The following is a 288,358-nucleotide window of genomic DNA, read 5'->3' on the forward strand; positions in this document are numbered from 1 at the left end:
GGGTGTGGTGAGAAGCACTGAATGCCAGAGACAAGTCGGGGGCGGGGAGGCACTCTGACACTGGGCATCTTCCTAGTGACCTGGTGTCCAGGCACACGGGTGGACACTCGGTGAGTGTTTAATCCATTTGTTTATCCAGTGAATCCTGGGACTTGTTTGCCTATTTGGGCAAAAAAGAGCTGGCTCCTTTGGCTCCTTTAAAAGCAGCTTAACCAAGCTCAAAGTTGTCAAAGGTAGTGAGTGACCTTTTCATCCAGATTTGCCCAGAACTGGAAATGCCCTATGCATATTTTGTTTTAATATGAAGTGAATAATCAAAATAAGTTATAGATGATTATGGTTTTAACACAGCCTAACTGCTCTTCCTATTAAGTGGGTCATTGGAATCTTCACTTTATAACACTAGCTAGAGGCTTTTGTGATTAATCAATCAGTTGAGAAACCAGATGATTAGACCCATGTTTCATTTCAGTCACTATTTCTCCTGTGCCCTCTGTCAAGTGGGGCGCCAGGTGCAGGGAGCCCCCATGAGCTTTTTTTTTTTTTATCTCATTTTACTTGTCAGATAACCACTTCTCCCCTCCATATTCCCGGCTTTATGATAAGCAGGATTGGCCAACCACTGGCCATAACAGCAAGAGACTCAGCACAATCTTTAGAGACATAGATGTGAAGTCACCATCACACAGGGAAAGGTATCTGCAGGGTTAAGTGTGTAGGCTCCAGTGGTGAGTTCTGACGTCAAGGTCACTGATCTTCAAAGGAGTCTTAGGGGAAGAAAATAGCAACAAGCAGCTCTGGGGGTGAAATAAGACACTTGGGTTTGTGTTTGACTCTCAAAATTATGTTTAATGAAGAAATCAGTGAGACACACCAGGTAAGTGAGCTCTGGCTGTTAGACGTTTTTCTTCATGTTGCTTTTGGTTCTCAGAAATGAAAGTAAACGCAAATTACAAATCTTTGGGTATGAGACCCAGTCCCGCTACTTCCCTTCTGTGGATATATTAGTGATAAATGAGCAGCAGAATAAGGGTTATATTAGGGGAGAAAAAAGGATTCTGGTGGAAATGAGACCAGAGGTTCCTTTTGCATCTGTCAAGAGTATTTTCTGAACCCTCCAAACCAGACTCCTGCACAGAGGGTACATGCAGTTTATATTTTCATGCTCTGTGGATTAATTTCGCAATCAGTTTCATATATTTTAGTAATTTTCTCTAGAAGTTAGAATATTTAACATTTCACAAACCCCAGAATATTACAAAGTATTTTGATTCTTTTAACTTAGTCCAGACGCAAGAAGCCAGACTGTATTTTAGGTGGTGACAGAACTGTTTGTTTAAAATAACAATTTCAAGTGATTTTGTGGTCATAAAATTGATAACGAAATACCAATTCCATCTCCTCATGTACCTCTTTGCAAATGTAAGACAAAGCAGAGTTTTATAATCTTTTAATAATTTGTGCAACAACTGTGGTTTTGGTGTATCTCAAAGGTGGGATTCTTTTAAATTATAAAGGATTTTGTGTGCTTGAAATCCTGGGAAAAGAAAGAAAAATCAAGTTTAAATAGAATGTATTAATTCATAATTAAAGAAATATATATAAATCTTATGAGTATAAAGCTACATCCACTATGAGAATCTTACAGGTATAAACCAGCATATATTACATCTATTTTATGGGGAATTAAATAATTAAATGCTAGGAGCCAAGGTCTTTGAAACTTTGCCTAAAGAGTAAAGAAGCAGGAATGGGAATCAGCAGAAGAAATCTTGTTTGCTAGGGGTTTGCTCCTGGCGTCTAGTGCGTAGAGGTCAGGGGTGCTGTTAAGCATTCTACAACGCACAGGACAGCCCACCACAGCAAAGAATTATGTGAAATTGTAAGAATTCATTACGTAAGAATGATAAGAAATTGCCATTTCTTACATAAATTCTTATATAAGAAAATGTCAATAGTACCAAGGTTAAGAAACCCTGGTCTAGGGCAAAACTAGAATTGGAGACTAGCTCCCAGCTGATGAGGGCAACTGAGAGGAAGACAAAGAAAAAGTAAAAGGCTTCTCTTCTTCCAACTCAGCCACAAAGCGTCTGTTACTGTTTGGTGGGATGAGATTATTTCATTCCACACTCAAGGAGTATTTTCCACAAATTGTAGGAACAAATATGGAGTTACATATTGCTTGTCTGCTAATTAAAGAATAGTATGATTTCAGTGTAGTAAACTACAAAATAAAGTGACTCCTGTGATAGAATCTAGAGTAGACAATGGAAAAAAAATTTTGACAGAAAATACTCTATGGAGCATTAAGTGAGTCTTAAATGTAGTGTTCTTTAGAATCACTTAACGTGTTTAAAATACTGATGTCTAACCCCCAACCCCAAGCCCTACTGAAAGGAAATCTAAGAGAATCCCTGCCATAGAGTACTAAGAAATTCAGGAAACCAGGACTCCATTTCTTAAGAAAGGGCTGAGGCCTCTAAAAACATTGGAAACCTCCCTCCCCACCTCCCCCTCATATTCCTGAAAAAGAATCCAGGTTAAATATCTATCCAAAGAGCTACAAAATCTGAGAGATGATGGCATTTACTGCTTCACTGTAGTGCTTACAAATACAAAAGTACACAAGGTCTAAATTATGTTCCCTAAACCATCTGAGACAGATAATTATTGCATCACTTCAAGGATTTCTGAAATGCTCCTTTCAACAATAGAAGAGGATATTCCATATCCCTAAAATTCTCCAAGTGCTTTGAATAACCAAAGGAGAGTGCAGGAACCATGGATCTGCTTAAAAGTGATCTTAGCTGACAAGAATCAAGGTCCCTCAGTCCCAGCTCGGCCACTGTAATCCTGTGAGAACTTGTGTCTTAATTTCCTCATCTATAAAATGGAGCTGATAATACCAGACCTAAGGATGCTAGGGAGGCTGACTAACAATAGAAAACCCCAGGAGAGAAAACAATGGTATGGTAAAGCCCCACTGCTCTGCGTATGCTGGGCAACTTGATCATGCCATCCCAGACGGGGGATGGAAGCTAGCTCTTTCTAAAGACCAGCGGTAGACATGAGTACAAAATGTATTAAACGTAAAAATTCATCCCTTCCACACAGTTACTTCGCTTTCCTGCCCTATTCCCTCAACACATCCGTTCTATAAATATGCTTTAAACATACTCACATTTTCACTCATTGCAGTGGCTTTTGATGCAGAACTGCTCCTCCTGGTTATAGAATATAAAAGACAATATTTACTACATGATCACCTCCAATTCTGGAACACACGCCGTCTATTAGTTAATGCTACCTCCATACATTTTCGCAGCAGGAAGAGGAACATTTATCTTAGCCAGGTAGAAAAAAAGCCAGCAATCTTAACTGAATTTCTTATACACAATATTCACTGAGAAAGCCATGCAACAAAGTATCAGTGTGTGTGAAGCCCTGCCTATTTAATTGTAGCCTAGGGCAGGTATACTAAAGATTTTTGTGGAATGGGGACACCAGAGACTTAACTAACTTTTAACTTATCAATGATCAATGAAGTATGATCATTATAATCTCACAATTCACTTTTTCCATGGAAAGAAAGTTTTACATGGTGACTAGGGTTCCAGTCATCTGTTATGGGCTGAACTGTGTCTCCCTCAAACATTCATATGTCGAAGTCCCAATCACCAGTACCTCAGAATGTGACTGTATTTGGAGATAGGGTCTTTAAAAAGGTAATTAAATAAAAATGAGGTCATTAGGATGGGCCCTACCTAATCCAGTATGACTGGTGTCCTCATAAGAAGAGGAAATCTGGGCACAAACATAGAGGGAAGACGATATGAAGACAGGGAGAAGGCAGCCATCTATAAGCCAAGGAGAGAGGCCTGGAATAGATCCTTCCCTGACAGCCCTCAGAAGGAACCAACCCTGCTGTCACCTTGATCCTGGACTTCCAGCCTCCAGAACTGTGAGAAAATAAATTTCTGTTGTTTAAGCCACCCAGTCTGTGGCACTTGGTTACAGCAACCCTAGCAAACTAATACAACATCCAATTCATTATCCAACAAATTTTAAAGGCCATGAATTTGACAAATGGGAGGAGATTTGTCTAGGAATAAAGATATTGCCTCCCAGATCTGCCTGGGTTAACAGAGGCACTGTGATTGAAGGGAAGAATAACCTCCCTTACCACAGTAACGCCGACGTTTCCCCATATGTAAGATGATGTCTCTTTTCTGCTCCAAACCCTCCAATTACTTTCCATTTTACTCAATAAAAGTGGAAATCCTCACACTTGCCTAGGGTATGATGGGAAGTAGCTATATCCTCAGGCTACCTGCTTTTCTGAACTCACCCCTTTTGCTACTGCTAGTCCTGATAACTCAGACCTCATCCTGGACATGTACTGGGATATTATGAGGGTCAGAAACCAGCGCTGAGCAGCAAGTCTGGGAAAAGGAAATCAATGGCAGCTAAGTTTTCAAAAGACTTAGGAGATGACAAAGTATATGAAGCCATGGCAGCTGAGAGTAGAGGGGAATATCCATAGACTCAAAGCTGGGTTTGCCATTTCCAGACGTACAAGAAGGACAGTCACAACTCAAGTGCACATAAACTGGGGACTTTGGTGATCTCATGCCCTTAAATTTCCTAATGACTCCAAAATTTCTAACTCTAGTTAAGACATTTCCCCAAACTCCAGATTCATATACCGTTACTTACTGATTATCTCTACTTGGAAGTCTAATAGGCATCTCAAATATTAAAATTCCAAACACTCCAGACCTCTCTACCTACCCCACCACCACTCCCAAACCTGCTCCTCCTGAAATCTTTCACACTTCTGTAAATGGTAACTCCATCCTTCTCAGAGCCTTGGAGCCATCTTTGATTTCTCTCTTTTTCTCACAACCCACATCCAATCAATCAGCAAATTGTTAAAAATATATCCAGAATCCTATCACTTCTCAACATGTCCAACACTACCGCTTTGGAACCAGCTGCCATTTGCTCTTACCTAGATTATTGAATAGTTGCCTAACTGGTCTTCTGCTTCCTCCACCCTTTGTCACCCTATAGTTTATTCTCAACAGAGCAGTACGTATGAGCTTTAAAGAATTAAGAAAGATATGCTACTTTTCCTCTCAAAGTCCCCCAATGACCCCATCTTACTCAGAACCAAAGCCCAACTCCTCACAACTGCCTACAAGGGGCTCTATATGATCTGGCCCCCGATATTTCTGTGCACTCATCTCTTCCCTCCGTGTCCTCACTCTGTTCAGCCACACTGGTCCCCCTGATGTTCTTCAGATACTCCAGGCATGCCCAGCCTTGAGATCTTTCCACTTGTTCTCCCCCTTTGGCTTGAACACTCTTCTCATGGATATCTTCATGACTTGCTCCCTCAGCTCCTTCAGGTCTTTCTCAAACATCACCTCATCAGTGAGGCCCTCCCTAACCACCCTATTTAAAAGGACAGTCACCACTCCTACCCTGTGCATTCTCTATTCTCTCCTGCTCAATTTTTTTCCATAATACCTATCACAATCTGACATACTGTAGAGTTTATGTATGTGGTTACTGCCCACCTTTCTCTACTAGAATGTAAGCTCCATGAGGCAGAGGGCTTTTTGTCCTGTTTTGTCCACTGCTACATCGCCAGTCCCTAGGACTGTGTAGGGCACAGAATTGGTATTCAATTAAATGTAAAAATGATGGTTAAGTAAAATTTTATTTGAAAATTTTCAATTTAGCAAAATACAACAAATATTTTTTTTAAGTAATATTATGGAAATGCCTATGAAGTCAGATTAGTAACTATATTTCTTCTCTGGGTAATTAAACATCATTGACAAGGCAGGAGGTGCAATATATTTCTCGATAAACTTGAGTAACTTCCCATAGGATTAAACCTTCACAAATAACCCAACTTCCCACTTTTGACTTTAAACAGATAATTAACAGAAAATTAGCTGATATTGGGGGAAATATGAGGGAAAGACATGCATTTTAAGAAAATATACTTACTGGAAGGAGGTTTCTTCTACAAAAGAATAAGTACATGTCATTAATGCAATAGTTAATATGGTATGATACAGATTCATATAAAAGTGAATGTTGACTTAATTTGTGTGTCTCAATTTGATTCTCACTTGCTGACATTTGTACCTTCTAAATCAAGGGTTGACAAACTTTTTCTGTAAAAGGTCACATGCCAAGTATTTTAGGCTTTGTGGGCCAAGACGTAAAATCAAGGATATTATGTATATACTTATATAACAAGAGAGAAAACAAATTTCCAAAAATTTTTATTGATAAAATTCAAAATATAATAACAATCAAAGTCTTGTAGTACAGGTCTACTAATTAGAAGAAGGGAATTCTTTTGCGGGGATAACATTTCTCTTAATTGGAGTTTGAAGTTACTATTCCCTATTATCAAATAGATTGCAAATGTTCATCTGTAACAACCATTCTGAGCTTGTAGCCCATAGAAAAACAGGCAGCAGCCCAGATTTGGTCCACAGGTCATAGTTTGCCAACCCCTGTCCAAAATGCAAGTTCAAGAAAATGGTTCTCTTGGATAAATTTTCTGCCAGATGAAAATGGGAGTAACATTCTTAACTAATGAACTACAAATATTCAAGTCAAAGCTTTAATTAATTCAGTATTAAAAAAAATTTGTTTACCAAGTCTTCATTAAAAATACTCAGGTATTCTTTGCAAGCATAGATAAACATGACAAGCATTTTGAATGAGTGGTCTTATCTGTCTGTGCTGTCACTGGTGACCAGCAGGGGGACTCAGCCCAATTCCATTCATAAAATTATTGTACACTGGACTAGATTGGGGCGCCACACAAAAGAACTGCTATTAACTTACAGAGCAGTTATTCTTAATTACCACAGGGAACATCCTTGAAACCATGTTCAGGGAAACATTTTATGACACTAGGTATTACTAGAAACGCCTTTTAGAAACGCCTTTTAAATTTGTTTTCTTTTGGTATAAAATATCTTTTAAACCTAAATTCCAAAATTAATGTTCACTGTAAAACAAAGGGTCTAAAACCTGTTCATACTGTAAATTTATTTACTATTCTATTAAAAAATTCTACTTTATGCACTATTCCCAACAGACTTGATAGAGTTCTGCAGCTTTTGAGCTCTCAAATAATTTTAAAAACTGAGAGTGAAGAAATGCATTAAGAGACTAAAACAGCTTATTTTTTAATTTCATCCATTTACATCAAACCTATTTCATCACCAAATGAGGGTCTGGAGTTACAGGAGGTCTAAATTTGAAGAACTAAAAACCTTGCGTAGAAGTAACTCTAATACAATAGGTTTCTAGTTTTTACTGAACAATTCTCTTCTGAATACAGTTGTGCCAAATTTGACATTGAACATTCCACTGTTCCATAGTGATAAAACATTTTGCATATTTATTTCAATAAAATTTCTTATCACAAATCTAGGAATCAATTTACATGTTGAGATACACAATTCCTAACTTAAAAGGATCTTAAATATATGTCAATACTACCGATATCTGTCCACATTGACTATCCCTCAGGATCGCTGCACTATGCCACTCCAGGGTGCCTCTCGCTTGTTCTGTGGTGCTTCCGGGAATGCTGCCAAGAGGCAGCTCTGCCTTTCCTCCCTATGTTTGCAGGTGCTTCATGACTCACCTGCATGTCCTCTTGGACATTTTCTACTGCAGAAAAATCAATGAAAAATATTCTCCAGTTTCTTAGAACTTCTTTGGAGAAACAGTGTCTCATCAGAAAACTCTATATCCACAGGGAGTTGTCTAGCAAGGAAGGGTGAAACTCACTTACTTGAAAAGTAGCCTTTCCTCTGAGCATAGCACACGCCAAGGCCACAGACGGAAATCACTAAGGCCACAACTACTACAGCTGCTATGATGCCACTTATGTTGAGATCATCTGGAATGCAAAATAAAGCATGCATGAATTCGTGTTAGTAGATGCACAGAGGCAGTCATTAAATTGAGAAAGTTCAAAAATCTCCCCTTTGCTGCTATATCCATGTTCACCCATGCTTTTGAAGCCTGTTCAGCTAACGCATTTCTGGGAGACGTTTCAAAACTGATTGAAAATATTAATAGAACTAAGTTTTGCAAGAATCTTAAATTTACAAAAGTCCTCTGATCCAGAAATAAAATGTACGGTACTCTCTTGCATTCATTTGGAGATGTGATAATTCAAACAACTAAATATTAGGTTGAAAATGACCTTCGAAGTTCAGTGAGTTCAAGTACTACTACCACATCCCCCCAAATTCTACTTAAAATTCTTCTATATCATCATCTGTGTCAATTTCACAAATATGGAAAACTCATTCAGCTGCAAAGAAAGCTCATGCTACTGTTGTTCTATAAAACTACGTGTCAGAAACTTCTTCTTTCTGGAATTTAAATGGGCTTGTATGTATGTGTACACACACACATATACAAACCCACACACATATATGCCATTAAACTGTCATCCCATTAAGTTAAAAATGAATTAAACTCCTCAAGGCTTTTTCCTGCTGCTGTTGAGTCATCTCCCCTCTAACCTAATACAACTGGACTTTATGGACCCAAGTTTGAAATCACTACGATGTTACCAACTTGTGAAGTTTTTTCAGCTACAGAGTCTGTTGCCCAAAAATTAGATGATTAACCTTCCAAGGTTTATATCTCTGCAGTTGGGAACTGCATCAAAAATACTGTCATTCAAGTCATTAATAAAGTGAGGAACATGACTTTGTTAGGGAAAGAACTATGTAACCGGCTGTTAGACACCTCTCTTCACATGATGCAATTTATTAGCATCTCTGGGTGACAGATCAATCTACATGTGAATCTCTCTAAACATTTAATTTGTGTTACATTCCTCCATCTTGCCCATAAGGATTTCATGAGCCACACTCATCTGTCATTTAGATACTTCCTATGTATTGATTAACATGTAAATTACCTGTACTTTTTTTTCTTTCTTTTCCGTGAGGAAGATTCGCCCTGAGCTAACATCTGTTGACAATCTTGCTTTTTTTTTCTTTTTGTTTTGGCTTGAGGAAGATTAGCCCTGAGCTAACATCTGTGCCAGTCTTCCTCTATTTTGTATGTGGGTTGCCAGCTTAGCATGGCTGATGAGTGGCGTAGGTCCACGCCTAGGATCCGAACCTGCAAACCCGGGCCACTGAAGCAGAGCACGCTGAACTCAACCACTACACCACTGGGCCAGCTCCTACCTCCACTTTTTAAAGGAGCCATTCCTCAAAGGGTTCTTTTTTTTTTTAATTTTATTTATTTATTTATTTTTCCCCCAAAGCCCCAGTAGATAGTTGTATGTCATAGCTGCACATCCTTCTAGTTGCTGTATGTGGGACGGGGCCTCAGCATGGCCGGAGAAGCGGTGCGTCGGTGCGCACCCGGGATCCGAACCTGGGCCGCCAGCAGCGGACCACGCGCACTTAACCGCTAAGCCACGGGGCCCGCCCCTCAAAGGGTTCTTTTTAAAAGCAAGTATTAATTATCGTAAGATTAAACAACTTGGAGAAAATATTAGGTGGCATTTTCTAAACAGTAATTTTAGATATTTTAAAGCACTATGCATTTTAAGATTTTTAAAGAAATATTATTTGAGTCTGCTTATCATAAAACTTTCTGGTCTTAGGATTCTTTCCTAATGCCAAATGTTGTTAATTTTCTCAGGTACCTCTGAAATATTAACTATTTTTTTAAAAAGGAAACTTGATAAATCTTTTGAGAGGCTAAGTAATTTGACCAGAGTAGGCAACATTAATTATTGCTTGGTATAAACTTAGTTCATATTTGCTTGGGCACTGAGAGGTCAGTGAGATTTAGCTATATTTTTTACTGGGATAAAAAATAGCAGAGAGGGAAAAAAATCCACAATAATCAAATCTAAGGCAAAATTAAATTAATAACTAATGAAACTCCTGAGAACTGACTGTGCCTACTATTTTCTTTGTAGTAGTCAATGAATTTGACAGCTACAAAGGGTTCAACCTAAGAGCTATTACCTGACAAAAAACTGTCCTGTGGTTTGTCAATGAACTTGACATCTATGAAGGAATCAACCTAATGGCAAATTTTGACAAAAAACTGTCTTATCCGGTAAGTGCTAAGTCATGGTATAAATTTTATTTTATTTTCTTCAATGAAATGGATGATAGAAGACTTGTAAGTTAGAGGTAAGTTGTTTTCATCCCATTTGGGATTTACTGTGAGATACTGAGCAAGTCATATAACACCTTATGCCTCACTAAAGAGAAAAATGTAACAACACACAGGAAAATATTTTGTGTTCTTTCTTTGGGGAAAAAAAACGGCCACCATAAAAGGAAGGTATCATTATTCTAATTGAGGGAAAGGAACCAAACAGCTAAAATGCTAAGTGTGAGTGGGGTCTTCTGGAGTTGTGCAATGAGGCAGCCTGGGAATAATTAGCAAATCCATGATTTACTTTCTATACTTCAAAAAGGACTTCTTAGAACAGTTAACAGATTCTGCTTTTGGTTACAAGTTATTAGTGATAATTCACAAAGAAAATTGGACATGAGATTTCATGAATTCTTATGTATTTCAAAAGATGTAAATTCCAAACCAAGGGTGTGAAACACCTAGGATCAATGGATGAGCATTAAACAAATTTTAATTTTTAAGCTAACTTATACCAGAAAGAGTAGATATGTGGAAATCATGTTCAAATTGAAGTAGTACTACCAGCAAAACACAAACTAGTACTACCAGCAAAACACAATCTAGTAAATTTTATTTGTTATATATTTATTTACTGCATGCTAGGAAACATGTAACTAGTATGTCGAAACCATGACATCACAGATATTATTTCTTAAGATGAGGATAAATTAGGCATTGAAATTAAGCATGACCACTTAAAAAAATAGTAATAGTGCAGGTGGTACAAGGTTACAGTAAAAACCATGAGGCTAGTGTGTGAATGAATGAAGTTAGGAAAACACTGGGTTCATGCATTCATTTTTAAATTTGTTCTGATGAATTTTTCTAATGATAACTCCAAAGCAGCATTGAGAGGGATACTTTCTGCTATTTTAAGCAATACTTACATTTGACTATAAATGGTAACACTTGAGTGAAATTAGTGGATGATATGTATCCCTGAATTTAAGAAAGACCTGAAATTCCAACTTACTTGTGGAAATTAGAATATACTATTGAATATCCTATACTTCAGGATACCCTGAAGTCTAATAAGATTATATTTTCTTAAAAAATAATGCTAAGAGTTCAACTGTACGTAGACAATACAAATTAGTACGCACATATCTGCATATCTCCAAGTCCAATGAAAAATTTCTGACCCTACAAAGCTGAGGGCAAGCTTCTGAACCAAGGGGAGCCCTCAGTATTCTACTTTAGGGTACAGTCCTCTTGAGTGACCTTTAATGCCTCTGGTATCATCTCCAGCTATCCCTCTCTTTCACACAACCATTTTCAAAACACATGGCTCTCACGCAAGGAAGAATTAAACCAAATTATTAAAAATAAAATGAAAAAGGAAATTTGCTCTGAAACTCATATAATCTGAAAAGATTCTTAAGCACTAATTTTATTGGATTCTAAGAAGCTTATTTTGTGAAATATAATATATGGCAGCTATGTTCTACAGCAAACTAGATCCGTAACTATATACAACGTGTCTTTTTTGAGAGCCTACTCTGAGATTAAGTGTAAGCATAGTATTTCAGGGATTGAAAAAATTATCCACAACTGATAACAACAACTAAAATAGCTACCACTTATATAGTGCTCACAATATGCCAGTGCCATTCTAACACTTTCAAATATTGATTATTTTAATCTTCATAACAACCCTATGAAGACGGCATATTATTACTTCCATTTTGGGGAGACTGAGGCACAGAGGTTAAATAATTTGCCCAAGAGTATGTAGCCAGTAAGAGGCAGAGCCAGAATCTGAATCCCCATACCAAATCCTTGACCCTGAGCAACTTATAGGACTCTTACCATTTGTTTGAAAGATTGCTATGAGCATATTTTATAAACAATTATGTGAAAAATTCAAAAATTTATAAAATACAATGCTAAATAGTCTCGGCTTGTTTGGGACATGGATTAAAAATAGCATCTTTACTCTTTGCAATACATTATGTCAAGCTAATTTTAAACATTCCCTCCCATTTATCCTTCAAATCACTCGGCCCTTTCCTACCCCTTGGTTCCTTCCATCCCCAAATATTTGCATGCTCTAATGGCAAACCATTCCTCCTAATATTTCATGCTTACCTACTTGCATTCGTTTCCCAGGACACCTGCGATGTCCAACAGAATTACGGGCTTCGCAGTAGTATTCTCCGCTGTCTAGTTTTGAAACAGTGTTAAATTGCTATTTGTGGAAGAAAAATATATACGTTTTTAAGCATTAAATCTACAAGTAGACTCCTAAAAGAATCTTGTCCCTTGCGTTTTAGCATTAAGTTGGTCTTTCCTTTTTAATGACTTAGGACTTTATATCTTTACCGTGAATTCAAAAATCTGCCACACCTTCGAGGAGTGCGTAGCTACGCCTCCTATTTAATTTGACAGAGAAAAACTTAAATATATATGGAGAAGTGTCTTTTTTTGTGTCATACTGAGAAAGTAGTACAGTCAGGCAGGCCATGGGCATTTAGTATTAAGTATTCTAGGTATTTCTAATTCCTAGGAGACGCCACTTGTAAATGAAGGCCTCCTTGGCCTAAAAGGGCTAATGCAGTTTTCTAAGTCACAGCGAGTTCACCGCGGCAGCCAAAAACTAACACTTCCTCTAAAAAGCCAGAGTTACTACCAGGAAGTAGCTTAGGGCCTAGGAAAATCTCACTCAATGTAGTTTATAGAATTATAAATTCTATCAGTTACAAAATATTTGAAAATTCTGAAAAGATAAAGTCTAACCCTTGCTCCTTCCACTCCCTGCGAAAGCAACTGAAAGGTAAGACTTTGATATAATAGGCTTCACAATTGTTAATAGTAGTTTTATCCCCTTGGAGAATTTGTGGAGAGAAGAAGGAAGGAAGGAGGATGGATAGAAGGAAGGAAGGAGGGAAGGAAGGATGGAGGATGGAAGGAAGAAACGAACGAACAAACGAACTAATGAAGGAAGTGAGTTAGGAGGGAGGGAGGGAGGGAATGCAATGGTCATGGACACGTTAAAGGATCCTGCAAGGACCAGTACAGAGGGGGAGGGGTTGCTCAGAATCATTCTTTCAGTAGTCGCCTGTCACATCCCCAGTACCACAGTGGTCCCTGCCAACAGCATCCATGAGAGCCATGAACCTCTAAGGAGCACCTCCTCACTGTGACAGATCCTCAGGTTATATCTGATCCTGAAAACAGCCAGGATTTCGACCTATTAGCTCCTTTTCTTCCCTCACTTTTCATTACTCACTACCTACATACCCCCTGTTTCTGTATACTTCATCGTGGGATAGAAAGCTTTTCCGTGTGTATTTTTCACTTTATGGAATCATCTCTCACTGTCCCCAGAGCCAGACTACTTTAAAAATATTCCCCATGAACTCAAGGCCAAGGTATGTGTAAACAATAAGTTAGACTAAAACCAAAAATGATCTTTTGGCATGTTATAACCGGTAATTAAAAGGAAGTCATTGTCATCTATACACTGGGGTCTTTGTCTGTTGCTCATTTCTCAGAAAATAACCCCTCCTAGTTCTGCCCTGGTGCATCCCTTTGACATCAAAAGATATTTCAAGAGTTGAGGCTAACTGAGGAAAGTGAGTCTCCATCATTTCAGACTTGCCTTGGGGCTTTTATCACCTTTTTTTAAGAAAAGATAAATTCGAAAAGTAAATATAGCCAAGTGTGACAGCAGGTTTTCTGCCCAATTTCTCAGTGTAAAATCACTTGGGCCTGCTGACTGAGCCTGCTGACGCTGAAGGGGCCAGAGCGTGGCCTTCCTCAAGGAGCAGCCACACCTATCCATATGCTATATTATTTACCAGAGGATCTAGTTTTTAAATGTTATTGTGCGCTTGTAGATTGAAGGAATGAAAAGAAACATTATACCCTCCTTTTAAAATTTCTAAAAATTATTATTATTACCAAGCCTTTAAGATTTTTTGATAATAGCTATGGTAGTGATTCTGCATTATTGGAAATCAGATATTTTTTTATTTTATTTTGTTGTTGTTTTTGCTGAGGAAGATTTGCCCTGAGCTAACATCTGTGCCAGTCTTCCTCTATTTGGTATGTGGGTTGCTGCCACAGCATGGCTGCCGACGAGTGGTGTAAGTCTGCGCCCAGGAGCCGAACCCAGGCCGCCAAAGCGGAGCACGCCAAACTTAACCACTAGGCCATGGGGCTGGCCCCGGAAATCAGATATTTTTAAACTGACATCTTGTAGTACTCTGGTCGAAAAAAAAAAGCTTAATGATCTTCCTTTATACTCCTACCTCTACCCTGAAAAGTCACAGATGAAAAAGTAAAAATACTTTTATTTTTAAATATCATTAACTTTAAAGAGCTTATTGATAGGTTCCCTTCAGTATTCCCAGAAAGGCTTTTCAATCAGGCTATTTTAAGGGGAAAACAATCAGAAGATCTGGACTAAATCTAAAGTAACAGATACGCAAGTCACAGAGCTAATTGTTGATGATCTAGTCGTGGAAGAGTTTAATGACACAGATATCCTGTCACAGGCTGGTGACAATGACTATTCTGACGTGGCTGGCACTGGGGTCAGGGCATTCGCAAGTGAGCTTTTGTGCATTTCCCTGATATTGTAAATATGAAGGTTTGGAGTTTTTTTTAAATTTCAACTTATTTAAACAAAACAAAATAAGAAAAAAAAACAGTTCACCTATTTCTCCCACCTCTAACCCCCTCATATTATAAATATGAGACTCCACTTAGCACCTTTCCAGGCCAGGAAGGCAGCCGTAGTGAACTGCCTGATCATCATCATGTATCAAACTTGGTCTGCTTCAAGTCACTGTGCAAACCTTTGTGTGCTCAGGCCCCTGGTTCTCTGCATTGTCTTCCCAGCTCCTAAAGCAGCCCTTTCCATCACTTCTCTGTGCATGTGCCGCCATCTTTCTTGTTGCCCCCTTTTCTCTCCACTTAACAAGCAATGGTATCAGTCCTCTCTTCTCCATCATTTTAGTTCTAATAAGTTTTTTTCCTCCAAATGCAGGACAGTCATTATGCCAGTGCTTGAAATGACCTTACCAGAGTTCCAGATTTTGTATTCATTGTGTATGAGCTGTTGGTGCTTTGGGAGCCAACTTTTGGATTCCCTAGCAAACGGATGCCATTCTTAAACCATGCGTATTCAGGAGCTGGATTCCCTTCTTTATCTTGACATCGTAGCTCTACCACGGTTCCACTCAGAGCAGAATTGGGTACTTCACACGATGGAACTGCTGGAGCCACTGAAGGATGGAAATCAAATGGGATTGGTTATTTGTACGTTAAACAAGGATTTTAACAGCCAGGTAAAGATGGACTTATCGGACACCTGTGAGAGAGATTGGCTGCTTGTTCAGGAGACCTATTTCCTTTCTTCAGGAGCACACTTCTAGACCACATTTGCCAGCCCCCTTGTAGCCAGATGGGGTCATATGCATAAGTTCTAGTCAATGAAAAGTGGGGAAAAGTGACATATGCCATTTCCAGGCCTGACCCGTAAAAGCCTCCTGCATGATTCTCATTCATTCACACCCTTTGCCCCTTCCTACTACCAAGTAGGTGTCAACACCCATGGTGACCTCAGAAAGCCATGTATTGAAGATGCCAAACTTACATTAGGTTGGATTTCTAATGATTTTGTGAAGTAAAGCAATATTGTTCCACCACTATCTCTGCCCCAACTATTTAGAATTCACTATATAAGAAAGAATTTTCTATCATGTTCAGCCACTCACTGAGAGTTCAGAGCTTTGTTGCAAGCATTACGTTAGCTTCTACAACAGCTATTATTTTTTAGATAAACAGTCTACTTTTTCCTCACCAATGGTTTTAATGCTTCATTACCAACTATATTCAAAAGAAGTCAAATCTGAATATATTTTTCAGGCCTGGTATTCAAACTAAAATCCCACTCTGCCTAGAACTGGCCAAGTTAGAAAATACCTGAGTTAGGGTTATTCTGATCCCAGGAATTTGTAAAGTAAATCAGACATTACTAGGTGACTTAAATTCAGGAAAACCCAGAATTCCAAGTTGTAGGCAGAATTCCAAGATGGTCTCCCAAGTTCCCCAGTCCTGGTGTATACACACTTTCTCTCAGTTATTCAATCAAACATTAATGTAGGTACTACTCTGAAGGGATTTTGGAGATGTAATTAAGGTCCCAAATCCAGTGTCTTTAAGATAGATTATGTAGATGAGTCTGACCTAATCACATGACCCCTTTAAAAGCAGTTTTCTCTGGTTGGTCACAGAAGGGAAAGTCAGAGATTCAAAGCACAAGGATTCGACATACTTTCATTGGACTGTAGATGGCGGGGGTGCCACGCGGCAAGGAATGTGGTGGCTCTAAGAGTTGAAATGTGGCCCCCAGCTCATAGCCAGCATTGAATGAGGACCCCAGTTCTATCACAAGGAACTGAAATCTTCGAACAACTTGGCAGCCGATTTTCCCCAGAGCCTCCAGACAAGCACTCTGCCCAGCTGATACCTTGGTTTCAGCCTTGTGATACCCCAGGTGGAGAACCCAGCCATGTCAGACTGGACTTCTGATCTACAGAACTGTAAGCTAATAAATGGGTGGTGTTTTAAGCTGCTAAGTTTGTGATCATTTGTTATGTAGCAAAAGAAGAATAATACAACAGGTGAATCTCCTGCAATATTTTCTGAATTAAATTTCTTCTATTTTAGTGCATCACTAGTATTTTAGGAAGAGCCTGGACTATATAGAAAGATGAAGAGGAGTTACTTTATTCTCTTTGCTTGGTAGTTTAACATCTATGGAGAAGCAAAGATCATGTTCCTCCACTCATTGTCATCATGAGCTGTTAACATCTATCAGTGATTCTTTTTTTTTTTTTAATAATTTTTATTTATTTATTTTTCCCCCAAAGCCCCAGTAGATAGTTGTACGTCATAGTTGCACATCCTTCTAGTTGCTGTATGTGGGACGCGGCCTCAGCACGGCCGGAGAAGCGGTGCGTCGGTGCACACCCGGGATCCGAACCCTGGCCAACAGCATCGGAGCGTGTGCACTTAACCACCAAGCCACGGGGCCGGCCCTATCAGTGATTCTTACAGTAACTAAATATATTGGTTTTTGAGTTAACCCCATCAGGATCCAAATCCTGGTCCAGACACTTCCCGGCTCTGTAGCCTTGGGAAAATCATTTAGCTTCTATTTCCTCATCTGGAAAAAATCAAGTTGTCAGTGAAGATTAAGTAAAATTAGATATGTGAAAGAGCCTAACACATACTAGCTGCACAATAAATGCTAATTTCCTTTCTTTACTGAATAACTTCTAATATTTCCCCTGGCCTACTCTTTTGTTTTATTGCTTTTCTATCATCTCATGTGATACTATTTTATTTGGCAGGAGAAATAATACATATACTGAAAGCTATTGAAAAATAAACTCTTGGGGAAAATGCTCCTATGTATAGTGTAGGACTGTCAAGATTTGCCTCAACCTTAAATGAAAAGAGATTTCATCATAATGAATTAGTAATAGTAAAATGTCATCAGCGTATGAGATGAAGGGGAGAAATAGCCGAGACCTTGCAGGAAAGGTGGTGCTGGTGGTCTCTGTAACTGCGGCCCTGAGTTGCCTCACTGCCCCAGGGCTGGGTGATGGGGATGACAGTGGGGAACAGTCATCACATGGATACAAACACATCACCTAGTACTTCTAGAGTGACCGTATCCTCTTCCAGGTTTTGGCCTTGCTCGGATGGGGCACTAACTTCACAACGATATTTCCCGGCATCATTTCTTGTAACATTTTTGATCCGTATACTGAAATCTATCATCTCAGCTCGATGTTTAAAATCACCTTTTAGAAAAAGAAGATAATGATGTTAATCATAATGCAAATAACTTTCCATATACTACCTTCCTCAAGTCACTTCATTTAGTAACCAATGGATTTATTTTCCTATTAATAAACTCAATTTAAAAACTTAAAAATTGTACTTGGGTGCTACTATTTCAAATTTCTTTCTTTCTTTTGTTTTTTTAGAACATACTGTTCACAAAAGAACATTCAGTTCCATATTCTCATATTTTATTTTAAAGAATTCAACCATCGTTCTTGCATCACTCCCTCTCTAGTATGCTTATAAAAATATTCCCATCTTTGGGCCCGTCGCTGGCATAGCGGTTAAGTTCGCATGCTATGCTTTGGCAGCCTGGGGTTCAAAGGCAGATCGTGGGCGTGGACTGATGCACCACGCATCAAGCCATTCTCTGGAAGCATCCCATGTACAAAATGGAGGAAGAGAGCACAGATGTTAGCTCAGGGCCAATCTTCCTCAGCAAAAAGAGGAACATTGACAATGGACATTAGCTCATAGCCAAGCTTCCTCACAAAAAAAAAAAAGAAAATTCCCATCTTCAAAAGATACTGGAGGGCCGGCCCGGTGGCGCAAGCGGTTAAGTGCGCACGCTCCGCTTTGGTGGCCAGGGGTTTGCAGGTTCGGATCCGGGGCGCACACTGACGCACCGCTTGGTAAGCCATGCTGTGGCGGCATCCCATATGAAGTAGAGGAAGATGGGCATGGATGTTAGCTCAGGGCCACTCTTCCTCAAGAAAAAAGGGGAGGATTGGCATCGGATGTTAGCTCAGGGCTGGTCCTCCTCACAAAAAAAAAAAAAAAGATACTGGAAAACCTAGGTTAATTAGCTAGAACAGTAACTTTACATGTTACATGTAAGTGGCCCAAATGATCCCACCACAAAAGAAAAGATGAAGGGGGTCTTAAAAACATTCTTTTGCTTAGTTTTTGCTAGTAATGTTCATGGAATTAAAATAGTGTTTTGCATAACGTTCAGGTGCCAGAATGGCAATTGTAGAAAATTCAAGTAAAGACAGCTGTGCAGAGGGATATTTTACATTTTCTATTAACTTTAAATATTTGTTCACTTGTTTAATTCTTTAAAATTAAAACAATACATAGCATTTAAAAAATGTTTATTATACTTCTTAAATTATATTTCCAACTTTTAAAATGTTTATAATGTAAAATTTCAAGCATACACAAATTAGAGAGTAGAGTAAATGAACCTCAATGTACCCACCACCCAGCTATAACAGTAATCAATGTATGGCCCATCTTACATCATCTGTACCTCTAACCACTGGATTATTTTAAAGCAAATCCCAGACATCATAGCCTTTCATCCATCATTATCAACACTTTACATTAAAAGCTCATTACCTATTCAACAGCAAGAGTAGGGAGTAGAGAGAAATGTATAACAAATAAAAAATAAAATAAAAAAGCTCTGGATAAAGGTAGTCATATTTTCTGTCCCATAAGTCTTAACTCCCTAGGCTTCTCAGTGACGGCCCAGCTTTCCCGATGGAGATATGGAAACAGGGTGAAATTATTATAACTGAGAACTGACCCTCCATCCCAACCCCGCACCATCTTTTCTTCCTTTCTCTCAAGAGTTTAATTTTACTGGGACAGCAAAAACAATTACATTTTACATCCTTTAAGACTGAGCTGAGAAATGAAGGGTCCAGGGCCTCAACAGAGTTCACCTACTTCCATTCTCTGTCTTCTGTTTCTGTGGTTCTTGTGTTCTAGGTCTCAGTCACTGTTGGTTTCATCTCACGCTTACAGAAACACATTTTCAGTAATCAGCCCTGTGCTGTTCTCATTTGTAAGTTAAAGGATCCAGGCTGTACTTGTGTTCTCTTGCTCTCACCTCGTCAAGTCTATAGCTTCTTACCTTGAAGAGCCTGTTGATAGTAGACAAAGGAGACACTCCGCCCCAGTTTCTTCCACTCTAATCTGGAGGAAATGGTCTTCTTTGGATATTTACAGGCTAAAATAACCTCTAGGAACAGTGACAAAAATACTTGTTTTCTAATTGTCCTTATAAATTTATATTTTACTTAACAAATTTTTAAACATCATTAAGTTGTTTCTTTATATTGCCATTCATGCATTCGTTCATAAATTACCATGTTGGCTTAAACCAAAGATGAATTAAAAGCATTATAACTCTTCCACATAATAATTGTGTGACACTGTGCTAATTTCCCTAGTTCTTAAGCCTCAGTTACCATCTGTAAAAGAAGATAGTATCTCACAGATTTGTTGTGAGCCTTCAAATACAATAATATATGCAAAGCACACACGCCTGGACATAGTAAGTACTTTACAAATGGCAGCAATGATTAATTATTTATCTTATTCTTCCCAGTCTCAGTGTTCAAGGAGTTCATAGTCTGGTAGAAGAGGCAAATAAGATAATGTAATTTCAGTCCAACCTGATGAGTGATAAGATGGAGGTGAGCAGAGAGTGCTTCACACCTAGTGCCTAAGAAAGGCACTTAGACCAGCCCTGGCCGTCGTGCTGTGGAACCCACAAACATTCCCTCAACATGCTACATTCTCACTTAGATCCCTTCTTTGCTAACCCTCCCTATGAATACGTTAATACAAACCCAATATGGTCTTCAAATACATCATTGATTCCTACCCCTTAACTCTATCCAGATAAATTATTAAAAGATTTAACCTTGGCATCAAGTTTAACTGCCTCACTGGAGCTCACTAAGGTTGCTTTATTACAGGAAATTTACTGCTGTTATGTCATTAAAGAATTCCTGGAACCTCTGAAGGAACCCCTCTTGTAACTGTCCAAACAAGATGACTTAGGAGGGAAAAATCCAGTGTCTGTCTGCCAGCTGCTTCATGTTGCCAAAAGGAAACCCCCAGTTCGAAGTATTTTTAAAGTATGTTTCAGCCAGGCTCTCGAGTGTCAACTTCATATTTCTGAGACTATTCTTCCCCCGCAATGCATATAGTTTGACCTAAAAAGCACAGTATCTTCGACTAGAAGACAAATTATGTTAAAATCCTTTCCATACCTCTTATTTTGATGTTAAGCAGATTTAATGTTATTTTTAAAAAGAATTCAGGATATTACATGGTATGGTAGATCAGACAGCAACACCTATAATATTATCCTAGGTTTTATTAAAAATATACACACAGATGTAGACAAAAAGAGTATATGAATATGTACTCTTTTTGAATATGAAAATATTAACCCAGTGATGCTTTCTGTGTGATAGAATTATGATTTTTCTTTTTGTTATATGTAGTTTCTAATTTTCTTTTTAGTTGCACACATATTGCTGGAAATATAGAAATAGAATAAAAGGTAATGGAAAACAGAAAGTAAGACAGAAAAAAGAAAGGCAAGGAAAAAAACAAACAAACAAAAGTTGTTTTCAAGGATGTCTAAAGTTTTTAAAGCAGGTTTTAGATTCAAAGAGGCATCATTTTATAGTGGTGTTTACAATTATGCTCCAAAGACAAACGCGTGCTGAGGGACTTGTCTGAGGAAACACGGTTCTGTTCTGTTGATTAAGGAGAATGGGTGGTGACCTTCCGGAGTCTTGAGTTTTAGATAGGTTTCCTTCCCGTATTTTGTTGAGTTTCCAACAATTAAACACACACCCACACTCATATTTAGCTCACACTCCTAGGTCTTCAGAATAAATTTATATTCAAATAATCACATTGTTTCATGTATTTAACTAGATACACACACACGCCCCTTTTGGTAAATTCTTCCTGATTTCTGTACTCATTGCTCTATGGAAAATCTCTGGAGAAATTATATTTCAAAATGTCACCAATGGTTTTCCTAAGTGCAGTGACTCCACTCCAGCCTAACTCTCATTGACTATGTAAAATGTGGAAAAATAGTCTATCCAATTCGTCCAAAATATATTGAGTACCGACTGTGTGTTCAGCATTGTTCTAGAGCCGTATCAGTGAGCAAAACAAAGATCCTTGCCCTTTCGGATCTTACAGTTTGCAAAGGGAGTCACGCACACGAGGAACATCGTGAAGTGAATTATATAGAACGCTGGGAGGCGATGAGCACTATGGAACGAGAGTAGGCACAGTATAGGAGGGTCGGGAGTGCTGTGGGATGGAGTGCCATTTTACAAAACAGTCACAGTTCATCTCATTTAGAAGGTAACATTTAACCAAGACTTAAAAGAGGGAATTAGAATTCCCTAGAATTCAAATTTAGAATTCGCCATTTAGGTTCTTTGGGAGTGTTCCAATCAAGGGAATAGCCAGTGCCCAGATCCTAAGGTGCCAACACCTTGACCTCCAGAACTGTGTGGAACAGTAGATCTACTGGACTCATGGGGTCAACTCTGAGGATAAAGAACCAAGTGAACTTAGAAGCTAACTACCACGGATTCTGCTTTCTCTTTTCAGCTGACACTCATCACCCATGGCCAGCATGATTCTGTATCTAGTGCTCAGGATGATTATGCGATAATATAGTGGTTGAAAGCACAGGCTTTGGAGCCAGACCTCTGCCATACACGAGGTGTGTGATATTGGGTAAATTACTTAACTTTTTTTGAAAATTATATTCACATCTGTAAAATGAAAAAAAAATAACAATACTCATCTCACAAAGTTGTTGTAAAGCTTAAATGAGATAATGTATTTACATACTTGGGTGCACATGGTGCTTTGTATGTGCTCCATAAATGGTCATTATTATTTTCACCCATGAGGAACTTCTCTGAGTTGTAGCTGTAAGCTTGCCTTGACGTGATAGAAATCCACGCTTTAAACATCATAAATTTACGTAAAAATCATTCAAATTTGAACTAAAATGTTACCTCTGTTTAGACAGCAAAGAATATAATATAGACATAAATCATATTTTCTCAAAACAAGGCATATTAAAACAGAAAAATACACCAACTTTTTCTATTAATATGATTATTTCATTGCCAAAAGTATGTTTCCTTTGGATTGAGAAAAGATAATTCTTTGTTTAGAAAAAGCATTAGCAATGACTATTTTTGCATGTAGCAAAATAGTCACTTGTAGGAATCACATGGATAAAATCATTGTGAATTTGAATTTTTCTAGGATTCTGTACTGCTGACTATCTTCTGATTTTATCCCCTGTGCTCAAGGCAAAAATCATCAAAATCTTACATAACACAAAAAGAGAACGGATACTACCACCTAGTTCTGAAGAATTATCATAAATTATTTCTGTGAGGAAAAGCATGCTATCAAGCTCTGACTTATAGCTCTCAGGGTTGGATACTCTCTGTCCAAGGCTGCTCACATAATTTATAAGCCTGGCACAGCCACCCTCATTTCACCCTCATTCTGCTTTTGGCACTGATATGGGAAGTGATACAGAACAGAAGTACTGCAAAGAAGGAATTAATTCACGATTTGTTGACATCAGAGAGACAAGACACAAAAAATGGAATCAATTGCGTGGAACACACATACACAAATATACAAATCATAAAATATTTTAGACTTTAACTAAAATTAAGTTACTGCATTAAATATCCCAAAACTAAAATGTGGACGAAGATAGAAATTTATTTTTGCTTTATGGAGAGCCAAGTTGGAATGACTGGGGCACATACAAAATGGAATCAAAATGTAATTCTTAATTAAAGGAGCAGAGGTGAAACAAAAAAATAGAAAATACTTATTTGGGAGTAAGTAAGATTAACAGTTGATTGCAATAAATTATAGAAGGATTTTCTACATTAAAAATAAAACATACATTAAAAAGTCATGTAAATGGTATAGGGTTTTAGTTTGGAGTGATGGAAATGTTTTGGAACTAGACAGAGGTGGTGGTTGTACAATATCGTGAATGTACAAGATGCCACTGAATTGTTCACTTTAACATGGTGGATTTTGTTATGTGAATTTCACCTCAATAAATTTTTTTTTAAGTAACGTAAGACTAAAGAATATAACATTGGCATCCTAATTCAGATATCACAGCATAGGGCCTGGGGGCAGGGATGTGTTTCCATGGAAACCAGTTGGACCCAACAGTAAGAACCTCCAGGAAAGTAAAAAGTAGGAGAAATTAACTTCACCTCCTTTGTCCTTCAGGGACATCCTGACCCTTCTTTTCTCACTGTGCTCACTCTTTGGGCCTTTCCGTCTCCTTATCGGCATCTTGTTCAGCCTGTCCATCCTCTCTCTAAGAGCTCCACAGTCCCAAATTGCTCCCAATCATTAATTTCCCCTTCCTACCTATCCCCATTTAAAACTAATTCATTATAAAGAGTGTTTTCTTTGCTTAATCATGTAGAATATTAGGACTTAAAAGAAGATTAACCTAAACAGTTACTTAAGTGATTTGTTATTTTTGAATGATGGGCTGATTCCTATTACAGCATATTTTTACTGAGCAAGTGCATATAATGCTATGTGCCAAGTACTATTGAAAGAACTGGTTAAACACTAATTCATTTAATTCCTCCCCACCCCAGTCCTCTTCTTTACTCTTTCTTTTCTTCAAACCCATCTCTCTTCAACTCTAGAACTTAAGACATACCTGAAGAAGAGGGATCAGACATTTGGAACTTGTCTTAAATGTTTACAATCTCTGGCCTAAACAAGCATCACATTTAAGAAATTGTAATTCTTCTGGTTGCCTAGTAATATTAATTATGTTCTGTAGAAACACAGTAGAAAAGTAGTAGATGGCCAATATGTGAAGTAAACTTACAAAAGCCCTTATGAATTTTTTTTTGATTATTGATCCTTTTCAAAAAATTTTAATTGTAGCAAAATACACATAACAAAATTTATCTTAATAATTTTTAACTGTACAGTTCACTAGTGTTAAGTATATTCACATTGTTGTGCAACTAATCTCTTGAACTTTTTCATCTTGTAAAACTGAAACTTTACACCCATTAAACACCAAATCCTCCTTATGAATATTTTTAAGAAGCTAAAATAAATAACAAAATGGCACTCCAAAATAGGCTATATTAATGTCATCTTAAATACGTAGAGTGGGGTTTGCAGTGTTAATTTCCATTTACCATATCTAGCTGGCTGGAAACTGCAAGATCTCCATCTCCCAGTTTCACAAATTAGATTTGCTTTGTTGCAGATCATTTATGTAAGGAAAGACCTTCTTTGTACATCAGGTCTTTCATTGCATGTCCCCAAATTTCCACTGAGGAGGTGGAGAAAGAGTTCTCAAGGTGGAAACAGCAGGGAAACAGCATTTCAGCCTGAGGAATTAGTATGAGGCAGAGGCTCTAGACAAATAGGAAGATAACATAACACGTCATCCTCGTGAGTCATTTAAATAATATAATCCATGAAAATCAGTAAGGTACTCTACCTTGATACTCTATTGCTGTGACTACTTGATGGTCTTTGGGGGCAGAGAATCCATAGGCCTTATGATCTGAAAGATTAAAACAGATAGGACAATTAAAATAGTACAAAAGGTCTCTTTTTAAATGTTTGAATGGGATGCAAAATTAAAGAAAATTGCCCTAAAGTTTGGTGACAGTTTTACACAATTCATAACAAATAAGTTTTTTGTTTGTTTGTTTGTTTTTTGTGTGGAAGATCAGCCCTGAGCTAACATCCGATGCCAATCCTCCTCTTTCTGCTGAGGAAAACTGGCCCTGGACTAACATCCGTGCCCATCTTCCTCTACTTTATATGGGACGCCGCCACAGCATGGCTTGACAAGTGGTACGATGGTGTGCGCCCGGGATCCGAACCTGCGAACCCTGGGCCGCCGAGATGGGGCGCGTGCACTTAACTGCTGTGCCACCGGCAGGCCCCACAAATAAGTTTTAAAGTACCAAATTAAAAAAACCAAGCCAAACCATATACGTCTCTTCCATTTTCTGTACTGTGGTTTTGGCCTTTAAGCATTTCCTAAAGAAGAACCCATGGATCTATTAGGGCCCCACAACGGACAACACTCTTTCACAAGGCTAATTGTGAACAAGAGCTTAAATCCTTAATTCAGCTTAATATGCAATCTAGTGTCACAGGGTACTGACCTCCAAATAAAAGCTAATTATTTTTAGTGCCTTATTCAAGGGTATAAATTGCTTTAAGAAATCCATGACTATACCTATATAATAAAGAAATGAGTCATTATGATTATTGTGGCTAATGTGATCTGATAGTTATACAATGATGATGATGATAATTATGGTGACATCATCATCACTCCCATAAACTTATACAGAAATTTTCATTTAAAAAAAGTGCTTATACACACTTTTTTTTTTTTTGTGAGGAAGATCAGCCCTGAGCTAACATCCATGCTAATCCTCCTGTGCTTATACACACTTTTTAAAAATTCGATAAAATTCAATATTCAAAACAACCTGGTGTGGTAGGCATTATTAAAACTTAAACAACAAAGTAACAGAATCAGGAATTAAAACTTTCTAATCCAATCTTTGATATGTATCACTCTGTGTTATTTCATTTTACGGAGGTCATTTTTTTTTTTTAATTTTATTTATTTATTTTTCCCCCAAAGCCCCAGCAGACAGTTGTATGTCATAGCTGCACATCCTTCTAGTTGCTGCATGTGGGACGCGGCCTCAGCGTGGCCGGAGAAGGGGTGTGTCGGTGTGCGCCCGGGATCCGAACCTGGGCCGCCAGCAGCGGAGGGCGCGCACTTAACTGCTAAGCTACGGGGCCGGCCCGTAGGAGGTCATTCTTATAGTTCAGTTTAATGACCATGTTTAAAAATAATTTAAATCACTTCCTATAAGTATACATCTCTGAAATATAAATGCTACAAGGGCAAGATTTTTGCCTGTTGTATTCTCTGATATAGCTCGAACACCTAGAACAAGTGCCTGGCATAAAAGCAAGGTACAATAAATATTTGTTGAACAAATGAATGAGACCACTCCTTACCATATACTAATGAGAAGAATCCAGTAAACGGAGTCAGATCAAACTGATACTAATGAAGAGTTCCTGAAGGCAAGCAATTCTTTTGGGAGGGTGTCATAAATATATAATATTGGATTGGTGTTGCTTATTTCAAAATCAGAATAATGCAAAGCATTCTTGCTGGTTATCTTGAGTAAATAATTTAGGCCAAACAATCCAAGTGCCGTCCTCCATTATTCATCTCAAAAATCATATATGAAATAACCTAAGACCAAGTTACACTGATCATAAAAATCTAAAGGTTATTTCTTGAAGATATATTTCTACAGTTTACTAAAATGCTATTTCTCTGCTCACACTATCATCTGTCTTCATACGATTTAATGACCCAGTTTTCACCAAGAGAAAAATGACCTCTCTGTTGCCATATTCAATGGACACTTTTCAGTCTTTATCTTATTTGATCTCTCTGACATCTGACTCTGTTGACTCCTTTGAATTCTAGACTCTCTCCTAGTCTTTGTTCTGTGTCCCTATGGGTTCTTCTTCCTCCTTGTTCTGTCCATCCATCCATCCATCCATCCATCCATCCATCCATCCATCCACTGCTTTTCTGACTCAACTAACTCCTTTCTATATAGTCCTTTATACTCTCATTGAGTCAACTGCCATTTATTTGGTAACAAGTCCTAAATCTGTACCTCCAGCCCTAATCTCTCTCCTGAGATTAAATCCATAGACTCCTCTTTCTGCTGCATATCTATATCTCCATTTCCTATAAGTACCACAAACTCATGGCCAAAACTGAACTCTGCTTGCCCCCAAACTTTGTTTCCTTTCTACAGTTCCCATCATAGCGAAAGGTACCACAATCCACATGTTCACTCTTACCAGAAAATCAGGCATTGTCCAAGATGTATCCGTCCTCTCATCTATTTAACTCATCAGTTTCCGTCTATAGACAGAATTGTGTGCCATCCATGACAATGTTTTGAAATATTTGCCTTTTCCCCTCCTTGCCCTCCCCTACGTTCATGCAGCCAAGTGTTTGCCTCAGGGAAGGCATGTGGGAAGCCAAAATCAGACAGAGAAAAGCAGAGGACCTCCTGCCTCTCCATATTTAGAAACCCTGGCCATGAGGGAAATGGAAACGACTCATAGCTTAGGCAAACATTTGAGAGAAACCATCATGAGTAAAATATGCCTTCTCCCCAGACTCAGGGTAGAAAAGAGGAAGTGAGTTGGATAACATGGACCTTAGGGGGCTCTTAAGAAAGAACAACAATAGCCAACATTTATCAATGTTTTTAAGCACAATTTATTAAGCACTTAGGTGTCAGGCAATAGTCCAAGTGCTTTACAAGTATTAACTCATTTAACTCTCATAACAATTATCTGTGGTAGGGTACCATTTTTATCTACATTTTTCAGTTGGGGAAATTGAGGCACAGAGAAAGTAAGAAACTAGGACAAGGTTATACAAGTAGTAAGTGGTGGAGTTGGGATTTGAACTCATCTAGTCTATACCCAAAGCCCACATTGTTTATTACTCTACTGTACTGGGCCCCACGTCACATTCCCACCAAGCTGAACTACGAGGAAGGACTGTAGATTAACAAAGATGTTAAGTTCCATTGGTCTAATGAAGATGGGATAGGTTGAGAAATTGGTGGTTATAATGAAGGCAAAAGACTGGCTCTGAAGTGTAACAAGAAGGTAGAAGCTAAGAGGCTGTGACTGGAGAGTAGGACACCCAGGTAATCTCAGAGGGAAGGCTCCAGCCAAGGGTTTCTCAGTGTGGACACTATTGACATTTGGGACTGGATCATTCTTTTTTGTGGGAGGCTGTCCCGTGCATCGTAGGATGCTTTGCAGTATCCTTGGCTTCTACCCACTAGATGCCAGTAGCATCCCCGCCCCGCCCCCCCCCCATTCCAAGTCGTGACAACCAAAAATGTTTCTAGACACTGCCAAATGTCCCCTGAGAGTAAGGGTGGGGAAATCATACCTGGCTGAGAACCACTGCTCTAGACTTACAGCTAGGCTGGTTTTAAGAACCAGAAATAGAAATAAACAAATAAACTAAAGGTGGGCAAAGAACCATGTATTCAAGGATTTTGAAAATTCCTATGAGATCAGAATTTCTTAACTCTGAAATAATTTATTATACTTTGGGAAAGGAGAGACAAATCTTTCAAACGCCATGGCATTTTAAAAAATTTATTCATCTATATGTACATTGATGTGTAAATTAGTCTTCCATTGTGCTAGACTTTATCACTCCTAAGGAATACATACTATTCTGGATAATTTTATTTTTCTCTTCTCTCTCCCTTAGAAGCCTGGACAGCAAATCTAACTGTGAAATTAAAAATCTCAAAAACCTACAGGCCTCAAATGGCTAACTGTTAGCTCTTCTGTCTAACACTGTTCAACCATTTAGGTTGTATATCTTTAAATTGCAAACATCTTCATTTGGGAAATTGACAAACCTGGTGTCTATGTGAAGAATGTAAGACTGAACTGATCCTTTTTATTGACAGCTGTAAATATATTTGTAAAATACAGTGAGCCACGTGGCTCAGTCTTAGAGAGGTGTCAAGGCCACCAAAGAATAATTTTGAAATAACTCTTTTGTTTGTGTATTTCAAAAACCATGAAGGGGTCCAAGCAATCTTTTTTTTTTTTTTTTTGGTGAGGAAGATCAGCCCAGAGCTAACATCCGAAGCCAATCCTCCTCTTTTTTGGCTGATGAAGATTGGCCCTGGGCTAACACCCATGCCCATCTTCCTCTACTTTATATGGGACGACACCACAGGATGGCTTGACAAGTGGTGCGTTGGTGCATGCTGGGGATCCGAACCCGCAAACCCCGGCCACCGCAGCGGAGTGTGCGCTTAACCGCTGCACCACCTGGCCGGCCCCCCCCCAGGCTATCTTTTTAAATATCCGTTTTCCCTTTTCCATATACTTTTGTCACATACTTGAATATGTCCCATATTCCTCTGAACCCCATCCCTACCCGTCATGCCTTTCTTTTCCAGCTCCTCCTCATCTCCCCCAGTTTTATTTTGTGGAGTCCAAAGGTAGGGCCTGGCTCTTCAGAAAGCAGGGGAGGGAAGAGACTAAACTGACTAAGCCGGAATCCTCTTACGTGAGCTGGAGAAAAGACGGGCCCTTATATGTACTTGCCGCATCACGCCTACATTTAAATGACATGATAGCCGAACGTGTTGCCAATGATTCTGATTCCAAACCATTATTCTGTGAAACTTTCAAATTGCACTTTGAAAAAGTCTCTTTTCTCCTCTAGCAATGTGTAAATTAGTGCCCGCAGAGAAGTCCTGATTATGACTGGCGTTTCTTGCGATTTTTGAACTATTTTAGTACACTTTTAAGACAAAACAATGAAGACGCATATTCCCTAGAAACAGTGGAGGGAAAAATCTGGGCAAAATAGGAAAAGATAATCTTTGTTCCCACCACATTATCATATCTTTGAACTTTTCAAACACCAAACTGCCTACTGAGAATGTTTATTTTCTTCAGGAGGCTTGGGCCTTCCTTTCATTTGAGGCACACGCAGTCCAATCTGAGACTGGAAAATTTAGGACTGGGTTGAATCATTTCCCTCCTTTCTCAATTTCAGTTTTCTACTTGCTAAAACTTTTTTGGCTAAGGATTTCTTAAGTTTTCAAAAATCACTTTAAACATTCTATGGAAAATAGCCATTAACTTCAGGAATTTTATTATTTTCCTCATAACTTTTATATGTATATATCTGAATAGAAAAAAAAGTCAATTCAAAAAATATGATTTGGCAACACTATGAAGGCAAAAAAATTATAAATAGAATTAATTGAAAGGTAGTATTTCTTGGTAGCTGAATATGTCTTTTTGTGATTTTAAGCGTCTTCTCCTTCTAGCTATGTTGTTTCCTCTAATTCTATTTACTTCAAGGTTTGCTCTTGATTAAGCAAAAATATTTAAAATGCATGGTGACCTATGATGAACGTATTTGAACAGAAAGTTCTGAATCTTAAAAAAAGTTATTTATTATAAGATTTATACCTTGTTTTAGCCTTTCCAGTCTTGGAATTCAGTTTTATTTTTTTTTAACTTGCACCCAATAACTCTTTTTATGAAAACAAAATGTTGGGTTTGTATCAACATTTCCTTAACAGATGTTAGGAACAGTCTCTGTTGGCTGCTTTCTTGAACTGATTTTTATTTTTTCTTCACTTTTCCAGAATAAGTTAAATAGAAAAATAAAGAAAAAATGGTGGTGGAGGTCCACTGGTTGAGGTCAACAATTGTTTTAAAGTTAGCTACAAAACATCTTTAATAGTTATGGATGTGTTCCAAAATTGCTGGCAGAAGTTCACAAAATGAGGTTAAGAGATAATTATTTCCACAACTGCAAGCAACTCCAAGTCAAGTAATTCCTAGTCAAATGAAATCTTTTGTGTTTCTTTTCTTCCCAACTGTAAGAATAAAAGTTCTCATATTGTCTTTCATTCTTCTAAAATAATCTGGTTTGACTAAGAATAAATACTCTCTTTATACTACCACAATTTTAAAATTTACTATAAAAATGTTTGTTTAAATTAGCCCTTTTAATTGAAAACAGGCTTAGGAAAACTGACATGTTATAGAGGTTTTCTGTTTGTTTTAAAAGTACTTTACAGAGAGCACCATGCATAAAAGCAAGTTATAAAATCTGTAGATATAAATTATTTCAAAAGTTTTCGAGAATAAAAATTAATAGCCATGTGGTTTTGATAATCACTGATATACAATTATTATACTAACAAATATTAAAAAGATGCACAGGGCTAGCAGTAACAAATAAAATAATACCGTCCAATATTTATTATGGATAAATATTTGTATGGATAGAAAGTAACCCAATGAGGTAGGAATTAGCAGTTGGATAATATACTCATCTATCTCACCATCATTCAACCATAGCAGGTCTAGAGAGTTGGGGAGGGGGGGCAGGGAAGCGGAAGGGAAGAGGAAGAAAGAGAGAGGGAGCAAGAGACAGACATACAGACATACAAACAGACAGATATGTCCTTCTAGTTTCTCAAACTGGACATTCTGGCCCTTCCTGTTCATGAGACATTGATGTCCTATTTTCAGAGAAAGAGAAGCCACACCAAAGTGCAAGGGGAAATAAAAAATGTGCTTGACTTTAGAGCTACCCATGGCTGATGTCCTGGTGAGTTAACGATGCCCTAAAGAATTTAAGGATGATTTTGACTATGAATAAACTTTCCCCTTAAGAACCTAGCATCTAAGCAAGATGTGACTCCATTGTGTTAATATCCTCATTTGACAGATGTGGCGATTGAGAGAGGTTAAGTAGCTTGCTCAAAGTCACAATGCTAGAAAGCAGGGAAACCAAGATGTGCATCTATATCTAGTTAGTCCAACTCCCCAGACACCCCCGCCTTCCACCTCCCATTCTCAAACCAGCATAAGGCTTTGTGAGAAAGTAGTACCAAACACAATGCTGTCAGACACTCTGTGGACAGCTTCGTATCCATTTTCAATCTTTAAGCTTGTAAAAATATCATTCAGAGAGTATATAACAAATTGGCATTTTTAACAGAGAAAGCGTTAATGGGCAAATGTTTATGGTGAATGAACTAATCTGAATAAACCTTGTATAATTATTATAGACTTCACAAAAGTTTTATGCCCCCTCCCCTTTAGTCATTTGTGTACAAGGATGATTAGCGTTTCAGAACCGAGTATAAAGTTGTTTTCATATAAGTTATATGCACTAGTAAATTTAAGGAAACTTTCAGGGCATTCTGTTACCCAAACAATGGCACAATTAAGTTTTTAAGGTGATAGATAAAGTTAATAAATTTTCTTACAGTAAAATAAATTCTCAAAATTTTCAAAGAAATGTCCTTCATCACATCTTCAAATGTTTAATGGTGGTCAATGGCATCAAAAAGTCATCAATGGCTGAATTTCTCACCAGGTACTCCCCACTAGGCCATGAAAGAAACCATTTTAGGGTTCTGAGATCTTTCTTTAATATACCCCAAGTGACAATTTCAACCAAACACAATTTTTTCACCAGTGGCATTAACCATAGATTTTAGATAGATGACAATAGTCAACTCAAATCCAGTAAACTCTCAAAACAAGATGAAGAAATGTCATCTTCCAAAATTGATGCCAATAAGAATCACATACTTAATGGAAGGCATGGTTCTTGATGATTCTATACTCTAATTGGCTCTCCCTAAGATTAAGGTACCAGGAAACAATGGCCCTAAAACTTTATTAGTGTAAAATAAGAAATCATTACTAAAGATGTCAGATATCAAAATAGATACATGGTGTAATGATGAAGAGCATTAAAATGGGAGAGGTGAAGAATAACAAACCTGAGTGTCTCTCTTCACTAACTGACTAGTGTGGTCTGGGTTGTGTCTCAGGTATATCCTTACGGTAGAGACGGTGCATCAGGCTTTGAGAGCTTGATGATATTTTAATTTATGATATTCATTGCCCTTTAATCTAAAATTGTAGTTACTAACTCCTAAACTGCAATATGGTTTTTCAAGATTAAAAGTCCAGAACCACCAAAAGTATTTGAATCACATTTCTCAGCAGAAAAGAGCACACTAACATAATTGTCAAATCAATAATTTTTGAGAGCAGGTATCGTAAATCGTTTCTCCAGAGTTTAGGTCAGCTCTGGGCAAATAGCTAAACCCAAGTTTCTGAATCTGGGTTCTGAAGTCTGGTTCTGGATCACCAAGGTATGCAAATCTGGGAATCCCTGCACGATATGTCCTAACAGCTGATACACGCACAGATTACTCAGTGGCTGTTTGGGTCAGGGCATAGCGCAATGGTTATTCTGCAGTCATTTGATACTTATAAATCCACTTAAGCAACATATGTGAGAAGATAGCACTCTACTATGTACTAAGCTCTCTCTACCCCCAACTCTAGTTTTTTATATCTTCAGAGTTTATTTCTCTGCCTTGCTGAATCAATTTCAGAAATCACTACAACAGTTTAATGCATCAGATGTTTTCACTTTTTAAAAGCACAAAAATGCAGTTATAAATATAGATTGTGTTTTACAGGGATTAACACAAAAAGTACCAAAGATATTCTCTAATATAACCAATCTGTTAAGTTCATAATCTGCAAATGAAGTTATCCTTGCATTTCTCAAATGAAGACAGAGCACTACTGTTTTCAATCTTTTTCTGAATTAGAAGATTTGTAAAATATAATGAGTAGGCACATAAAGGGAGGCAGACTAACCATGACTTTAATGAGTCTCAAGCTTTGGGGCCCTCACTTGCATGGCATCTCCCAAGGCTCTGGAGGTAAGGTGGGGAGGGCCTAGCAATGTGTGCGCATTTTGTAAAATTTGCAAGAATAAGATTTTTTTGTATAATTTTCTTAATGAGGGCTCTAGTAACCAATCCTTGCACAAAATTATGGGCTTCTCCTTATTAATGAGTTTATTTAGCCTTCTGGATTTGACCACCCACAATAAAGAAAGTGGTCTCTAGAGTCCATCTTCTGATATCAACCTTTTTTTTTTTAAATAATTTTATTTATTTATTTTTTCCCCCAAAGCCCCAGTGGATAGTTGTATATCATAGTTGCACATCCTTCCAGTTGCTGTACGTGGGACGCGGCCTCAGCATGGCCAGAGAAGCGGTGCATTGCCGCGCGCCCGGGATCCGAACCTGGGCCGCCAGCAGCGGAGTGCGCGCACTCAACTACCAAGCCACAGGGCTGGCCCTGATATCAACCTTTAAAATACTTAAGATTTTATACGACCAATAACTTAGCACACACCCTCTCTCAAACTCCAATTCTTAAAATACGAGAGTTGTATGAATTTTATTTTTCAATTCTCCTGCTAGATGGTGATTCATAAAAACTTTAGCCCTAACATTTCATACATGTGTTATTAATTAAATTCTATTACCATAAATGCTTCCAGAAGAGATTTGAAAACTAATCCTGCTTATTGTTGCTTCATATTTCCTTCGATTGGTCTTCAGGAAGCCAAAGGAACCAGAACCATTTATTTTGAAGGGTAGAGCATGGAAACAATAGTTTGGCATTGCTTAACTGTCATATTTTACAACTGTCAGGCAAGATTGCTCAGAATTAGTTACCCTGATTTCTCAGGTACTCTACATCCATGGACAATAATTTCTCTTTTTTTTTGGTAAAGACAGCTCTCTGACTCACTCTTTTATTCCAAAACTGGTCCTACACAGCCAACTGTGAGCTAACACCAAAATGCACTTTTTAGGGTCAATCAACTAGACCAGTAAAATAAATGGTTTAATGAACATCTGTGTTATGGACTGAATGTTTGTGTCCCCCCAAGAGTCATATGTTGAAATCCCAACTCTCAATGTGATGGTTTTAGAAGGTCGGGCCTTTGAGAGGTGATTAGGTCATGAAGATGGGGCCCTCAGGAATGGGATTAATGGATTCATGCCCTTATAAAATTTAGAGACTCCAAAGAGCTCCTTCGCCCTCTCCACCACGTGAGGACACAGTGAGAAATTGGCAGTCTGCAACCAGGAAGCAGGCTCTCACTAGACATAGAAAGTGCCTTGATCTCAGACTTTCAACCATCAGAACTGTGAGAAATAAATATCTTCTGTTTGAGCCACCCAGTCTACGGTATTTTTGTTACAGCAGCCTGAACTCACTAAGACAAACTACATACATTCAAATTAGTGGGGCTCTCGGAGCTGTATCCTGGAATGGTCAAGAAATGAACATATGCTATGAGACACCTAATTTTTGAAACTTATTCAGATCAAGTATCAAAAAGATAGACAAAGGTATTTGTGTCCAAATATGGTATGCAAAAGTCTAATGGTCATAATATAATTCAGGTAAAATGCCTGTCTGATATACTGTATAGCATGAGGATGCTGGATTTGTGACAGAATCTACCAGATATTTTGAAATCATGTAGAGTTAGTCTTAGCACTTCAGTTTCTGATGAGGTGGCATCAGAACTCATGTCTCACCCACTGGGATAAAGAAATAAATAGTACTGCACCAACACCACCACCATTTTCAACAGCGTGGCTTTTTGACTATTATCTAAAGTCAAACAAAAAGCCACATTAAAGTCCAGATGGGTAAGGGAAAGGGTAGTTTGTTATAAAGGTGACCTAAGTCTTTATTATAGATGGAAATCGAATCATTCTTTGTCTTCAGGAAGTCGTAACTGAAAGAGAGGAAATGAATCCTAGCTGGGTTTGAAACCTAGTGTTATGAATTACTAGTCACATCACCTTGGGCAAGCTACAGCCTTAACCTTCTAAACCTTCATTTCCATTTAAGTAAAATGAAGTGAATAATGCCTGCCTTATTGCTTGTAAAGATTAAATTAAATAAAGTACATAACTGCTTAGCTTAGTTCCTGGCACATGGTAGATTCTCTATAATATTTGTTTCTTGTCTCCCTTTCCTCACTGCACATTGCTTTTTATCCAACGTGGTAATGCAAATTTAGTGTTTCACAAATGATTCCGCAAGAATCATGTATGAGGAAGGACTACAAAAATAGAGAATGAATTGTTAGGGTTATGTCTTTTTCTTCCTTTTTAAAATGATTAGCATGATTTCATTACAGTGGCTGCTTCGAGTAGGAAGCTCTGGGTGTAAATTCTATCTCCTCTTTCGTTCTTGCTATGACACTTTTGGGACAGTTACAGACTCCCTGGGCTGTATTTCATCATCTGTAAAACATGATTTAGGATGATGAAGCCTTCCCTAACTACCCTTAATTTGACACAATTCATCATACCCTTCTCCTTGACACCCTTTCTGCACTTAGCGTCCAGAACAACACGCTTTTCTAGTTTTCCTTCTCATGGATCTTATCCTTGGTCATCTCCTCTTCTCTATACTTCTTTCCTTAATGATATGATCCAGACTCACGGCATTAAACACTCCAAGATGCTAACAACTCCCAAATGTATATCTCCAGTCTAGATGTCTCTGCTCTAGACTCGAGAACTTTAGACTCAGATCCAAATGCCTATTCAACCTCGCCACTTGAAGGTTTAACAGACATTTCAAACACTTTGTCCAAACCTCCTCTTTCTTTCTAAACCTGCCCTACTTTCCCCACCTCAAATGATTATTCCAGTTGCTCTGGCCAAAACCCTTCTAGTTATCCTTAATGATTCCACTTACCATAGCCCATATCCAATTCATTAGCAAATCCTATTAGCTCCACCTTCAAAATGCATCCAGAATCTGACCACTTCTTACTACTTCCATTGCTACCATCTGTTATGAGCACCATCCTCTCTTGCCTGGATCACTGCAATAGACTGGCCTTCTACTCTATCCCGTCCCTCTAAAATCTAATCTCAACACTTTCACTAGAGTGATTCTTTAAAATGCTGAATTAGATCACAGCACTCTTTTGCTCAAAACCTTGGACTAGTTCTCCATTTCCCCAAAAGTCAAGGTAAAAGCCGTTCCGTTGACCTAGTAAGACCCTACAGAATTTGGCCTCATTGCCTTTCAGACCTCTTTTCCTCAACTCTTCCCTCTCTCTGCTCCAGAGACACTGGCCTCCATGTTCATCCTCAAAACAGGCCAGGCTCTGGCTATTTTCTCTGCCTGAAAGCCTCTTCCTTCAGAGGTCTATTAACTCCCTCACTTCTTCAAGTTGTTGCTCAAAAGACACCTCCTTCATGAAGTCTACTCTGATCACCCTATTTAATATTGCAACCCCACCTTCATCTGATGTTTTCCCTTCCAAATTCCTGATTCCCTTAATCTTACGTGGATTTTTCTTTTTTCCATAGCACCTATCCACCTTCTAACCCACTATATAAAGTACTTACGCATTGAGGGCAGGGGCCTTTATTTTCTTTACCTACATCCCAAGGGCCAGGAGTAATGCTTAATATGTAGTAGATACTCAATAAATATTTGCCAAATGAATGGAAATTATGTTATTTATGAAGAAAATGAAAATGGAATATAAAGAGCTATGCTTAATTTTTTAAATGAAGGGACAAGCTGCACAAGATTAAACAACAAAAGATTTTGAAGCAGCCAATTTGAAACTAAAAACATTTAGTTTACCACAACATCATTGTGCAGAATCAATTTTCATATTGTGCTGCATCAGAAAATTAAATATATGAATATACTTGATGCTAAAAATGATAGGAGTCAACTCCTGAAATATCTTTCTGAGTAGTTACCTAAAATGTGATTTTAAATGCCATAAATCACTGTTCTCATTTTAAAAATATCTTTGTCATTTAAGAGTAAAAATAAATTTAATAAAAATTCTAATTTTAATAACACAAGGTAAGAAGTTTTGTTTTTTAAAATAAAATTATTTGCTTTTAAAAGTTTTGATATACGACTTAAAATAGCATTGTGGTAGTTAATTCTGTGTCAACTTGGCTGGGCCACATTGCCCAGATATGTGGTCAAACATTATTCTGGATGTTTCTCTGAGTGTGTTTTCAGATGAGATTAACATTCAAGCTGGTAGAATTTGAGTAAAGCAGATTGCCCTCCTTAATGTGGGTGGGCTTCATCCAATCAGTAGCAGTCCTAAACGGAACAAAAGACTGACATCTCCTGAGCAAGAGGGAATTCTGCCAGCAGACAGCCTTCTAACTTAAATTACACCATTGGCTCTTCCTGAGTCTTCAGCCTACTGGCCCACTTTGCAGATCTTGGACTTGCCTGCCTCCTTAATGGCATGAGCCAATTTCTTAAAATAAATCTTTTTATAAATATATATACATGTCCTATTGATTTTATTTCCCTGGAGAACTCTGACTAATATAAGCATCATAATGAATTGCAGTAATAAATTCATTTGGGGTTTCTACTTTAATACAAATGTGCTTTGTATCTTAGGAGTTTCAGCAAACACTGTGATTTTAATTTTATTTATTTATTTATTTTTCCCCCCCAAGGCCCCAGTAGATAGTTGTATGTCATAGTTGCACATCCTTCTAGTTGCTGTATGTGGGACGCAGCCTCAGCATAGCCGGAGAAGCGGTGCGTCGGTGCGCGCCCGGGATCCAAGAAGCGGAGCGCGTGCACTTAACCACTAAGCCACGGGGCCCGCCCAAACACTGTGATTTTAAAAACTGTTCCATAGTCAACTATGTTCCAAGAAATCTGATCTAGAACAACCTTACATGGTCAATCACATCCCTTTAAACCTTAACAAACACCCTTCTCAGAGCCATGTCTATATCCTGAGGGACAAGGACATGTTTATTTAGTCTTCCTTATCCTTTTTCACACAGTCTTCACTCCGAGAGGAGGTGTGGGCAGGAGTGGGAGCTCTGTCTCCTTTCCATTAAATTTTTTTCCAATCTTCCAGACCCCTCCTTAATCTCACCATTTCTAGGAAGTTCTCCTATGAAAGCTCTAAGTAACATTTGACTACTCATGGAACTTTCCTTTCCAATCCACTTTGATAAAATAGCATTTTATGATTTGTCACATTTGGTGGCTCTTCTGACACCATTCCCTACTGGTTCTCTTCTCTGATGCTCCTTTCCTGTCTCCTCTCCTTCAGATTGGCCATTGACTTTCAGCATTTTATAGGACAATGAGGGTTCCATGGTCATAGAGATTTGAGAAACACTGGATTAACAAGTTAAACGAAGTACTCTCTTGTAGGAATTATGAGAGCCTTTAACATGCTAAGGAAATTGTGACTCTCCAAGAGGGAAAAGGCATTTAGAGCATGAAACACTAGAGCAGAATAAAAGAGAAAAAGTCCAAGAGGAAATCATGTAGAAGACTGACAAGAGGCAATCAGAGAAATGAGAGAAACTAGGACAGAATGATGTTACGGAAGTTAAGGATGGGCAGACTTTCAAGGAGGGAGTATCAACAACGTCTGATGTTCTAGAGAGGTCAAGCAAGGTTTTGACTGAAAGTAAGCCATGAATTTAGGAACTAGTAAATTATTGCTGATACAACGATAGCAATTTCAATGGCAGGAGAAAGGGACAGTTTGCATCAGGCTGACTGGTCAGTAAAAAATTGGAGAAAATGCAAACCACCAATTTGAGATGTTTGGCTCTAGGATCATGGTGGGTTTTTTCCCTTTCAAAATTGTAGAGACTTGAACGTGTGGATAGCCTGTGAAGAGAGAGCTCACAATGAAGGTAAGTTGAAGAAATATGAGATACGGGATGACTGCTGAAGCAAAGGACCCAAGGAGACTAAAGAATAGCATCGTGGGCACAGGTCAGGAATTAGCTTTCGACAGGAGAGACTCCTCTTCCCTTGATTCAGGAGGGAAATTGCTAAGGATGAATACAGATGTGGATAAGTTTGTAATTCATCTGCCTCACTCCTACACGAGTTAGCTTCTTGAAACACAATCTGATCATATTTAGCTTCCTTCAGAGCTTCCCCTTGCCTTTAGGATGAATTTGAAATTCCTTCGAATGGCCTCTCAGAACTGGATCCAGTCTCCCCCTCAATCACTGCCCCCCATAAATCCTATGTTCAAGTCACCCACCATAGGGCTTCCACTCCCATGGGCTCTTTGCACTCTATAAGCCTTTGTAATCTCCATTATCTGCCTGGAATCCCCTCCCTCCACGACTCCTCTGACAAATGGTGAACTTCTATGTATACTTCAACACCCCACTCAAATGTCAGAAAAGGTAAAGCCTTTTTCGTCCCCTTCTGTCCTTCTATCCATAGTCATCCCTTCCTCTAACACAGCTCTTTTTATTAGCCTTTATTTTTTTTATTACAAACTATCTTTTACATATCTGATTCTTCCACTGGATAGTGTGAGGAACATGATCATGTTAGGAACTGTTTGACACATGTTTGTATCTACATCATGCTTAACACACAGTAGGAGATAAGTAAATGTCTGTTGTAAACGAGATTGAACCTTTTCTCTTCAAATCAGATTATAAACTTCTTTTTCTGTATTTTATGTATAATATAAACTATATTTATCTCTAATATAAAATGTATTTTCAATATAGTATAAACTGTATATGTTTTTAATCAAGCACAACACCTGGCATACTAGACCCACAAATAATACTAGTTGAACTAAAATAGAGTATTAAGCTTTAGTTATATTTTAACATTTCTTTGATAATATTAAAGGTTTATAGCCTCTTTGCACAAAAATCTAAAAGTAATTTTGACACTGCATAACTCTAAACTATCCTCACCTTACTACTTATAAAAGGAAAAAACTACTTAAACATATTTTAATGAAACATGCATACACACACATACAGTTATTCTGCAGTGCATTCTGTAGAGTCATTATATTTTAACGTTTTTCTCCCATTTAACTTTTTTATCTCACATTAGCTAAAAATGGATCTTAGAAAGGAAAAAACTGCTTCCTTAAAAATAAAATATATAATTAAACCTCCTCTCTTCCATTCCCACAAACTGAAGAATTTAGTGAAATAATGAAGTACATGTAATTGGCATTCATTTATTTTAATTCATTGGTTCTCAATACTATCAGAATCTCTTTTTATAATAAATTTTTTATGCCTCCTTTACTATCCTGAAACAAAATTTATAGATAATATGATATTTTATATATTTATATGTATGTAGAATTTGGAAAACTAAATATAATGTGCCTTTAATATTAAAGAAAAATAAAAGGGAAACAATTTATGGTAAAATAATATATATTTCAATTTATAAATACTTGTACATAAGTACACTAGAAGACACAGTAATCAGATATTAATCTACACTTATAATGTTAACAACATTATTTATAATAGCCAAGATATGGAAACAACCTAAGTGCCTAACAATAGACGAATGGATAAAGAAACTGTGGTATATATATACAGTGGAATGGTATTCAGCCATAAAAAAGAATGAAATCTTGCCATTTGTGACAACACGGATGGACCTGGAAGGTATTATGCTAAGAGAAATAAGTCAAAGACAAATACCGTACGATCTCTCTTATATGTGGAACCTAAAAAAAATTTTAAAAAACCAAGCTCATAAAAAAAAAATATTAAATTGGATTTCATAGAAGTAAGAAGACTAGACAGCATCCCAAATAGTACAGGGAAATAAAGAACAGGGTTACTGCGGACATTAGAACAGAAACATATATTTAGTTATACATTAAAGCTGTGCACCAAAAAAAGTATTTGTGCTTATAGGTAAAATAGTGTAAATTACAGGCTCAGAGAGTTATAAAATTCACATTTATATGAACAGGCAATCAGACTTAGGAAAGTCATGAAGGATGAAAGGTGAGGGACACAGGGAAATTCTTTATTCTGCAACATTGTCTGGCACACAGATATTTATCAGCCTGGTCCCTGCCCAGCAATGATAGCACTGCCCATCATTGTGACAGACAATCAAATAGGTCGCACAGAACTCAGTAATATCCCTCCTGCTGGGAGTTCCCAATTGAATTCCTTGAACACACTCTCAGCTAACAAACTTGAAAGCTTTGTTTTATAAACTCAGAGTGTTCTCCACGTAGACAGCTGATGTAACATTACTATATAGTTAATTTTTTAAGAGGAAAAACTATGATCTATATTACATTCCACTGGTGGTACTTGTTCTCACAAAAAAAAACTACAAAAGAGGTATTGGAGAGGACACAGGATTTACTCAAGACCTTTTTTGTTCGGAAGCTTTTCAATTCTGTTATTTTCTATTTTACTTCTTTTGACTTTGAATTACTCACTGCTCCAAATCAAAGCCCAATATAATTCTTCCTACTCACAATATGCTGTATTTCAAAGGATAACATTTGCTATGAAAAATTTAACTAATTTTGATGAGTTTAACTGAGATAATTATTATCCCTTAAGTCTCCTTATCCGTCAAGAATAGTATGCCTAAAGATATTTCATTTTTTCAGGCATGTACTACCACACTTTTAAATGATCTTAAAGGTCTCTGATATAAATCTTTAATAAAAATCCTTGAAAAGGTAAACATATCATGAAATCATAACTCAGTTTTCTCCAGCTTCAAAGATATAACACAGAGACTCAAACTAATTAAGCTATAAGTGCCTGAAACCTAATTAATAATCCTGGACTCAACATTTTGAAAGAGTCCCAGATACTTTCTGACTGATCCTGTTCCCATGGAAACTAAAGTTGGGAAGCAGTAAAAGACAAAAGAAATTACAAAATGGTACCAAACAAATTAGCTAAAAGAGCTATTCTTTATTTCAAAATAAAGGAAAAAGCATCCTTGTGTCTACTATCCAGATAACACATAGCAATTGAAAAAAAAAATACATATACAAAATTTAGGAAATGCGTGATATATAAAAATATTTATCTTTGCTTAAGGTAACACTTAGGCAAATATTCTTCTAATATTTGCTTATTTCTTAATAATTAAGAAAACATTCTTTAAAAAATTTCTTTTAATATTAACTTTCAGAAAAAACGCCAGAAAATTATGGGGACTTTTTCTATTTTTCTTTTAAATGATCTGTGATGCTGTCAGGGTGACTAAATTCAATAATAAATCCCTGATAATGTTGGATGTGCTTGTGTTTAGATACTTTTCCCATTTAGTTAAACAGTATTTTCAGATCATGAAATATTTATTACAGGCTTATGGCTTACCCTTCAGGTTAATATTGCTCTGAATTCAATTTGAGTTGTGAATGTGGGAGACATTCATATATGTTGAGACAACCACACTGCAAATACACTATAAATGTCAAAATGTATTTTAATAACACATTAAGATATTTAAACCGTTAACCACATTCTAAACAGAACATTCAAATTATTTGCTTATTATGACAGAAAAAATTAGTCATCCTCGCAGTGCCCCTGCAGGATACTGTGTGCTGATTCTAAATCTATACATAAGAAGACAGAGGCTCCCTCTAGTCTCTCCTCGTGCCTTTATATTGCTGAAGTGAACACCAGAACAAATTCATTTCCCCTAAAATCTCAGCCTTCTACATTTTCTTCCACTTTCCAGTAAGAATACTGTCTCCAATATAGGGGAAAAAATGGGATTGGGAGTCAGCAGTTCCAACTTCTTCAAGTCCTCCCTCTGTGTATTCCTAAAAATATTCTACTCCTGTAGTTCTCATTCATAAAACTGTGATAAAAATAGTTCTAGGTACCTTGAGCGATGTTAACAGGAGAATTAAGCAATATAATTCCCGTGAAAGTACTCTGTCTATCGTAAAGTTCCATTCAAATGCTAATTTTGTTTTTCTTTACTATTTAATCCCTCAGGTTGGCCCTTAGTTCACTCTGATCTTTTCCCTTCATGGTTCCTGGCCTCGAAATAACAACCGATTTGGCAAAATTCCTCCCCACTCCCAGGGCACTGGTTCTATTGGTTGTCTATTATTTCCCTGGGCGCTTTTTCTTCATTGTCTCTGCTCTTTTATATTCTTTAACTGGGCACATTCTCCACAGTTCAATCCTTTGCCCCCCACTAATCTACCTCCATGTATCCTCCCTGAGAGAGAGTGTTTTCTCTGGAGTGAATCTACTTTTCTATTTTTAGAACTCCCACTTAAGCACAAGGGATAGATATAGATGATTTACATTTCTCATCCTCTTTCCAATGGTCTGTAGAGACATTTTTACACGGATATTTTGTTGCCTCCTGAAATGTAGAAAATAATCATTTCTTTTCAATGTAAATACTATGATTTCTCTGGTTCTTCAAGTTTACAACACTTGGAAGTATTGTTTTGATTTCTTTGATGTCCCCCATATTTAATCAACCACCAAATTTTACCAACTTCTATTTTCAATGTCTTTTGGATTTAACTCATCCTGAACAATTTTGACAGCTGCCACCTAAATCCTGGACCCTATTACCCAATACCTGGGCTATCCTCACCTCTCCTCCTAAGTCTATCCTATATGTAGGGGTCAAAATTATTATTTGTCTCAAATACCATTTTTTGGCATATTGCTTCACTCTTCAAAACTTACAGCAAGTTTCTGTTGCCTACTGCATCAAACAGAAACTTTAAACATAATATACAATCAACACCATGAATACCAAGCCATTTTTGGAGCCAATTTTTTATTCCTTTTCAAAACAAACTCTGTGTTCTAACTAATAACAACTCTGAAAGAGGCGGTTTAGAATTAAAACATGTTCACACTCCATGTAAAATAATTTTATCATCACAGGCTAAGTATGGTACACTTTTTTTCCCATTCGAAAACATGAAACAAATTATAAAGAACACTAATCATCATTAAATCAAACCCCCTCATTTTACAAATAAGGAAAATAAGATCTGAATAAAATAAGTAGTTTTCTAAAGTCATATCATTACTAAGAGCTAAACTGATACAATCTTAGTTCTTTGGCTCCCAAGCTCCATCTTATTTTATATCACACTTGATGCTTCTTTGTGAACAAACTTGACACTTACGGTTTAAAGTATAAGGAAGTCCTCTGAATGCCTAGTAGGGGCATTTCACATGGACGTTTAACCTATGCATTCAATAATGTATGACTGTCAAATATACATCACAAATATAATTTATAAAATTAATCAATTAAAAAAGTGGAGGTGATTCTGCTCACCATCCCAGTCAGTGTGAACATGCCCCTGAGTCACCGTGTCAGGGAAGATGTAACTGATATTCTTTCAGGTAAAAGATGGGACTCCATTGTCCTCTGAAAAGAAACATTTATATTTTAACACACTCATTGGTGAAATAACTTTGCTCTATAAAAGAAGTATTTCTGTATCCCGCTTCCAAAATTATTTGTCCTTTTATTTTCTAATAATTAGGAATAAATTTCCCCAGACATTCTAGACCACATAATGAAAAAGGCTGGTCTTGACTGGTCTCATCATTATTCAGCAGATTTTGGGATCTCACCGCTAGAGATAAATAATTGAACGTGTAAAATGGTAAAAGCGAGAGAGAGACGACTTGTTTGTTCAAATAATTAGGACTCTAAATATAAATTTTATGAGAGAGCTGTGATGCAATCTTGCTTCCCTTCTTGGAATGGGAGGTGAAGGGAAACTCCTTCCTCTATTAACATCTACATTCTCTTGCTCATGAATTCATAGCGTATTTGGGGCAAGTGTTATCCGGCATAGAAATAGCTTCTGACATAAATGACTACATTGGTACTATGCATAGGCTGCTGACACAGGCTCTAGGCTCCTTCTAAATGCCTTCATTTCTTCCATTCTTTCCCCACAACCGGAGACTTCTCTAGAGAATTCTTAGCGCTTTCGAGTCTTCAGGGTTAAAGGAACTATGAGAAATTAAATCATATAAAGAACTCATTCGGAACTTGATATTAAGTTATTAATGATTTGGTTTTAACATTAAATGAATATTTTAGAAAGTATGAGTAATCTTGAAGCGTGCTTGAGTTGATATGTCAAAATCTGGATACGCCCTAACTCCGGAATAAGGCTGCAAGTGTTCTCTTTGGTTGTTTAGAAGAGCCAGAGGGTTGACAAGAAAGGCTTGCTTGAACGAGCCTCCATTCAATAATTTCAAGAGAAAAATTGTAAATTTTTAGGAATTTAATCAACTCTTTTTTACATTCATCTTTTCTTGCTATCAGTCTATGAATGTGACATGCACTTATCTAATGGGTACTTTTACATTTTAGGGAATAAAATATTAAAGTCCCTTTCAAAAGAAATGAACTGAAAGGTCCATGCTACATCATGAAGAAAAATGAAACTGTTATGCAGTGGATTTACTAATGGTCTTTGCTGTATAACCCAGGATCTTGGAGTTCCAGTTAATGACAGGGTGTTTGTGTGTTTGTTTTAAGGCGTTTTATTTTTCTATTAGTGTGAAATAGACTAAACAGATTAAAAGGGGGGCTATTCAAACAGAATTTGGGTTTCATATACTGAAGGTGTAGAGTTTGAAAACAGATATTTCAGATATTTCAAATAGACTCACTTTGGTCTATATATTTTCTCTTTATACCAGCAGACTCTGAGGAGGAGTGTACAAGAAAACCCAGAGGGATGAAGAAAAGAATGTTAGAATTATTATGTATTTATCACATTCTTCTCTTTTTTGTTTTAAATAGTTTTTTATGAAAAAACTTTCAAATATACACAAACATAGAGAGAACAGAACAACAAACCCCACATATTCACTATCTGGATTCAACAGCTATAAAGATTTTGCCACATTTACTTCGTCTATCCTTTTTGTTGTTGAGGAATTTTAAGCAAATCATATACGTCAAACAATTTTGTTTATTTTTTCAGTAGGTATCAATACAAATTAAAGACATATATCTACAACATTAGAACAACTAATAAAATTACAAATAATTCCTTAGTATAATCTAATATCCAGCATAGTCAAAGTCTCCTGATGTCTTATTTGAATCAGGATCCATGTCTCAGCATTACATTTGCTTCTTAGGCTTTTTGTTTTTGTTTTTTTTTTCTGTGAGGAAGATTGGCCCTGAGCTAACATCCATGCCCATCTTCCTCTACTTTTTATATGTGGGACGCCTGCTTGAAAAGCGGTATGTAGGTACAAGTCCAGGATCTGAACCCAGGAACCCCGAGCCTCCGAAGCGGAGCGTGTGAACTCAACTGCTACGCCACCAGGCCGGCCCCAGTCTTTGTTTTTAATCCAGAGCTAACCTGCCCTTTCCTCCCTTCCCCTTTTATTTTTCCCTTCATGGCATTGACTTGTTGCAGAAACCTGGTCAGTTATTTGGTAGAATAACCCACTTTCTGAGTTTGTCTGGGTGCAGCCTTGTGGTGTCATTTAATCTGTGCATCTACATCCTGTGAAAAGAAGTTAGCTTGCCAAGAGGCTTGACTCGAAGTAAAGGTCAATGTTTTTTTCTTTTTTTTTTTGGAGAGATGGGCAAGAATACTACATAGGGAATGCTATGTGCTTCCTACTGTCTCACACAAAGTTTGGTTGTCCTACTTTTAATGATGCTCAGATTAATTAGTGGTTTCAGGTGACAACAGACTAATCCTTCCATTGTAAAGTCCCCCGTCAACATTTTGTCTAATGTTTTTACCTATTAATAATCATATCCTGAACCAATTACATGTTGCAAGATGATGATTATTAGACTCTATTATTTTTTCTATTATCTATTATCTATGCACATTTATTCGCTTGAATTCTATAAAGAAGAACTTTTCCTTATCAAAAAGGCTATGTGGTTATATATAGAAACATAAAGGAAAGCAGGGTAAAGGCTTAATTCTTCATTTTGACTGCCAAATATCAGAGTAAGAGCAACTGACCTAGCCAGTTCTAATGGGGACCAAAGAGTGGTGACTGTTTTTTTTGTTGTTGTTTTATTGACTTTCTCTCTCTTTTTAGTATCTGTATAATTAATATATTTTAAAAAATATGTTCAACATCTTTAAATCGATTGCATCTAATATTTTTTTCATTTTTGATTCTCACTTTGCCTCCAATTTAGCCAAAAGGACCATTTTTATACTGATTCCTGTGTCATTTAGACAACATCATTAGCTTTGAGAAGTAACTTGCTTTCTGGTGCAGTAAAATGTCCCAAGCTCATCTTATATATGCCCAACCCTAAGCACGGAATCAGATAGTCCTCTAAAGATCCCTTGTCACCGCTAGTGTGGAATGGTATTTAAAGATCACACTCTGTGTACTCATTTTTATGGGGATGTAGGATAGATTATATTATTCCCAACTACAGTCATGCACTGCATAACGACATTTCAGTCAATGATGGACCATATATACGACGGTGGTACTAATAAGATTAGTAGCATATAGCCTAGGTATATAGTAGGCTATACCATCTAGGTTTGTGTAAGTACACACTATGATGTTCGAACAGTGATGAAATCGCCTAACGACGGATTTCTTAGAAAGTATCGCCGTCATTAAGCCACGCATGACTGTACTCATTCCCTTCCCACTTATTAGCACATGATTTCCAGGGCCGCCTGGCAGGCAGAATACACTTCCGCACCCCAGGTCCAGGTCTGGCCACAAGATGTGCTTTGACCAACGGCCATACACCATGCTGAGTGGGAGCTTCAAGAGCCAGTTACACAGTTTAGTTCTGCCTCTTGCTTTTCCCTTGGCCACAAAGACCGTCTGTCTCAAACAGGGCCACCTCCTTCAGCTGGGGCCTGGAATGAGAAGACACGCAGAGCAGAGATTCTGCAGCTGACCTGGAGTCACCAAAATGGAACGCAAGCAAAAAATAATGTGTATGGTGGCAGACTACTGGGATTTTTTTGGCTGTTACCTCACTGATACAAGTTGTGATTTCATCTAGGCCTTTTTAGTGGACAGAGATAGGAAATACGTAGTTTGTAAAGAAAAACGCATCATGAGTTCATACTGATATTTCCAATTCAAATATAATATTATAGCACTTTTACTTAACTTTTTAAAAACATTATGCATGTATCTTTTTTTCTATGCTGAAAATCTTGATATCTAGCTATATTAATATAATTACTGATTTGCATTATCCTGTGATATAAAGTAGTTTCAAAATGACAAAACCACTATTTAATTTATTTTTTTTGTGAGGAAGATCAGCCCTGAGCTAACATCTGCCAATCCTCCTCTTTTTGCTGAGGAAGACTGGCCCTGGGCTAACATCCATGCCCATCTTGCTCCACTTTATATGAGCCGCCGCCACAGCATGGCTTGCCAAGCGGTGCATCGGTGCGTGCCCGGGATCCGAACCGGTGAACCCCAGGGCCGCTGCAGCGGAGCGAGTGCACTTAACCGCTTGTGCCACTGGGCCCGCCCTGACAAAAACCACTATTTTAAACTACTTTAGTTTAAAATATATTTGCAGCTTTATTTATCCTTAAAATATATTCCACTATTTAGTGAAATGTTATGTTCTAAGCTCAGACTGGAATAATTTTTTTCCTGTGTGGTTACATTACTGATTTGATATATGGTAAGATCATTTTTTTCCATTTGTTTTCAATTTTTAGAGATAGCTGTTTTAGTGAATTTTATCTGTCAAATAGAACACTTAGGTTTTCAAAATTAAATCTATGTAATAAGTTATTAAGATAAATCTGTTCCATTACTGTCCCTTCTATCCATTGTGAATAGTTTCATTTAATCTCCCAGTGTTTGTTTCTCACACAAAATGTGGCAGCTACATTATACTATTCTGCACCATGCTTTTTTCACTTGATATATCCATACATAGAGATCACCCTCATTCCTTTTCATGGCTACATTGCATACCATTCTGTTATTTATTCAGGCAATCCTCTACTGATGGGTATTTGATTATTATCAATCTTTTTTATAATATACAATTTTGAAATAAATAGTACCATGCATAAATCACGTCACGTTTTCACAAGGTCAGCTTTGGAACAGACTCCCAGGAGTGGAGTTGATGAGTCAAAGGGCAGAGATGTAATTTTTCTACATAGTGCTGAATTCCCCTCCATAGCAGATATATCATTACACAGCCCATCAGCAGTGTCTGCGCGTGCCTGTTCCCATACAGCTTCAGGAACAGAGCACGCAGATGAGTTTACGTGTTTTTGCTAATCCGGTAGAGAAGAGATGTTATCTTTGTGACGGTTTAATTTGCATTTCAAGTTATGTTGAACAGAGCTTCATATACGAAGAACCATTTAAATTTTTCTTCAGAAAACTCTCTGGGGTTTTTATGCATGTGTGTGCATCATTTTTCTATTTTGTTCTTTCTTTCTTTCTTTCTTTATTTTTCCCCCCAAAGCCCCAGTAGATAGTTGTGTGTCATAGCTGCACATCCTTCTAGTTGCTGCACGTGGGACGCGGCCTCAGCATGGCCGGAGAAGCGGCGTCGGTGCGCACCCGGGTCCGAACCCGGGCCACCAGCAGCGGAGCGCGAGCACTTAACCGCTAAGCCACGGGGCCGGCCCTATTTTGTTCTTCATATTTTTATTTTCTTTCCATTTTTAGGGGCTCTTTGTATATCAGTGACAATACTCTTTGGGTGAGACCTAAATTGCAAATATCTTTTCCCAATCAGTCATTTATCTTTTGATTTGTTTATGGTGTTTTATTTTTCCCATGCAGATGCTCTTTTGATATACAGTTCAGTTTAGAGAAGAATGCACTCATGTTTTCTTTTTTGTTGTTGTTGGGTGTGGAGGGGTATGGTTTTATTTACTTACTTACATTTAGATTTCTGATCCATTTGGAATTTATCCTCATGTACACTGTCAGGTTCAGATCCATTTTCCCTCAAATGGCTACCCAATTGTTGTAACAATATTTATTAAGCATTCTCTATGGTTTGAGATGCTACCATTTTATAGATAGATCTATCTATTTTATAGAGATTATCTATCTATCTATCTATCTATCTATCTATCTATCTATCTATCTATCTTATATCTATTTATATGTCTATCTATACTAAATTTCCAAATGAACTTGGGCCAATATCTGGACTTTGTATTCTGTTCTTTTGGTCTGTTGGTCTATTCATTTACCAATCCCACAGTGTTTTAATTACAGAGGCTTCATCCGATGCTGGAATATAGGGCTACCACCACCTCACTTCTGCCCAAGGGTATTATTGCGTATTTATTTTTCCGTTATCTCATTTGTTTGATATTTATTTTATGTATGGTTCATAATTAATGTAATATATTGACACAGAAATACATGTATATAATTATAACCAAAAGCTTATGTTGGGGCATATGTTCTTTTTAAAAGAAGCAGGATATGTAATCAAAATGTTTAAAGACCAGTGCTCCGGACAGTGATTTTTGAACATTCCAGCATTCTCAGACAGCTTTCCCGGGGGAGTAGCAGAAGAGAGCTGAGATTCTTAGGATGTGTCTAATCTTGGCTTTTGCCTAATGCTGAACTTTGAGATGACACCTTTGGACCGGGATGACGAGTCAGCTGGATTCTGAGGAAATTTTTTCAGTGCTGATGAGCAGGTGTCAAGATCCCATAAGAAGATGTTATGATTACTGGACAGGAATGCCTAGGAAAATCATCTTTGATATGGAAATAAAGATCACTTTACCAGGCGCTGTCCTCTCCTCTCTCTTAATAAACTTTGGCCTATTGTGGGACATGGATTGCTAGGATATCAATCGAGTGGCAAAAAGGTTGAACCGTGAGAGGGAAGTCTGGAATCTCCTGCTCCAGGAAGTCCTTTTATAACTCTCTAACATCTTATGTTGCCTTTTATCTCAGGCAAATTTGAGGAGGTATTGTTTGATTCTTTTGAGTTTTTAATCCATGCTTACTCATTCATGAGGAGCTCATGTGTGTTTACAATACAAGGAAGCATCAGGCAATCAGCAAAATTTCTTAAAATTCTAAGAGGCTGACCAGTCTCTATATTTCCTCATAACTCTAAACTCTAGGGAGGCCATGGGCCAGCCCCACGGCTTAGTGGTTAAGTGCGCACGCTCTGTTGCTGGCGGCCCGGGTTCGGATCCCTGGTGCGCACTGACACATCACTTCTCCAGCCATGCTGAGGCCGCGTCCCACATACAGCAACTAAAAGGATGTGCAACTATGACATACAACTATCTACTGGGGCTTTGGGGGAAAAATAAATAAATAAATAAAATTATTAAATTCTAGGGAGGCCATAGTTAAAAGAGGAGAGAATTCTAGGAGCAGTGAAATTATGCATTCATTAGGGACTATTAATTTTACATGTGTCCTGGGACATTTATTATTAAAAAGTTATGTAATTTTATGAAGCTAAGAAACAAACATTAAACTCCATTACTTATTCTATTTAACTAATTATTAAAGAACCACTATGTGCTAGGCACTATGCTAGGTGCTAGGGACAGAAGGATGTGTTGTTTCTGCCCTCAACAAACTCCCCATCCAGAGAGATGCACGTGGGAAAATGAAAACAGTACAGCCCAGTCAACGCCGTAAAAGACCCAGGAACATACCAAGAGCACCAGGATTATAACATGTGGTAGACTTCAGCTTTGAGAAATGGACGAATTGGAAAGGCTTAGGAGAAGAGGGAAGGGACTGTGTGTTAGACCTTCAGGGAGGAATTGCATTTGGCCACATGGAGAACATTTCGACAATGAGGACAATAACAACAGAAAAGATGGAGGCTGGGAAGGAGAAACATTGTATCTAGGTTAGATGGCAGAGATGTTCACTCCTTTATAGATACACACACACACACACACACACACACACGCTTACGACACAGAAGAACTTGACTTGTTCTGGGTCCAAAAGCATGAGACCAAAGTACGATGATCCCGTGGCTCCAATCAGCTTATGTAGATTTCTATCATATTTTTATGACATAGCTGGCTGCATGTTTAGATCATTGGACAAAGAGACACTTGAGATATTGTTTACTCCATTGTGGCCTCTCTACTTCTGATTAGAATCCATTCCTATTTTAGAGCATGTTTTAGACATGAACACAATTCTCCCTTTTAAAATTTAGCACTTTCCCAGTAGTTCAACATGTTCCCTTTTTATTTGTGGTCATTACTTCTTCTTTGGTCTCCTTTAAAAATAGACCAGCTTGCACTTGTCTGTAAATCTTAGCTGGTACTAATGTCTCTGTCTTTTCTGGTGTTGGCTCTTATGCTCTTCTTTGGACTTTTTCAATGAGTCTGAGTTGGGATTTTCCCCTTTCTAGATTTGCTCACTGGTTTGGAAGTTTATTTCCCTCTATTTTGTTATATCGCTTTGCTTCACTACTAACTGTTGGTGGTTTTAACTAGAAAGTAGCCTCTACTGCATTTTGGCAAGATGTTATCATGAGTCCTATTTGTGAGATCCAGCTTTGAGTTGTGGCTTAATTACTAGTAAAAATAAATGTTTGTAGGGAGGCACAGAATACTATATATAATATGATCTGATTTATTGGAAGGGGTAGAATAGTAAGCATAGGAAATTCTGTTTATTCTTAAAGAAACTATACACGTATGCTCATATACGCTGGAACTATATTTTTCCCTCAATTTTTCTAGAACTATATGCAAGAAACTTAAGAGTGAGAGGGCAAAAGGGGTTAAGGGCACATATGTATGGTGATGGATGGAAACTAGACTTGGTGGTGAACACGATAGTCTATACAGAAGCCAAAATATAATGATGTACATCTGAAATTTATACGATGTTATAAACCAACATGACCTCAGTGAAATAATTTACAAAAAAGGAGTGAGTTGCCTGTGAGGAATGGAATAGAAGTCAGGAGGGCTGAAAAGGAGACATTTTTTCATTTTATAATCTTTCTGTGCAGTTAGTTTTTTTTTTTTTTTTAAAGATTTTATTTATTTTATTTTTCCCCCCAAAGCCCCAGTGGATAGTTGTGTGTCGTAGCTGCACATCCTTCTAGTTGCTGTATGTGGGACTCGGCCTCAGGATGAACGGAGAAGTGGTGCCTCAATGCGCACCCGGGATCCAAACCCAGGCCACCAGCATCGCAGCGCGCGCACTTAACCACCAAGCCACAGGGCCGGCCCTTTCTGTGCAGTTTGAATTTATCATCTACATACATTATTTTTAAACATGTAAGTAAAGGCATTTAACAATGATCTATTTCTGCCTTTGATCATGTCCATAATAAAGTATTTACCAAGTTTTTACAGTTTGAGCAAAGCTAAAATTAAAAACAGCAGGTGACTGTTTTGACAAATTGAGAGCGAGCACACTAGAAACGCCTCGCATAGCGGAGAAAGACCAGGCCAGGCTTTTACACTCTTCACAGATATAAAGACAAATTTGTCCCAAACTGCCCCTGTGAGAAATTTCTAAAACTAAAACAAAACAGAAAATCCCACAAAACAAACAAAAACTTGATGCCAGTGACCCAAGAAATAAGAAAGGAAAGATTCTTCAATTAAGAACGAAAACTCCCGTGTGTTAAGCTCACAAGGATTCTCGCTCAGGACTTTTTGAGCCGAGATAGTGGAGAGCTAAAAATGTAGCTCTTGAAATAGTTTCACGGAACAAGGTCCAGCTCAGTTCTTTGTTTCTCTGCTCAAAAAATGCAGGAATAATTCAAACTGCACAGCATTTCCCACCCACTTACCGGCCTGAAGATCCCGAGAGGAGGGCTTTGTGGTCCTGTCAGCAGGCATTCATTTGAGCACACACATTCTCTCATTCTCTCTCTCTCTCACACACACATACACTCACACGCTTAGTAACATAAGGCCACTCTTCTTCCCATCAAATCAAACTGAATTACCCTCCTCAGAGTGGCAGCACAAGGAAACTCTGGAAACACTTAAAACAATACTGCAGGAAGACAAACCCAGGGGTGGAAAAGGAGAGTAATACTGAAAGAAGATAAATAGTAACTAAAAGAGCTATTGTTTTATGTTTACAGGTCGGGAGCTGAACAGAAAATTGGAAACAGTTGCAGCATACATGAGTTAAAAAAAATCCTTAAGGGGCTGGCCCCATGGCCTAGTGGCTAAAGTTCTGCACGCTCTGCTTCAGCGTCACGGGTTCACTGGTTCGGATCCCGGGCACGGACATACTTCACTCATCAGCCGTGCTGTGGGGGCATCCCACATACAAAATAGAGGAAGATTGGCATGGATGTTACCTCAGGGCTAATATTCCTCACACACACACAAATCCTTAAAAGCCAAAGAGCAATTTTTCTCAAATCCCTGATTAAATTTAATTAACTATATTTCAAATATAAAATAATTTTCTGTAGGTGAATGTATATGTTTAAATATATGTGTGTATGTATATATTTCAATAAACGATATAAAAGAAATACTAATGAAGTAATTGCCTGGACCACTCCAATTGCATCTAGCTGGTCTCCCCACTTCAACTTCCCACCCACCCATTCTGCCTATTCTCCATTCTCTATCCACTGAGTTCTCTTTTTGAAATGCAAATCTGATTGACATTCAGTGTTTAAAAGCCTTCGATGACTTCTCTTTGCCTTTAAAATAAATTCAAAATTTATATGTCCTACAAGGCCCTCCACGACCTGGCTGCTGCCCTTTGCCGCCCCCCCCCCATCCTCCATGCTCTGGCCACAGGAACTTCATTCATCCCTTCATGCTCTTTCTGCTTGTTCTTGCCCAAGGACATCTGTGCATGCTGTTCCCTTCATCTGAAATGGTCTCCTCCATCCTCTTTACCTGGCTACTAGCATATTCTTTTCATAGATAGATAGATAGATGTATGTGTGTGTTTATTTTGTAATAAAACTTTAAAAAGTACATTTTAAAATAAATTCTTAATATAGTAAAAGTAAATAAAACAGGCTATTTAAACTACTATAATACTTACACAACAATCTATTATTTGTCTTTGGATATGATTCTTATAAATGGAGGAAATCCATTTTAAATGAGCATGTAAATGTTTAACTCCACTGCCCCTAAATTTTAACAATAAAAACGTACCAGTTTTCTAAGTGTGCTATACATGTGAACACATTTAATTCTCTTTAAACATCTATGAGGTAAGTACAATTATTGGGATTATCACCATAACACATGGGTAGACTGACACACACAGAAGTGAAGGTCATACAGCTAGTAAGTGAGCACAGAGTTCAGCACCAGAGTACATGTTCTCTACTACTACACTGTGCAATCTGAAATACAACTCATAAAAAGTACAGTTCTATATCACCATGAATTATCATTTAAAGGTAAAAGTTATGGTTGGCCCATGTAGGGCCAAAAGTAGGGTTGGCCCTACTTTTGGTTGGTGTGGGAGGCAGAATAATGGCCCTCAAAGATGTCCACAAATTAACCCCAGGAACCTATAAACATGTTACTTTACATGGTAAACAGGGATTAAGGTTGTAGATGGAATTAAAGTTGCTAACTAGCTGATCTTGAGATGGGTAGATTATCCTGGATTACCGAGGTGGGCCCAATATAATTACAAGGGTCCTAATAAGCAGAAGAGTCAGAAGAGAGAGAACCAGAGATGTGGCAGCCTGGCATTGTTGACTTTGAATCTGGAGGAATGGGGCCACGGCTGGCCTCTAGAAACTGGAAAAGACACGGAAACAGATTCTCCCCTAGAACTTCTAGAAGGAACGCTGATCTTCCCATATCTTGATTTTAGCCTAGTGAGACCCATTTCACTTTCACCCATAGAACTTTAAGATAATAAATCTGTGTTATATTAAATTTGTGGTAATTGGTTACTGCAGCAATAGAGAACTAATACAGCTGGGTTGTTTTTCTAAGTTCTGGCCTTGTTAAAAGTTAACACCTTCCAAGAAACAGTGCCCAGTTTTAAGGTTTCTTTTTTCTGCTTTTGCCAAAGAAAGCACTAGACTCAGATTCTGAGTCCCCTTTCTCATTCTCACCCTCATCTTTCTCAAAACATCGATCTGGCAATACATCAATCAGGTATACTGGAATATTGACTCAGGGCTGCCATTAGATTGCTATGGGATGAAAAGAAATGTTATTTTAAATAATGTCCTTTACAGATTTCTGCTGGTCTGACATCAAAAAACAGCTCTTGCCTCTATAGTCCAAAACATCTTCTCCACCAAAAAGGCCCACAAGAGGAAACCAATGTGATGGCAACCATGGGTAGAGCAATCATATAAATTCACATGGGCTCTTCTCGTTAAACTGCTCATGTGGAAGGACAAATGAGTGTTCTCAGTCACAGGGAACTCACTGTTCTCTTTATGCTGATGTTTTTGTTTTTGACTTCTTCCTATTTATTGTAATTTCTGTTACAGTCTTGAAATGGTTATCAGGTCTACCAGCAAGCCCAATTTGACCTTTCTGTTCATCAGATAATTGAGACCATACCAAGATGGAAACAGTTCTTTTCAGCAAATTGATTATGATGCTTTGTTCTTAACAATGTTTACACAGGGTGGAATTTTCCTGGCACTGGTTACCTGGAATGCTGTTTTGGGTCAGTTCCACCAGAGAGGCAGAACCTTGGGACTTTGCAGAAGACCTAGAACTCCTCCACAGTCCTTATCAGTTAATGAGAGATTACAGACTCAGGCCAAGTTGCCTGGCTTGGGTTCCAGTCCAGATCTGAGGACCAGCTGCTACCAGCCACGTGGTGTCAAGAACATCACACTGCTCTCATTCACATTCAACTCCTTGGCTTAAATGTCACCTCAGAGAAATCTGACACTCCATTTACTTACAAAAGTTAGGGCTTCGTGATTTATATTACAATCATTAAATCTATCCAAACATTTTTTCCACCCACTACACCTCATCCCTTTCCCACCTAATTAATAGGTAAATATTTACACCTACTATTACCAGGTACTTTACTCAGCACTGGACATCCAATGGTGAACAAATATCAATTTTAGTGAGAGAGAAAAATATAATTCAACTAAAAACACACATAAATGTTTACATATCAACAGGTATGCTGAAATCATAGTTTAAGTAACAGCAAACAACAACAAAAGGCAATCCTCCAGACTATTAAGAAAGAAATAAAGAATGCTGACAAACAGAAATAAAAGGAAAGAATGAAATAAGCATGACATTATATATAATAGAATTGGAACAAAACAGTGGTACAGTTATATTTGGGATGAACATTAAGAAGATGAGTATGTAAATAGAGCATAAGAAATCCACCAAGTCTTTTCTTGAATGAACACAGCAAAGAGGGTTAAGTGCTCAATTAGAAAAACAAGGAGAGGAGTGAAGGCCAGTTATCTATGGAGCAAACTCTCAGATCTTCAAATCCCAGTTCTATCTCTTTCCAGCCTAGGTAAGTGAGCTTAGACAAGTAACTTAGCTTTCCCGAGCCTTGGGGTCACTATCTACAAGCTGAAGATATGCTCTGTCTTATGCATTTGTTGAGAACTTAAAAAGAGAGAATATACAAGAAAGTCCTTAGAACAGTGTCTGATATATACATAATCCTTCAATATACTGATTTCAGATCTAGACATGAAACTGGAGGTAAGAAATCACAAACAGGATGGTGGAGTGAAACTGAGCCTTAAAGAACATTCTTGTTTTTCAACAACACCCTAATAGCAATGAGCACACCTAGTGTCCAGATCTTGGTTTCCAACACCATTCTCCAATAAAAGGAACTAGGGCTCCTTGGAGATATGGCTGATTCTAGGACTAGAGCAGGAAATATGCAAGATCCGTTGGGAGCATTTTATAGTGCCAAAAAGTAAGGAAGTGCTAAAAACAAACAAAAACTAAAATGCATATATACATGATGGGGATATGTCACGGGGACATAGGAACCGCTGAAAGAACTCCCAATGGTCAAAGCTGGAACAATCTGTGCAATAAACTAAATAAAATAGTATTGGACTATAATCCAAAGTATAAAATAAATATTCATGAGCCCATACTGATATAAAAATGAATGGATGAATGAATGAATGATTGGGGAAGGAGGGAAAGACACATCTCCCAAGCAGAAGAAGTCCAAATAATTATAGAGATACTACACCTTCAAGGAGGTGGAGCATAACTCTTCTTCCTTAAGTGTGGGTTGTACATAGTGACTTCCTTCCAAAAATTACAGCATCAAAAGAGGAAAGAAAGGGCGACCTATGGATAAACCTGACATAAGTTACCTCAGCCAGGTGATGAAGGTTAACATCAACAGTGATAGGTCATGTTCATAGTATGTACCCTTAATATGAGGTGATGAAAATAGCTCTTTACACTTCTGTGGTCTTCCTCCTAAAAAACCCATAAACCCAATCTAGTCATGAGAAAAGCATCAGAGAAATACCAACTAAGGGTATTCTACAAAATACTTCACCAGTACTCCTCAAAACCATCAAGGTAATAAAAGACAAGAGAAGTCTGAGACACTGTCACAGCTAAGAGGAGGCTAAGGGGACATGATGACTAAGTGTAATGTGGTGTCCTGGATGGGATCCAAAACAAAAAAGGACATTAGGTAAGAATGAAGGAAATCTGAATAAAGTGTGGACTTTACTTAATAATAATGTATCAATATTGGTTCATTAATTGTGACAAACGTATCATACTAATGTAAAATATTAACAATGGGGGAAGTGGGTGTGGTGTATATAGGAACTCGCTATAATAACTTCACAATTTTTCTTTAAACTATTCTAAAATTTAAAAATTTATTTTAAAAACGAAAAGAAAACATTCTTGCAATGCTAGACCTTTTGGTATACCAAGAACAATATAGAAAAGATCCACACACACTTCCAAATTAATCCCCTAGAGGAGTGAGAGTTAGAAGAGCCAATGCCTTGGATTTACTCAAAACTTGAAGAAGAGGTTATTCTGCCCATTCATCTAAACCTTAGTTTACCTCTTGGTTGTTTCTTGGCTACAATTTCAAATTTAGGGTGTATTGTTTCTGTTTTGATTACTAAATAGGGATAGCAGAGTAAGACCATTTTCTGTTTTTAACTAGTGACAATTCTACACTAAAGTCAGTCTTTTTTATTTGAAACGTAAGATTGTCAGTGGAATACATAACTTTCCCAGTTTTGTTACAATTCCTCCAGCCTGCGTCTTTGTTGCCTTTCAGCATTAGTGCATTTTTTCCCGTGTGTCCATCATGATACCAACTGATAATTCAAAACTGCATAATGGTTTTATTGTGAAACCTTGCCTTTCTAGTTTGATTTTCTCTAATACAGGTCAGCACACGCCCCTTCACTGAGACAACTGGCACCTTCCTCCCCCACTGAGGGACAATGCCCACATCACCTTGAGCTGAGCAATACTCACTTCGGCAATGAGAGCGTGAGAAAAAGTCACTGGCTTATAGTATTAGACACTCATCTGGCTACTTGAAGTATTTTATTACCAGAACTTGAATAGCAACAATAATCCATACTATTAAAAAAAAAAAAAAAAGGAAAGAAAAGGAAAACCGAAAGAAAAAAGGAGGGCTTCATTGCTTAAGTGCTTAAATTCTATTGTAATTTCTTCCATTTTCCTAAAAAGTTAACGCGAAGAAAACACAATAATAGGAAACGTTCCCAGGATTTTAAATCTCTTAAGTCCAGAATCCGTGAAAATCCTGTTTAGAACCATCCCGTGAAATTGGCTTTGGGACGTCCGCCTGCTCCTCGATCATTCAGCTTCTGCACTTTCTAACAATCATCCCGTCGGACGTCCCCTGAGGACACAGCAGCTGGTTGGAGTCCCCAGACCAGACTTTTCTAACTGAATGTGGATGCGCAGGTGGAGAGGATAAAAGTAATTCTGGCCCAGCAGCCACGAATTCCCCCACCCCCCGCCCCACAAGTGCACTGCGTATTGCCGGCACAACTGGGGCCCTCGGAAGCCAAGAAAACTCGAACACTGCCCCCTCCTCTGGTACTTCGAGTGTGGCCGGCGCCTGCCTCCGAGCGATGCCATCTTGGGGTCTTAGCATCTTATAACTAGTTAGTGAGTTTTGCATTCTGTTCACGTCCCTGTGTCTTTGAAAACTTAACCCAACTTTGCAAGAAGACGAGAACCTACTGGTGTGCACCGTTAATTTTCTCTAACTAGAAATGACAAAATCAGATGCTATTTACAATAAACCGAAGACACCAGCCTCCCGCCCTCGAGCCTGCCCGCTCGCTGGGCGCCAAGTCAGATGCCCCGCCGCAGACCCTCAGCCCAGAGCCCCGGAGACAGCTCTCCACGAGCGCCGCGTGCAGGCGCTGGAGGTTTCGGGGAGCTGGTCCCAGCAGGAGAGAGCGGGAGGGTGGAGGGACCCCAGCAACTTACAGCCCAGGGCGACCACCAGGTAGCGCAGCAGCAGCAGGAGGAGGCGGTGGCGGCTCCTCCTCGCCATCTTCCCGGGGTCTCGAGTGTCCCGGTGGCCGGAGCGCGGGAGGCCGGGCGGAGGGACCCTCAACTTCTGGGGTGGGAGAGGAGAGTCTGGTGCAGCGGCGGGGAGGGGAAGGGCGGACCCTGACAGGGTGTCAGTTTCCCCTTCCAGGGGCGCCTTCTCAGCCGGCTGCCTACGAGGCAGGTCTGGCCTGGCTGGGGGCTGGGGGGTCTGGGTCGTTCTTTTTTTGGGGGTTGCGGGTGAGAGGGGGGCGGGTCGTGGAAGCCGGACGAGATGTCAGCTGGGTCCTCATGAGCAGGCAGAAGGCGAACAGCGGAAGGAAAGCCCTGGCTGGGCGTCCCCCCGCCCCCGCGCCGCTCGGATTGAGCCGCTTTGTGTCTGGTCGGCGGGGGGGCTGCCAGCTGTCCCCAGGGCGAGGAGCCCCGGGCAGGAGGCGCGGGCTGCTGGGCGGGGTGGGGGGGCACGGTGGAGCGGGGAACTCCGCTTGCCTTGCTCCAACTCCTCTCCTCCCCTCCTTGGCACAAAACTTGTTTCTGGGTTTTCAGCCTAGGGGTGGAGATTTTTGGAAAATTTCTGGCCAACGGGCGAAGCTGCGGGGGAGGCGCTCTGGGGGGGATGGGGTTCGCCGGCTGCGCCTTGGACGCGAGGGGGTAAAAACAGCAATCAAGACTCGTGCTGGAAGGCAAGTCTCAGAATTTAGCAATCGCCTTGGCCCCTTCTCAGTGTAAGCTTTTTGCTCCTTGGAGAGAGTTAAGGTGTGTTTTGTGTTCTTTGCTTTTCACGTGTCAGAGTTGGAAGTTCATCTAACGGTGTGAAATATTTATCGTGTTTCTTTCCAGTTACATAACTGCCGCCTGTGGAGTTTTCCACATGTTAAAACTCTACAGCTGACCTTCGTCAGGTTTATTTTTGGTCTACTGTGCTTTTAAAAGGGAAACCCATTATGAATGCTCTGTTGCGTGCTTTAAAATTGACCCGCACTTGTACTGCACACACTACAAAGGCTGAACAGGCCATTTTTATATTTGCTCCTAGGGACCAAAAATGTCTGGTGCATTCAAGAGTATTGACAGATTTAGAAAAAGGCCATTCCCAAGAGAAGAACTTGTTATACATCTTTTTGTTGTTGATGTTAGAGGTAGAATAATGGATAAAGTTCTGTATAGAAGACAGTAGATTTAGTGGCAAGCGAGGGAACAATTTAGCTAGCTCAGTGGACAAAGGCGACCAGAGTTTAAATATGCAGAGCTGTGAGGAATGAGGCATCCCCGCTGTTTCCTTGGTGACAGTGATGGAAGCTTAATACCCATGGTGGGGAGAGGGGCAGAGGAACCAGGGAGCCCAGAAAGGAAAGTCAAAATGGCAAAAATGTTAGAGTTCATACTCCAGTCAAGCAAGGAGAAGGGACACAGATTTAACAGCCTTATATGCCAGTTTTTCTGGTCAGTAACAAGAAAGATTTAATGCTCCACAAGAAAAGTTGTTGGCATCCTCTTTTCTCATTCTTGCCACATTTGCATGTCTTTTTTTGGTGCTCCCTAAAGATACACACGAAAAAGGCATACTTTAAAAAATTATTGTTTTTTGAGACCTACGTGAATAATTGATTCACTCAGTTACTTATTTGTCACCCAGTCAAGACATTTGTCAAATAGCTACACTGTGCCGGATGCTGGCGGACAATGGTGAACAAGATCAAGTCTTTGCTGTTAATGAGCTCACAGTCTTGAGGAGAGAGAGAGTCCCATCTGGAAAGACCTCTGATACCATGTGGTAAGTGTTCCGGGAGGACAGAAAATAGTAACAACAGTTTTTTATTGAGTGCTTCCTCAGTGGTAGAGTCTGAATTGTGCAATATCTAAACCCCCAACAACTCTGTGAGGGAGAAAGTTTATCATTCCCACTTGAAAGATGAGGAAACTAGGCTGAGAGATGCTAAATAGCTTGTTTGAGGTCAAGGATAAGGGGATGTTCCTCTGTTGGGGGTGGGTGCAGGGCTTTCTTTATTAGGCATTGAAAATGGAGTCAAATTTTGAAAGGAAGGAAATAAGGGAAGGGCATTCTAGGTAGAGCAAAGAGCAGGATCAAAAGCTGGGAGATGTAAAAATTATGGCTTGTTTAGGAAAAGTAAGTTTCAATAGCTCTAGGGTACACATGGAATTAGGGGCAGAGAGGTGACAGAAACTGAAAAGAGGGTTGGACTATGAGGGTCATTCAGTATTACACTACCGACTCTAGACTTTATCCTGTAGGTAAAGAGCTTTTTGAAAGCACTAAGGTAGGATATGAAAAAACCCATATTTTAAAACTGTGCTGTCCAATATGGTGGCCTCTAGATCCATGTGGCTATATAAATTTGAATTCAATTAAATTTATAATTCAGTTCTCCAGTCACACTAGCCACGTTTGAAGTTCTCAGTAGCCACATGGGGGTAGTGGCTACCCTACTGGACAACGCAGATGTAGAGCATTTCCATCATCACAGAAAGTTCTATGAGACATTGCCACCTTAGGATGATGATGCAAATGGAAATGTAGAGAATGGACTCGAGATAAGAGAATCAGAATATTAGATAAGTCTGAAAACTGTTGTGATGTCCTGAGACAGAGATGAGGCATGAAGTAAATGGTCACAGTGGGATAAGTGAAGAAGCAGGTAGAGTCAAATGATATTTCCCAAACCTGGTCAGCAGGATGATGTCATCAATTAGATATGCGAGAAAAGGGAGAAGTTGTAGGTAACTGAGATTTCTAGCCTAGGTGGATGTATGGGGTGGTTATACAGAGCATCATTAACTGAATAAGAAACATAGGGAGCACACATAGTTCCGGCAGGTTTGGGATGAGTTGACTGAGGGTTATCAGCTTAGATGACCAGCAAACTGTTAGAAAGATTGGGCTAGAGCTTAGGAAACCCTCAGCATTGACTCAAGAAATAAATGTAGATATCATCAACATCTCCTAGAACAGTGATTTCCAAGATTCTGCTCCTCAGAATCCCCTAGATTCTGAGGAGCAGAATTTGATTCTCTGCTTAAAATTATGTCAAAATTCTGAGTCCCAGAAGTTTCCATCTCAGGGGCACCTGGGAAGCTGTATTTCTGACAAGCACCCTGGTTGATTCTGATGCACATAGTTTATGGACTATTTGAGGACCTTTCTAGAAGACAAGAGAAGCCATGAGAGTGAATGAAGGAGATCAATCAGAAAAAGAAGTGAATATTTATGTGGAGATAAATCCAAGGAAATAAATCCAATAAGAGGTAGGAAGAAGACCAATGCAAAAAGAGTGAATCTAGACACAGATCTTACACTTTTCACAAAAATTAACTCAAAATGAATCATAGACCGAAATGTAAAATGCAAAACTATAAACTCCTAGAAGATAACGTAGGAGAAAATCTAGATGATCTTGGGTTTGGTGATGACTTTTTAGATACCACACCAAAGGCATGATCCATGAAAGAAAGAATTGGTAAACTGGACTTCATTAAAATTAAAAACTTCTGCTCTGTGAAGGACAATTTCAAGAGAATTAGAAGACAAGCCACAGATTGGGAGAAAATATTTGCAAAAAAAAAAAATTGTATATATATATATGATAAAGGACTGTTATCCAAAATATACAAAAAAACCCTTAAAACTCAACAATAAGAAAATAAATCTGATTAAAAAATTGGCCAAAGACCTTAACAGACACCTCACCAAAGAAGATATATAGATGGCAAGTAAGCACATGAAAAGAGGCTCCACATTATATGTCTTCAAGGAAATGCAAATTAAAACGACAATGAGATACCACTATATACCTATTAGAATGACCAAAATAGAGAACACTGACAACACCAACACCACCAAATGCTGGCAAGGGTGTGGAGCAAAAGGAACTGTGAGAATACAAAATGGCACAGCTGCTTTGGAAGACAGTTTGGCAGTTTCTTACAAAACTAAACATACTCCTGGAATATATGATCTGTTTCTACCCTCAGCACTTCTGACACTAAATGTATGGGTTTTTTTCCCCCTCACTCCAAACAGTTCTTCCACTTTCCAAACACCAAGTAGGTGTTTTATAATTCAGTTCAATTCTGATGCTAACTACCCAGAATTAGTGCATACCCAATAGGTTAAGGGCTTAGTCCCACAACTCTACCTTCATTTCAGACTCCAATTGCAAGTATTGGGTACCCAAGGTACCCACACGTCTGTCTGACTTGCCTACAAAGTTGGAGGTTCCCACAACTCCATCCTTAGGTTTGATAATTTGCTAGAATGGCTCACAGAATTCAGAGAAACACTTTACTTACTGTTACTTGTTTATTATAAAGGCTATAACTAACACCAGATGAAGAGGTACATAGGGTGAGGTCTGGAAGGGTCCTGAGCACAGGAGCTTCTGTCCCCATGGAATTGGGGTGTGCCACAGTCCCAGCATATGGATACATCCACCAACCTGGAAGGTCTCTGAACCCTGTAGTTTAGGGGTTTTTATGGAGGTTCCATTAAGTAGGCATGATGGATGAAATCATTGGTCATTGGTGATTGATTCAATCTCTAGCCTCTCTCCCCTCCCTGAAGGGGGGTGGAGGGGTTGAGGGTTAGGGCTGAAAGTTTCAATCCTGTAATCATACCTTGGTCTTCCTGGTGACCAGCCCCCAACCTGAAGCTGTCTAGGGGCCCCCAGCCACCAGTCATCTCATTAGCATACAAAAGACATTCATCACTCTGGAGATTCCAAGGGTCTTAGAAGCTCTTGTGTCATGAACCTGGGACTAAGACCAAATATTATAACAAAACATGCTCCTATCATCCCATCAGTAAGGAAATTACAAGGATTTTAGGAGCTCTGTGCATGGACCCAGGCACAAAGACCAAATATATATTTCTTATGATACCACAATATCACACCGTATAATCCAGCAATCATGCTTCTTGATATTTACCCAAAGGAGTCAAAAACTTATGTGCACACAAAAACCTGCTCACAGATGTTTATAACAGCTTTATTCATAATTGCCAAAACTTGGAACCAACCAAGATGTCCTTCACTGGGTGAATGGATAAATAGATTGTGGTACATCCTGACAATGGATGTTCAGAACTAAAAAGAAATGAAGCCGTGAAAAGACTTGGAGGAAACTTAAATGCATATTTCTAAGTGAAAGAAGCCAATCTGAAAAGGCTATGTACTGTATCATTCCAACTATATGACATTCTGGGAAAGTCAACATTGTGGAGGCAGTAAAAAGGTCAGTGGTAACCAGGGATTAGGGGAGAGGGAGGGAAGAATAGGCAGAGCACAGAGGATTTTTAGGGCAGTGAAACTACTCTCTACGATACTACAGTGGTAGAGACGTGTCATTACACATTTGTCCAAACTCATAGAATGTACAACACGAAGAGTGAACTCTAAGGTCAGCTATGGACTCTGGGTGGTGATGTGTCCATGTAGGTTCATCAGTTGTAACAAATGTACCACTCTGGGGGCGGAGGTTGATAATAGGGAGGACCATGCGTTTGTTGGGGGAGGGAGACTATGGGAAATCTCTGTACCTTCTGCTTAATTTTGCTGTGAACTTAAAACTGCTCTAAAAAATAAAGTCTCACAACTAAATTAAAACAAACAAACAGAAAAGAAGAGAAAAAACACAAGAAAGAGCCATTTAAAAAGCATGAGAGGAACTGGGAGAGAATCAGGAGTCAAAGGTGGAAGTGTTTCAGTGTCAAATGCTAGAAAGAGGATTGAGAATCATCTCCTGCATTTCGTAATTATGAGTGCATTGACCACTTGGAAAATAGAGAAAGCAAGCCTCCAAAAGACTTGTAGAAAAAATTTACAGACTTGTGTTCTATGCTTAATAAAGTATAAAACTAATGCACAAGGTAAGAACGAATAATGAACTGATTACAAACATCAGGAGCAGGATGCTGAAAGGAATAGCAATAGTTAATACTGCTTCGTTGATGAGTGGTTGGGAGTATGTTTCATTATTGGTCTGCTTGTAAGAATCCCTACCCCAGGAAGCATGGGGCAACTTGTAGGGAGGAATGGGGAGGAAATACCACGGGAGGCCCTCTAAACTCTGCTCCATTCTCCATGATCATATGGCCCCTCCCCTACCCCCACGTGTTATAACCACTTTCACTGACACTGTAAGCAGTTTTGTCAGGTAAACATAAATGGGGACTTGGTGTTTTCGGACATTTTGCCATTTTTTTATTCTTTCCAGTTACTCTAATTCTGAATTCAAGGTAATGTTGAGAAGGTGTTGAGGCACATTTCCTAAAACAAGCAATGAAGAGAAGGGCTGAGTTTAAATTGAGTGACTTCTCACAACATCTCAGATTTGGTATTTCTGTGTTGGATGGGTTATTTTTCCTCATGGGTGTGGAGAAGGTGCTGGAAAATGTGCCCACACTCTGCAATTTAGAGAAAAGAGAAAAAAAAAAAGTCTTGCATTTCCAAAACCACATAAATTCTCAAGTATCTCTCATATGAATTTTAAACTCCTTGGATAGAATTTAAGGTCTTTAACTAATGGGATCCTCATGACTTATCCCTCATCATTGCCTCCTCAGATCATTTTCTGGAATAAGCCTGATTTCAACATTCCATTCGGATACATCCACAAGCACACTCATGGCTTGTGCTCAAACCACAGCCCTTTCCAGCTAAATAGACGTATTTGGAGAAGCCCACAGTGTCTCCTGCACATAGCTTTTGTTACTCTCTCAAAGTGACATCTTTCTTCAGGTACCTTATACCAATACAGTGCTCAAAACTTTCTTCCTAGAAGAAAACAAAAACAGAAACTCATTAGCCTCACCTGGTTCTAACTGCTACAACCAGGAACATTCTTTCTTTCATATTCTTTGCTCCTAAATGACTTAATGTCACTAAGGTAGTACTGCCTGCCATTTAAGTCAAGTTCACCAGCCATCAGTAAATTAGTTATTAATGCTTTCTTTCTTTTTTAAAAGCACATCTATTATCAACTCAATGGTTGGTTTCTTTGTTGAATGATAATTAGCAATTTCACAGGGAATTAGGTAATATGAAAATGATTTTTTAAATGGAATTTCCTTGGAGGAGGAGCTAGCATTTAACAAACATTTTCCAGAGTCAAACAAAGGATGGACAGGCATTAATTAGTCTATAAGCATGGAATCATAAGAACTAAAACTTGGGGAGAACTTAGAGATAATTTCTAATGCCATCCCCTCCCTACATTCCCCCGTCTCTCATTTCACAGTTAAGAATGATGAGGCCCAAAGTGGTAGTGATTTACTCAAGATCACACAGCAAGATAAGAAAAGAGCCAGGCCTGGAATGAACACTAGTTAGGTCTTTCCTGTGCAGTCCCCCAAATAGCATTGTGCCCTCTGCGTTGGCTGGGAACAGATTTGCTTTTCGGATGTCACTTGACCCAAGTTGTACATTATTTTCCCCCAGAGATCCCTTGCCTAGGACAACTACACTTAATATACATCCTTAATTAAAAAGTGAGTGGGGAGATGAAGAACTCTCCATTGGGTTGCAGGGAGCTCTGCAGTCTAACTCAACGTCTTGGATATGGGGTGAGACAGCCCAAATAAGAGAATAATGAAAGGATTTGGGAAAGATTCAGTGATTCTTCCATTTGATCGCTGCTCTCTAGAACACTCCTACAGATAGTGATTATATTAACTATTAACATTTATTAAGTACTATATGTCTGGCACTGTGCAAAGCACTTTGTAGGCATCATCTAACAATCAACTATGTGAGGAGGTACTATTATTATCTTATAAATAAGAGCAAAGGCTTAGAAAAGTTAAGTCTGTGACCCGGGACTAGGGAACTAGGAAATAATTGAGCCAGAGTTAAGCCCAGGTTCGTCTGACTTCCAGGACCCTTAACCACTAAGGTATCTGAAAAGATGGACTCCAATGGAATGCATTTCTCTCTTCTCTTAAGAAGAAAAAGCCATCTTGAATGTTGTCACTTGAACTCTGAAATGATAATGTCATCTTCATTTGTTTGATACTTGATATTTGAAAGTCCTTTCATATGCATTTTCTCTTTGGATTTCTGCAACAACCCAATGAGGGAGCTGGGAAGGGTATGATTACGCATATTTTAACATCCGTATCTATAACTGATTGATATCAGTAAGTACCTGGAAAACTCCAGATGACAAACCAATCAAGAGTCTCATTTCTGTAGGATCAACATTCAGGTTCTCTGAGTGAGCACTCCAGGTATGAAGCAGCCTAAGGATATGGGAAGCATGCTATCGGGAGTCCGGCTGGCTGTGATAGGGTCCTATCTCTCTCTGGTTCTTAAAGGAGACTTAGAGACTTAGTAACAGCCTCTCTTTCACACAGTTAGTGACCCCAAACCATCTGTCTATAAAGACCCTGCTATTCCCCAGCCCCTTGCTTCAATTATCTCCCATGTTCTGTGACTCCTTAGTCTATATCTCTCTAGCTCAGCTCTTTCTCTCAAACTCCAAATCAGTATTCCCTGTTTTTAGAACATCTGTGCCTATGTGTATCACTCAAAATCAGTTAAAATTGATTTTAAAATTTTAAATTAAAATCAAGTCTAAAATTGAACTGATCTCATCACCTCTCCACCAAATCTCGTTTTTCTCCACTTTTTTGCCTCCCACCTTCTTGTCCCTCGTTTCTGTCTTCCAGTACCCAATATGCAATAAGCACCTACTAGAGGGCAACCACTGTGCTAACGGTTGGGGACACAATTATGTGCCATAACAGACAGTGTCTCATCTTGTGCAGATGTAGGTGGGGGAGATAGACATTAATCATCAAAGCAAGCATGTATGCTAGGGGAGCTAATTAATAAAAGGGTTTGCCCAATTGGGAGGTCAGAGAAGGCTTCTCTGAGGGAGTGACACTGAGTGTAAAATCTGAAGGAAGTTAGAGAAGACAGGTGGAAAGAGCAGTCTGTGAAAACAGAAACTAACATGCAAAGACCTTGTCACAAGTACTAGAGAATAAGAGTTGGCAGGTGGGACTGTAGCACTAAGATTGAGAGGGAGAATGATGGAGACCATGGAGTGCCCCATGTTCAATGGCTTCTAGCAACTTTTAGAATAAAAGCAGAATATACACCAGGGCTTTATTCCCTTTTCTCATCATGCTCCCACAGGGCCTTTGCATACACTCTTCCCTCTTTGCACTTGGATCTTCTTTCTTTTTTTTCCTTAGTATTATCTAGCATTCATTGAATATTTGCATATTAGTCATTATGCTAAGCCCTTTTCGTCTTATCTAATTTAATCCTCATAACTGCCATATGAAAGAAAGCAAACTATTATTTCCACTTTATAAGTGAGGTCATTGACACAGAGAGATTGAGTGAGTGATAGGCCCAGTAACACAACAGCTTGTGGGCGGTAGAGTGAGGTTTGGAACAGCATCTGGCTGACTCAGACTCAATGTGCTTAACTGTTATGTGTGCTGCTCCCCGTTGACCTCCATCTCATCTGGTCAATGCTGACTCATCCTTCTGTCTCCGCTCAACTGCCGCTTCCTTAGGAAACTTCCCTGCCCTTCCTGAATGGATCACATTCTGCTATTGCAAGCTCTTGTTACCCCTTTCCTCTCTGGCATCACAGCTGGGATTTTACTCTCAATTGATCACAATCAGTAGACTGTGGATTCCATGAATGCAGGGTCCATCTAATTTTTGGCTGATTATTTTATTCTCTTTGCCTAACAAAGTGCTTATCAGTTAGTAAATGCTCAATAAGTATTTGGCTAGTGGATGAACATATAGATCCATACATCTTTGACAAGAGTGTGATTGTTCTGTAAGTTTTTCTAACCTAATGTCTTAGTCAGTGCTGGCTGCTCTAACAAAGTACCATAGACTGGGTGACGTATAAACAACAGAAATTTGTTTCTCACAGTTCTGAAGGCTAGAAATCTGAGATCAGGGTGCCAGCATGATTGGGCTCCAGTGAGGGCCCTCTTCCGGGTTGCAGTCAGCCAACTTCTCATTGTATCCTCACGTGGTGGAAAGAAAGCTAGCTAGCTCTCTGGCCTCTTCTTATAAGGACAGTAGTCCCATTCATGAAGGCTTCACCCTCATGACCTAATCACCTCTCAAATGTCCCACCTCCAAATATCATCACATTGGGGATTAGAGTTTCAATATATGAATTTTGAGGGGACACAAACATTCAGTCCATAATACCAACATTGTCTTTTTTAAGTTAATAGTACTTTTTTTTTTTTTTTTTTGTGAGGAGATCAACCCTGTGCTAACATCTGCCAATCCTCCTCTTTTTTTGCCAAGGAAGACTGGCCCTGGGCTAACCTCCATGCCCATCTTCCTCCACTTTATATGGGACGCCACCACAGCACGGCCTTGCCAAGTGGTGCGTCAGTGTGTGCCCGGGATCCGAACTGGTGAACCCCGGGCCGCCGCACCGGGCCAGCCCCTTAAGTTAATAGTACTTTTAAGCTTCAATATCTCTATATGGCAATCTCATTGCTAAGTGCTCTATTTTCATTATCTCCTTTGATTCTACATATGAAGGAATTGAGGGTAGGAGTGAGGTCTAATAAATTGCCCCAGAACACCCAGCTGGTCAATTGCAGAATAAGACATGGTTCCAGAACTGTCTATATCTAAAGTCTTCGCTATGCAACACGGCCCTGTTACCTCTACTCTTATAACCGTCTTTCCAAGTCAATCAATCTACTGTGATATCAGTCATTGTGTTTACTCTAGGGGTATAATAACTTATTTAACATATCAATATTTTACTTTTAGGTTGTTTCGATTTTTTACCGTTATAAAGAAAGCTGTGGTGCACATCCTTATATATTTGCAGTCTTGTCTGATTATTTCCTCAGAGTAGTTAGTGAGTATAAAAATCAGACAACTTTTGCAGCTGGCACAGTGGTGCAGGGGTTAAGTTCATGTGCTCCACTTCAGTGGCCCGGGGTTCGCAGGTTCAGATCCCAGGCGCAGACCTACACACTGCTCGTCAAGCCATGCTATGGCAGCCTCCCACATACAAAATAGAGGAAGACTGGCACAGATGTTAGCTCAGGGACAATTTTCCTCATCACAAAAAAAAAAAAAAAAAAATTAGGGAACTTTTGAAGTTTTTGATTTGTATAGCCAATTGGCAACAGCTGGCTATATGAATTTAAGCAAAAATTACTTAAATTTTTATTAGTGGATTCTAATACGCACCTATTTGCCAAGGAGTATTTCTGCCATTGTGCCAACAAAGAAAAACATGACTTAAAAATATTTTTTGCGTTTTGGTTAATTTGTTTTGGAGTACAGAAAAAAAGATAGAATCCACTGTAGCCCTTTTTCCTTGGGCCCCATCCTCAAGGCATTCTTTGAAAGTACGGAATTTAGTTTGTACTCCAACTTAAGGTGGTTAAATAGGAGTACGTGTAGCAAAAACAGGTTGCTTATGATTTATTTGGTGTTTACTGTGTATCCTGAACACATTTTTCTCTAATATATCTGTATAAACCTTTAATTTTTTTGCATAAACAAATTCTTAATGCTGATGAAATTTTATACCTACAATAACTTCTTACCAGCATCTCAGCTGCGTTCTTTCATCTTTAAGATCTTTGGGAATGCGTTAGAGACCGTGAATAAACTTGATCTACCTTGCTCCAGCGAAAATTGGATGGGATGGACAAGGAACAGGATGATGTCTTTTCACTCCCGAAGATTTAGGAATTCCACTGTGTTCTTGGATCCGTCCCCTTTAAGCCAGGTGGATAGTTTTAGTCTTTCCGGAATGTTCTTTTTGGCCCTGATGAAAAGTTGCTGAGTGGAAGAGCCGCGGAAGATTAATATTTAGTTTCACAACTGATAACGCTGTACATGACGATATTCTGTCCACCACACAAACCAAGATTTATGTTTCTCTGGAGAAGTCAAGAAAAGGCATATTATCTCATATGATCATCTTTAAAACCCTCCCATTGTTTCACTGAATTTTAAGTCTTGCCTTGTTCCTTATAGACATGAGTGCTCTTAGTAATTGGAACAGTTTTCAAAAATATTTTTTTCCTGAAAGTGTAATATTATGAAGAAAGCCAGGCTGCTGATTCCCTGAAGTGCCAGGAATCGTCGCAGGGACAGAAGTTCAAATGCTGGCCTGCTGGCGTGGAGCCAGTGAACACAATGGCAGGGAACAGTGGAGACTTTGAAAATGCCCCGTGGGGTGGGTGCTGTTGAACACGCAGGATGCAGGGGTTAGAGCCCATGGCGGAAATGGCCATGCTTGTCATTCCTTCCTAGGACAGGGCCTAAACATCCTGGAGTTCTGAAAATCTGAACTGGACATATATTGGCCGTTCCAGAAATAACATTTTTTTTTTCCTCGAGACACTCTTAGGTAAGCCATCTAACACCTCTGGAACTTCTGTTCCTCGTATGTAGAAACTGGAACTGAGGTGTGTGATTTTAAAGGCATCTTCAACTATAAAACTAGACTACTTTTGTGTTTGAGTCTTCAAATTCAGAAATGAAGAACAAGCAAGTCTTCTGATAACAATACCATATCATGTTGCTGCTGGAAAGTTGTCGATATAATAAGCAACCTCGACTCAACAGATTTTTTCCTTATCCTGCCCCAAGTCACTGAACGCATTCGCGCGCACACACACACACACACACGCAGAGTCTCCTTCACTAACTGTTTAAAGTACAGTCATGTGCCACGGCATAACAACATTTCAGTTAATGACAGACCACATATATGTTGGTGGTCCCATAAGATGAGTACCATATAGCCTAGGTGTGTAGTAGGCTATACCATCTAGATTTGTGTAAGTACATTCTATGATGTTTGCACAATGACAAAATCACCTAAGGATGCATTTCTCAGAATGTATCCCCGTCGTTAAGTGACACATGACTGTATACTTAATTTTATCCTGGTGAGTCAAAAATGTTGGACTAGAGGATATGGGGGATAGAAGAAAGAGATGCTTTGGTTGTGGCATTTGAGTTGGAGTTTATAAGACCATCTGTCTCTTCTGATCTTCCTCTTATCACCACTTTTCTCTTTTCTACACTCCCTTCCCTTCTTCATTCAAAAGTTCCAATATGTTGACTGAGATTCTTAATTAAGAAAAAGCTACTGGTATTTAGCCAAATCTTTCCACAGCATTTTTCAATGTGGAGAGCTTTGGCTTTTGGCCTAACTTGACCACAGTCTGTCAATAGTTTAGAGTCAAAGAGAACTTTGCTTCCTGCCGTCAGGGCCCCTCTTGAAACACCAAAAAATAAAGTCTCAGCTAGTACTTGGACCAATTCTAACAGATCCAAGATTTTTCCCTCATCTCCTGCTAGTAAAGGAAAAAGTGATGGGAATAATAATGGAAGCTTTGTGGTACTGGAAATATCTCCAGTTTTAACCTCAAAAGTTTTAGCTAAGTGTAACCCATCTTTTATGTAAGAAAATGTCATTTTTTAAATGATACGCACTGAAAAATTAGGGGTGAAATGTCTTAATATCTGTAATTTATATTAAAGAACTTCAGAAAAACACGGAAGAAGCAGAATGTGGCAAATTGTTAACCTAGGTGGTGGGTATATGGCATTTGTTATACTATTTTTTCTTCTTTTCTGTATGACTGAAACGTTTCATATACATTTCAAAATTTCATACGTATAACAAAAGTTCTTAAAAAATTAACGTCATCTTCGTAAATAAGGAACCAAAATGTATTGAATTAATTCAGTATCCTCTCCCTCCATGCTAACTTGCTGGCTCTTCAAAATACTAGTAAAATACATAAAATCTCTTTGCTATGTTACTGCATCCAGCTAGTTTGGGGCAGTTTTGGATGGTCAAGACCCAGCTTGTGTCTTCTCTCCTGGGCATGTCAAATTTGATGGGAAGAGGCAGGAAAGTGTTATGACCGAGGGATGAAGAATAAGGCATCCTTTCAAAAGGACAGCCAGACTGGTCAGGAATTTTTTAAAAATTTGGGTTGTTTCCACTTTTTGGCTATTATGAATAATGCTGCTATGAACATTCATGTACAATTTTTTGTGTGGATGTATGTTTTCATTTCTCTTGGTATATGCCTGGAATTGAATTGCTAGGTTATGTCGGGGTGGGGGAAAATCCCTTTCTATGCTTCTTGCGTTCTTATGAATGGACTAATAATAAAATTGACAAAAGACCAGATTAACAGGAGAAAAACCCAGTTTAATGCATACGTATTGGAGATCATAGAGAAATGATGCTCCGAGAGTGAACAAAGCAGGCAGTATATATATATCTGTTACACGAAGAAACAATAAATTTGTGAGGACTGACAGGATGAAGAAACTTAGATTCGAGGTACATAAATAGTGAGGAATTTAAGCAGAGTTTAGGCTTGAGGTAGTAAATTAGCAAGGTTTGTTTATGCAGGCTTCTTGGCCCTGAATTCCCTAGCTCTGGTGATAAGGATGCAGGGAGAGCACCTTTCACTTGGGAGATTTATTTCCTGTTTTCAGGGGGAACAGAGTCAGAAGGGTCAGAATGCCCTTTTTCCTTCTCTAGTAACTTTAATTCAAAATAATCAATATGGAGGGCGGAGTCAAGCTGGCGGCGTAGGCAGACTCTGAACTCACCTCCTCCCGTGGACACAGCCAATTTACAACTACTCGTGGAAAAATTACCCCTGAGACAGAATTGAAAACTGGATAAGAGGAACTCCTGCAACAACGGACAATCCTAACTGAGTTAGAAGAGGCAGAGACCCCCTTCCGGAGAGGAAAAACGTCGCCTTCACAAGCCGCCAGCTTCACGGCCGCCGGGAGCAGCTCACAGGTACGCAGCCTCCCTGGAGGCGCGGGGCCCTGAGCCGGGGAGCGCCCCCGCTGTGGGCATTTTGTGGACCCAGCACAATCGAGACCAGCGGCATAATATCTGACTGTGCCTGCTACTAAAGCATTGGGGAGCACCCCCAGAAAACCCGGTTCACAAAGAAACTAAAACTGGCTCTTAAAGGGCCTGCGCACAAACTCACCCGTTCCAGAAAGCATCCTAAAATCACCAGAAAGAAAGGTGCACAGTGCTGTGGTGAAAAGAGACTCACCTAATAGGTCCTGAGTGCATCTCGGTGAGGGGTGAGACCTCTCCAGGGACTGGGACATTGGCGGCGGCCATTGTTGTGGCCTGGTGTGGGCGTGCTGACACAGATGCCATTGGAGTTCTCCCTGAGACCTGCTAGCCCAGGGTCTGCTCCACCCGCTAGAGCACCGATTTAATCCAGCTCAGCCAGGGCAGGCAGCCCACCCTAGAGACTGGCCCCACCTAACAACAAGCCCTCAGGCAACGTGTGGGCCTGCATAGATTGGTGACTGGATTCTCTGCAGCCTGGCAACTGAGCTGACTTGAGCGGGGCAGGGTGTGCACAAGGAGCGGATGGAGAGTGTGGGGTGGTGGCGGAGTGTGTGGGGCTCCCACCGGAGAGACTGGGTCCACTTGGGGAGGTTGGGGCGCTCACACGGGGCAGGACTGTGTTGACTGTGTGTGTGGACCTGTGGGCAACAGGGCTTGTCAGCTGCAGAAGACTTGTGCTTCTCAAAGACCCACATAGGAGGTTTGCCCCACCTTCCAAAGCCTGAAACAATTGGGTGCTCCTGTGCCTAAGGGCAGCCCCACCCAGCTGCAATCCTCAGAGAGCTGACAAGAGACCTAATAGGCTAGAGGTTTACAGCAATTGTAAGGCCCTGAGCCTAACAACCTGCCACACTGGGGGCCTACTCACTTAAAAGAAATACTGCAACACAAATGTGGTATTAGAACTTGCAGCCAACTGTGCTGGGGCTCCCCACACCTGATAAAGAGACTGAAGGGCCCACAACAACTACAAGCAGCTGAGCATTACAACAGCTGGCCAGGAGCATAACTCAGCCTCCCTGGGCGCCTATAGGGAGAGCTAACAGGCCACAATAGAAGGACACACGTAGCCCACATAGGGGCCACCCTGGACCATTGAGAACTGAGGGAAGCACACTGGAAGCCTCCTAAGGCATCACTTACATAAGGTCACCTATCCAAGAGCAGGAGACGTAGCTGACCTACCTAATACATAGACACAAGCACAGGGAAAGAGGCAAAATGAGGAGGCAAAAGAATACATTCCAAGTAAGGGAACAGGACAAAACCCCAGAAAAGGAACTAAGTGAAACAGAAATGAGCAACCTACCCAACAGAGAGTTCAAACTAAGAGTGTTAAGGATGCTCACTGATCTGGGGAGAAGAATAGATGAACTCAGTGAGAATGTCAACAAAGAAATGGAAGATATAAAAAAGAACCAATCAGAAATGAAGAATACAATACTGGAAATGAAAAATTCATTAGAGGGACTCAAAAGCAGAGTAGAGGATACAGAAGAACGGATCTGTGAGCTGGAAGAAAGACTAGAAGAAATTACCCAAGGTGAACAGGTAAAAGAGAATAGAATTAAAAAGAGTGAGGACAGTCTAAGGGACCTCTGGGACAACATCAAGCGCACTAACATCCGTGTTATAGGTGTCCCGGAAGGAGAAGAGCGAGACAAGGGGGCAGAGAATCTATTTCAAGAAATAATAGATGAAAACTTCCCTAACCTAAGGAAGGAAACAGACATCCAGGTACAGGAGGCACAGAGAGCCCCAAACAAGATAAACCCAAAGAGGCCCACACCAAGACACATCATAATCAAAATGTCCAGAATTAAAGATAAAGAGAGAATCCTAAAAGCCACAAGAGAATGTCAAGTTACATACAAAGGAAACCCCATAAGGCTATCAGCTGACTTCTCAGCAGAAACCTTACAGGCTAGAAGAGAATGGCACGATATATTTAAAGTGCTAAAAGGAAAAAGCTTACAGCCAAGAATACTCTACCCAGCAAGGTTATCGTTCAAAATGGAAGGAGAGATCAAAATTTTCCCAGATAAGCAAAAATTAAAGGAGTTTGTCACCAAGAAACCAGTGTTACAAGAAATGTTAAAGGGACTGATTTAAGGGAAAAAGAGAAGACCACAAATAGGAAAAATTATCTATTTCCACGATTAGAACGTAATGGATACAAATGCACAAAAAAGAGGTTGGATATGATATCAAAAACATAAAAGGAGGGAGGAGGGTAGTTAAAGAGTACAGCTTTCAGACAGAGGTCAAACTAAAGTGACCATCAATTCTGTATAGAAGAAGTAAGGAACAGAGAAGGACTACTAAAACACTGAGGAAAAAAAAAAAAGTTAAAAAATGGCAGTAAGTCCAAACTTATCAATAGCTACTTTAAACGTTAATGGACTAAATGCTCCAATTAAAAGGCGTAGGGTGACTTATTGGATAAAAAAACAAGACCCATATATATGCTGCATACAAGAGACACACTTCAGACCTAAAGACACTCACAAACTGAAAGTGAAGGGATGGAAAAAGATACTCCACGCAAATGGCAATGAAAAGAAAGCTGGGGTAGCAGTACTCATATCAGACAAAATAGACTTTAAAACAAAAACTAAAATGAGACAAAGAAGGGCATTACATAATGATCAAGGGAACAATCCAACAAGAGGATATAACACTTGTAAATATCTACGCACCCAATGTAGGTGCACCTAAATATATAAAGCAATTATTAACAGACATAAAAACAAATAGACAGTAACACAATAATAGTAGGGGACTTTAACACTCCACTTACACCAACAGATAGATCATCCAAACAGAAGATCAATAAGGAAACATTGGCCTTAAACGACACACTAGAACAGATGGACCTAGTAGATATATACAGAGCATTCCATCCAAAAACCGACAAATACACGTTCTTTTCAAATGCACATGGAACATTCTCCAGGATTGATCACATATTAGGCCACAAAACAAGTCTCCATAAATTTAAGAAGATTGAAATAATACCAAGCATTTTTTCTGACCACAACGGTATGAAACTAGAAATCAACTATAGGAAGAAAATCAGAAAAGCCACAAATACATGGAGATTAAACAAAATGCTACTGAACAACGACTGGGTTAACGAAGAAATCAAAGAAGAAATCAAAAAATACCTGGAGACAAATGAAAATGAAAATACGACATGCCAGAATTTATGGGATACAGCAAAAGCGGTTCTAAGAGGGAAGTTTATAGCAATACAGGCTTGTCTCAACAAACAAGAAAAATCTCAAATAAACAATCTAAGAATGCACCTAAAGGAACTGGAAAAAGAAGAACAAACCAAGCCCAAAATCAGTAGAAGAAGGGAAATAATAAAAATCAGAGCAGAAATAAATGAAATAGAGACCAAAAAAACAATAGAAAAAATTCATAAAACCAAGAGCTGGTTCTTGGAAAAGATCAACAAAATTGACAAACCTTTAGCTAGACTCACCCAGAAAAAAAGAGAGAAGGCACAAATAAGTAAAATCAGAAATGAAAGAGGAGAGGTTACAACAGACACCTCAGAAATACAAAAGATTATAAGAGAATACTATGAAAAACTATATGCCAACCAATTCGACAATCTGGAAGAAATGGATAAATTCTTAGAATCATACAACCTTCCAAAACTGGATCAAGAAGAAGTAGAGAATTTGAATAGACCAATCACCAGTAAGGAGATCGAAACAGTAATCAAAAACCTCCCCAAAAATAAAAGTCCAGGACCAGACGGCTTCCCTGGTGAATTCTACCAAACATTCAAAGAAGACTTAATACCTATCCTTCTCAAACTCTTCCAAAAAATTGAGGAGGTGGGGAAGCTCCCTAACTCATTCTACGAAGCTGGCATTACCCTGATACCAAAACCAGACAAGGACAACACAAAAAAAGAAAATTACAGGCCAATATCACTGATGAACATCGATGTGAAAATCCTCAACAAAATACTAGCAAATCGCATACAACAATACGTTAAAAAGATTATACACCATGATCAAGTGGGATTTATTCCAGGTATGCAGGGATGGTTTAACATTCGCAAATCAATCAATGTAATACACCACATGAATAAAATGAAGAACAAAAATCACATGATCATCTCAATAGATGCAGAGATAGCATTTGACAAGATCCAGCATCCATTTATGATAAAAACTCTGAATAAAATGGGTATAGAAGGAAAGTACCTCAACATAATAAAGACCATATATGAGAAACCCACAGCTAATATCATCCTCAATGGTGAAAAACTGAAAGCTATCCCTCTAAGAACAGGAACCAGACAAGGATGCCCACTGTCACCACTCCTATTTTTAACATAGTACTGGAAGTCCTAGCCAGAGCAATCAGGCAAGAGAAAGAAATAAAAGGGATCCAAATTGGAAAGGAAGAAGTGAAACTCTCACTATTTGCAGATGACATGATTTTATATACAGAAAACCCTAAAGAATCCACCAGAAAACTTTTAGAAGTAATAAACGAATATGGTAAAGTTGCAGGATACAAAATCAACATACAAAAATCAGTTGCATTTCTGTACACTAACAACGAAGTAGCAGAAAGAGAAATTAAGAATACCATCCCATTTACAATTGCAACAAAAAGAATAAAATACCTAGGAATAAACTTAACCAAAGAGGTGAAAGATCTGTACACCGAAAACTATAAAACATTTCTGAAAGAAATTGAAGAACACACAAAGAAATGGAAAGATATTCCGTGCTCTTGGATTGGAAGAATTAACATAGTTAAGATGTCCATACTTCCTAAAGCCATCTATAGATTCAATGCAATCCTTATCAAAGTTCCAACAACATTTTTCACAGAAATAGAACAAAGAATCCTAAAGTTTATATGGAACAACAAAAGACCCCGAATAGCTAAAGGAATCCTGAGAAAAAAGAACAAAGCTGGAGGTATCACACTCCCTGATTTCAAAATATACTACAAAGCTATAGTCACCAAAACAGCATGGTACTGGCACAAAAACAGACACACAGATCAATGGAATAGAATCAAAAGCCCAGAAATAAACCCACGCATCTATGGACAGCTAATCTTTGACAAAGGAGCCAAGAACATACAATGGGGAAAAGAAAGTCTCTTCAACAAATGGTGTTGGGAAAACTGGATAGCCATATGCAAAAAAATGAAAGTAGACCCTTACCTTACACCATACACAAAAATTAACTCCAAATGGATTAAAGACTTGAATGTAAGACCTGAAACTGTGAAACTTCTAGAAGAAAACATAGGCAGTACGCTCTTCGACATCAGTCTTAGCAACATCTTTTCAAACACCACATCTGACCGGGCAAGAGAAACAATAGAAAAAATAAACAAATGGGACTACATCAAACTAAAAAGCTTCTGCACAGCAAAGGAAACCATCAACAAAACGAAAGACAACCTAACAATTGGGAGAAGATATTTGCAAACCATACATCTGATAAGGGCTTAATCTCCAAAATATATAAAGAACTCATGCATCTCAACAACAAGAAAACTAACAACCCAATTAAAAAATGGGCAAAAGACCTGAACAGACATTTCTCCAAAGAAGATATACAGATGGCCAACAGACACATGAAAACATGTTCAAAATCACTATCAGGGAAATGCAAATCAAAACTACAATGAGATATCACCTCACGCCCATCAGAATGGCTATAATTAACAAGACAGGAAACAACATGTGTTGGAGAGGTTGTGGAGAGAAGGGAACTCTCATACACTGCTGGTGGGAGTGCAAACTGGTGCAGCCACTATGGAAAACAGTATGGAGATTCCTCAAAAAATCAACGATAGAACTACCATATGATCCAGCTATTCCACTGCTGGGTATTTATCCAAAGAACTTGAAAACACCAATTTGTAAAGGTACATGCACCCCTGTGTTCATTGCAGCCTTATTCACGATAGCCAAGACTTGGAAGCAACCTAAGTGCCCATCAAGGGACGAATGGATAAAGAAGCTGTGGTATATATACAGAATGGAATACTACTCAGCCATAAGAAACGACGAAATCCAGCCATTTGTGAGAACATGGATGGACATTGAGGGTATAATGCAAAGTGAAATAAGTCAGAGGGAGAAGGTCAAATACCGTATGATTTCCTTCATTAAGTAGTAGATAATAACAACAATAAGCAAACACATAGGGACAGAAATTGGATTGGTTGTTACCAGAGGGGAAGGGAGGAGGGAGGAGGGTGAAGGGGATAATTCGGTACATGTGTGTGGTGATGGGTTGTAATTAGTATTTTGGTGGTGAACATGATGTCGTCCATGCAGAAATAGAAGTACAATGATGTACACCTGAAATTTTTACAATGTTATAAACCAATGTTACTGCAATAAACAAAAAATTAAAAAAAAAAAAACAAAAAAACAAAATAATCAATATGCTATTGTGGGATATTTTGGGGTGGCCTGCCCTGGGCCCCAGGTGATAACTCTATGTTAATCATCATTTTGAGTAACTATCAACCTGTTTTTCAAAGCTATTGTATTACTTTATATTCCCACCAGCAGCATTTGAGGGTTCCAATACCTCCACATCCTCACCAACAGTTGTTAATGTCTGCCTTTTTAGTTATAGCCAACCTACTGGATGTGAAGTAATATCTCATTTGGTTTGGATGCACGTTTCCCTGATGGTTAATGACATTGAGCATCTTCTCATTGCTTTTCTTGCTTGTTGTCCATTTATAGATCTTCTTTGGAGAAATGGCTATTCAAATCCTTTGCTTGTTTTAAAATTGGGTTAGTTGTCTTTTTTTGTTATTGTGTTTTTTATATATTCTGGATGCAAGTCTCATGGCAGATATATGATTTGCAAATTTTTTTCACCATTTTGTGGGTGTCTTTCCACTTGTCTTGAGCACAAAGTTTTTTTATTTTGATGTAGTCCAATTTATCTAGTTTTTCTTTCATTACTTGTGCTTTGGTGTCTTATCTAAGAAACTACTGTCTAACTCAAGGTCAAAAAGGTTTACTCCTATATTTTCTTTTAAAAGTTTTATTGTTTTAGCTCTTACATTTAGGTGTCTAATCCATTTTGAGTTAATTTTTGATCTGTTGTGAGGTTGAGGTATAACTTTTCTGCATGCTGTCTGGTATGGGAATTATATCTCAGTAAATAACTCCATCTTATGCATGTGAATATCCAGTTGTCCTAGCACCATTCATTGAAAAAATTATTCTTTCCCTGTTGTGGCTTGGCACATTTTTCAAAAATCAATTCATCATAAATATAGGGGTTATTTCTGACTCTTAATTTATTCTGTTATTCTATATGTGTATCCTTTTGCCAGTGACATGTTGTCTTGATTACTGTAGCTTTGTAGTAAGTTTTCAAATCAGGAAGTATGAGTCCTCCAACTTTGTTCTTCTTTTTCAAGATTGTTTTGTTATTCTGGGTTCCTTGCAATTCTTATGAATTTTAGAATCAGCTTGTCAATTTCCTCAAAAGCTAGCTGGGATTTTTATAGGGATTACATTGCATCTGTGAATCACTTTGGAGTGTCTTGTCCTCTTAACAATATTGAGTCTTCCGATCCATGAACATGGGATGTCTTTCCATTTATTTAGGTCTTTCATTTCTTTCAATGTTTTGTAGTTTTCAGTGTACAAATCTTGTACTTCTTTTGCTAATTTTATACTTAAATAATTTATTCTTCTTGATTGTAAATAGAATTGTTTTCTTAACTTTATTTTCATTGCTAGTCTGTAGAAGTACAATTGATTTTTGTATGTTGATCTTGTATCCTGTAACCTTTTTGTACTCTTTTATTAGTTCTAATACTTTTTTAGTGGATTCCTTAGGATTTTCTATATATAAGATCATGTTATCTACAAATAGAGATAGTTGTACTTCTTTCTTTCCAATCTAGATGCTTTTCTTTCTTTTTCTTGCCTAATTGCCCTGGATGTTATCTCCAGTACAATGTCAAATAGAGGTGGAAAGGGTGGGCATCCTTTTCTTTCTTGTTCCTGATTTAAGGGAAAGTACTCAGTCTTTCACCATCATGTATAATAGTAGCTGCAGATGAAACGGTGTTGGATTTTGTCAAATGTCTTTTCTGCATCTATTGAGATTATCATGTGGTTTTTTTTGTCCCTTATTCTATTATATAGTGTATTACATTGACTAATATTCATATATTAAACTACCCTTGAGTTCCTGGGAAAAATTCCATTCGGTCATGGTATATAATCTTTTTACATATTGCTGGATTCAGTTTGCTAGTATTTTGTTGAGGATTTTTTGCATCTATATTCATAGGGGATATTGGTCTGTAGTTTTTTTCTTGTGATATCTCTTTCTGGTTTCGGTATCAGAGTAATTCTGGCCCCATAAAAGAAGTTGGAAAGTGTTCCTACCTCTTCTATCTTTTGGAAGAGTTTGTACAGAATTAGTATTAATTCTCATTCAAATTTTTGGCAGACTTTACCAGTAAAATCATCAGAACCTGATCTTTTATTGGTGGGAAGTTTTTTGAGTCCATTTTGGTAGTTTGTGTCTTTCTCGGAATTTGGCCATTTCATCTAAGTTATCTAATTTGTTGGCATACAGTTGTTCATAGCTTTCCTTATAATCTATTTCATTACTATCAGGTTGGTAGTAATGTGCTCTCTTTCATTCTCAATTTTAGTAATTTGTGTTTTTTCTCTTTTTTCTTGGTCAGTCTAGCTAAAGGTTTGTCAATTTTGTTTATCTTTTCAAAAAACCAACTTCTGGTTTCATTGATTTTCTCTATGGTTTTTCTGTTCTCCGTTTCAGTGATCTCTGCTCTAATCTTTATTATTTCCTTCCTTCCGCTAGCTTTGGGTTTAGTTTGCTCTTCTTATTTTAGTTCCCTAAGGTATAAAGTTAGCTATTGATTTGAAATATTTTTTAATTTAAGCATTTACTGCTATAAATTTAGGAAGGAATGTGGACTATTTTTGGCCTGAAGAAGATTTAATACTTTGATAGACACCTACTAGTAAGACTGAATTATAATTTTACTTGGATGCCTTTGCTTAGCCTCTGATTCTACGGCAGAGAAGCATCGAAAATGCATAAGTTAAATCCCTAAACTCCAGTGAGCTTTTGTTTCAGTAGTGACAATTATTCGAGTTCATATAATTTTTAATTTTCAAAGGTGACTTATTTGATGACAATTGTGAAACATTCTCAAACCTGTCACATGGAGTAATTCCGAAGTCTGAGAAATTGTTACTGGCATTTGCAAGCATGGCAGAAATTTAATAAACTGTCGCCAAACCATTTGCTTGTTTGAATGCCAAGGTTTCCTTCCCCACGTCACATGCAGTGTCCTGCTGCCAACAGTTATCAAAATACTCCCACAGTTGTCACAGAGAGAATTGTTTAGGAAGTTGCTATTTCTTTATTCTCGTTGTGCCCTATATTTCTTTGCCTTTGCCACTTTTACTTGGAGATTTATTTGAATAACCTGAATAATTTCAGGATGGAGCAGTTAGATATTAAATAATGGATTGAAAAATATGAGTATCTGAGATACAGCTATAGATGTATAGATATAGAATGTAGCAAGATTGGGAAGGATGACTTTCATGCTTCACTATATATTCCTCATGTTTGAATTTAAAGACTATGTCGTTTTTGTAATGTAAAACAACAATAATAATGTTAAAATGGTTGAGAGTGAATCCAGAAGAAAACACTAAGAAAAGTCTAGTTACGTCAACTCATTCTATTCAAAGATATGCAATTGTGTGGAATAAGCCTTCATAATAGGATTTAGAGATAAAATCCAGCCCTTTGAACCAAAGATTGACAAGAAGTTAAAATTATTGGCTCTGGGTTTGCATTTTCTTCAATCACTCCAACAGATAAATGCCAGACTCAAACAGGTAAATGCCAGGCCGGGTTAAAAAAGCTCTTGCATATGAAACAGGAAAGGGAAGATTAGAGGTGTGACCCTGGACCTCAGTCACAAATTCAAAAATGCGTGAAAGTGTTGCCTTTTACCACTATGATAATATTCATAACTATCATCTGGAATAAACATGTCTCTGCTTTGTCTTGTGTGTCAATGGCTTTGATGGAAACTTTGGTAGCACCTACCAGTATTTCAAATGCATATATCCCTGATCAAGCAATTCCACTGCTAGGAACCTCTTCTGAAGAAATACTTACACCGGTGCACAGATGTGAGATAGACTGATGCTCACTGCAGCAAAACATTTCAAATATCCTAAGTGTACCTCAAAGACAGTATGGTTAAGTAAATTATGGTCCAACTTGCCCAAGGTCACAGGGCTGAGCAGTGGAGATCTGGGGTCTAACTCGGGCTGTGATTCCTTCACGATCCTACATGTCATGAGTTAGTCACCGGGTGTAGGTGGCTTTTGGGTGATCAGGACTCAGCTTGTGTGTTCTCCCCAGGGCAGCTCAAGATTGGATGGTGGGGAAAGGAGGGAGGACAGGCAAGTGTCATAGCCAAGGGATAAGGAATAAGATGGGGGAAGTCAAGAGTTTAAAACAACAATAAAAAGTGGATAAAAGGTTATGTATCCTTAAGGAAGAGGGATTCTGGAGGAAAGTATTTTGTTTCACCAAAAGAGCATTACTTTAGCCCCTTTGCCCCTCCAGCTAGGAGCCATGAACCCCCTTTCTAAAAAACTCTAAGTGAGCTTCTAGGTAGTCTAACAGGCTTTCTCACTCTGAAATAGGATGGAGGGGCTGAAGGAGGAGCTTGCTTCCGGAGAATATCTCTGTCCCTTTTCATCAAAGAAAGTCCATATTAACATGTGTTTGAGGGATTAGTACATCTTTGAAATCCTAAACAAATGGGAGGAGAATTCTTGCAGTGTTCACAAATCTATGAAATGAAGGATCTGTTGTGGCTGCTGCAGGGTGGGATGATCAGAGCATTTTAAGGAGTGCATGCCAATGTCAGGAGTCTTGGCGTTTTCTGCATGCCCTGTTGTTTCCAATTATCTCAGATGCTACCCTAGCATTTGTATGACCTTGAGCCAAATACCAGCCTTTCTGTAACTCATCTTCTCTATCTATTAAACGGGGGAGGTGGAATAAAGGATCCTTACTATCCCTTCAACTTGTGATTTAATTATAGTTTTCAAGACGTACTGAATCATTAGTATTTTAAATAAATATTATTCAGTATTTATTAATGGGGGTTAGAAACAAAAAACTTACTTTCTTAACACAATTCATACACACACACGTATATCTATACATCTCTCTATATAGTGAAATGAAACAGAAACTATTACCAAGAAACTATATACCTTGGTAATCTGTATCCTTTGTTCTCTACTATTAGGAAAGAACTGATAAGATTTTTTTGTGCTGTAAGGAAAAAAAGGATGTTTTAAGGAGGGGTGGTGGCAGAAGGAGTGGCCTGTGTGTACATTATTATATTCAAGTGCATTTCATTTCTCCAGAAACCCACCACACACACACACACGCACGCACACACACTCCACTGCCACCTCAGCCCATTAAGGAGCTGGTAAGGAACGATATTGAAGTGAAGGTCCCATTTGGCCCCATGGTATCACACTAATAAAAAGAAAAGCCATGGGGCTGGCCCGGTGGCGTAGCGGTTAGGTTCGCACTCTGCTTCGTCTGTGTGGGGTTTGTGGGTTCGGATCCTGGGCCAGTTTGGATCCTGGGTGCAGGCCTGTGCACCGCTCATCAAACCATGCTGATGCGGTGTCCCACATAGAGCAACTAAAAGGATGTACAACTATGACGTACAAATATCTATTGGGGCATTGGGGAGAAAAAAGGAAAAAATGGAGGAAGATTGGCAACAGATGTTAGCTCAGGGCCAATCTTCCTCAAAAAAAAAAGTAGATAACAAAAATTTATCATCTGGGTTAGCTCAGAGCCAGTCTTCCTCAGCAAAAAGAGGAGGATTAGCATGGATGTTAGCTCAGGGCTGATCTTCCTCACAGAAAAAAAAAAAAAATTTATCATCTAGAAAAAAAAACCAACCACTCAAAAAACAAAACAAAAACAAAAACAAAGAAAAGCCATAGGTTCACCTACTTCTTCCTCTCTTCTTATTAGCACATAGCATGTCTGTCCTCACCTATTAGGCCAGGTGGAAGTGGAGGGTGTTGAGGCCTGATGTGAGCTAATTGATAGAGATGTGTATGTGTGTTTATTCTGTAGGAAATGTAAAATACATAGCAAGTGCTTCTTTAATTATTCGATTTCTTAAATACCACTTCTTTCATGTGTGTCTCTTTCCACTCCAATTACAGGGAGCGTCATTGACAGAGAGCCCCAGCCGCTGAGCTCTGATGGATTTCTACGGCCATGTTTGCTCTGAGGCCACACCTCCCGGTTCCCACCCGATGCTTCCAGCCAAAGACTGGAAGGGGATGCTAAGGCAGCCGGCTTCTGGGAGACTGGGGACCCTCTGATGGTGGACTTTGGCTCAAGGACCTACCTCTCCCCGTGGCCTTGATGAAGCTTCTTAAGCTTGCATGGCAATCGAGAATGCCTCCACTCTCTCTCCCTTCCTTCTCTGCTTCATGTGGGGTCAGCCTTATCTGGCTCCTTCCCCTTTTCTCTCACAGGGATTTTCCCTAATAAAATCCTTGCATATTTAACTCTATCTTGGCGTCTGTTCCTCAGGGGACCCAGACTAACACAAACTGATTAAAAGCACAACTTTTCAAGGTAATGAACCATGTGTTTGGTATATTGCATTTTGGGTCAAAAAGGGGAGAAAATAAGGATATATATTTGGATTAGCTGATAGAGGCATCAAGAACTCTCAAGGATACACAAGAAATTAATAACAGTGGTATGCCATGTGTGGTTTTGGTAAGAACTTGTAAATGGGGAAAAAAGCTGGGAGGGAAAATTTTCACCGTGTACCTCGTAATATTTTTTTTCTGATTTTCTAAGCAAGGAAATGGATAATAATTTGAAAATGTAAAATCAAATATTTAGATTAAAAAAATATGAGTTTGGGAAAAAAGAAAGCATAGGCTTTGGAGATCTATCTGACTCTGAGTCCCAGCTCATCTGTGTGATCATGGGAAGGTTACTGTACTATCGGATTCTTGATTTCCTCCTTGAAAGGGAATTCTACACCCTCATTCACTGGCTCCCTATAGAAGGCATACACCTTCCACCGGCTGTGGGACTTGCTGGAATCAGCGGCCTGTGAGGCTGGGAACTAGGTGAGTCTGACCAGAAGCATTAAAGAGCCAGTGCAAGGCTTTCCCTCGTCCACAGAAGCACAAGTCCCAAGTAGGGGCCACTTCTACAGCTTGGATTCTAGAATAAATTTGCAGAGCCACAGCTGGCCTGTAACTGCCGCCACTGACATGCTATGTGAGCAACACAAACTTTTGTGATTGAAAACTACTGTGATGAATCCCCCAACTTTTTATTTTGAAAAATTTCAGAATGAAGTTGAAAGGGGAGTATGATCAACCCCACACTTAGCTTCACCACTTGTTAAGTTTTGCCACGTTTGGTTAATTTCTCTTGCTCCCTCTCTGGATATAGAGCCCTATTTTTATTGAACTATTTGAGAGTTAGTTATAGGCATAACGATACTGTAGCCCTACATATTTCAACATTATATCCTTAGAACAAGGACTTTCGCCTATATGACCACAACACTATTATCATATCCAGGAACTATAACACTGGTGCCATAATATTATTTAGTATACAGTTCATATTCAAAATTCTCTGTCATAATAATATCCTTTGTAAATTTTTTTTTTCTTCCTCATCCAAGAGCCGAGAACCACACACAGCTGTTAGTTGTATGTCTCTTTAGTCGCCTTTAATTTAGAACAGTTCCCTAATCTTTTTTTGGTCCGTCTTTCATGAAACTGCTATATTAGAAGAGTTCAGGCCAGTTGTTGTGCCGAATGTATCATTTTCTGGATACATCTGATTTCTCTTCCTCATAATTCTTTAGATTCGGGTTAAGCATTTATGGTAGGAATACTACACGGGTGATGTTATTTCTATTACAACCAGGAGGCACAAATAAAGTCAGATTGTCCCATATTGGGTGATGGTAAGTTTGATCACTGTGTTAGGTGTATCCACCAGATTTTCCCATTGAGAGGTTTCCTTTATCCCTTTGTGTTTTGGCAGTAATTTGTGGGGTGTTACTTAGGTACTACGTGAATATCTTGATCCCCAACAAACTTTCACCATTGGTTTTGGCATTTATAGATGATCCCTTCCAGAATCAATTATTACATTGGTAGTTGCAGAATGGTGATTTCCCCCTGTCTATTATTTCTACTGTATGTATTATTTGGCATTCTTTTGTAAAGAAAACTTCCTCTCCACTCTTCATTTTCATTTGAGTACCACTATCGACTCACGGATTTTTAACATATATAATGTTATAATCCCTTGTCATTAGTCTTTTGGTTATTTAAACTGTCCTAAATTTGTACAACGGGAGCCCCCTTCAAGCTGGATCCTGTGTCTTTTAACACGTTTCTGTCTGTCTATAATTTTCTTGCTTTCTGGCACAATAATATGTTCCAGGCTCACCTTAGACATTTACCGCCGCAGACCTGATTCCTTTTATTTGGGAGAGAGATTGAAACAGTGTGAGACTAAGATTTGGAAAGAAGGTTGATAAAGAAGGAGGCAAGAAAGGAGATTTAGAGTAGGGAATTATTTTGGAGAATTCTTGGCCAAACAGCTACCTTGCGTAGGTCTCTCAAGCTCTTCAAACCTGAATTTCCTCTCCTGGAAAATGATGATTATGCCTATTGCACAAGTAGATTGTGAGAATTAATAAGCCTGATTGATTGGCATATGTTCAATATGACTGGCATATGTCCAATATTGCTTGGACATTATCATTACTAACATCCTTCCAACCAAGTTAATTTCTGTGATACTTGCGACTTTCAATTACTGCTCCCAATGTGATTTATGATTAAACACCCTTAAATTTATGTTCTGAGGTTTTGTTTAAATATTGCTCTAAAATGTTCTGAAGGCAACTAGATGGGGTTAAATGGGGACAGACTCTAAAAGACTGGTGAAACAAAGAGCTTTCAAGGGAATAATTGCATGCTAATTTAAGGAGGAAGCAAAAGATATATATACACACCATACATACACATCACACATATATATGTATGTATATTTCGTAGTTTGAATTAGGATCTTAAATGTGAGGTGGCGTAGTAAAATGTAGACTGGGTTTAAATCCAAGCCAGGCGACTTACATTTCTTATTTTAAAAGTGAAGATAATTACACTTTTCCTGTGCAGTTGTGAAAGTAAAATTTGGGACAAGGAGACAGTAGTCTTATCTTAGCACTTGTTCCTTAGCGGGTACTTCCACCTGGTGGTATTCCGATTGCAAGTCAAAGAGCAGAGGGGGAAAGGCAGGGGGTGACTTTGTAAATTTACACGACCTAAGTAAAGCCACAGCATTAAACGACTTTGAATAAAAGCATTTCCATGCTTCACCTATGGAATGCTTACTTCAATAGCAATAATATTCTCGTGCGACAAAGGAATTAGACACCACTCTGGAATTTTTTGCAAGGACATTCATTCATTCAACAAATACCTATTTAGCGCCTACTGTGTGCCATGAACTGTTCTGGGCCCTTAACATCCATCAGCGAACAAGAGACAAAAATTCAGCCCCAGGATGCCTTTTAATAGGCTCTCTCTACTATATAAAGGAATCTGGATAATTGGTAAAGAGCTCTACGGATCACAAAGTTCCCTCCAAGGTCAACAGGATGTGTTTCCAGGTCCACATTAATAGAGCCAATTAAACGGAGAACCCGGGCGCAGACCCCCTCCAGCCGACCTAAGAACCCACCCTTGCAAAACCAAGACTGAAGCCACGACCCAGAATATGTCGTCAGAGTGGTGACCACGAAAGCAGGAGTAAACAGAAGCCGTCGTCTTCTCCCAGTTTTTCTCCCCAGAGATGCTCTTTGGGGGAAGCAAGAGCTTCGCCCCGCCGGCTGGACTCGAACCCGCGGAGGCGGCTGGCGTGTGTCGCACTCCGCCCCTCCAAAGAAGACGCTTGTTCCCTGCAGAGCCCGCGAGGTGGCATCGCCGCCGCCCGGGCGCCCAGCCCCTCTGGGTCACCCTCCGCGTCCCTGGCAGCGCGGCTGCTCGGGGACGCCGCGCCTCCGGCGACTGACCCTCAGCGAGGCGCGAACGCGCCCCCTAGTGGCGGCGCGCAGCCCGAGCGCCGGGTCCGGAACGGAACTGTCCTCCGGAACCCAGCGTGCGCGCTCAGTTTCCGGGAAGGAAGACGGAGAAGGACCTGCGCGCCGCGGTTCCTACGGCCGCGAAGGAGGCAATGGCCACGGGGGCCTGGGGGCTGCGGCTCTGGCGGGCCGCCCCCCGCGGCGGCGGGGTCGGCTGGAGTGAGTTTCAGTGGCCGTGGGGACGGGGAGCGAGGCTTGGAGGATGGTGTCTGTCCAGAGGGGGCCTGAGGCGGGTGCTGGGAGGAAGGCCCCCAGTCCCCCGGGGCGGCCGCCCCTTCCCGGCCTGGGCTCCCGATCTGGGGGCGCGGGGGGTCGCGGCGGGCCGCGGGAGGAGCCCCCGTCCCGGTGCAGGCGTGTTCTCCTCTTCCCATTGGGATCCCTGTACTCGCCCAGTCCGCTGATTTGGGGTTTGAAATAAGCTGCATTTGTCGCCCCGGATGGCGACAGTCTTGACCCGGGACCTCCAGGCTCCTGGAGCTGCCTGGTCCTCCCCAAGACATCTCACAGCCACAGCTTTGCTCGCCTTCCCCGTGACTCTTCTAGTTTTGACTCCTCTTCCTGGTTGCTTTTTGCCCCTCGTTGTAAAGCACAGATTGCAACGTGACAGAGGAAATTGGTGGGAAATGGTGATCTGATGGGGAAAGAGCAAAGTTCAAGACAAGACACGGGATCTGGGCTCGCCGCAGTTTTCTTCTGTTGCCGATTGAAGTTCTTTTGCCTCCTCTTCTTTCTTTGTGGGGGGATGGAGATGTGGGAGTGGAACAGGGTGGTCGGCAGTATTTTTATTCATTTTGTCAGTCTTATTTATTTATTTACATTACTATATATAGAAATGTATTTATTTATTATATTATTTATTATAACTTCTACACAGGATTCATAGCAACATCGCCAGCTTCTCAGCTGTCGCCGACCGAACTGATAGCAATGCAGAATGATCTCTTTAATACAGAGAAAAACAGGCAGTTATCATTAACTCCCCGAACTGAGAAGATTGAAGTTAAACACGTCGGGAAAACCGACCCTGGTGCTATCTTTGTGATGAATAAAAACGTTTCAACTCCTTATAGCTGTGCCATGCGTAAGTAACAATCAGGCTGGAGTTTGACTGTTTGATGTGAGCTGTGCAGAAGAAGTGGTGCAGAGGAGACAGGATGCTGTAATTGCTTCCTGAACGTCCCAGAAGTTCTCCTGTATCTGGCATCTTACTGTCTGTTCACTGTCGCTTTAGCCCTTGAAGGTACTGTGGGTCTTGCAGGGTTGGCTCTGTAGTGCTCAGGTTGTCCTGGGACCTGCCTGAATCTGGCTAAGTTAGGGTGCTCTAATTGTTTCTGGTAGAAGAAGGCAGACCTGCAAGCATTGTCACCAGTGCACTTGCCCCTTTTAGGCAGCACTCCGGTGCAATGGGAGCAGTCACCATGCAGGATGTAAAGGATTTTGGGATAAAGGGACTGCCCTGGCCTCAGATGCCAAGCTTCCTTGGACCTCCTTTCCTTTCTAGCTCTTTATAGCCTAACTTGAATCGTTTATCTGCTTGCCACTTGCGTCTCTGTGTGTGTGTTGTGTTTTTGTTTGCATTTACGTGTACTTGTGGTGAATGTGTGAGTGGACATGTGCAATAGGGTGAATGTGATTTGGGGGGTAAAAATATTTGTTTTGTTCATATCTTAAGGGAGGTAACTGTGCCCTGCGTGTGATTTGGTGTGGAAATTAAGGGAACAGGGCCTCTCTATATTATTTTTGATCAAAGTGCTTTTACAGTAGCTTTGATAGAACTGGTAATATTTAAATTTAGGAAGCCCCCCCAATAGATATATATACCCGAGTGCTCATTCATATATATAACTAGCGGCACTGTGTAAACTTTTGGAAAACTGAGTAATGATTCCGTTTAAGTAATTAACAACTTTGGTCATCAGCTTAAGTGGGCCTGTAGAGTGTACACTCTCAATCTTCCTTTACTGTGGTACTTGAATTAGTACTTAAAATCATTATTTATTTATTTGTTCAGTGAGCATTTATTGACCCTCTGCTATATGATAGATGTTAGGATTACAGAGAAGGATAAGACAAAGCTCAGGCCCTTAAGGAGCCTTATACACGTCACGGGTAGAGATGAAGCTTCTGAACCACCCCCAGCATGACACCGACCTGAGACTCGCTCATCATTCATACCTTCAGTCATGCAGTCAACTTTTATTGAGTATCTGCTGTATTTCAGGCTTGGTACTCGGCTCTGGATATGCTGATGAGTGAGCAAAAATAGACCTGATCCCTGCCTTTCTGGAACTTCTGTAGTGGCTGATAATTTAGACCCTGTAGTTTGACCATGTCCGTGAGTAGCTGTGTACTTGAAAAACAGCTAATCAGGGTTGGAATTGCATTCTGGGGTCATAGAACAGACCAGAGCTGACTGGCTTTTATGTAACTTCGTACTAATAATTAAAAACTGGTGACTGCAGTACTTAACTTGAAGAGTCCACGTAAGGGAAGCAAGAGATGGTTTGGGAGGAAGACTTCAAACCCATCTAGAACAGATTTACTGTGGATGTCTGTTTATATATTTTCCCTTTTCTTCTAAGTTGTGTGTGTATATACCCAAATATATCTATGCTGCTGCTCTCTGAATATTTAAGTGTAGCTCTTGGAAATTGTTTTATTACTTAGTAATGGACTAATTTCAAAGTAGACTTAGCCTTAATGATTTTTGTAAATGGTTTGGGTAATTTGGTTAATAATCAACAATACATTGGGTGTGTGGGGTATTATTTTTTTATTGATTACAGAGGTAATGTGTAATACTTTTTTTCCCAAAAAAGCACTTGCAGAATCTTGTCTTTCTATTGTTTTATTTCTTAACATATCACTTAAAAATGTAACTTTTCACTTTGAGTTTTGTTAGATTTAGACCTTCAATCTATTTTAAATTCCTAGATTTGAGTGAGTGGTACTGCAGGAAGTCCATCCTGGCTCTTGTGGACGGACAGCCTTGGGACATGTATAAGCCTTTGACCAAGTCCTGTGAGATTAAATTTCTTACTTTCAAAGATCGTGATCCAGGAGAAGTGAATAAGGTATTTCTGTCTCTACCTTCTCCTCCCCCCGTCCCAGTTTTTTTTTTCTTCTCCTTTTTATTAAAGTCTGTTTTCTATGGACTGTGAAATGTGCTAATATGGCCAAGGTCACTTGTTGTACTGTACTAGATAGTCTGTGTTTTACTTGTTAGGTTAGGCATTTTCACAGTTCAAAAAATACCAGTGGCGTCCGTTTCTCTGTATTTTGAGAAAGTTACATGATACGTCTTTACATTTATATCTTTGTTCAACTTATATTTATTGATCATCCTCTATATTGTGGGTGATTTCATTCGTACTGCTTCTGGTGGAATTCAGCCTTTGTCCATCGTCTCTGGATTATTTCAATAACCTTTTAACTCTTCCTCCCCTCCCCCCTTTTGTAACATACTGAAGTCTTCCTTGCTAGTCCTATAGGAGTTTTATTGAGTGACATGGCTAAGGATCATGTCACCCCTCAAGAGCTTGCCTACCTGATAAACTGTCCACATAACCTTCCAGGCCCTGGGTGATCTGACGCCGGGCTGCCTTTCGAGCTTCACGTTCCACTGCGTCTTTCCACTTCCTCTTGGCTCCGGCCACACTAGAGGACTTGGTCACTAATGGTTTATGCTGTGTTATCCTCCTTGCTTTTGCTGATGCTCTTCCTTCAACTCTGAGCATTTTCTTTCCTCCCTATTAAAATCCTGTTTATCTTCCGTACTTCAATTAAGACGCCATCTGCTCTGTGGAACCTTCTCATTTTCGTCTGGTCAGAATGGATCCCTGTTTTCTTTAGGGCCTCACAACACTTGGCTAGTGTCTCTAGATATAATATTTTGTTTTGTCTTGTAATATGCACTGTTGAATGCATTGGATTCTTGGCTCTGAGAAGACAGGGATCGTGTCCCTTATTGAACCTAGTCCTTGACTTACATATAGTAGGTGTTTAATAAATATTTGTTGAAGTGAAATAAGCAAGAAAATGATAGACGTGATACAGTAATAGCTACCATTGAATATTTATTATGTATCTAGGCACTGTCTCTGGTGATTTGCAGGTATTAACTCAGTTAATCCTCATAAAAATCCCATAAAATAGGGGCTGTTATCCCCATTTTCCAGATAAATAAACTGAAGCAAAGAGCGATTGAGTAGCTTGACTGAACCAGTTAGTTTAGGAAGAGGTGGAGCCTGGATTTGAACCTAGGCATTCTGACTCTGGAGTTCAGTAGACACTAAACACATTTAAGTAGGATAGATGAGGAAGTACATTTTGCTACTCGCCTTCAAAGTCTGGTTTGTTCTTATTTTTAGTGTGTGTTATGTGGTTTTGTAGAATACATTCTGGAGCAGTCTCTGCCACACACAACCAAGTGGGTCCATTCTTGTAGTCCTGAGGTGTGGAGAAGAGCTCACGCACGTCAAGTGCCCAGTTATAGTAGGGCCAGGACAGGGCATAAGATGGGCAGGTGTGGTGCAGGATGCGTGTTTCTCTTTATGACTCTGGTAAGGTCGTTGCATGGATACTCACGGTAGGCAGGTGCCTGGTGAAAAACGTGCCAATAAATGGAAAGCCCAGTTAGTGAAGTTGCGTTGCTATGAATATGAGTAACTTGAGTGATGTGTGTGATGTTAGGTACGGGATAGGCCTCATAAATCTTGAAAGTTAAGTTTTCCATCCATATTTATATCTGGCATAAACAGGTATAAATTAATATGTTTATTTTACTTTAGCATAAGTTTGTTAACAAGTTAACTTTGTCCTGGTTAAAAATAAAGTTACGAGGGGCCGGCCCCGTGGTGTAGCGGTTAAGTGCACGCTCCGCTGCTGGCGGCCCAGGTTTGGATCCCGGGTGCGCACCGACGCACCCGTTGTCAGGCCATGCTGTGGCGGTGTCCCATATCAAGTGGAGGAAGATGGGCACAGATGTTAGCCCAGGGCCAGTCTTCCTCAGCAAAAAAAGAGGAAGATTGGCATGGATGTTAGCTCAGGGCTGATTTTCCTCACACACACACACACACACACACACACAAAAATAAATAAAAATAAAATTACTACCAGATAGTAAAACTGTCTCTTGGTTCATAAACATTATAGTGTCTGATGCCGTGCACAGAAACTTGGCTAACAACACGAAGTTGGTACTTCATTCTTTCATGGCTTTTGCTTGGTAGAGGGAGTTTCATGGCCTGGTGGTATCTGTTGCTACATGCTGAGGATGGACACATATTTGAGAAATATTTCCTGAGTCAAAAGTCAACCTAAATTTTAATGTTGAAGAAACTTTAGTGAATCTTAGTGTGTATTATGTTTGTGTGCATTTTATTTTTCTAGGCTTATTGGCGTTCTTGTGCCATGATGATGGGCTGTGTGATAGAGAGGGCATTCAAAGATGAATATGTGGTCAGTTTGGTCAGAGCTCCAGAAATTCCTGGTAATGTATACATATAAATATATGTATATATACACACACACACACACTTTTTAAATATACATAGATACCTTTTGTAATCCTTGAATATTTTGGTACCTGTTTTTGGTGTTGTATAGAGTTCATTTCTAATCTAATATCAAGTACCATCATACATATATTTCATTTATTATGGGTAACAGGATCCATTCTGTTACTGTCATACATAACGTTCCATTTATTATAGGTAACAAAATCCATCCTATTTAACTATTGGAGGTCAATACTTAATAGAATTAGAGGAGAATGTTTCTCTTGAATGTGAGTTTCAAGTAATTACATTGTCTCAGTGTTTATTTCTTACCACTTTAAGCGTTTATTTCTAAATTGAGTGTGTGGAGGAGGAGATGGGAGTATAAATAGACTTCTGGAGAAAGCTATACTTAGGTGGTACCATTTCACCATAAATGACCGTGACTCTGGAAGGGACACCATTTTGGGGCGATAGAAGAGTTCATACTTTTTGTAATTTTGCTAAAACTAGGATTTTGCAACAGTATGTGTAGTGGGATCACATATTTTTTTAAAAAAAGGTGGAAGTATATACACCAAAAATATTTGTAAAGCTTAATAAATGATTCTAAGAAGAACAAAACAACAAAAATAAGGATATGTAGGAGATATTAAAAAAGAAATTCAACATTTCATATCCATTTAGTCATTCATCTCCTTATTAAGTATCTTGTTCTTTTGGAATTTTTATATCTAGTAACTATTTGAAATTTCTATAGTGGTAATATTCCTGAAGAAATTTTGACATTTCAGAAATCCTGGTGATTTTGGGTTAACAAAAAGTGAGTTAATTTTTTGGATGAGGGAAAGTTGGTGGAGCTCTGGCAAGCAGCTGGGATAATGGCAACAGTTTCGTAATTTGTGGGGTTAGGACAGATTGCTAACCCTTCATTTTATTGTCAAAATTTTCAGTTGTTGCAAATTAGTAACTTTCTACCCTAACAGATTTGACTTGGCTTTTATTTTGATTGGATTTACAGTAATAGCTGGAGCCTTCTGCTATGATGTAGTTTTGGATAAGAGACTTGATGAGTGGGTGCCAACAAAAGTAAGTATGCTCTTTGGAGTATTAATTTTAGAGTCTGTGTCTTTCTTTGTTAGAATGATTCCTGTTAGTATTGTTGAATGGCGCTGCATGTTGAGGATATTTAAAAGAAAATATCTCTGTCTGTCTGTCCGTCTGTCTGTCTTTGTTGTCGCTTTTTCAGCGTATGTAAGACCGAGGCACATGAGTGCGGGTAATTACAACAGTGTGGTCAATTGTGTGGAAGCTTTATGTCCTGCTTGACCTTTTCTTGAAGCACTTTCTTCCTTGTACTGTTCCTTCTCTTCCTTAAGATAGTGCTTTTCAAGATGCCCAGAATATGGCATGCAGAAGCTTACCTGTCTCGGTTGATGTGGTGGGGGGACCCTGGAGCCTTACCTCCTTGCATCCCCAGAGGACAATGTGAAAACCACTGCCCTAAACCATTTCAGCCTGTTGCGTACTGTGACATCTCCCTGTGTACAAGAGTTACATTGGGAGCGGGAGCGGGGGCGGGGTGGGGTGGAGGGGAGGGGAGTTGTGAATTAAAGAATCAGACTTGGACAAAGCTAACCCAGATAGCACCACACTAGAGAGCAACAGACTGGACTCTTTGTGAATGGTCAGCCTTCATAATGAGGGGCTCCTTGTTGGTCTGGGGCTTGAGTAGCAACAGGGGCCTCGCTTACAGGGACGATCTAGATCAGGTGCTCTCTAGGTAGGGGTGCTGACAGCTTTCCAAAGTCAGGCCTAGAGACTTAGCTATGATTGGGGAGAATAGGCAAATGCCTAATTCTTAATTAAGCAAAACTGTGTGTCCTACAGACTGGCGGTCTGGAGATCAGAATGGGGAGGTGGTGTAGCATACCATTTAATCAATTCCACCCTGTACATTTTTTCACATTTTAATATCTGAAAACAAATGTTTTACAGTAGATAGCATCTTATGATTATAATTGGTAGGGTTCTTTCCTTAGTGGTACATCTTTTGTTGTTAGTGCCATCGAGTTGATTCCGACCCGTAGCGAACTTGTGTACAGTGCAGTGAAACCCTGCCTGGTCTTTTTTGTGCCATCCTCTCACCTTTCCCTGCTATATCAGACAGTTCTCTGCTGCTATTCACAGGGTTTCATGGCGAATTTTTTCGGAAGTAGGTGGCCAAGTCCTTCTTCCTAGTCTGTCTGAAAACTTCACTGAAACCTGTCCACCATGGGTGACCCTGCTGGCATTTGAAATACTGGTGGCATAGCTTTTAGCGTCATAGCAACATGCAGCCACCACACTATGACAACCGACAGATGGGTAGTGTGGTTCCCTGACCAGGAAACTAACCCAGGTTGCAGAGTGAGAGCACCGAATCTTAACCACTAGACCACTAGGGCTTTGCTAGTGGTGGTACATCTTAGGTTTAGTAAAATAAAGAAGCAAAGATTTTTGAGTCAGGGAGATCCTGGTTTAAATTCTGGCTTGGGAAGTTATTTCTTATATAATCCTGCCCATATTGCTTAATATCAAGAGGGAGAGAGGAGGGAAACAGGAAGGAAGAGAGAGAGAAGGTGTGAGAGGGAAGAGAGGTGGAGAGAGAGATGAGGAGGGGGACCAGGGAAGGGATCAGAACTGTTCTTCATGATCTCTGGACTCGTGTCCAGGTAATTTCTTCTTTTTCAAGTATGTCCCCACATTTAAGAAGAGATTCTTATCTGATTGGGGGAGTTAAGTAAAAACTAATGAGATCAGGATTCAGCTCTCATTATCTATGAAACTTGCTGCCTCTTTTTGTTTTTTTTAAAGATGAAACTTTAAAAAAGAAATGTCCTAGCTAATTGAAGGCACCATGGGGTTGGGTGGACAACTTAGAGAAAGTAGGGGAGAGTCACATTCAGGTAACAGCTATGTTAAAGCATGAGTGTGGATTTGTTATACAGTAAATTATCCCTTTAAGAATGGAGAAATGTGAGGGCCAGCCCGGTGGCATAGTGGTTAAGTTCACACACTCCACTTCGGTGGCCTGGGGTTTGCAGGTTCGGATCCTGCTTATCAAGCCATGCTGTGGCGGCATCCTACGTATAAAGTAGAGGAAGATGGGCACGGATGTTAGCCCAGGACCAATCTTCCACAGCAAAACAAGGAGGATTGGCAACAGATGTTAGCTCAGGGCCAATCTTCCTCACCAAAAAAAAAAAAAAAAAGAAAGAAAGAGGAGAAGTGCCATTTAATACAAAACAGTCTAATAGGATGTTTATGGAAAGAATTTTATTACAAAATTGTTTGTGTGATAGTGCTTAATCTTTTCTGTATTAGTAATGATTTGTAGTTTGAAAACTCAATTATAGTTTTTATTAAAAATCTCATAAACATTGTTAATGTGTATTATTAATTCTTTTCATTGTGTAAAATTGACATTTTCATTAAATACAAAGTTATAATATTAGATCTATGCTATATTTTGGACAGGACCAATAATGACATTATATTTCCTAGTGAAACTTTCTGAATCACATAAACAGTAATTTTTTCCCCTTGCATTTGAAAAGCTTAATTATACTCAAAGTGTAAACAAATTTTTGTATTTTACTATTTATTTAGTAGTGTTTCTACTTGTTGCATCATCATTTTAATAAACATAAAGTTGTATAATTTGAATGAAATGTTTATTAAAATTCCTTTGTAGGATTATCTTTAATAATTATTATTAATACAGGCTATCTTAATTACAAGTAAATTACAAGATTTATATTTTATGGAGTTGGGAGAAATTGCTAATCCTACATTTTATGGTCCAAATATTTAATTGTTGTAAATTAATAACTTGCTTTGCTAACAAATTTGCTCTTGCTTTTTGTCTTAGTTGGATTTATAATATTAAGCATACAGTTTTATCTTATCTGCCTTATAGAGAAATGCTTTTAAGTAAATTGTAACAAAAGGTTAATACTTCCATTTTTAAGGAGAACCTGCGTTCCTTCACAAAAGATGCTCGTGCTTTAATTTATAAAGATCTTCCATTTGAAACTCTGGAAGTTGAAGCAAAAGTGGCATTAGAAATATTTCAACACAACAAGTAAGTGTCAGCCTTTTTTAAAGCAAGATTAAACTTCCCAAAGTTGTATGTAATGAAAAAAATTCAACTCCTAGGAATTTTTATACATATTTGTATATAGGACACCGTTTTACTTTTAGCTCTAAGATCTCTTTTTCTGCACCAGCCTATTTACTTTTGTTAATCTCATTATTTATTTCACTGACAAAAAGCACCCCCCATGATAATTTTCTCACTTTATTTTACTTCTCTGAGTCTTTGGCCAGTCCTTCTCTTTATATCAACATAGCGGTGTGTTTTTCCTTTTTCCTTCCACTGTGAAATGATAGGATATATTAAGAAACTATTATTTTGTGCATTTGGCAGCCTTTCCTTTCAGTCCTTCCCCTCTTTAAATAAAAAGGGTAAGAGAGAAAATGCCAGAGGTTGGGAGGGAGCTAACAGCTAAGTAGAACGTTTACACAGCCAAGTCTTAGTCTTCTACACGAGAATTATCCATTTGATGGATTTCCTTTGCCAACATTTTAAATTCTGCCTGGCTTCTCAGTTCCCTTTGTCACTCAGAAAACTTCCAATTTACCTTATTTTACAAATTGTAAGAACATAAACTAAAGTTTAATATTAATGTAATTGAAATTAGAGCTAATTAGAAAGGGAAATCTGCATTGCCAAAAAAAAACCGTAACATAGATAGTAGATTCTGAAGCCAAAATATGCAACTGCAAGTTGTTAAAGATTATAGATTGGGATTTCTTTAGGTATTTATAAATTGAGGCACAAATTCTCATGGGGATAGTTTATAATATTTAGTATATCCTGGGACCAGTATACTTAGAAAGTGGTAGGAAAATACTATTTTAACTGAACTAGAGTACAAGTAGTTCTATAGAATCAGACCACCATTGATTCTATAAGAAAATTTCTTGGATTATCAGAACATATCAAGTCACCTCCCATGCCAAAATTCTAGGGTCGTGCTGTTGAGTAGAAATATAATATGAGCTATAGTATAGCTAAATTTTCTAGTAGCTACATTAAAAAAAAGTCAAAAGAAAAGGTCAATTTTTTTGTGTGTGTGTGAGGAAGATGAGCCCTGAGCTAACATCTGTTGCCAATCCTCCTCTTTTTGCTGAGGAAGATTGGCTCTGGGCTAACATCTGTGCTCATCTTCCTCTACTTTGTATGTAGGACGCCTGCCACAGCATGGCTTGATAAGTGGTGTGTAGGTCTGCGCCCAGGATCTGAACCTGTGAACCCCAGGCCACTGACGCAGAGCACGCGAACTTTACCACTCTGCCACCGGCCAGCCCCAAGTTAATTTTAATAATACATTTTGTTTAAACAGTATATCTAAAATGTTACTTCAACACGTGATCTATTTTAAAAAAAGTAATGATATTTTACATTCTCTTTTTCATACTAAGTCTTCAGAATCTGTGTGTATTTTACACTTAAGGCACATTTCAGTTAGGACTAATTATATTTAAGTGCTCCATAGCTGCCATACTGGACAGCATACTCCAGACTTTCATTCCACATACACTGAGATTTCCCTTTCCCCACTCAAATGTCAAAGTCTAGTAGAGGCTTGTAGGACTTTGGTAACTTAGTTGAATATGTGGAGGAAGGTAGGGGATGGTTTGGGGGAAAGTGTGAGGGTCCAGAGTTTTTGGATGGTTGAAGGTGGCACAGTGATTGGCCTTTCTGCTGCAGGCGGAGCTTTCAGTGTCTTTGGCTCCCAGGGGACAGGAGCATCTCTTAGAGCTGGGTCAAGAGGGACAAGTATTCAAGTGAATCGGCTCCCTCAGTGATGCATGGGGGCCTCTGGAGAAGGGGTGTGGCAGTAAGTGGATGTTTTTGCATAAACGAATGCTCCCCAGTCTTGCCCCACATACAGGTAATATTTGTTTAGCACTCTGGAGTAAATAGACAAGGCTCATACTAGTATGTGGTAAAGTCATGATTTGAACCTGGGCTGTGCAGTTTCATCTGTGTATTAGCGATACTAACAGAATTGGGTAGATTTGAGAGACATTTAGGCTGTAGAATTGACATGACTTGGTGATGAATTAGATGGAGAGAGTGTGGTGGGAAAGCAGGAATCAAGGAAATCTGTGAAGTTTTTTGCTTGGACATGTAGGTGGTTGATGGTGTCATTCATTAAGGAAGGAAATTCAGAAATAAGAACAAATTTGGTGGGAAAAGAGGGAGTAAGTTTTTGTTCAGTTTGAGAATTTGGGAGTGTGTGTTGCTTCAGGAACACCCTAGTGGATGTGCAGAAGGTTCTTGGATATACAGTTTGGGGCTCAGAAGAGGTATGGGGATTAGAAGCAGAGATGTGGAAGATATAGACACGTAAGTGGTAATTAAAGCTGTGCAAATCAAGGAGCTAGCCCAAGGAGGATGCTTACAGTGAAAGAGAGTCTAGGACAGAGCTCTCGAAGAGAGGAGAAAGAGAATAGTGACCAGAGAGTTAAAATAACATGCGGTAGAGAATGCCACGGAAGCCGGTGGAAAAGAGCACTTGGAGAAGTGGAGGTGAGCAGTGGAAATAAGGACCGAAAAGTGTCCATTAGGTTGGCACTGAGGAGGCACCTGTGGCTTTGGTGAGAACAGCTTGGTGGAGTTGTGAGGCTGTGGCCAGATTGAAGGAGGTGAGGTGTGAGTGGGAGGTGAGGAAGGGGAGCCTGCAAGTGCAAACCCCTCTTTCAAAAACTGCAGCTGAAGAGGAAGAGAAAGGGACGGTGTCTTTAAACACCTTTTTGTATATTTAGAATTAAAACATTTTTTTCCTTGCTGCTTTTCAGGTATAAAATAAATTTCATAGAAGAGAAGGCATCTCAGAACCCTGAGAGAATAGTCAAGCTACACAGGTAAGTAAAAATGAAAACATTGGCTGCTGTGCTAATTTATAGGAAGGCTTAGCTTTATTGTTACCTGAATGGAGTGTCTGACTGAAAAAGATGAACTTGTACCTTAATTTTTTATTCTTATTACCTTATTTTCTGTTACTCTGTTCATTGTTTTGATAATGGTGTTAATTGGAAGCTTTAAATTATCTTTAAAAACAGTTGTGGTTTCTGTTCCTTGTTTTACTGTTTGTTATTTTTATTTCTGTATTTCAGGAGTTGAAAACCAGTGTTTAAAAATGTAATTTTTAAAAGTTAATTTTGAAATTGGGCAAAATATTCATTATTATGAATTGAATATAATTCATGTATACAGAAGTATGAATACTAACTAATTAGTTACTACTTATGTTACATATAAGTAAGTTATATCTGAATGTGCTTTCCTTTTTTTTTTTGTTGTGAGGAAGATCAGCCCTGAGCTAACATCCGTGCTAATCCTCCTCTTTTTGCTGAGGAAGACCGGCTCTGAGCTAACATCTATTGCCAATCCTCCTCCTTTTTTTTCCCGCAAAGCCCGAGTAGATTGTTGTATGTCGTAGTTGCACATCCTTCTAGTTGCTGTATGTGGGACGCGGCCTCAGCATGGCCAGACAAGTGGTGCGTCGGTGCGCACCCAGGATCCGAATGCGGGCCGCCAGTAGTGGAGTGCGCGCACTTAACTGCTAAGCCACGGGGCCGGCCCTGAATGTGCTTTCTGACGCAGGGATGAGAGGTTGGACAATGCGTTATGCAAAAATGACATCATGGCCTGTGTCTGTTTTCTCAACTTCATGTTTTCTTGACTCAGACTTAGCTTTTTTCCTCTGGAAAGCTGCTCTTTGGACACAATCTGTCCTACATGCTGAATTCTAAACTCTGTTGCAGTGAGTTATTATGAGGTTGTAGATTATCAGTTTTAGGCGTTGGATCCACTTGATAGCATGATGTGTTCAGTGATCTTAAAAATTTTTAAAGTTATATCAATGCTAATTAAGAAAAAGGTTCCCTTGATTTTAATTTTCAAAGTTTTAGCTTTTTCACTTGAGATTGTTATGACAGGGGCTATTAGAGACTGAATTGATCCACATAGGGATCTAGTTTAGGGACTACATAGGGACATGGGTTAGGGACGTGGCAGCAAAACAGAATGAATACATTTTTTTTTCAAACTGTTGTAAATGATTTGATTTTGAGGTTTTATTTGTTTATTTTTAAAATCAAATTAGATTTGGTGACTTCATTGATGTGAGTGAGGGTCCTCTTATTCCAAGAACAAGTATTTGTGTCCAGTATGAAGTGTCAGCAGTTCACAATCTTCAAGCCACCCAGTCGAGTCTTGTACGAAGATTCCAGGGTCTCTCTTTACCTGTTCACTTAAGAGTAAGTAAAGCTTAAAGTTTCAGGTCATCCAGTTTGGGTGTGGGTATACCAATTTGTCTTGATTGTATACCAATTTGAAGGATATATATTTTAATTTTCATTAAATTGCATGACACTAATATTTTGTAAACTCAGGTTTATGATTAAAAACAATTTTTCCCAGGATGTAAACAGATAATTCACAAAAAAAACATTAATTGGAAAAATTAAATCAAATTGAGATAGTATTTTTAATTTTTCGAATTAGTATAGGGGAGAGTGCCTTGAGGAGTGTTGGAGTGCGTATTGATAAGATCTTCTGGAATGCCTTTTGGCCTTACACTTGGCATGTTTTTCTCCCTAATTTTGATAATCTATTCATGACCCAAAGCCTATCATTTTCCCTATTGCTCCAGCGCTTGCTAATCCTTTCTTCTTTTATTAAACTTTTGATTTTGAGATAGTTGTAGATTTACATGTACTTATAAGAAATAATACAGAGAGATCCCAAGTACCTTTACCCAGTTTCCCCAATGGTAACATCTTTCGAATTATAGTACAGTATCACAGCCAGAGTATGGACGTGGACACAGAAGATACAGAACAGTCCCTTCACAGGGTTCCCTCATGTTGGCCTTTTATAGCCACACCCACTCACACCCACTCCCCTCTGCCCTGCCCCCACTTCCTTACCCCTGCCAGCTACTAATTTGTTTTCCATTTCTATAATTTTGTTATTTCGAGAATGTCATATGAATGAGATCATATGCTATGTAATCTTTTGGGATTGGTTTTTTTCACTCAGCATAATTCTCTGGAGATTCATCCAAGTTGTTGCACGTATTAATATATCAATAGTTCCTTCCTTTTTATTGCTGAGTAGTGTTCCTTGGTGTGGATGTACTATGGTTCATTTAACCATTCACTCGTTAAAGGATATTTGGGTTGTTTCTGGTTTTTTTGCTACTATGAATGTTTGTGTACAGGTTTTTGTGAATATGTGTTTTCATTTCTCTGGGATAAATGCCAAAGAGTGCAAATTGCTGGATCAAATAGTAAGCGCATGTTTAGTTTTTTAAGAAACTATGAAACTGAGTTCTGTTTTACATTCCCACCATCAATGTGTGAATAATCAGTTTTTCTAATCCTTGTCAGCATTTGTTGTCACTGTTTTTTCTTTTAGCCATTCTGATAGGTTTGTAGTGATTTCTCATTGTAGTTTTTTTTTGTTTTTTTGTGAGGAAGATCAGCCCTGAGCTAACATCCATGCTAATCCTCCTCTTTTTGCTGAGGAAGACTGGCTCTGAGCTAACATCTATTGGCATTCCTCCTTTTTTTTCCCCAAAGCCCCAGTACATAGTTGTATGTCGTAGTTGCACATCCTTCTAGTTGCTGTATGTGGGACGCCGCCTCAGCATGGCCGGAGAATCGGTGCGTCGGTGCGCACCCGGATCCGAACCCGGGGCCGCCAGTGGCGGAGCGCGCGCACTTAACCGCTAAGCCACGGGGCTGGCCCTCATTGTAGTTTTAATTTGCGTTTCCCTATTGGCCAAGTGTGTTGAACATCTTTTCTTATTTGCCACCTTTGTATCTTTTTTGGTGAAATGTCTGTTCATGTCTTCTGTCCATATTCTGATTGGATTGTTTACTTTTTTACTGTTGAGTCTTGGGAGTTTTTTTTATAGTCTAGATACTAGTCCTTCGTTAGATACATAGTTTGCAAATATTTTCTCTCTGTCTGTAGCTTGTCTTTTTATCCTCTTAACAGGCTTTTGCAGATCAGCAGTTTTTAATTTTGATGAAGTCCAGTTTATCAGTTTTTCCCTTTATAGATCATGCTTTTGGTGTCAATTCTAAGAATTCTTTGCCTAGCTCTAGAACCCAAAGATTTTATCTTGTTCTTTTTCCTTCAAGTTTAATAGTTTATATGTAAGTTTGTGGTCTATTTTGAGTTAAATTTTGTATGAACTGTGTGATTTAGGTTGAGGCTTACTTGTTCTTTTGCCTATACATGTCAAATTGCTCCAGTACCATTGTTGAAAAGGCTGTCCTTCCTCTTTTGAATTGCTTTTGCACCCTTATTAAAAATCAGTTGGTTATATTTGTGTGGGTCTATTTCTGGGTTTTCTTTTCTGGTCCATTGATTTATGTGTCTGTCCCTTTGCCAATATCACACAGTCTTGATTACTGTAGCTGTAAATAGGTCTTGAAATCAGGTAGAATAATTCCTCCCATGTTATTATTCTTTATAAAAATTGTTTTACCTATTCTAGGTCCTTTGCCTTTCCATTTAATTTTAGGGTAATCTTTTCTATATCAACAAATCTTGCTGGGATTTTTGTTTTGTTTTTTTGCAGGGGAGGATTTGCCCTAAGCTAACATCTATTGCCAATCTTCCTCCTTTTTTCTTCTCCTCCAACCCTGCAAAGCACCAGTACATAGTTGTGTATAGTTGTAAGTTCTTCTGGTTCTTCTATTGTGAGCCCCTGCCACAGCATGGCTACTGACAGACGAGTGATGTGGTTCCATGCCCAGGAACCTAACCCAGGTCACCGAACTTTAACCGCTAGGCCATCAGGGCTGGCTCTTGATAGGAATTTTATTAAACCTGTATATCAATTTGGGGAGAATTGACATCTTTACTATATTGAGTCTTCCAATCTATGAACACAGTGTATCTTTTCATTTATTTTTAAATCTTCTTTCATCTCTTTCATCAGCATTTTGTAATTTTTAGCATGTGTGTCCTTTACATGTTTGATTTTTCTCAATATACCTGTTTCCTTTCTTAGCTTTCTCCATTTCAGAAAACAGCACCATCATCTGCCTTGCTGTTTGAGGTACTCCTTGATTCTCTGTTTCCCTCATAGCTATGCCCCATCCCAGCCATCAGCAAGTCCTTTCAATTCTTAACTCTAAAACATGTCCTGAATCCATCCGCTGCATAGCATCTCTTCTACTACTGTTTCCCTCTTTCACTCCCTTCCTTGCTTTCATTCTTGCCCCCCACAGCACATTCTCCACTCAGTAGCCAAAATGATCTTTTTGATACACAGATCAGATCATGTAATTCCTCCGTCTCAAAATTTCCAATGGCTTCTTGTAGACAAATCCCAACCCTTTACCCTTCTTCTCACAAAGCCCTCCATTATCTGGCCCCTGCCTGTCTCTCTGACTTCATCTCATACCACTTTCTCCATCACCCATTACATGCCAGCCACACCGTAAGGTCTCTGCACCGGCTGTTCATTCTGCCTGAGTCAGGTATGGTTTTCCCTTTAAACACACCCTGCTGCTCTTTCTCCAGAAGGGTTTGCATGTGCATATTTAGTAACTTTACCTTTTATTATAGGTTTTACCAGCTCATTCAGTGTGAAATAGTCACTGGCCCCCCCGTATCCCTCAGTATCACCTTCAACTGACTTAATAAAATTGATATGGTCATTATGCGCTTTGCACAGTTTTCATTTATGCATTCTGATCATCCTCTGCTACATAAGATTGTGGATTTAGGAAATTGGTTCTATCATTTTACTATTGTCTTCGTTAGTTTTTAGTTGTTCTTTAGGGTAATTTGCTAAATTTTCTAGATCTGTCATTTCAGTGTGAAGATGTCACAGTTGCTTCTTAATGAACCTCTTATGATTGCTTATAATTTGAAGAATGACCTCTAGCATATTGAAATTAGCTGTTTAAGGAAAGAACCGCAGTCTATGAGAAAGTGGGGCAGATTTTTGCTTCCCATTAGAAGGAATACTTTGTAAGATGGTAATGATTAAGAAGGACAAAAGAGGAAGAAGGGCATAGTCAGTCTTTTTTCCTTAAATACTAAGCAAAGCAGCTGTTCTATAAAGTACCTTTTTCTCCTACTTTAATCTGCTTTGCAACAACTTAGCCTCATCAGTACTAACTTTTTATGCATTTGTTTTCTTTAAAACCTATATAAAGACTCAAACCTTTTTATTTTAACTTTACTGTTTTATTTAATTCATAGTAAATCTTTTCTTTTCAAGGCACATTTTATGATTTGGGATAAGCTATTGGAGAGATCTCGGAAAATGGTAAGTGTTTTTGACAGCCAATGAGTACTCTTTTATGAAATTTTCATTGAAATTAACCAACAACAACAATAAAAAAACAGAAAGAGAAAGAAAGAAAATAATTAGTTGTCTCAGTAGCTAAAGCAAGTGTTGTGGTTGTTGACTCCAGTACTATTTTGGCAAGAGAAAAGTTGTAATTTGGCAATTCTCTTGTTTTTTATTTGTTAATATCATGGAAACGATACTGTAGAACTTGTAGAGAAATAAGAATATTTCTATATAATAGTTATAGTTCTTAGTGGTTGTAGTGGTGTTAATTAGGTCTCATGATAATTTTTTTGTAAGTTTAATGAACATTTAAAGATTAAAATTTGTCACCTTTTAAAGCTGTCTCGATTCTTGACATTAAATGTGCAGATGTCCTGAAAAACCAAGTTTGAGTACTTGTGTTTTGTAGTTTATTCTGTGTCATTAGTGTTTAGGTTTCACAAATAGGAATGATTCCATTTCTTGACCACGACTATCCCTGTTCACTCTTTCATAGTCCGTGTTCATCTTTTACTTACATTATCTGATAGTGGTCCTGTGTAATCTGGCCTCATGAACCCTTCCTAGTCACCCTAATTTTCCACTCTAGTCAAGCTTGCAAGCATACATGATTCAGCTAACACAGACTTATTGAGTGTTTGTTATGTACCAGGAACTGTAGGTACAAAAATGAGCAAAGCCTACTTGCTGCCCTCAAGGAAGTCACTTTAACGGAATCATTTGACTTATAAGCAGACAGTTCAGATGTGCATGTGGGGCTCTGGCTCACAGAAGAGAAGGCCCAAACCAAGCTGGGAGATTGGTTAAGGAATGTTCCCAGGAATTGTTGTTTCTTAAGTTGGTTTTAATAAAAGTGGGCCAGGTAGATAATTTGCTAGGGGATGAGTTGGGGGTTATCTCAGAGGAAGCTGCTTGCCTAGAGGTATGGAGGAGTGGAGAGCATGGTGAATGTAAGATGAATCTGAATGTACAGTCACCTGTAGTGTGGGTGATGAGTCCCAATAAGTTTATCCTAAATAGAATATGAGAGGCTTGTCTTCCATGATGTGGAATTTGCATTCCCCTCCTGAAGGTGATTGGAGGTAACTGGAGAATTTGAACAAGCAAGTGACCCATTGGTAAGCTATTCCTGTTTAAAAGCTCATTCTGGGGGCAGCGTGGAAGATAGCTGCCACTGAAGCCAGCAGTCCTACTAGGGAGATAGACGATGATGAGATCCTAAACTTCAGGCATGGCACTGAGAATGGCTGTGAGAGTTACTTAGGTAGAATTAATATGACTGTTGATTGAATATACAGGTAAAGAATTGTGGATTCTCTAATGCTGAGTTTGCAGCTGTGTAGAACCCTTCACTGAAATAGATAATGCAGGAGGTGGGGGAGGTTTTGGGGTGATGAAGAATACAGCTCAGCTCTGTTTGTTTGATGTGTTCTGAGTGACATAAAACAGAAATATGGACATACAGATAGCTGTTTCTAATAAACCTGTAATATGCTATATGTTCAAAATACAATTATATCTCCCAACAAAATAGACTGATTTAGAATACCTTGTTGTAGCACTGCTGGTATTTTTCTTGTCTTAATGATTTCATTTTATAGATGAAAAGTAAAATGACAAACTCAAGAAGCCTAGATATATGCCTCAGATTATATTTTTAATGGAATTATTGTCCTTTACTTGATAATTTATATTGGGAACTTGGCCTCGTAAGTTTTCTTCTCTTTGTACTTAACTTTCTATACTAATTACTATTGAAGGAGAAGACAAAGGGTCATTATAAGAGAAGGACTGTGGAATGATTTTAAATGGTGGGTGAAGGGTAAAATCGAAAGTGTTTATTAGAAAAGTAAAGCTATTCATGTTTTTACAGGTAACTGAAGACCAAACCAAACCTGCAGAGGAAAGTACATCTTCCTAGTAACTTCCTAAAATTTAAATATGTATAGTGAATTTAAATAAAAGTTTCGTATGTAATGTTTGGGTGTGCTTATAAAGATTAATTATCATTTTCTCCCTAAGATTTATACTGAGGTTTACCTTTTCCTTTCTCTAAAGGATAAAACAACTTATGTTGTTCACAATAAAAATTTTACACAGAAACAGACCTCCCCCCCCGTCCTTCCCAGATGTAACACTTTGATGTTTTTTCTCCTTGCAGTCCTTTTTCTATATGTATAAACATATATGTACAAATACAAATGTAATCTTTTAAAAACAAATAGGATGGTACTAGTTGTTTCCATTTTTCGCTGTTTTAAACAGTGCAGTAAACATCCTTGTGCAAAATGGCAAGTGTTTACTGGATAGATAGGTAGATAAACTGAGTATTTACTAAGTTAACTGAATATCTCCTACACACTGGCCATTGTGCTAAGCCTTTCACATGGAGCCTATTATTTAATTCTCACAACAACCTGTTGAGAAGGAGTTTCCATTTTGTAAACGAGGAAACTGAGAGCATAGAGCTGGCAAGCAGCAAAGCTGGAATTCGGACCCAGGTGGTTTCACTCACCTGCTCTTATGTACTCTACACTGCCTCATGTGTAGGAATTTTGTAGGAAGAGATATCTGGTAGTGGAATTACTGACAGATGCTACCAGATGCTAGCCTCCAAAAGGTTTTGCCAAATGACAGTCCCAGCAACAGTGTCTGAGAGTGCCTGTTCCCCTTGCCTTGGGCAAGTCTTGATGACCACTCTTTTAAAAATGTGTTGCCAAAAAATTTCTTCCCATTCCAGTCTGAGCACTTTGCTTTCTGGGCTTGGTACACAGGTTTCATCTGAAGATCTTGTTTCTTCCTTGGGTAGGATCTACTTTTTCCTAGAGTCCAAATCTTCCTGTTCCTTGATTAACTTGCTCGTTGTGCTGGAGTCCATAGTAAGTTCCATCCTAAGAAAAAGTGTCTGAGGTGAGCTCTCGAGTGCCTAAGTGGCTTTGTTTTGCAACAGACGTTTGGTCAACAGTTTGGCTAGATATAGAACTCTAGATTAAAAATAAGACTTTGAAAGCAACTCAGTTATCTTCTAGCTTCTGATGTTGCTAATGAGAAATCTGATACCGATCTGGTTTTGTTCCTTTTTATATATAACCTGTTCTCTGCAAACCTGCCTTTCTCCTCACCTCCCACCCTGCCACACACACGTGCGCGTGCACACACACACACACACGACACTTTTAGGGCTTTCTTATTCTTGGTGTTATAAAGTGCTAAAATTTCATATCTGTATCTAGGTCTTGAATCAGTTATTCTCCTTGGTACTTTTAGTTTTGACATCCCTTTTGAGCTCTAGGAAATTTTTCTTTTTTTAAATTTTATTCATCTTTCCCTTCTCTGTTTTTCTAACACCTTTTAGTTGGATTTTGGATCTTCTGTATTGGTCTTCTGTATTTTTCTCCTCTCGTTTTTCTTGCATTTATATTCTAATCTTTTCAATTAAACTTCTTTTTATCTTAAGCACATTTTTTATTCAGTCAGGAGGATTGACCTTGAGCTAACATCTTTGCCAGTCTTCCTCTATGTTGTATGTGGGACGCCACCACAGCATGGCTTGACGAGTGGTGTGTAGGTTGGCACGCAGGATCCGAACTCGCAAACCCCGGGCTGTTGAAGCGGAGCACGCGAACTTAACCAGTACACCACTGGACCGGCCCTGCATGTCAAGCATATTTTAATTTCTGAAAGCTCTTTCTTCTGCGTATTGGTAGCATCCTGTTCATGTTTAACAGAGACAGTGTATCTCTGTGAATGTTTCTGAAGATACTAATAGAGTTATATGCATTCATTTGTTCATTTATTCATTTATTTCCTGGTACCTGAGTTATCTCTTTCCTCTAGTGACAGATTTTTTGCTTATATCAGTCTTTCATGTTTCAGACTTTTTTTCAAATTAGTGATTGAAAAACAGTGACTGTTGGTTTTTATAGTCGAAGATGTGCCTGTCAGGAGCTTGAGTGGCAGCTCTGTGGTACTGGTAAGGTTTGGCTTCTCTAAAAAGAGTAGGTGAGGCTGGCTGTTCTGATGGCGATTTTCTAAATGCTGGAAGGAAGAGATCTTCAGTCTTGGCAACTGATTTCCACACTCACTGCCCTCGTTATCCCCAGATAGTTCTTTCACTTATTTTGAGATCCCTCCAATATTTGGCCTGAGGGCAAATACCTGGATTCAGGCCCTTGTGTATTTGGAGATAGGGGATACAGGTAGAAGTCAACTGGTTTGTATCTGGACCTTTAATTAACCCCTTTCTTTTTTAGCCCCTCTCTGCTTCTGTCTTCTGCCATCTCTGAGCTTCTCCAGGTTCCAGCTGGGCAGGTGGGCTCCCTGCTCTGATGGACTCTCTCCACATGTATTCTAGGTGGTGACATCCTCTACTGTTGGATTAGTCGTTCACTTTCCGTGTTTTAGAAATTGGTCAGAATTTCTTATCTGCTCCTGATTTCCTTTCCCATTCCTTTTTTTGTTTGTGAATTTATACTTTGAAATGTTTTTCTTTAAAAAAATTATGAAATATTTTGAGCATACAGAAAAGTACAGAAAATAATTTAGCAAACCCCTATTTGAGTGGACATGATTCATGCTTTTTGGGCACCTAATACTGCTTGAACACCCAATGTTGTGACTTCCCACCTCATGGATCTTATCTCGCCAAGCAGAAGAGTGAAACAATTTCCTGACTTTCCTTGCAGCTAGGGCTCAGACAGGGATCCCAGGTGCACCAATTAGACACACCTGTGTGAAGTTTGGAAGCAACATTGAAGACAGAATGGCACATGGGATCCATTTTGTTGAGGGGAGCAGTGACATGTGGCTTTCAAGGCAGCAGTAGCGGAGGTCCCATGTCCTGGTTTTTCAGCATTTTGTCCCAGCAGCTGCTCTGTGGTGTAATAATGGGCATTTTTTAGAGCCGTGCTGCCTGATCTCTGAGCCTGAGGCTTGCAAGCCATTCCTTTTTTGCTTAAACTAGCTAGAGCAGATCTTGTTGTTTGCAACCAAGAATGTTGACACATATAGCCACTACCCAAATTTAACCATTGTTAACCTTTTCCCTTATTTACTTCAGATCCTTTTGTTTTTAAATAAGAAAAAGGAACCAACAATGTTGATTTATAGCTACTACCCAAATTTAACCACTGTTAACCTTTTCCCTTAGTTACTTCAGATCCTTTTGTTTTTAAATAAAGAAAAAGCTACCTATCCATTGAAAGTCTTCCTTGTGTCATTTCCTTCCAAGAAGAACCACTATCCTGTTTGTGCATATCCTTACCCTTCATGATTTATAATGTATAGTATGCTGTATGTTTTAATACTAAACATAATTGGTTTTATGATACATATTCTTTTGCATTTTTCTTTTATTGCTCAGCATTATGTTTTCACACTTAGCGTGTTGATACATGTAGAGCCTAGTATCCATGCAGAGTTGGTTGATAAACGTAGGGCTCTATAGTATTCATACACCATGTATTGTATGATTAATCCCATGATTAATTTGTTCTCTCATTGATGACCAGTGAGGATGATCTTGACCTCTTAATATTACAGACACTACTGTGGAAAATATTCTTATGTATGTGTTTTTGTGTACACATTTGACAGTATCTCTAGGGTATGCACCTAGAAGTGGAACACTGCATCTTCAACTTTACTGAATATTGTTAGTCACCACAATAGTTGTACCAGTTTACTCCCTATCAGCAGTGGGATAGTTCCTGTTTCTCCACTCCCTCACGCTTATCATTGTCAGACATTCAAATATTTGGTCAGTTGGATATGCGTGATCCTATCTCATTTAATTTAATTTGTTTAATACCGAGCATATAGCCACAATGAGCATCTCTTCATTTGTTTATTATCCAATAAGATTTCTTATGTGAGTTACCAGTTTACAACCTTTGTGCATTTTTTATTGGGTCTTTGGTCCTTTTATATTAATAGGAGTTATTTATATATTCAGAAAGTTAAACCTTTGTTACTGCAAGTATCTTCTCTGGTCTGGCTTTTTGACTTTGTTTATGCTGTCTTTAATTTTAATGTGGTGAAAATTATCCATCTTTTCCTTTATGATTTATATTTGTTTTAAGAAATTTAAGAAAGCCTTTCCTAACTTGAAGTTATAAGGTATACACACACACACACACACACACACACACACACACACACCTGATATTGCTTTTCATATCCAATTGTATAATTTATTCGAAGTTTAATTTGGGTTGTAGAGTGAAGGAAGGGATCTTATTTTAAACCATCCCCTCCCCCACATGGATAGTCAGTTATCTGGACCATTTATTGTCTCCCTACTCTTAGTGGTTATGCCACACTGTTATATATCAGATTCCTTTAAATGCCGGGGTTGGCTTCACTGGTCCATTTGTTTCTTCCTGTACCACTGCCACAAAGTTTTAATCATTACGGCTTTATAACATGTTTTGATTTCTGGTCTGGTGAGTCCTTCCTTATTCTTCTTTTTCAAAATTTGTCATGGTTATTGTAGGATCAGCTTGTCAACTTCTGACTGACTTGTCTTAGAATCTGTTCTTCTGATACTGATATTTCTACATGAGGTTTTTGGGTTAGTGGTGAATATTTTTCCATTCCTTTCACCTTTTCATGTCGTTATATTTTAGATGTTCTCTTTAAAAAAGCATATAGGAGTCTTTTTTTTGTGTGTGTGTGTGTGAGGAAGATTGGCCCTGAGCTAACATCTGCCAATCCTCCTCTTTTTGCTGAGGGAGACGGGCACTGACATCCATCCATACCCATCTTCCTCCACTCTACGTGGGACGCCGCCACAGCATGGCCTGACAAGCGGCACGTTGGTGCGCATCCGGGATCCGAACCAGCGGACCCCGGGTTGCCACAGCGGAGCGCGCCCAGTTAACCGCTTGCGCCACCACGCTGGCCCCAGGAATCTTTTTTTTTCCTTAAACTCATTCTCTTAGAATGATTGTGGATTTGATAATTTTCCTTGTAATTAAATCAGTATTTGATAATTATATTTTGAGACTGTTTTGTTAGCGCTGTGTATTCTGGTTTGGGATTTTTATAACTTGCTGGTGAATTGTTTCTTTTTATCATTAAATACGGATCCTTTCCCTAAAAGTGATTTTTTCCATCTTAATCTGGTTTCCTTAATCTATTTTTTCTTTAATCTGGTTCTGTTATTACACTAAGTTTTTGTTAGTATTTACCTGGTATATATTTTTCTATCCCCTTACTTCCAACTTTTTTATGTCATTATGTTTTAAGTCTGTCTTTTGTAAACAGCATAAAACTGTTATTTTCTTTTTAATCCAGTCTTGGAACTATTCTTTTATGATAGGTAAGTTTTAATTCATATACACTTTACTGTGATTACCATTTCTTTGCATTTTTTTCTCCTTTCTTGCCATATAGTGGATTGATCCAGTCTTCCTTATTTTCTCTTCCTTTTTACTTTCCATTTTAGAAGTTACACATTCTGTTTCTATTCCTTCAGTATATAATATTCTATTTATAGACATACCATTATTTAATCAGTCCCCTGTTGATGGTTGATTTTTAATTTTTGCTATTAAAATAATATATCAATTAGTCATGTACATATGATCCTACATGTGAGCTAGTAGATCTGTGATATAAATTCTTATAGGTGATCCCATAGATCAAAGAGTATGTGTATTTTAAGTTTTCATAAATGTAGATAACATCTTTTTAAAGATAAATTTATCCACTAAGAAGATTTTAGATTTATACATGTTTAAATATATTAAAAGAAAGGAAAATATTTGAGGCTACTACTGCAAGTTTATTTCTAAGGATTTCAAAGTTGGGTATTATTATGTCAGCCTGCCTGTAGAGAGAAAAATACTGAGGACAAATTTTCATATATATATTTTTAATAATGGAATTTCTTCAAATGGATATGGAGACTGCCTTCTTGATCTGCAGAATTTAGGAAAAGCCAAATTGATGTTTGAGCTGTCTGTAATGAGTCCATGCAAGTCAACTTGAAAAACAGTCCCTCAAATAGACACACATATGCCAGGTACAGATAGTCTCCAACAGCAGAACAAGCTGTATTTCCAAAGTCAGTGGAGACTTGGATACATTTTCCCATTCCACTTAAGCGACTGTGAGCAAGACCTTAGCTCAGTGGAATACAGAAAAGTTTAAAATGATTCTTTCTTTCCTACAGGAGCTCATGATCTAGAAGAGAGGACAACATGTACACAAATAACAAATGTGGGGCACAATGTGAAGCACTTTTATAGGAGAGCTACAAACTGTACTTCGGGAGGACTGAGGAGAAAGATCACTTCTGGGTGAAACCCTTTTCAGAGTTCTTTTCCTATGTGCTGGGCATGGGCTAAGGGAACAGCAATTATTGAGCTGTCAGCATTCGGGAAAGGGTAGGATTTTCCTAAGTGGAGACTGGGTATGATGATTGTTGAAGCCTTGGCAGCACAGGGGTGAAAGGGCAAGATAGGATGGCAGTGACATCTCGTGACTGTTTCACTGGTCAACCCAGTCTTCGCAAGGCAGGAACTGGCACCCAATCCTTTCTCACTGACCTTCCCTTACTACTGTTCCAAGCAGCAGCTGATAGTTTGGGCCTAGATAGGGCAAGGTCATTCGTTGGTTGCAGCTGGTGGTAGAACACAGGGCAACTGGGTTCAGTGGGTGACTTTAAAGTCAGGAGGATTTTATTGAGATGGCTAGGATGTTTTTGGTGGGGAGGGATGATGGGACTTGAAATTTAATTGCTGCTTATTTCCCAAAGATATCAATGACAGAGCATCTCATCACTCAGCCCATGTTGCAGAACCTCTCAATACACAGAGAGAATGGTGTGGAAACAGACAGTAGCTCTGTGTGTTGCAGGATTTCTGCTGAGCACCATTCGTCGTTGCCACATGAATAGTAGCACTGGGTATAAACCCGTTTCTCAGTTGGTTTATGAAGCACTTGCATCTGATCTCTTGGTTAGCCTGGTAAAAGGAAGTTTCCTTAGCTCCGTTACAGAACCAGAATCTCTGGGAGTGGGAGCCTGGGAACCTGCACCTTGACGTGTTCCCATGTTTCCCATGCTGCCCTAGCTCTTCAGTTACATGTAGAACTTTTCAGTCATTTGTTGGCTATCATGAAATTTTATTTACCAAAAATCACCTCTTTGAGCCTGTCGATATAGTTAAAGTGAAATATTCACTGTATTTAAATTTTTTTCTGTTCTTACAACTAGACTTGGAAGACTAATGCTGTGATTAAGCCAGTAAACATTTGAGTGGGATACGAGTATGCAAGTTGGTGGATCGGCCCTCAAGAGAATCATGTCCTCTAGTGCAGTCATTCACACACCGAACTAATTATGATCCAGTGCATTAAGTGCTAGTGAACTGGGAGACCCCCGCGTGCTGCAGAGAAGGGTGGAAAAGTGACTGAAGATAGAGAAGACACCATTGGGATGACATCTGGGAAATCCACCTCAAAAAAATCCATTACTTAACTGATTAGGAATATATGTGTTAGCCAGGTGAAGACTAATACTGGAACACTTAGATTTGTTAAAACACGATAGAAACAGAAAAAAAAAAAACCTTGATGTGAACATTAATTCTTTATCCTTATTGCTATGAGAGAATCTGAAATCCAAAGTGGGAAGCTGAACTCTTATCAGCAAGTTTTACCTGGTGGTTTCAGTGTTTTCTAGTCATTATTAGTGGAGAACCACATAATGGGTCAGCTTTCTTTAAGTCAGCTTCCCATTTATGGACTCTTTTTATTAATTTTCTTCAAGCTCCTTTTTCTCTTCAAGTTCTCCCGATTTCTTTGAGGTACTGGTCATCTGTTTTCGGAAAAATACTCATGTTCCATGTTTTCTATATATTCTTCAATCCCCAGACTTCACTTTTTTCCCCTTTACTCTGTTTTTTTTTTTCCCTTTATTTTTTAGCTGCTGGATCTTCCTAGCTGCTGACAGTGACTAGGAAAGGCCTGGTTTCTAACTCAGCAAGTTTCTGGGGAAGTGGGTCCGATCCCAGACAACCCTCTTGACCTTCAATTTTTTTTTAAAGAAACCATGTCCAGCATGATTTAGTGCTTCATTCAATTCAGTATTCTGCACACAAATTGGGTTCCTTTTACTTTCTCCATCTACCACAGAACCCACTTTCATTTCAACCACCCTTAGTTTGTCACTTCAAAACACACACACACACACATACACTTCCTTGCTACTTACCCCTTCCTCCAATCCAAACGCACACCCAGTCCTACTCATGTTCCAGGAAGTTTTGGAATGACTGAATATATTGGTCAGGAGGACTCCATCTAAGACCAAGGGATCAGGACCTAGAGCCTAGGAGGGTCGGGCATCAGAGAGACCCCAGCGCCCGGGCAGTATCTAGGTTCTCCGGGTTGTCGTCATGGGATTGTGGTTAGATTGGAGCTAATGTGTCCGTGGGAAGATCTGCTATGGTAGATCATTTGATTTAGATGACTGAAATTTAAAAGTTTTCATGCTCGTGTTGTAACACTTAATACATAATAGCTTTTGTGCTCTTTAAATGCACGGTTTCATTTAAGCCTACTACCCTTATGAAATATATTCATTATTTTACTGATGAGGAAACTGAAGGTTAGAGAGATTAAGTAACTTGCCTAAGTGTCATGTAGTGTAGTCTAGTGCTCTTCAAATAAGGCATTTCACAGCACAGTTTTTCTTAAACTGCCTTTTTGATGCTCATAGCTTTTCATGGTAACAGCAGGAAGATGAGTTTATTCCAGGCCTAATATTCTGGGACTTTGTGGCTGTGGGCGGCAAGCAGGGTTTGAAGAATTGGGACTCAAAACAAGGACTCCTTTTGTAGATAAACAGTGCAGATAAAACGAATAGTCGGAAGAAACACCCTTGAATGTGATGTACCTACATGGGGGCTCCATGGAGCCAAATGTTCATTCCAAGGGTCAAGAGGAGAAATTTATCTTGGCAGCACACACAACTGCCAAGAAATGGAGGCTAGGCCAAGGGGATGCCCTCAGATGAGAATACTGTGTCCTAGGAGTCAGGAATGTTCCCCTTAGTATTCTCATAATTTTTTCCCATTGTCTTTTTTTGTGTAAATAACTTCTGAAATTACAGTTTGTACTTTGCAAAAGAAAAAAATCCATAACAAAAAATTATTTTAAATCAACTAAAGACTCAAGAGATTTATTTGGTTACAGTGTATAACTATTCAACAAAATGTTGAAAAGAGTTGCTAATACAATTATACATTAAATATGCTAATAATTACAATTGGCTATTTATTTGTGAGTGATATAGTTAATTATGGAGAAAAACTGCATAGAAATCCAAACCTTAAAAATTCTGCAAATCAAATCATTAGCTTTTCTCTTCTCTAACAAAGTGGGGAGACTAGTTCCTGGCTTAATTTCACTATAACATTTATGTAGCACTTTATATTTTACAAAATAATTCTCTTATCTCATGAAGGCCTCACACCAACCTTGTAAAGCATTAGCCCCATTCTGTGGACTTAGAGACTCTCAGAGAGGAAAAGCGGATTCTCTGACCCCAAGACATTATTATGTGTTTAAGCTATTGAACTTGAACGTAGATTTGGGACTTAAATTTCAAATATGAAAGTTTTGACTAAATCTTTGCATCTTGTAGGGAAAGGACAGGAGTTAGCTCTCAGACGTCATTTACCATGCAAGTAGTTAAAAATCTTTCATTTTTAAAAAACAAATTCATTCCATATCCTTTCAATTTCCCCTTAATATTCAAATAAAAGTTTTAATTTTAGACTAAAGTTGTCTCAATAGAAAATTGTTACATGTGGGAAAATACCAATTTCTAAGTCTTTTAAAAAATGTTGCCAGGCAATCCATGATGTAAGTGGAGGACAGTAGACCTTGTAATTTTTAACTACAAAGATATTCTAGAAATTTATTTCAGAATGTGTTTAGTCCATATTTCTTCATTATTAAAAGTGCTTATGAACAGTTATAATGAACAAACCATAACTTTGAATTAAAAATGACATGAATACATTTTCCATTAAAGATAAAAACAAAGATGTGGGCTTGAAGATTAAAGTAAAAATATTTGCATTCAGAATACTGCTGATAAATCTTTTAAATGACCTTACACTTAAAACTTAATTTAAGGTGGAACATCCCAGTGACCAGATTATGATTAACAAATTAAAAAAATAATAAAGACTGAAGTCTAAGTTTATCCAACAGGGTGACTCATGCTTCTTTGTCATCCTCCCACTGCAGCAGTCTGTTCCATGTGAATGTTAGTAACAGGCATCATACCCTGTTAATGCTAACATGTAGGAGTCAGTGCGAGGTAAAAACCCCTATCACGATTAGCATTAACAGCATACAGCCTACAGCGAGCCTCCAGCATTCAGAGGATGAGGCATAAAGAATTTAACCACTGATTTCCCCTTCCTGGTTTGCGCCACCTGTAAGAGAGAGAGAAATGGTTGTGTATGCACAGGCAGTTATAAAGTTGGAGTGATAGAATGTAAATCTGAAGGCAAAAATCATCTTCATTCTCTTTTTAAAGGAAAGAGCTCATTAAATCCTAGGAAGGAATTGGTTGAAAAGAGTAGAGAAATTGGCAATTAAAAGATGATAGTCTTTTCACCTTTACGTGTATTTGAAGACTATTTTTAAATTTATGCTTTAAATTCTATTCTGTAGTTCTGAATTATTTACACATATGTATCATCTTCTTTAAGACAAAAACAGAACCACGCTTCAGAGTCCCCAAATGCTAAAATGCAAAGGGGGGATCTTGAGTTCTGACACACTACTCTCTTTTCTGATTTATATCTCACCTGGGAATCAGACAATTTAAGTAAAAGGCCAAAATATTCAAAATAGTACTTTATGATTGATGAAAATTAAAACTGAAAGGTCGAGTTTGGGCTAGTTCTTCATTCTGTAATAAAAGTTGAGGTTTTACCTTAATTTTTTCAGGAGCTATGATACAGGCAACGGAGGTCTCGCCCACAAATGAATCCGTCATGAAATGTCCCCGTCTCTGCTATTTAGAGATTCTCTGGGGAAAGCATTACCCAGTGGCTTTGGTTTTGATCTACGTAAGGGAAGTATGACTTAAAGAGTGCTGTGTCTCAAACTGCTTGTCTTAGCAAAGAGTGGATCAAAAAAAGCAAAAGATGAATTTGCTACTTCCTGTTAGAGTCTGATTTTACTCTCTCAGATAAAGTGACATTTCTCCCACAGCTTCTGGTTTCAGTGTTACTACAGCAGAACCTAGAAGTTAGAGTACCATTCAAGTGTGTGGTCTCCTCCAGTGCAAGAGGGGAATCACCTTCTCTTTTATTTAATCATGAAACCAGCTAGATGTAAAATTGTGATTAAGTTCAAAAGAAGTGTATAAAGTTAAAAATTCCCCAATGAATATGTTTTGACAGGGCAGAACATGGTGGTTTGGAAATTTCCAGACCAAGGAAATATATCATTCTTACTGATAGTAATTTTTTTTTTAACTTTGCTGTTTTCTGAGATGAATTAGTTCAATGATGAAGAGCTTTGAAGTAAATGATGTCAATTCAGGATTTTTTTCATTTTACAGATTTTCAGTCAATAAAGATGATAAAAATAAAGTTTTTTTTTTTTTTTCCCTTCCACAGTGCCTTGGACACAGTAAATGCTCAATAAATACACTTTACTATCCTAATGTTAGTTCCTCCTCAACCAGAATAATTCAACCTTCTCTTAAAGAGCTATGTCTAATTCACATTTAAGGTGAATTGCTTGCATACAATTCTACCCATAAATTTTACTCCTGTTCTTTAAAGGTGACATCTCAGCACAGGTATTAAAAGAAATGCATTTAATATAATAACTGGATTTTTTCTCTTTCATCTTTTTTCACAAATTGCCCAATTAGAGTGCTTAGAAAAGTGACGAATGTTCCTCACAGTATTATACTATATTAAAAATTCTAACAGCTTTTATTTTTTATTGGTTCAAACTCTAAAGGTATGCTGAAATAAAAAGCATCACACAGGTGCACATTCATTCTCAATGTTTTATCTAGACAAGACTTCTCAGGCACAAAGAATTCCATGATGAATTCCTAAAACTGCAGAGAAGAGCAGTTTGTCTAAATATACTACACAATCTTAAATCTCACTTAAAAACATAATGAGAGATGAACAACATAAACCCCAGTAAACAGAATAAAGGAGAAATATCCCAGAATAGTTTTTTAAGAAGTATATTCAGTAGACTATTAGACGTTAGAATGACTAGACGATCATTCCGCTGTTTGAGTGGCAGCTGTGCTCACTTGCAGTGGTTTTGACTGGGCTTGCAAGGAGCACCCAAGTTAACCAACAGAACTGCTGTGTGTCTGACTGGAAATTAGTGATCACAGACCACCCAATGCCTTGGGCACAGGAGGATGTCATGAGGTAATAAGAAATGAAATGGCTCTTTCTGGAATCAGTATAGCCACCCAGCTTGGCAGAGTGGCAGCAGAATTAGACACAAGTACAGACCTAGCCATCAACAGTGACAGCTGCTAACCATTTGATTAGAATGTAACAAGCATAATTTGCAATACAAGAGAAATTTATATGGATTATACAATATAAATTAGAGTGGGGGGTCTTGACTAGGGTACTTCTAAAGACATGCTTCAAACCCCCTCCACAATACTTTTAGGCCCACAACACGAAATATCCATTGTCAATATAAGCTTTACTATAGCACAGTTTTTTTCAGTAGCTGAGGATAGGTTCCAAGGTAAATCTGGTACTTGAAGGAATTTGTTACTCAGTAATTGAGTGTCAAAACCATTCCTTCTCACCTTGGATAAAAATATACCAAGATGAAGCACTAGATATATACTAGATAAATAATAATACCAGCTATCTTTCATTATATGGCAGGCCTGTTCTTCCTCTGGTAGTGAGAACTGAAGGCAGCACTCTGGGAAAATTTTCCTTAAACTATGCTTTTCTGAAGGATGATTTTTTTTTTTGAGGGGGGCCATATAATTTATTTATTTATTTATTTATTTTTTTAAAGATTTTATTTATTTATTTTTTCCCCCCAAATCCCCAGTAGATAGTTGTATGTCATAGCTGCACATTCTTCTAGTTGCTGTATGTGGGACGCAGCCTCAGCGTGGCCGGAGAAGCGGTGTGTCAGTGCGCGCCCGGGATCCGAACCTGGGCCGCCAGCAGCAGAGTGCACGCACTTAACCACTAAGCCACGGGGCCGGCCCCATATAATTTAAATATATCCTTTTATTCTTACTTTATTGATTTGCCAAGAAAGATGATATCAGCTATATATTCAGAGCTTGTCCTAAGTTTGTCACTAAGGATCTCTTTTCATATATGAATCATAAGTTATATCCTTCTACAATTTTATATTTCTCTATATTTTCTTATTTTGCTGCTTATTCTCAGCACCAGCTCCTTAATATCTGCATACTAAAAGAACTGCATGCCATAAAGTTTTCTTTAAAAAAGAGTCACAATGGTTGAATTTCATAACCAAGCCATCATGAGATAGCCCTGACTTTATTCATCCTGAAATGTACAAATATTTGGAAACTATTAATTTGTTGTTACAAAGTGAATGTATACTTATTTCTGCTGAAAGTCATGATCCTGTATTGATATAGCAATATAAATTCCTGCCCCAAAGCCATTTTAATAAGTGAAAAGTAATGTAATTATGCTTTTGAAAATGAAGATGATTAAGTTTAGATAATTTCCTTTAAATGTTTCCCCATTTTTATTTAATCTTCTTGTGTACCAGTCAAAAACATAATCATTAAAATGGAATTCAATGTTGATTTCTATTTGGATCCATTCACTAAAAGCAACTAGTGTTAGTTGCATAAGAAAGCAGCATCTGGCTTTTCCACCAGAACTTATTCTGATTCCCTATATTCTGAAGTTGCTGTTTTGGTTTACGTCATGAGAGTAAGCAGTGAAGATGAACGCAGGGATGTACAAATCAAGATCCTGAGACAATTTGGACCTGTCATAGGTAATCTTTGGAATAACAATTCCTTGATTACTTTTTGACCTAAGATCAAAAGATGAAGGTGGCTGCAAACATGATGCCCCAAGGTCCTGCCCCTCTGAAAATTCTACATTTGTTATAATGCTTCCCTTCCCTTCCACTTAGTCTGAATTTCTTACCATTAGAACCATCTCCTTTTGGTGGGAGAACCAAGATGGCAGGTGAGGTTTCAGGTAAACTGTTCTTGAAACGCAAATAAGTTATTTGGAGAAGGAGGAAAAGGATGGGGTTGAAGCCTCTCTCACTGACACTTCAACTTAGGCTTGTTTATTAGGTAAGTTAGCTAGTCATCTCTGAAACCAGAGATCAAGGACTGAGGAGAGAGGAGCCCCAGGGGGGTAAGTTTTAATGGGGATAACGAGTGATTTAGAGGAAAGATGAGGATGTACCCAAAATAGTTTGAGAACTCATCCATTTCATGTCCAGCATAGAACACCCACAAAATAAGTATTTAAAACAGCATCACCTGAGTTTTAGTTCGGCCCTCTGTGTTTGAACCTCTCTACATGCTATAAAACCTCATACGAAATGTTTAATTTCTCAGTAATTCTTCATAAAGACCTTTAATATTCCGTGCCAAAAAGAAATATTCAAGGGACTGGTTTTCTAAAGTGTGTTTATGCTCATGAAGTTTTTTATCACATGTTTTCTATAGAGTATTATTCTGTCACATCTCACAACTGATTTTAAAGGTAAGTCAACTCCTGAGCTGTCAGGAAATGGGGCAAAGAGGAATACGTTTCCTCTTGAATTCACATGAGTTCTGTCATCAAAAAGGGATTGACAGTGTGACCTGCTACTGACTGAGGTGGTAACTAACTGGGATCACATCTCCAAAAGCACACAAATGCATCTTCTACAAGTAAAATGGATTCTTCCATAGCAATAACCCATCTCCTGATCTCCTGGTGAAGAATAAGATTACTTTCCATATCATTAACTTTACATTTAAGAAAAACTCCCTGTATAAGCCATTGCTGGGAAAAAAATTAAGAACTCACCATGTCATGATATTTTCTTTCATTTACTTCCACAAAAATCTAATATCCCTTCTCTTGATCTAATTGAGAATTCTTTAATGAAAATACCTATTATTTCTAAATTAAGAGCTCCTTATTGAAAAGACTGGTTTGCACGTGGAACAGCTCTAATACAACATACCTTTCTGTATTCTGAAATTCAGAAAATGGGTGTTTTTAAAGATATATGCCAGGAATGATATTAACACAGAAAACTCAGCGTGACATACTTTTGAACTGTGTCAGAAGACAGCCAATGTGGACACCACAGGATCATTATGGAAACATTATATTGAGTGACCATTTAATTGTGAACGCACAAATGAGAAAGAATATTAGCCTTAGAGGATTATTCTGCTTTTCCCGATTTTAAAACCAGGAAGTTTTTACTGATACAACTTGTGGAACTTATTTACAAGCGAGTAACCTTCCCAATAGTTTTATTATGGACGGTGATTAATACCTTCACTTTTCAGATAAGGATGTGGAAAAAAAACAGGTGAGAAATATTTTCCCCCAGAGTCATTCTGTGGAGTAAGCAGAAGTGGGTGGAGAGCAGCCCGAGTCCAGCTCCCCCTCTTGGACCAGCGCGTGGCAGAAGGGGTGCTTCCTCAACACCCTGACCTCACACTGGCTCAGCTTCAGGCCCCAAATTTTGGGAAAATGTTATCAGACAAACATGGATAAAAACAAAGGATGGGAAGGAGAGAGTTCCAGGGCAGCTGCATTCTACTGCTTTAAATCATGGCCATTCGTTCTTATTTCATATTTACACAAAAGGTTTTCTGTATGCCTAACAACTTAAACTTTTTACTATTTTACTTCCGTAAAAGAATTTTAATAGTTTTCTCTTTTTCATTTATAATTTATTTTTAATATTCTTTCTCCCCACCCCCCACCCCCACCCCCCGCCACATCCCACCTTGGGAAAAAGGAAACGTGATGGCAGTTATCAACTCTGGGGGGCTTTGTTATCCTTTAAGGGTCACCTCTTCTAGGAGACCTCCTCTGTGCACTTGAGTTCACAGTGTTTATTCTCAACACTGAATTTCAATAAAATGCCTCCTTTGGAATTTACTATGTGTAACCTGCTTGTTAGCTATATGTGCAGGGTCCCATATGTCTGGCATCCTAGGAAAAAGTCCTCTTTTCTGTTTCTACAAGCCACAGTTCATTTTTTTCTACTTCTATAGACTGTGATGGTCCCAAGCAAGGAAGAATTTGTGTACTGAGAACTATGTTAGACAAACTAAGTTAGTTCTGGGAACAAAAGGTTTCATTTTGCCTCTTTAAAAGTGAGTTTTCTTATGATGCCACATGTGTGGGATACCCTGTGTTACAAGGCAAAGACCATACTGTTTACTCTGTACACCCCACAGCATTTTCCTCCCTGCCCTAACATACCAAATGAGGGTTATGTGTGGTGCTCCTCAAGGTGCCATCTCTAGACATAACCTCACACATACACTTAGGCCCTAGTAGACCTATTTCCAATTGCTCCTCAAATACGGACTTGCCCACCTTGCCTTCTCTCTCTCGCAGACAGCAAACTCCTGGAGGCTGGGTTCTCTTCAGTTCCTGGTGTGACCCTCCCTTCCCTGAAGGTGGTCGGTCCTCTCTCCATCCTCTCTCAGAGCACCCCTCACAGCGCACAGTGATTACTTCACGTGTCTCTCCTCTAGTGCGGAGGTGTGCCTGAGGGCAGAGACCGGCCAGGTCTTACCTCAGTGCTCGATAATAGCCGACACTCAGGACACTCTCTGAATAAATGCTCGAGATATTCCAAAGGCATTTCTATCTGCACAGTTGGCTTGGATTTGGCACTGGAGTGTTTCAGTAAGATTTAAATAATATGCAGATTCTTGGAGAATTAGTGTAGTAGCAGCTAGTAGATGTGGAAATATATTAATGAGGTTTGTTGGTATTCCAGATTAGTAATGGACAATTTACATTTAGAGGATCCCAGGCTTGGATCTGGGTCCACCAAGTATAATCATTATAGGATAAAGCTGGAGATTACGACTAGAAATAATCATCTGAAGCTGTGGGTAACAATTAGGTTCCATTCTTGTTTTTTAAAACCACATTTGGATGCCATAATCACGTGTTTCCATTGTGTAGGAGCATGTCCTTATGCTTAGGAGATACATGCCCAAGCATTTAGAGGTAAGATGCCAGGTCTGTGTATAGATATAGACAGAGAGACAGAGATGGATAGAGACAGAGAGAAATAAAGAAAATGTGGCCAATGTTAACAATCAGTGAATCTAGGTGAAACGTCCAGGGGTGTTATTGTTCTGTGGTTTTCAACTTGCCTGGGTTCCATTTGTGACTCCTGCAGTGTTACTGGTGTGTAATACTTGGCAATTTAATTAAACTCTTGAAGTCTTAGTTGCTTCTCTAAAAATGGAGATAATGATACAACCTACTCAAAAGGTCATTGTGAAGATGAAGCGATACAATGACTGTAAAGCATTTAGTCTGGGGTGGGCTCATGACCAGGGCTCAGTGGATGTTAGCCAGGTAGTAATGACATCAGTCACAAATACCTGCTGAGTACCTGTGAGTATCTGTACATCTGTCACATGTTGCACTTTTTGTCATTTTAAAAGTACAAGTCCAGATGCATTTACTGCTGTATAATCGAATCATTGTATAAATTAGTGGTTATCGAAAAACAGTACAAACCAAGTCAAAATAATTCTAATCTGTAAGTCATATTTTTCTAACATGTTTTATTAGTTTTTCTTTGGGTTAAGGAGAAAAATGCATTCTGAAACTGGTAAAAACTCTTTAAAACCCAAGCAACTTTTTACCTTGTCAAGAATTTTTAGAGACCATTTTATACATAGATACGTTACTTTCTCACAGTTTTTATATCTCACTTTCCAAATTAGTGTTCCTTGAAATATACAAAATCATAAGTGTATATGTAAATGGTTTCTTGAAATACACAAGATCGTAAATGTATACATTTAGATAAATGTATACATAGTGTAAACACTTGTACAGGGCACCCTCGGGCCGGGCACTAGTTTGACTGTTTGATGTACACTAACTCACTGATTCCTCATAACAACCTTAGGAATAAGTATTGTCATCCTCCCCATTTACACCCGGGGGCACGGGTTTCAGGCAGGTGAAGTAACTTGCTCAAGGTTATTCAACAGTGGGTAGGCACAAGCATCCATGCTCTGAACCACTATGCTGGCCTGCCTGGCGTGGACGAGCAACATGAAGGAGCATAGCATTTTAAGACAACCAGGAACCTACACTGTGTATAGAACATTCTCATTTACGGAGAAATGGCACAAACATCATTTATGTCGTTTCATCTTATCCAAACATCAGCTTCACAATTGCTTTAAATCAGCTGTGTGATATTCTTCACTCATCTTTCCTCCGGCCAGTGCCTTATCCCCATCTACCCGTACATGGGTACTGTTTTTCAGAATCAGCCCAGATATTCACAGTCTGTCTTGAACCACACCACTTGATGGATGTTAAGCCTCTTTTTTTGGCGAGTGTGACCTCGTGTGTAAGGGTGAGAACTGTGCCTTTTGTTCGAAGCATTCTTCCACTTTGCTGAGAGTCTAGGAGTTGTGAGTGAGGATGCCAAACTGCTCGGACACGTGATGTGCTAATCTGAGGATAAATGTGCTTTTGGGAGGTTTTACTCGAGGCCCTGAATATTCTAAGCCCAAAGACAAGATTGATGGACAGAGCTTAAGTGTTTCATGGCAGGTGCAAATTACACAGCAGTGATCAAATTAAAAGTGTTATATTTCCTTGAGAGTCTGAGATAAAAGGGAGATATATATATATATATGTGAAAGATGTAGTCAGTGAAAAGGTGGGATAAAGAGAGGCTTTTAAAATTTTAATATTTTTCCTTGAGAAAAAGTGTTTCACAATTTCTTATTCTATCCAATTTCAGCAAACACGTGACAGTTTTGAAGCCATTAAGATTAGTGAAAGACAAACACACATTCTCCAGTCAATTACACCGGTACTTACTTACTCTGACTCCCTTTGGACATAGAGGATATGAATTCACTGAGTCCAGCCGTGTCTTAAAAGATACATGAAAGTGAAGTGAAGTGGTAGTCACGCTGGAATCATAGAATTTCATTAGTTTAAGGGACTTTACAAATGACTCAGTCCCAGCCACCCATTTTAGAGATGAGAAAAAATGAGGCACATTTGCACAGAGTTGGGACTAGAGACCTGTCATGGTTCTCAGGCTGATGCTCTTTCCACAATACTAGGCTTCTGCACTGTGGGCTGGAGGCCTAACATCAAAGCTATAAAGCTGTTAAAATCAATAGATTCAGTTATGATTCATAGCGAATGACTCACAAAAATGTGGAGATGCCAATTAGTCAAGGACAGAGGTGCTCAGTCTAGGTGCAAGGTAGAGTCCCCACACCACCCTCCACCATTCACGCTATTTAGTCCTACTAGGTTTGGAATAGGGATTATGAACGTCCACCCCGGGAGGGTCATGGCTGAGATTTAAGGAAGCCCAGAGCCCGCTAACATGAATGCAAAATTGTGTGTGAGGATGTACGTTTTTTCTCTTTTAAATTTCTGGGAAAAGCATACATAAGTTCCATTAGATTTAGGTAGGAAAAAAGAGGTCTAAGACCTTTTTTTTTAAAGAATTTGAACTTAAGAGTTTTTAAGAGTTACTCTAAAATGAAAAACCTCCTTTAAAGTGAATGGTAGATCTTCGTCATGACATAAATAGCTGATGAAAAAACTTTTCAAAAGTTAAAATGCAGGGCTTTTTTGGGTGGATTTTTTGATTCACAGAAGGCTGATTTGATGAGATATGAAGAAAGAGGAAAGTTATTAATTTTCCATGTTTGCCATTGTGAAGAATGGCAAAAGTCACAGCATGTTCTAACTAGTTTAAGTATTTATGTTACTGCAACTGAAATATCAAATGCCTAGCAAGTTCTGTTAGCCTTTCCTCTCACTTTTAAGATTCATGAGGGCAGGGCTGTGCTGTCTTGCTCGCTTCTGCCTCCTCTCCAGCATCTAGCATAGTGTCTGGCGCAGACAATGTGATGATGGCCTTCCCATAAAGAGAACGTGGCACTTAGGGATTTTGTTTTTTAAAGACCAGTAAGTCATACTTTTTACACATGATTACTCAGGTAAAAACAAGAGTAGAAGTTTGTGCAAATTCTACACTGTTCTGCCTTGAAACAGTGTAGGGCTCAGCCAGTGCTCAGGTTTCTCTTTCTTAATATGTGTGGTTAGGATGCTCACGGGACCGCGTCTGTGCCAGGGTGAGCTGACCCATGGCGTGAAGGAACTGGCTTATTACAGGCCGTTACAGAGTAGTCCATGCAGCAGAAGTAATTACCAAGTATGCTTTGGTCCTCTGAAAGAAATCAGGGAGGCAGCAAAGTATATTGGAAAGGAGCCTGAACTGAGTCAAAGGCCCCACGGTCTGCACCCCCCATCCCACATCCCACATCCCACATCCCACATCCCACATCCGTGCCTAAAAGCAGGCTTTCCACTAAGGACCTAGTGACCTTACTAGAGAAAACACAAATTCTCTGAGCCACAAGTCCTCACAGGCAAACGGGGATAATGCCACCTACCCTGCCAATTTCCTATCGATTGTCACTATCAAATTAGACAATGCGCAAGAAATTGCCTTGACAACTTTATAGCTCATATTACTGATCACACAGATAAGCAATTACATACTTTATACATATGCATTTTTAAAAGATCAGTGCTAGGATTATTCAAAGTTCAGCTGCCCTGCTTCATTTAGATTATACATTATGTTAAAGCCACATATAAAAAAGGTGCTACTTCTTTAGAGAGATGAGTAGAGATAAGAAGGAGTAACTTTGGCTTTGAAATAGCTACACAAGGTCATGTAAAAAGTATATCTCCACTTGACCTCATCTATTTGACACAAAATATAAGTGAAATTATGAGCATCATTAGATACTACTGGCTTCTTCAAATCACACGGGATCCTGGATCTGCTGTGTGATGTTGGAGAAGTAACTTCACCTCTCTGGGCCTCAGTTCCCTCATTTTTAAGGACTGGATTTTCCCTTGTATCTTCGTCAACTGTCAACTTCAGTATCTCCAGCTTTAATTTTATACATAATCAGCCCAATCTGCCTGCTTTAGATGATACAAAATGTAGAAGACCTGGTCCACCCTTGGGAGCTGTAAAATGTGGAGGACAGACACCCACAGAGGTTTGGTGAGAATAAAGAGAAGCAACGTGCTCTGCCAGAACGCACCCTGGCACAATGGGCGCAAAGAAACAGCAGCTCACCGAACGGTCGCTCAGTCCTCACGTCTATTAAATGAAGACGTTGATATCTGTTAACTTATGATTCTAACTTCTATACCATTAAGGTCTATCAGTAGTTATTTTTTCAAAAGAAAATAGAAAAGACACGTGTTGTGAAGGCAGCCCCCTGTGATCCACCGTGTCCCGCAAGTGTGTTCTGCACACTTCTCGGGCCGCTGCAATAGCTCAGCGCGTCCAGGGCCACGGCACAGGTAAGGACGCCGCGGCCAAGCCCGGCGCCAGGGCTTCCGCGCCCTCCCCGCCCCTCGCCCCTTCCCCGCAGGAATCCACCCCCAGCGCCCCCTGGTCCCGGAAGGTGGCGGAGGGCGCCCCCCGACGGGCGCTCGGCGGCCACGTGCGCGCGCCCCCGCGCCGTGGCCGGCGGGGGCCGGTGGCGGCGCCGCCGCGGCCCGGCTCGTGGCGGAGCGGGGCGGGCGGAGGCCGGGGCAGAGTCGGCGTACCTGCGGGGCCGGGCGGCCTGCGATCGCTCCCGGCGCTGGCGCGCTGCGGCTCGGCTCCGCCGTCTGCTGGCTCCCGGGGCTGCCGGCGGCCCGACGTGGCCGGCCGCGCACAGGAAGCCCGCGCCTGCGAGCGGGCGACCCTTTTATAACCCACTTGTGACTCATAACCGACCAGGCGCCTTTTCTGCAAAACCCCCCGCCTCGCCCCCCTCCCGCCTGTTCTTGGAACCTACGGCTTGAAAAACTTTTTTTCTTTTTAAAGGAAAAGTCGAAAAAGCCCAGCGCCCCGAGGATTGGTGTTTTCCCCTTTCCCTTTCTCGTGGGTCATTGTGTGTGTGTGTGTGTGTGTGTGTGTGTGTGTTTCGCTCGACACACGCCGTGTACTTTCCTGCCCCCGCGCTGCCAGGCTCGGGCTCCAACCTTTGTTCTTCATGAAGAGGAAACGCATTCAAATGACGGCGGCCCAGACGTGTCGCCCCGAGCGTTCCGTCGGCCCGAGGGGAAGTTGCTACTTTTTGCAACTGGGTGGCGGGGATGTCTTGACACAATCCCTGCAGATGAGAAAGAGGAGGGAGCCGGAGAGAAGCAAGGGGGAGACTTTTCCTCCCCCACGGAATCAGCTGGATGCCAGCGGGTCCCTAAGAGAGGAGGAAATGGTCAAGTGACTCCTCCACGTGACCCCTCCCCTCGGTGCCCTTCAGGAGTCAGCGTTTGGACTGGGATGTACACCTCGGATCTGAGTACATTCGTGCCTCGCCTGTTACTCACATCTATACTTGGCGATGCGAGGATATAGGGCTGGAATCTTCTTTAATTTTGGCCTAAAATTCCCTTCTCACCCCCCATCCCACGCCCCAGGATGTATTCCTGGAGCATATAGGACTTCAGTCGTTTTAATTTTGGTTTTATCACTTCCCTCTTTACCCTCCCCCATCCCACCAAAAGGAGGGCGTTTTCCTGGAGCCGGTCATTTGACACATTGGATGGAAATGAATAAAATAGATGTAATAGATGGCACGTGTATACTGCAAGCCTAGTTGAGTAACTCATTCTTGAACTTCAGTTCAATAAACTTTTAGACCTTGAGGAGGAAGAAAGAAATATGAGGGGGAGGGAGGAGGAAGAGGGAAGTCAGGAATGGACTTAGCCTCATCAGCATGTGACTCATGCCTTTTTGTAGATAAGACAGGGCCACTGCTGGTTTCCAGCATGTCTGCTATACTTGGATCTCCATCCCAAGGGCAGAACACATTTTAGAATAGTTTGTATTAAGCCATTGTCAGAAAATTAGTTTCTAGAAACCCTGCCTGTATGTCAGGGCACATTTTCCTTAACTTACAGATGGCCCAGGTTGGTTAAAGAACTTGGGAGCATTTAAAAACTCTCTGTTCTTAAGGCTTATATTTTTCCTCTTCCTTATAATTCAAAAAAGAACGACCAAAATGATAACAAGTAACATTTATAAAGCATGTACTATGTGCCAGGCCCTGTTCTATTTTTTTTTTTTTTTTTTTGCTGAGGAAGATTGGCCCTGAGCTAACATCTGTGCCCATCATCCTCTATTTTGTATATGGGTCCCCGCCACAGCATGGCCTGATGAGTGGTACGTAGGTCTACACCTGGGATCCAGGCCTTCGAACCCCAGGCAGCCAAAGCAGAGCACATGATCATAACCACTATGCCACCTCCACTGGGCTGGCCCCAAGGCCCTGTTCTAAAACTCCTTACATGTATTGACTCTTTCAGTCCTCACTATGATCCTATGAGGGAGGGACACTGAGGCACAGAGAGATGAAGCACTTTGCCTTAGGTCATAGTAAGAAGTCAAGCTGAGATTCAAAGCCAGTTCTGCCCCAGGCCTGTGGCTCCATAGTCCACTCTCCCTGCTTGCTGGATCTAGTTGCATCTGGGAGCTGAGGAGCGGTGCAGTGTGCAGGGGGGAAAGAATCATGATCCCTACCAGGCTACAGACACCTGCAAAGCCTTTCCAAATTTCCCTTTTCTCATGTTAGGTCCTAGTTTGGGCCACCCACTGATGGTAGACAGATAAATGGTTTTTGGGAGTCAAACTGATTTGCATTTTATACTAGTTCCAGCTTTGAGACCTGGGGGTTAACCTCTCTGTGCCTCGGTTTCCTCATCTGTAAAATGAGGATAATAATGTCTTCTATTAGGGATGCTATGGAGTGAATTGTGTCCCCTCCAAATTTGTATGTTGAAACCCCAACCCCTAAAGTGACTGTATTAGGAAATAGGGCCTGTGAGGAGGTGATAAATTTTTAATGAAGTCATAAGAGTGGGGCCCTAATCTGATAGTGCTGGTGCCCTTGTAAGAAGAGGAGGAGACTCCAGAGCTCTCTCTCTCCACACTTGCACGAAGAAGAGGTCACGTGAGCACACAGGGTGGCCTCCACGAACCAAGAAGAGAGTCCTTACCAGAAACCAAATCCTGCTTGACCCTGATCTTGGACTTTCCAACCTCCAGAACTGTGAGAAAATAAATTGTTTAAGCCAGCCGTCTATGGCATTTTGTTATGGCAGCCTTGTCAGACTAAGACAGGGGTATCATGACTCAATAAGATGATGGATACAGAGTGCCTGCTCCACACGAGAGCTTGAGAAAGGAAGGGCCACTTGCTGGCCCAAGTATTGTCCCATGGATGTTGTTATGGGTTGAATTGCATCTCCCTCAAATTTACATGTTGAAGTCCTAACCCCCAGTCCCTTAGAATGTGACCTTATCTTGAAATGGGGTCACTGCAGATGTAATTAGTTAAGATGAGCTCATACTGGACACCTAATCCAATATGACTGGTGTCCTTATAAAAAAAAGCCATGTGTGCAGAAAGAGACATGCATAGAGGGAAGCTGATGTGAAGAGACACAGAGAGAAGCTGGCCATCTATAAGCGAAGGGCAGAGGCCTGAAGCAGATCCTTCCCTCACAACCCTCAGAAGAAACCAGCCCTGCTCATACCTTGATTTTGGACTTGTAGCCTCCAGAACTGTGAGACAGTAAATTTCTGTTGCTTAAACCATCCAGTTGGTGGTACTTTGTTGCTGCAGCCCAAGCAAACTAATCCAGGTGTGTGTCCAGGGCTGATTTCACTAGTATCCTGTTTTTTTTTGTTTGTTTGTTTTTTGGGAGAAAGATCAGCCCTGAGCTAACATCCATGCTAATCCTCCTCTTTTTGCTGAGGAAGACCGGCTCTGAGCTAACATCTATTGCCAATCCTCCTCCTTATTTTTCCCCAAAGCCCCAGTAGATAGTTGTAGGTCATAGTTGCACATCCTTCTAGTTGCTGTATGTGGGACGCAGCCTCAGCATGGCCGGAGAAGCAGTGCGTCGGTGCGCGCCCGGGATCCAAACCCGGGCCGCCAGCAGTGGAGCGCGCGCACTTAACCACTAAGCCACGGGGCCGGCCCTCCACTAGTATCCTTGTTCCTCCTCATGCCCACCTGAGGCTGAGCAGGTCAGACCAAAGACCTCCCAAATAAGAGTGACACTTCCTGATATTACTTATTATAGAGAATGATGACTAGATCGTGGCAACAGCAGAACCGCATACCAATGAAGAAGTCTTGCTATGAACACCAGATGTTCATGACGTGCCACAAAACCCACAATAATCACAGGGAATGATGAGGAACCAGCCTACCATCTCTCTCCTTAAAAAATTAATCCTGGAAAAAATTAAAAATAGTTCCTGGAGGTTTAGAACTGAGCTCGTCTTGAAGCTCGCCCCTTTGGAGGAATATAAGAGAGAGATACTTCTGAGTGGCTAATCCTTTTTAGATGGTGGCTGAAGCAAATAGGCTGACGATTCAGGTTTGCACAGCTTCTTGAAGGTAGCACAAGGTTTCGGTTCACTCTTTCCACTGTGGGACAGTAGAATGGAGATAACTCATTACTCTGTGAACTTGTGGATGCTCTCTGTCCCTGGGGAAGAAGCGGTTGAATTGGCTTCCTCTAGACCCCGTCAGTGGCGTAACCATAATTAATGCCTGCGGCAAAAATTGTTGCTTCCATAAGACGTTAAACTTAATAAACGGCGTTTGTTTTTATTTCTCACACGCAAAGCATCAGAAGTTGGTTTTTTTTTTTTCCTGCCGTAATTTAATTTTTATTCCTTTCGCTGTCTATAACATCCTGGAAGCTCAAATCTGAAGTCTGTGTTTTTCTCATCCACATTTCCTCTGGAAATGGGTTACTGGTTTAGAATGTTATGCGACACTCGTAAATGCTGGGACACCTTTTCCTTGAGACGGTAAAGGAGTGACCTTTTTTTTTTTCCCTTCAAGTCTCTTTTTGCCAAAAAGATGAAATTTACAAATTGCAGAGAATTAGCCTTTCAACTTGATCTTTCCCGTTCACTCCCTCCCAAAGCACAGTGGACTGAAGGCAAACCTCTGAATGGGAGAGTAGTGTTTATTGCAACCAGTTATGGGTTCTGTTTATCTATGCTTAACTGTGTAATCATTTGTATGCACCAACTGTCTCATGAGAATCCTTTTGTCTATATATACACCCGCCTTCTATCTATAGATAACTTCTTTTATAACCCTAATAGTTAAACCTTTTGGTATTGAAGATTTTTTGCTTTTGGCCCACTTTTTCTTTTTTTATGTTTTGGGAAGCCAGGTTGTCATAGTCTGTTGGAGAATTTCATATAATGGAGGAAGAGTTAGGGTCTGGGGACTGAACTGAGATTCTGAAAATATTTCGGTTCATGAACAACGTGGGCAAGGAACCGTTCTGCTTCCCTGTCTACCGTCACCGCATATAGAGAAAATTCCTCCGTCACCCCCCTGGCACTCACTTCGCTCAGTATCTGACCTCAGCCCTGTTCTTATCTCTGCTGGCCTGGCCCAGTGTTCTCAGCTTCAGTTGGTGAATTGATGAATCACTCGTAGTAAATCACTTTCCACCGTCTTTTCTTTTTTTTTCTTGCTCCCTGAAATGACCAGGGAGACTTCTCTTAGCACCAGCACTGTCTGTTCTTGTGTTCTGTTTCTGCCTGAAGACCAGTGTCTACAAACCAGGCACCTAGACTCCTGCAGACTCAGTGCCACTCAGATGTTGCTCACTGTCTTAGTCAGCTCTGGCTGCCATAATAAAATACTGTAGACTGGGTGGTTTAAACAGTACTCATTTATTTCTCATAGTTCTGGAGGCTGGGAAGTCCAAGTTCAGGGTGCTGGCCAATTTGGTTCCTGGTGAAGACTCGCTTCCTGGCTTGCAAATGGCTGCCTTTTCACTATGTCCTCACATGGCCTTTCCTTGGTGCATGTACGCAGAGAAAGAGCGAGATCTCTCTCTCTCTCTCTCCTCATAAAACCACCAGTCCTGTCGGATATGGATCCTACCCTTATGACCTCATTTAAGCTTAATTACTTCTTAAAAGCCCTATCTCCAAATACAATCACATTGGTGGTTCGGGCTTCAATATATGAATTTTGGGGAGATGCAATTCATTCCATAGTATTCCGTCTCTGACCCTCTAAAATTCATATCCTTCTCCCGTGCAAAATATATCCATTCTATCCCAATAGCCCCCAAAGTCTTAATTCATTCCCACATCAACTCTAGAGTCTAAAGTCCAAAATCTCATCTAAATATCACTTGATTCGGGTATAGATGAGATGTAAGGTAAGATTCATCTTAAGGCAAAATTCCTCTCCAACTGTGAACCTGTGAAACAAGACAAGTTATGTGCCTCCAAAATACAGTGGTGGGACAGGCATAGGATAGACATTCCCACTGCCAGAGGGAGAAATAGGAAAGAAGCAACGGCTTGCAAGCAAGTTCAGAACATAGCATGGCAAATTCCATTCGAGTTTAAGGCTTGAGAGTAATCCTCTTTGGTTCAATGCTCTGCCCTGCATGTCCACTGGGGTGGCATGTCACCCCTTTGGTTCTAGCTGGGGGTCCCACCCCTGAGGCTCTGTGGGGCAGAGGTCCTATCCCCAAGGCTCTGGGTGACCCTGCCTTCAAGGTTCTGTCAGCAGTTCAACCCCCAGAGCTCATGTCTCACAGTTCTGGAAGCTGGGAAGCCCAAGATCAAGGTGCCAGCGGATTCCGTTCCTGGTTCCTGGGTCTTTTTCTGGCTTACAGATGGTCACCTTCTTCCTATGTCATCACGTGGCCTTTCCTTGGTGTGTGCACATGGAGTGCTCTCTCTTTCTCTCTTTCTCTCTTTCTGTTCTTCTAAGGTCACTAATTCTATCAGATTAGGATCACACCCTTATGATCTCATTTAACCTTAATTACCTGCTAAAGGCCCCGTCTCCAAATACAATCACATTGGAGGCTAGAGCTGCAACATGAATTTTGAGGGGACATAATTCATCCCATAGCACTCACTGACTATGATAATGGTGTTTGGTTTTCTCTTTGTATTCTTTCACATAAATAAAATAATCCCAGTTTTCTCTTTACAGAGATTTATTTTTAAATTATTTAAATATTTCCAGTGGCTCCTTTGCACCCTCTTCTGCAGTTGCAGGCCTGTTTGAAGAACAGTACTCTAATTCATTCTGTTGAGTATAATTTAAGAATGACCCCAGTGCTGGGCTTAGGAAATGGGAAAAAGTGGATCCAAGAGAGAAGCACAAGTAGTGACAGTGAACAGTGGAAATGAGAGCTAGTCTTGAGCTGCAAGGTTATCATTGGTGGAGACAAATGGGTAATAGACATAGTAGAGAAATACCCAGAAGATAACTTAGCATTCCTGTATTTAGTAGGAAACACACACACACATGACTCAATGTGTTCCAGGTTCAATTATCTCTGAAATAGCAACAAAATCCTTTTGGGTGATTTCTATTATTAAATAAATGTAATAGGAAGACCTTATTTTCCCACATACTATATTCACCCAAGCCTCAGAGGACTGTGTGGCTAAAATTTTCCCTTTCATAGAAGTGACCAATATCCTTGAAATTAGAAATGGAGCTTTAGTCTTGCTGATTTCTATCTTACTTTTTGAACACAGCTTTTCATTAGAGTTCCATATATTTATTCTTCCAAAAAGTCTTCCCTGATTTCTCCAGCCTTCACAGTCTAAACTTTTTGTCCTAACTCTTATGGCACTGATGCCCAGATTTCTCTATTATTAGCTTTTGTATTTAATAGTGTATTACTTGCTTTCATTATTTAGCTGCATTCTCAGTGTTTGTTTTTGTCTTGAGGATGAAAATGTAACATCTTCAAGAATTGGATGTATGTTTTAGTTACTAAATTACTATTTCTCTTAATACTTAGCATAGTACTTAGTGTTAAGCACAGAGTAGTTAATTAATAAGTCCTGAATTAAATTAACTTTGCTAGGAGACAACAGGTCAACAGAAGGATAGCAAGTGTATATATTCGATGGTAATCTAAACAGGAGTACAATTTTGAGTCAACCAATTGAAGGTCTATGGATGCTGATAAAGCATTTAGAATACACTGAAGTATTTGGTATATTTTTGTAAATGTATATTAATAAAATTGCATTGATTCGTGAATGCCTTACTTGAAGAATAACAGAAATTAATTTTCAAGAATAGCAAAAATTAGTTTTCAGGTGAAAATGCTCAGAGCTTTTGATGTACGTGGCCAAATTTATTGCTCTCTAGTCTTTTTCATCTCAGTAATTAGTGCCGCCATCCACATTATTGCTCAAGCATCCTTGCTTTCTTGCTTTCTCTTACTCCACATATCCAATTCATTAAAAGTTCTGTAGACTCTACCTCTAAACCATCATCTGACCCCACCTACGTCTGTCCATCTCTATTGCTACCACCCTAGTGCTAGCCACCATCCTCTTTTGCTTAGTCAACTGTCTTGCTTCCCCTTTTCCCCTCCTGTAATGCATACATAGCCAGGGTGGTCTTCTAAAAACCTAAGTCAGATGTCACATCCTTACTGTAAACTCGGCAATAGCTTGTCACTGCACTCAGAAGAAATTCCAAACTTCCAACCTAGTCTGCAAAGTCCTATTCCTTCTGGGCTCCACTCAGCCCTTGGACCTCATCTCCCATGCATTTCCCATTCTTATTCTATTTCAGCCACAGTGGCCTTACTTTTATTCCTGGAATTCATTGACCCTGCCTCTATCTTAAGAATTTGCACTACCGTGACCGCTGTGCTCCGTCCGACTTTACGTTCTCTAAGCAATAAGAGAGAAGTTTCTGAGAAGATAAGCAAACAAAACTGTGGGACGGACACTTTTGCTAACCCTGGTCCTCTAGGGGAATAAACTTCACTGTTCCTAGTAAAGTGGAATTTCTCCCCGTGGTTAAGCTGGGCAGGAGACCCACATGACTTCTCTGAAAAGGTAATGTAAACCTTTTCAGAGGTTTTAGTGCATCTTTACAAATAAGTTGGCTTCTTTGTGAGGACATAGTGATCCAAAGGAGGTCAAGGATGAGTAAAGAGAGAGATCTGAGGAATGTAGCTTGATAGAGATCAGAATCTTGTTCTACCACATATGCCTTCTACCTCAAAGCAGAGTAAGCAAATACCCCTGGTGCTGGATAGTCAGTTCCTAGGTCCCGGGTCATTGCTGTTCCCAGCACTTGTCTTCTGCTCTAAGAATTAACACATTTTACACAGTAGGAGTATATCTGAAGCCCCACAGAATCCTTGATGCTCAGAGATTAAATTTTCTTTCCCATAGGATTATCCAGTTTTCATGAAGTGACCATTTCCTCAGTTTCATGCCCAAAGTGTTCAGTGTCTTGAGTACTCATTTCCTGGGTATTGGCAAAATAAGACAGATCTTCCTCGACTTATGATGGGGCTACATCCCGATAAATCCATCATAAACTGAAAATATCGTTGTCGAAAATGCTTTTAATACACCTAACCTACTGAACAACATAGCTTAGCCTAGTCTACCTTAAATGTACTCAGAATACTTACATTAGCCTACAGTTGGGCAAAATCATCTAATACAAAGCTTATTTTATAATAAAGTGTTGAATATCTCATGTACTTTAGTAAATACTGTACTGAAAGTAAACAGAATGGTTGTATAGGTACAGGAGGGTTCTAAGTGTATCATTTGTTTATCCCATGATCACATTGCTGAATGGGAGCTGTGGCTCTCTGCTGCTGCTCACATCATGAGAAAGTATCGTACACATATTGCTAAGCCAGGAAAAGATCAAAATTGGAAATTCGAAGTATAATTTCTACTGAATGCATATCGCATTTGCACCATTGTAAAGTCGAAAAATTGTTAAGTTGAACCATTGTAAGTCGGGGCCCATCTGTAGATCTAATGCTAGCATTCTCTTAATGCAAATTTAAGCAGTGCATTAGTCAGGGTTCTCTAGAGAAACAGAACCAATAGGATATTTGTAAGTGTGTATGTATGTATGTGTATGTATTTGTATATGTATGAAAGATATATTTATTTTAAGGAATTGGCTCATATAATTGCAGATGCTGGCAAGTCTAAAATTTGCAGAGCAGGACAGCAGGCTGAATACCCAGGGAAGCGTTGATGTTGCAGTTCAAGTCCAAAGGCAGTCTGCTGGCAGAATTCCCATTTCCTCCGGGGGAGGTCAGTAAGGCCATCAACAGATTGTCTGAAGCCCAAGCACATTATGGAGGGTAACCTGCTTGACTCAAAGTCTACTGATTTAAATGTTAATTCATCTAAAAAAAAAAAAACCTTCACAGAAACATCTAGGATATTCTTTGACCAAATATCTGGGTACTATGGCCTAGCCAAGTTGACACATAGAATTAATCATCAAAAGTGGTTTGGGTTCAGACCACAGATATTCCTTCTCACCTCCCAATTCAAACACAGCTTCCCAAGGTGGTAATGGGAGAGTCCCCTAAGTGTGTTTGTGCTCACATGGAAGGTTACAGATTCTGGTGGGGAGGGCCTTTGTTGCTCCCTACACCATACGCCAACATCACAGGGCTAGAATGTCTTTAGAAGGCAATGTCACAAAAAGTCTAAAGTGAGGTAAATCCTCAGCAAAGTGGCTAATCAGAGAGGCACTGCTTCCCACAAGCTGCTCATTTCTAGGATGTCACTGTGCTGATGTGACCTTGTGAGGACACATCACAAGGTCACATCCTTGTGAGGACAGCTTATGGCAGGACTCGTATCCCCACCAGGTACCTCTGAGGACTCAGGGAGCAACCTATCCATGGGCTGCCCCACAGAGGTCCACCCTTCCCACTCCCACCTGTAGTGAGTTGTTGTAGTTACATATTTTAAAACAAAAGTTTATTACTATATGTATATTTAATAGTGACAAATTACAGTTTCACTATTGAATGCCACATGTTGTACTTTGACTCTTATCATTTCCTCAGAGCTACCAGCAAAGGGTGGCATGACGTTCGGGAACTACACAAAATTTGGAATGCTCCACGAACTTGTGTGTCATCCTTGCACAGGGGCCATGCTAATGTTCTGTGTGTCATTCCAATTTTAGTGTATGTGCTGCTGAAGTGAGCACAAGAGTCCTTTACTTATAAGTTATTTAACATTGTAATCTCTCTCTTTTTTTAATATATTATATGCATATTATATGCATAATGTACACACACACAATCAGGCAAAATGCTATGTAGATAATAAACAAAAGAAGCTTAAATATAATAGAAAAGAAAGGACTAATAACTACAAAATGATCTCAGTCTGCTCTCCATGTGAAGAAGTAATTGTTCTTTATCTTTTATATATTCTACTCAGATAGCAAAAATTTCATTCGGCTTTACCTTATGAATTCTTTCAACTCTTGAGCGCTTGTTAACTTTGTGCTTTTACGCTGCCCCTTATCATGCTCCTGGCTTGTTTTAAGTTAAACAACAAGGACTCTTTATTCAGGAAGTACTCAAGTTCTTAATGATTATAATTTATTGTCTGCTCTGTTTATTTTAAAATACTGCATCGTCACTTTGTTAAAGAAATAGCTAAGGCTATATTTATCTTTTGTTAGTAGGACCAATCTTCTCTAACAATAATTTTTGATATTGCCTTCCCAAGATCAGATGCTAAATTCAGAAAAATAAAAGTGTCAGGTGTCTTTGACACCCAATTCATCCTTGATGCTTCCCAGGTGGTTTCCAGGGAGCACTAAAGGTTTAGCCCCTCATTTTATAAAAGGAGAATGCTGTAAATATAGAAATGTATTTGGTATGCTCCATATTTTTAAATTATCTCAACAATATTATAAGAGCTATTCTATAGTTTAGAGATAAACACTGAAAGTTAGTGAATTAAAAAAGGTACACAGAAAATGTATATATAAACATGTTTCAGTGATGTATACCTTTTTTTTAGGATGGGTAGAAATATACTCCTACTCACGTGCAAGAACTGACACAAAGATGCAACAGAGTTATAAGAAAATTTCATTTCTAAGTGAAAATAATTCCATTAGTGACCATTGTGGCTCATACTTTAGAGGTCAAATTGAAAAGTCCTCAAGATTTGTCAACGTGTTTGCAGTTTACAAAACATTTTCTAATATGTAATTATGCTTTACCATGATCCGAGTCCTTAAGAAATAATATAGGCCCACATACTTATATGTTACCCAAATAGAGGACTTTCCTCTTCTCCAGTCTGTATTTTTCAGTTACTATAATCGGTTAATTCAAGCCATTCAGTGATGTGGCTTCCGCTTTCCCTTCACACTGCTAGAAGGCCTCTACCATAAGCTACAGGCTAGTGATTGTGTCTTCTGAAAGAGACACCCAAGAAAGGCTGACTTAGAACCATAGAGTAAAGGGCTGTACCAAGACTCTAAGTCTCAGGATTTATAGGAATATTTCGATCCGTGAACAAATGCCTTCCTGATAGAAAGTAGACTGCTAACCCCAGATCAACAGAACAGATGACTTCCAGAAGTAGACTGCCAACCTATGACCATTGGAAAAATTATTATTAACAGGAGGTAAATGAAACTGATGAGAAAAATCGCCTGTCTACTTTTTAAAATTTTGGCTACTTTTCTTGGTAATCTAAATTTGCAGTTTTAACTCTTAAAGTCCTTTGTTCTCTTTTTGTTGTTTCTCCAACCTTTAAATGATCACTCTTGCTGTATTTACATCTTGTCTTTACCACTATACTTGAAATCGTATTCACAAATTATCCTAATTGAGAAATGGTATAAAAGAATTCAAGAAGTTCTATCCCATTGGGTCAATTTGTAGAAAACAGAAGATCCAACCTCATATGCAGAAAAGGTGTGTATAGATTAGTCTATAAACAACTTTGGCCCCCAGAAGAAATAAATTGTGTGTGAACACTAATATAATGTTTCAGGGAGTTAAATATTCTGGGACCATGTATCTACTGGGCAAGCGTCCAAGGGTGAACAAGAGAATCCAGGACAAGTTACATATTCTTTTTTTTTTTTTTAAGACTTTATTTTTTTAAAAGAAGCTTTAGGGTCACAGCAAAATTGAGAGGAATGTACAGAGGTTTCACATATACCCCCTGCTTCCACACATGCATCTCCTTCTTCATTATCAACATCCCTCACCAGAGTGGTACATTTGTTACAATTGATCGATCTACAATAATACCTCACAGTCACCCCAAATCCATAGTTTACCTGAAGAGTTCACTGTTGGTATTGTACATTCTATGAGTTTGGACAAATGACAATGACATGTATCGATCATTATAGTATCATACAGAGTAGTTTCATTGTCCTAACAATTCTCTGTGTTCTGCCTATTCATCCCTACCCCCCACCCCAAGCCCTGGAAACCACTGATCTTTTTTTTTTTAATTTTATTTATTTATTTTTTCCCCCAAAGCCCCAGTGGATAGTTGTACATCGTAGTTGCACATCCTTCTAGCTGCTGTATGTGGGACGCGGCCTCAGCATGGCCCGACAAGCGGTGCGTCGGTGCGCGCCCGGGATCCGAACCCGGGCCGCCAGCAGCGGAGCGCACGCACTTAATCGCTAAGCCACGGGGCCGGCCCTTCCACTGATCTTTTTACTGTCTCCATAGTTTTGACTTTTCCAGAATGTCATATAGTTGGAATCATACAGTAAGAAGGCTTTTCAGATTGGCTTCTTTCACTTAGTAATATGCATTTAAGGTTCCTCCATGTCTTTTCATGGCTTGATAGCTCACTTCTTTTAAGTGCTGGATAATATTCCATTGTCTGGATGTACGACAGTTTATCTATTCCCCTGTTGAAGGACATCTTGGTTGCTTCCAAGTTTTGGCAATTCCAAAGAAAGTTGCTATAAACATCCATGTACAGGTTTTTGTGTGATATCAATTTTCAACTCCTTTGGGTAAATACCAAGGAGTATGATGGCTCGATTTTATGGTAAGAATATGTTTGGTTTTGTAAGAAGCTGCCAAACTGTCTTCCAAAGTGGCTGTACGATTTTGCATTCCCACCAGCAATGAATGAGAGTTCCTTTTGCTCCACATCCTTGTCAGCATTTGGTGGTGTTGATGTCAGTGTTCTGGATTTTGGTCATTCTAACTGGTGTGTAGTGGTATCTCATTGTTGTTTTTATTTGCATTTCCCTGAAGACATATGATATGGAGCATTTTTCATATGCTTACTTGCCATCTATATGTCTTCTTTGGTGAGGTGTCTGTTAAGGTCTATGGCCCATTTTTTAATCTGTTTATTTTCTTATTGTTGAGTTTTAATAGTTCTTTGTATACTTTGAATAACAGTCTTTTGTCAGATATGTCTTTTACAAATATTTTCTCTTGTGTTCTCATTCTCTCGACATTGTCTTTCACAGAGCAGAAGTGGGTTTTTTTTTTATTTTTTTTGTGAGGAAGACTGGCTCTGAGCTAACATCCATTGCCTATCCTCCTCTTTTTGCTGAGGAAGATTAGCCGTGAGCTAACATCTGTGCCCATCTTCCTCTATTTTGCATGTGGGATGCATGGCTTGATCAGTCTTGCATACGTCCGTGCCCGGGATCCAAACCCGCGAACCCCAGGCCACTGAAGCAGAGCGAGCAAACTTAACCACTACACCACCAGGCCGGCCCCCTGAGCAGAAGTTTTTAATTTTAATAAAGTTCAGCTTGTCAATTATTTCTTTCATGGATCATGCTTTTGGCGTTGTATCTAAAAAGTCATTGCCGTACCCAATATCATCTAGATTTTCTCTTATGTTATCTTCTAGAAGTTTTATATACATTATACATAATTATGCTTTACCATCATCTGAATCTTTATACAATTTTGCATTTTAAATTTAAGTCTAGGCTACATTTTGAGTTAACTTTTGTGCATGTTGCATACTCTGAAGTTTTAAAAAATCTGTTATGTAACAGGCAAATTTGGCTCTAGAAATGGCTGTGTAATTAGTTACGTGTGTACCTAATTATGAGATTTCTGGGGTTATAAGAAGCCCAGTACCGCGAGGGTACTAAGATCATTTTTTGTCTCATCCCAGTGAAAGAAGCTACAGCGCCCCCTTCTTGCTGCAGCTGATTACCCGTTAGTTTTACCGCTCCTGTCTCTCTAGGTTGTGTGAATATGGGATCTGAATGCAGTGTGGGTTTTTCTGTCATTGTTCTTATTCTCTTCTCCATTACTGCATTACTATCTTCTGTAATAAAACTTTTGCTTTAATTCGCTGGAGTGTTAAGTGCCTTCATTTGCTCTCATCAAAATTATCTAATGGAATAGGGTCCAAGCATTGTGGCTGACCATGACTGATTGTGTTATGCACTAGGCTGTGGTTGGTTTCCGTGGAGCAAATAGTTTAATAGCACCAAACCTGTGGATTAGTGTTCACAGGGGAAAATTCATGGGCACATGGGCAGTAGCAGATGTAAGGGTTTCTTGTTGCCATTCACACAGGAACCTGATAGGGCAAGATGTTAGATTCTGGGAGAATGGCATTGACCTCTGGGCTCTGAGGCTTTAAGCATTGTGACTAGGGAAGCACTTGGCATTCTCTTGATGTGATCAGGGGTCAGAGTCCCATCCTTATGGTTGCAGCTATATGATATAACAAGCTAGTGACAGAATTCATCACATTAACTGTCATAGTTGGGGAAGCATAAGCCTCTTTCCTTGCATGTTCTGGGTGGGGTGGCTTGGTAAGCAGATAATGGCCCCCTCAAAGATGTCCTCCTCCTAATGCTTGGAACCTGTGAATATGTTATGTCAAATGGCAAGTGAGAATTAAGATTGTAGATGGAATTAAGTTTGCTAATCAGCTGACCTTAAAACTAGGAGATTATTCTGGATTATTCAGGTGGTCCCAATGTGATCACAAGGGTCATTTAAATGTGGAAGAGGGAAGCAGAAAAGTTAATAGAGTAATGTGAAAAAGACATGACTGGCCATTATTGGCTTTGAATATGCAAGGGGACCATGAACCAAGGGATGAGGGCAGCTTCTAGAAGCTGGAAAAGGCAAGAAAACAGACTCTTCACTAGAGCCTCCAAAAGGAATACAGCTCTGCTGACCCATTTTAGAATTTTTCCATCCAGAACTGTAAATTAATAAATCTATGTTGTTTTAGGCCATTAAGTTTGTGGGAATTTGTTACAGCAGCATAGGAAACCGAGACAGATGGAGTTGCTGAGGTATAAACCTCATGCTTGACCAGAACTGATTCCCTTAAGTGGCTGGGTTGTATCGAGTTGTCACAGAGCTTTGCAGAGGCCAGCTCCTTCCCCCTGCAAGTGACAATTCTTGGACAAGTCAACCCTTATCATTAACTCTTACCTCTCACTAATACTCCTAATTCAAATTTAGAACTACACAATATTACTTAACTTTGATGTTACACCTGCATTTCTTCTTTCTTATGTCACACATCCTGGCTCCCAACAGCATCAACATTACCATGTCTGCTTTATCCTACTACACATGCAGACACACACAGAAACACACACACACACACACACACACACCAGAACGTATAACACCAATACTATTGCTGAATATTGCTACTGAAAACAGCTTAATAATTTAAAATTATTTTTCAGTGCTCTTTGTCCTTAGAATATAGTTCATAGGGGATGTGTAGTCCAATTATTTTGTTTTGAAGTAATTTCTCCCTGTTTGCCATGTTGTATTAAGTTATTAATACACAATTAAGTTCACTTGTTTAATTTGCTTTCAATTTTTAATATTGCTTTTTTATTTTGAGTTATTTTGTTTTATGTATTTTCATAACTCATTTGCATGGTTTCAAACTCAGATTTATAAAACAAGATATATTTTGAGCAGTCTTCTTTCTCTGTCTTCTCTCTGTTTTTTCTTGCCTTTCCTTAAAAGTGTATTTTTATAATTTATCTTTCGATTTTTTGAATATATGCATATATATCTCATCCTTCTTTTCTTAGATAAATGTCTGTATGCTGTCTAAATTTTTCTCCATCTTGTTTTTCTTTTTTTTGTGTGAGGAAGATTGGCCCTAAGCTGACATCCGTTGCCAATTCTCCTCTTTTTTTGCCAAGGAAGATTGGCCCTGAGCTAACATCTGTGCCCATCTTCCTCTATTTTGTAAATGGGATGCTGCCACAGCATGGCTTGATGAGTGTTGCGTCGGTCCACGCCCGGGATCCGAACCTGTGAACCCCAGGCCACTGCAGTGGATTGCGTGAACTTAATTACTATGCCACCAGACCAGCCCCTCCGTCTTGTTTTTCTTAATTTACAATATATCTTGGATATCACACCATAGCAGAAGATAGAGTTAGTCTTTATTCCTTATTACAGATGCATAATTGTCTTAGTCAGTTTGGGCTGCTGTAAGAAAATACCATAGACCGGGTGGGCAAACAACAGAAATTTATTTCTTCACAGTTCTGGAGGCTGGAAGTCCAAGATCAAGGTGCCAGGAGATCCAGTGTCTGATAAGGCCGTTTCCTGGTTTGCAGATGGCTGTCCCCTTATTGTGTCCTCACATGGTGGAGAGAGGAAGCAAGCTCTCTCCTTTCTCTTCTTACAGACGCTAATCTCATCATGAGGGTTCTGCCCTCATGACCTAATTACCTCCTAAAGGTCCCATCTCCAAATACCGTCACATTGGGGATTAGGGTTTCAACATATGAATTTTGTGGGGACACAAGCGTTTAGTCTGTAGCAATAGTCCTCCGTTGTAGTCCCCATATTCATGGACATTTGAGTGGATTTCAATTTTTTACAATTATAAACAGTGTTCTAATGAATACTCCTGTGTTATGTCATTTGGTATTTTTACTAATTTTATTAGGGTTCCACCAGAGAAACAGAGCCACTAGGATATTTATTGCAAGGAATTGGCTTGAGTGATTGTTGAGACTGGCTAGGTAAGTCTGAAATCCACAGGGCAGGCTGTCAGAAAGGGCAGGCTAGAAATCTTGGGCACAAGCTTAATCTGCTCTCCACAAGTGGAATTTCTTCTTCTTCAGGGAAACCTCTGCTCTTAAGGCCTTCCAAATGGATGATTTGGGCCCACTCAAATTATCTAGAGTAATCTTTCTTATTTAAAGTAAACTGATTATGGACTTTAATCACATCTACAGAATACCTTCACAGCAACACCTAGATTCGTGTGAAAAACTGGGGACAATAGTCCAGCCAAGTTGACACATAAGACTGACAGTCACGCCAATGTGTCTTTTGGATAGATTTTTAGATGTGGAATTTCTGAGTCAAAGGATAAATACATTTATAATTTTTCTAGAGATTGCCAAATTCCTTTCCAGAGGGACTGGACCATTTTGCCTGTTAACTACCAATGTATGAGAATGCCTATATCCTCACAGCCTCACTAAGAAAATACATTTAGGATTTTTCTCAATTGGATAGGTAAGAAATGTTACCTCACTCTAGTCTTATTTTGCATATCTCTTATTATGTATGAAGTTTGGCTTTGTGGTAGGTTGGATTGCTGTTCTTAATCTGTTCCTCCTTCCTTCTGGCACATAACCATGTTGTTCACTAGAGTGGGTGTGGTATATTTCTTGCCTGCTATTGACTGAATGTTTATGCCCCTAAATTCAATTTTATTTATTTATTTATTTTTCCACCAAAGCCCCAGTAGATAGTTGTATGTTATAGCTGCACATCCTTCTAATTGCTGCATGTGGGACGCGGCCTCAGCATGGCCGGACAAGCAGTGCGTCGGTGCGCACCCGGGACCCGAACCCGGGCCGCCAGCAGCAGAGGGCAAGCACCTAACCGCTAAGCCCCGGGGGCCAGCCCAATGCCCCTAAATTCATAAATTGAAGCTTTAATCCCCAATGTGATAGTATTTAGAGGGGGGCCCTTTGGGAGGTAATTAGGTCATGAGGGTGGAGCCCTCATGAATGGGATTAGTGTCATTATGAGAAGGGACACAAAAGAGACGCTCTTTCTCTTCACCATGTGAGGATATAGCAAGAAGGCAGCCATCTACAAGCTGGGAAGACGGCTCTTACCAGAACGTAACCATGCTGGCATCCTGATCTTAGACTTCCAGCTTCCGGAACTGTGAGAAATAAGTGTTTGTGGTTTAATACCAGTCTATGGTGTTCTGTTATAGCAGCCCGAACTGATTAAGACACTGCTCCAGTGTTTTCTTTTGGACAATGGAATGTTAGCGGATGCATGCATGTAAAGGCCTTAAATGTGCTTACGTGATTTGGCTTGGTGTCTTGTGTGTGTTGGTGATCTGTCATGAGAAGAGCATGCAATGAGTAGTCTTTGGTGCAAGGTGAAGATGGAGATAATGGACTAGAACTGAACCTAGCCTTTAGCCTTGAGCCTGGAACTTTGAGGCTGACCCCAAGGCTGGAACCCAACATAGTCCAGCAGATAAGCAGCCAACTTGCAGACCTACAAGTGAGAAACATGCGGTTATTATTTTAACGCATTGAGTTATTTGTTATGCAGCATTATGGCTACCATGACTGATTAATACAAGTGTATTTACATTAATTTAAGTTTGCTTTTGTGTCTTTGAGGAGTGTTTTATAAGATTTGTAGCATTGTCCTATAATGCTGTAAAAATTCTCTTTGGTATTTGTTCTGTACTCTTTTAAAAAATTAATTTTTTTCATTCTTTCTTTCATTTAACAAACATTTACAGAGTACCTATATGTACCAGGCAATTTTCTTGGTGCTGAGAATACAGTGGCAAACAAGCCTCTCATGGAGCTTAACTCTAGTGGTGTTTTCCTTCATTAGACTTGTTTGAAGTTTGTGTATTTCATTGATCTTTTCCAAAGAACCAGTTATTGTATTTATTTTCCAAGACTTGTTTTCTCTTCCATATTTCATTACTTTCTTCTTTTAACTTTATGCTTTTCTTCCTTCTATTTTATTTTGGTTTATTTTATCATTCTTTTTCTAATTCCTGATGTTGAATTTTAATCTTCCTTCCTTCCTTCCTTCCTTCCTTCCTTCCTTCCTTCCTTCCTTCCTTCCTTCCTTCCTTCCTTCCTTCCTTCTTCCTCCCTCCCTCCCTCCCTCCCTCCCTCCTTCTTTTCCTTCCTTTCTTCCCTATAAGTAAACTTAAAGCTAAAAATACTTCTTTGAGTACCACTTTGGCACAATGTCATTAGTTTTATGTTGTCCTGATTTTATTAATTTCTAATTAGTCCATAGTTAGATTTTAGATTTCTTCTAATTCAAGCACTTTATAAAAGACTTTTAAACATTTCTAGGTGGTTAGATTTTTTTTTTTGGTGCGGTTTGTTTTATAACAGTGTGTTCTTGTGTTTTTAGGTAGAATTTTTTCTCAAATATCTTTGAGGGAAGGTATTTTCAGTTATGGAGCTGTGAAGACGTTGGGCACTAGAAATCAACCAAAGGCAGATAACAAATTGAGAAGCATTTATTCTTGAAAAATTGCTAGAACTTCAGGTAAGAACAGTAGGAGTGTGTCCTTTTGGACTGGGACTGCACTCATTCCTCTCCCTTACCTTCCACCCCAACTTGGTTGGCAAGAATGATAGTTTTATCAGCATGGGGATGATCATGAAAACTGACAGCTTTGCTGCATAGGAGGTGAATTCACTTTGAGTGGGGGTGAAAATACTTGGCTTTGTTGTTCAAAAGGGGTAGATGTGGTTGGGAACAAATTGGGAAAAGCTAGAGCTTTGAAAGCCTGACAATGTGGTCCTGGTTGGAGTGAATTGTGGGCTAGTCAGAAATTTAATGGGGAGATCCTGGTAATTGGAAATCTACAGAAAGACTGAGATAATCTCTTCATACATTCTTGGCTGACTAGAAAACTACACATGCTTGAAGGAGACCTGAGAGACCCTGGTGAAAAGTGAAAGCCAAGGAAGACTTGAGAACTGGCTGTAACTTTGCATATATTTCCTAAGCAACACAAAAATCAATTGACAGAGGTGGAAGACATATGAGAATGAAGTATTTGAGCTTAACCTCTCCCCAAATCAGTGGCTTATCTCTAAGCTATGCACATAGAAGGGAGACTTTCAGGAAATAGACTAAAAAACAAAAATAAGAATTAAAAACTGGGTAGAGACATCAGTGATTCCACACTTTAAGTCCAAGTAAGTTACTAAAAAAAGTTATTTAAAAAACTCCACTACTCTAAGGAAAATAAAACAGAATCAAGAATTGTTACAATTTTTATCTAAAAATGTTCATTTTTTAAAATAAAATTTAGTAGACATGAAAGAAATAGGAAAATATAACCCAGACTCAGTAAAAAAAAAAAAAAAAAAAGGCAGTCAAAGTGAGCCCAGATGATGGGTTATAGATAAAATCTTCAAAGCAGCTCTTGCAAATATTTAAAGAATTAAAGAAAATTATGTTCAAATAATGAAAGGAAAATGTGATGAGGATGATTTAACATACAGGGACTATAAATAGAGAACTAGAAGGTATAAAAAAGGAACCAAATGTAAATTCTAGAGTTGAAAAATCCAAAAACTGAAATAAAAAATTTATTAGACAGAACCAACAGTAGATTTCAAATGGCAGAGAAAACAATAAGAAACTTGAAAGATCAATAGAAATAATTCAATCTGAAAAATGTAGAGAAAAAAGATTGAAGAAAAAGAAAACTTTATGACAACATATAGTGTACAACACACATGAGGTGGGAGTCTCAGAATGAGAGGAGAGTGAGAAATGAATAGAAAAAAATATTTGAAGAACTAATGGCCCTAATTTGATGAAAAACATTTACCTCCACATCTGAGAATCTTAATGAATCTAACTAGTCTAAACAGAAAGAGAACCACAGTTAGAGATATCATAGTCTAATTAGTGAAAGCCAGAAATGAAGAGAAATCTTGAAAGCAGCAAGAGAAAAACAACCCACCACACACAGAGTGTTAACAATACAGTAGTAAATAACTGACTTCTCATCAGAAACAATGGAGACCCAAAGGCAGTAAAATGACATAAGCAAAGTTCTGGGGCAAAACAAACCTGCCAATAGCCAACAAAACTATTGTTCATAAATGAAGGTGAGATAAAGACATTCTCAGATCACCAAAAACAGAGAGAATTCATTGCTAGCAGTCTTTCACTACAAGAAATGCTAACGGAAGTCCTCCAGAATGGGAGGAAATGACACCAGATATAACTCAGGTCCACAGGAAAGATGAAGACTATAGGAAATGTGAAATATATAGGTACATATAAAAGACTGCATATATATATTTTCTATTTTTTTCTTAATTTTCTTAAAAAATATAGGACTCTTTAAATCAATAATTAAATAATTATAACCCCATACTGTTGAGTAAATATTATATATGAAAATATATACATTTGAATAAATATATATTTGACAATATACATTTGATAATTATAGTTCAGAAGCAATATTGGAGCAAATTTACTTTATTTACCCTAGAGGCAATTGTAGCAGCCAGCCGCCATAGGGTGGGAATTGTGAATCTATTTTGCATGCAGTTCTTTTTTCTTTTCTTTTTTTTTCTTTTCTCTTCTCTTCTCTTTCTTTTCTTTTTTAATTATCCAGAAGTCAATAACAACTTTGCTACTCATTTAAAATAAACATTTACCAAGCACATCATTTAAAAAATCAAATACAGAGAGACTTATACTTAGAGACATCAGTCCTCTAAGTCCGCTCCCACTTCTGCTTCCCAGAGAGCCGTTTTAAATACTTTTGCAAGTTTTTCCAGGTGATTTCAACCACATTTCTAAATGATGTATTTATACCACTGTCACTTACTTGATTATATTTAGACATTTTAGCTCACTTACACCATACACTCCCTCTTTCCTCACTTCTCGATGTGGTTCTGTCATCACTTTTGATTTCTGTATTAGTTACCGTCGTACCCCTTTATTACTTGTTACATCAGAATCATGCCTCACGTTGTAAGAAGAGATATTACAAAGAGAGAGAGCTTTCTTTTAAGTCTCCTCTCCCCTTAATCTTTCAACTTCTTTGATCTGTATTTTTACTTTTATGCTGTGATGATGGATGGCATTTACTTTCTGTTTTGTGACCATGATTAAATCTTTTGTGTGTGCTTACAGGTTGATGCTACAAGTTGAAACTCAACAGCCAGTATTTACATTATTAGTGTGAATTCTTAGAGATGATAGAGTTCTCTCCTTCAATAGTATTGTCTTCACCATAGCCTCATTTACCCCCTACCCCAATCGCTCCATCATATTGTCTATTCTGTCAAGCCCTATGTTTCCTAGAGACCTTTCCTCCATCGTCCCAATCCAGTACAGACTAGGTGCCCATGACTTGCCACACAGTTGTCATCCTGACACCTTTCTCATTACTCTCCCAGGTTAAAGCCATCATTTGTTGGCTCACATATCCTTTCCTTTCCTGTGTACGTCCCCACGTTGTGTATTCCATTCTCTAATAACTTCCTAAGAGCACACGATAGATTAATGTATTAGTTCTTAAATGTTTGTAAGTGCGTCTTACCCTCAAGCTTGCATGATGATTTGGGAAGTTGTAGGAATCTAGCATGAGAATCATTTTCCTTTAGAGCAGGGGTCAGCAAACTTCTGTAAAAGGCCAGATAGTAACTATTTTAGGGTTTGTGAGCCATGTGGTCTCTGTTGTAACTATTCAACTCTGCCCCTGTAGCATAAAAGAAGCTATAGACAAGAGGTAAGTGAATGAGCTTGGCTGTGTTCCAGTAAAACCTCATTTTCAAAAGAGGCAGCAGGCTGGGTATGGCCCATGGGATGTAGTTTGTGACTCCCTGCTTTAGAACTTTGAAGACATGTTTCGTATTCTAGCATCTAGTGTTGCTAATGAGAAGTCTGATGCTGGACGGATCCTTGTTTCTTTGTATGTGGCTTCCTTTTTTTTCCCCCTAACTGAGAACATTTAGAATCTTCTCTTTATTTCTTGCATTCTAGAATTCCACAATAATGTGTACAGATGTGGCTGTTTATTTCTGAGCATGTGGAGGGATATTTTAGTCTGAGAATTTGAGTCTTTCTTCAGCTCAGGGAAATTCTCCACTTTTACTTTATACTTATCTCTGTTCTGTTGTCTCTTATCTTTTTTTCTGGAACCTTTGTTGGTTTGATGATGAGCCACTTGGATTAATCCTCTTTGTATCTAATCTTTTCTCTCATTTTTGGGAGGGGGATTTATCTTGTTTTTTGAGAGGTTTCCTCAACTATATCTCTCAAAACTTTTATTGATATTTGTTTTTTGGCAGTAACATTTTAAAATACTGCTTTCTTGCTCTCTAACCTTCTCCCTCCCCTCCTTTTTGGCCAGAGTAGATTTGCCAAGAAGCTAGTGATGCGACACTTGAGTTCCAGAAGTTGCTGGGAGTTGTAGAGTGTTCTCAGTGGGAAGGTAAAGCTAAGTTACAATCAGGAAGCAGTTCTATGAAAGCTTTTCTGGCTAAATAGATCTCAAAAGAGAGGGATTGGAATCTCTGATTCTATAATTTAAACTGTGACATATTTTTCATACATAAATATTCATTTTTGCACCTAATTTATGTATTTCTAGTTTTTTATTTTATAGAAGACCCCTGGTATTGATTAAGCTTTAGGTTACATAAAACCTAGATTTTCATCTTATTTTAATTTCTCTGAGGGTGCTAATTAGCATCTTTCTAAGTTCTTTTCTATTTTTTGAGTTTTATCTGTTTCCTTGAGGTAATTTTTTGGTTAGTATATTAGGTTTTATCCCCACAAATGTCCAATGATCCTTGGTTTTCCATTCATATTTAAAAGTGAGAGAATAGAAAGGCTGACTATAAGGTCTGTGCACATGGGTGGGAACTGTGAGCTGCAAGTTTTCTTTCAGGGAATCTGAAGGCGGGGGTGTCTCTGAGGTGTTGACCCCCAGCTGCCTCAGTTCTCTGCAGAAAGTTCACTCAATTTTTAAAGAGAAGAATTACCCATTTTTTCTTTCTTAGGGAGAAACACCTTGTTGTCAGGAGAGGATTGACTGTTTCTTCTGTAGCCTCTTTTTTTTTTTTTTTTTTTGTGAGGAAGATCAGCCCTGAGCTAACATCCATGCCAATCCTCCTCTTTTTGCTGAGGAAGACTGGCCCTGGGCTAACATCTGTGCCCATCTTCCTCCACTTCATTTGGGACGCCGCCACAGCATGGCCTGACAAGCGGTGCGTCAGTGCGTGCCCGGGATCCGAACTCGGGCTGCCAGCAGCCGAGCCCGCGCACTTAACCGCTAAGCCACGGGGCCAGCCCCATGTAGCCTCTTGTTTTGGGGCCTGCACCTCATGTATGCTATCTGACATACCAAGTACAGTATAGTAGTTTCAAGTCTTACCAGTGGACCAGGCAGGTTACTTCTGTTGGTACAGCCTCTTTGTGTGTGTTTCCGGCTGCACCTTCCTCAGTTCTGCATCATCAATAGCTATTGATCCTCATTCTTTGTATCCTCCGGAAATTCATTGCAATTCTCTATTTACTGGTAGTTACCCTCCTGTTCTCTCAGCCTTGGGTTTACTATGCTGGAACAGGGCCTTGGTGGATGGAGGAAATTAATGTGTACTCAACTGCACCTTGAACTTGGAGCCCTGTGATGCTTTAATCTCCTCACCCGCCAACTTATAGCTTAATAGATGGCTCAGCTTTTGCTGCCTATGCGTTTAGGGGTTTTCCAGGATTTCTTCTGAAAAAAACTCATTTTTGGAGTGAAACCCTCATTCATTTATATCTTGTTTTGGAGGACATTCAGCTCTTAAGTTTCAGCATCCGTTTTATCTTCTTTATATCTTCAAGAAATTCCTCATAGTTTCTATCCAAACCTTTCTGGCTTTCCTGTACCACTATATTTATTCATATTTTTATATTCTGTCATTTCAAAGGGATTGTGGAAGGGAGAAAAGAAAATGTGTATGCTTAGTCAACCATCTTCAACTGGAAGCTGGAACTTTCAAATTTTTAAATGACCTTTTCTCTTTTAATAAAATCCTCATAGTCCATAAATCAGAAAGCTTTCAGAAAAAGCAGTCGAAAAATATAATTATACATACACAATTACAGAAGCTTCTATTTAACTTATCTTTAAACGTATTTGATCCGGAAGACATGATCTAAAACTTCTTATCAATTACATTCTACTTTTAACTTATTTTCTTCTCACAAGATATTCTTATCTATCTCCTCCTTTTTTGGTTGCATGTTTAACTCCTTAATACTGTATGATTCAAAACCTTCCCCTCTTTCTTTGAAATTTTACTGTACTTTTAATTCTTTTCTTATATGACTCTTCTGCCAAAGACCATTGATAATTTAGGTGAACCAGAATAGATGAAAAATTATCAGAAATATTCTGTATATTATGTTATTTAAACTGAAAGGAAAATATAGTGTTTTGCTGAACACTCTTAGATCTGTATGCATCCATGAATTAATCCAATAAGAAATTTTTTTTCTTTTTGCTTCGGAAGATTGGCCCAGAGCTAACATCTGTTGCCAATCTTCCTCTTTTTGCTGAGGAAGATTGGCTCTGAGCTAACATCTGTGCCCATCTTCCTCTATTTTGTATGTGGGACACTGCCACAGTGTGACTTGATGAGTGGTGCGTTAGTCCACACCTGGGGTTTAAACCTGTGAATCCCGGGCCGCCGAAGTGGAGCACGTGAACTTAACCACTATGTCACCAGGCCAGCCCCAAGAGATTTTTTGAATGCATGCAATGTGCTAGACGTATTTTAGGCTCCAAAATTGACCAAGCGACCAGTGACAAAGACAGAAAAATCCCTGACCTCATGATGTTCACGTCTAGTGGGAGACAGGCAACAAACAAGATAAATAAGTAAAAGATATGTGTATTAGGGTTTTCCAGAGAAAAAAGAATCAATAGGATGTATGTGTATATATATATAAAAAGATTTATTGTGAAGAACTGGCTCGTGTGATTTTGGAGGCTGACAAATCCCAAGATCTGCAGGATGAGTCAGCAAGCTGGAGACCCAGGAGAACTGATGGGTTAGTTCTAGTCTAGGTCTTAAGGCCTGAGAACCAGAAGAGCCAAAGGTATAGTTCTGGCAGGCTTGAGACCCAGGAAGGGCCTAAGTTTCAGTTTGAGTCTGAAGGCAGGAAAAAGCCAATGTCCCAGCTCAAAGGTAGTCAGGCAGAAGGAGTTCCCTGCTGTGTGGGAGGATAGCCTTTTGTTTTATTTGGGTCTTCAACTGATTAGACGAGACTCATCCAGAATAGAGAAAACAATCTACTTTACTCAGTCTATTAAAATGTTAATCTTGATAGTAAAAACAAATTAGAGATGAAACTGACCATGAGGCTTAGAACATATTCTACTCATGCAGTTGTAATGTATGCTCAAGGGACTAACTATAGCATCTTGGAGGTTCATAATGGAAGACTACAACACAAATTTGATTGTGGAAGTGGCTTTGGGATTGTCTCTGTTCAAAGTATTCAAGTCAATGATGGCCTGTGACATGCATTCTCTCTTTAGGTGAATGGAAACTATGCTAGATTTGTTCTAGACCAAGTTCACATTGCAACAGGCACAGCCCCAGGGACTTTGAAAACCCTAAACCTGGATAACCAGTCATATGATTTCTGGTGGCCATATCTGTCAGCAAGGCACAAGGCATGGAAGACGCCCCCAAGTTGGTAATGGTTTCAGGGGTTGTATGGACTCCATTTATTTGAATGGGCAGGAGCTCCCTTTAAATAGCAAACCAAGAAGCTATGCACACATTGGAGAATCAGTGCATGTGTCTCCTGGGTGCTTATTAACAGCTACAGAAGACTGCTCAAGTAACCCTTTCCAGAATGGAGGCGTTTGCAATCCATCACCTACTGGAGGTTATTACTGCAAATGCAATGCTTTAAACATGGGGACATATTGTGAAGTGAGTGTCAATCCGTAGTACATGCACTGTGGACAATGGAGACTTTGTTTGCTAATGTAGAGGATTATCTACTGGTCAGAGGTGCCAGCTTAGTCCGAGCTGCAAAAACGAACCCTGTAAAAATGGTGGAACATGTTTTGATAGTTTGGATGGTGCTTTTTGTCAGTGTGATTCAGGTTTTAGGGGAGAAAGTGTCAGAGAGACATTGATGAATGTGCTGGAAACCCCTGCTGTGACGGGGCCCTTTGTGAGACTACATATGGCCTCTATCACTGTCACTGCGGCTGTGAATACAAAGGAAAACACTGTGAGGACGCCACTCCCAATCAATATGTGTCAACACCATGGAATATTGGATTGACTGAAGGAATAGGAATTACTGGTTTTATAATGGGAATATTTTTATTGGTGGTGGTGTTTGTCCTTTGTCTCAAGATGATTAGTTGAAAGAAGAAACACCAGGCTGAACCTGAAGATGAACATTTGGGACCAATAGAGTTTTCTTGCAAAGACCATATTTTGATTCAAAGCCAAATAAGAACATTTGCTCAGACATACCACCCCAGGTGTCTGTCCATCCTGTTTCCTAACCTCCAAGCATTCTAAGTGACTCTAGGAACAATCCTGTGCACAGATACTGAAAAGCAGTGTCCATCTGTAGTGTATCCTCAAGCTTTACTTTTTCTCCTCCTTTAAACTCTCCTTCTGACAGTGGCTCAATACAGAAACCTAACTGGGACTTTGACTATGATACCAAGTATTGGATCTTAGTGCCTGCCTCACCAAAAAACCTCTAGAGGAAAGGCCTTCTCACCCTCACAGTGCTGGGAAAACCTGTCTGAAGTGCAATCCCTTAGCTCTTTTCAGTCTGAGTCATGTGGCGACTGTGTGCATCCCTGGGATACATTGGATTGGGTGCCAAGTGTCCTCTGCCAGATATACAAGAATTCCCCAATTTTGAGGTTCTGGATGAGCAGACACCCCTGTACTCAGCAGATTGAAATGCCATCTATACAGACTATTGCCCTGGAGGTTACGACACTGAAAGTGATCTTCTACTACCACCAGAAGACTTTCCCAGACCTGACGAACTGCCACCATTATCTCCAGAATTCGGTAATCAGTTTGAATCCATAGACCCGCCAAGAGACATGCCTGCTGCAGGTAGTTTGGGTTCTTCACTGAGAAACCAGCAGAAGTTCAATTTGAATGAGTAGCTGACTACTTTCTATCCCTTTGCCCCTTGACCTCCAGGGTATCACAGAAACTTCGAAGCCCCCACTGTAGGAAACATGCCCATGTCTGTGTATGCTTTCATAGTTTCTTGCTCTGGTGTGTCAGCCTGCCGTGGAGTCTGTGTCATGATGAATGACCATGAGAATGGAGGCGATGGCCACTTTGAAGAGGTGACGATTCCTCCCCTGCATTTGCAACAACATACAAAAGTCTGATGCTCAAATTCCCCCCAAAGTGCCTGGACTTTAATGAACCTAGAGATTACGTAAATAATCTTCTACACTGTTCTTTGCAGCAGTGCTTAAGCACTTTATTTTTGGTGACCTAAAATGAGCATGGCTGCACTGAATCATGTGCCTCTTGACATTTTCGCCATTTCCAGTTTCCTAACCTACTGTAATTGGATGAGATTCATGCTGGCGGTGCCATTTCTGAACTTCTTTTTGCATTTACATTTGTCTGTGTTAATATAATAAAATGAAAACCAGTCCTACCATCTTGTTAGCATGATTCATGTATTTATGTAGATTTGATTATTTTAATTTTCCTGTCCTTCTTTTGGGTAAATTTTAGGTACAGATTTGATTTTTCATAGTTTTAACTAGATTTTCAAGATATTTTGTGCATTTGTTTTTGACTGAATTTTGGTGGTGTTGGTATCATTACCTAGCATTTGGATTTTTTAATATAACAAGGGTGTCACTATACATTCTTTTGCACTGAAGTATGACATTTTATTAATACATTTCAATATAGTCATTCATTTCTAGCTGAACATGGGATGAGGAAAAATCTGACACGTGGACATGTCTTAAATGGGTTGCTGTATTTCAGAACTATAAACGTTTTTCATTATTGGAAGGTGTAATGGGGACCTTCTGCATACCCGTTTGGAATCAAAACCACCAGGACACAGTTTTTTATAGTGTCTGTATATTTGTGATTCAATGGTCTTATAAAGGTTTTTACTGAAAACTACCATTAGCCAGTCTTTCTTACTGATAAGAAATCATTAATAAAATTAAAAAAAATGTTAATCTCATCCAGAAACACCCTCACAGACACACTCAGAATAATATTTGACCAAATGTCTGGGCATCCCAAGGCCCAGCCAAGTTGATACCTAAAATTGATTATTACAATGTGGTATATTAGATGGAGTGTGTCTGTCGTGTTGAGGAACAGCAAGGAGGCTGGTGTGTCTGGAGTGGAGTGAACATGTGGGAGGGAAGGAGGAGATGAGGTCAGAGAGGTAATGGGGGCCAGATATACTTGAGCTTGGTAGGCCATTTGGCTGTTATTCAGGGCGGGAGCCAATAGAGGGATTCGTACAGAAAAGTGATTCAATGTAAGTTTTTAGCGTCCCTGATGGCTGCAGTATTGAGAATTGCCTGAAGGAGGCAGTGGTGAAAACAGGAGTTCCGTTGGGATGCCTATAGTGGGTAGAATGGTTCCCCCCTAAAATATATCCACATCTTAATCCCCAGAACCTGTGAATGCTACCTTATTTGGAAAAAGTGTCTCTAGAGGTATAATTAAGTGTCTTGAGACCAGGAGATCATCCTGGATTATTCAAGTGGACCCAAAATCCAATGACAAGTGTTCTCATGAGGGAAAGACAGAGGGAGATTTGAGACAGACAGAAGAGGAGGAGGCAGTGTAACCATGGAGGCAGAGATTGGAGGGATGCGGCCACAAATGAAGGAATATTGACAGCCTCCAGAAGCTGGAAGAGGCAGGGAAGCCTTCTCCCCTAGAACCTCCAGAGGGAGTACAGCCCTGCCCATGCGTTGATTTCAGTCTCCTGGCCTTCAGAACTGTGAGAGAATAGATTTTTGTTGTTTTAAGCCACTTACTTTGTGGTAATTTGTTGCAGCAGCTACAGGAAACGAATACAAGGCCCTTGTGATAATCCTGGCACAAGAGGTCCCTGGCTCTGCTCTTTTCCATGAACCCCGGATCCTGAGTGGCTGTCACTGGATCACCCAACAAGCCACTCAATCTCAACTTCAAATAGAAAACATTATCCCTTCCTTCCTCAGATTCTGCTCCACTTCCTGAATTCCTTATGTCAGTTGATTATACTTCATTCTTCTTGGAATTTATTTGACTCTGAGTAGTTTTATGTACTACTTATTTTCAATCAAAGTTAAGCATTTTCTTTTTTTCTCCCCATAGGACCTTGCCTATAGATCTATAATGACATTTATTACCTTCGATTGCATATCTCTTTCACTACACACTGTGGAGGGCAGGGTCTGTGTTTTATTTATTTATCTTGTGGTCTTAGCACCTGGCACTCTCCATCCTAACTGCATCAACTTGGTTTTGATAACTTCACTCCTACCCTTTCAAAGCCTCTTGCTTCCTCCAGTTCTGTCCTTCTATGGTCTATTCACCACATGGCCATGAGGATGAGGTTTCAAACATGTACATTTGATCCTATCATTTCCTGTTAAAATAACTTTGATGACTTGCAAAGACCTTATCTGACCTACAAGCTTTTTCATGATCTGGCCATTTTCCTGTATGTCCTTATAATGCATCTATGCTAAACTATTTGCTCTTCATTCATGTAAAAATATATATCTATATCTTGATTGCAGGGCACTGGCGATAGGCCCTCAAAACAGAGAGATTTATAAGACATGATTTCTGCCCTCTTGGAATTCGTAGTTGAATATTGGAGACAATAATTTTAAATGTTATAACTGTTACAATAAAATTGATTATAAGAGTGATATAAACACTTGAAAAAAATATATAACTCAGATTGGGAGATGGAATTTTCAGACACAGCCTCCTGGTAGAGAGGATAGGCGATAACATGTGAACTATCTGAAAGGATAAGTGGGAATTGGTCAGGTAAAGAAGGAAAGGTAGTTTTTTTTTCAGTTAGAGGGAACTACCTATGCAAAGTGAGAAAGTGCCTTTTTAGGGAAAATTGCTGTGTGAGCCTGTGTGTGAGTTGGGTAGTAATAAGACTGCAATTAATGGAAGGGGCTAGATCAGGAACTATCTTGTACACTAGGTTAAAGGACTTGAATTTTATGTTCAAAGCAGTTAAGAGTTACTGAAAGACGTAAGTGTATAAGTGACAGGATCATTTTTATGGTTTAGGGAAACAATTTTGTGAGGAATCTAATTAAAGCATTGGGGTGGAGCAAGAATGGAGACAATGGAAGACCTTGACAATGATCCAATTGGTAAATTATAAGAACCTGAAAATTTATTATTCTTATTGTTATTTAATTATTTATTTTTAGCAGAGAGTCAGAGAAGAAGGTATAAATTTGAAAGGTATAAATAGTGGTAATTTATGCCTGACCATATGGGTCAGGGAGAAGGATGAGTCAAGGTTTCTGGTTTGGGAGAAGAGGAAATCCCAGGGAATTGTGAAGAGGGTGTAGGCAGGAAGATGATCACACTGAACTAAGATGCTTGTTGGACATCCAAGTGGAGAGGTGAGTGCACAATTAGATATAATGGTCTGGCGCCCAGAGCATTAATTTTGGTTTCAGATATATATTTTGGAGTCACTGGCGTATAGATGTTAGTTGGTGCCATGGAGATTATATAATATCAGTTAGTAAAAGTGTCAGTGTGAGAAGAGAAGAGATGAGAAGAGAGGCCTGTCAAAAGTCTGAGAACCCCAATACTTACGAGATGATTGAAGGAAGAGGAAAATGTAGAGGGTCAAGAAAGGAGGGAAACCACAGAAGAGTCTTAAAAACCACTGAGGAGGGAATTTTATGACACAGGGAGATGTTCTACAGAGTTATGTGTGGCAGGAAAGTCAAGTAACATAAAAATTTAAAATTTTTCTTTGAATCTGGCAGCAAGAAGGTCTTTGGTGATGTTGGCGAGAGCAGTGTCCGGAGAGAGGTGAGGATCGAAACTGGCTTACAGCAGTGGTGTGAAGAGCAGATAGATGTTTACAAATTGGGGTAAGAGTAGACAGCTTTTTCATATAGGAAGTAGTCTGGCATTGAAGAGGATGCTATAAGGTTGTGGCTACAAGAAACAAGAGGGTCAAGGAGCCAGACTTTTCAAACAGAAAAAATGATAAGAATATTTCTATGCTGAAGGAAAAGAGAGAGAGAGAGAGAGAGCTAGAGAGAGCTAGAGATACAGTCAAGAAGGAATAATTAATTTAGTAATATCTCTGAAGATGTGGAGGAAGAATTAGAATGAGAGCTCAGGGAAAAGTACTTAACCAGAAGTTCCCAGGGAAAATAATAACCAAAGAATAGGGAGACAGCTGCTTAAAAGGCCTAGATGTCAGCACTAAAGCTGGTTGAAATAAGGATACATCTAACTTATTTTGTTAAAATATGAGAAAAAATGTCAACATTTTCTCCTGAAAGTGAAAATATAAAATGCAAAAATGTTAAACTAATAGAAAATATCTAAATATAAAACATAAGACAATATTAATAACAACTGAGAAGTAGTGATGGTAGGAGTGAGGATTAAACATGTTCTAAGTTAAATAAGAGAGCCTAAAAGATCTTGGCTGACTCATGCTCAGTCTTAAGGTCTTGATTTAGACGTCACTTTCTCCATAAAATGTTCTCCGAACATCGTAGTCAAGGTGGGGTCTCTTCTATGCTTCCACAGCATCTCTTGGTTTCTCATAATTGCTCTTAAAATACTGAGTTGTAAACACCTGTTCACTTACTTATATGTCAACTAGATTTTAAGCTATGTATGGACAAGGATTAGGCTTATCATTTTTTGCTGTTTGATTTTCAAATCCCATCACAGTAGTTGGCATAGAGTAAGGACTCATATGCATAGATCTTCCTCGACTTATGATGGATTTATGTCCTGATAAACCCATCGTAAGTTGAAACTATTGTAAATTGAAAATGCATTTAATATACTTAACCTACCAAACAGCATAGCTTAGCCTAGCCTACCTTAAATGTGCTCAGAACACTTACATTAGGCTATAGTTGGGCAAAGTCATCTAACACAAAGTCTATTTTATAATAAAGTGTTGAATATCTCATGTAATTTGTTGAATACTATACTGAAAGTAAAGAACAGAATGGTTGTCTGGGTACAGAATGGTTGTAAGTGTATCAGTTGTTCACCCTCATGATCATGTGGCTGTCTGGGAGCCGGTGCTTGCTGCCGCTGCCCAGCGTAGGTACTGCATATCACTGGCCTAAGAAAAGATCAAAATTCAAAATTTGAAGTACGGTTTCTACTGAATGTGTATTGCTTTTGCACTATCATAAAATCGAAAAAACATAAGTTGAACCATTGTAAGTTGGGGACTGTCTGTATCTGTTGACTGAGTATATGAGTTTCACTCTTGATTCTGAAGTTTGGATTTATAGATTAAAAAGTCATTTAAAAACATAAACATCACTCTAAATAGAATTTTAAAAAATAGGACATTTTTTCCTATATATTAGAGACTACCATAGATAGCTGAATCACATGGTAAAGAGGAAACAAGAAATGATTAAAAACAGCATCAAAGGATAAAATTAATATGAAATATATAAATTATAACAATATTTATAAATGAGTTAAATTTTATTAAAAGAACAACACTTTCATGTAGGATTTTAAAAAGTCAACAAGATAATGTTAAAAAAAAGATAGCATTCAAATAAAATCACCTAAAAAGTTAAAAGTTAAAGAATGAGAAAAGGTTGATGCAAACACAAAGAAAGCTGGCATTCAAAGCAAAACCGTTACCAACGTATATTGAAAAGGGGTAAAATTCACATTTTGCCATCCTTTTTCATCTGTCTCTCTTTATGTATGTGTGTGTTTAGTTAGTGAGTCATTGCTATTGTGTTTTAAATCATATTCCAGACATCTTAGTCTTTCACTAATAACACTTAAATTATGTAGATATTATTATCAATTTTTGTATCCTATACACAGAGAAATAGTCATAGAACATTAAAACATGATCACATATTAGAAGACATAACTCAATGTGTTAAAAAAAAAGCTGAAAGTTTGCAGAACACAGCCCCTGGACACAATGTAGGAAAAGAAATCAACAGCATAAGTTTGATGTAAAGACTCAATGACTTGGAAATAAAAAATTATCCTAAGTAACTTCAAGGTCTAGAGGAAAACAAAATTGCAACGACTAGATGTTTAGAATAGAGTGACAACCAGAATAGTAAGATTGTACTTAAGAATTTTTAATGTTATTTATTAAATGAGAAAAAATGAAGATTAAACAGGCTGAGCGTTAGTATAAGAAGTTAAAAGAGGGCAATGTAAAGAATCTAAGAACATCACTAGGATAGAACTAAAAAGATTAAAGCAGAAAATTATGAATTTAAAAACAAATTCTAGGGGCTGGACCCGTGGCTTAGCCATTAGGTGAGCGTGCTCCGCTGCTGGTGGCCCGGGTTCGGATCCCAGGCGCGCACTGATGCACTGCTTGTCCGGCCATGCTGAGGTGGCGTCCCACATACAACAACTACAAGGATGTGCAACTATGACATACAACTATCTACTGGGGCTTTGGGGAGAAAAAGGGAAAAAAAACGGAGGAGGATTGGCAATAGATGTTAGCTCAGGGCCAGTCTTTCTCAGCAAAAGGAGGAGGATGTTAGCTCAGGGCCGATCTTCCTCACAAAACAAAAACAAAAACAAATTCTAGTATATGCATTCAAAACACAGTTCATTAAAGGATCAATTATTAGGCAAACTTCAACCAAAACAACAAATACAATAACAGCAACAGGAAAGAGAGAGAGAGAGAGATACACATTATAAATGAAAATGGTCATAACCACTAATATATGATGTTTCATTATTATAGAGGTAATAATTTTCCCCCACGTCATTTATAAATATAATGCATTTCAATTAAGTTGTAAAAATTTTTCGGGGGCAGATTTGACAAAATGATTTTAAAGGCATCTAGAAAACCAACGTTTTACAGAGTTAAAAAACAAATAAACAGTGTTTGATTAAATATGCTGATAGGTAAAAATTGTTTTAAAAAGTAAGGGAATCAGAAACACAAAGTTGAGGATAGTGATTACCTCCAGGTGTGTGTGTGGGAGGGTGAGGAAGGAGAATAGGATGGGGAAGACATAGGTAGATGGAAATTAACGTTAATGTTCTCATTCTTGGGCTGGGTGATGGATTAATGGATATCCATTTCATTATTAAAGAATAAATGCTAAATAAATAAATAAATGAAGTAAAATAGGTTATTCCAATAACTATGATTGACCAAAAATTATGATTAATCTAATTTCATGCACCTAAAACTCATTTTGAAAATTTAATTAGAGAGAATAGCTAAAGAAAATTTTAAATAGAAGAATAATACGTGTGTGTGTGTGTGTTTGTGTGTGTGTGTGTATGTGGAGAGGGGACATTAAGGAATAGGACTTAAACTTCTTGGTATTAAAATATATTGTGAAGCTACAGTAATAAAAATAGTGCATTTCTGGCCCAGGACTATGCAGTCAATCTAAGGAAACAGAGTAGAAAGTCCAGAAATAGAGGTGTGTGTGTTTGTGCATATTAATTATGATCAATGATGTATTGAAGAGAAGTCAGCATAATGAACCTGGCTCACCAAACTTCTCAATAGATATATATCTTTTGTTTTGTGAGGAAGATTAGTCCTGAGCTAACATCAGTTGCCAATCCTCCTCTTTTTGCTGAAGAAGATTGGCCCTGGGCTAACATCTGTGCCCATCTTCCTCTACTTTATGCGGGACGCCACCACAGCATGGCTTGACAAGCGGTGCGTAGGTCTGCACCTGGGATCCGAACCTGTGAACCCCGGGCCACCAAAGTGGAGTATGAGAAATTAACTGCTATGCCACTGGGCCGGCCCCTGAATATTTTTAATATAAAATATTTTGTTGGATTTAGGAGGACCAGTGAATATCACCCATTTCTTTCCCTCCCAAGTTTGCTTTTGAAAGCAAGAAAGAAATAAGACCCAGGAGACAGATTGATGGAGTTGAATATGTTATCTTTATTATTGTAAGGCTGGAAATTATGACTTGAGAGCTGAAGCCAAGTGGATTTATGATATTCCTCCTGAATTAGACAGATTACTCGCCCTGTCTTGTGTCCCTCCGATGTCCCTCTAACTTGCTCTGAGATGGACAGCAGACTGTACGTGTCCACAAACAGACAGATCAGAAGCGAGGGCCAAAAGGCACAGTCCACCCATTTCCGGCCCTTTATTCCAAATTCACCTGTCAGGTAAATCACTCTGTCCCTGGGGAAAATGGAATGAAAGGACAGAGTGAGATGAAATTGTTGTTCCGTATTGTTTCCTCTTGGGGAACTGAGTAGAGCTTCCCTCCTCTCCATAGAGAGATGAGGCAAGGGGAAGTGAGGAGTGGCAAAGATTCTTTGCTTGACCAAAACTTAGGCTCATGAACCCTCTCCTAGGCTCATCTGTACCCTTCCTTGTAAGATCCAGTTTCAGCAAGAACCCTGACAGGTCAGTTTAACTAGAACCCCTCACTCTCAATATCTGATCGCCTTGGATATCTGATCAGGTTCCTCACCCCTTACCATCCCCCAGGATATTGATCACTCTGGCCTGTCTTCAGCAAAGAATCCTGTCAAGTTGGTTTAGCCAGAATCCCCCCGACCCCTGATGTTTCCTCTTAGTAATTTTTCACCCAGTGAACCCCCAACCTACTCCCTGGTTATAAATTCCCATCTGCCCATGCTGTATTTGGAGTTGAGCTCAATCTGTCTCCCCCACTGTAAAATCCCATTGCAGTGGTCCTGAATGGATTCTGTCTTACCATGGTTAACAAGTGTCATTGAATGTTTTCTTCATTAATGGGGTTTCCCCAACATTATTTAGGATTTTTTTTTGCTTCAGACATCAATTATGCCAGACTATCTTTACCTAGGTTCCATCATTTTTAGCTTCTTTCTTATTGCTTTAATCTCTATCTTTTTCATCTGTCTTCAGTGTGACTATCTCCATCTTTCCTCGATGTCAATTATTCAGTCTGTAGCCATGTGTATTATGGTTCCTGTTTTTTTTGGTTCACCCATTAGGCGTTTGAGAATATTCTTTAGGTCCTCAGATTGTTTCAGTAAACCTGCAATCTTCTCGTGTCTTTCTCTTTCTTTCTTTCTTCCTTTCCTTTCCTTTCCTTTCCCTTCCCTTCCCTTCCCTTCCCTCCCTTTCCCTTCCCTCCCTTTCCTTTCCTTTCCTTTCCTTTCCTTTCCTTTCCTTTCCTTTCCTTTCCTTTCCTTTCCTTTCCTTTCCTTTCCCTTTGTTTCTTTCTCTCTTTCTCTTTCTTTCTTTCTTTCTTTCTTTCTTTCTTTCTTTCTTTCTTTCTTTCTTTCTTTCTTTCTTTCTTTCTTTCTTTCTTTCTTTCTTCCTTCCTTCCTTCCTTCCTTCCTTCCTTCCTTCCTTCCTTCCTTCCTTCCCTTCCCTTCCCTTCCCTTCCCTTCCCTTCCCTTCCCTTCCTTTCCTTTCCTTTCCTTTCTTCTCTTTCTCTCTTTCTCTCTCTGTCTCCCTCCCTCTCCCTCCCTCCCTCCCTCCCTTCCTCTCTCTCTCTCTTTCTTTCTTGTCTCTCTCTCTTTCTTGTCTCTCTCTCTTTCTTGTCTTTCTCTCTTTCTTTCTTTCTTTTTTTATTGATCTTTTAATAGTTTATAACCTTGTGAAATTTTTGGTTGTATATTTTTGTTTGTCCATCACCATATATATGTCTCCCTTCCCCCCTTGTGCCCACCCCCCACCCCCATTGCCCCTGGTAACCACCATACAGTTTTCTCTGTCCATGTGTTGGTTTATATTCCACATATGAGTGAGATCATACACTGTTTGTCTTTCTTTTTCTGGCTTATTTCACTTAACATAATACCCTCCAGGCCCATCCATATTGTTGCAAATGGGACAATTTTGTCTTTTCTTATGGCTGAGTAGTATTCCATTGTATATATATACCACATCTTCTTGATCCAATCATCAGTCGAGGGACACTTAGGTTGCTTCCACTTCTTGGCTATAGTGAATAATGCTGCAATGAACATAGGGGTGATGTCATTCTTTTTTAAAAAAAATCTATGTTTGAGCATTTTTGTTAATATTCTGATTAATTTGAAACACTTGTAGGGAATTTTTGTGTGTGTGTGTGAGGAAGATTAGCCCTGAGCTAACATCCGAAGCCAATCCTCCTCTTTTTGCTGAGGAAGACTGGCCCTGGGCTAACATCTGTGCCCATCTGCCTCTACTTTATATGGGACACCACCACAGCATGGCTTGACAAGCGGTGCGTCGGTGCGCGCCCGGGATCCAAACCTGCGAACCCTGGGCCGCCACAGCGGAGCGCGCACACTTAACCACTACGCCATCGGGCCAGCCCCCACTTGTAGAGAATTTTTTCCCCTTAGGTTATATATATTTTTTTTCTTGTTTTCTATATGTTAGTTTCTTCCCTCTCTCCCTCCATCCTTCCTTCCCTTCCTTCCTCCCTTCCCCCTTCCCCTTTTCCCCCTACTTCCCCCTTCTACCTACTTCCCTCCTTCCCCCCCCTTCCTTCCTTCCTTCCTTCCTTCCTTCCTTTTTATGTGTAGCTTACATGTTTGCCAGGCCATTCCTTTTTCTAGCTTACTCATGCTTGGGTGGCTCTGCTACTAGATTAAATTTTATTTAATCTGATAGAGTGTGGGAGGATTCTTACTTCCCTTTCTGCCATGCCTTTGACATATTTACTTCCTCCACTGCTCCACAGTTTGACTGTTGGATTTTTGGTGATCCATCTACTTTTTGTAGCAACAAAGCACAGTGGTGGCTGGTAGGAAGAGCTCAACTAAGGGAGTGTGCCTCCATTACTGGAAGACCTGAGCTCTGCTGTCACTTCCAAGATTGTGTCAACCCAGTGGAGCCACTCCAGGATCCACTCTACCTAGTTGGGGGTTGTGTTCCATTCCTGGGGAAGAATATCTTTGCATTTCAGGTGGGATCCCCAATTTGATGTATGTAGCTCTGGATCTTCTCTCTTGACAATTTTTCACCAATTTCTCTCTAGAAATCATTTATAGTATTCCTGAGTCAGAAGAGGGGAAAGATGATACCTCCACTCCTCTGCTTTTAGCTCCTTTTAGATGTAGGGTGTGGTCAGCAGAATGTCTCCTCTCTCTCTCAAAGATGTGTATGCCCTAATCCCTGAAACCTGTGAATGTGTTGTGTTACAAGGCAAAGGAGATTTTGCAGATGTAATTAAGTTTACAGATCCAGAACAGGATTAGCCTAGATTGTCCTATCCAGGTGGGTCCAATCTAATCACATGAGCCCTTAAAAGCAGAGAACTTTCTCCAACTGGAGGCAGAATAGATGCAGCAGCAGGAGAATTCAGAGATTCATAGCGTGAAGAGGACTCAGGAAGTCGCTGGTTTGAAGATGGAAGGGGCAACATGATGAGGAATTCAGGTGGTCTTAAGGAGCTGAGAGAGGCTCGTGGCTGACAGCCAGCAAGAAAACAGGGACCTCCCCTCTGCAGCCCAAATAACTGAATTCTGTCAACAGTCTGAACGAGCCTGGAAACAGATTCGCCCTGAGAGCTTCCCGATTAGTCCAGCTTGCCAACAACTCGATCTCAGCCTGTGAAACCCAGGCCAGAGGAAGCAGCTGAGCTCACCAGACTCCTGACCTACAGAACTGTGAGATAATAAATTTGTGCTGCTTTAAGTGGCTAAATGTGTGGTAATTTATGGTAGCTATAGAAAATGAATACATGGAGATGTTAGTTAGAAACGTCATGATTTCGATGACTGACTAGTCTGTGATCAGGCTGTGAGGGGTTGGGGGAGGACTCACCATGCTGTGGTACCTGATTCTGCTTCAGGCTCTTCTTCTTGGGCACCTTTTTTTGGAAATTGACATATTTAGTTTATGCTCTTTTTTTTTGAGTACTATCGGTGAACTTATTTTGTTTGTTTTTGTGTTTTTTTGTTTATTGCGGTGACATTGGTTTATAACATTGTATAAATTTCAGGTGTACATAATTATACTTCTATTTCTGCGTGGATTACATCATGTTCTAATGGTCACCACCCAAATACTAATTGCAATCCATCACCACACACATGCGCCTAATTATCCCTTTTGTTAATTTTGAAGTATATGTGCTTTAATTCATGTGGTATTGAAGGGGAGAGAATCAGTATAGCTTCATTCAGCCATCTGAATCCTGAAATGTCTGGTTCACCAAATCATCAGAAATGAGAGTGAAAGAGCATTCCATGAGAATCAAAACACATCAGTAAAAATAAAGACTATTTGAAAATAAAATATTATACATATGTATGTGTGTGTGGTAATTAATTTTATGTGTCAACCTGACTGGGCCATGAGGCCCACATATTTGGTTAAACATTATTTCTGAGGGTATCTGTGGGGGTATTTCCAGAAGAGATTAGCATTGGAATCATAGATTGAGTAAAGCAGACTGCCCTTCCCAATTTGGGTGGGCATCTTCCAATCTGGTGAGGGCCTAAATAGGATAAAAGGTGGGGTAAGGGGTAATTCGCTCTCTCTGGCTGACTATGTGAGCTGGGACAACGGTTTTCTTCTGCCCTTGGTCTGGGACTTACCCCATTGATTTTCCTGGTTCTCAGGTCTTTGTACTTGTAATGGAACTACACCACAGACTTTTCTGGGTCTCAAATGACAGACTGTGGGACTTAGCCTTCATAATCACATCAGCCAATTCTTTATGATAAATCTCTATCATCTATCTATCTATCTATCTATCTATCTATCTATCTCCTATTGGTTCTTTCTCTGGATAACCCTGACCAATACGTATGTATGTATGTATGTATATGTACACATGCATATGACATGATATACCTTCAGTTTATTCATATATTAAAGCTCAAAATATAGATTACAAAATATTTTTTAATATTCTTGCTGGAAAGGAAAAGTATAAAAAGCAATATCACTTTAACTTTGAAGAGAATATCAATGGTCACACCAAAGACTCATCTTGGTGACAAGAATGAAAATTAGAACACAAGAATGAATTTCTTGAAAAGACCTAGATTTTATTGTTTTGGTCTTTGAGTTTTTTCATTCCACAAAAATTTGCCGGGCACCCATCTTGTGTCAGATGCGGTGCTAATGTTGAAAAGTCAACGATGAGCAAGGTAGACTTTATCCCTGCCTTTTTGGAGCATTTGTGATAGCCCAGGAAAGCAGAATTTGGTCCAATTAAATCAGCAAGGCTGGAAGTGTATTGATATGAATACAGGCATTCTTCTGTACTATTGGGCTGTACCAGTGTTCCTGCTTTAGAGTATACTGGGAAATACCAGTTGCTAAACAAATGTCATGAAGTAGAGTATGTGAGCGTCTATGGGAATATGCAATAGGGGACTAAACCTAATCAGTAGACGAATGAAGATTTCTTCAAGGAAATCTGCAAGATAAATGGTGATTAAAAGCTAACCAGTAGCCAGAGGAGAGACCCAGAAAGCCTTCAGGCAGAGGCAGCAGCAAGCTTGAAGACCTAGGAAATATAGAGAGCATGGTAAGGTGGTATGACTGACAGATGTTTTACATGGTGGGAGGAAGGGAGTGGCGTGAGGTTGGGCTAATTGCTGGACAAACAATCAGCAGCTATAAGGTAATAGCATTTTGTCAGTCTTGATAAACTGCCACAATAACTTAGGGAATTGGGAGATAAAACTGATTTTTATTTTTCCAGGTTTATTGAGATGTAATTGACATATAACGTTGTGTAAGTTTAAGGTGTACAATGTAGTAATTTTATATATGTATATGTTACAAAACGATTACCACAAAAAGGTTAGTTAACAAATCCATCACTCACATAGTTATAATTTTTTGTGGTGAGAACTTTTAAAATCTACTCTCTTAGCAACTTTCAAATATTCAATCGAGTATTGTAAACTATAGTTAGCATGCTGCACATTACATCTCCAGAACTTATTCATCTTATAACTGGAAGTTTGTAGCCTTGGACTACCTTCACCCATTTTCCCTAGCCCCTACCCTCTGCCTCTGGCAGCCACTAATCTGTTCTCTGTTTCTATGAGTTTGGTTTTTTTAGACCACATGTGAGATCATACAGTGTTCGTTTTTCTCTGTTTGACTTATTTCACTTAGCCTAATGCCCTCAAGTTTCATCGATGTTACAAATGGCAGGATTTCTTTCTTTTTTATGGCTGAATAATATTCCTATATATATCACATTTTCTTTATCCATTCATCCATTGATAGACACTTAGGTTGTATCCATGATTGGCTGTTGTAAATAATGCTGCAGTGAATATGGGGGTGCAGATATCTCCCAAAAATAGTGGTTTCATTTCCTTCAGATATGTACCCAGATGTGCTGTTGCTGGATCATATGCTAGTTCTATTTTTAATTTTTTGAGGAACCTCTATACTGTTTTTCATAGTGACTGCACCAATTTGCATCCCCACCAACAGTGTGCAGGGGTTCCTTTTTCTCCACATCCTCGCTAGCACTTGTTATCTCTTGTTTTTTTTGATAATAGCCATTTTAACAGATGTGAGGTGATATCTCATTGTGGTTTTGATATGCATTTCCTTGATGATTAGTTATGTTGAGCACCTCTTCATGTAATTGTTTAGGCCTGATTTTTGACACATAATCTTCACTAGGCATGGTTTATCCACACTCAATAGAATGGGAAAGTTCAGGGAAAAGGATGCTAAGGTGAGTCTCTGGATCACTTGTTATCATCATGTTTTGTGGTTTCTGAAGACTCTCTTATCTTTGATGGACCCCAGAGTGTGGTTGCTAACAGCCCCATATTCCTATATTCACTCATTTCTCCATTCTTTCAACAAACATTTGTTGAACACCTTGTTTGTCCCCTTCAGTTTGTTCTCAATTCTTGGGCACAGATCTGTTGGTTTTCTATTACTGCCTGACAAATTGCCACACACTTAATGGCTTAAAACAATACATTTATTATCTCACCGTTCTATAGGTCAGAAGTCTGACCCCAATCTCACTGGGCTAAGAATCAGGGTGTTGGAGGGTTGCATTCCTTCCTTGAGGCTCTGGGGAAAATCTATTTCCTTGCTTTTTCCAGCTTCTAGAGACTGCCCATGTTCCTTGGTTTGGGGGTCCCCTTTCCATCTTCAAAGCCAACAACATAGCATCTCTCTGACCCTGCTTCCCTTGTTACATCTTTTTCTCTGATTCCCTTCCTCTGTTTCCCACTTCTACTTTTAAGGACCCCTGTGATGGCATTGGGCTCACCCAGATAATCCAGGAAATCTTCCTGTTTTAAGGTGAGCTAAATAGCAACTTTAATTCCATCTGCAACCTTAATTCCCTTTGCCGTGTAACGGAACACGTTCACAAGTTCTAGGGATTAGAACATGGACATTTTTGGGGAGTCATTATTCCATCTACTACATGATCCCTTGGAATCTGCTTCTTGTTTTTCTTATTGGGTGACATGAAACTCTGATTTCTTCTTTTTTTTTCTCTAGGCACTCCCCTCTCTAGAGGATTTGATCTCTTTCCTGTGGGCCCCTCCTCCCTTCTGTACCTCACACACTCCCATTCCCATCAGTCTAGCTGATTCCCAGGCCTGACATTTTCTGGCCTGCCTTCCCCATCATCTACTATCAACCACAGTTTTGAATTCTGGGCACACATTTTATCCTTTGTCTTTGGGCAAGTCACCTTATTAACTTCTTCCTAATGTTGAGAGTTCCGTGGTTAAAATGTAGAGAGTTAATCATAGTGAGTGATTGCAACGAGCCCTCCTATAGTTTCCATTTGTGAGAAAGGACAGGTATTGTCTTTCTGCTTAGTGTTATGCAGTAATAGCTGCTGTTCTTAAAATTTCAATGCTGGCTGATTCATTGCTTTATTTTTCAATTACCTTTACCACAGTGAGAACAATTTTAGAGATGGATTATGAAGAAGGATTTATAGAGCCAGGGAGGTGTGAGAAGCAGTGCACATTATCATTTTAAATTTTACAAGGTGTGCAAAGTACTTAGAATCAAGGAGACTATTTCTATTTGCACTTAGAGGAAAGGATAGTAGAGAAAAAAAATTTTATTAAGAGAAAATACCAGTCAAATAAACCATTAATTTTATGAAAACACTGAAGAAACTTTTAGCTTACACTTGCAAACATGAAAAATTAGATGAAAATTTCACACCAAATCACAAAAACCTACTGAGTTCATGGCTGAAAAAGTTTTCAGTGGTATGGGAATATTTTGTTATACAATTTAAGTATTTTATTTAATTCTATTAGTAATCTGGATTTACAATAGGTGGGAAAAATGACCTAAAGGCACACTGATGATACCAACTTTCTGAAATGGCAACCTGAACAATTTGGTTATATTCTATTTTAATTACAGGTAATACTCATTTTCCTTTAAGTTTTATTCAATAGGCAAAGCAATGTTCATTCCTATAAATTAAGTTTTTAAACCTTAAATTGGTTGTGGACAAAAATTAAACCTACCTAGAAATGTTTAAATTTTCTTACTACAATAAACCAATTTCAAAGTTCTCTGAAATATATAATAGTATTTCAATGAAAAGTGAGAAATGAGGAAAAATGACAAAATAACATATACTTTCAAGATATCAGCAAGAGCAATGTATATACTGTAACAAGTACCAGATGAAAGAAGTAGACCTGATTTTATTTCTTTGATTACTCTCATGTGGAATTATCTACCTCTAAAACTAAGGCCAGGTTCCATAGCCAATAAACAGCAATTCAGAAAAGAGTTAAGTTAAACCTTGAAGATGAAAAGAACTATCTCACTATGACCGCTCAGAAACCCACCCACTAACCCTTGTCTCTCCAATAAATGAATTCTGTTTGGTGGTGGGGGGTGTTTGATGTTAGTAAAAATTTGAAATCCTGAGGGCACTAGAGAAGAGTTGAAGCAATCCATTTAATCGATTTTGGTTTTTCCTTGAGGATCAAAACTGAACTACAGATCTACGATGAGCTCTCTCGGGCATTCAGGTGAGTTTGGTTTTACTTGGCTGGTTCAGTTTACTGGATGGGACTGCAATGTGGTAATACAATACGGTTTAAAGGCATCTGAGTAAGTCAGTCACTTATTAACAATTATTAGCAATTTTTAGTGCTCCTGAAGTTCCAAATCAGCCATTTGTAAAGTAATTTGCTTGTAACATCGGCAACAAATTTGGTTAGTAAATACTTATTTGATAGATCTAATGTGCTTCTGCACAAGGGTAATATATGAGGAAGAGAAAGACTTATTCAGAGCCTTCTCTACTCAATTTGAAACAAGCTCAAACTTTCTGAGCCCTGGGCTGAAAAATGCTTAAAGTAGTCATTGAAGGTATCACCTGGACTCATCTCCTAGGTCCTGGAGTTATCAGAAACATGAGAGCAGAGAACAAATAAGACATGATATGAAATCTAAAAAATTTTTTTTTTAAAGAAAGGCAGTTCTTTAATTCTTAAAATATTGACAGAATTCTTAAAGAGCTGATATTTAAGAAAGAACATGAACAGGATGGAGAGGGGATTTTTTATGTGTTGTGTGTGTTATGTTGCAGTAATGAGAAGAATCTAAATCACATTTCCTGTAATGTCCCAAGATCGAATGTTATATATTTGACTTTAAAGAAAGCACAGGTTGAGAAAAAGAAACCAACATGTATTCTATACTAAGGAATGGGAGGGTTGGGACTTAGAGACACGCTTCAGAGAACAATGTGGGTGGGGAGTTTTTACAATAAATTATCCACTTGCAACGTATTCAGAAAATTTTGATCAAGACAGTCCTTTGATTTTAGTAACACATGGGATTTCACACTTTCTCTGAGCAATTCAGGTTTCCTTCCCAGAATCTTTTAACTGCTTAGCTTAAATTGTCTCATGTCATAAACTGACACATTTATGGGCTCAAATATAAAATGATTCTTAAAAATAAAGTAGAAAAATTATTTTAGTAATAAAAACTTTTGGTAAGATTTGAAAATTTTTATTGAATGTAGTACTCAATAGAAGAGAAAAGACTTCAGAGATATATAAAAACAGATTCCAGGGCCTCACCCTTCCATCCATACTTGGCTGGGAGTGTGAATTAAAGCCCTTGTATAGTAGAAGATGGATAATCAGAGATTAAATTTTAAAATTAATTAGTCAAAATGCCTCCTATTTATGTAATTAAAAATTCAAGTATAGCAATTTATAATCATTTTAGTGGGTATTTATTGAACAACATAAGACACAAAAATAATTATCAGTGAAAAATGAATTATTTAATATCAATACAAAATCAAAATCATAGGTTTTAATGGATCTTATTCTGGGAAACTTATCATTGCTTGTCAATTTAAAGAATTTAAAGCATGGCATTATATATTGGTTCTCTTTGAATTAACATTTAGAAATGTACTTAGTATGAACCAACGCTTCATTAGATAAAAACCCAGGTTAGTGTGGACCATTTTAGTTTAACTGAGATAACTGGATATTTTAGGTAACTTTGTTTCTTCATACCTCATTCTTCCTAAACTTCCACAGAAAAGAAAATACTTCTGTGAATAGTAGGCAATTATATTCTTAATTTAAATATTTACTTTAGAAAAGATAATTTGAATTTTAGTCATAAATATGTCTTGAAAGAGCTTGATCTTACAATAATTGGGCGTGAATCAACATGGATTTTTGACAAAGAAATCTCATCAAATAAATTGACTTTTTAAAAACCGAAATAATCGTGGTTGTAGATACACCCCCCTACTTCAAACAAAAAAAAACCTGTCTCGACACAGCTGCTTATATAATTACTGTTTGATTTTAGAATTCCTGGAATATAGTAATAACACCTACCATTTGCTGGGCAACTACTTTATGCCAGACACTTTTCCAGAAACTTTTCATGGTTTCTCCTTAAATTCTCAAAAAGGCCTGGGGCAATTATCTTCATATTACAGATAAAGAAAGTGGAGCCTCAGAGGTTAAATGACTTGTCCCAGATTGTACTGGAAGTGGCAGAGGCTGAGTTGGAGTAGAAGCCTGTCTTTTTCTGAAGCCTCTGTTTTTTTGCCTCAACCTTTAGCTGCCTGGCCCAAGACCAAAGACAGCATTGGCTCTAGGGTGACCAATTATTCCGGTTTTCCCAGGAAAGAAGGATTCCTGCAATGTGAGACTTTTAGTTGTAAGCTTGAGAAAGACTTGGGCAAACCCAGGCGAGTGGGTCACTTTATCTGCAGGCATGCTCCTATGGCTACGGGGTAGTCAGCAAGGCCATACTGCTCTTCTAGAAGCTTCCTATTCCTGTTAAATTATCTGCACCGGTGAGGCCATTTCTCTAATCAGTAAGATAAAACTCAGAGAGCTGCCTCCTAGAATAGCCGGATAACTGCGCTGGCGAGCTCTTGACATATAGGGAGCTTCGAGACTACTATTTGTGGATCAATCTCAATCTTCAGCATAACTTCAGAACTCTTAGATAAAATATTTACATATTAAAATATTTAAAACATTTTGTCATATTAATCAAAGATGTATTTGCATTCTTTATCTCTAATGCATGCAGAATCAGAGAGTTCTCCAATTAAAATGCTTCCCTTGTTACCATAGTGTGTCATTTACTAGTCTTTTTCTTTTTGGTTCAGTCTAATCCCTTACCTGGTGAGTATTCTCACATCTTTTTCATCTGAAATGTTTTTTTCAGGAGGATTGTAAGTTTCTTGATGGTGGAATATATACCTTTAGGTCAGCATGATAGATAGGACCACAGACTCTGAGGACAGACTGCTCATTTCTAGCTGTTGACTGTGAGCAAAATTACTTAACTTCCTTGTACCTAGTTCCTTCATCTTAAAAATAGAGACAGTAATAGTTCTTACCATACAGGGTTATAGTGGTGATTGAGTTATTTTATGTAAGGATTTATAATAATACCTGGCACAAAGGAAGTGCTATGGAAGTGCCATCTATATTATCATGTTTACTTTCACTGGTCTTGAGGGATGGTATGCTGTTCTTGGTATAGGGGACACTTAATGTCACAGTTGACTACTTGGCTGTAGTCTTTGTCATCTTGCATGTGCGCTGAAAGTTTTACAGCCATTTTTTCCTAAGAGATCTGAATTTGTAATTGTTGTCTGTTTTTGATGTACTAATCAATCCTATGGTGGAACCAAGAGTATAGTGATTCTTATCAGAATTCAGAGAGGTAGCCATCTTGAATTTAAGGCTAGAATGTTCTTCGTCCTGTATAAGCAGAGGAAAATTTCTCTGGTTATTCATTTTTTTAAAAATTATTTTATTGAGGTCACATTGGTTTGTACCATTGTGTAAATTTCAGGTGTACATCATTATAGTTCAGCTCCTGTATGGACTGCATCATCTAGTTTCCAATAGTCTAGTTCCCATCCAGCACCGGACACATGTGCCCCTTTACCCCTTTTGCCCTCCTCCCACCCCCTTCCCTTCTAGTAATCACTAATCTATTCTCCTTATCTATGTGTTCATTTATCTTCCAAATATGAGTGAAATCATACGGTGTTTGTCTTTCTCTGGTCATACTTATTACTCAATTTATTTTCCGTGTAAGTTACAAATGATTCATAAATATTGAAGCTATTTTTGTTAAAGACAAAATGCTTCCTGATTATTTAAAATATACCACTAAGGCTTACCACTTACGGGCACCACTTTAATCTAGTGGACTAGGGTTTCTAAAACAGTAGGAAATTGCAAAGCAATGAGGCTTGGCAGTGGCCTAAGAAGATTCACCTAGTACTGTACAAAAGTGCTTCCATTAAAATGTAAATTTCGAGTGAGGGAAGCTACACTTTTGTAATGTTGCTGTCCAGAGACTGACACACACTGTAGGATCTATGCCTTTTAACTACAGTGTGATTTTTTTTTTTCCCTATGTGTTTGTTTATTGTTGTTATTATCTACTACTTAATGAAGGAAATCATACGGTATTTGATCTCCTCCCTCTGACTTATTTCACTTTGCATTATACCCTCAATGTCCATCCATGTTGTCACAAATGGCTGGATTTCACCATATGATCCAGCTATTCCACTGCTGGGTATTTATCCAAAGAACTTGAAAACACCAATTTGCACAGGTACATGCACCCCTGTGTTCATTGCAGCCTTATTCACGATAGCCAAGACTTGGAAGCAACCTAAGTGCCCATCAAGGGACGAATGGATAAAGAAGATGTGGTATATATACACAATGGAATACTACTCGGCCATAAGAAATGATGAAATCCAGTGTGATTTTTAAGTCTGTTCCACTGCTGTCTGCCATGTCCTCTACACTGCGATGTGATTCAGAACACTTATTGACGTAGTGAGTTATTCTACTCTTGGTTAATCAAGAGAAGTTGCAGTTGATTTAAGGAGAAATGACAGGGTAGTTTGTATAAAAAGCAGCTGCTTTTCAGTAGCAACTGAAGTGTGTAGACATGAGAATAGTAAATAGAGGCACAGATTGGAAGGAATATGTATGGATTCTGATAGCATGACTTCTTTCCTGTTTACCTGATAACTCAAAGTTACCTAACATAGCTATATTAACAATTATGTATCAAATTTTAATAAGTACCCAGCATTATGCTAAGTTGATTAATAATGTTGTTTGAATTCAAAGGTCGTGATCAAGTTTACGAAGTATAACTGAAACTGTAAAATATTGACAGAAATTCTTAAATGTATTTATTTTGGCTGAATGTTTATTTAATATGTTCTGTTACCCGTAGAACACCACTTCTAGGAATCACCGAAGCAATTCTATGTGAAGGTGTCATAATGGGGAAGATCAACATATTTTTACTGAAATTAGATCATCACCTTTTCTAAGAGGCCTCTGATTCTCTAAGCTAATTTCCAAATATTTCCTAGGTCATTATTTTAAAAGTGATGCACTGGTCTTTGAAAATGCAGGAAGTCTTTCTGGAGCGTTGACCTCAGAATATTTGAGGCCAGAATTTCAGGCATCTAAGTGTTGGCGGTGCTCCTAAGAGAGGAATACGTAAGTAAGGCTGATATGTCTGGGAAGAGCACCACACGCCGGAAGCTGATTCAGTGACAAGGTTTACCTTCTTTCCTTGCTTGACTTATATTCCTTTCTCCTGGCTACTGTTTTTTGTGCCTGGTATTCCTTGATTCCTTGAGTGGTAGGGAGCAACTGCCCAAAGAGCTGATTATAAGGGTCACTAAACGGCCAGGAGAGTAAATTGGAAATTTGGTGCCAGTTAACACAGCTTTCTACAAAGCACACCCAAAATAACTATTAATATGTAATAATTGGTAATGTATGAATTTGTATCTCTTTCTGGGAACTAGGAGAGTGCTTCTCCTGTGCTATAAAGCCTATCTGGAACGTAGATGTGATGCTTGGGGATGAGGCAGCCATTTTGTGACCATAATGATATTAGAAATTTTGAGAGAAAAAAATTACATATGTAATTTCTCTGTATAGAATTTTGGTGCTGTGCGAGTGCAAATTATACAATGTAACTACAGGCAGGGTTGCCAGCGTATGATCAGCCAGTTGATAGTTACCTGAAGCTGGCAGTTGTCAGTAGCTCAAATTCTGAAGTGAAATATGATGGCTTACACATTATTCATGTGTGAGTGTTTCCAGACTTTCATTTCCCTCTGCCTGCCAAGAGGATTCTGGTTTCTTTGGGTCCATCGTGCCCCTCTCTGCACCCTTTGAGGGGGGCTGCCTTGACAGAAGAATTCTTTTTGGCTCTTATGTTGCAGAACCAGAAGGCAAGGATGATGACAGAAAAAGGACAATAATTTTGCAGGTGGGGCAGGAGGAAAAGTTTCCTTTTTCCTGTTTTAGGGACTGTGTGTAAAAGAGATACGAGAGCAGCTGTGGCATGTGAGGAAAGTGGATATGAGGTTCAAGAACCCTGTGTGTGGCAAGTACTGAGGGTTTAGCGATCTGACACTCTACCTTGCCCCCGTATCCCTTGCCTTTCTGTAGCAAAGAGACTGGAAAACAATGTGCTCAATCTCTTGAGTGCCCTCGCAGGGAGGAGAGGCCGTGGACGTGATTCTGACCAGTGTGATGTGGGCTGAAGTGTATGGGGGAAGCGAAAATTATATTTCCGAATAAAGCTTTGCTGGGAGAAAGCGCTTGATCCTTTTCTCTTTTATCCCTCTAGAACACGGAGGAACTTGGAAACATAGTGATGAAAGTCATTTGCCAAGGAGGGCAAGATAGGGAGAAAGAAGGAGCAACATGGTAGATCTCCTGCACTGAAATTAGATTGCCTACCTCTGGACACTGTGGAGTGAAAAAAAAAGAAAAACTTTATGTATCAGATAGAGTCCTGGCAGTGGTGGACCAAAAGTCTTTAAAAAATAATTTAATGAAGAGACTATGTACAGAGATGCGAGTAAGGATAAGGGAACCGACTTAGTCAGGGGTCTCCAGAGAAGTAGAACTGATAAGCTCCCCCCCTCCCTCCCTCCCTCCTTGCCTTCTTCCCTTCTTCCTTCCTTCTTTCCTCCTTCCCTTCCTTTCTTCTTTTTCTCTCTCTCTCATTTTCTTTCTTGGAATTGGCTTATGTGATTACGGAGCCTGGCAAGTCTAAAATCTGCAAAGCCAATGTCCCAATTTGAGTCTGAAGGCTGGCAGGCTGCTGCAGAGCCGAGAAGAGCTATGTCCAGGTTCACAGGCCATCAAGCCGGAGAATGCTCTTTTATTTGGGGGACAGTCAGCCTTTTTGTTTTATTCAGCCCTTCAACTGATTGGATGAGGCCCACCCACATGAGGTAGTCTAGCCACATTAGGTAGACTGAGTAAATCTACTCAGTCTACCAATTTAAATGTTAATCTCATCCAAAAACACCTCAATAGACACACTCAGAATAATGTTTGACAAAATATCTGGGCACCTTATGGCCCAGTCAACTTGATATATAAAATTAACCATCATAGGAAATAACAAGAGATGGTGCAACAGCCAGGGACTAGAAATGGTGGGGATTCTGACAGGTTAATGGAGGGAACAATATTCACCGGTGCTAGCAAGAATTTGAGTCAGAGAAGAGGTGCTGTCTCATATGACCTGTGGCTACAAAGGAAAGTAACTCTGCCAGAACTATAACTACGCAAGTAAGGGGGTGGAGATTATGGGAAATAAATATGTAATCCTTTCTCTTCCCACCTAAGCCAGAGGGCAGAAGAGTTTGGGTGATGCTGTTCATGGAAGTCATCCTCCTGGGACACAGAACAGGGGAGAGATTGGTGAAGGTAAGTGAGGAGATTGAGATTAATCAGCACACTTTAATACTTTAAGCAATTCTGTAAATAACTACATTAAGTTAATTTTAAATTTTATTTAAATTTTAAAAAAATAATTAAAAAATAATTTAATTATTTTAAAACTATTTCACTAAGTTGATTTTAAAAAGCCAATGCAGGGAAATTAAGCTGCTCAATCAAATGTAATCCTAACTGATACAGAGAGTGACAAATGAGTTATTTTAGTTGCTAGACTTTGTTTCCTTGACTGAAACACTGTTCAGATTGGACCGTATGGATGATGGCTTTATATACATTGTGCAATTAAGGCCCACTATGGTGCAATTTACCAGGAACATGTGATTTACTTTATTATTTACATATTAAATGGTTTCATATGTTTCTCAATAAATTTTCTCATTGGAATAATACAAATAGTAAATAAAAAAGTTGTATATGATTTTTGAGAATGAAAAGTCAGTGTCTCCATATTCCTGCTAAAGGAGTGTTGAAAAAATATTTAAACAATATTGATTTGAAGGGGAACCAAATTACCAGTCTCCCTTTTTTTTTTTTATAATTTTATTTATTTATTTATTTTTCCCCCAAAGCCCCAGTAGATAGTTGTATGTCATAGTTGCACATCCTTCTAGTTGCTGTATGTGGGACACGGCCTCAGCATGGCCGGAGAAGCAGTGTGTCGGTGCGCGCCCAGGATCCGAACCCGGCCCGCCAGCAGCGGAGCACGCGCACTTAACCACTAAGCCACCAGTCTCCCTTGTTCTGTCACTGGGTCTAAGGTTCTAGCTCATTCCCACTTTATGGACTGAGGTGTTTCCAACATTGGAAGAGGTAGCTTGGGCTTGTGGTTGGATGACATGTGATCCAGCTATTGCTGTGTTTTCCTGGTGCTAAGGCAGGAACTCAGTGCGTTTCTGCAGGAATCGGCACATGGGGCAGTATCTGGATGGCCCAGGACTCCAGCTGATTCTTTTGGGCCTTGGAGTTTGGCTCAGGAAGCAGAAGGCATCTCTGGTTAAATGATACAGAACTACTGGTGTTGGGGATGCTGGCTGATCTGCTCATGGAGAAGAGAGACTGTGTTTTCAATGACCCCACCAAGTAGTTTATCTGATGGGTAGGCAAATACATAGAATCAGTCATGAACTCATGATTCTTACTTGAAAGCAGACATGGCTAAGTGCTTATCTGGCTCTGCTATGACTGAAGTTAAACGTCTTTAAACACGTGGGTGTGGCAGTCCCGGCTGCAAATAAGCCAAAGATCTGAATTACACAGAGAAAATAACAACTCCACTGATCCAAACTTGGCAGCACTGCACACTGTGGTTAAATAGCACTGACTCATAGCGGCTGTGGTCATTTCCAAATGGCCAAAAGAATTGGATGGAGGGACAGGAATCCCACAGTGTGTGATGGTCACCTAAATCGGAATGCCATGACTCCTTGAGTGCTTTAAACTTCTCTCAAATATACTAATGTGTGGTCCTTTGAGATATTGAGGCTCAGCAGCACATAGGGACCCATTCATTGAAGAGCCCAGATTTTGTTAACAGATCATAATATTGGTGTGGGTCTAGATGCTGAGGGCTAGGTGTTCTGTTAAGCATAGTATACCACGTGGGGGTCCATAGTTTCTACATCCTTTACAGTGAAGTGGTTGGTGGGTAGTGTTCTCTGGAGAGGAATATGGAGAGAACCATGGAATTTTGACAATTTGTTGTTACTACAAATATTATGGCTCATTGGAGATTTTTTTGAAATTGTATTTTCTTTTTTATCTTGTTGTATTATTTATTTATTTATCTATTCTGAGTTGTTAGCGTGAAAATCCAGTACTTTTTGCATGGGTATGAAAAGCATGATTTTTGTGATAATTATTCAGAGCTGCTGGTTGGCATTACATGTATAGTCCATACAAGGCATATATGTCTCCTTGCTCCATCTCAACATTAAGCTGACATCTAGAAATAACTGAAAAGCAAATGAATTCTTTTTAGTGCAATCTCTTGAGAACATACATCCATAACATCCAGTGAAATATCTTAAAAATCTTTTTTCCCTGTATTTTGGTTATCTATTGCTATATAGCAAACCACCCCAACTTTAGTGGCTTAACACCAATAACTGGCTTATCATCAATAAGTGGATGATGAGATCGATTGGGTGTAGCTCTGTTCTTGTGCTGTTGGCTGGTGGTCCAGTCATTCGGAAGCTCGTTCGGGCTGGAACACCCGAGATCACTCGTTCACACAGCTGGCGCTTGGTGTGGCCGTCAGCTGGGAGCTCAGCTGAGGCTGTCAGCCAGAGTGTCTCAGTTCTCCCCACTGTGGCCACTCTACACTCTACACAGAGGCGTGGACTTCTCCTGGCATGGCAGCCGGGTTCTCAGAGGGGGTGTTCCAAGTGTGTGTAAGAGGTTGCTGCAGATCTTTTTAGCCTCGGCCTTGGAAGTGACACAGTATCACTTCTGTCACATTCTATTGGCCAAAGCAAATCACAGATTCAAAGGAACTGGAGAAGACTCTCCCTCTTGGTAGGTGTAGCGGCAACGTTTGTGGCCATCTTCAATCCACTACAGCTTGTTTTTCTCAACGTCTCATGCACGTGGTGGCTGCTCCTGAATCTTTCTCCTCTCCTACTCCCAGCTCTGCCCAGACCTGCCTCCCTCTAATTCTCAGATTGGTTCTCTCATATCCTTCCTGCTTCCTTTCCAATCCATACAATTCTTCCCTCTAGCTTATCTAGTATATCTTGCTCTTTCCAGTGTAAACCCAGCTAGTCTTTAGTTTATCCAGTATTTCTCCCTTTCTCGCTTCCTTGATTTTCATAATAAATTGTTAATTTTTTAGGATTGTTAAGAATATAATGCTTCTTAATGGGAGCAAGCAGGAGTGGAGAGTGGATGCGATTTTTAATTTTATTCCTGTTGTATGTATGTTTAAGTGACACATAGCACAATGGGAACTGATTTTGGTTTTCATTATAAATGACACCAGTTGACTTTTAGAACGTGACACAAGAGGAGGGTTAGCAGAGAAGGGGACTGATTCAGTCCTAGAGATTGCCTGAGGCACATCATGATGGGGTTGACGGGAATGGTACTTATTGGGTACCATGTTACTTTGAAGACCAATGTTGCTGGTCCTAGGGAAATCCTAAAGAGTATAATTGTGACTTGAGACTTCTTAGGAGTAGATCCCTTGCAGAAGATAGTTTCTGAAGACAATGAACTTTAAGCAAATATACCTTTCAGCAGGTCTATCCCTAATATTGTCTCTAGAACAAGAGTGCAAATTGAGGCCCACAAACCGTATATCTAAATATTAAAAAATTATCCCTTAAATGAGAAATCTGTTAAATAAAATTTTTTTTGTCCTCCTCCCTTGACAAATGTACCTTATATTGACCTGGGAGGCCAGGTGTGAATTTATAATTTTCATACTTCTCAGAGTTCTATGCTAAAGTATGGCATTTTGGCATTTTTGAGAGCTGGCCCTGGCCCTGCCTTCTCCTCTTCTCTCCCCACCACCAGCATCCTCTCGTGCTGAGAGGGACCTCACCACACATATGTGGACACTTCAAAGCTGTGTCCATAGTCCTAAATCAGCAGCCCCTTAGCCATTCCTCTGGCCTGGGAGGAGCAAATGCCAGTGCCATCTGCTTTCAGGAGGCACACCAGATGACAAGTTCTAGTCTGGCCTTGGAAGCAGGCTCAATGATGTCTGGGTGGGGAATTCCAGGGTCCCAGATACTCAGAGCCTGGTCTATAAGGGAAGGCACAGGTTCCACACAAGCAAGTTTGGTTCCATAAGCTTCCTGACTTGGGAAGGGATGGCAGAAGTGGGGCCAGAGTGAGTCCTCTCGAGCACAGGGTGCAGAGCAGGGGCCTAATCCAGGTCAAGGGCACCCCACTTTTAGCCGTGGGTGTGCAAAAATTCAACTAATTTTTTTTCCAAAGGTACAGAGCCAGAGTCCTACCCCACACACTTCTTCACATTTCAGAGGTCCATGAAAGAGTGGAACTGTTGGGGGTTGGATCAGAGTACAAGCGGATGGAAAGCACTGAGGTTAATGAGAGAAGGAACGGGGCAGAGGCTGGCTGTGGACTTCTGCTGGGAGGGAATTAGGGGGCTTGAGTCAGTGTGGAGGCACTGAATGGGGCCACATGACCTTGATAGCACATGGCTCTTGTCCAGTGAGGCTACCTTAGGGTAGGTGGCCACACTGGGACTTTAGGATTCAGATTTTTGGAACAGCCTAGTGATTATAGATTACTCATGTTTAAGCTGTACCTACAAAATCCAAAATATTTAGGGAGTTTAAAAAGCATTTCAAACAGTCCTTTCTGTGCAGAGATTAAAGGAAGGAGAAAGTTCTGTACTGGATGTCCTGAACCATCTTTCAGTCTTGACCTGATTCAGCTTCCTTGGAAGTGCTTTCCGTGCATGGGTAATTGTTTATAGCTGGTAGTTTCTGAGTCATTGGTTAGTGTGGATTTGCATCATCAGATACACCTTTTAAACCAATGTTCAGAATGTTTCTTAGTCATTTTTGTAATTATATTATGGCGAGAATTTACCTTCTTTCCCTGCCCCACAGTTGGTATCTGTGCTCTAGGGAAGGTTGGTGTTGGCTCTATCTTGACGTATCAATGCTGGCTCTTTGGAGAGTATCCTGAGTGCCAGGAAAAGTCTGGAACATCCTGACCCATATAGAGATTTCAAACCCTGTTGGGTTCCTGTTATAATCAATGCTTGGCAGGCCAGATTTCTATGGAGGAAGAGATGGGTCAGGGGTTTGGACCTCTGGGGTTAACTGCTACTCAATCATTTCCTAAAGTCACAGACTTCCTTCTGCCTACTGATAAGACTCTCAATGCCATTTTGGACTAAAGGACAAGTGAAGATTAAGTGAGCCATTTTGAAGGTTGCAACAGCATCCTATATGGGTGGCTGGCTTTCTGAACTGAGCGTGGGTTATCACTTTCTTTACTTCTGTGATACCTAAGCATTGTGTAGTCAATAAAACATGAGCTTCTGCAACTCAGGCTGGTCTTTGTTTGTTTTCTTTGCTGAGGAAGATTCACCCTGTGCCAGTATTCATCTACTTTGCATGTGGGTCGCCGCCACAGCATGGCTGCTGATGAGTGGTATAGGTCGGTGCCGGGGAGCTGAACCCAGGCTGCTGAAGCGGAGCGTGCCAAACTTAACCACTATGCCACAGGGCTGGCCCCTGGTCTTTGTCTTTAACTAAATTCTTTTGTGATTCCAGGGTTACTGCTGAGGTCCAGATTGTGCATGTTGGGTCATCAGAATTAGTTTCTTTTCATTTGGGAATATAAACTGTAGGGCTGTCATAAGGACGGCAATGCAGATCTATGTGTATGTGACTTTATATGAGTGTGCACATGCGTGTGTACCAGGTTGTGTGCTATGTGGTTGCTCCTGGAATCAATCAGGGTAATTCAGGGTGGGGTTGAGGAAGGGACTATCTCCTAGGCTTCCAGAGTATTGGGAAATAGAGGGTTTTTCGACATGGGTGAGAACAGATTGCACATAGCATCTTTCTGTTCATTCCCCTGGGAAATTAAAACTCAATAGAAGAATCAGAACATACTCCTTGTCTTAATTATCCACTTTTTTCTTTTATTTGGATATGAAAGGGTAGAAAAAAGAAAATTATTTTTATTTTGCAATTTATAGCTCCTAAATAATAAGGGTATAATAGGTAGTCATATATTTGTTGTGACCTAGAATGACAAGATTTTTCCGATTGAAAATATCTCCCAGTTGGCAAGAAATGGTGCTGAAAGTTTGTACCCTTTGTGTCACTTCACTGGGTAATGAAGCAGATTTCAGAAAGCTCTGTTAAAATCAGAAATGTTATCTGAGGGAAATTCACCCATTATTATCTATTAGAAAGGATTACATTTTTTTTCAGATTGAGTGGAATGAAACATAAATAGCACAAGTAAATTTTATAAAGATACCAAGGAGAGGATCTGGGATGGGGAGGAGGCAGATCTGGGGGGTATTATTTTTCAGGGAGGGCTTTGGGTTACAGAGGCTGGCCTGTGTGCATTGGGGGCCTGGAGGAGCAAGGTGGAAGCACTTCGAAGAAAATTGAGAAAGGATAGAAAAAATTTTGACTTTGTAATTTTGCCCAGAGTAAACCTTGAACATTTGTTTATTGTCTTTCACAAAGAGTTATTAGTGCTTTCTATAGGGCAATGATTCCAAGTTATTTACAGATATGAACTGCTTTAAACCTCAAACTGTTGGGTGGGTACTATTAATAGCACCTATCACACAGGTGAGGGAGCTGAGGAGGGAGATGTTATTTGACCAGGTGCTCTGTCTCTGAGTCAGCAGTCTAACCACTACCCATACTGCCTGCCATGCATGTACAATACAAAACTGCTACTAATGTCGGGATTCAGAGAGAAGCACAATCATACTTTCCTTTAATTTTTAAGTATAATTAATTAATTAAATACCTTTGCCTTAATTTTTCTTTTAGAAAATCTGATGATGTACCTTGATGGTTTTAAATTCGTCTGCTCCCATTCTTACCATTATCTAGTCACCATCTACCCATGCCAGGCTGGCATTTGTCTCTAGTTCATTCATTCTTCCTTCCTTCCTTCACTCATTCATTCATTCTTGTGCAGAGCATGACATGCTGCTCTCTTATTTAATTTCTACTATCTGAGGGTGAAACTGTGGACTATCTCACCATGCTTCAGTTTACAAGAATGAGTATTTCTAGGCAAGATAAGCCAGAAACTATAATTTAGTAAGTATTTATCGAGCACGTACCACATGTTAGGCATTAAGAGGATTTGCTCACTTAATACTTACCACAAACCTATGAAGTAGCTACTATTATTACCTTCATTTTATGAATGAGAAAAACGAGGATCAAAGAAGTAAGAACAAAAGATGAAAAAGCAGCAAAAACAAAACAAAACACCTAGAAATTAGCAGAGCTGAGATTTAAACCAGTGCTCACACTATCTGCATTAGAATCCTGGATTGGGCTCCATTACTGTAGATGAAATGAGTTAGCACATAAAAATGACATAGATAAACATCAACTGGCACAAAAGCAAGTAATTAACAAAGGATATCAATTAGTTTTATTCATTTTTTTTCAATTTTTATGTCTTTTCTTTTTTGTTTAGTTTATTAAACTTTTTTTATTAAAGTCTAAAATATATACAGAAAGTGCACATATCCTAAAGTGTGGCACTCACTGAGTTTTTGCCACCTTGAACACTCCCATGTAATCAGCACTCAGATCAAGAACAGAATGTGGCCAGTACCCAGAGACTCCTTTTGCCCACTTCCAGGCACTATCCCCCAACCCCTGGGGTAACCACTATCTTGACTTCCAACGGCCTTGGTTTACTCTCACCTGTTTTTGTTCTTTATATAGATAGAAGCATATAGTTTTATTCTTTTGTGTTGGGCTTCTTTCACTCAAATTATGTTTGTGAGACTCATCCATATTGTTGCATGTAGTTAGGCTTGTTCATTCTTATTGTATTACATTGTGGAAATATACCACAATCTACTTACTCATTCTACTGTTGACAGGCATTTGGTTGGTTTCCAGTTTCAGGCACTTGTGAATAGTGCTGTTTTAAATGTCTTCTAGTATATGTCTTTTGGTGAGCATATGTTAGCTATTTTTATTAACCGTTATACACACTAAAGACAACGCAGTATAATGGTTTAGTTAGTAGGAGGTCAAGAAGAAGATCCTGAATTATTAGCGTGTATCAAAAACTAATATCAAGAGTGAGAAAAGAAGTCAAACAAAAAGAAAAGAAAAAGCAATCAGAACTCAGTAGAGCTAGCCATCAGTTCCTTGGTTCATCCCATGTTGTATGAATCTATACCTGCAAAAAATATGATGTACTTTATAACTCACAGATAAAAAGAAGGACCAGTGGATACCAGACCATGGGAGGATTCTGTGACAGTTTCCAGGTGGACAAGAGGTGTGATGGCAGCTCTGAGTTGAGGGCTATGATGACCTAGAGCAGACTCAAGGGGGCCATTCAGGAGGTGTGCTTATTTTTCAGGGGCATTGTCTGAGTTGGGATGAAGAGTCTGCCAAGACTCATCAACTCACTCCCCATATAAAAAAGAGTTTAATGGGGAACAGGATGAGTAATTTTAAACAAGAGCAAATGGTGAGGAGCGTGTGACTATGGTTCCAAATAATAACAGTCAGATACAGTCAGCATGTATGTCACGTGGAAACAAACAACAAAATAGAAAGTAAGGTGTAATATGCTTCTGGTGACTGTAAAGTCTGGGGTGAGAAATGAAGTGTGGAGTATTAATAAGTTCTTCCAGCTGAAGGTTACAACTTGGAGAGAAAGAGAATATGGAGAAAGAATGGTTGGAGATACAGACATTGCCAAAATATACAATATGACTTTTGTCATCTGCTTCTGGCAAGAGACAGAGGTGAAATGATATATATTGGAAAAAAAATATGTAGGTCAGACTTGTTGACTTGATAAAATTAGCTTTATGTTCATTTTAAGGGGGAGTGGGAAAATATTCAGCTACAGTTGTCAAGCTAAATAGTGTGCTTTTCTCTAACTACTCACAGAAATAAATACCAGCATGAAAGAGATGCCTCATTTCCCATAAGAGAATGACAGAAAAATGGGGGTAATTTTGCCAAAATCAAAGCACTGAAGATGGACATTTCGTCTTTGAGAAGGCAGAGGAGGCAATGGGAGTAAGTGTCAGAGAAATTTAAGGTTGAAAGACATGTTAGTGATTGTCTCATCCAACCCGCGGATTTTATAGGTGAGTAAAATGGAAACTTGCAGAGGCTGAGTCAGGCTCTCGAGTCAGGCTGTCTGGGTTCCAATTGCAGCTATCATACTTACTGTCTGTGCCCAATTTTTAGTTGTAAAATGGGGTATAATTGTATTGATCTCAGAATTGTTTTGAAGATTAAATGCCATAATCTATGTAGTGCTTAATGAGTGTCTGACATTGAGTAAGAGTTAGTTATTGGTTTTGAGTGACAGACCTAAAGTTTCACAGCTGGTTAGGAGTAGAGTTGCTACTGGATGCCAGGTCTAGCAGGTTCTCGAACTTTCAATTCAGTGTCATTCAGCCATATCACACTGTATCTTGCTGGGATTTCAGAAACCCTTTTTTTTTTGCTCTGAATTCAGAATTGGTTTTGGGGTAGACGTGAGAGTCAGGCAAACGAAACCAAAATAATAAATTTTCTTACTCATAAAAGCTGGATTGGAGGTTATGACTTAGATTTAGGACAACAATCGAATTCCTGCCCAATTCACTTGCTCACTCGCTTGCCCCAATTTAAACTTGGGAAGAGCACACCCAAAGGGAAGTTTATCAGCAAATAAGACTGCAATCTTGCTGGGATAGGGGAGGGAGTATGAGAGGTGGGGAGAAAGGGCAGAAAGATCCCAAATCCCTCTTGTGGAGAAGGTTTGAAATATTAGCTCTATTTAGTCAATAAGTATGAACCAATGACTGTCATTCACAAACTAGATGATATATTCTACCTTCAGAGGTAGATTACTCAGTAGGTCTCTGGGAGATAACCAAGAGTTGATCAGAAAAAGAAAGAGAGCGGGCAGGCCCAGTGGTTTAGGGGTTAAGTCTGTGAGCTCTGCTTTGACAGCCTGGGCTTTGGCAGCCTGGGGTTCTGCAGCCTGGGGTTCGCCGGTTCAGATCCCAGGCACGGACCTACGTGCCGCTCATCAAGCCATGCTGTGGAGGCATCCCACATACAAAATAGAGGAAGATTGGCAAAGATGTTGGCTCAGCGACAATATTCCTCAAAGATTGGCTACAGATGTTAGCTCAGGGCGAGAGAAAGGACATTCTGGGCAGAGGGAACAGTGTGTGAATAAGCTATTCTCGGAGATCAAGACAATGAAGTGAGTGCAGACTCTGGGAGGAAGGATGCCAGCAAATCAGGAGTAGTGTATCAGCCTTCTTCTCCAACCTCTTCCAATACTGAAACACCAATTCAAGATTTAAAAACTAACACAAAGAACTTGTGTCGATGATATAGAAATGAAGGGAACATTATTCAGTCATGAAACAATATGGAACAACTGTGGTTTTAAATGTAACCTACACTGTATCACTATTTTTAGAGCCCTCCAGTGGCTCGCAATTGCACTATAATAGAATCTATACTCCTTACCAGGGCTTTCAAGGTCTTACTTGATCCGTCCTCTGCCTACCTCTCTTTTTCTCCTACTTGAAGTGATCCATCCACTTAGGCCTCTTTCCGTTCCTTGGTCATGCCAAGTTTGCTTCTGCTGTAGGGTCTGTAGGCTGTATGTCCAGATGTTCTTTTTTTTCTTGAATTTATTTCAGAATCTTTTTTTCCCCAGCTGTATTGAGATATTATTGACATATAACATATACAAGTTTAAGGTGTACAATATGATGATTTGACACACGTATATAGTACAAAATGATGACCATAATAAGGTGAGTTTAGACATCCATCCTCTCACGTAATTACCATTTTTTTGTGTGTTTATAACATTTAAGATTTACTCTCTTAACAACTTTCAAGTATATAATATGGTACTGTTAATTATAGTTACCATGCTCTACATTACATCCCCAGAACTTATTCATCTTATAGCTGCAAGTTTGTACGCTTTAACTAACATCTCCCATTTCTCCCACCCCTCAGACCCTGGCAACTACCATTTTACTCTCTATTTCTGTGACTTCACTTCTTTAGATTCCTCATATAAATAAGAACATAGAGTATTTGTCTTTCTCTGTCTGACTTATTTCACTTAGCATAATGCCCTCAAGGTCCATCCGTGTTGTTGCAAAAAGTAGAATTGTCTTCTCTTTTATGGCTGAATAATATTCCCTTCCATATATATATATCCCAAATATATATATATTTTCTTATCCAGTCAGCCATTGATGGGCACGTAGGTTGTTTCCATGCCTTGGCTATTGTGAATAGTGCTGCAATGAACATGAGGGTGCAGATATCTCTTCAAGATAGTGATTTCATTTCCTTTGGATATATACCCAGAAGTAGAATTGCTGGATTATATGGTAGATCTGTTTTTAATTTTTTGAGGAACCTCCATACTGTTTTTCATAGTGGCTGTACCAGTTTACATTCCCACCAACAGTGCACAAGGGTTCCCTTTTCTCTGCATCATCGCCAACATTTGTCTCTTGTTTTTTTGATAATAGTCATTCTTACAGGTGTGAGGTGATATCTCATTGTGGTTTTCATTTGCATTTTTTCATGCCGTTCAGATTGCAGCTTAAATATCACCACTGAAAGAGGTTTCGTCTCACCACCCTATCTATGGTATCATACCTTCCCATCACATTATTACTAGCTTGTTTAATATATTTTATTGATAGCAATTAACAACTGAAATTATCATATTTATTTGTTTATTCGCTCATTGGCAGACTTCCTCCTACTAAAATAAAAGCTTCTAGAAAACAGGGATCTTGTTTGTGTCATTCACTGCTGATCTTCGGAGACCAAAAGACTGCTGGCATATAGTAAGTGCTTGAAAAATATTTTTAAAAGACAGACTAAATGAGTAAATAAATGGATGAATGAATATAATGTAGAAACGCTGGGCCCTTGAAGGTCAAGAACCCACAGTCCCGATAATTAGTTTTAGTGAAACGTGCTGGGTATTAGAGGCACGTGTAAAATGCTGTGGAAGAACAGAGATGGAGGACTGGAAGGCTTCAGAGAAAAAGTGACTACTAAGAAGATCTTCTTAGGGGATGACAGAGAGTTGGCCAGAAAAAGTAGTGGAGGAAGGACATTCTGGGCAGAGGTAACAGTGCGTGAATAGACTGTTCTTGAAAATCAAAACGATGAAGGGAGTGCAACTCCAGGCACTCGGGAATGTCATTCTGGCCTTTTGTGAGACAAATTTCAAATACAACCAAGACAAAAATGTGGTGTAATTCTGTATCAAGGATCCTAGCGTGTAGGTAGCGTGGTTCAAGAGAGATTGGAAGACTCTTTCTGAACAATAGCTACAAATCCCTACCAAGAAAGGAGGGGCATCTACGAGGCTCTAAGATATATTTAGATTTTAACAGAAAAATGAACAGAATATAGACGGAGGGAGGCCATGCTCTTGGAGAAGTAGAATGCGGGAGATGAACCTTAAAAATTGTCTGAGGCCAGATGGACCTGTGGCTTCGAAAAATGCTAACAGCCAAAAAGGACTTTCATCAGATTCTCAGTAGGAAAAAGAAACATAAACCAACAAGGAAGAGAGGCGGTCCCTCCACTTATGGAAATTAGCATAATATAATAGTCGATAGAAAGAAGGCAAATCTTTCAGACTGGAAATATTACAAGCAGCAGCAAATGCAGGGAATAAAAATCAAGATAGATGAATGTCATTTTGTATGAGTTTGTGCTTCCAGACTAAAAATACGTTTAAATTAATGAAATAATTGAAAGTTTTAATAATGGAGAGATTCGCTAATTTCTCTGAAATATGGAGAATGAGAGAAGGCAGTATTTGAATAAATAATGGCAAATACAGAAGAAAAAGATTGTTGTTCCCTCCAGGAATGACCTATACAGGATGTTGTAGTTAATTCTGAAGTTATTTTACTCCCCCAAAATACCCCTTTGGATTGTAGTAACTGTGTCTAAATCCAGACATATTCTGGCTTGGCTTAGTTGTGAAGATTTGGGCTTAGTTTATTTTTAAATATATATATATTTTCCATTAAATTTACCTAGATCTCAGATATTGCTTCAAAATGTGCCCTTTGGCTGAACCGTGTGACATAGAAAATCTCTCAGAACCACAATACTTTTTGGATTGGACATTGATCCCTTAATGAAAGTTAAGGAGTTATTGTGAAGTATTGAGTTTTAAGAAACTTGTCCTCAACTCTATGAAAAAGCTATCATTTGGCTCACAAAGACCTGCTCTTCTACCCTAATTGTTTAGCAGGAAATATATCTTCTGAATGTCTCTGGTACCTATGTACATTTATGACACATAACTGGATTTTTTGAGGTCTTTACAGGGCAAAAGAGAGAAATGATTAAAGCATCCCTGGGGAAATATGAAGAACTCTTTGAGTCACAAAATTACCCCCAAAGAGAGCATGTTCAAAGGGACTTTTTGTCTGCAGAGTGAATAAAATTATTTTTTTTCATGCAAACTACGTATACTTTTGCAACTTAGAATTTAGCAACTCATCTAAACCACTGAACGTTAGGAAGTATTCCTGCCCAGTTTCTTAGAACTTTCACTGTTCCCTTTTCTTCTGAAGGCTGTTGTTATGAACATACATGTCAGAAATAATTTATGTGCTTCAGGGTAAGTCTTGGTCCACGTTGTTATTCAAAATCTTCCTGTGCTGATTCAAGACTGCATCAAAAGCAAATTTATGAGTTGACCTGGTTGAGCTGTAAAAAACTGACATTAAGGTTTTAGTTTGTTTCAAATAAATTGTCTTGCTGAGTTCTACACCTCTTTCTGCTCAAATGATTTTAAATTTTAATTTTACATTGCATGAAGACTATACATATGAAGACATTTATCAGTGACGCTTACTAAATTTAAAATTACAAACCATGAGGAAGCATTTTTTTGCCCTCAAGACAATAGATACTAATTTAGCAATACTAATTATATTCCAGATGATTGATGTAATTTTTGCATCTCAAAGAATTTTCCCAATTGGTAGCCCTTTTTTTTTTTTGCTGAGGAAGACTGGCCCTGGGCTAACATCCATGCCCATCTTCCTCTACTTTATATGGGACACCACCACAGCATGGCTTGACAAATGGTGCGTCAGTCTGCGCCCAGGATCTGAAACTGCCAACCCCGGGCCACAGAAGCGGAGCGCGTGAACCCAACCGCTACACCACCAGGCCAGCCCCTAATCAGTACAACTTTTCAGTTGTATTTTCTAAATACATACATTTCCAAGCCATCATCCATGCACTCAAGAGGTGTTGAAAACTAAGTATTTCTAAGTTCGAGAACTACTAAAGGAGAGTCTATACATACTGGAAGAATTTGTGAACATTCTTTAGCCTTTTCCTGTCAACCTTACAGTGAGAAGGGAAGACTTTTTAGGAGGGTGTCTGAAAGGATCTGTAATGCATGGAAGTGACCCTAGAAGTACTATCAATAAATATGAACAAGCATGCTGAAATGTTCAAAGAAATAAAGATTATCTGAGGGCAACTATGAAATAGAGAGGGGAACTGTACTGAGGTTAGTTAAAAGTCAATAAATATAAGGTTTATGATATGAAAAAAGATATTTATATTTACACCCCCCCCCCATATTGTTATCTAAGACCGATCTCTTGCTGTAGGGTAGATTGTGGTTGTTACTCAAAAGGAAAAGATTGCTTACAGTATAGAACATGGGCAAAATAACTCTTCATTCTCTCCCTCCCTCCCTGTTTCTTTTCATTCTTCCTCCCTTCCTTCCTCCCTCTTCTTTGAACACTTACTATGTGCTCCCACTGTGGTAAGTACTGGTAATATTATGATTAGCGAGACAGAGGCTCTCTGTTCTTATGGAGACTGTCATATACAGATAGAACAGTGGGGGCATGAAGGGGGATGTCCCTGTGCCTTTTCAGATTCTCCAAGTGCACATGGTTGATTTCCTCTCTTGGCTGTTTCTTTAAATGTTCTCTTGATATTGGAGCTTCTGAAATAGTATGACTATAATTATGATCAAGAGTTTGAAATATTTAAAAAAAATCCATCCTCACTTTTTGGCTCCCTTTGCTTTTTTCTTTCTTTCTTCTTTTCTTTCACTTTTTTTTTTTTAACAGATGGAGAAGGATGACATAGATCCTAGGCAAACAGATGGGCTTGGTCTATAATTCCTACCTGAAAGAATGAAAGCCATTCTGAACTGAGAGCAGTTGAGGCATGGAGCTGTGTCTGGAATCCCCGGGCAGTGGAGGGAAGATGAGGAGGAGATGAGGAAAGTAGGATGACAAGAGATCTTGTCCTACGCTCACTTAGTTCTCATCCTATAGCCCACTCCACTATCATCAGGGTCTGTGTTGCTCTAGATCTTGTCACCTAGAACAGATTGTTGTGAAAATAAGCCCACAAACTCAACATTTACTTAAAAATCTGCACACAGGAGAAATGAGGGGGATTGACCACCAGCCAGAAGCCAAGGACTAGTAGGGATTCTCTTTTTATATGTGAATAAAACTCAGGATTCCTCTGATCTTTCTGGATATTGTTTTTGGACCCAAAGGTGAGGGAGGCCCTTGTACTCACATGTAGGTAAACTTATAAACTCAATATACATTTGAAAAGAGATTCAAGTATATATTTCGAGAAAAGTGTGGAGCAAGTGTAATGGAAGTCAAACATACATATGAAGAGATTCTAATTCACATTTTGAAAACAAGGGGAGTTGTAGTAAACCATACAAAATATACCTGTGAAAAGCGTTCAAGTTTAGTTTAAAAACAAAACAAAGCAAACAACGGAGCCACCGTATTTGTATTTGAACTAAGGGAATTGTGACATTTAGGGAGTGAAGCATGTAGGATATTGTCTGTAGGTTGAGCTAATTTTTGAACACATGAAATAAAATTCTGTTGATTATAATTTTCCTCATCAGAGGAGATGGCATAAGCGTGGATCATGAAGAAGGATATAGCAAGCTTTATAATATTACAGACAATTTCTATAGGATAACAAAGGAGAGAGAGAATTTTAACTCAAGGGGTCAGGTGATAATTCATGGAGAATATGTCAAGGTATGCACCTTAAGGAAGAAGCAAAATTTGTAAAGGTAGAGATGGGGAAGGACAATAATCTGGGATAATGCTAGCCACCCTGAGGAAAGGTGCATACTCATTAGTCTATTCAGTAAATCTTTATTGAGCCTCTACTGTGTATCAGGTAATGCGCTTGGTTTACTGAGAGCATTTTGTGATTAGAGATTAGGAAATATATGAATAGCATAAGGGTAGATAAGGTTGGAAAAACTAGGTCGGGGTTTGGTAAAGTGTAATTGGTTTTAGATTTTAGGCAATTTTATATAACTTTGGTCAATACTTTTGGATCTCATTAAAATAAGAAAGGTGTCAAAGAAGGGGTTGAGGGTTGAGGGGTTGACTCTAGAGCTTACTTTCCTGCTGCACTTTTTTTTATAGCTTATGTTGGCCATATGTTCCAAACTCTAGAGAAAACTCAACTCCTCTGAAAAGGAACCTTTCTGCCATCCCCTGTCCATCTCCAGGGGAAGGATGTGTGACATAGGATGTGGGGCAGGGTCATATAATTGGGCCTGAGTGATGAGGAAGCAAGTAACAGTAAAGGAATTAATGCTTACCTTCAGCATGGAGTTTTCTTTTAATTTAGATCTCTCTCTGTTTCTCTTCCCCACTTCCACTTTGGATCATTTCCCTTTTTGTTTTACATCACTTCTTTTACGGATTTTTCATTTTCAAGCAAGATGTCTGGCTTTTGACTACCTTCCACTTCAGAGGAATCCTGGGCCTTAGAAAGCCAGGGAGGCAACAGTCTGGAGTCCAGGGTAAAGGAATGAGCAGCTGGATGTCTTGGTATATCTTTATTACCTATGAGTCACAGGTGGTCCAAATTAGGTGGTTGTTTAGGTGATGCTAAGCAACATTTGGAGGTCAAAGTCCTAGCCAGTAATAGACGGTGTACCTGTGCCTCTCACGTTTTCTGAGATATATAGAAATCTTCTTGAGGATCTCTCTATGCCAGGAGCAGATGACTTAGACAATAAAGAATTCAGGGACTTGACTATCTTTTGATTAAAACTGGGCTAATTTCTCCTCTTATTCTATTGGTTTAGGAACTTTAGGGCAATTGAACACGGTTGCATACCATCTTTACATGCTTGGAAATCTCCCACATTCCAGCAATCTGAATATAATATTTTATTTTATTTCACTTTTTAAAATTGAAGTATAACATACGTGGAGTAAAGTGTGTAAAATAGTATCTTAAATGTAAAGCTTGCTGTTTTTAAATTATCCAGATCAAGATACAGAATATTTCAAAACATCCCACAAGTTTCCCTCCTGTATCTTCTCAGACGATAACCACCCCCTCTTTAGAAACATCCACTATTTTGACCTCTATCACTACCTAGTAATTCTGTCTGTTATTGAACTTCATGTACATGGAACCATATCATACGTACACTTTTGTGTCTGGCTTCCTTTACTCAACATATTGGCTGTGAGATTCATACGGCCCTGAGTGTGTATTTGTAGGTTCTATTCCAATGTAGTATTCCACTGTATTAGTATACCAAAATTTACTTATCCATTTTCCTTATTTGGGGCATTTGGATTGTTTGTCATTTTTGGTTATTTAAATAAAGCTGCTTTGAATATTCTAATTAGGATTGGTGTTGGAGTAGGATTGGTGGATAGGAATATGTCTAACTTTAGTAGATTCTACCAAAGGGTTTTCTAAAGCAGTTGTTCCAATTTACACTCCACCAGCAAATGTTTGAGAGTTCCATTTGCTCCGTGTCCTTGCCAACACTTTACATTGTAGTCTTTTTAATTTTAGATGGTCTGTGGGTATGTAGGGTTATCTCATATGGCTTCAATTTGTCTTCCTCTGATGATTAATGATACTGAGCATCTTTTCAAATTTTATTGCCCATTTGGATTCCTCTTTTGTAAATTATCTTTTCAAGTCTGTTGCCCGTCTTTCAAATTGGGTTGTCTGTCATTTTCTTATAGATTTGTGGGAGTTACCTTTATATTCTGAATATAAGTCTATTGTGGCATATATGTATAATAAATATCTTCTCCCAGTCTGTGTCTTGCCGTTTCAATCTCTAATGGTCTTCTAATAAACAGATGTTCTTTTTTTTTAAAGATTTTATTTATTTATTTATTTCCCCCCCAAAGACCCAGTAGATAGTTGTATGTCATAGCTGCACATCCTTCTAGCTGATGTATGTGGGACGTGGCCTCAGCATGGCCGGAGAAGCGGTACGTTGGTGCGTGCCGGGGATCCGAACCCGGGCCGCCAGCAGCGGAGCGCGCGCACTTAACCACTAAGCCACGGGGCCGGCCCTAAACAGATGTTCTTATTTTTTATTTTTTATTTTTTTTGCTGAGGAAGATTCACCGTGAGCTAACATCTGTGCTAGTCTTCCTCTTTTTTATACGTGGGTTGCCACCATAGCATGGCTGCTGATGAGTGGTGTGGGTCCGTGCCTGGGAAGCAAACCTGGGCTGCCAAAGTGGAGTGTGCTGAACTTAATCACCAGGCCTTGGAACTGGCCCCAGATGTTCTTAATGAAATCGTATGCGTTTGTTTTCCACAGCTACTGTAACAAATTACCACAAATTTAGTGGCTTAAAACAACACACTTATCACACAGTTCTGTACATCGGAAGTCTGACACAGGTCTCACTGGGCTAAAATCAAGGTGTCCGCAAGGCACTGTTCCTTTCTGGGGGCTCTAGAAGAGAATGAAATGAAGTGAAAGAAATTCATTTCCTTGCTTTTTCGAGATTCTAGGAATGCAGCTTCTGCATTCCTTGGCTTGTGTTCTCTTCCTCATCCTCAAACCCAGCAACCTTAATTCCATCGCAACCTTAATTCCCTTTGGCAATATCATCTAACATATTCACACATTCTGAGGATTAGGGAGTGAATGCCTTTGGGGGCCTGTTATTCTTACTATCATGTCATATTTATCAATATTTTCTTTTTATGGTTAGTGTTTTCTGCATCCTTTTTAGGAAATATCTGACTATCCCAAGGTTATGAAGATATTCCCCTATATTCACATCCAGAAGCTTGATTATTTTAGCTTTCATGTTTAGATCTATGTGATGCATATCAAATGAATTTTGTGTATGGTGTGAGATGAGGGTCTTTTTTTCCCTCATGAATATTCAATTGACCCAAAACCATTTATTTAAAAGAAATTCTTTTCTCAACTGAATTGCGGTGCTGTGTTGTTGTTCAAGTTACTCTGTAAAGTAGGTCTGTGTTTGGAATCGCTTCTGTTTCTTGTTGTATTAGTTTCCTAGGGTGGCCCTAACAAATTACCACAAGTTGGGTGGCTTAACACAAGAGATGTGTATTCCCTCTCAGTCGTGGAGGCCGGAAGTCTGAAATCAAGATGTTGGCAGGACCGAGTTCCCTCTGAAGGCTCTAGGGGAGAATCTTCCCTTGCTTCTTCCAGCTTCTGGTGACTCAGATATTTCTTGGCTTGGAGCTGCGTGATCTAATCTCTGCCTTCTCCCCAGTGTGTCTGAGTCTCAAATCTCCCTCTGCTTTTCTCTTATAAGGATGCCTGTCATTGAATTTAGGGCCCACCTTAACTTAATTACATCTATGGTCTAATCACATCTCTTTTTCCAAATAAGATCATACTAGCAGGTTATGGAGGTTAGAACATGGACATATCTTTTAGGGGCCACCACTTAACCCACTGCACTTTTGTTTCATTGGTCTACGTATCTATTCTCACATTAATACCCAATACTTAATGTCAATTATTGTAGCTTCATAGTAGGTTTTGAAATTGAATTATATAAATTTTTCAGCTTCATTCTTCTTCATTATTGTGTTGGCTATCCTAGGTCCTCTGACTATCTATATAAATCTGAGTTACCTATCTATTTCCGAGATAAAACCTATTGGGGGTGCCGGCCCGTGGTGTAGTGGTTAAGTGCGCGTGCTCTGCTGCTGGCGGCCCGGGGTTCGGATCCCAGGCGCGCACCAACACACTGCTTTTCAGGCCATGCCATGGTGGCGTCCCACATAAAGTGGAGGAAGATGGGCACGGATGTTAGCTCAGGCCAGTCTTCCTCAGCAAAAAGAGGAGGATTGGCGTGGATGTTAGCTCAGGGCTGATCTTCCTCACACACACACACACACACACACAAAAACCTATTAGGATTTTGATTGAGATCACATTGAATCTACAAGTTAGTTTGTGGCTAATTAACATTTTGATAATATTGAGTCTTCAAATTCATACATATGGGCTGTCCACTGATGTAGGTCTTTAAAAAAAATCTCTCAGCAACATTTTATAGTTTTCATTTTAGAGGTCTCATTCAATTTGTGTTAGATTTATTCATAGGTATTTTATTTATGATACTATTATAAATTTTTAAAAATTATATTTTCTAATTGTTGCTAGTGTATAGAAACATAATTTATTTTTATATGTTATTCTTATATCCAGAGGTTTGGCTAAATTCACTTAATAATTTTAATGGTTTGTAATACAGATTCTTTTGAATTTTCTATTTCTACTGCTGTGTCGTGTGCAAATGATGACAGTTTTACTTCTTTTACTTCCAACTTTATACCCACCCCCTTGCTTTATTGCAGTTATTAGAATTTCTGTACAATTTTCAATGAAACTAATATAATGTAATTTGTAGATACAGTTTTATCAGATTATCAGATCAAGGGACTTCTATATATCTGATTAAGGAATTTCCCTTTTGTTTCTTTTCTGCTGTCAGTTTTTGTCATGACGAAGTGTTTTTTTTATAAAATGCCTTTTCTGTATCCTTTGGTATAATAATTTGTCCCCTTTATTCTGTTAATGTGTTAAATGGTATTGATTGGTGTTCAAATGTCAAAATAACCTTGTATTCCTGGGATAAATCCCACTTCCTCTTACTGTGTTATCCTTTTTATATATTATTTGACTCTATTTGATAATTTTTTTTAAGGACTTTGTATCTGTGTTCATGAGAAATACTGACCTATACATTTCTTTTTTTTTTCGTGAGGAAGATCAGCCCTGAGCTAACATCCAATGCCAATCCTCCTCTTTTTTTTTTGCTGAGGAAGATTGGCCCTGGGCCAACATCCATGCCCATCTTCCTCCACTTTACATGGGATGCCGCCACAGCATGGCCTGACAAGCGGTGCGTCGGTGTGCACCTGGGATCCGAACCAGCGAACCCTGGGCTGCCATAGCAGAGTGCGTGAACTTAACTGCTGCGCCACTGGGCTGGCCCCTACATTTCTTTTTTTGAATGTATCATTATTATGCCAACTTCATAAAATGAGTCAGGAAACATTCCTTCTTTCCTTAATCTCTGAAAGACTTTGTGTAAGTTTGATATTACTTCTTCCTTAAATGTTTGCAAGAATTCTTCTGGGCCTGGAGTTTTCTTTGTGAGAAGGTTTTAAATTATGGATTAAGTCTAACCAAGCTCAATATTACAATTTTTTTTTAACAATCTCTCCTTTATGGTCACATAACATATATTTGCATTTTCACACTGTTTCCTTAAAGTTTTAATGCATCTTTATATATTCAAAACCCCACATTTATATTTGAACCAACTTCTATCATGTATCTGAATGGCCTGCAAAGACCCAAAGTGATTGTGCTGATAAAAAGAAACATTTTCTCAGAATATCTGAGTTGGTGAATTAACTAAACCAATGCTTATTGTATGCCTACTATGTGGTCAGGTAATATGATAGCCAGTGGTACTACTAGCTGCTCAAAATAGAGTGAAGCGCACAGATATTTAAGTAAATAAATTACAGGACAATGTCACACACACACACACACACACACACACATACACACACAAAGGAGACACCTACTAACCCACAAGGGCTGGGAAGACATCACAGAGGAGTTAGTATTTGGGCTGGACCTTGAGGGACAAATAGGATTTCACCAGCCAGAGAAGAGAGGAAGGACTAGGCAGATGGAATGTTATATGCAAAGGCACAGAGGTGGAAAAAAGTAAGATGTGTGAAAAAGAGCAACGAACTCGGTGTCAGAGGGGAATAGAGTACTTGGGGGCAGTGGTGAGAGTTGTTGCTCTAAAGAAATATCAAGACCTTTGGAAAGGACCATTCTTTGCCATATAATGAGTTGAATTCTATCCATTAGACAGTCAAGAGCCACCAAAGGGTTTTAACCAATGGACTAAACTAATTAGATCTGTATTTTATAAAAGTTACTCTGGCAGTGGGGTGGAGGATGTATTTGAGTGGAGAGAGACTGGAGGAAGATAACAGATGGTGTACAACTAAACACAATGAAAATTACTTTGTACAAATATCAAGGAATAGTTTGTTTTACTAATGAGAACTAAAAATTCAGTACTCAAGTTCTTTTTCAGTTGAACACATGAACATTTTTTGTTTGTTAATTTAACTTCTATTGAGTTGATTCATTTTTATAATGGGCTTGGAAAGACCTCACTGTTGGGATTACGTTAGTCAGAGCTCAGTCAGGGAAGCAGAGCCAAGATGAGCACAATGAGATAAGGGATCTATTAAAGGAAGTAGATCTTACCAATTGTGGAAGAAGCCAAAAAAGTGAGGAGAAGGAGGAGATGGAGGATGAAAGTCACTGTCACTAACTAGCCTTCCTGAAATTCTGGTGCCAGTGAACAAGTAAGAACCTGAAGGAGGGAATCCTGAAAAGCCAAGCATGTCCAGCCACTGTGGGACCTTGAGGGAGAAGCCAAGGAGAAGTCTACAGGAAGCTTTTTCCTCTGTGTGGCTACCACCTGTGTGAGTTTCAGCAAAACATCAGTAGTGGCTCTGGGGCTGCTCTTGGCCAGCAGTTGGGAAGAAGATTCTGTGTGGAGCAGATGAGAGCAAGGTCAAGCTGAGATCTCCTGGGCAACCTTGCGTCTGACCACAAAAGCACCTTCAAAGAACAAGGTTTATTTTTTTCACTTATGCTCCCAAATCTCCCGTAAATTCCACTTTTGACCAACTCTAACCTGGAACAAGACAAGAAAGATGATTTTTGGGAAATGTAGTCCCTGCCCTAAGCAGGTTGACCATAGAACAAGTATTACATACAACACTTAAATATAGGATATATAAGATATATGATATATCAAGTCCTACATAACACTTGTTATCTAAGATAATGTATATTAAATATTTAGTCTGGGACTTGATACATAGCAAGTGCTCAATGAATGCCATGATTATCCCAGAATCCTATCCCAATTTTTAAAATGTTCTGTACGAAGCAACAGAAAAGACATTATGGGGTCCATAATTGTGTTAGATTTGTCAAAAACGTAAACTTGAGGAAAGAAATGGTCCAGAGGTAGCAGGTACTGTTTGTTGCCCACTGCATCATTCTTATCTTTTCTTTATTACCAACAGAACACACATTTGTTTGGGGTGGCATTGAACCCCCAAGGTCTGATTGTGGACCAATGAGATGAAAGCCAAAGTCCCTGGGTAGGGTTTCCTGAGGAGCCTCTAAAAAGGCAGGCAGAATCAGGCTCTTTGATTTTCCACTTTTCTTTTGCCTGGGACCCAGACATGGAGTGGTGTTTTCTTCTTGTGACCACAAGGAGACAGACACATGCTAGGGATTGCTAAGGATAAAGATGGAGTGAACTTGAGTTTCCGACGTCCTTATAGGTCTTCTCTATTAGCTCCATGCTGTTACCGCACAAAGGGCATGATCTGCTCACTGTGAGATGAAAGCCAATTGTCAAGAGACAAGATGGTGGCAGAGAAAGGGCATTTTATTACAGCTTGCTAGCAAGAGGGAAGAGGGCCGACTAATGTCCAAAAGAACCATTGTAAGGGGTGCACAAAATCTTGAAGCAGTTATATAGGCCCGTGGGTTATAGGGGATGCGGTTAGGAATGTTGACCCTCCGGTGTTACAGACTAGGAGTGGCCACACCAGATAGACTCTCTGTCCTGGGGTCATCACATTCCTAAGGAACTCGAACAAAGTTATTGTCTTATCATGGCTGGGAGGTACATGCACAGGCGGGGGTCATAAAATCTACAGAGCAGTTAGATATCCGGGAGGGTGCAGATCCAGTTGGGTTAGTCAGAGGTCATTCAAAGTTACAATAGGGTTTCTTTTCTACAATATGGCTTCCTTTATGTCAACCTTGTGTTGAACTGGTATCAATGCTATTGACTTTTCATTGCATAAAGAAACCCAAAACCCCTGATTTGTTTGAGCCACTATGTTTGGAGACTGTTACTAGCAGCTGAATGTAATTCCTAACTGATGAGCCTGTTGAGCGGCACAGAGGTGTTGGGAAGGCTTCTTAAAGCAATAATAAAATTGTGTGAATGCCTAGGACAGTGCTTCTCAAATATTAATGTGCATACTAATCATGAGGAGTTCTTGTTAAAGTACAAATTCTGATTCAGTAGGTGTGGGGTGGCACCTGAAATTCTGCATTTCTAGTAATTCTCAGGTGATGCTGTTGCTGCTGCTGGTTTGTCGACCCACTTGGAACAGCAAGGATCTAGAACACCATTACCAAGTCAGTTGTACCAACAAGTGGTATTGATGTCCTAACTACAAATTTCCACTAATTTCTTATACCTCAGCTACTTGAGCTTAGTGGCAATACCTGCTCTGTTTACTACATCATTCTAACACATTTAATCAGAAGATCACAAAACAAAGAGAACTGGAAGAGTAGGTCTATCTACCAAAATAAGGGCATTTCCAAAACCAACTACAAATCTCTAGGGGTCAATTTCAAAGCAAAAGCCCAAGCAGCTTCCTGTCTGAGGTTAATGAAAAGGTTGCTTAAGTGCCTCTTTGTAATATGGTTCTTTGCACAGCCTCATTGTAACGGTTTTCTTGGGACATTAATAGAGTTCTTGGATGTAGAGATGTCACCTCTCTTCTGCCTTTGGATTATTGAGCTCTTCTTTGCTCAATTATATTTAGGACATGCTCTGGATGAGTAGCTAAAGTCATTTCCACTTTTATGATTGCTGGCTAGTTAGTTGAGTACTCCTGCTACTCTTCTAGAAATAGTGGGCATTTTGAGAGAAAGTAGAGGCCGATAACTGCCAGAGATGTTAGACCATTAGGAATAAAGAGGTGCCTAAGGAATTCCAGAGTTCTTCCAAATCTCATTCAGGTCCTCTTATATTTCCCTTCTCTCCCTAAAACAAATGTTATATCCTAGCTTGTCTGAACTGCTTGCCATTCTCTGAACACAAATGATCCATTCCTACCACTATACCATATCTCACACTGTTTCCTTGGTGAAGTCAGGCTGTGAAGTTAGTCTACTCAGGCTGCTATAACAAAATACCATGAACTGCAGGCTTAAACAAAAGAAATTTATTTCTCACAGTTACGGAGGCTGGGAAGTCAAAGATCAAGGTGCTGGCAGATTCAGTGTCTGGTGAGGACTTGCTTCCTGGCTTGTAGACAGCTGCCTTCTAGCTGTGTGCTCACATGGCCTTTCCTTGATGAGTGCTAGTGGGGAGAGAAGAGAAGAGGAGAGGGAGACGGGGAGGGGAGAATGAGAGCCCTGGTGTCTCTTCTTAGTATAAGGGCATTAATCTTATCATGAGGACACTACCCTCATGATCTCATCTAAACCTAATTACCTCCCAAAGGCTCCATCTCCAAATATCATCACATTGGGTTTTAGGGCCTTAACATATGAAGTTTGAGGGGACACAGACATTCGGTCCATAACATTGGCATACCCTCCCCTAGTAGTAATCATGGCTATCCAGTGCAGGGCACTTATCATATCAGGCTCTAGATTGTATGCATTACTCAGTTTAATTCTCAAAACAGGCTTACAAGAGAGGTATTGTCATTACCTTTACAAATGGTAAAACTAAGTCTTGAGAGGTTGAGACTTTTCTTAAGATCAGCTAGCGTGTTGTGAAGTCAGGTTTCATCCCACGTGCTGTAAAGCAGGTGCTTTAAATCACTGGCTCTCAGATTGTGGTTATTAGCCCAGCAGGATCAGTATCACCTGGGAACTCAAATGCTTGTGTCCTACCCCAGACCTACTAAACCAGAAGCATTGGCTGGGCCCCAGCACTTTGTGTCCCAACAAGCTTTCCAGGAGATTCTGGTGCATGCTGAAGTAGAGAATCACTACTCCAAATAAGGTGTGAGAAAGGAAATTATAGACAATTGGCTACTTATTAGTGGAGTAGGTTTTTTCCATGTTAATATCGGATAATGTTGATGTGAACAATAGTCATCAGATATAACGTTAAAACAGTCCGGCACTTGTGGCTCAAATACGCTGTATGGAAAACCTCCCCATCTTCCAAGGTCCAGTTCAAATCCCACCTGCTCCATAAAAGTGTTTTTTCGTTTTTTTGCCTTGATCACTGCTATTTTGCTTGTATCACTCGTGGTTGATATATAGTATCATCTATTCATCTCCTTCAGCATTGGGACTATCTTCCATCATTTTGATTCAGCAACAAGCAGTGTCTCATGTATACTATTCACTCAATAAACATTTGTTGGATCAATGAATGGGTTTCCATTTACAGAAAAACTTCACTTGGTTCTCTATGCTTGCAATTCTGCACCAGAATAATTTGTGGTTATTAAAAAAAACTGCTTTTCTCCCTTTTCACTCTGGTATATATTTATTTTGAACTATTGCTAGTTCCCAATAGAGAGGAGCATCCCATTTATAATAAAATCCGTAGATAATTCCTAAATGTGATATTAAATTGAAGGATAATAAATAACAGTTTAAAATGTCCAAGCATTAGGGAGTAGAAGGCATAAAGAAGGAAACTGGGAAATCTAAGATATATATAATTATTTTTGGAATAACTGAGCATTGGCTACATGTTGAATTGGCTTACGATCAACTGAATAAAGGCATCCCTGACAATGATATTACTTTTTATTTGCCTCCTATTTTCCTGCTTTCCACTCTATCCACACACTGCTTCCAGTGTTATTTAATACGATAATATTAAGAATTTGGTCTCATTAGCAATAAAGGTAGACAGACTCAGGTGTATCCAAATAACATTGTTGTCTGTTTGTACTAGTACTGAAGTATACTCCTGCATTTATGTTCTGCACCACTGGTTTCTGTGGTTATGTGCTGCTCCATCCGCCTGACATATCTTTGCATCCTAAGCAGCATCTATGTAGGATAAAAGAAGTACTAGCCAAGGAGGGCTTGCTTTTGCAGCCTCCTTGGCACCACAGATTTGATGGGACGCAGTGGATGTTGCTGACATCCATGAATCTCATCTGGCCAAGGCTACGATGGAGACTAAAAGCCAAGGGTCCATGTGACTACATAAGCTGTGTTGCTTGCAGAACTACTTCAAGTCTTCCTAATGGTTTGAGAGGGGTTGAAGCAGAGCTGTGCCTTAACCGGATCTCCAAGAAAAAAAGAAAGAAAAGTCCTGATTTGTAGCATTTGCTTATTTCAAGCCATCAACTTGAAAATGTGCACAATCAACTCTCCAGCATACTGGGCAAAACTAAACTACTGGGCTAAATGGAATGGATTTTTTGTTTTTTAAAGAATCAACCACAATTTTTGCTTCCTGTGCTTTAATAGCAATTCAGGACTTAGCAACAAGTAAATACACAACATATTTCAAATATAATCTTTTGATTTTAGTTAAAATGTCATCCTATGCTACTCAATACAAGAACTGAAGGTTGAAATTGAGAAAAATCTCTTTAAATGTGTCTTTCAGATTTGTCTCAGATACGTACTTATCTCCAAAATCTAATTTTTCACTTCCTTTCTCCCTTGAAGCCAAATTTTAGCACAATCTCCGATATGTTCAGAATCAATAGACTTGTATTTCATTCTCCAGCCAATGTTTGGACACAAAACTTTGAGATACGGTTTCTGTGGTAGTGTAGGAAGAAATGGGGATTGAGTGCAGGAGAGCGGTTCTTGTTTTACTTTAAGTTCAATCAAAGCTCTTAAACTGCGTAACATTTAGGTTCAGATGAATGAATCTGACCAATGAAATTTGGCGCAAAATTTAAACAGAATGAAAGGATATAATGATGGCAGAGGGGTAGCAGGTATATTTTTGATGTGATAAAACTAGTGATAAAATCAAAAGATGCAGACTAGCCGAAAGGCGACATTTCAGTGCGTATACTTTCAGACACTTTATTGTAATGCTATTTTTTGCTCGATTTTTCCCCTTAAAATACTTGTACATGTCAGTAAGTACCTATCTACCACCTGATTTTAACTGGATTTACAGCATTTCATTATGTGGGTATATCTAACTTAACCAGTCCCTTTTGTTGGATATTTAGATTAACAATTTTGCTATTATATGCTGTGCTATCTTTATAGCTTAATTTTTCTTCACATTTTAATATTTATTTTCATATGAAATACATCTAAAATTATATTCTTAGCATATAGATGTTAAATTACTGGGTCAAAGGTAAGAAATACTACTGGAATTATTTCCTTAAAAAATAGATTTGGAATTTTAGGTCAAACATGATATCCTGACTTCTTATACATATCACCAACTACTCTCCTAAAACTTTGGACCAATTTATATGCCCATCAGGAGCTCATCACACATGATGTAATGCATTTCTCTACCACAATTTCTTTTTATATATTTTCCCAACATAACAAGTAAAACATTAAATTATAATTATTTCTCATCGTCTTACCTTTTGTTTCGGGAATAAGCCTTTCAAAATGTTATTCAGCTATTGGGTCTTTTTTATGTTAAGTAGGATGTATTTGTTACTGATAGCCACCATAAAATTATCACACATTTAGCCACTTAAAGCAGCACAAATTTATTATCTCACAGTTCTGTAGGTCAGGAGTCTGGTGAGCTCAGCTGCTTCCTCTGGCCTGGGTTTCACAGGCTGAGATCGAGTTGTTGGCAAGCTGGACTAATCGGGAAGCTCTCAGGGAGAATCTGTTTCCAGGCTCGTTCAGACTGTTGACAGAATTCAGTTATTTGGGCTGCAGAGGGGAGGTCCCTGTTTTCTTGCTGGCTGTCAGCCACGAGCCTCTCTCAGCTCCTTAAGGCCGCCTGAATTCCTCATCATGTTGCCCCTTCCATCTTCAAACCAGCGACTTCCTGAGTCCTCTTCACGCTATGAGTCTCTGAATTCTCCTGCTGCTGCATCTATTCTGCCTCCAGTTGGAGAAAGTTCTCTGCTTTTAAGGGCTCATGTGATTAGATCCGACGCATCTGGATAGGACAATCCAGGCTAATCTTCCTGTTTTAGGTCTGTAACCTTAATTACACCTGCACAGTCCCTTTCGCCACATCAGGTGTATTAGTCAGGATTCTCCAGAGAAAAAGCCAATGGGAGATATATGTATATAGTTATATTTGTAATATATATAGTATTTATTGATTATGAGGAATTGGCTCATGCAATTATACAGTTATGGAGCCTGAGAAGTCCCACGATCTGCGTCCGCGAGCTGGAGACCCAGAAAAGCTGGTGGTGTAGTTCCAGTCCAAGTCCAAAGGCCTGAGAGCCAGGGGAGCTGATGGTATAAATCCCAATCCTATGGCAGAAGAAAATAAAATGAGATGTTTCAATTTAGTGAGACAGAAAAAAGGAGCGAATTCCTCTTTTCTCCGCCTTTTGTTCCATTCAGGCCCTCAATGGATTAGATGATGCCCACCCACACTAGAGAGAGTAATCTACTTTACTGAGTCCATCCATTCAAATGCTAATCTCCTCTAGAAATACCCTCACAGACACACCTAGAAATAAAGTTTAATCTGGGCACCCCATGGCCAGTCAAGGTGACACACAAAATTAACCATCACACAAGGTAATACATTTATTGGTTCCAGGGGTCAGGGTGCGGATTTATTTGGGGAGCCATTCTGCCTACTGTCATACCATACAAGGCCTCCACTATTGATTTGCCTACCATATTCCTCAATTCTAGAGCAGGAATATAAGGTTTTGTCTTTTGGAACTTAGGGAAAGTGTTCATAAACGTCTGTAATAAGAATTATTTACTACTTATTTATAAACGAACGTATTCAAGTATACTCAAAAGTAGAGTGAAAGGTACAAAGAAGTCCATGTACCCATCACTCAACTTGAACAATTATCAATATTTTGCCAATCTTGGTACATCTATTTGTTCACACCCTGCTTATTTGTTTTGATGTGTCTTTTGATGGAAGAAAATATCTTTATTTGTGAAGACTAATTAAGCTTTATATTTTATTGGGAATTGTAATAGTTTCATATAATACATATTAAAGAACAAAAGGATATTAACAAAGCAAAAAGAATACTAATGCTTTCCTCTTATTTAGAGGAAGGAAAATAACATTTGAGGTATTGAAATCTTGCCCGACTTCCATAATTGCCATTGTGATTCATTGACATTTTGTATTAACTGTCTCACAGTATAGAATTCTCTTATTTCGTTCTTATGCTGATATGTAAGTAAAAGCTGCATGAAAGAGAATGGGAGAAGTAGTAAGCTTTTCTTAGAGAATTTAAGAAACAAAACTCAAATTGTGCAACATTTCTGCTTATTTTCCTTTTTTCTCTTGATGCCAAGCCTTGGGTATTTGCAGGGTAAGTTATAATAGAACTTACTTAAGAAGATATTTTACTATAATAACATGATTACTTGCCATCATTGGACAGTATGGAGGTATAAATAGACCAAAATCCATGGATAATCCAAAAATAACATTTCCGTATTTGCGATGTGTTTTCGTATCTTATTTAACTGAGCATGTGCTGGTGTTCTGGGAATTTAGTTTGAACAGAATAATAAAGTACACCATAAAAATCTGGCTTCAGTCTATGAACACCTGGCTCTGAGACTGGTGAAGGGTTCCTCTTTCCAAGTGTTCCCATGATTAGGAAAATTATGTTCAATTGTTTTATTTAAAAGAGCTCTTTTCTATATAAACATTTTTTTAGATTAAATTACATTTAAAATATTTAGTGTAGAGAATCATTCTCAAATTTGTAATTTATTGCCACGCTGCATTATCTCTTATTCTTTTTTTCCAGTTTTAGAGAATGATATATTCCTCTTCTGCAAAATTGAACATTTGTGCTTTTAATTTCAAACTTTCCCATCTCCTCTGGAACCACGCTCCATTAAGTATCACTTCTTCTGCCTCTGTCCACCTTTTCTTACATTTTCAATTACTCTCATTTAATTTCACAATCACTTACAAATATGCACAACTTCTCTCCTGAGAAACACAATTGCTTTATTTCTTTTTTCCCTTTACCGATGAACTTTTAAAATATCCACTTCATTAACACCTATGTGTTTTCAAATTCATTTGAAGTTATTTTCTGTCCTCATCATGTTTACACTGCATTCTTCACAACCCCCAGCAACTTATTATTCACTGAATCCAATAGCCTTTCAAATTTTCTCAGTTGTCATATTCTTTAACCTCTTGTACCAATTGACACCATTAACCAACCAACCCTTTCTTTGCCAAAATCTCTCCTTTGTGTCTTTTTAGACACTTTCTTCTCTCCTTATTCTTATGCTACACCTCCAACTGCTCTCTTTTCTTCCTTCCTATATGATATCCATTTAGATGTCATTGTCCTAGGATCATCTGTCCCTGGCTACTTCCTTTTCTCTCTATTTTGAGCTCTCCTCCTGAACAATTTAATCCCATGACTTCAACTCTACTTTGCTTGTGAATGGCTTCTCAATCTATGTTTACACCCCTGAATTTCCCCCCAAAGTTCAGTCTCAATTTTCCAATTTCTGGCCTGACATCTCTATCTGGATATTCTTCTAGCATATTCTATTTGGCAGTTAGAAGAACTGAACTTCTCATCTTCGCTTTTAAATCTGCTTCTATCACTGTTTCCATTTTTGTTACAACCACTACCTTATTGCATAGGCTCAACATGTCAGGGTCATCTTTGATTCCTATCTTTCCTGTCCCTTGTCAAAACAACAAATACTCATAATGAGTGTCTCCCTCCATAAATAAATGTCACTTATTTCTTGTTTCCAATTCTATGACCCCTTTTATATTTCAGAATCTGATTATCTTTGAGTAGGAATATTGTGAAAGTATGTTAACTTTTCTCTCCCACCTCCTCTACCCAGTTAGCATGCGAAGTCTTACCAGTTTAATCTTTCTTGGTTTTAGTGTTTATAATATCATCCTCTGCTTCAAATCTTCCATGACTCTCTTTCGTTAAAACAGTAGTTCTCAAGTGGGGGTCATTTTGCCTCCCAGGGGACTTTTGGCGATATCTACAGACATATTTGGTTGTCATAACTAGGGCAGGGGGGATGCCTGGGATGCTGTTAAACATCCTACAATGCACAGGACAGCTTCCTACAGCAAAAATTATCTGCCCCCCAATGTCAATAGTGCTAAGGTTGAAAAACCCTGGTCTAAAGAATAATCTACAAATAATTAATTTGGCATTCTCATCCTCATCTACACTTCAATCACAACCCCATGGGATTTTTATAATTGTTCTTCTTCTCCATTTCCTAATACTAGGTCTTTGCTTATACATTTTCCCCCTTGACTGGCATTTTCATTCTTGCCTTCTCCCCTCATTAAAAAAAAAAAAAAAATTCCAATGCCATCCATCTCTCAGTGTTCAGCTCTATATCTTTCATAAGACCCCATAATAATCCCAGTTGAAAGTGATGATCCTTTTTCTGAATCTTGATAAGGATTCTTTTTTGTATCTCCCTTACTATTTCTTGCCTTTTAATAGTTATTTATAGAAATGTCTTTTAAAGTTTACTAATCTTTATATTTCTTTAAGTAAAAGCTTTATCAAGATACAATTCACATGGCATAACATTCACCCTTGTAAGTATACAATTTAGTGGTTTTTGGTATAGTCACAGAATTGTGCAACCATCGCCACTGTCCAATTCCAGGACGTTTTCATCACTCCCAAAAGAAATCTATACCCATTAGCAGTCATTCCCCATTTCCTGCTTCCTCCAGCCCCTGACAAACACTAATATATTTTCTGTGTCTGTGTTTTAACTATTCTGGGTGTTTTGTATGAATGGAATCATATGATAGGTTGTTGTTTCTTTTGCTCAGCAAAATGTTTTCAGGGCTAAAGACTGTCCTGGAAAAACCATGATATAAGATGTTCTGTCCATATGATTGGCTTTTAGCTTTGCAGATACTGAGCAGTTTATTCAAGACTTTCCTGGTTTGTTTTATTCATCAACCCAGTTCCATTCATTTTTGATCTTTCAGGAATGTGTTCATATTTCTTGTTTTTTGGTAAAATATCACCCAGCCCCAATCATTTCCCTACCACATTATCTTCTCTGTAATGACTTTATTCTTTTTTTATACTTTTTTATCAGCAGAGTTTTGTGAGGTATTAGAGAGAAATATGCATGCAAAGTCTGCCATCTTGACAGAATTTTTAAAAAAATTTTTAACCTTTTTTTAATTGATGTTTTAATAGTTTATAACATTGTGAAATTTTGGGTTGTACATTTTTGTTTGTCCATCACCATATATATTTGACAGAATTTTAAAGACAAGAAAATTATCCTTTCTTGTTCAACTTTTCAAGTTCAACTTTGGCATTTGTGGAATAATTGATGCTACTAGTCAGGCTGTATTAACTATGATTTATGTTAAACTTTGATTTATGTTAAAATTGGATCTGACAACAATGAATGTCAAGTATATCGTGTTGATATTTAGAATTAAAATTCTCTGAGTAGAGAAAAAGGCTTAAAGCAAGACTTAAAACATCCGTAAAGTATTTGTGTGTAGAGAATCTTGCTAATATAACCAAATTGGTCATGAGGTCAGTACAAAATCATGACTAGTCTGAGTTCTAAAACATTTTAAAACAAATGCAAATTTTAAACTTTTAAGTGTGTACTCCACTACTTTCTGAGATCATTCGGATTATTAGGGGAAAGAACATTTTAGGCAGAGGGAATATTAAGTGCAAAGCTCTGGGCAAGGGGCTTGCCTGTTCTCTTCAAAGAACAGTGATGAGGTCAGTTTAGTTATGGTGAAATGAAAAAGGGGGAAGTAGGAGGAGACGTGGTCAGAGAGACTAGATCACATAGGTCCCCACATACCATGGTAAGGGCTTTTGGCTTTTTTTCTGAGTGAACTGGGGAGCCGGTGAAAGGTTGTGAGTAGAGGAATGAGATTATGTTTTAATAGAATGTCTGTTTCTGCACTTTAGAGAATATACTGAAGCTGGACAAATACATAGAACAGGGAGGACAGGCAGGAGGTGATTGCAGGAAAACAGGCAAAAATAATTGTGTCTTGGGCTGGGTTGATGTGTGATAAAGAGCCAAATTCTGGACATGTTCTGAAGATAGAGTAAATAGAATTTACTGACAAATTTTGTGTAGAGTGTAAAAGAAGGAAAGATATCAAAGATGACACTTGCAGTTTTTGGTTGATAACTGAAAGGATGGAATTGCCATTATTTTTGATGGGGAAGACTGGAGAGGGCCAGGTCTGGAGCTTGGGGGACGGGGCAGATAACTGGTTATCAAGAGTTCAGTTTTAGTCATCTTGTGTGAAATGCCTTCCAAGTGGATTTGTTGGGCCGGCATTCGGAATTCAGAGGAGAGGTTCCCATGGGAGATATAAATTTAGGAGTCATTTGTGTGTGGATAGTACTTACAGCCATGAGACTGGATGAGATCAACTAGAAGAAGTGTGTAGATAAAAGAGAGAAGCAGCTCAGGGACTGAGCTCTGAGGCTATCCAGAATCTAGAGGTCAGGAGATAAGGAAGAACCAGCAAAGGAGGCAGAAAAGGAGAGAAGGCAGGTGAGTGCGGAATCTATCTCCACTAGATGGCAAGCTGTTTGAGGACAGGAATCATATGTGCTTGTTCAGTGTTGTGTCCTTTTCTTAGTGTCTCATTCACAGGAAGCAGTAAGTACTGACTGAATGAATAAAGCAATAAAGGACACTATATCGATAGCTTGTATATAAAGCAGAGAGTTCCTTTTCTCCATGCCACCAAATTCTTGATCTTTTAAGTCCTTTTGCTCAGGCACAATGACTGAAGATGTATGGATTCTTCTTTCTCAGATCTCAGGTGTCTCTTCCAAGTGTCCTCCTGTCCTTGTCACACTGTTGGCTCTAGCCCTGTAGGGCAGCAATTGGTTATTCTTTTACCCTTCTAGATCACACAGGACAAGGTGTTGAGTGTGAACCAGCTTCCTTTGCTTCCTCGAAGACTCGTGGATGATAATCAGGCTGCATGTGCATTCTTGGAGAGGAAGAGGGCCCTTAGGTCTTTTCTCCTATGCTTTCCATATTTTCTTTTCTCTCGGTCCAACACATTCTCCTATTTGATGCTTTTGTGTTTTGGAAGAGAGTCCTATGACCTCTCAAAGAGACTTCCACAACTGCATCAGTTGTCTGAGCCCTCAATTTAGCATCACTTGTGGTACCAAGCTCTCCAACCAAGGACCCAATGAGTCATTCTAGTCCTGTTACTCTGGTAATATTCGAATACGGGTATAACAAAATGATTTCCTTGTTGGTGCCTAGAAACAGTGTTTTCTGACCTAGTTACAGATGTTTTCTACATGGTGCAATACTACACAATATGGAAAATCTATTTGAGCATATATTTTTGAGTAAAATGTTATAATAAAGAATAAAGCTCAGAATTTTACTTTCCAAGTTTTTGCCAGGGGAAAAAGTAACAAATTCAATTCATGAGGCCCGTAATTATCAATAAAAAGGCATAGAAAGCACAAGAGAATACATTTTTGAGTTTCAGTTTTCAAAAGTTCATGTATTACTGTGACAATTGTTGAAGTTTTTGGAGAGATGATGATGACAAATATGTCAGAATGCCCTAGAAATTAGCGATATCTTCAGGCTAGCAACTGAGTGAGGTAAATCCAAATTTTGAAGAAAAAGATAAAAAGAAAAGAAAAAATCATTATCTTCAGAAGAACCAAACCACTGTCCTTCTTAAGTTGCTTGCATTGTTATGAAAATGTCAAGCCTTCTGGTGCTAATGGCTTAGAACAGCCTTCTATTCATTGCTTTAAAAGTTGGTAGAGGTGAGAAAGTAACTAGAGATCTGGACTTCTAAATTACACTTGTATGTTTATTTTGGGCAGCATAGTGGTAAATGTGTAAAGCATGTGTCAGATTTCTCAGTTAATCCCTTTACCCCATAAAGGCAACTTTCATTCAAGGAATCTATAGTGAGGGTGAAGTGGCAAACTGTTATATTGCTAGTTTTGGTTTGCAAATTTCTGATGACCAGCTTTACGTAGAAATATGTTATAGCATGAGACAGTTATGAGAAATAAATGAGCTTTCTTTGTTTTGTAGGATCCTATAAGGAACACTTGAAGGGTTTCCTTTCTCTCCAATTTAGAAAATGCAGTGGGACTATATTTTAAAAGTAACATTTATGTAATTTGTTACCAGTCTTTGATGAACTCTAAGAAGAGAATGGGCTGTTTGCATTAAGTTGAAATGGTTCTCAAGCTTTATCATAGTTAATCAAACTTAATCAGAGTCGTCTGTCAAATGTAATGTAGGCTGAATAAAAGTTTCTACATGGAACAAAATCCTTTTATATTAAAAGTAATTTACAACTCGTATTTTAATTTTTCCCCTCTTCTTTACTTTGTTACATACTATTCTCAATGTTTCAGGCCACTCTTAAATTCATACATATCAAATACAGTGCTAAAATTCATTCTTGGATGATCGTTATAACGACTTAAAAAAGTCATTTTTCTTTGCTCTTGTTCATTGTCATGAAACCAATGAAAAGCCTCAGAATTTTTGCGGGGTTGTTGATTGCCTTAGTCTGCTTGGGCTGCCATAAGAAAAACAATAGACTGGGTGGCTTAAACAACAGAAACATTTTCTCACAGTTTGGAGACTGGAAGTCCAAGATCAAGGTGCGGTTAATTCTGTTCCTGGCAACAGGGCTCTTCTCCTGGCTTATAGATGGCTATTTCTCCATGTGTGCTCACATAGCTTTCCTTGGTGTATTAGTGTGGAGAGAAATCTCTCTCTGTCTCTTCTTATAAGGCCACCAATCCTATCGGATCAGGACTCTACTCATGACCTCATTTAACCTTTACCTCCTAAAGCCGTGTCTCCAAATACAATCACACTGGGAGTTAGGGTTTCAACATATAAATTTTGGGGGGACACAATTCAGTCCACACCCCTGAGATATCAACAGATCTAACTATATCAATATTTTTGGTGGTTTAGCATCCTGCATGATGTTTCAATTTCTACAATCAACATTTACAGAGCACGTACTCTGTATCTGACACTATGCTAGATTTGGGGCATCATAAAGATGAATGAAATCGTCTCCTGCCTGTAGGCTTATAGGCTAATGGGTGAGATTGACGTGTACACCCACAAACATCATAATACCATGTGACAAGAAAATAGAAATGTGCACATGCTATTCCAGCAAGAATGTCTCTCTGCACTGTATTTCCCATCAATATATCTTAATTTGTGATCTTTTTTACATAGTGGTGGTCCATTATTTTCTGCTCTGATCTCTGACATAGCAGATACTGTCTAGTGAGCCACAAAAAACTATGTTATGTTTTAGGTAGAACATTTTATTCCTGAGCTGCCTTAGGATCTTGTGCCGGAATTTCTGCTTGTTTCAGTGACTATGGCAAAGGCTTTTCCTGAGGCATCATTTTTCTTTGGTCTTGTCTCTCTTTCAGTGTACCATCAATGTGATTCAGAAAGTTTAGACGATTTTCACATCCTCTAAAAGTCAATTTATTGCCCTTATCAACTAGTAGGGCTGTTTTTAATTGGAGTTAAATCACTTGCCACTTATGAAGAATATTTTCTCACAGACTTTGAATTAAAATTAAGCAAGCGTTAAAAGTTTACAATTGCATCAATTTCTGTTTTGATGTAAAATGAAATTAGGTGTCCATACATCAGTGTGTTATGTAATTTATGCTTGGTCACCTTTTCATTAGTCACGAATAGTTCTGAAATCATTGGTGTCAGCTAGGGTCAAAAGGAGACAACAGTTAATACACTTTTGAAACCCTTTTTCATATTATGCCACTAACAGACCTTTTCAAGGTTGTCCTATGGTTAATTTCCTGAAGTAGGCTGTAAAAGTTCAGGAGACACCCTGAGTTTACAAGCGTTGAGCATGGCTTTTTCCCACCAGCTTCCTCAGTGCTATTGTAACTATTGGTTTTAAAACTGTTTCTATGTGTTTTGCCTTTTATTATTTTAGCCAGTGGGCACACCTTTTCCTTTTTAAACTGGTATGTTGATGGCCTTTCCTTGTAATAACAGTTGACATAATCCTGTTGAGCTGAAAGAAAACACTACTAAGGAAACGCTGGCTACTTCTCACTTTCTCAGACCTCTGCAAGGAGGAATGTGTCTCAAACCAGGGTCAGGTGGAGAAAGACATACCGATGGGTACAACTAAGAATTTCAGGTTCTCAGGAAGACTTCTTTTTGCTTGAGATTTACATCTTTGTCCCTACCCTAGGATACTGATTGGAACAATAATGAGATATCATTTTTTTCACCTATCGTATTGGCAAATGTTTTAAGCAAGCAATAACAACCATTGCTGGCAAATACTCAGGGAGATGAACATTCCTTTGCTTTGGTGGTAGGAGTGTGAATTCCTCAACTGTTTTGGCAGATAAATCTGGCAGCAATTACGTGAATTAAAACTACTCTATGTTATACAGAAATTCCAGTTCTTGAATCCTAACTTACGTTAAAAGAATCACATTTAATAAAGGACATATATAGACATATATATATATAGACATAGTGTTATTTTGTAGTATTGTTTGTAGTATCAATAAGCCATAAACAATCTGAATGCCCATGAATAAAGAATGGAATAAATCATGGCGCATGTGCACACACACACCCACACACAATGGAAAATGATGTATTGGGATATATAAATGTTCCAAAGGGGAGGGATGTTCACAATAAACAGTGAGATGAAAAAAAGCAAATGCAGAGGAAAGTGAATAATATCAACCTGTTAAAAAAATCAAAACCTAAAAACAAGTTATGTGGTCCTCTTTTCCAGCTGGAACCATGGAGGATGCAGAAGAGAAGACTGTTCCTGCTGTGCCAGAGGCCTTAAGAAAAAGCAAAGGAACTTCACAAAGCTGAAGATCAAGCACCTGAGAAAGAATTTTGCCCAAGATATGTTTTGAAAGGCAAGGAGGAAGCTTCTCTATGAAAAAGGTAAGCACTGTCGCAAGGAATATGGGCAGAAGTACAGAACTGAGACAAGAATGGCTAGGATGGCAAGGAAAGCTGGCAACTTCAATGTACCTGCAGAACCCAAATTGGCATTTGTCATCAGGATCAGTATTAATGGTGTGACCCCAAAGGTCTGAAAGGCGTTGCGGCTTCTTCACTTTCGCCAGCTCTTCAATGGTACCTTTGTTAAGCTCAACAAGGCTGCAGTTACCATGCTGAGGATTGTGGAACTATATATTACACGGGACTATCTGAACCTGAAGTCAGTAAATGAATTGATCTGCCAGCGTGGTTATGGCAAAATCAACAAGAAGCAAATTGCCCAGAGAGATAACACATTGGTTGCTGGATCTCTTGGTAAATATGGCATCATCTGTGTGGAGGATCTGACTCATGAGATCTATACTGTTGGAAAATGCTTCAAAGAAGCAGACAACTTCTGCTGGCCCTTCAAATGATCTCCGCGAGATGGAATGAAGAAAAACACCATCAAGAAGGCGGAGTTGCTGGCAAAAGGGAAGACTAAATCAACAGGCTTATTAGAAAGATGGACGAAGGTGTCTATCATGATTATTTTTGTAATCTGGTCAGTTAATAAACAGTGACTGCTTTCCGATTGAAATGTAAAACAAAAACAGAAACAACCCCTACTCCCTCCCAAAAAAACAGGTTATGTGATTGATCATCAAAGAGAAAATGGGACAAGTATATACCCGCTTCTTCACACTTTTTGCCTAAAGGAGGTATGAGGGGATTTTTCATTCATTCATTCATTCATTTATTATATCAGAAAAGAGAAGACACAGACAGGAGCAAAGAAAAGATGGAACACCATCTTGGTGATGGATGCTGGGTGAGAGGAGGGCTGGACGTCAGTATGGCAGCCAGCCTCATTATCTCCTGCCTAAATGGGAGCAGGGGGCTGCCTCTGAGTTTTTGAGCACAGAGATTTGGAGAAGGATGTTGACTAAAGAGAAAGAGAATGGCTGGATCACCCAAGTTGCCTGCAGTTACTGACAGCCCCTCTCCCCTGTACAGTTGTCTTTAGGTTGCCCAGGGCAACTCTCTTCCCAGTTATGTGCAACTGTGCATAATATCCTGCCTCAGGAGAAGTTCTTCCCTTCCCTGTGCCAAGCTGAAGCTCCTAGAGTGGGGAGGATGAGGGCAGCAGAAGGTTATTTATGGATGAAGGTGCATCTACTCCACGTATGAGTAGAAACATCCAGATGAGTCAAGAAATTCACCTGATATCCGTGCTTACTTCCTTACCCCACCCACAGAGGTAGGCACCAATTTGCATGTGGATGTCACTGTCCAAAGATTTGCTCGGAGAAGACTATGGTAGGATAATATTTGAAATTATTAATACATGCTTTTTCTTCTCCCTATATATATATTTTCTCTCTCTGTTTCCCCTCATTCAAGCAGATAGTTGGCCCTGGGGAAGTGTGAGGCAGGATAAGGTTTCTGGCTATTAATTTTCAATAACCCGAGTCTGAAGGAGAAGTCAGGTAAGATTGCCAGAGAAGGCAAAATGAAGGAGGATTTGTGGGCATCGACCAAGTGTTTGCGTCAGAGACATGATGGGAGGTAAATTTTCCATGCTAGAAAGAGATTCCCATGGGGGTAGAGGAGTGTAAGGAGGAGGATAGAGGAGGAGGCTGTGGGAGCAAGGAGATAGGGTCAGTGCCCAATTTCCAACTACATAAATACGGGATTGGTAAGACCCCATGGAGGAAACGGATGCTTGGTATTGACACTGATGAAACAAAGAGGTTCCATGCCCCCAATGGCAGATACTTTGGAATTATAAAAAACGCTGCACTGAATATCTTTGTATCCCTGTGCAAGAATTTTTCTGAGATTTATACTTTAGAAGTTGACTTGCTGGGTCCTAAGTTTCAGACTTTGCTAGATATTGCCAAAATGCTTTCCAAATTATACCAGCTTGCTCTCTCAACCTCTTATATTTTTCTTCTCAAATGTAAACTACGTACTTTATAGTAAAACTTTGAGGTTCATTAATCATCAGCAATTAACATTAAGAATTTGAAAGTCCCTGTTTCCCCTAGTTCCTCACCACTACTTGTCATTGTCAGACTTCTGAATTTTTCCAGTCTGACCGACATCAGAGGATATCTTGTTTTAATTTGCATGTTTCTATTACCAGCAAGTTACAGCTTTTTTTTTCATACCTTTATTGGTCATATAGAGCTTTTCTTCTGTGAACTGAAGGTTTATATTTATTTCTTCACTGGGCTTTTGGTCTTTTTCTTATAGGATATTTTTATATATTCTAGATTGCAATTATTCCTCAAATGTCTGAGTATTTTCTCTGTCTCTAGCTTGCCTTTTAACTTTATTTACGATGTCTAATGTATAGAAATCTAAAATGGTAGTGTCATCAAATATATTCATCTTTTAGTTTTTCCTTAATGGTTTGGTCTTTTTTTCTTAATAGACTTTATTTTTTAGAGCGGTTTCAAGTTCATGGCAAAATTGAGCAGAAGGTACATAGATTTCCCATAAACCCTCTGCTCCCACATATGCATGGCCTCCTTCTCTATCAACATCCCCACCAGAGTGGTACATTTGTTACAATTGATGAATCTTTTCATAGTTTAAGAAATATTTTCTTACTTCAATGTTCTGAGATAGTCTCCTACATCTTCTAAAACTTTTAAGGGTTGCTTTTAGCCATATGGACTTCCTATTTGTGTGTGGAATGAGGAGGAATTTAATTTTCAGATACATTTTAAAATTTGTTCCTCAATCACGTGGGGTCAGGCCATCCTATTGCCAGATTCACCTGTAGCCCGCTGAAAGATCCAGGATAGCAGAGCAGTTCATAGCAGGCATCAGGACTGGACATTGGGGGTAAACACTGGGCTCACGGATAAGCCTCAGAAACCAAAGAGCAGACTCGTGATGTTAGTGGATTAGTGAGTGGGGTGACTGCTGTGGGTCCCTCATGTTGGGGACATTGGCTGATGGGGCACCAGGGACATTCACTGAATGAAAAAGGATATAACTGCCCTGGCCTTACAACTGGATATCAGGATCTGGGTCAAAACAACCAACCAACCAACAAACATAGCAGCAAATATGGCAGAACTAACATAGCCAAAGTATTCTCCAAGCAAATATAGACAACCCAGAGGAAAGTATTTTCTGGGTAATCTTTCCTCTCTGTAATGTCACCAATTTATTTAATATATACTATAACCTTCTTTAAGTTCTTAAAAAATTGAACATAATGGGGAGAAGGAAAAAATCCTATTTTAATTGTTTAGTTGGAAAAAATAAGATTTATATTGATTTCTCCCCTGCAAAAAGAATAAAATAAAATCAATTTTAATAATTTGAGGAGAGATTACAAGTTTTTTCCTATAAAATTTCTTTTTTTAAGTAAAACAACTACATAGAATTTCATGGTAATTTTAAGTATTTGTACCGCTTTTTAAAGAAAAGAAAAGAAACCCTTGAGTTATACAAAGCACTTATAGTAGCATTATGCTTTCTAAAGTAAAACCTCAGTGTACCTCATCTCAGTTATCAGAATTAAAAAGTATAACTCAGAATTCAGTGTGTAATTTCTAATATGAGTGTCAAATTAACATTTGAACTATAGATTGATCTTTGTAATAAAATTTTTAAAATATAAAAATAATTAGCTGGGAATATCCCACATGCATTCTAAATCCCCCGGTTGACCTAGGTAATTTTTCTTATTCCTCCACGACACATGGCATTCTTTCTATGAATGACATCAGTTTGGAAATACCCCGTGGTTATATGAGTTATAAATGGATATTTCACTATGAACTCCTGATTATATTATGATTCATACTTTCACTTCTGTTTTTTTACTATCATTTTGAAAAAGTGAAAATGAAACTGTTTCATTGGCTGAAAGTTCACAAGGGAGAGGGAAAAATAAGATTGAATGTAATTATTTGCAAAATATTTTAGGATTATTGTCTGAAAGTATTGTGAAAACCATTTCTTAAGGAAAAACAGTGTAGTTGGGGCAAAAAAAATCTGCTCTTAGAGAGTTAATCTTGGACTTAACGTATAGTGTCTATAAGAACGTCTATTGTCAGAGTTCTGCTTTACATAGGAGCATTGCTTCTGATTTCTTCTGGCATCTATTTATCTATCTATCATCTATCATCTATCTATCTATCAATCATCTATCCATCTAATCTACCTATCTATCACTTTTAAAAACTGTTTTTCTTTGTGGAACTGGGTTAGGAACCCTAGCCTTCTACCTGTAGAATTTGTTCTCTTAATCATTACACTATTGTAGACAGATGATGATAGCTAGAGAGTTAGATTTAAGAAAGGAAGGAAGGAAGGGAAGAAGGAAGGAAGGAAGGAAGAAAGAAAGAGAAAGAAAAAGAGAGAAAGAAGAAAGAGTGATGTGGAACATTCCAGTATGATTCCAGGTTCGAGAGCCTTTATTCACACTTAAGTTTCCTTAGAACAGGGGTCATGCCTGCTCATTGCTGTGTCTCCTGCACCTTTGTCCGTTCCTGGTGCATAGCAACATTCAACAAATATTTGTTGAATAAATCAACACAGTAGCTTAAAAACAAATTCTTGTACTTCATGGTTTTCTGTGGAAAACCACAAGAAAAAAATATCTTCTGAGCTCTCAGAATTCTAGTAACCATGAAGTATCAGGAATCTAATAAATTCCTCTCATGAGATCTTTAAAATAAGTATCATGAGGTATGAGGTGCAAGGCTAGATGCCTCAATGCCCTTAATTTTTTATTTAACGTTATCTGTAGAATGGGAATTGTAAACCCTTTAGAAAGATTGATGTGATTAAAAAAATCTTTCTAGGGGCCGGCCGGGCGGTGCAAGCGGTTAAGTGCGAGCGCTCTGCTGCGGCGGCCCAGGGTTCCCCAGTTCGGATCCCGGGCGCGCACCGATGCACTGCTTGGCAGGCCATGCTCTGGCGGCGTACCATATAAAGTGGAGGAAGATGGGCACGGTTGTTAGCTCAGGGCCAGTCTCCCTCAGCAAGAAAAGAGGAGGATTGGCAGATGTTAGCACAGGGCTGATCTCCTCAAAAAAAAAAAAAAAAGAAAAAAAATACTAGAACATCTCATGTCAGTTACACCAATAGCCTGAACTGAAAATAACATTGAGGATGTGCTGAGAATAGCAGTGATATTAATAGGATGGTTGTTGTTTTAAGCTACTATATTTTGTGATAGTTAATCAGCAATAGATTACCAGAACAGAATTGCTGTAAAGATCAAATGGATATTAATGAAAAGAAAGTCAAACAATGAGATTCTCTTTGAAAACCCGAGGAAATTAAGAGCAGAAATATGGAAGTCATTTTACTGAAACAGAATAGCTTATAAACTGGGAAGACTTGACTTGTAACCTGCTAAATATTTTTAAAAGAAATAATGTGTTAAACAGAAAAGGAGTTGGTCAGACTGGCATATGAAAGAAGAAAACAAAGAATCTGTGAAGTACATTTTGGCAGAGAATTCTAGAGAAATTTGTTCCCAAGATTTGTTCTTTCTGGTGCTGATTGTTGACACTGTAGCATTAGTTATTCTTTGCTTGATGCCATTGAACATCTTGTTTAAATCAACCTCCACTTACTCTGAATTCGTATTTACTAAGCGTTGTTTTGATTATAATTTGATTTCTGATATAACTTTACAAGGAAGGAATGCTTTGGCCAGAGGAACCCTTGGCAGTTGTATCTCTCATTATAATTAAAGAATTTTTTTTCTGGTTTGTACAGAAGTCTCCAGAATTCAGTTTGTATAAGTTACAATTCCCAAGTTTAACCAAGTCTGGGACATTGACGAGGTTGAGTTTTCAAATAGACGAGACTGAGTTTGGGTCGCGATGGTTTTCCCAAGGCTGTTGCCACTTTGATGAGTGCTCCTGGCCTTCCCACTTGTTGTGGGGACAGGGTGAAGGAGTCCCTGCTAAAATGTGTGGCATAGAGTGGCATACCACAAATGTTGGTTTCCATCCCAAAGTGTTTCCTCTGACAGCTTGTATGAGGAAGAGGGAAAATAAATACTGTATTGAGAAGTGGAGCAAGGAGGAAAAAGAGAACAGTTTGCTGAAGGCCATGTTTTATTGACATATTAAGCTCTGATGGAAATCTCTCTTGTGATGTCACATTGTACTTTTTCAGATGTGATGGCTAATTTTATGTCTCAACTTAACTGCACCATGGGTGCCCAGACATCTGGTCAGATACTATTCTGGGTGTGTCTGTGAGGGTGTTTCTGGATGAGATTAACATTTGAAGTGGTAGACTGAGTAAAGCAGATTGCCCTCTCCAATGTGGGTGGGCCTCATCCGAGTAGGTGAAGGTCTGAACAAAAGCCTGACCTTCCTGCACAGGAGGGAACCCTTTTTGCCTAATTGCCTTTGAGCTGGGACATAAGTTTTTTCTTGCTTTCAGATTCTAACCAAATCTCCTGGGTCTCCAGCTTGCCTACTGAATATCTAGGAATTTGTCAGTCTTGATAATTGCCTGAGCCACTTCCTTATAATAAATCTCTTTCTCTTTCTCTGTACATCCTATTGGCTCTGTTTCTCTGGAGAACCCTGACTAATAATACATCAGGTGTCTTCACAATATGGCGTATTACCAGAAAATTTTACTTTTGCAAATAAATTAGGTCTTTAATGTAGTCACTGGCAGGGGAAAAATATTTTTATCTAAATTAGATTTTCTGTGACTCATTGTGAATGTTTTCCTGTTTTTTTCTTTAACATTCTATCTCATTAACATTTGTCAAATTTATCCTCAGGAATGGAAAATTATACACAGTAATGAACTTAAAAATTTGGTGTACTCTTATGTCAGAGATGTCTGTGGTACTTGCCTGGTTGGTTTTGTGATGCTGTCACATTTCCTTTAGTTTAACAGGCTCTTGCCTCAAATCCACAAACTCAGACCTTGACTCATCTCTCCGCTGGACCCCCCAGTGGGACAATGTCAACAGCTCTACAACTTGCAAGTGCTGATAAAGTGTTTGTAAGAATGATTTATTAAAGGAAAATATAAGTCAACAAGTGGATGTACTCCATCACAGGAATATAAGACCATTCACTAATTCCACAAACATTTATGGAGCACCTACCCATATACCAGGCTGGAGGAACAAAGATGAAACAAACACAGACCGTTTTCTTAGAGAGGGAAGATAGAAAATGGACATGGAGGCTCAGAGGAAGAGGAAAGTGCCTGATGTTTATTGAGCATCTACACTTTCCCAGGCGCTCTGTTAGGGGCTTTACAATGAATCTTCACAAGAGCTCTCCAAGGTAGGTACTACTGTCCCTCATTTCCGTAGGAGGAAACCTAGGCTCAGAGAGCTCCTCCAGTTAGGAGAATAGAAACTACAGTAGCATTCACTGAGCCTCAGCGACAGAGTGGAGTCCAGACCCAGATCTGTGGTTTCACATCTGTTTCTCCTTCTACTCCACCTTGTCGCTTTGTTCTAGAACCATGCTGTCTGAGATGATAGTCACTAGGTGCGTGTGGCTGTCGAGCACTGGAGATGCAGACAGTCCAAATTGAGATGTGCTATCAGTGCAAGATACAAACCAGATTTCAAAGAGTTAGTATGAAAAAGAATGTAAAATATCTCATTAATAATTTTCATGATTACATGTAGAAGTGATAATATTTTGGATATACTGGTATATTTGTCAGGGTTCTCCAGAGAAACAGAACCAATAGTATCAAGTTGCCTATTTCTGTCTGTCTGTCTGTCTGTCTGTCTATCTATCTCTCTCTCTCTCTATCTATCTATCTATCTATCTATCTATCTATCTATCTATCTATCTATCATCTATCTATCAGCAGACAGAGACAGAGAGACAGAGACAAAGACAGAGACACAGGGGAGAGAGAGACAGGGGGATTTATTTTAAGGAATTGACTCATGCAATTGTAGCGACTGGCCAAGTCTGAAATTTGCACAGCAGGCTGGCAGGCTGGAGTTCAGGTAAGAGTTGGTACTGCAGTCTTGAGTCTGAAATCTGAAGGGTAGATTAGGCAGCCTGGGAACTCAGTCAGGGTAATGGACTGAATTAGTCCTGGATTAGTCCCCTTTGCCCCTCAATTCATATGTTGAAGCCCTAACCCCCAAAGTGACCGTATTTGGAGATATAGCCTTTAAAGAAGTAATTAAGGTTAAATGAGATCATAAATGTGGGGGCTTAATCCAATATGACTGGTGTCCTTATAAGAGGGAGAGACTCCAAGGTTGCATGAGCACAGAGAAATGGCCAAGTGAGGACACAATGAGAAGGTAGCTGTCTGCAAGCCAACAAGAGAGGCCTCAGGAGAAACCAAACTGCCAATACCTTGATCTTGGATTTCCAGCCTCCAGAATTGTGAAAGAATAAATTTCTCTTGTTAATTCACTCAGTCTAGTATTTTGTTATCACAGCCCTAGGAAATGAATACAGCAGGGTTTCTATGTTTCAGTCTTGAGATTGAATTCCTTTTTCTTTGGGAAACCTTAGTCCTTGCTCTTAAGGCCTTCAACTGATTGGATGAGGCCCACCCACATTATTGAGGGTAATCTGTTTTACTTAAGGTCTACTGATTTAAATGTTAATCACATCTAAAAAATATTTTTACAGCAACATCTAGACTGTGATTGATCAAACAACTGGGCTCCATAGCCTAGCCACATTGACACATAAAATTTAACATCACAATTGGGGTCAATAAAATATACTATTAAAATTATTTCCACCTGTTACTTTTTACTTTTTAAAATGGGGGTACTAGAAAATTTAAAATTGTGTATGTGGCTTACATTTGTCACTCACATTAGACTTCTTTTGGACACAACTGCTCCGGACATTTATAAAAATAGATAGCAAGTTTCATAAAAGATAAATGCACAAGGTGCCATGGGAACATGGAAGAAAGACGTTGACATCTTCTGGGGCTGTTGAGGAAGGCTTTGCGGAGATGGTAAGATCTCTCAAAGCACAAACTGGAGCAGGAATGCTGCAGTTTGAGTCTCTGCTCTGCTGCTTCACCGGATGGGTGGCTCAGGGCAAGAAACTTAACCTCTCTGTGCCTTGTTTTTCCCATCTGTAAAATGGGGGTGGTTTTGAAACCTTCCACATGGGATTTTTGTGAGGGTTAAGTGATTTTATACATGTAAGCATTTAGAACAGTGCCTGAGACAATGAATTTCAGTCAGTATTAGTTGAAGAAGATCATGCTTGAGCAGAATCTGGACAGATGAGAGGTTGGACAGATCCTGAAGTGCTTATTGAAAAGGGATGAATTCTGGTGAAGGTGAAGGAAATGTTAAATGCTCTTCTTTGGGTTTCACTTTCTGTCTTAACACAGGAAAATTAGCAGCAGGGTCTCAATTAGTATGTTCTGTGCTAAGACTTCAGCCAACTTGCATTGACTTTTTGCATCATTTGGTGAATGACTGGTATGTGCTTGGCGTGATGCTCGGCATCCCTTTTGGTCCTCATTTTGCTTATCTCAGCAGCACTCAGCCATGCTGACTATGGCCTCCTTTTCAAAACACTGGATTTTTGGCATGATTGTCTCCTGGCTTTCTCCTATCTCCCTGGATGCCCCGACATTGACTCCTTTGCACAATCAGTCTTCTTCTAGATCAAGCTCAGTCCTTGTCTCTCACTTCTTCTTATTCTATGCTGTCTCCCTAGAACATCCCATACACTCAGGTAAGACCTTAGGTACCACAGATACCGCACATGACCCACAAATTTGTATCTACAGTCCAGGCTTTTCCACTGAGCTCCAGATCTGAATAATCAGATGCTTACTTGATTTCCTCCCCTCTATGTCTCAGAGGCATGTCATATTCAACATATCCTAAAATGTATTCACCTGTCCCCCATCACATACACCTTACTCTTTTTCAGTGTTCCCTACTTGTATCTTACAAAGCCAGAATCTTATGTGTTATCCCTTATCCATCTCCTTTATTCTCCAAATCCAAGCCAACATCAGGACTTACTAGTTTTACTTCACTTCATCCAAGGCTACCATCGTTTCTCACCTGGATCGCTGGACGAGCTCCCTGCATCCTTTTTGACCCCCCCTTTAATTTCTTATCCACACTACAGCCAAGCTGGTATTTTTGAATTTGAAATCTCATCATATCATTACTCCTCTAAAAATATTCAATGGTTTCTCACGTTCATTGGATAAAGTTAAAAAATCCTTGTTTTAGGAAATCTAAGACAAGCTTGTAATTTCTGGGCCCTAACTATCACTCCAGCCCCATTTCACATCAGGCTCCTCTTCGTTTAGCCATACAGGTCTTTTGTCATCTCTTTGTTCCAATCATGTGCCTTCTGGCCGTAGAACCTGTTCCCTCTGCCTGCACCCTCCCACCCCTATATTCTCAGAGCATTATTTTCTTTCAAAGAATTTACCATAATTCAGATTTATTCATGTGATCCTTTGATTATTGCCTGTATCCCTGACTAAGTGCCAAGAAGTCCGAAAGGGACTGTGTCTTTCCTTCCCTCCTATTGGATCTCTGTCCTAGCAACTGCTGGCACATATCAGAAGCTTGAGAAATCAATGCACAGTCTCAATCAGTGCTCACATCAGCTCTGCTCAGAGGTACTTTCATTCCTCAGTTTACATGTGCAGCCAGAGAGGTTCAGTAGCTTTATTTACATGTCCAAGATTATAAAACCGGTAGGTGGAAGAACTTGGAACTGAAACCAGGTCATGCTGTTCTCACTCTTCCACACTATATTTTAGTTCTCCTTGTTTCTTAAGCTTGGAGAATGACAAGAACCATGTGACTGTGCTCATCTCTTTTTTTGTTACCAGATCATACTGAACACGTGAACTCTCAGTGATTGTACCTATTTCTGAACGTAAATTTTTGTTTTGGAAAAAATAAACTGAGTAGTTTTTAATGAAATGTGATTAAGAGAAAAATAGCCTCCCATGGTCCCGTAACCAGGAGCTCTGGATATTTTTCATTAAGTGGAAGAAAAATATAGACTCTCAGGAGATTGAGAAAAATCTTCATTAATGAATAAAAAGATTGTTCCAGATATGCTGCAAAATCAACAAATATATTGAGGTGAAAAGCAAGATGGTTTAATTCAAGTACATAAATAAACACATTCGCAAAATTTTAGCTACTCTATTAGTAATAATCAGAATGATTTGTCTGGTTATACTCTTTTTATTAAGTTGGATCATGTAAAATTGCTGATATTTGACCATTTTTGACCACAAAACAGCCTTTTCTTATGGTTCAATTCCCTCATAAAGAAATATTTTCCTATCTCTCCTCTGTGTCCCAGGAAACATTTCCTTTCTTGTCAGCTCATTGAAAAGAGGCCCATTTTGATTGACAAAATTTAGTTGTACAGCTATAAAACCAAATGTCGATTCACCTTTCTTCCCTATTTCTATATGTGTGTCCATCTTCCATCTGGAAGCTGTGGGCTAGTTAGAGAGAATCCACTATTTGATCAAGGGTAATAAGGCCTCATGTAATAAAAAGAATGGAGGAATTCATGAAGCTCCAAGGACCTACCACACTTATAACTCCCTTTTAGAGAAAATGGCCTGAAGCAGTATCTTCCCGCAAACTTCGATATGACTCATGGCATTTACTCACATTGAGTGAAAACAATGGGCACAATGGATTGGACCACAGATCAGAAGGTAAAGTCTATTAGACAGAGGGAGATGAGAAATCATGTAGACCAAGACAGATGATCTCAATTTCTGAATTTCTAGTTCCCCGACTGTGTTTAAGAGGCCCTACACTGCTTTATTTCTCATCTATGAATATTCATGAAATTTGCCTTATGTTGCCGTCTAATAAAATTATTTTTCTTTGCCCTTGTTAGAGAAAGCTCTTCTCCTTACCACCAAACAATCCCTCACCAAGACAAGTGTTAAACTGGATGATATATGTAAAGTTTTTTTTTTTCCCTTTTCTTTTGTAAACTATAAAGACAAATATGAGGAGCGGCTATTAAAAAAAAATTCTTTCTCTTGTGAAACTTGGCTTTCAGAATGGAAATTTATTTCATGTTGGCCAATTAGATTTTCTGTAAAAAAACAGTAGCCAAGCAGAGGAGATGTTGCTTCAATGAGGTATGAAATGCATATTATTAGGTGGATTTTATCTTAGAATCAGCATAAATGCACAAGCAAATATCATTCATTTGCAATCCAGAGGCTTTTAGAAATCATTCAGTTGGGTTTTTCTTTTTCCCTTCAGAAGGGATTAATCTGAGCTCCTGCTGTTTATGGGCAACCAAAGAGATCACATCTGGTTACACTTCAAAATTTAGTTGTACAGCTATAAAACCAATTGTCCTAGACCTTAAGTCTTGTTCCTTATGGAAAGGTTTCCTCCCTGTAGCCATAAGAACAAGTGTTTTTAGAAAAATTTTCTGCTGGGGCATAGAGAACACACTGGAGAATATTGCAAATACATTTATTTTATTTATTTCACAAACTGTTTCATTGGCCTTCCAAGGGGGTTATTCAAACAAAGGTTGAGCTGAACTTCAAGGGTAAAGATCTGAAATCAGAAGAATCGTCTTTCTTTTCTTTCTTTCTGGATAGCAGTTCTTCATAGCTCTCTACTATCTTGCTTTTCCTTATGTAGGGATAAGGAGTTCTGGGGTTGGCCTACATTTCCTTTTGTAATGTTTGTTCAGTTTATTTAAAGCAAATATCTTCATCTTTTTCATGTGTTATCTGATACCAGATGTCAATAGAATCTAGAGCTGTTTTGGAACTTTCCCAAGGGTAAATAATGAGTGTAGAGATCACATCAAGAGTCTGTAAGAAGACAATATCTCTGGTTTAGAGCCCCAAGGACAGTATCTCTGAATTTGGAGCAGAGATTGTATTTGAGGGGTTGTGTTTCTTATCCTTGACAGGTAACATGTTGCATATAATGGGATGTGGATTTTTATGGTGATTAGAGAGGGACTGAGCTAGGAGGGAACAGTTTGTTATGGGATAAAAGCACAAACCTTCATGAAAGGGTATTTCTTAAAGCTGAGCTGGAGACTTTGCATAGCCTGTCACCAATACCTGCATTCATTCAGTGATTCTAGAGTCAGTAAAGTGTATTAGGTTTCTGAAGGCTCAGCTCGTTCTCTGTCTGCTCGCCCTTGCTTCAAGACTTCACTAAGCACTGCTGTCAACAAGGGGGCACTAGTAGCAAATGTCTATACCCTTTAAATGTCTACTATGTACCAGTTACACGCTGGGCAAAATAGGGTGAAATGCTGTCATTTTTTCATATTTCAGGCACTATGTCAAAGCCTTACTACGTACAATTTCATTGTAATCACACACACACACACACACACACACACACACACACACACACACAAACTCCACAAACCCTGAAAAGGAGATACCATTGAATATATTTTACAGATACAGAGTCTGGAGTTTAAAGAGGTGAACCTGCCTGGCCCCCTTCACACACACACAGTTATTAAATAAGTGGAAGTTTTAGGATTCAAATCCAAGTTTATTTCATTCCAAATCTGGTGCTCTCAACTAATATAGTCTACCACTTCCAGGTACCATTTTTTTTTGTCTTCAAGGGAGTAAAATTCTAGTCATACTGGCAAACCTGGTAGTAATCATAGTCATACTGGCAAACCTGGTAGTAATCAATCAAGCAGGTTATGGTGGAGGAAAGCATAGACATTAAGAAAGTATGGGGGTCACCTAAACTTGACTGATGGGATGAGACATGGCATCCTGGAGAAGGTGATTGTGCTGGGTGAGTAAGAGTCAGTCAACGGTGATGGAAGAAAACCATATTTCAGGCATTGGGAAGGGCATGTGCACATACTGGAAATGACATGTTATTTCTTCCAATTTGGGACCCAGAGTGGAAACTGAGGAGTGATCTTGGTTGGGAGTAGAGAAGCAGGTAGGGACCTTGTATGAAACCATTCTGTAGCACCTTAAAGGATTGGATTTTATCCATAAATCAGTAGGAAGACTTTGCGAATTTCATGAATAAGAGTAACATGATCAGATTTGAATTTAAATAATATCACTTTGGAGGTTGCGTGGAGATTAGATTTGAAGTGACCGAGATTGGAGGCAGGAAAGCCAAATTTTGCCATTAAAAAGTAATCTATGCAAGAAGAGATGAGTCCTCAAATAAAATAGTGATAATGTGGATGAAGTGGAAGAGAACATTTGAGGGCTGTTTGGGAAAAGAATTTACTGAATTTTGTAATTGGATTGAATGTGAAGAGGAGATGAATAAAGAAGAGAAAAACCCTCAAAGATGATTGCTAATTTTCTGTCTTGGCTGATTGTTTTATCAAAGGAGTGGTGACACAGGACGAACAGGTTATTGGGAAAATGATGGGGTACCTCTACAGGACATTCAGATGGGGAGGTTTAGAGTTGTACAAGTGGAACTAGAGCTCAGCAGGGAGGTCCAAGCTAAAGCTAAAGCCATGCTTCTGGAACTCATCGGCATAAAAGTGGTAGTTCAAGTCATTAGAGAGGATGAGATCTTTTAGGGACAATGAGAAGAAAGTGAAGGAAGAGGATGAGTATAGGAAGCTCCAACATTTAAAGGATGGATAGAGGAAGAGGAGCCTGAGTAAAGCAAAGAGAAGGGAAAACCACGTAGGTAGAAAGTAATCCAGGGCTGACTATAGTCAATAAAACAAAGGGAGATGAGAACTTCCAAAATGGGTATATGGAGAACAGCTTCAGATTCTACAGAGAAGCGAGAAAAGACTGAAACGCATCCTTTGAATTTAGCAAGAGGGTGATGATTGAGATAAAACTTCTCTTCAGTTTAATGACAGCTTTTGTTCCTCACTCTCCTCCCTGGTATAGGGCTTATATGATTAGAGATGCCTAGGGAGAGAGCTGTTAGTTTGGGGGTTACGCATTACTCCAATATCCACAAAGAGGTAGCATGGTAGAAAAGGATTTCTTTTGGCTCCTTGGAGTAAAATTACTGAAATTAACGTTATATAATTTCCCTATTTGTGCACCTCACTCATTAAAATCAAGAACTTCTCCTTAGAAGGATACTACTACAGGAAAAAGGGTGTATCCTTTTCAACCTTCATGGCCCCTCTGAGTACAATCTAACAGCAGCAAACATTGGATGAAGAATCTACATTTTCAGTATCAAAAGTTGTGGGGGTCCAAATTATGTGTTTGTAGATTAGTTTTAAGAACATTACTTCCACCAGTCAGATCAAGTGAGAATTGTGCTCTTATGCCTTGTGACACCCGGCAATTGATCAGAGATAAAATCTTTCAATGGTTGACCTTGAAGTCAGATAAGTCTGTGTTTGGACACAGTCTCATACATTCTGGGTGATCTTGGGCAAGTTACTTAATTTCTTTTAGTTTCAATTTCCTCACAAGTGAAGTGGGAATGATCATATCTACCTTGTAAAGTTTTTATAAGTATTTAAGGAGATAATGTACATTAAGCATATAGAACAGTTTTTTGCATGTAACCATTGCTCAATAAATGTTAATCGCTATTATTTCTAGTCTAATCTTTAAAGTTAACTTTTATTCTCTGCTTTGGGCAGAGAAGATTGGCCTTTCCTTAGAGTGCTCAATCTTCTTTTCTTTCTTTCTTCCCTTCTTTCTTTCTTAGTTCCTTCCTTCCTTCCTTCCTCTCTCTCTTTTCTTTCCCTTCCTTCCCTCCCTCCCTTCTGCCCTCCCTTCCTCCTTTCTTTTCCTCCCTTCCTTCCTTCCTTTCTTTTTCTTCTTTTTCTTTCTTTCTTCCTTCCTTCCTTCCTTCCTTTCTCTCTCTCTCTCTCTTTCTTTCTTTCTCCCTCTCTCTTTTTTTTTCTTTCTCTTCTTTCCTCCTTTCCTTCCTTTCTTTTTTTTTTAAAAATTTTTTTCTTGCCATCAGTCATGAGCGGAGATCAATTACTTTAAACAAATCAACTTTTTCCTTTGGATCTTGATGCATATTTAATGAACTTTGAATTTATTTCTTTCCTTTTCACGACCAACTCCTCCAATAAATAATCTACACTCACTCTCATTTTTCAATTATCTGTCCTGTTTTTAAACATGGAAATGTAAGATTAGCTCCTGAAACTGCTTATGGAAGGTCATTGGTGACCTTTTAAAATCCTCAACCTCTTGGGCTATTCAGCTGCATGTGATTCTGTTGAGAACCCCTTCCTTGAAAAATCTCTTACGCTTTTTTTTTGTGTCACCACAACATCCTCACTTTTTTCCTCACTGGTACTTCTTTTCCCACTCACATCCCGGTCATTGGAGTTTCTCAAGGATTAGACGTTAGCTTTATCTTCTCTTTTATACACTAATTTCTTCACAGAGTCCTATCTACTTAGATTTTTCTTCATAACCTTGATGATGAAAAGTATCACATCTACATCTGTGCTCTGAGTTTTCAACTTGTACTCAATCTCCATGTTTCCAAACACTAGAACCACTGTTATCTTCTCATTCTTCATCAGGTAAGCTCAACTTTCATCTCTTTCTTGGGCTTCATATTTTCCAGCCAACAAGACCTTTTTCCTTTCTACATTTCTTTTAAGCTGTACTATTCAGATTAGTATTTGCCTTAAACTGTGTGAAAATACTATTCTCCAGTAGCTTATATGTTCTTTGAGGATAGCACTCAGATTGATATTTCCTGTGTGAAACTTAAATGCTTGATAATTAATTACTGTGTCCACTTTTTAAAAAAGTCAGTGTTGTAGATGAAAAGACCTAGGTAACCATCAGAGTTGAAATAGTTTTTACACCCTAGAATGGTGTAATACTTATTTGAGAATTTGTGTTTATTATCAAGCAAAGTTTAGTTAATAAAATTAAGAGACATAATTAGAACATGAGATTTAAGTGCATTAAAAATTGAGGGTCAAGGGCCGGCCCTGTGGCTTGGTGGTTAAGTGCGCGCGCTGCGATGCTGGTGGCCCGGGTTCGGATCCCGGGTGCGCATCGAGGCACCACTTCTCCGTTCATCCTGAGGCCGAGTCCCGCATACAGCAACTAGAAGGATGTGCAGCTACGACATACAACTATCCACTGGGGCTTTGGGGGGAAAAAATAAAATAAATAAAAAATCTTTAAAAAAAAAAAAAAAATTGAGGGTCATATAAAACAAACATACTAAACAAATGTTTTTTCCTCTTATTTTTGTTAATTATTTGGCACTGGAGCTTAGTCTCATTTAATATGTTTCTCCATAACCCTGGTTAAGAAGTGAATAGAAAAATTTTTTCTGGAACATTAAAATGGAATATTTAGCAACATTTTATAACTCATAATTTGGAGAGTGCAATTAATTCTGAATGTAATTGCTTTCATTAAAATCCACTACAATCTGATTTGTGCAGTTAATTAGAAAAAAATCTGTGGGTGGCAAATTCTGTGTTGAAGAAATATTTTGTTTTGTGTGAGCAAAGCTTTCCTAAACTTTCATGTTTTTGATTTAAAAATCCAAAGTAAATCTTAAATTGTAGGTTCAGTAAAAAGACGAAAAAACAAAAAAAAAAACCCAAAACAAACTCCTTGATACAAATCCACACAAAAAGGAAGCAATTTTTCATTGATTTGAACAAGAGGACTATTTCCTTTATTCCTACTTAGCATACCTAGATCAATCTCAGAAAGGACATAGACTTGTTCGTGTATTGTCTGGTTGAGAAATGACTAAGATGCTATTCTGGACAGGGTCACTTGGGAAGCCTCCTGGTGGTGGCCAAATAATTATGATACTATTTGGGGCTATATGTCGGAATATTGAAAGCTCAATTTGAATTCTTTTTAACAGCCGAGTCACAACAATGCCCCTGCAAATGACTTTTATTTTTGCACCTCAATTTTTTCTATCACAATTCAAAGGGAAATTTCTATCAGAAAATATAATAATTTGTTCGACAATGAGAAAAAATTGAAGTCAGAAAAAGGAAAAAATAAAGTCTTGCAGGAATTTTGCCAGCTGAAAGATGAGGGCCAAATGTGGGTGAATTACAACTGAGACAATTGGACAACATGGGTATTTTATTTTAGTCTATGCAAAAGAAATATGTCTCCAAGATGGCACATTTCAAGCCCCAGGTATCAGCTTTATCTGACGTGCTGCTATTGTGATTTCATTTATTCACTCTTTTATTCTGTCAAACAGGTATGTGTTAAATACTAACTACGTGATAAAGTACTAATGATTGGTGCCACCAGTAAAGCATGTGATGAAGTTACAGCCTTTACTCTTGCTAAGTTCTTCTCACTTATCCTCACCCAGGCCTTATTCCTAGATGGGAGCCATTTGCAGGAGTCACAAGACGTGGATTTCCTACCTTGTGGATTGCGGGATCCATGGAGGTTCTAGGATTGGGAAAATGTGTTTCTGGAGTTTGAACCCATTATATTTCCTTTGTTGCCTCTACTCTGCTGGAAATAGCAAGGAACTCAAGACTAAGAGGTAGAACTTGGAAAGTCTGAAACATTTTAAATAGCTCAAGTTCCCTTGGAGAAGGGGAAGATGACCACTGTGAGTTCCAGTTGTGTGGGTGTGGGGTCTGCTGCTAAGACTACCCTTATTTATTTTGTGATATGTGTTTTAATGGTAGGTGAGATTTAGAAGATGGGAGTCTCAAAAGAAAGTAGGCATAACCCTGTTTTAATATTTTCCCCCTACTCTAGTGAATCACCTGGGTTTGCCCCTTTCAATTCATGGGGTAATCTTTAAATAACTACAGAAGTGGGTTTATGGATAGGTCCATTCTTTTCAAGAAGAGATTTTTATTCAAATTGCTCTTTTCTCTGTATTCTGTTTCCTTTCTCTCTTTCTCCGTCCTTTTTATTGTTACACCCTGTGTACTTCAAAGCTCTATTCCTTTTCCTTATAAAAATTTAAAAATGTTAAATGTTTATAAATAAGCACAAAAATAAACAACAGGATGGTTTCTCCTTTTATACTTAGTTTTATGAAAATATAGAGGAAAATGACTTGGTTGGAAAAAGATTGATTTTATGAAGCTAGAGATAGGAAGAACAGAGAAGAAGAGAATTTGTATGGCATTGTCATATGACATATAAAGTCCAGGTTATTCCCACAGGGACTTGTCAGTCCTGAAGGATATTTTCTGCATAGGGAGGAAACTCACTACTGTATAACTGGTAACCTCCTAGGGGGAGTCTCTAGACCACGTCTACTCTTCTAGGCTTCTCTGAGCCAGTGTAAGTTACAATCAGAGGGGAATTTCCTTATCTGAAGTCTCGTCACTTCACTGAGTTTCTAAGTAGAAATGAGAGAACCCAGAAAAGTTTTGAAAAAAATTTTAGTTCTTCCTGGCAATTACATGGTTTTTTTTTTCTTTTTTCTTTTCTCTGTATGTCATTTGGACGTGGGGAACTCTTATTATCTTAGGAACAAATATTAAACAGTTCTCTGGAAAAATGAATTTGATTTTGGGTCAACAAATAGAGAATACTCCTTTTGTTTTCTAGCAGCTCCACAATCAAATGTATGTTCAATATAACTGAAGAGAAAGACTACAAGTGTTGGTTTTTATTCATGTGTGTTTCTTTGCATAAGTATAATGAAGGTAAAATTTGAGTAATTAAGAGAATAAAATTGACACTTCAATTTTCAATTTCCTTAACACTTCAATTTTCTTAATACTTAAAGAATAAGTGTATACTATGGACAGCCTTCTAGAAATTTACTTCAAATTTCCACTGATTTTCTTATGAAGAAACAGGTAGCATCATATTCCTTTTCTAAGAAGGGAAAAAGGGAAGTGACAAAGAATGAATGTTTCATGGGTCATTGATTATAGGACTCAAGAAGATTGTACGTAGTATGTGTGTGGGTGGGTGTGTAAGAATGAACGAGAGAGAGAGAGGGAGAAAAGAAGAGAGAGAGAGAGAGAGAGAAAGGGGTGTTTGAGGGAGAAGAAAGGAGAGTGTTTGGTAAATAAAAAGCACATATTTACATTTAAAACATAAACTAAAATAATGCAAAGTAGAAAAAATTGGCTTTAAGAGAATACTAAGGAGAAAGGATTTGGTGGGATAGGATATTTTCCATAGTAATTTAAAAATTCTATAGCTATATTTATATTTCTTAAGGTACATGAATAGATTCTAGTCACCAACTTTTAACTCCATTTACTATTTAGATTTGTTTTTTGTGTTTTTCTTCATCTGTCAAGATGATCACACTGTTGCTAAAAAGGATTCAGTAAAGTTAATATAACTATTTGTAATAATATTAGGTCAATGAACTAGAATGGAACCTTCCTCTAAAAAGTTTTAAAGCAGTGAAATTAAATCTATTCAAAAGTTTTGCCATAAAATGATTAAAAAAACAACAACAACAACAGAGTAGCTAAAGAGACAGTGCCAAGATAGACACCTTTAAAATTTGAAACTATTGTCTTCATATTGAAATATCTGTTAATACTTTTGGTTTCAAGTAGGAAAATCAATTTCCCAGAATCAATTTTTTTTCTGATTTTTAAAGTGTTAACTATTAGGGCATGAAACTGACCTTATTTTCGATGCTCACGGATATGTAGCAGATGAATAAATTCAGGCATCACTTTTCTTCTTTCCTGGTTCAACTCTTGAATAAAAAATCTTGTTTCATATCAACTGATTGCTGATTGACCCCAGCATATTTACAGACCTAGCATGAGTTTTGAAATGTTTTCCAATGTAATTTAACATAAATAGAAAGTTTAACTGTGAGTCCCTTGATGTTTGGTATTGACATGTAGCACAATGTTTGGTCCATAGTAGATACTCAATAACTGTTTGTGGAAAGAATGAAATTTTCAAATTGACTATTCTAGATGGATTGGTTAGCTTTAATTTGCTCCATGAAAATAGACTGCTTTCCTAAACCAATACACTGTTTTGCAACTGTCTGCTATAAGTCATAGCTAAACCAAGGCCTCTTAAGTATAGGTCTACCTGAACCAATCCATCACCAATTCTGCAAAAATGATTTAAAAATTGTCCAAGTATTGTTCCTCTGGATAAATATACAATGTATTAATTAGTATTCAAATTAAGTGGTAATGAACACATAAAAATTAAACTTTACCAAGGTATACCAAGTTAAAAGTTAAAACCACACACCTAATCTTACTACACATGACTGTCGTTGAATTGGGATCGTAGACAAGCTACGTCAACATACTTGCCAAGATCAGGTTCAATTAACAGCCAACACCATGAGTGGTGCTCCTAGAGTGCTGATTAGGTGGATATACCCACCACCCACCCTACAAAACACTAGTAGGCACCAGGAGCCCCAGACACATATTAGAGAAGAGGCTAATAACTTTCAGAGAAGCAACTGGACCCCCATATTTCCCCCTATTTCTATATAGAGATGAAGATTGTGATGAATAAAGACTTAATATTCACAAACATCTGAATAATTTCAATAATCCATTTAAAACTTATACTTTGTAGATTATGAAAATAAACAGCTTTTCCTGGAACATAAATTACCTACTGTTTCAGGGCAGGTAAATAATCAAATGTCTTAGAGATGCAGAATTAGACTTCTTGGGGTCTTTTTGCCCTTAATTGATGAGTCTTGGTCTTGACTACTATGGAATGCTCCTAATCTTCTTGTAGATTATAGAATTTAAAGAGATTATAAATGTCACTCATTCACTCATTCTTTAAGTCATTCACCAAATATTAAGAGCTTCACTAGGTTTGTCTTGGAAGCAGAGAAATAAAAAAGACAGAAGTAGTCAGTCTTCATGGGAAGAACAAGAAAAAGGAAAAGCTTAAGGCACTATTACTGGATGTAAAAATTGGAAGGAACAAAAAAGGGAAACAGAAGTACACAGCATGCTGTTTTTCCTTGGCTCCTTTTTAAGCTCCTCAATGCCCCTTTCAGAGGACATCAGTGACCACAGTCCCACCCCCAGGCTTGGCTAAGGACCCATCTCTGTCCTCTTCTAGTGCTCTGTGCCCCTTTTCGTATTTCTTTCATTGTCTTCATCATGTTATTAGAAATGATCTCTTCATGCGTTTGTTTCTGTTAGTGAGCCGTACACCTCACGAGGGCAGTGACAGATATTATTCATCTTTCAACCCCAATCACCAGCAGTTCAATTGAATAAGTAAGTAGGTTAATTGATTTGCCGGAGGTTGAATTTTTGGGATGAGGCATGATGAAGAGGAAAAGCTTCACTTTTGGGGGGTCAGGAATACTAAATTCTACACTTAGGCCGCCGCTAACAAGTTTGCTGTGGGAACTGAAAAGAAAGACATGACGTGAACTTGAGCGGCTGCTTTGGGCACTGAGTGGTGGCAGATGCTTTGGGTACCCTGCAGCGCTTGCTCTTAGCCCACCTCTTATTTCAGCCACAGCTGCGGTGGACAGTCCCCGGGGAGTTCAGACTCATCTCCTGTGGGCAGCTTGTCCTGTTTTCCTGAGAATTGGCTCAGGAAAGTGCAGACGGGGAGTGGCAGGGACTTCTGTCCCTGGGGGCAATCCTTCACCAAGGATGATGGGAAGCTGTTGGAGAAATGATTCAGCCTCTTGTCCTATAGGGGGCCTGGCAGAACTAAACCCTCCTTTATGATAACACAGCCTGATATTTCCTTTCCTCTTTCTCTTCTCATTCTCTCGCTTCCTCATTCCTGCTTCCTGGGATCTCATCCCAAATACACCACCTGTACCCAAGTCCAGGTCCCTGTCTTAGGCTCTGCTATCAGGGGGACTCAAACCAAGACACCAGCATAAGTGACAGAGGTCTTAGTAACCTCACGTGGCCGGTACTTTTCTGCTCCAGGTTTCCATGTAACGCCCAATACGATTTCCCTAACAGTCTGCATGCACTTCCTTACTTATGGTTAGGTCCAGCCAAGGACAACTTGATTGATATTTTTTGTCTTAGAATATCTTTCCTCTATTTGCTATACGAGATTTATGTAATTTTGGTATTTGTCTCATTTGTTGACAGGGAACCCTGAACCGGAAACATGTACAAACCCATGTAATAGCCTAAGAAACAAACTCACCCGGCTCTACTTGGAAACCTTTATAATGCTCAGTGGCAGGGACTATAAGTTGCAAGATTTCAAGAATCCTCAAGAAGAAGAAGTGTGAGCTGAGTAGTCCCAAGAGCATCAGGCTTCTGGAGTTGCCCTGTGCTTTCAAATACAAATTCAATAACTGTGCCCCTCCTGCACAAATTCAATACATGATGCAGTCAGTCTCATACCCTCTCCCTGATTTCCCCAGGTAGGGGAGTGATGGAGAATGGGTACAAGATGCTCATATAGTCTCCCATTTTCCATGCCTCCCAATATCCATGTCCTGTTTCACTTTCATTAGCTCTGGACCGATCCTCCTGCTGTACCTGACTCCTGCCCACCCAGTCCATTCAAAGCTACTAACAGTCACCTCTCCTCTATGCTTTTGTGTATCACCAGCCCAGAGCTGCTACAGAGAACTTAACTCTCTCTGAAGGCTTGCTGACAGTGCCAATGAATTACAGCACAAATCAGGAAACAGCCTAAATTCGAATAAATGAATCACCTTTCCTCAAATTCATCAGCCATTCCTGCTCTAGTGGACTCTTACCTTTTTATGCTTCTTTTTTGGCTCCTGGCTTGCCGCCATTTTTGTGGGTCTGCTCTCTTACTCCAGAGTCTTTTTGCCTTCTCCTGTTTACTCCAAATAGCCAAATTCACCTCCCACTCATTTCGAAGAAAACCTTTTTTTAAATGGACTTTACCGCATGTGAAATTTTCTGACAATTTGTTAACTGGAACAATTTACCTTTCTTTTTTTTCAACCTTCTCATTCCAGACTCTGCCCCAGACATTGCCTTTTAAAGTCCCAATAATACGTTCTCTCAAATAAAATGCCAGTTTGCAATGCACATATAGCAATCCAAGAATTGGTAGAAACTTTGAAAATCACAGTTTTTCTTTAACTGTTTTAAAGAAAAATTCTTAGGTGGTCTTAAGGTCAAAATATTGCTCATGGCTTCCCAACTAGAGGCTTTTGGTAAAGGAAGCAGGACAACAGGATGGCAGCAGACTTCTCTACCCCTCCCCAAAATAGAAAATCCAGGGGTCAGATTTACCCCACCTGTCTGTCCTTCACAGCCAAGTATAGCTCAGACTGCCTAATTTGGCGTGTGGTCCCATGGACAGCTACTCTGTGTCTCTGGAGGATGTCTCAGGTTCATATCATGGGAAGGGACCAAAACTGAGGGTGAACTGGGAAAATATTAGGGTCAGAAAAAGAGTTTTTAATTCATACAACCTTTACCAAAATATATATCTTTGAGGTGGGCTTGAGATGCTGCATTGACTGCTCTCCTGGTGCTGTATCATGAAGCCAAAATAGTTTTCCTAAAATTTAGCAAGCCAGACTCTAGCTTCTAAGGATGAGTCGTGCGGGAAAAGCAGGGAGCTGATGGTGCTAATTTAACAGTGTTATTCGGATCTTCAGATTCTTTCTCTGAATACTTTTCCAGCCCCATTTTCTTTCTTTCTGTCTCCTTTCTGGGACTCCAATGACACATAAGTTAGATATTTTGTTATAGTTCCACAGGTCCCTGAGATTCTGTTCATTTTTTTCCGCCAGTCAATTTATTCTCTGTTTTCAGATTGGAAAAGTGTTCTGTCTTCAAGTTCACTAATTCTTTACTCTATCTTCTCCATTCTGCTGTTGAGACCATCCATTAATTTTTTTTGTTTTTATTATTGTATTTTTTAATTCTAAAATTTCCATTTGATTTTTCTGTATATTTTCTAAGTCTTTGTTGAGATTTTTCTAATTTTTCACTTGTTTCAGGCATGTTCATAATTGCTTGTTGAGGCATTTTTATGATTGCTGCTTTAAAATCATTGTCAGATACTTCTAACCTCTGTGTCATCTTGGTGTTGGTATTTATTGATTAGTTTTTTCTCATTCATGTTGAGATTTTCCTGGTTCCAGGTAGGATGAGTGATTTTTGATGGAAACCTGAACATTTTGGGTATTATGTTTTGAGACTCTGAATCTTATTTAAATTGTCTGTTATAGCAACCCTTCTCTGACTTGGCTCTTGTGGGTGAAGGGGGGCACTGCCTCCTTAGTGCCAGGTGGGAGTGGGAGTCCAGGTTCCCTATTGATGCCTGGAGGGAGGTGTTCCTCGTTACTGCTGCGTAAGAGTGTGGGTGGGAGTTCAGGTTTTTACTAGGTTTCTGCTGATACTATCCTGGGTTGGAGGGGCAAGAGTGCCTCATTACTACTCCTCACATAATCTCCATGGACACCAGGGGGACGGAAATGTCCTCCTTACCGTTAGGCAGTGATAAAAGTCCTGGCTTTCTTCTAGGTCTTCTCTGACAGCACCCAGTGGGGAGAAGGAGGCATAGGGTTGGAAGTCCAGCCTCCTCACTGACACAATGGGGATGGAGGCAGGGCCTGGCATAATGAAAATCCCTGCTTGCGTCTGGGTCTTCTCTGATCCCACTCTGGTGGAAGGGTTGGGGTGCCTCATTACAGGCTTGCAAGGGTAGAAGTCTAGGTACCACACTTGGCCTTTGCTGGCGGGAGTAATTTTGAGAGAGGGGTGCAGGTTTTTCCATAATATTTAGCTAAAGCACAATAGTTATTTTCTAAAAGTTTTCTGTCTTGCTGGAATACTCCTTTCAGATCATGGGAGCAGGTTTTACTTTGGGCTTTTTTTTTTTTTTGGTGCCAATTGGTGTTTCTGGGTTGCTGCCTTCTCCATAAAGAAGTCTGGAATATATGAGGCAAAGAAAACTCATAAAACAAAAAACAGAAACCTACAGAGCTCACTGCTTTGTCTTTCCATGGGTTTCTAGGTCCCTAGCCAGTCTTCTTTCTTCTATCCACCTTCCACAGTCTTCTTATTTTTTTTTTTGAGGAAGATTGGCCCTGAGCTAACAACCATTGCCAGTCTTCCTCTTTTTGCTTGAGGAAGATTGTCTCTGAGCTAACATCTGTGCCAGTCTTCCTCTATTTTGTATATGGGATGCCACCACAGCATGGTTTGATGAGTGATGTGTAGGTCCAGGCCAGGGATCTGAACCCACAAACCCCGGACTGCTGAAGCGGAGTGTGTGAACTTAACTACTACGCCACCTGGTTGGGCCCTTCTTATGTTAGTTTTATGTATAATGTCCTGGGTTATTTTTAGCTGTAATTAGCAGGAGGAATAGGGAAAAGTAAGTCTACTCCATTTTTCCAGAAGTAGAATTCTCTCTGATGTCTTTTAAGATAGAGTAGCTTTGAGGCCTTGCCAAGCACCACCCTATCCAGACAAACTTTGAGGTTTTACAGACTCAGTGGACCCTCACCAGACTCTCACTGTTTGCTTCATGCATAACCAGGAACCTCAGAGGAGTGTTTGCATGCATAACAGGTGTGTCTCATCCTCCCCAGGCTCCCCCACTCTGCCATTATATTATTAGGTACGTAACTTTTCATGTACTTCCTTTAGGTCCTTCCCGATGTCTAGTCTATCTCTGTGCTATGTTAAGAAATTGAATAAAAATTCTCTGTTGTCTGGAGAATGAGAACTAAAAGGGATAAAAATAATTTCAGTTATGCCATAATTTGACATGCTCTAATATTTGTTCAAGTTACACAAGTTTATCATTTAGTGATATGATTTTTAAATGGGTTTATTTGAATTTTACAGAACAACAATTTTCTCGAAAGAAAAAGTTTTGATTCTCCTTGTAAGAGAACTATTGTGTGTGTGCTATATTTCTGAGTAGCAGAGAAAGACTAAATAATGTTGGGAATAATAGAATAAATGAAAAAAATCTCAGCTTTCGTACTGTCTCTGTCTTGTTAGAAAACTGCTTATGTAATTATTTTTAATTCCAAATGCCTCAATATTCGCCATCGTTACTGTTTTTTTTCCTGGCACTGAGAGTCAAGAAAGGCAAGACAGAAAGAATGTGAAATAGAATGGTTACTAATGGAGAAAATGTGTTTAACCCCTGAACCCTAATATCAATTAAACTAATTTTATGGCTTCATGATGTTCTTTCAAAAATAACCCCCCCCCCCAAATTGTCCTTGACAAGCTACTTCTTGCTACCAGCCATGTCTCAAGGGATATGTACTGACTGGAAATTTTGAGCATCTATAAAAGTGTTCATTGAAATTGTGAATAATTAGATTAAACACCAACAATAAGCAATCATCATTTTCATGTTTGTTGAGCAATTGCTCCTAGTTGACCCACAAACTTGGGTTACAGTATTCAGAAGAAAGAGCAAAGTACAGTAAATTGTTTGCATGGATAACACATTCATAGATGCTAAAAAAGAAATAAACCAACCAATCAACCAAAAAACCTCAACTAAAAGCAAACTGAACGCAAAAATAACATTAGAACGAGTCCAATATACCTGGAGGGAAAAAACCATCGTAACAACAATGTGTGGTAAACACTGTTCTTTTCTGAAAGCTTGTGTCCACCTTTTTCTCTTCTTTATGCAACTTCTCCTCTGTAAACTTGGGGTGGCTCAAAGCCAAGAGGGATGATATATCAGTTTTTACTTTTCCTTCACTTACAAAGGAAACCTGCGAGTATGGAAAGATCTTCAGGGTTCATATCCTCCAACCACCTGTCCAATGAGGAAGACCCTTCTCAAGTTCACGTCTGTCTACACTAGGGTAGGGGCAGAGAACCGCTCCCACTTTGATGCGTACCACTTTTTTGTAAGCTTCGATTGTTGGAAAGTCTTTCACCATACGGAGCTGAATTGTTCCTCCACGTTCTAGTTTGGTCATAGGGAGCAATTCTAGGCTCTCTTCCATATGATGGACTTTACATGCTTTTTTCTTTTGTGGGTGAAATATTCCCAGATTCTCCAACGAGTCCATATTGACAGCCCTTGTAGACGTTTATCATTGTAATAACCCCCTTCCTTTAACGCTCCCTGTGTTACAAATGCACCCACTAAAATGTGATGAGAAAGCTGATTTCAGACAATTTCAATTCAGGAAATAGTTATCAAACACTTATAATGTGCCAGACATTCTGTTGGGCCCTGGAGCTATGTCAGTGAACCCGACCATCTGTCCTCCTGAAGATCACAGTTAGCGAAGACAGACATTCGATGGGGAATTACAACTGTGATGAATGTTGTGGAAACAGTTGTAAAGTTGTCTAAAGCAAGGGGGATTTGATTAATCTTGGAGAATCACAGAACACCTCTATGATAGGTAGATGTTTAAGTGAAGACTTGAAGCCTGAGTAGAGATTAGCCAGGAAAACAGAGGTTCAGGCAATGCAAGTGGTACGTGGGGAAGACATGAGGTTGAGAGGTGTCCCAAAGTCCAAAGGAAGAGGGTGTCTAAGCAGAGGATTCCAAGTTCTCATATCAGTGGAGAGAGTCCTGGGTGGCTGCCACCGTTAGGTAACGGGGAACTCAGCTGTTCACAAAGGAGCAAACCCTTGACTCTCTTCATCCTGTGTCTTGCTATCTAGCTTTTACACTGCTTCCTCTACTTATTTACACTATAATTTTAATACCTGTCCTGGTTCTGTGAACATGTTATCTCAAAAATAAATGCTTTAAAGATTTCACTTTTGGAAAACACACTCAAGGCAGACAATCTCTCTTCTCCCTACGTAGCTATATTTTAGTGCGACAATGGCTATAAAGATGAAAGAATATTCACTGTATTTAGCAATAAGGAATTTATTGGTGACATTGCAAAGATCCCTTAGTGGTTTAGTGAGAGAGGAAGCCAGATTGCAGTGGGTTGGGGAGTGTATAGGAGGTATTCTCTAGTGAATACAGGGAATATAGACACTCTGAAGAATCTTAGCTCTAGAGAGAAGAAGAGAGATAGGGTAAGTACCTAGAAGAAAAGGAGAATAGAAGAACATCTTTTTTTTTTTTTTTTGAGAGGAGGAACTATGGCAAGCTGAGATATTGCTGGAAGGGCGCTACTATTTAGGAACAAGTAAAAAATATAGGAAAAAGAGGTTCCCCAAAAGGATGCCACATCTGTGACCTTTGGCTGTTTCCCATTTGATTTGGAGGGCAAATTTAACACATAAGTAATGACTAGGATAAGATATCTTATAATAAAGAACACAATTGTATGATGAAAAAGAAAAAAAAAAAAAGAAAAAGAATATATTACCAGACAGATAATATATATTGAGGTGACAATACATTTAAAAGGAGGTAGATCGCCTAGAGATCAACTTGGGCTGGAGACTTAGAAGTAGAAAAGATTTTGAGGCTTGCCTCCTTTACTTTCAAACAATTTGACTTTAGGTAAGTTACATAGCTTTTCCAAACCTCTGCTTTCTGTCTGTAAAAAGGGGATCATAATGCTGAGCTCTACTTTTTTATGTTTGTAAAGAAGAGATAGTTCTTGTAAAGCTCCTACTATGGTTAATGTACAATAAATGATAGATCATGTAAAAATGTAATAGAATATGGACCTTAAAGGACAGAGAGAGCATTATTCTATCATGCTGTGCACATCATAGGTATTCTTCAAAAAAACTGGGGAGAAGGAAGAAAGATGAGTGGAATGCACACTGTGAGCAAATATGTAAAGCTAAAAGAACATATGTGATAGCAGATGATGACAAATTAGATAGGTCTACAAGTCTACAGCAAATTTCACTGTGTTCATGATATTGGGAAAATCGGGGAGATCAGGTACTTGGAAGCTAACTCATAAACTGTAATTCATGATATGTGTTAATTATATTATCTGTTATAAGAGGTACAAATAATAATGATAAATAAATGGTAGGTCTTAATTACTTGTTATAACAGGTACAAATCTCAGTCCACAATAAACCAGACGTGTAAGAAAGATAACTTTATTCTTCTACATACCATCTAAGTTTTTCTTTGAATCTTCCATTCCCCAAGACGTCAGACACTAAAACTGTCTCCCTGTTCCCTGGCTTGTGCCTAAGTTCCAGGGAGATTTATGTAATTTCAAGGTGTTGTATGATCCATCTTGTCCCTGAGTCATCTGTCCACACAGATATTTGCTGACCAATTCGTGGTTCTATTTGGTCGTTGCTCACTGATCCATGTAGTAAACCACTGAGACAACTCTCATTCTTGTCTACCTGGGCTTCAGGTCCACTGGGTCTCTCTGCTACTTTCATCCCAGGCTTGAGAGCTAGGGCATCATTCTATTGCTTCCATGCTATTCCCTGGCAAGAGACTTTCCCTGGAACATATCTATGGCCCCATTTGCCTTGATGCCTAATCTATTACTTTATCACTTCTATGAATTTATGATCTAAGAAGAGGGGCAAATAGTCACATTTGTTCTCTGTCTCTTAAACCACATCTGGGTCTTGCTCTGTCACTGAAGCTCTCATATGGAAAGCAGAGTCAACACTGTCTTTCTCTAAGCCACTATACTTTGTCTTTCTTCTGCTGTCTCCCAGCCCAGGAGATTATTTTTATAGTCTTCAGGGAAAATCCCTCCCTGTATAAATCTTGATTGTTTCCCCTGGATTCATTTTTGCCCCTAGAATAACTCTTTTATGGGTTTAGGATTTTGGAAAATATAAACCAGAGACTTATAGGAAGTTTCTGTTTTCTACCACACCCTGTCACACCCACATCCTCAGGAAATAACTCAGAGTACATTATTTGCCTCAACTGGGTGAGCAGGTGGGAAAGGGAAAGTGGGAACTTGAGGGAAAAATTCATTTATATTTCGACATCCTGTGATAATGACAATATATTGCATCACCTTACAACTTGTGTAGCAAATTGTAAGTTGCTCAAGACCCTACATTGGTTGTTTCAGTTTGCCAGCCTTCTCCAGCAATGCACTTCAGCACATTTTTATTCATCTGCATTTTTCATCCACATTGTTTGGAAAAAAATTCTGTATAAATTCCTTTAGCTCAAATGATGAAAATTCGGATTAGTTGGCAGAAATGTTAGTGTCTGGCAATCACAATTATGAGACCATAGTGGCAGCATTTTAAGATGGTTATATGGATTTTACAGCTCATTTTGCAAAGGAGATGACCACAATCCAGACTTTCTTCTCTTGGAAGAGTCCTGAAAAGTCAATATTGATTTTTGCCCAAGGTTTCTTGGTCACTTCCCAAGGGCATAAAATTACTCTTGGCAGTTTTGTGCTAAGTAGTATAGCATATACTATTTTTACTTAAATTTTATTCAATATAAAAATCAATTAACAGGTTGGTAGAATTTCACTTTTAGTTAATGCCTTCATGGAAATAAATCCCTGAGTTCCATTTGAAAGCAGATTTTCTAATCTAAGGAGTGTTATATGGGGTTGTAACTACTTTTATTCCCTAGGCAATTTCTCTGCTAGATATCCTCTCCACATAGAGCTTAAGATAGTTTAGCATCCCCCAGAGATACCTATAGCGTGTGATGTTCTAGCATCCACATTTTCAATGACACAGCACAATGTAACTGGGGACTGGCAAGGCGATGTCTCATGGCATGAATATTCAATATTGCTTTTCTAGATTCAAAATAAATATTTGGTTCTAAGCTTTAGACATAGGGCTACATAGAGGAATTCATAGTTAAGAGTAGTACAATTCTTCCGGAAAGTTTCTAAAGAAGCTTGCCATCTATACTAGTTGTTAAAGCACGAGTGTGAAGGCAGCTGTAGACTTCTTGTTGTCCATGGTAGCAGCAGAGACGTTGTTAAAATATACTTCTCTTCAAAGTATGTATGATGTTATTCTTGAACAGTTGATGTCTCAGGGCCATCTGGCATTTTGTCGCTAGGCACTGCACCAGCACCATATGGTGACGTGCCAGGGGCAGGAAACTGTGGTTTATTTCATCGCACTTTGCTAACAAAGACTCAGAAGTCAGTAACTGCCTGACATTCCTGAAAGCGTCCTCCAGTTGGAGGGTCCACTTCGACAATGAAATAATGAAAGAGCTAAGCAATGAATGTATATGTACGCGTGTGTGTAATATGTGGAGTCACCCCAGGGATACGTGAAGGTCTGGTTTTCTTCCTGGAGCAGATACATTACAGAGTGGTGTGACTGCCAGCAAACCACTGTGTGAACTGAGTAAAGTAATGCAAGCAGACAAACATTTTAAAAGGTTAGGATTTCATTTTTCTGTTTTCTTCCTGACTCAGACACAAGATGTGTAAAAATGAGGGAGGCCTCTTGAATTCTGCCTCTGAGTATGTATGATACTAGTCCTGCAATTGGGACAGATTCACTAGGAAAACACACCAGGAATACCGGAGGTCAGGGCTTTCATCAGAAGTATTAGACAATTCCAAGAGACACAGACTTTTGAAACCACTTAACCTAGAATGTCTCTCGATAGGTGTTGTTTGAATGTCTGTAGTAGCATCTGTAATGATCAAAGTCATTGCTACATTTGGGCCAGAACTTCATAGAGTGGCCAACTACAGGTTTCATCGTATAATTATATTTAAAGTCAGAATCATAGAGTTGAAATTTCAGGAGTCAAAGAGACTGGGATGAATTTGGACCCTGACACCCAATAAGTCTGCATGGGGGCAAATTACTAAACCCACTTGAATATCAGTTTCGTGATGAAGACAGTAAAACCTTTCTTAAAGCATTGTTTTAAATATTAGTTGAGAAAAGAAATATGAAATCACCTGACATAGATTTAGGGCTCAATAACTTTTAGGTGAATCTTTTTAGGTAATTTTTCAATTGCTTAAAAAATCCTCATTTCTAATCCTTTTAACCAATATAGACTCTTAATAGAGCTTAGAGTAAAAGGGGTATGCCTTTCTACCTGATTTTTAATTTCATTTTTTCAAGCAATGAATGTCATTTTTTTCCAGGTTTCTAGTATGATGGAAAGGATAAGTGTCTCAGATTTGTGAGTGTGTTTTCCATTTCTGTTTCAGCCTCTTAGATGGGTGTCTGTTACAGGTGAGGAGAGGCTGCAGGAAAACAGTAGGGTGAGTCAGCTCTATTCTCAGTAAAGTAGAGAGAGTGTGAATTGCCTGACAAGGTGCAGGCTTTGAATAATGTCACCTTTGAGACTCATTCATTTGTGGGAGCACATTGGCTGCTCTTACTTGGCACCAACAATCTGGAGGATAGTCTGTAATGGTCAGTTTTCAACCAGATCTTTGGTCCACGTGGACATAGACAGACTTCACTTCCCGGAAACCTCTCTGGGTCATTTGGCATTGCTTTGCTTTGTGCAGGAAAGAAGTTAGCCATCTGAGCACTTGCTTTTGAAAAACTCTCTAGATGATTAAGAATCACAAACTTTTATTCTTAGAAACCACCTTTTATTCTTAGAAGCCACCAAGACTCAATTTGTTTAGAATAAAAAAATTAATTCCATGAAATCAGATATTAGATTAAAATCATTAAAATCAATCATTCCTTTACTCATGCATTCAGTTGTTTATTTATTTATGCATTCATATATCCATGCATTCAAGAAATAGGTTAAATGCTCAGCACAGGTAAGGAACTGGGCTAGATCGCCTGGTCTAAGCAATTCACCTGGGCAAATGCTCAACATGTCTATCATGATTATAGGAGTCCTAGTTTGTATTAGGGTTCTCCAGAGATAGAGAATCAATATATATATATCTATATATAAACATACATAAATAAATAAGGAGATTTATTATAAGAAACTGGCTCATGCAATTACAGAGTCTGAGAAGTCCCAAGATCTGCAGTTTGCAGGCTCAAGACCCAAGAAGAGCTGATGTTTCAGTTCGAGTCTGAAGGCAGGAAAAGACTGATGTTCTGGCTCAAGGCAGTCAGTCAGGAGGATTTCTCTCTTACTGGTAGGAGGGTAGCCTTTGTGTTCTATTTAGGCCTTCAGCTGATTGGATGAGGCCCACCCTCCTTAGAAGGGCAATCTGCTTTACTCAGTCTACCTATTCAAACGTTAATCTCATCCAGAAACACCCTCACAGACACACCTAGCATAATGTTTGACCAAATATCTGTGTACCCAGTGGCCCAGTTAAGTTGACACACAAAACTAATCACCATACAGTTTTATTATTGAAATAATACAACATGGAACTCAATGAAAAATCATATTATAAATTAAAACGTCTTTAAAATTTTTCTTTTACAGAGCTTAATAATTCCTCTTTGGAAAGTCTGTCATTTCCTCACAGCTCTAGGATTTATTTTAAATTTTCCTCAAAATTCCAAGTGCTCCTGCTTTAGAATTCTCCTAAAATTTGTCATTTGAATATAAATCCAGCCCTAGGAAAGAACAAATGTTATTTCAATCTTCTTAATCTATCAACATTTTTGATGACTATAATATATAAGAGAACATTGTTTTAAACAACAGACGGCCTCAGTAGATGTTTCAAACTTGCCTGTGTGCAGAATTTCCACTGGGATGGACATCTCTACTCAATTGCCCTAGCACAACTCCCACACTAAGAAAGCTGCCTTGGATTTTATCTATTCTTAAGCAGGTCCATAAAAAAGAGGTCCCTTGCCCTTTTGTAGAGATAAAAGAGCAATAAATATATGTTTAACATCATACACAGATGTGTGAACATAAAGTGAACTTTACGCATTCTGATTCTAACTGAAAATCGTTCTCACTGTTTTATGGTGGCATCACATATAATCGGGTTTAATCAGAGGTTACCATTAAAAGTGAATCTTTGGCTCAACCTGCTTGCTCTCTCCAACTCTCTGTCTCCTATCCTCAGGCCCTCTGGGTTTTATGCTCTCTCTGTTAAATTCAAGGTCCCCACATGAGATCTTGCAAGCCAGGGGTCTGTGGCTCTGGGGTTTGGAATCATTCATCCTTAGAATACAGTGATACCTCAAGATTGGATGAAGTAACTGTGACTTCAATTGAATCATGCCTTAAATGAGAATTTGTGCTAACTCATATGCTCTTTCATCTATCCTCTAAATGGCCTGCACCCAATTATCAGTGACAAATTTAAAGTAGGAAAAAAGAGATTGTTAAAAATTTGCTTTGTCTTTAGATAGGCAATGAACCATACCGAAATAAACAACCTTTTTTTTAAATCCTTTGCTCCAAAGCTGGCCTTAAATACAGCTAGAACTTAGCTATAATGTATATGACATCGCTTAGAGTGATGTAAAATCCATGTGCTGCCTAATACATTTTTCTTATGTTTTGACCTGTTAATAAACTCTTATGTGGTACTCCATATGTGCCACGCACTGTTCTCCACTGCTCCTCTACCAGAAAACTCTGGTACCTTGGGATAAACCCTCAACTCTCACACCATCCACACCCTGCATTCTCCAGGTAGAAGTGTTTTCATTATCCTTTTTCCAAGGAACTCTTTTCCTCGATATGGTATCTACCATTCATAATCCCACCAGAAGGCACAAATTCTATTCTGGAAAAGTCTATTCTAGAGCAAGTCTTCTTCAAATCTCATTCAAGGACACTTTCTACCCTTATGCGTTAGTCCAGTTAACACTTAATGACTTTTTCATTTCGATTATTAGAAATCTTATACCCTCGTTCTAGGTCTCTAGGACTTGACCACTAGACTTCTTTCATAAATAATATTTCATTTTCCCACAAGCCAGACATCTAATGGCTTATAGATAGTTGAATTTTATTTTGAGGCCTGAATTACAGACAGATCATTCTTACTTAAGACTCAATTTGTTTAGAATACAAAATTAATTCCATGAAATCAGATATTAGATTAAAATTTTTTTAGGGGCCAGCCCCGGACCTACACCACTTGTCTGTGGCCATGCTGTGGTGGCTACCCACATACAAAATAGAGGATGATTGGCATAGGTCTTAGTTCAGAGTGAATCTTCCTCAGCAAAAAAAACAAAAAAAAAAACAAAAAAGTTTTTTAGAACATTTTAATATGATTATAAAATTATTAAACTTAAATTCACAAACTGAAAGGAAAAGTTTTTTTATTTAAATGAAACACTTACTGTAAGTAAGACTATTAAAACATTACATTTCATAAACAATCAGAAATTTCAACCATAAGTAACAACATACATTGGAAATTCTTCCAGTGGAGATTTTTAGACACAATAATTTCCAGAAATAGGTATCTACTATAGAAGTAATTAATTAGTTACAGGTTTCTAAAGTTCTAAAAAGAATCTGTTTAATCTCTATCTCATGTGTTATAAAGTAGAATGTATTCATATCCAGATTATCTCATTAAGTGGACTGCTTAATTGGAATGAGATAGAATATAACTGAGTAATTGCATTAACTGGAAAGGTGTAATATTTCTGACGTTTGAAATAGCATTGGGCTTGTACTTTTCACAACATTTATGATTTTCCTTTTGATTTTACAGCAATACTAGTGTAGGTTTAGTTTATTTCTCATATTAGCTCTCTGGAATTGAGAGATGAGACGAGGCCTGGAAAACTCCCCCAACACAGTCGAGTTCCTGTTGACTAATTCTGTGATCACCCAAGAACAGTCTCCAAGTCCTTGAGGCTGAGCACTGCAGCGGAGGCTCTGCCTGAAGCTGATGGTGTGGTTTCTAAGAGGCTTCATCTCAGTGGATGAGGAGAGAATCCAGCAGGCCTCTAGTCACACATTGACACGCCATTCTGATGGTGGGAGAGGATGGTGTGTGTGGAGGGTCTGTGGGTGTGATGAATGCCTGAATGACTCATGGGGGCGGGGAGCGTTAACGGGGCTCTCAATCAGACGCCCTAGCTGTAATCTTCATATGATACGATGGGAAAGCCCCCCGCATGGAGGAAAGATAGGTTGATGTTGTCTCTTTCAAAAGTGCTCCAGTATGGACAGGTATTTTTGTTCTCAGAAATCCCGAGAATCACTGAAAGGATATCTATCTAATTGGTCAATGTACTGGAGTCCTCTCCCTCACCCCAAATATTGCTATTTGCTCTCCTTCTTGGAGACCTGCACTGCCTACTACTACAACTGGGATCACAGGGAGGCCTAAACCAGGGTCAGCCTTTCAATTCCTTCTCTCAGCTCAGACAAGTGTGTGTCTCAGCCACCCAAGGGTGACTCCACCCAGGTTCTTTAATATTTTAAATACTATTTTGAAAATTAAATGGGTTTGGGGGACTTGTTCCCCCCACTAATACCCCCCCCCCCAACGTGATAAAGGTAATAACTTCTAATTACAGGAAAGTTGCAGAAGTAAAAAGAAAACAAAATTATTTATGGTTCTGTTCAACCAAAGTAAACCATTGCTAAATGTTAATTTTTTTTTCAATCCAACCTCCCTCAGCCCATACCCCTTGCCCCATATACTTGTCCCATCCCTTTAAGTGTTGGGTTTTATCATATATTTATAACTCGTTTAAGAGTTATACATGTCCACTTTAGATAATTTGGTAAATGAAGAAATGTATATGGAAGCAGAAAAAATATCCATCACCAATGTGAACACTGTGGCGTATTTCCCTACCAATCATGGTTCATTGTCAGTTAGCATGAAAGAAGGTTTCCTTTATAACCAAAATTTTTTTATAAACATTACTTATGAAAGCTGAATAAGATAGAACACTTTGAGGATCTATCAACACTTTTTAAAAACAATGCCTTCAAAGTATTTCCAATATATTATTTGTTGAGGAAACAGAGCATATGGACCATCTTTGAGAGGCCGGCATCCCAGAGTGACTTCTCCTTGTGCACAGCCCTGTCTCCTCTCCCTTCCTGTCACAGGCTGTGATCCCTAATGCACATCTTGTGCCCAAACCCCATCTCCAGGTCTGCTTCTAGACATCCTATCTGTGACACTCAGAAGAAACTGGAAGACTTTGGTCTCATTTTGATTTTTCCTCCGAATATGGATTCCCTGAAAAAGTACAAAGATTTACAGAAAGGAATGGTAACTTGTATTCTTTTAGTCCTGTTATATACTTCTTCCTAGCTTTATTTTGGTTTTTATAGACTCTGCTGTATCTGTAGTTCACACGGAAGATTTGAAAACACAGACGGTGATTGTTTTCCACATAATAAAGAGTACTGATACCTTAGGGCGGGCAAAGCACGTATTGTTTCAGATGCATTCTCTATTTTTGTTAAGAAATGCGACTGACTGAATGAGTTGTCTTTATGTTACATTAGCAAACAGATTGAAAACTCGAGACCCTCCTCTGGAGTACAGGGTTTAAATTCAGAATCCAGAGAACCTCACAACTGCATCCGGGTTCACCTCTGGACTCAGGTTTGGGAACAAAGATCCCAATACCTGACAGTGTTTTGGGAGAATCACACATGTGATGAATTTCAAAATCCAGAACCTTTAGTTAGAAAGCTTTTATTGAACTTTCCAAATAACCCTGCATTTTCCCTAGATTTATTAACCAAAATTTACAGAAAGAATGGTTTTAGTAGCTTTTCACTGGCCATGATCAATGCAGACAAAATCATTTAGTATTTCAATTACACAGGAAAAGTCACTGGTGGTGATTAATGGATTTAATTTTTTTATATGATAAATAAAGCATTCCTTTTACTATTAGCATGTGATTAGAGATGTAATTTTTTTCTTCCCATCTCCCTCTTTTCCTCCTTCTCTCACTTTTTCCTCCATCCTCTATTTTGTTTTATAGAATATTAAAGAAGACCTTCAAGGTATAATATTAATGTGTGCTATAAAAGAGATTTCATTATATTATTGAGATAATACATACTGAATTACCATTTCATCTATCATATTTATCTCAGATTTAAACGAGTATGTTTATTTGTTTTAAATAAATTTGTTTTAAAATAAATATATCCTTGTCTAATTATGAAATACTAGTTTTAAACTAATTCACAAGAGATTTTGTGTGGAAATCAGCGACCTCCCATTCATGCTATGAGTTCCCTGCATCCTTATCATTGAACCTGATGTGCTGGGAAGTGGTTTATTGACAAGGCCTAACTTCTGGCAGCTTTGGATACTTTCTCTCTGAGGAGGTGTGAGACTGAGCATTATTTCTCCCAGCACTGAGCTCTTTTTTCCAGGTAGTCATTTTGATGAATAACATGGGTGACTAAACACCCTCAGTACTCTCTCAGATCTGATTCTGGTTATTCCAGTGGGTAGTGATAAAGACATTAACCATGTCAGAGCACTTTGGACTCTGATTAGTGAGCAGTGTCGGGGAAAAATAAATCTAATGGTACTAGTTATAGTGCTGGTGTAAAACATAGGATATTTTGCAGCTAGCAGCTGAAGGGTTTGATCTCAGAGTCACCACCTCTTGCTTGAGGGACACATGGCAGAGGGTCACACCATCCCTTTGCCTGTGAGACACCAACATTCTCCAGGCAGCTTAAATCTTTGTAGAAATGAGAAGATGGCAGCATGTCAATATAGGAATTTGCATCAGGGCCAAAATAGTGTCTAGAGGACAATGTGGTCTCTTTTGTAGCCATCTGGGTGCATTTTTCAGTTTCAATGTCTGACATAAACAGTGGTGACGTGTCACCTGCCTGCTCAGGTTTGCATGGAGCGGGTAGGGGCTCTGATAAAGGGTGTCATGAATGAGCTTATGAATGTGAGTCAAGACTCCTATGGTCTGAGAAGTTCTGACAACTTAAGTACCTTAAATTATCTGTGACCAGTCTATTACCTTCATTAACATGTATTGATCCGCCTATATAGGAACTGTTTCAGGGTGCAGCAACTCTACCTAATGCCATTGATTATATGAAGCTTTGAAATTGTTCTTTTGAAAATACGAGGCAAATGACTAGTATAAGGATCAAAAGCTCTGATATCCTCCTTCTGGAGTGTCAGTTATGAGTAGAGAAATATGGAAGATAGGATCCAAAAGCGGTTTGGAAGGCAGATGCCAGAGAAGTCTTTAATTCAATACTAGGAAGTTTTGATTTCATTTCTTGGCTGAGGGGCACGCATAAGAATAATTAAGAAGGGGAGTGATGTATCTATAAAAGAGGGTGTTTAATCAGGCAGAGGTCTGCAGGTTGCAATGGAGAGAGAAACTCAGGGAAGGGATGGTCAGTTGTCAAGGCTTTAGCCCAAAGTCCAACTTCCAGAAAACTGTTACCACCCTGGAAAAGGCAGGGCCTGGGAGAAATCATTAGACTCTGGAAGAATCTCTGCGCAGACCTGGAGGAGATGCCCTTAAACTACATCCCCAATCCAACCAGAGGACACCAGGAACCATCTTATGCAAATGAGGACCAATCTGTTGGCTCAGGTGCAAGGAGAGCAAGAGGAGACCAGGACTGGCAGCCTGTCTGCTCTAGGCACCTGGGCAAGCAAGTGCTGAGGGCACCCAAAAAAGACCCCAGCCAGCCTCTTTTCAGAGCCCTGAGACCCACAATCTGGGAACCCAGTGGCATCTCAGATGCCATCTGATAGAGTCTGGCCACAGCACAAGTCACGGTCATCTTCCCACTGACTTGGTTTTGATTCCATTTTCTAATCATCTTGGCCTATCTGCTCCTGTCATGGGTGTTTGTGCGTGAGCCCCTGTCATGGGACTTCATGTGTGATCAAGCTACAGCTGCCATCCTATGAGTGACAGATTGGCCCATGGGTCCCTGGCAGAGTCTCTTGCTTTCACAGATAATGCAGTCCGAGAGATATGGGTATGATCTAAGTCAACGGTAGTGGGAAGGGAAAAGTAGGTTTGCATTAGAGAGATCTGGAAGGTTGAATGGACAGGATTTGGTAATAAATTGAGTGTGGCCATTATAGAAGAGAGAAGAGGCACAACTGAGCCTAGGTTATGGTGTTTAAACTCTTTTACATTCTAAAGCTAAGGATATTCTCCCCAGAAAAGCTCATGTACACACCTTTTGCCTACAATCCCAGGAGGTCCAGAAATGTGGTAGCCAAAGGTTAAGAGTCTCTTTTATAGAAGAAAATCCTGGAGGTAGGACTGGATGACCTGAAAGATCTCTTCTGCTTTATCAATATTGTGGTAATTATCGAACTTAAGTATTGACATATTGTTGAGGTCATTGATAGCTACAAGGAAGTCGGGATGACGAGCTGGTGCTTTTGTCAGGTACTAGGGAATGTAGGGGAAAATGTATTTCCTTTATACCTGGTCAATCTCAAGTGCTGGTCGGGCAATTATAAGGAGATGTTGAGCAGATCATTAAAGGCTCACTTTGGTAAAGTGTTTATTGCATTAGGTCTGCACTGTCTAATATGGCTGCTATTGGCTCCACGTGGCCATTGAGGACTTTAAAGAAATGTGGCGAAACCTAACTGCGATGGACTGTAAGTGGAAAGCACACGTTCATTTCAAAGACAGTCCAAAAAACAAAAAAAGAAGATAAATACCTCACTTTAAAAATATTGCTGACGTGTTGAAATCATAATATTTTGGATATATAGTGTTAAATAATATATATTATTAAAGTTAACTTTGCTTCTTCTTTTTAAATGGGGCTACTAGAAAATTTAACATGACACATGTGGCTCATATTGGTGGCTTACATTATATTTCTATTGGCCAGCACTGTTCTAGATAGTGATTGTGGTAGTGACAACTTGGGAAGAGTTGAGGTCTCTGGGAAGAGCACATAGAAGGAGAAGTGTAGAGGGTTGAGGACATAACTGGGGAGAATGTCCACATTCATAGGTCTGAAGGGGGAGGAGCCTGGGAAGGAGCCAGAGAGTAAACAGAAGAGAAGGTGATGAAGAAGGTGCTATCACAGGATCGAGAGAAAGAGGAGGCTTTAGGGAAGAAGGTCTAGTGAAGAGAATCACGCTAAGTAATTTGGTCTTTATTCTTTTTTTTGTTTTTTTGTAGGAAGATTGGCCCTGCGCTAACATCGGTTGACAATCTTGCTCTTTTTTCTTTTTCTCCCCAAAGCCTCAGGACATAGTTATATATCACAGTCATAGAGTTGTAGCTCTTCTATGTGGGATTCCACCTCAGCATGGCTTGATGAGCAGTGAGCAGGTTGGCACCCAGGATCCAAACCAGTGAACCCCAGGCTGCCAAAGCGAAACGCCCGAACCCAACCACTATGCCACCGGGCTGGCCCTGGTCTTTATTCTATCGTGGTTGGAGAGCATACGCAGGAAAGTGAAATGATCAAATTTAAATTTTAAGATGATTTTGGCAACAAAATAAGGAAAAGATTGAGTTGAGAGAGAAGCTGAAGTCCAGGTGGCAAGTTAGAAAATCAGGGAAAAATCACAATCCCGAAGCCTTTGCATCTATAAAGTTGAATAGAAAAGAATCATTTTTACGTTGAGAAAGAACTTTCTATTTTATTTTCTTACAAGGAAAAGTGAGGTGAGTGAGATTTTGGTAATGTAAAGCATGTGTCTTCTGTTTACGGAATCCGGGAAAATAGGTTGCAATGAAAATCAGTGTCATAGATGATTAAAGATGATTTGTGTGGGAAAAATAGAAAGATGTAAAGAAACTAAGGGCACAAAAAATATAGGATTTCTAGGGAACAAAGGTTGTCTTTTTGTATAATTGTCCCGTGTAGGAAAAAGATAAAAAAAAACATTATTCCCCATCCTTGAGAACGTGACAGTAGAAAAGAATGGTTTCTAAAAAGAGTTTTCCTTGAGGCTCTGGCTCCATAACTTATGACCATTTCAGGTACTTCTAAATGTTTACAAATTGAACACGCTGCGTCCCAGGATATCATTTAAGCAGAAATTTTGATACATACAATGATTTATTTGGAGCTCCATTTAGGGCAAAGAATAGATTGAAGTCTATGACAGTACAAAATTCAGGGTATCAATAAGGGTGAGCTAAATGATTTGAAGGTATTTGAATTCCATTTACATTTGTGAATAAAATCTTTGCTAGTTTAAAGGAAAAGAGGAAAAAAATGATGGTAAAAGGAAATAATGGAAGTGGGGTCATATGAAAGGGCTAAACAAAAGGGAAGTGGCTGATCATTAAAGATATTTGGAAAATAGGTCTAGTTGAAGCACCATATGAGCCAGACACTCTGCTGGAGACTATACTATACAGAATTAAGATAAAACGCATGTCTGTTGCAGAATAATAGAGTAATAATAATAATAAGCAGTAACTAATATTTATTAAGCATATATTCCAGATAGTGTTAATGTGTTAATAAGTTTTCACTCATTTATTTTTCACAAGAACCTCATGAAATAGGTATTATCTCAATGTTATAGTAGACGAGGCACAGTGAGATTAGGTAATTTGCCCAAGGGCACACAGCTAGCCCATTAGATCATTCTGCTTCCTCAAATGCTAGGAAGACGCAAGCCGTATCAGGCAGTGTTGGCTGGGTTATGCTGTGGTAACAAATGACTCCAAAAATCTTCGTGGTGTCTAACAATAACATTTTTTATTTGTTTGTTTGTTTTTAAATTCCACTGCAGGGCACTTGCTCTGCTTTATTCCTGGACTTTGGCTGGAGAAGCAGCCCCCGTCTAGGATGTTGTTAGTTTTTTGGCAGAGGAAACAAGGTAATGGAAGGCGTGTGTGCTGGCTCTTGCAGCTTCTATTAGAAGTGGAATATATCGCTTTGTCTCACATTTCTTTGGCCAAAGTATGTCATGGGGCAAGCTTGCCAGTGGTGTGAGAAGTGTAATGCTTCTTCAGGGAGGGCCCTCAGAGTAACAGGACCCCTGAGGAGGGTTTTCTAGTTTTTGGTTTTGGTCACATGAATCTTTAGCTTTACAAGAACAAGAATCAATGAATGGTTGATTTGACTTTGTTTCACACCAAGGAGTTAATGTCATGCCCCCCAAAAGTTAGTTCTTGGGCTGTCAGTGTAGAATGGGGAGTGACAGGGTAGCAGAGAATCATGCAAATGGGAGACTATGAAATTGAGAGCAGCTTCCCCTCACTATGACCAGTAAGGGCGGGAGGAGCCACAGCCTACATCCTTGCTAAGCAAGGCACCTGGGGGAAGACTGAGACTCAACAGCACATCAGGTCACACGAGGCAGAAGGTAAGGACTGACCGGGTTGAGAGCTGGCAGGGAGAGGTAGATCAAGCGAGGAGATAGGAATCCCAGGATCTGGTGATGGCTGAAGGTTTAGTTCAGTTATTGAGGGGGAAAAACTAATTTTTGATGGAATTTTAATTCCATGCCCTGAATTTCTTGGTTTGAAAACTCCTCCCCTCCATGAATTCCTGGGTAGTGTGCTATGAACTAATGGACATTAACATGTGTAAAAGAGGGACAATCATAGACAATCTTATTTATTAAAATGTGGCAGGATGATGGACACAACCATATCTATACAAACCAAGCAATTAGAAAGTGGACCCATACAAGCAGTTAGGTAGACACACGAGAAAACAGAAAGAGCACTTTAATTCTTGAATTAAGGTTAATTCAGCCTGAATTTATTGGCTAAATTGCTCATTTTCATGCAAGTAAATCTGGTTTAAAGACTCTGACTAGAGACATTTCCACAGAGATGTAAATTGTTCTTGATGAATACAATAAAAGCAAGTAACGATCACTTTTTGGAACTTAGAATAAATTCACATCAGGCGAGGGTAAAACATTTAGAAATAAGACAATTTATTTTCCTTTCTAATAGTAAAGAGCTGTAAAAACTATGGCAATAAATCGAAACATTTGGGAAATGGTGACAAAAGTAAGATTTAATCTCATCACCCATATATGCAAAAATTCTTCTAGTTTTTGTGTATTCCCTATAGTCTTTCCTCATATACACATAAAAACTATGTAATCAGAGATTTTTAAATTTTATTATAATATGGCATTTTCCATAAACAATTTTCCATGTTGAAGCACAGTTCTTATGATTATAATGGCTGCAAAATAGTCCACTGCCTAGAAGTAACATAATTTAATTCATTGTTTTCTTATTATTAAACAGTTAGTGTCTTTCAGTTCTTCATCATTATTAATAATTCTGCAGTAGATGGCTATGTAGAATATATGTATTTAACTTTTTTTTTGTTGTTGTTGCAGCACAATTCCAAAACGGATTACTGGGTCAAAGGTAATTGATTTAAAAAATAACGACATCAATTTAACTAAAATGTGTATGAAATTTCCTATACCCTCACTGGTTTAGGAATTATATTTAAAGATCATGTAAATTAACTAATTAATAGAAAAATATGGTACTTTGTGTTAATTTGTATGTTTGAATACTTGTGAGGGTGAATATTGTCCCACGTGTTTGTTAAGGAACAGGGTGGATTATCATTCATTCATTCATCATTCATTCATTCACACCTTTTTTCCTTCAATTACTGAACAAATATTTTTTTGGGGCATCTGCAATGTGCTAGGTGCTGTTTTGGTTTCTGAGCACACAGCAGTGAAGAAAACAAAAGTCCCTGCCCATACGGATTTTATATTCCAGGCTAAAGAAGACAATAAACATAATAAGTTTAAAATTGTGTAGTATGTTGACTATTATAACTGCTATGGAAAAAAATAAAGCAAGATGAGAAGAATAAGCAGTTCAGTTTGTTGGGGGGAGGTTGCATTCCCAAACAGGGAGGGGCAGTGAGAGACAAATTTTTGAACAGAGACTTGAATGAGGCAGAGCAGCTCCCATGTGAGTATCCGAGGAAAGAGTGCTCCAGCCAGAAACACGAGGTTGTCTAACGCCCTGAGCTGGGGCCTGTCTGATGTGCTGGAGGAGAACCAGGAAGGCCAATTCCACTAGAGCTCAGCGAGATCTTTGACTTTTCCTCTGATGATGTTCATTTGTTCAGTAGGAGAACAAGGAGAGAAAATCTAACTAACCCAACAGAAGAAAAAGTTTCAAGAAAGAGATTGTCACCAATGCCAAAACTGGCCCAGATATCCAGGTAGAAGACAATGAATACAAGACAACCACATTCAATAAGATGAAGGGGGCCAGATTCCATGGGCCAGAGCCCAGTCAGGTGTCCATACCCAGCCAAAGAGAGACACTAAATGCAGTTTAGCTGTCAGCCCAGAAAGAAGAGGATACCGGTTGTTTGTGAAAAGCTTGCAAGCTCTAACACGTCAGTGGACAATCAACTGCATCGTTATCAACCGGAATAATTGTGAAACTAACCCAAGCCCTTCCGCAATACTATAAGATAAAAATATCAAGGGATGGGCCCCATGAATATGTTTTCTGGGTGACTGTCTTGGCCACCCAGATTTGGAAACCAGCGAGTGAGTAATCTATCTTTTGGAAGTAAAAATATATCAAAACATTCTTCCAAAAAAAAAAAAAATCTTGACTAATTTAAAGTAGCTCTGGTTATAACATAGAAGAGCCACCAGGTGGCAGAAGAGCTCCATTTTTGTAAACCTCTTGCTTGCTTCCTTATTTCACCTTCTCTATTCCTCCATCTAATTTTCTTTTTTTCCCCCTTGCTTTGTTGACTTGAAATATATAGAGATTAAGTTCCTTAAAAGGATTGATTCTAACATTCTAAATATTAAAAAAGTTTTTGAGAAGAAAAATACCTAGAGTATCATACTAAGTGAACTATTCAGAATTAATGCCATTAAATAAAACATTTTTTGTTTTAGATTGAAGCAAAATGTGTTAACTGAATAGGAGTAAGTATTAGGAGGACAAATAACCATAAAAAACTTTTTTTGGTGTTTAATAAGCAAGTTTCGAGGCACAGATTTTATAGACATATTGTTAATATACATTGTATGTGAGAAATTTATTCTTAAGGAAAATGTAAATTTTTGATTTCATAAAGTAAAACTCTAATGGTAGTTTTATACACGGAATTCAATGAGAACTGTATCCTGGACTTTGAAGAGTCAAAGGTTATTGGATTCAAACAGATCTTGTATGAACCTGGGTTCCACCTCTTCAGAGATCGACCTGGAGCAAATTTCTTAGCACCTCTCAGCTTCTGCTGTAAAATGGGGTAATAATGCCTATTCCATAAGGTTGCTGTGAAGAGTCAGTGATGTCACAAGCAAGTCCTTTATACATACAAAATTAGGAAAATAAAGTAAATTTAAAAGATTCCTTCCTCTATTCCAAATTTTTCTAATGGTAACTGCTACTTGTGTGGTTTTTTTTTCTTTCTTTTTTCTTTTTTTGGTGAGGAAGATCAGCACTGAGATAATATCTGATGCCAATCCTCTTCTTTTTTGCTGAGGAAGATTGGCCCTGAGCTAACATCTGTGCCCATCTTCCTCTACTTTATATGGGACGCTGCCACAGCATGGCTCTACAAGCAGTGCATTGGTGCGCGCCCGGGGTCCGAACCTGCGAACCCAGGGCTGCCGCAGCAGACTGCGCGCACTTAACCGCTTGCGCCACCAGGCCGGCCCCTGTACTTGTGTTTTAATGTGCGACAGAAGGCTGCAATACACATGTAGCTGGCAGAATCACCATCTATTTCATGTGTTCAAAAGCACCATGCTGTTAAGAGATTTCAGAGTTGAAAACCTGTGTTCACTGTTCTGAAACATCTCTCCACTTCCTATTAGGAAACGTGATGTTCTTTGAGGCAGATTTTTTGGCTTTATGTATTGTAATTGTACATTTGTTATACAAAGTATATAATGACTTACGCTCTACGGTGTTATTCAGTACAGAAAAAGCAGAATAAAGAATGTGTTTTGTCAGCAGGCAAGGACCGTCTTTTTTATCCTTTATCCTGTTTGTCCTCGCACGTAATTTACTAAAGAGCTGACAGTCCCAGCACAGGCTGCTTCTCACCATCTCCCTCTGCAGACAACAAAGACCGACTCTGAGACTACGCTTTCTAACTTGGGTCCAAGCAGGAAATCTGATGAAGTGATATAGATTTTTTCATCTCTATAGTGTGAAAGAATGAGATTGCTTATAAGAAGGAGGTGTAAAGCCATGTGCTCTGGACAAGGCTACTGGCAAAGATGCCACGAGAAAGCTTGGCAGCTCAATATACGAACACAGAAAGGGCTTCTGATCCGTCTTTCATTTGGCCGCAAGGAAGAAAGACAGTGAAACAGTTTAAGAAATGGTCTGAAAAAAATGAGGCACTGGGAAAAAATATAGGGAGTTTGTGTTGCTGATGAAAAGGCTATCTCTATGAAATGCATGCTAGTAATACTTTGATATATATGATTTAATTGTAAGTATGTTTTGTAGTAACTATCTTTAATTCTAAAGATTGAAAACCTTAAGAGAATTTCAAATTTATAGTTAATTTTGTTCCAATAGCCTAATGGACTTGGAAATTATAGGTTTCTTAAGTTCATTTGATGAACCTGAGGAGCAGAGAGAAATATTTGCAGAAGAACCTGAATGGGAGTAGAGGAGACCCTGGATTTCATTGGGTACCTCTTTCTTCCTAAATGTGAAAGATTTCCTGTGGATGATGGCTTCTACTTCTTGGCTAGTTAACAATCATAAAAACGAAAATCACCTTAGCAGTGTATTCAAAGTTTGTCCTAAATGTAATTGAATAAAGATTTCAGTATTCCCAATGCAGAAGAGCCAATGTCTTGCCCCTGCAGTTGGAGGCCTGGAATAATCTCCTCCTCAATCTCCACCATGGAGATTCTTCCTGTCCTCAAGGACTCTAGCATGAGATGCCTCCAGGACGTTTCTCCTGACTCTCTGAGTTAAAATGCTTTTTTCCTTTCCTATACTCACATAGCCATTAGTTTATCAAGTGGTATCCCTAAGCACAGCTGCTGGGCCAGATGTGGTCCTCACAACTTCTGACATTGGCATATGGTTATTGGTCTGGCATTTTTTTTCTCAACCTCAAGCATCAAGAAAAATCAAAAGTGATTTGTTTTTCTTTTTTTATATTGTGGTAAAATATACATAAAATACAAAATATACATAGTGTGAAATTTACCATTTTAACCATTTTAAGTGTACAATTCATCAGCATTAAGTACATTCACATTGTTGTGCAGCCATCACCATTCTGCAGTTTTTTTGGTGGAATTTTTAAGGTTTTGTACATGTAAGATCACGTCATCTATGAACAGAGATAAATTTCCTTCTTCATTTCCAATTTGGGTGCCTTTTATTTCTTTTTCTTGCCTAATTGCTCTGGATAGAACTTTTCATACTATATTGAATAGAAGCCAGAAACAAAAGGACAAGTATTGTATGATTCCCCTTATGTAAGGACCTAGAATAGTCAAATTCATAGAAATGGAAAGTTGAAGAGTGTCTACCAGGGTCTTTGGGGATGGGTAATGAGGTATTATCTAAGGGGTTCAGAGTTTCAGTTTGGGATGGTGAAAAAGTTCTGGACATGGTATGTGAACTTTTATCTCAGGGTCTGCTTTCAGAGGAATACAGTCAATATATGATGCTCTTTTGCCAATGGCTAGAAAACAGAGATCTGGGAACCAAGCGGTGGAAGTAGTATTGAGTCTTTTAACCATCACTCCCAGCAACTCACTTGAGGAACGGATTTGTCCTCACACTCTTAGGCTCTTCCAGAATAAGAAAGTCTGGTTCTCATGCATATAATACATCTATGGGGGACACAGTAAGGGTTCCACTGAATGAAGCTATACTATCTTGTCACTCTTGTATCCTCGTGTCAGAGGACCAGCAGGCAAAGACAGAAGTTACTAAACTGGTGGGGGACTTGAGTCTGATTATCATGAGAAGGTAGGGCAGCTGCTACATAATAGGATCAAGGAGGAGTAGCTCTGTAATTTTGGAATTCATTGAGGTATCTTTTGATGCTTTTATGCTCAGTGACAGCTGTGAACAGGCAATTGAGTAACCTTGGCCCAACTAGAGCAAGAAAAATAAAGGCCCAGACTGCTACAGGGTGCAAGTCTAGGTTATCCAACCAGAAAAGCAACCATGAGCTACCAAAATGCTGCCCATGGTTGAGGGAAATTGAAAACCAATGATGAAGGAGATTGATGAAGGATATCGGCTATGATTTCAGGCCTACTGTAGCAGCAGGGATTGCTCCATCCATCTGTTGTATTAGGTCATTGCAGACATTGTGGCTCTTCATAGCTTGAGGGAGAAGCTGTAACATTTGGACTTAAGGGAAAGCATGCCAGGAACTGTGTAATGCTAGAGGAGGACTGTATTGGACATAGTACCACCTTTTACTCCATCTAATTCTGTGATCACCAGTTCTATGCAGGTCTTCACTAGCTCTTCACAGATGCCACCTGACAGAGTGTTCACCTTGTGCCTTCACTATGTTTCTCTAACTTTCTGTCAAGGGCTTCTCTTGTTCCTTGGCACTGGGTACCTTGGGGAACCTGCTAGGCTCTCATGTGTGTGCAACCTGGGTGTTGGAGGAGATAATGCCCTAGGGGACACTCTTGCCCAATGGGAGATGAGAACCAATTGATAAATACTTTCTTCCACCAGGCAGACAGTTCTAAGACCTATCACATAAGAGTCCTCAGAAGCTCCTGGGAGATCAAGCACCAAGCACCAATTTGATAAAGAATTCATTCTTCTATTGAATTTCCCTCCTTCCTTGTTTTACTTCCTTCATCCTTCATTCCTGCTCCCTAGGAGAACCACTTTCCAAATAAAGTACTGCACTCAAGATTTTGTCTCAGGATCTTCTTTCAGGGGAACACAGGCTAAGACAAAGCTGAAATATCCTATGAGCCAGTGTTGATGGAGGAAAGAAAACATTGGGGACAATGTGGCAGAGGTAATACCCATCACAGTGGGTTTAATTTAATTAAATGAAATATTGAAATTATAAGACTGTTCTCAGGACGTAGGTGAATTGACTTTTAATATTCTCCAGCAAACTCTCGTCACACATTGAGTTTCCTTCATTTTGGGATTTCATCGTTAACAGTTGGCCCAGTGATTTATTGATTGAGTAGAATTAAGCGTAATAATGATGCTGAAGATTAGAGGTGTGATGTACATTTTGAAGGTGTTGGGGTCCCACGATGATTGAATACAACTCTGCCATCTAGAACTTCTCCCTGCTGGATGCCTGATGAGGGGAATGACAAACTCAAGGATTAGTAGCCCAAAGAGATGTAGAGTACCATTTCATTAATAGTGAAGTGTGAATTTACTAACCTCTCTCAATACAGCCTCATCAATCAAACCAAATGAAGGACTCCTTCTTTTCCCCTGAATCTAATACAATTCAATTGCATGTTCAGAAGAAGAGAAAGGAGAGAGAAATAGTCTGGAGAGTCAGGCCTTGCCTGGGTCTGCTTACTATGCAAATCCAGAGAGTAGGAGGCAAAAGCAGAGAGCTTTCATGGATACTCTTCAAGGACACTTTAATATTTAAGGCACTTAGTCCAATCTGCCCATAAACGTCTGCAGTTCTCGTGATTAGCTGCTCCTGTCTTGTGGAAGAGTTAATAAGGGGTGGAGTCGAGAGGGAGTGGGTGGGGAGCGAGGTTGGAAGAGAGAGGACCAGGAACACATCCTCCACTCTGGGCGTAGACCGTGGTGTGAGGAGAGGCGGAGGACGTGTTTCCTTCACTCTAAATATTAGCTGCATTTCCCATGGGTTTGGGGAGTTTCACTTTGATCCCCAAACGCTTGATCTCCTGCTCAAGCTCATAGTACCTGGCATGTTTAGCAATTTCCGGAGCCTGGAAAATGTATCTAAGGCAGTTAATCAAACGTTGAGTAAGGGATTCTCAGCTGAGGGCAGAGAAGCCTGTAGTTCACTGATATAAGGACCTTGCTGGACCACAATAAAGCAAGGTCAACAAGATCCTCTGAGATGGACCTGAGAACGAAGAGCACGTAATCCTTCACCTGAACACGTTCCTATGTTAGTCACGGAAGTGCAGTTTACATGAACTGTAAGATAAAAATGAATCTATTTTAGCCTTTTTTGGGAGGAGGTAGGAGAGGGTTATGTTTGTGGGTATTTTATCTGCAGAATCCTTTCAACTGGAGATTATTCAAAATTTACTTAGAACAAATGCCATTATGTACTAAGTAAAATCTCGATTGTGTGCAACAACTCCATTGTGAAAATGATAGTTGCAAACTAATCAAGTTCAGAACACTCAGGTCCAAGGGAATTCAGCCAAATTGGAATAAGGATCGTTCCGGTCAATCCCAGTCCCGCAGCACTGTTTGCCTTGGAAGCTGCCAGATGTCTGTGGCTAAAGTAAAGAAAGGAGATAATGGTGATGATCTAAAAAAGTGCATCTCCTGTGGTTAGTGAATGCCAATAAATCAATAAGGTTACACCCACAAAATGTCTTTGAGCAGAATGATGAGGGGGGTTTATTTGAATTAGATTATGCAGGTTGACTCTGGAAAACTGCATTTCCTTGGATATGTCAACCTTTCTTCTCTTTGAGGGACTCTGTTAACCCTAGAGTCGCATCTGAATATGGAGAAATATTGTCATTTTGGAAGGAATCTGGGATTTAGAGTTAGAAAAATGCTATGGTCTGAATGTTGGTGTCACCCCAAAATTCGTGTGTTGAAATCTTAGTGCCCAATGTGAGGGAATTAGGAGGTGGGGCCTTGGGAGGTGCTTAGGTCCTGAGAATGGAGTCCTCAGGAATGGGATTAATGCCCTTATAATAGAGTTTCAAAGAGCTAACTCGTCTCTTCCACCATGTGAAGACACGGCAAGAAGGTGCCAGCTATGACCAGGAAGAAAGCCCTCACCAGAAAACAACCATGATGGTGCTTTGATATTGGACTTCTCAGCCTTCAGAACTGTGAAAAATAAATTTCTGCTGTTTATAAGCCACCCAGTCTATGGGATTTTGGTACAGCAGCCCAAACGGACTAAGAAAAAAAAAGTAATTTCCAGTCCCTGCCATGCAGCTTGCTAGCTGTGTGACTTTGGGGAATTTACATGACCCTGTTGTGCTTCCATTTCTTCATCTTTAAAATAAGGATTACAATAACACCTGTCATAGTATAGAATATCAAATGACGTGTGAAATTATCTATAAATAAAAAAGTGCCGTCCACCTCCAAGTCACACGGTTTCTTCTTTTCCTGGAGGAAGCTTGGGGATCTCCACAGGGTGAGACGAATGTCACTGATTGGAAAATTTACTTTTTCCTACATCCATCCTTTTATCTGTGTTTTTCTTCTTCATCCCATTTGGAGGGCACAATGCCATCAAACTGTGCGAGGTTCTACACCTCAATAACAACCCCACAGAAATTGAACTTAATGTATGCTGCAACACCTGTCTAAAAATAAATGGCCTGTGAGAAGGGAAAGGCCAAGTCTGCCTCACTCCTGGTGAAATCTAGATGAGACAGCTGTGCCTATAAATGAAGAGTCAACATGGAAGACAGCCCTGCATAATTGTGAATTTCTGTGGAACGACTCACAGACCATGCTCTAGAAATTAATGAGTACTGAAGAAGATGGAAAGGGTATACAAAATGAAAGCCAAATGAATGAATTAGTTTTCTTATAAGGTTCAATAGCACCAGATCCAAAGACGGCTAGGCTCTGCTGGTCAATGGCTTAAACGGTATTTTGAATGATTTACACCAAGGCTCTGTAGGAAATCATAGCAAAACAGGATAAAAATAAAGAATGACCACACTTCTATTTCTAGTGGGGAAAAAGACATTGGGAAAAGGAAATAAATAGGTAATTATAAATAAAGAATTCCATGTTTGTTGCTAATTTGACAGCTAACACATCATGTCTATCAACATTTTCAGCATTCAATTTCAATAGAGCCTCTCATCCACCCAAATGTTTTTGTTCATTAATCTATTCACCTAAAACAATTACAGAGTTTCTTCCAAGTACCAGATACCATGCTCAGACCTTGCATATGTTCCTCATTTAATTCTCATAACCATCATTCTCCACAGGTATTATTATTATTTCAAGTTTTCAGTCAAGGAAATTGAGATGCTGAGCTGTTAGTAACAAGCCGATATGATAAATTTAACCAGAAATAGAACTGGGATTTGAATCCAGTTATTTTTCCTTTAGTATCCAGTATACTTTCCACTACAATACCTGTTATGCACTCGATTGGTATGTTAAAGTGAATTGAAATTTTTTGAATTAAAAAAACGTAAAGGGTTTTTAGCAATTTCTTAATGGCTTCTGAAAATTGGAGGCAACATAATTGGGCACTTACACTTAGCTGTAGTGTAGCCAGAGTGAGAGAGGGTGGGAACAGTACAATTCTGTCTTTCTGTTTGTGACATGTCATATTTTATTTGATTATATATACTGTGGTTCATTCTGCCAGGTAGAAGAGAATTTCTTTATCTTATTTATTTCACAGTTAGTACCTAGACCATGGTTTCTCATCAGAAATCTACATCAGAATCACCGGGCAAGTTTTAAAAATGCAGATTTCTGAGTTCCATCCCTGCCTTATTGAATCAGAATCTCTAGAGTTGGGCCAGGGACGCTGCATCTTTAATAAGCAGACCAGTTTATTCTGACACATGCTCAAGTTTGAGTATCACTGTTATAGAAGATCCTCTACACAAAGCCCACCCACGTTGGTTGGTGGCAGCACAGGTGATCTTCTCAGTGCCTGATTCAGCTAGCAACTTTCTGCCTACCTCTTCCGAGCCCACCAGTGAGCCAGGCACGCCCACCTACACTACATCATGTGAAATTGCATCACATCAAAGTCCATTTACCCCTTCGATGTCCATCGCATCGAAGTCCACATTCCATGACAACTCCTAGTTCACCCAAGTCCCTACTCTGAATTCTGAGTCAGCCTCCATGGACACTGGGAGCTCTGGCACATTTCCTATCATAACCTCAGTCAGGGCTGGGTCTCTGTCTCCTGCCTTCAAAATCCAGTCCTGTGCTACGATCCTGCTGTGATACCTGGATTCTTTCCTATTCAACATAGGCCTTTAGTTCTACAGAAGAAATCTCTCACCAGCGAGAAAACAAAATCATTTTTTCTGGTTGATTTAGGTATTGAAATTAAAGATGTAAAAATATTTAGTTACTCAGTTAATGATGAATTAGCACCTTGCAGGAGTCATGATTAATCATGCTCCATCTGGAAGCCGGTGCCAAAATGACTCTGCTAATAGAATCTATCAACTGCAGAAATAAGTGATTGCACTGAAGGACGCTTTATGGTAAGTTCCTTAATTTTATATTCTAGCTGCATATTGACATTCCCTAATAAAAATTGTTTGGATCCCTCTCTGAAACATTTGGGGGGAGTCTCGAGGAGGTAATTTGCATTAGCTAAACACTGAATCATAAAACTATTTCCATTATTCTGGCAAGGCAAAACATCTTTTATTCTATGAGTTTTAAACAATCATTTAAAATGAGCATTTCAGAACAACAGAAGTAATAATTGTTAAAAGCGTGAGGACCATAACATTGTGCTAAAAGAGTACTCAATCATTAACCAAACTATTTCTTCGCTGCCTCCCGTACATGGGTAGGTCAACATTTAGTGTGAGCAATGGCATTTGGTGAATCTTCCAGAAGTCTTCACTATCAATGACTTTCTAGCTCAGAAAGTATTTTTGCTGCCAACTCAACTAGTTGTTAGGGGAGCTTCGGCTGTCAGAGGAGGCTTTCACAGCTCTCTTTGTGTTACTGTTGTCAGTTGTTTGCTTGGACTTTATTTTTTCCTGATGGGAACAACATGACAAAGGGAACACGCCCTGGAGCATCAAAGTGGTGAGGGGTGGCTCTAGACATGCCTTTGAAAGAGGGAGAGGCAATTTTGTATCCACCTACTACCATTTTCAGTCCTGAACTTTGATGGAAGTGGACTAAACATGGTCTCTAGAGTCAAGGCGGAGTCTAAATCCTGGCTCTGCCTTTTGCAAGGAACCTGGGAGTTAACCTTTGGATTCTCCTCTCATTTGTGCATGAAGCCCCTCAGCTTGAACTACCCGGCCACATTTTTTCACCTGGCTAATCCCAGATGAAACGGGTCCTTGTGCTTCATGAATCAGCTCAGATGTTAATTCCTCTTGGAAACCTACTCTCAATTCTCAGGCCAGACAGGTGACCCTCTTCTCTACACGTCATATCACTCATCATATTCTACTTCAATTGCCTGTGTACATATCTGCACCTCTGAAGACGGATAACTTCATGGTGCAGCATATGTCACTCAGGAGGGTGTGAATAAATATTTGTGAAAAATTTGATCTATAAAATATGGATACCTATTTCAAAAAACAATCATAAAGCCTGAATGATAAGAACATTTGTAAAGTGCTTGGCACATAATAGGCACTTGATAAATTCTAGTTTGCATTCCCCTCCTGTTACTGGCAACGACAGTAACACGATGGCCTGCCCTTTCTTCTAGGTCTCCACCAAAAGTTTTATGAGCCCACTGTGCATGGTCTTGTCTTAGCTTTACGTCATTGTCGTAATCCCATCTGACACAACAGTGTCTGTAGCAGGTTGGGTTCTCCAGGAAGCAGAAACTGAGGTAGAGTTTGAAGTACAAAAGGTTTATTGGGAGAAATGCCTGTGAAAGAAAAGGGAGGAAGAGGATTGAGCAGACCTAACAAATCTCTGCAGCCTGACAGGGAGTCCCAGAACAAATATTGCCCCTCAGAGGAATCATGCCTTGGGTGGAAATGCTGAGGTCCTTTGTAGCCCTGCCGTGCTCCGTCATTGGCTGGGAGTGTCCTGAGAAAAGTATGACCGTGGCTACTGTCGCCTTGATGAGTGGCTACTACCACCACATCCTGAGCAGTGTGACCTGGTCTTAAATGCTGACGTGGATTGTGAAACAGTTAACAGCTGGAGATGGTCAGTCAACCACACTCCTCATAGCTGGGCAGTGAGTTGTTTATTTTTTGTGCAGAAGATCAGCCCTGAGCTAACGTCCATGCCAATCCTCCTCTTTTTGCTGAGGAAGACTGGCCCTGGGCTAACATCTGTGCCTATTTTCCTCCACTTTATATGGGAAGCTGCCACAGCATGGCCTGACAAGTGGTGCATCGGTGTGCGCCAGGGATCCGAACCAGGGTCGCCAGCAGCAGAGCACGCGGGCTTAACAACTACGCCACGGGGCCAGCCCCCGGTGAGTCCTTTCTTGATGGGGGATCTGAGTGGCTATTCAGATGTCATAAATGTGTGCAGTGTTTTGCAAAAATGTGTGCAATGTTTTGCTAAAATAATTTGGTTAAGAGAGAATTTTCCTACCTGTTTTAAACGGCAACTAATTTTCAGAGGATAAGAATACAGTATAATATATATGACACATGAGTTGTATGGAATAGGTTTTTGTTCAAGATTTGGAAATGGATTAAGAATTTTGTAGTATCCCACAATTGTGTAGTCGAGGCAGATAGGGCTTATTATGAAGACATTGGCACACCAGACAATAGAAGTTGGGGACTCACAGTTCAGTCTAGACTCAGGGTCTAGGGTTAACTATGAACGGAAGACAGCCATTGAGAGGGGAGATGCAGCAGATCCCTAGGAAAGGGTGGTACAGCACATAAGACCAAGATGTGAGTTGTTTACAGGTGAGCAGCGCTCTAACCAGGGCACCTGTGGTCCTCCTAAGTCAGCTCATGTTGTAGAAGGTCTGGAAATGAAATGCTTGCTAGGACTCTAGTCTGGAGCGCTTGTTTGGGAATGCAGTGACCTCCTCTCATGGTACCAGCTGACTGGGGCCATGAGTTGTACCACATCCTCGGCTTAACTTGGACCTTCCCCGGGGGTGAGAGAAGGGCGGGCTTGCTGGTTTCTCCTCTACTGGATTACACATTCACTTTTGACTTGGGGAGGTTTGGTAGCAGGGATTCCAAGTGGCCCAGAAAATCTCAATTAGCTCTTTTGAGAGCAAGAAAAGAATGATAGAAGTAACTAAAATAAGAAAATACTTTTCATACTTCATATTTTGTCAGATTAGTCATTGCGTTCTCACGAAAAATACAGACTAAATGCAGCCTAGAACAGATTTATCCTTTATTTGTCTGTATAGTTTACAAAACACCTTTTTCTTTTGGTTTGTAATACTCAAAGAATTGTTCCTAAAAGTAAAAGTATGAGGTGAAATGCAAAAGTGCTTGAGAAGAAGCAGGTTGTTAAAAGATAACTTTCATTTTTTTGGTGGACATGAATTGCATCTTGATTTTCAGTTTTAAAAAAAAATTTGCTACATGTTTTAAATTACTAAAATTACTAAAATGCAACATCTGAAGTGTCCTTAAACTCCCGTGTCTAATTTATTCCTTTTTCCCCTTCTCCAAAGGACACCTTTATCATAAATTTAGTGTATGTTCTTGCGGTCTATTTTTTATTGTTTTACACAAATGTAGTATTCATGAACAGTATAAAATATTATTTTGGTATGATAAAATTTTATTTGGTATGGTAAAATTTTACACAAATGTAGCATATTTTAATATATTCTGAAATATGCTTTCTCCACATATTACATTTTTGGGCTACATTCATGTTGACATAGATCTTTTATTTCTTTACTTGCCCTGAAGAAATCTGTCATATGATATGCCACATTTTATTTATCCCTTTCCCACTAATGGGACTTTTTTTGTGTGTGTGTAAGGAAGATTGGCCCTGAACTAACATCTGTGCCAATCTTCCTCTATTTTGTATGTGAGTTGCCACCACAGCATGGCTTGATGAGTGGTGTAGGTCCGTGTCCGGGATCCGAACCCATGAACCTGAACTGCTGGAGTGGAGCATGCCGAACTTAACCACTATGCCACTGGGCTGGCCCTGAGGGGACATTTTTTAAAAGTATGTCACTTAAAGACATCAACCTAACATTTATTTAAAAAGAATTTTCTGAGCTGGTACTACGTATAGAGTGTTTCAATAAAATATTCTGGTTAGTGAAGAGCTTCTGCCTGTGCTATACATAGGAACTGCCAATTTTTAGAGGGTTTAAATACGAGACATAACTTGAAATGTTTTCTGAATATATTTCTCTTTTATTATGTTTCAAATGTTTCTTAAACATGTTGTCAAGTTTTGCGTACACATGTTGTTGTACTTGAGGAGAATACAACAAGAATGGGTTTTGAGGGGTGCTAATTCTAGTAATCAACTAACATTTCAGTTTTCCTGTGATTCTAGCCTACTGGAGTAATAGAGACCAGAATGACATGGTGAGGAAGCATAGTATTAAGTTTTTTTTTTAACCTCAAAATACAATGTATTTTGTAAACATGTTGGAGACTACGGCTTGGTTCTGAGTCCAAAATGAAGCTTTCTACAAATTTCCCACTGGATCTTCACACCCACGTGCCCCAAATAATTAGAGTACTAGAGATGTTGTGTTTCTTTTCTTGCTCCAGTTATGAATTTCACTTACAGAAGCTATTAGAGATCAGGTTTGAAGAGCCACAGAGCACATCCCGTAGTTAGTCCAGAATTGTGTTAGCAAAATAGAGGGTAGAACCAGTTATATGATTATTTCAAGTTGAAATATTGCAAGTGTAAGTATTTTGTGGAATGGATTAGACATTTCATTCAATGATATATTTTTCCATCATGCCCTCCTGATCTCTAAGTCATAAAGTCCATATACATACAGTGTATCCAGTAAACTCAATGAATATTTCAAGCGAATCAGAATGTCTAGTATCTTAACAAAGCAAAATACGATAGTAATATCTCCCCACATCTCTAATTTTATAAAATTTGTTGCAGTTACAAGTAGAGAGCCATTTTGAGTAATTATTTTAGTGTTTTAGAAATGTTCCCATTAGGAACTTATATAAAATAAAATGTTAATATTCTTTCAGTGCATAATGTATTTGCGAAGTATGGAGGCGCTTTCCATTATTCTTATACACAGGAGACCTAGGTAATGACTTTATGTAGATAATTTTACCTCAATAGAAATAACAGAATCATAGACATTGATGAGAAGAAAGTCTCAAGAAGTACTTTAGTCCATTAGCATGAAAAATTGCTGCATATCTTAAACTTCTTGTGTCGATTCTAATTTGTATGACTTTAATGATATCACTTTTAACAATTTCTGAGGAAAAGTTTTTTGAATTTTTTAATTGAGATATTTCTCATTTTACCTATGGTAATAACTGGGAACTACGTGACAGAAATTAGAAGCAATACAATCTTTAGATAGGTGTTAGGTGGCTGGCTTCAAGCTTTTTGTATTTTTCTTTTAAACATTAGTCCTAATCTCATATTGTCAAATCACAAGAATATAACACCAACTAGTTGACCGGGAGATGCTTTATGGATGCAGTTATATTCTCTGGTTAGTGTGGAAGAGGTGGAGACACACTGCTCGTGTGTCCGAAACTCTAAGGGGCACCTCTAGTCGCAATGGAAAGCAGATTTGGTTTCTATACACATATTTTAGCTGATGGTTTCATGGAAAGTCCCTAGCACTTGTTCCCTTTCCTTTTTTTGTTTAACTTTAAATTTTGAACTAATTATAAATTCACAGGAAGTTGCAAAGACAGTGTGTAGAGATGTCTCGTATACGCTTCAGCCAGTTTCCCCAACAGTTACATATTACGTAACTAGAGTACCATATCAAACCGGGAATTTGACCTTGGTACAATATGTGCATGTGGTGTGATGCCATTTATCACATATGTAGATTCGTGTAAGAGCCATCACGACCAAGATACAGGACTATTCCATCACCACAAAGATCCGTTCACGCCATTCCTTTATAGCACTCATGTGCCGCGCCCCTCCCCATCTCTAACCCCTGGGAACCACTAATTTGTTTTCCATCTCTATAATTTTGTCATTTCGAGAGTGTTGTATAAATGGAATCATATTCTCTGTGACCACCTTTATCTGATGGTTTCATGGAAAGTCCCTAGTTTCTGCACCCCCCTTTTTAAACTCCCTCTGGTTGCCTTCTATATTTCACCCATGTACAGTTATTTTTAGCTCTGACATTTTATAATGTTAGTCAAAGAATCAAGTGCAAAAATGTAAAGTGACTCAGTCACTTTGTTAATTGCTATGAAAATTTGGAGTTCTTTTGGACAAAGAACCTATCATAAATGTATATATTACCGCTAGATTTCATTCGTATGGAGGGGTAGGATATGTCTTCTTTTCAAGAACATGCCTTGCTTATGATTATGTCTTCAACCCCTAGTATAGTGTTTGACTTGTGGCAGGTCTTTAATAAATTTTGTGAGGAGGATGAATGAATAAAGATCTTTTTATTTTTAGGGGTGGCAAGGTTGATGTCTTGGGAGGTTCTGTATCTGTGTGAATGGACAACTTGTGCTAAATGACCATTGGGAGGAAAACCAGATGGTGAAAGTGCTTCTGATGACTATCACCTGTTTACTCTGTGAATGCTTCCTCCCCGTGCTGCAGGTGCATGCAAGTGTCACCCAGCCAGGTGGAGGCACAGACTCTCCTGTTCGTAGCTGAGGGGTTCCCACCTGGTGGAGCATGGGTTCCTTCCCCCAGTTTTGGTCTCTAAGTGAAAACTCAGAACGCTGTCCCGAGAGCATCATGCTGAGGCACTGTCTACCTCTATGAGACATGGGGTTTCTCCCTTAGTCCATGACCTCAGGGGGTCCTGGTGCTCACCTTTTCCTTCTTGCTGGTCATTGAGGTTAGTTCACCTTCATTGCCAAATACAAAGCATAACCTAATTACTCTTAGAAAGCTTTACAAGAGTATTTGTTAGATTATATAATAAAAATATACCATGTGTGGTAGAAATAAGGAACTCTCACACAGGTGTGGCTTTGTTTTCCACTCTCTGATAATCTTGCATCAGATCCGCGGGACATCTTTCCAAGTCCTGCTCACTGGAAATGCAGCCAGCAAAAGATGAACAAAAGTCTTAAGAAAACGACCAGTTGTGAAATGAGTGTCCACAAGTCCCTCCCTGCTTAGCACTAATGATTGTCTCCACCCATGGCATCAATGTTTGTCAGCCTCGAAATACACATGAATGGGGCTATGTTGTAGGGACCTGGGTGGATAGATTGAAGGACTTTTAACTCATGTTTTAGATCATGGAGCATCACTGAAAGCTTTTCGTTGGTGAATGATATGACCCAAGTAGTGCTCTAGGG

The 288,358-nt window shown here is 39.0% G+C and overlaps 2 protein-coding genes, 2 long non-coding RNA genes, 1 other non-coding gene and 2 pseudogenes across 5 annotated transcripts; 3 read left to right on the plus strand and 4 right to left on the minus strand.

Annotated features, from left to right (window-relative positions):
- Positions 1-241: 241 nt before the first annotated feature.
- On the minus strand, positions 242-62,124 carry JAM2 (junctional adhesion molecule 2). The gene is made up of 9 exons (XM_087418187.1): positions 61,649-62,124; positions 25,409-25,474; positions 19,958-20,065; positions 17,901-18,053; positions 15,262-15,464; positions 12,322-12,421; positions 7,834-7,945; positions 3,182-3,254; positions 242-1,537 (listed from the first exon to the last, which is right to left on the minus strand). Exons 1-9 carry the CDS (start codon positions 61,713-61,715, stop codon positions 1,505-1,507), a joined length of 915 nt encoding a protein of 304 aa, XP_087274313.1. The 5' UTR covers positions 61,716-62,124; the 3' UTR covers positions 242-1,504.
- Positions 62,125-62,377: 253 nt separating this feature from the next.
- LOC147913440 (uncharacterized) lies at positions 62,378-89,320 on the plus strand. Its single transcript, XR_015548723.1, has 3 exons — positions 62,378-62,467; positions 63,348-63,485; positions 88,917-89,320. It is a non-coding gene; the product is annotated as an uncharacterized LOC147913440 (long non-coding RNA).
- LOC147913441 (uncharacterized) lies at positions 66,639-76,967 on the minus strand. Its single transcript, XR_015548722.1, has 3 exons — positions 76,803-76,967; positions 73,290-73,527; positions 66,639-68,502 (listed from the first exon to the last, which is right to left on the minus strand). It is a non-coding gene; the product is annotated as an uncharacterized LOC147913441 (long non-coding RNA).
- A 3,614-nt stretch (positions 89,321-92,934) lies between the features above and the next one.
- MRPL39 (mitochondrial ribosomal protein L39) lies at positions 92,935-112,811 on the plus strand. The gene is made up of 10 exons (XM_004429504.3): positions 92,935-93,052; positions 93,768-93,974; positions 95,828-95,967; positions 98,285-98,384; positions 99,413-99,480; positions 102,405-102,517; positions 105,304-105,369; positions 106,614-106,767; positions 110,760-110,807; positions 112,708-112,811. The coding sequence occupies exons 1-10, from the start codon at positions 92,986-92,988 to the stop codon at positions 112,753-112,755; spliced, it is 1,011 nt and encodes a 336-aa protein (XP_004429561.2). The 5' UTR covers positions 92,935-92,985; the 3' UTR covers positions 112,756-112,811.
- Positions 112,812-121,782: 8,971 nt separating this feature from the next.
- Positions 121,783-135,282, minus strand: LOC147913442 (uncharacterized; annotated as a pseudogene).
- Positions 135,283-145,081: 9,799 nt separating this feature from the next.
- LOC147913443 (U6 spliceosomal RNA) lies at positions 145,082-145,188 on the minus strand. The gene has a single exon (XR_015548771.1). It is a non-coding gene; the product is annotated as a U6 spliceosomal RNA (small nuclear RNA).
- An 81,147-nt stretch (positions 145,189-226,335) lies between these two features.
- On the plus strand, positions 226,336-227,101 carry LOC101391838 (large ribosomal subunit protein uL30 pseudogene; annotated as a pseudogene).
- Positions 227,102-288,358: the final 61,257 nt, after the last annotated feature.

The sequence above is a fragment of the Ceratotherium simum genome, chromosome 27, assembly GCF_057802395.1.
Source record: "Ceratotherium simum simum isolate JZ-2026a chromosome 27, ASM5780239v1, whole genome shotgun sequence".
NCBI classification, from domain to species: domain Eukaryota; kingdom Metazoa; phylum Chordata; class Mammalia; order Perissodactyla; family Rhinocerotidae; genus Ceratotherium; species Ceratotherium simum.

Bases quoted from the DNA above. Each gene is read 5' to 3' on its own strand.
- JAM2 (XM_087418187.1), bottom strand. From the start codon at position 61,715: ATGGCGAGGAGGAGCCGCCACCGCCTCCTCCTGCTGCTGCTGCGCTAC. The intron at 12,422-15,261 runs GTAAGGTCATTT...TTCCACAAATAG, and splicing joins ATACAAAATCTGGAACTCTG to CAATTTAACACTGTTTCAAA. The intron at 3,255-7,833 runs GTGAGTTTCACC...GTGATCATGTAG, and splicing joins AAAGGCTACTTTTCAAGTAA to TAAATATTGTCTTTTATATT.
- MRPL39 (XM_004429504.3), top strand. From the start codon at position 92,986: ATGGCCACGGGGGCCTGGGGGCTGCGGCTCTGGCGGGCCGCCCCCCGC. The intron at 93,975-95,827 runs GTAAGTAACAAT...TTAAATTCCTAG, and splicing joins TCCTTATAGCTGTGCCATGC to ATTTGAGTGAGTGGTACTGC. The intron at 95,968-98,284 runs GTATTTCTGTCT...TTATTTTTCTAG, and splicing joins ATCCAGGAGAAGTGAATAAG to GCTTATTGGCGTTCTTGTGC.